Source organism: Heloderma suspectum, chromosome 1 (genome assembly GCF_057233095.1).
Source record: "Heloderma suspectum isolate Gila_16-S chromosome 1, 16-S_ref, whole genome shotgun sequence".
Lineage (NCBI taxonomy): Eukaryota > Metazoa > Chordata > Lepidosauria > Squamata > Helodermatidae > Heloderma > Heloderma suspectum.
Genome location: NC_139458.1, coordinates 321133150 through 321349906, shown reverse-complemented (window position 1 = coordinate 321349906; position 216757 = coordinate 321133150). Strand labels below are relative to the sequence as shown.

General features: G+C 42.6%; 3 protein-coding genes across 25 annotated transcripts; 1 reads left to right on the top strand and 2 right to left on the bottom strand.

The window, feature by feature from the left end:
- Window positions 1-5259: 5259 nt before the first annotated feature.
- Window positions 5260-45173, bottom strand: CEP57L1 (centrosomal protein 57 like 1). 12 transcript variants are annotated; one of them, XM_084827258.1, is made up of 13 exons: window positions 45058-45171; window positions 44047-44195; window positions 30744-30775; window positions 29394-29532; window positions 23918-24097; window positions 23174-23295; window positions 21801-21917; window positions 21457-21534; window positions 19488-19583; window positions 14171-14248; window positions 13445-13671; window positions 11971-12115; window positions 5260-10823 (listed from the first exon to the last, which is right to left on the bottom strand). In XM_084827258.1, exons 3-13 carry the CDS (start codon window positions 30747-30749, stop codon window positions 10599-10601), a joined length of 1413 nt encoding a protein of 470 aa, XP_084683384.1. In that variant the 5' UTR covers window positions 30750-30775; window positions 44047-44195; window positions 45058-45171; the 3' UTR covers window positions 5260-10598. The 12 variants fall into 12 exon arrangements, with proteins under 12 accessions (XP_084683384.1, XP_084683389.1, XP_084683387.1 ...); XM_084827263.1 differs by lacking the exon at window positions 44047-44195 and adding an exon at window positions 25123-25333; XM_084827261.1 differs by lacking the exons at window positions 44047-44195; window positions 45058-45171 and adding exons at window positions 25123-25333; window positions 33824-34010.
- Window positions 45174-45392: 219 nt separating this feature from the next.
- Window positions 45393-125461, top strand: SESN1 (sestrin 1). 6 transcript variants are annotated; one of them, XM_084827245.1, is made up of 10 exons: window positions 45393-46406; window positions 110682-110747; window positions 111768-111968; window positions 113508-113690; window positions 115224-115463; window positions 117828-117975; window positions 119751-119863; window positions 120079-120269; window positions 121049-121193; window positions 122664-125461. In XM_084827245.1, exons 1-10 carry the CDS (start codon window positions 46119-46121, stop codon window positions 122754-122756), a joined length of 1668 nt encoding a protein of 555 aa, XP_084683371.1. In that variant the 5' UTR covers window positions 45393-46118; the 3' UTR covers window positions 122757-125461. The 6 variants fall into 6 exon arrangements, with proteins under 6 accessions (XP_084683371.1, XP_084683372.1, XP_084683375.1 ...); XM_084827246.1 differs by having other exon boundaries at window positions 122211-123280; XM_084827248.1 differs by lacking the exon at window positions 45393-46406 and adding an exon at window positions 101109-101815 and having other exon boundaries at window positions 122211-123280.
- ARMC2 (armadillo repeat containing 2) lies at window positions 123284-187071 on the bottom strand. Of its 7 annotated transcripts, none has more exons than XM_084827241.1 (21): window positions 186884-187027; window positions 184025-184150; window positions 180472-180598; window positions 178729-178812; window positions 177188-177445; window positions 176412-176484; window positions 175676-175847; window positions 174260-174467; window positions 169535-169611; window positions 162800-162883; window positions 160725-160900; window positions 152096-152198; window positions 150544-150764; window positions 142530-142675; window positions 141071-141170; window positions 133141-133453; window positions 131267-131389; window positions 128291-128404; window positions 127581-127713; window positions 127215-127375; window positions 123284-125501 (listed from the first exon to the last, which is right to left on the bottom strand). In XM_084827241.1, exons 5-21 carry the CDS (start codon window positions 177403-177405, stop codon window positions 125383-125385), a joined length of 2541 nt encoding a protein of 846 aa, XP_084683367.1. In that variant the 5' UTR covers window positions 177406-177445; window positions 178729-178812; window positions 180472-180598; window positions 184025-184150; window positions 186884-187027; the 3' UTR covers window positions 123284-125382. The 7 variants fall into 7 exon arrangements, with proteins under 7 accessions (XP_084683367.1, XP_084683363.1, XP_084683369.1 ...); XM_084827237.1 differs by having other exon boundaries at window positions 186727-187018; XM_084827243.1 differs by lacking the exon at window positions 184025-184150 and having other exon boundaries at window positions 178729-178808; window positions 186884-187071.
- Between the last annotated feature and the right edge of the window lie 29686 nt (window positions 187072-216757).

The following is a 216757-nucleotide window of genomic DNA, read 5'->3' as shown; positions in this document are numbered from 1 at the left end:
CATCAACTATCATTGCATAAATTAAACTGATCTGGTTTTCAAAGTCCTCTGTTCACCTAGAATTAGAAACTCTGATTTTCAATGGGAGTGAGGGGTTAACTATTGTTATATAATTCTATGTGATCATAAGTTTATTTATGGTCCAGCAATCAGGGAAATCCCCTTCATGGATCACTGCCTTGTTGTGGCGAAGGGGCTTGCGTAACTCAGTGAAGCCATAAGCTATGCCGTGCAGGGCCACCCAAGATGGACAGGTCATGGCAGAGAGTTCTGACAAAATGTGGTCCACTGGAGAAGGAAATGGCAACCCACTCCAGTATTCTTGCCAAGAAAACCCCATGGAACGTATCACAAGGCTAAAAGAGATGATGCAGGAAGATGAGCCCCTCAGGTTGGAAGGTGTCCAATATACTACTGGGGAAGAGCAGAGGGTATTTCCAAGTAGCGCCAGAAAGAGTGAAGCGGCTGGGCCAAAGCCAAAAGGACATTCAGCTGTGGATGTGTCTGGTGGTGAAAAGAAAATCCGATGCTGTAAAGAACAATATTGTTTAGGAACCTGGAGTGTAAGATCAATGAATCAAGGTAAGCTGGAGGTGGTCAAACATGAGATGGCAAGATTGAACATCGACATCTTGGGAATCAGCGAACTAAAATGGACAGGCATGGGCAAATTTAATTCAGGTGACCATAATATCTACTACTGTGAGCAAGAATATCTTAGAAGAAATGGAGTAGCACGCATAGTCAATAAAACGGTGGGAAAAGCAGTACTGGGGTACAATCTCAAAAACGATAGAATGATCTCAGTACGAATCCAAGGCAAACCATTCAACATCACAGTAATTCAAGTCTATGCCCCAACCACTGAGGCCGAAGAAGCTGAGGTTGATCGGTTCTATGAAGACCTACAACACCTTCTAGAACTCACACCAAAAAAAGATGTCCTTTTCATCATAGGGGATTGGAATGCTAAAGTAGGAAGTCAAGAAATCACCGGGATAACAGGCAAGCATGGCCTTGGTGTACAAAATGAAGCAGGACAAAGGCTAATAGAGTTTTGCCAAGAGAACACGCTGATCATAGCAAACACTCTTTTCCAACAGCACAAGAGGCGACTCTACACATGGACATTACCAGATGGTCAATATTGAAATCAGATTGATTATGTCCTTTGCAGCCAAAGATGGAGAAGCTCTATACAGTCAGTAAAAACAAGACCTGGAGCTGACTGTGGCTCAGATCATGAGCTGCTTCTTGCAAAATTTTGGCGTAAATTGAAGAACGTAGGGAAAAACACTAAACCATTCAGGTATGACCTAAATCATATCCCTTATGAATATACAGTGGAGGTGAGGAATAGATTTAAGGGATTAGACCTGATCGACAGAGTGCCTGAGGAACTATGGACAGAGGTCCGTAACATTGTTCAGGAGGCAGCAACTCAATCAATCCCAAAGAAAAAGAAATGCAAGAAAGCAAAGTGGCTGTCTGATGAGGCTTTACAAGTCGCTGAGGAAAGAAGGGAAGCGAAAAGCAAAGGAGAAAGGGGAAGATATATCCAACTGAATGCAGTGTTCCAGAGAATAGAAAGGAGAGACAAGAAGGCCTTCTTAAATGAACAATGCAAAGAAATCGAGGAAAACAATAGAATGGGAAAGACTAGAGATCTTTTCAAGAAAATCGGAGATCTCAAGGGAATGTTTTGTGCAAAGATGGGCATGATAAAGGACAAAGAAGGCAGGGACCTAACAGAAGCAGATGAGATTAAGAAGAGGTGGCAAGAATACACCGAAGATCTATACAGGAAAGATCTGAATGTCCCTGATAGCCATGATAGTGTGGTCACTGAACTTGAGCCGGACATCCTCGAGAGTGAAGTCAAGTGGGCCTTAGGAAGCATTACTAACTACAAAGCTAGTGGAGATGACAGTATTCCAGCTGAGCTATTTAAAATCCTAAAAGATGATGCTGTTAAAATGGTACACTCAATATGCCAACAAATTTGGAACACTCAGCAGTGGCCACAAGACTGGAAAAGGTCAGTTTACATTCCAATTCCAAAGAAGGGCAATGCCAAAGAGTGTGCAAACTACCATACAATTGTGCTCATTTCACATGCCAGCAAGGTGATGCTCAAAATCCTACAAGCTAGGCTTCAGCAGTATGTGAACCGAGAACTACCAGAAGTACAAGCTGGGTTTCGAAGAGGCAGAAGAACTAGAGATCAAATCACCAACACTCGCTGTATCATGGAGAAAGCAAGAGAATTCCAGAAAAACGTCTATTTCTGCTTCATTGACTACGCTAAAGCCTTTGATTGTGAGGATCACAACAAACTGTGGCAAATTCTTAAAGAGATGGGAGTACCAGACCACCTTACCTGTCTCCTGAGAAACCTGTATGAGGGTCAAGAAGCAACAGTAAGAACCGGACATGGAACAACTGATTGGTTCAAAATTGAGAAAGAAGTACAAGGCTGCATATTGTCGCCCTACTTATTTAACTTATATGCAGAGTACATCATGAGAAACACCGGGTTGGATGAATCACAGGTTGGAATTAAGATTGCTGGGAGAATTATCAATAACCTCAGATACGCAGACGATACCACCCTAATGGCAGAAAGCGAAGAGGATCTCAAGAGCCTCTTGCTGAGGGTGAAAGTGGAGAGGGCAAAAGCTGGTTTGAAACTCAACATTACAAAAACAAAGATCATGGCATCTGGCCCCATCACTTCCTGGCATATAGAAGGGGAAGAAATGGAAGCAGTGACAGATTTCACTTTCTTGGGCTCCAACATCACCGCAGACGGTGACTGTAGCCATGAAATTAAAAGACGCTTGCTCCTTGGGAGGAAAGCTATGGCAAACCTAGACAGCATAGTCAGAAGCAGAGACATCACCTTGATGACCAAGGTCTGTATAATCAAAGCTATGGTTTTCCCAGTAGTAATGTATGGCTGTGAGAGCTGGACTATAAGGAAAACTGAGTGCTGAAGAATTGATGCTTTCGAACTGTGGTGCTGGAGAAGACTCTTACGAGTCCCCTGGACTGCAGGGAGGTCAAATCAGTCAATCCTAAAGGAAATCAACCCTGAGTGCTCATTGGAAGGACAGATAGTGAAGCTGAAGCTCAAATATTTTGGCCACCTAATGCGAAGAGAAAACTCCCTGGAAAAGACCCTGATGCTGGGAAAGATTGAAGGCAAAAGGAGAAGGGGACGGCAGAGGATGAGATGGCTAGATAGTGTCACCGATGCAATGAATATGAACTTGAGCACACTCCGGGAGAGAGCGGAGGACAGGAAGGCCTGGCATGCTATGGTCCATGGGGTCACGAAGAGTCGGACATGACTTAATGACTGAACAACAAATCAGGGAAATGGACTTGGAGGCTGAAATTCCTCAGCTGGCCATATTCAAAAAGAACCATAAACCAGGATTTGAGGAAATCCTGGCCTTCCATGAGTGAGCAGTATGCTGCCTGATGTATGCATCCCATTCACTCTGGCTTGGCTCAGTCCACTAGCATGAGTGGCTAAACCAATCAGAAATTGTTTGCTTAGTGCAGCAACTGGGTAGGCAACCCAGAGCCCTCCAAATGTTTTGGGCTACAACTCGCAACAGTTGCAACCAGCAGGGCCAATGGTCAAGGTTTATGGGAGTTGTAGTCCAAAACATCTGGGGTAAAGCAGGTTACCTACACCTCGTTTACTTGGTTTGTAAATCGTGGTTTACAATGCTGGCTTGGAAAGGGAGCAAAAAACCAGGATCCTGGGTTAGATGGTACGCTAAGGAAACTATTTGTTTTGTTTAGCTGCTCATGCTAGTGGGAGAGGAGAGAAGCCAAGCAGAAGTGAACAGGCTGCATGCACCAGCACACAGCACATTCATGGTAAGCCAGGATTTGCCAGAATATTGGCTTACCATTCCATGTGAATGCAGCCACCATGCAGCCTTGAGCAAGCCACTCAAAGTCCCATATTTAAAGTTGAACTAGACAAGACGGGGCAGCCACATTTATTATTCAGGTAGAAAGTAGGGGGTGGGTGGGATCTGGTTTTTGGATAAACACTGTATTGCTGCAGGCACTTTTGTTCCAACCTGGAAGATACTGAAAGTGTGGCTGGATTCTCATGACTGGGGAAGGAAAATAAGCCATCATAGCACATTTTTCTGCCCTGCACATGCTGGTCATGCACTGTGTCATTACCATAATGACCCTCCCTGGATGCAGTTTGTCATGTTGTCTGAACCCAGCAAGGGTGCATGGCAGGGGCACATTACAAATCATCCCATAACCCTAGAACAAGCCATGGGTTGTGGGGTGGTTTGTAAACCCACCTGCTGCACACTATTGCTGAGTTCAGATGACACAACAAACTGCACCCGGCAAAGGTCATTATGGTAATGACACAGTGCACGACTGACATGTGCAGAGCGGGAAAATAAGCTCTGATGGTTTATTTTCCTTCCCTGATCATGCAAACCCACTGAGCAGGACTGGGAGAAATGCGACTAAAGTGGTAGAGCATTTGGGAGGTAAAAGCAGGGAGAGTTCAGCTCTTACCCACACTCCTCTTTGGATGTTAAAAGCAAACAGACACCTCTCTGCTTTATACATGAACAGCGCAAACACTTCAACAAACATAATTTCTCCAGTACCTTTATAGGCCTTAGCCCCAGGCGTGTTATGGGTTATTGTAAAGCACTTTACTATTAGCCAGGCCTGCTGGAAGAAAGATCATCCTGACTCTACTTTGCCTATCTGCCAGAGGCCTTAATAGTGCCTCTGATTCCTTCTAACCTCCTCAGCAGCCAGCAGAACTCCATATTTGGTCTAGTTCTCCCTGAGGTGGTAAGCCTGTGTCTGGGGTGATCACTTCTGATTGCCGGTGGGAGTTCACATGACGGAATGCTCCCTTGCATAAAAACATCCCTCCGCATGGAAAACTTAGGACTCTGCCCCAGACCTTCCCATGCTAGTTTTCTACGTGGATTTTTGTTTGGAGGAGCATGACACCTGCAGTCTGAAGTAGTGCACCCCAGAAACAGGTTTACCACCTCAGTTAGAACTTGACTGTCCTGACATGTGTCTTGTGGTCAGCTGCCTCCAAGATGTGTCTGGGAGTGCTGGTCTTTTGGGGAGCACTGAGGAATCTTGCTGCAATTGTTCTGGATATTAGGTTGCAGAGGATGGGGAAAATATTTAAACCGCAACCTTTGGCAGGCTGCGCCATGGTACCTTAGTGGGGGATAAAGGGATGTTTCAGATTAATTAATGGAAGGGAAGGCATGAATCGAGTGAAATAAAGGTTGGATAGATGTGGGAGTGGTGCTACTTGGCTGAAAGAAGAGCGTGGATCTGGTGGAAATGAGGACTTTAAGTGTTGCACAATAGATCATGGAGGCTGGGAGCCCAACACCATTAGGAGGGCCAAAGATTTCCTGTCCTGCAAAAGATGATTCGGGCTATGGAATCCTAGTGGTTTTATTTTTATTTAAATCAGTGATGCTACAGCAGGAGCATTATGGGAAATTAAAATGGTGCTGAATGACATTGATTCAGAGGGTGCCACTACCATCACAGAAGAGAGCCGCTTTGCTGAGGGCCCCCTCAAACCTGTAGCTGGCAGCACTCAGAGAGGCACTATTTGTGAGGAGTGAAGGATCTCGAAGAGCCCCTACACAGACAGCCACTTCTGAAATTCAGGAACTTAAAACTGTGTGCACATATTGTTCTGTGGTGTGTGTGTCTGAAGTTGTTTTCTGGATTGTGGCCATAATGTGCTTTACTGATCTGAAGTGTGAACTGTTACTCCAGATTTGTCTCTTGTACAAAGCATAGTTCAAACTATTGGGGGGAACTTAATGAAATCCACAAACCATACCGCGACTCACCAACCTGGTTTGCACGGAATGCTAACCCATGGTTTACTTAGCCCATGGACTGCTGAATTCTGGGTTGTGATATGTGAACCCAGCCATGGTTTGTTAACTACAAATAACCTAGAAAGATAACCCATGATTTGTTGGGTTGTGAACTTTTGAATTGTTTAAACCACGAATTGTTATATGTGAACCCAGAGCCTTGAGTTGTTCATAGCTTGCTTTGCCAGACTACCGAGGCGGTGGGCAAGTGGTAAACCTCCCCCCCCCCCACAAGCCTCTCTACATTCCAGTACTACAGCACCACAAAGGCATTTGGGATACAGGGAGGGAGCTGGCAAAAGAGGAAGGAAACAGACAAACCCTGCGTAGGGTAACAAACAATGGGTTAAATAAACCATGGGTTAGCATGTGTGAACCAGGTCACCCAGTTTTAGTCAAAACATGGCTCCTCTATAGCCTTCTGAGAACATTTTCTTAGCTTAGAAATGAGCCAGGCTCCCACCTGCCTTTTTGTTATTAGAAGACTGAAGTAAAGCCAACTATTCAGAACCCTGATTTTGAAGATAACTTTCTGAACTAAAGTTCTCAAAAAATGGGGGGGGGGAATAAATGCCTCTAATGGGACACAGACAATCCTTAAAGAGGGGTAGAATATCATCTCTTTCCAGATGGACCACAGAAACACCCAAGTTTCAAGAAGAACCAATTCTAGTGCATTCCTAACAGCATTGTTAAGTCATCAGTTTTTCTTCTCCTGAAATGGTCAATTTATTGTGACCTATAGCCCTGGATTGCATAGGTTACTATGACATGTCCACTTCTAAACTAAATTAATTTCATATGGGGACATTTTGTCAACAAGCTTGAGTTTTAAAAAATAATCCAATGCTGTTAAATGGGATTAATAGCAAGAATTGTGAATAGCTCTGTTTTCAATTATACTGTTTTGCTTGCATCCCCTTGTACTGCTTTCCCTTGCCACAATTTAGTCTCCTGCTTCTGCCTTGGAATGTCCCTCTCTGTGCCAAACAGCATTTGCTGGTTAGACTAGCATTTTGTACTTGAGTGAGAAGACTGTAGCACAGCCAAACTTCTAGTAAAAACGAAAATTGGGGGACAATTGAGATTAAGCTGCACACACACTTCCACAGTAGCATCCCATTTATGAGGTCTGTTGTGTTCACGACTGCTGGTTGCAGGCTCCACACAGATTTTAGTATGAAATTTATTTAACACACCCCTGCTGAAATTTGGTGGTGCAGCAGCAGGGGGCATATTGCCTACCCCAATTTACTTTATATGCCAACTTTCCTTCTAGGGACCTTAAGGTGTGTAATATGGCTCCCTACCTTCTGAGATTTTATCCTCAGAATCTGCCTGTGAAGTAGATTAGGTGACTGGTCAAGGTCACCCAGTGAGCTATATGGCCAAGTGAGAATTTGAAAACATGTCTTCCCAGTCCTACTTTAACCAGTACACAACAACCATATTCCCCTGCCACTGCCTCACACCATTGGCTCACTCTGGCGGAGGCAACCTGGCAGAGGGAAACAACCTTAGTGTGGCTTATTAGGAAACTACCGTGCAATGTCTTGCCAACAATTACGCAGTCTAAGTAATGCATAGATCAAACCATTTAAGTGCATTTGTTAAATCGGAGTAACTATTCATACAGTCTCATTGACAAAGTCAATGAGCAACTGCTTTAAAAAAATGCCTTCACCCCACTCATTTTCTGCTAACTAAACATGCAAGTTCTTACTTGAAGCACCCTGTCTACTACACAAATCTATGCTACATTGTTTTCAAGGTCTGGACCTCAATTATTTTCTGAAATTACAGCCGATCAGTTGCACACCATCCTTTACAGGCCACAGGCATGACTGAACAAGTAATGAGATTAAGATCAGCACTGTGAATATAGTGTACAACATTTCAGAAGACACACTATCAATGACATCAAACTTGTCTACCCACTCAAAAAGCAAGAAAAAAAGAGCCACCTAGTGAATTGGTCATCATTATGACTTGGGGTGTTCGGTGGGGGACAGGAACGGTGACTGGAAAGAAAGGGTTCCTGTATTTGATTTAGGAAGTTCTTGTCCAATCTCATTACTTGCCAGTGCACCCAAATGGAAACTTTAAAAATACAGTTTTAAAGCATTTAACCATCCTGAGTAAATTATTTTTTTCCTCTTCCCTCTGTAGCGATCAAAACCGTTGAATGCTGACTTAGTTTTCACTAATTGTTGCCCTGGAAAGCAACCTATTAGCTTCTGTGTGACACAAAGCTCAGCACAGAAAGCAAACTTCTCTTCTTCAAAAATATTTTATTTGCAGCTATTTTAGCATGAATAAATAAGACAGATCTAACAGATTGCACTTACCACAGTATATGTGATAAAACTGGTTTGCTGTGATTTAAAATAATTTGTCCTATCCTAGATCATACTGCTTGAATACCTTGCAAGAATAGCAAGGTCACAGCCTCCCAAGTGCAGAAGGTAAACAGCCTCCAGCAGAGCAAAGAAAAGCCCTGTTGTGTTACTGGAAACTGTAGCTGCAAGTCACTTCTCCCACAGGTTTCTATAGCTAATGCAATTAAACACCAAAGTAGCAATGGAAATATTCGTCACAGTGTTTGTGTAGGCCTAGCAGTAACCATAACAACACACACACGCCGTCTACTGAAAAGAATTTAGCATGCATCTAACTAATGAGTGGCACAATGCTCCATTTCAATCCACAAAATGGAGCCCTTTCAAAGAGGAAGAACGAATAGTGTTCTTAAATCCAGAGGTTGGTATGGCAAAGCAAGAGACAAGTAGATGTTGGGAGGACTCGCATGTCTTCTAGAACCCTGGCTTAATGCGTATAAACAGCATTCTTGTGCAAACTGCCCAATTGCTTAAACAACCCATGGACCTTGGGTCCATGGTTTACTTAGGATGACATGTGAACCCGGTCCTCTGACCTCTGACCCCCACAAGATAAGCCAGGGGGGATAGGGGATGACCACAACCTAGCTGGCAAAAATATTTGTGGACCCGTCTGCTAGAAAAGTTGATGCATGCAAGTGAGAACACCTTCAGAATACTCAATCTAATGAAAGTAGAGCCATGTTATTTTGTCTTCACACATTAAGCTGTTAAAAAGCATTTTTGCCATCAGGTAATAAAACATTTCAAGACGTACATTTAATAATAATGAGCTCCCTTCACCCAGTTCCCTCTTCCACTGCAGCACATCCCAGGCCTTGCCTGAGCTAACTCAACTAACTCTTAGGGTGCTAAAGTGGAGAGGAAGGGAGCAGGAATTTACCTTGTGCTTGTGTCCTTGCATCTGTGTAGCATTGGATACAAACCTGTGTATTTTATTACTTACACTTACCAATTCCAGGGCTTCTTACTTTGACTCAGCCTTAGATCCAACATCCCTCTTAAGAGGCATTGAAATTTTACGCTAGCACATAGGGATATGGAGCATACTACCTGATTTTTCATATTTTTTATCCTATAGTGGTGATCCACAGATAGACATTTACTTGCAAAGCTGAAGAAAGTCAACCATCTCTGGTACAATTTTACCTGACATTGGATGGATGGAATGAAATTACACAGCAGTAGTTACAGTAATGACCACCACACATGATCTGAACAGTATCAAATCACGCCAGTTGTGTGGACACTTCAGAAAAACTTCATGCTTCCTAATCTGATCCTTGTACAAGAAACCCAGTTTTAGCTGCTCTATACAGATTGGAGAATCACACTTGCTATGAAAAAACAATGATGTGTGTCCATAGTAGAGCTCTGTTATATCATTTGTACATATTCGTTGTGTTATTAATTGGACCATCCGACTGGCAGAACTCTCCAAGATTTTAGGCAGGGGTCTTTCCCAGTTCTGCTACCAGCCTTGGAGATTTTTTTTAAAGCTCAAGATTCAATGGACTGAGTATGGGACCTCTGCATCCAAAGTACGTGCTCTGCTATTCAGCTACTCTCCGCAAATTTGAACAAGAAACCTCTTGCAACCAGAGTAAGAATCATATACTGAAGTCCAACAGGATACTTAAGTTTATCCCCCTTTCTTATAATAATCCTGGATAAACTCAGGCAACTGGTTGGCCACTTGAATGAAACTTCTGCGTTTTATCAAGTTTGCAGGGCTGACAACTGCATGTTTGCATTTGAGATTTGTCTAGCTATACTTTAATTATCCTTATTCAAATAGAATAGTTAACAAAGTACACTTTAGATGAGCAGAGATGTAGCTTAAACCTAGATTTATTCTGTGGTTGTTTTAAGTCTTACATTTATTTCATCAAAACACGGGCTATAAAATGTTTTAAATAAACGTAACAATGAATAAGCCTAAAGAGATGCTCCTAAAGGCACACACAAGCAATGTAAGTGTTAATTTTTGTCTGTAGATGTTCAGTCTTTCTCCCCTAATTGGTGCAAGAAAAACAGTGATAGATTTATATAGATATTTAATTAAAATAAAGTACAGACTTGATTGAAACAATCACAACTATATTTTAAAAAGTCAATACAGAAACAAGGAAGCTATTTGCCCAAAATCTAAGTCTCAGAATTAATGGATGCACTAATGACTCAAGCAGTGGGCACCAAAGATCTGGTCAAGCCAACCTTATAAAATAGATTCCCAATGGACCGTTATCTATTAATCTAATTTTGAAAACTATGGTTCCCACACAATATCATCTTTCTTCAATACTGACTGAAGCTTCTGAGCACTTTTTAATAGCTGAAGAGAACTTGTGCTCTTATGCATATAACAGGTACTATGCACACTGTCTCTTGGAGGGACTGCAGTCTCTTTAGTTCCTTTCAATTCATTCGGCCTTGATGCAGCATTAGCTGCTTTTCTCTTCAGTTTTTGAGCCCTTTGCCTCAGTTTATAAACCTAAAAAGAGAAAAATCCCATAATAGTTCTGATGCACAAAGACATTGAAGTTTGTTGACTTTGTACAGCGATATCTATCAGATCTCCCCACCAAGACTGTTAGTATGTTTAGTAACTTTTCAGGTATATTTAGTTATGAGACAGGAAGGCCAAGAAAAGAAATTCTCAGTTGCTTTTCTATGCTTACGGTGGCTGGGTTAGAGCAAGAGGAGAATGAAAAAATATGATAGTTGGACTTCCCACTTTTGTACAAGGACAAACTCATAGATAATATTAAAAAAACCAACGTAAATTCAAATAAGTGAAGTAAACTAAAACTAAGCACTTGCCTTAAAATTATTGTTTCACACTGGAGTGTCAGTGCAAATCATATGGCAAAGTAACATCCAACAGTACATGTCAAGGCCTGGACGGATAAATGAACCCTGTCTTCCAAGGTAAGTTTTTAGTAGAACATTAATAAACAATTGGTGATTGAGGGAAAGGGGGTGAGGCCTTCTGGAAGGCTGGACTTGTTCCCCGGGCCTAAGGTCTTGCACCTCTGCCTTATGGCTTGTTCTTTGAATGAAAAGCAGCCATAGGAGGCTGCCAGTGGAGGAATGGGGGAGGGGGGGAGAGAGAGAGAGAGAGAGAGAGAGAGAGAGTGTGTGTGTGTGTGTGTGGCTTAACCCTTTCCCTTCTGATTAACTTTTGTCCCTGGAGGAGGAAATGATTTGGTGACCCCATCTCTTTCTCTTGCCCTGTGAATGAGAAAGTAGAGTGCTGTGTGTGTGTATGTGCAAGAGAGAGAGATTTTGAGTGGCAGTAAGGGAAAACATTAAGTAATTACCCTTGTTTCTGACTGCAGCCTTATAGGCTGCTTTTCAGGAACAAACATTCATCCACTCACACACACCTACTCACCCCACCGCTACCAGTTAGGAGATTGTTCATGTCTTCTGAACAACATCTAGTTTGGACCTTGTATTCTAAACCAAATACACCCATATCTACTTCAGTAAACTAATTTTATATAATGACTTCATCAATTGTGCTTTGTTTCTGCAGGATTCACAGCATCTAAGCTGTCTTTCTAAAGACAGTCGTAGTTTTGCTCCACCTGTACCGACAACTATCCCTTTTACTGATTTCAGAGCTGTTTTCTTACATGTTCTTGGTGTTTTTTCAATTTGGAAATCTGATCTCCTTTAATTTCCATCCGCTTCACAAGACAGTCCAGTTCACGTTCTAGGTCTTCCTGAATGTTACAGCTCTGAGATTCTTGTATCTGCATCAAAAGTTCTTGATGCTCACTGTTGAAGACAAATTCTCATCCATCATTGTTGGCACAATCCAGTCCACCATCTTTTGTATTACTACTTCCCACTTGTTCAAATTACTATGCCATCAAGTGTCAAACTCATGACTGACCACACATAAAAAAGCAAGTGCCAATCTAAGTGGTGGCAGACAGTATGGCTTTTTCTAGAACATATCAGTCTTTGAAACAGTCATGCTTTCCCTTTACACAACAATGAGTACCATTCTAAAGCATTCTCCAGAAAACTAGAGCATTAATGTTTCTGTAGATGTTACTTAAGCCAAGTAGTGACAAGTGACAAGTTCTAAATAGACTATCTGTGGCATGAAGAAAAAATACTGTGAATAAGAGTTATTAGTTTAAACCCAATGTCACATGAGTGGATTCCACTCATGCAATGGGACTTCCCTTTGCTCTCCTCCCTCCTGCAGCCTCCCTGTGCCTCTCAAATTTGCTTTGGAGCATGTGTGGGGGGTTGCAGGGAAGAGGAAATATCTGTTCTGCCAGGAGTTTCTTCTGCTGGCAGATGGTCAGCATTGGATTCAGCTGAAGTTACTGGAACTTGTGATGCTACACAGTGAGATATATTTCATTTAAAGCCAGGAACATATGCAGTTCAGACTAGATGGGCATTCAATTGGGCACCCTACTAGGACTTAACCTTTTGTCACAATAAGAAGTTTGCAGTTAACAATAGTTTCTGGGTGCCCAATAGTCTTAAGTCTCAAAGGCTTCTATAGGTAAGAACTCTTGCTATTGTGATTTGGAGACTAAAATAAGCCCTCACTCCTATGTGGCAGCTGCTTGTAGAAAATAGCTAAGTTACAGAAAACAGCAGGCAGTTATTCAAGAGACTTAGGTCCGCAAGGAGTTTGCACACGAGGCATTACAAATGTCCTCATCAGGAACTTCTAGGGGCTTCATTTCTCTCTGTAACTTCCCTCTGAGATTTTAGGTTGTTTTCACAAGGGGTACAAAGAACAGTATCACTGTGATCCTGAGAGCTACTTTGGGCACACCTGTTTTTCTTTGAACAGCACAACCCCACATACCATATCATAGCATGCCACCGTGTGTGTGTGTGTGCGCGCATGCACGTGTGCGCGCAAGCGGGGGAAGGGTGCTGTTTGACAATCATATTCTCCTTTTAATGTAGCACTAGTATTCAGATGGGAGGAGATTAACAATTATTCATAGCATCATTTGTGAAGGTGCCCTTTGTTATGAAATAGGTTGGGACAAACTGTTCTCAGCTTTAGCTTTCAAAACAAACCTACAGCAACACAGTTCTTTGTGCACAGACAGATGAATGAATACTTACAGGCTCATTTGTCCCAACTCATCCTGTAGGACCAAGAGAAGATCAGAAAGATTTTCAGTAGCAGAGGAAGATGTGGAGCAAGATACTGATTTGCACATACTGGTCCATCTTGAAGTCCCCTTTTCAAGTCCTTCTAGTTGTTGTGCAGTTACACAGGGACTATGGTATTTCATCAGATGCAAGACACTCTGGACATTTGCAACAACAGAGTGGCTTGAGCTGGCAGACTGGTGGAAAAAGTAGCACATTTGAAAGTCTCTTTAAGACAGTGGCCCTGTTCAGGCATAACTTGGGCAAGGGTGCTTAGGCTAACCACAGTGCATGGAGGTTACCACTAACCATGCCATGTGCTCCTGCCACACATGCACAGAACCACGGCCCATAGTGTGGTTAGTCTAACCATCCCCCATCTCGCAAAACCCCAGAGTCTTCCAGTCGGGGTGCCACGCACACCAGTGGCCTCAGCGGAGCAAGCAGCCACCTTGGGACTGCTGCTGCAGCTGCCTCCCCACTGGGTCACAGCACGCAGGGTTGAGGCACATACTGGGGCCACCGTAGGGGCTGCTAACCCTACTGCAGCATGTGGGTAGTGAGTGTGGTTACACCGTGGTTAGGAAAAACGCCCCACAGACAACACAGTAAGCTATCATAGTCAGCTCAAAATGCTTAACTATCATGGCTTACCATTATGTCTGAACAGGGTCACTCACAGATAAGATTATTTACCTTCCCAGCAACAAAAGGCAGCTTTCCAGCCTGTGGGTATGGCTGTGAACCATATACTTTCCTCAAATCAGGATTTTTCTGCAAAATTAAAAATGAGATTTATTCCTAAATGTCAAGAAATAGGGTCCTAAACTTGCAATGTGTCTCTACGGATTCTATGAAATTAGAATATTTGGAATGACTTTGCGTAGTCTTATGTGTACATAATTTGGATAAAAAAAGAAGACTCCTAGGAAATGTCCTACTTAAACAATTTGTTGAAGTTGCATTGTTGTTCTTTTAGTCTCTCTTTATAGGGCTGAAGAGGAGACAAAGGCAAAGAGGTAAGTGGGCTGGAGTAACCCCAAGGGGCTGTCCTTTCCCTTCTGAGTGGCTGTGAGCTCACCAGGTGCTCCTGAGAGCTCCAACTGAATTGAGGGGGTGTGACCTGAGTACTCCCAGCAGCTGTGTGGGCAGGACATTTGCCTGTTTACCGCCTCCTACCAGAGCAGAGGAAGCTGCTCCAGCTGGTCTAGGGACTATAGAAGCAAGCAAGCTCCCAGAGAATGAGCGATCAGAGTGAGCGAGCGAACAGGGAGAGAAAACAGGAGCTGCCCAGGGGAGTACGGCAGGGGTGGTCAAGGGGGAGGCCCCTAACAGTTTTTTTAAATTAAAACATTTTTAAAAATTTATTTTTCTTGTAACGCACACTTCCACACCAGTGGGACTCTGTTTTTAACCTCCAGTGAGTAGAGAACCAAGCACAGGCTACTCTAGTACAATGAGAAAGCTAGACAAAAAGGGAAAAGAGACTATGTAAAGACAAGACTCTCCAGTGGTGGTGACCTGCAAGGTGTGTGCAATGTTTGTTTTCTTGCCTGAGAACAACATGGCCTACACTTACAACAACTGCAAGTTGATCACTCTGCTGGAAGACAAAGTAAGAGGACTGGAGCGGCAACTCCCAACCGTCCAGGGAATAAGAACACAAAGAGTTCTTGGACAGAATGGTGGAACTACAGCAGCAAAGTAAAGAACAGAAGCTTGAAGAGCAACAGCAAGCTGAAACAGAAGAGGAAAATGCTGAGATGAGGAAAAATGAAGTTTTTACTCCTTGGAAGTAAAAACTCCTTGGAGAAGGGTGACAGGAGCAGAAGAACTAGAAGCCACTCTGCACTGATGGAAGCAGTGGAGCTATGGAACCGTTTCCAGGTACTTGAGGATGAGACTAGAAGACAGCCTGCAGAGGAAGAATTACAGGGGAACCTGCATGAGAATGAGAAAAAGGATGAAGGTCAGTCAAGCAGAGACAATGAAACCAAGGCCTACAACTACAAGAAGAGAAGAGTAGTAGTGGTGGAATACTCCTTGCTGCGTGGGATCTAAACCCAAGTATGTTGCCAAGACCCGTGGACTCGCCAGGTATGCTGTCCCCCAGGAGGACGGATTAGAGACATGACTGAAGGGCTGCCTGACCTCATAAAACCCCCTGACAGGTATCCCTTTCTTCTCATCCATGTGGAAACAAATGATACCGCCAAGCGGAGCTACGAAGAAATCAAGTCAGACCTTGAAGCTTTGGGAAGGAAACTCAAGAACTTTGGGGCCCAGATAGTTTTCTCATCCATCCTTCCAGTAGTTAGAAGAGGGACAGAAAGGGAAAGAAAAATACTCAGGGTGAATGACTGGCTATGAAGGTGGTGCTAACGAGAGAGATTTGGATTCTGGGACCATGGGCTATACTTCTTGGAAGACAGACTGTTGGCAAGGGATGGGTGGCACCTCACAAAGGCGGGGAAGAATGTGTTTGGCCACAGTATGAAGAACTTTATCAGGAGGGCTTTAAACTGAATCATATGGGGAAGGGAGATGTAAAATGGGGTAACAATGGATGAAGGCTCATGCACCACAACAGAGAGAACAGCTCTAGCAGTGCCCAATAATAGTCTTCACAAACACGTAGCAAGAAAGCCAGACTATGAAGCACATGGTCTTCGATGTCTATATACTAATGCCCAGAGTATGGGAAACAACTAGAACGAACTTGAACTCTTAATACAGAAGGGAAATTATGACTTGACAGGTGTAACTGAGACTTGGTGGGATGACTATCATGACTGGAATAAAGCACTTGAAGGATATAACTTGTTCAAAATAAACAGGAGGAACAGAAAGGGAGGTGGGGTTGCACTATATGTTAAAAATGCGTATCTCTGCACAGAAATACAGGAGGATGAGTTTGGTAGCCCCATTGAGAGCATCTGGGTTAAAATAAATGGAGCAAAGAATAAAAGGAACCTGGTGGTCGGAGTCTACTACCAGCCACCCAATCAAGGAGAAGACGAGGATGAAACTTTTGAAAAGCAAATAACCAATGTTTCAAGGAAGCATGATGTAGTAGTAATGGGGGACTTCAATTTCCCCAATATTTGTTGGGAGACAAATTCTGCAAAACATGGCCCCTCCAGGAAATTCCTGACTTGAGTGGCGGATAACTTCCCCCTACAGAAAGTAGAGGAAGGAACTAGAGGATTGGCTATCCTTGACTTGATCCTAACCAACAGAGATGACTTAGTGGATAAAGTAGCAGCTACGGGAACTCTGGGGGAAAGCGACCATGTTATACTTGAGTTCTTGGTTCTAACGGAGGCAAAAGCCAAGTGTAGCCAAACGCGTACCCTGGATTTTAGGAAACCCAATTTTAATAAACTCAGAACAATGATCAGTAAGGTCCCATGGCAAGTGACTCTAATGAGAAAAGGAGTTCAAGATGGGTGGGAGTTTTTTAAAAAGGAATTTCTCAAGGCACAATTATAAACAATTCCAACAAGGAAAAAAGGTGGAAGACAACAGAAGAAGCTAATGTGGCTTCACAAAAAGCTTAGAGATGACCTGAAAACAAAAAAAGGACACATACAGGAAGTGGAAGGAAGGACAAACAACAAAGGAAGAGTACAGGCAGGTAGCACAGAATTGCAGGGATGGCGTCAGGAAGGCTAAAGCTGAGAACGAGCTGAGGTTAGCAAGGGATGCTGAAAGCAACAAAAAAGCTTTCTTCAGCTACGTGCATAGTAAAAGGCAGAGGAAAGAAATGGTGGTTCAGCTATTAAATAAGGATGGCAAAACGATAACAGATGACAAGGAAAAGGCAAAAGTGCTCAATTCCTACTTTGGCTCAGTCTTCTCCCAAAAGAGGGTCTATGACCCCCCTGGCAAAGGCGAAGTACAGGCTGAAGGGGCAGGATTGCAGCTTGAGATTGATAGGAATATGGTCAAGGAACACCTAATTACTTTGAATGAGTTCAAATCTCCAGGGCCAGATGAACTGCATGCTAGAGTAATAAAGGGACTGGCAGAAGAGTTCTCAGAACCACTGTCTATTATCTTTGAGAAATCATGGAGGACGGGGGAAGTGCCAGATGACTGGAGGAGGGCTAATGTTGTCCCTATCTTCAAAAAGGGTAAAAAGGAGGAACCTGGGAACTACAGACCAGTCAGTCTGACATCAATCCCTGGGAAAATTCTGGAGCAGATGATAAAGCAATCCATCTGGAAGCACCTTGGAAACAATGCCGTGATTACTTGAAGCCAACATGGATTTGTCAAGAACAAATCCTGCCAGATGAATCTGATCTCATTTTTGGATCAGGTAACCTCCCTTGTGGACTGTGGGAATGCTGTGGACATAATATACCTCAACTTCAACAAAGCTTTCGACAAAGTGCCCCACAATATCCTGATGAGCAAACTAGCTCAAAGTGGGCTAGATGAAGCAACGATCCGGTGGATCCACAGTTGGCTACAGAATCAGACTCAAAGAGTGCTTATCAGTGGGACTTTCTCAAACTGGGGAGAGGTAACGAGTGGGGTGCTGCAGGGCTCAGTCCTGGGCCCAGTGCTCTTCAACATTTGTATTAATGACTTGGAGGAGGAGGTGCAGGGAATGCTGATCAAATCTGCAGATGACACAAAATTGGGCGGGATAGCTAATACCTTCGAAGACAGAAACAAAATTCAAAGTGATCTTGATAGACTGGAGCGCTGGGCAGAAAACAACAGAATGACATTTAATAGGGATAAATGCCAAGTTCTGCACCAAGGAAAAGAAACCAAATGCACAGTTACAAGATGGGGGATACGTGGCTCAACAACATACAAGCAAGAAGGTTCTTGGAACTGTTGTCGATCACAAGCTGAATACGAGCCAACAATGTGATGTGGCTGCAAAAAAGGCAAATGCTATTTTGGGCTGCATTAAGAGAAGCATAGCTTCCAAATCCCGGGAAGTACTAGTTCCCTTCTACTCAGGGAGTTCCCCTGAGTTCTCCCCTATTCAGCACTGGTTAGGCCTCATCTAGAGTACTGTGTCCAGTTCTTGGCACCGCACTTTAAGAAGGATGCAGACAAACTGGTTCAGAGGAGGGCAACAAAGATGATCAGGGAACTGGAAACAAAGCCCTATGAAGATAGACTGAAAGAACTGGGCATATTGAGAAGAGAAGACTGAGGGGAGATATGATAGCGCTCTTCAAGTACTTGAAAGGTTGTCACAGAGCGGAAGGCCAGGATCAGTTCTCAATCATCCCAGAATGCAGGACATGGAATAATGGGCTCAAGTTTCAGGAAGCCAGATTCCGGCTGAACATCAGGAAAAACTTCCTGACTGTTAGAGCAATACGACAGTGGAGCCAATTACCTAGGGAGGTAGTGGGTTCTCCCACACTGGAGGGATTCAAGATGAGGCTGGACAGCCATCTGTCAGGAATGCTCTGACTTGCATTCCTGCATTGAGCAGGGGCTTGGCCTCGATCCTCTTATAGGTCCCTTCCAACCCTACTATTCTATGATTCCCAAGATAAAATTTATATTTTGTCAATATCTCCAGACAAAGAGTTTTCAAATTGAAAGGAACATTGGCCTGTCCTGAGACTTGACAAAATCTGAAAAACACTCAGACGAAAAAGCTATTAAGCATTATTAACTATTTTAATTGCATTTATTAAATGCGTGTTAAAATAAATCTAGGCATTTTACAATAAGCATTATTAAAGAAAGTTCAAAAATAGATATAAGTTGAAATGGGGAAGATATCTTAATTCCACTCTTGCAAGCTGCCTTCATATTTCCTACTTTCACTCCAACCTCATGTGTAACATCTTTAGATTTGCCCGAGGGTCCTCCCAAACCTGAAGAGACACTTTTCAAAGGATGCCAAGTACTGCACTGGGAGGAGCGGGTAGAAAGCCCTATTAGTTTGGATTCAGCTCAGTGGGCTGGATCCAGACTTAGTACCAATAATTGCGAAGATACACCTGTAGCTAGCTTTTTTCTTTTTTACCTTTACGACTTTCTTCTTCCTGCTTTTCTTCTTCGCCTCTTTTTGAGGTGAAAGTGAAGACAAGAGAATTCTATTCATCTCAAGTCCTGTTTGGAGCTATAGTAAAAAAAATACAACCAGATCGAGTTAAACATTCACATTTTACAATATTCATGGATCACTTACATTAAAATAAATTTCAAAGCAGTGTACAAAAATACACTATAAGATCATAATGAAATACTGCATGTTATTACTTTATACAGAAGATTACCTTCCTGAGAATCTTAGTCGAAAAACTATATATTCAGTAGGCGCCAAAAACCCAGAAGGGGTTATCTCAATCTACAGCTAAGAGGAAAAGGATGAGTGCATGGCTCACATACTTTCTCTGTGAGAAACAGATACCAGAGTCCACAGTTACAGGGAACTCATTTCCTCAGTGTCATACAAGAGAACACTGGGAAATGCTTTAGTAGTCTGCATGAACCATTTGAGTAATTTAAGAGTACTCTAATGAACAAGGATTGCTCTCAAGAAGCTCACATACTTAATAGGTTAAAACTACATTCTTTATCATATGATAGCACAGAACAAAACTCTTGCTAGAACTGCACATGCTTAAATTCATTAGCACATACTGCTTATTTCCATCAGCTTGTACTTGTAAACAACTGGTAGCATGCTGACATGAGCATTCTTTTCCTTTACACTGGTATGAGCAACGTGCGCCTACCCATCCTCAAGTGTGGCCCCCACGACTCCTGAATTTGCTGCTGCATTAGTAACAAAAACAATCTGGGGTTTGCAGCTGAATTTTGGCAGCAAACTGCAATGGTAGTCTACAAAGGCCACATTTTGCTTTAAAACAAGGCACACCTTGGTTTTTTAGCTAATTTTGGCATTTTTAGACCACTGTTGTGGCTTGCTGCCAAAATTCAGCTGCATCCCAGACACTTTTTGCCACAGGTTTAGCAATGCACAAAAGTGGTGCTGTCCCCAGGGGGTTCTGGAGGCTGAAATTTGCTCCAACAGCCCCGGAACCTGCCCACGCCTGCTTGATACAGTACTTTCCATGTGTAAAGTACATTATAGATGTTTTAACTAGCTCCAGACTCAGACATCAGTGGTAGGTTTTCTTAAGAGATCAGGAATTGGACTAACAAGGCTATTCAGCATGCACAAATACCTAGCTTGACCAGAAACAGGACCAATATCGCACTAGAACATATTTTAACATATTAACAAAGCAAAATTAACTTTTAGTATATATTAGACCAGTCCTCCCCAACTGATGCCCTCCAGACATATTAGTTTAGAACAATATTCTTCAGCAAAAGCTGGTGAGTAATTTGTTTTGCTTTTTTAGCAACAGAAGGCCAAGATTCTTATGGAGAACTCTTATGGAGAACTTAGTGGTGTTCTTCAAAAGCAAAGGGCTGCTGTATGAAAATAGAGTTGCAACCATATTCAGTGTAAAGTAACCATAAATACAAACTAATGCAGATATATGGGGCCGCGGTGGCTTAGTGGTTAAGATGCTGTACTGCAGACTGGAAGGTCGGCAGGTCAGCAGTTCGAAACCTGAGTGCTGCGTGACGGAGTGAGCTCCCGTCTTCAGTCCCAGCTTCTGCCAACCTAGCAGTTCGAAAGCAAGAAATTGCAAGTAGATAAATAAGTACCGCCTCGGCGGGAAAGGTTAACAGCATTCCGTGCACCTCGGTGTTCAGTCATGCCGGCCACATGACCACGGAAGCGTCTTCGGACAGCGCTGGCTCTTCGGCTTAGAAACGGGGATGAGCACCGCACCCTAGAGTCGGACACGACTGGTTGGGAACACCTTTACCTTTAATGCAGATATAGACTAACAAAGCAGAGCAGTGTATCATAGTATGGTTTGTCTTCAGTGCTGCTGCTGGTTAAAGCACAAGACTGCCTGTAAAACCTCCTGTTTGGTCACTGTAGCAATACTACAGTTCATGTTCCCCACCTGTGCAGCTTTATCTTGTATTAACTTGCGCTGATGTTGCTCTTCCTGAAGCTTCTGCTCCAGGTGTTTGATCTTTTCCTTTGAGAGAAAAAAGGGGATAAAGAGAAAGTTTGCTTCATCATGTTAAAGGTGACAAGATTTATAATATTTTGAGGACTAGGACTGAATTGTTCCAACAGAGGAAGCAAGGCTGAGGTAAGAAAGAAAATGATCTTAACTCTACCAGAGAAACACTCAAATCCTCAATAGCAGCCTCAGTTTGTAGTCTTCCAAAATATGAAACTGCATTAGAAATCCAAGTAAACCACATTTAGTAGATCACATTAGAAACCTAACTAACTTACTTCTGCAGTTTTCTGAGTACTAGTAAGTTTCCAGCATTGATTTTCTAGAATTTCAAGCTTGTCAAGTTTTGCACATAGCTCCACCTGATTCTGGTCTTTTTCCCTCTGAAGCTGGGTCTGAAAAGCATGCACAAGACAGTGATTTAGCAGCTGAGAGCAAGTCTTGCTTACATGGCTTATAGTTTAGCAAATTAAATGACACAAAAGATGTCAGATACAGAATCCTGACATAGGCATTTGGTTAGGAGGCTTGCATACACAGGTGCTGTTCACACAACACATTGTTCACACTCAGTGGTTGAATGTAGGTTGTTTTGAACTGTGGGTTGTTTGTTGAACTGTGGGTTATCGTGTTGTCTGAATGCAGCCACAGATTATTCATGCCTGCAAAATTGCACAGGATATTGCTGCACATGGAAAGAAAGAGCAGATCCAGACATCTGATTCCAGTACATGACAACTATTACTGGAGAGTACTGTGTATAACTTAGCCAATAGCTGTTTGTGAAAAGAGATGCAGACAAAGATTGGACATATACATGCACTGAGATGTAGATGTGTAGGTAACCCAGCTAAATGCAAGCCGCATGAGTACTGCACCATGCAGATTAGAATGCATCTTGGGTATGTATATGAATATATGTCTTTATCTACTATCCAGGTCCACTGCACATAGCTCTTATATGCATATTACCAGTTGTATGCAACTCTGCTACATTCATCTCTGAATCACAACCACAAATGCCAACTTTGAATATTGCTAGTTTGACCAGATTTGCATAGAATAGAGCTAGCAAAAATAATCAGTTTTAGTGGCATCTTTCAGCCAAACATAATTAAATCCTCAATAGCTATATACAATGTACAGAAGCATTGCTTGGACATTAGAACATCTCTTTTATGCAGAACTAAGCTTATGAAAAGCTTCCCATTTACATGCAATGCATTTCTCAAAGGGTACCCAAAATCTGTTATTTAAAGCATTTTTACCCCATTTTACAGCCAAAAAGGCTCCCAGAGCAGCTTACAGATAAAATCCATAATTCTGAAAAACTCTAGTATTAAAAAATCCAGGTAGAACATCTAGATCTTTTTCATTTTTATTTATACCCACTCTGACTAATAGTTCAAGGTGGAAGAGTTAATATGTGTCCTTAGCAGGTTGATGAGTTAAGTTTAGCCAACTCAAGACCTATTACTGAAAACACAGGGATTTGAAAGAACCATCAAAGGTAATTCTATGATTCATTTTCTACCGATCTGAACAAGCAAGGTAACAGATGAAAACCACACTGACAAAGCTGGGAAACAGACTTTTTGACATAAGGCAACAAATGAAGGTGAAACAAATGTGATCCATTAAACATGTGCACCTGCTGTTCTAGAACCAGTTTCTTTTCCAACTCTGCACTGACCACCATTTTTCTCATGTAATCTAGTTGTTTTTCCAGCAAGGAGCAGCGTGACTGTGCTGTCTGTAACTGCATGTTCACATCTGAAAAGGAAAATAAAAATGGCGGTGGGAGAGAGTAACACACAAGTTTTGCTTTATCCTAAGTCACACTTTGCATAAACATTCTGTTGAAATGAACATAGCTATTTGCAAGCTTTCATTACAGCTAGACCCCGATCTGCAGTTATAGACTCAAACCCATTACTATTTCCAGGTTTTATTACATTATCAGCAGTAAGAGACACATGAAGTGCTCTGGATCATCTTTCATGAGCTTATGAAAATATTTTCACTCCCTGTAAATATCTAGAAGTATTATTATGGCTTGCCAAATTCTGTAGAATTTTTAACGAGATTATCCAGTCTATTTTATTAGGGATTGAAAAAGAAAACAGTACATGCGCATAACAATAAGCGGCAGCTTCTACTGTATTCAATTGCAAATTATCACACACTTTCTATGATTTATTTAAACAATTGGTAAAGCAGTTAAAGACAGATCTGCTGGAAAAAAACCTGTAACAACCCTATCTACTACAGATCCTAATTACACATTAGGAGAGAGCAAATAGAGCATGACAAACCAACAACATGAGCACTCCTTTGAGAGTAAGGCAGAACAGATGTGGCTGGTAAGGCTGTCATCAGTGCTAATGGAGGTTACCTTTCCTTTCTTGCATAAGTTCCTGATGAGTTATATCCTCCTCATTCGATTCATGCTGCAAAGCCCTTTTATACTGAGCAGCTTCTCTGGACAGACAGTTCAGGTCATCCTCGGCCTGTGACCTCTCTAGCTCAAGACGATGGATTTTTTGTTGAAGAGTTTTCAGGGCTGCCACTAGAGCTGGTGAACAGGTCGCCATTTTTAATTTTTTTTTTTTTACAGTTTGAGTGTTTAATAAAATCAATAAAGTACAAAGAGAAATTGCATTAATTTGAATGTTATGCATCAACCTGCAACAGCTGTGATATTACCCAGTTATTTTATTGCTGTACATTTGATTAGATGCTGGAAATGCTGTCTACAAAGTCACATTCCCTTCATCTGCACAGTGGCTAGAAAGCCAAAGTGGTAACTCCCATCTTCTCTCACTGCTTCCACCATTCAGATCAGAATAAAATGGCTGATAGTATAATTAGACCCCACCTCCACAGGGGAAGTATTATTGCTAAAACCTCTGCTATTCTCTGCTGCTAGATGCAAAATGACCTGATGTGTTCTGCTGCACTTGTTGTTCTTTGGCCAAACAGAACTTGAGTATGTATCAGGGGTGGGCAATATGCAGCCCATGGGCTGGATGTTCCCCCGCCACCCCTATTTTTTTCTTCTAAAAGGGAGAAAAAGTTTTCCCCTCCCCTTTTGCAGTGTGGACAGTGCAGCCTGCAGCAGATCCACGGGGAGTGAACTGGCCATTAGAATGCTTGAAGTTGCTCACCCATGTTATATATCAAAGAGGTTCACTAGAGATAGCTAGTAATTTCTTAGTCAGGGCTGGAACTTGACACTTAGTCACTAGATCTTTGCATGTCAGTCAATTGTACCCAGCAGTTCAGATTGTAGACACATGCAGTATAAGAAATGAATATGGAAGGTAACTTCCAAGTCAACATAAATGGCTAACAGACCAAGCACTTTTAGTGTGTTCACAACATTAAATATAATTTGTTACTGTGCATTCTAATAGGCCCAGAGCATTTTCACTAGGAACTGCTAAAGCAGTTCTTGCATTTTGAATTTCCTAGGCAGAGCAAAGAACTTTGTTAGTATTCTCCCCACCTCCAAATCATGTTTGCTTTACTCAGAAAACCAACCCAGTTTAAGATAATGAAATATTCCAAGGACAAGTAAGTAAAACATTAAAAAGGTACCTCTTGCATAACCCAAAATCAAAAGTTGCATTTTATTGTCAACAAAAATAAATGGCTTCATGTCAAAACGGATAGGAACCAGACCATGGGAAATTTCTACTAGAGAAGGCATTTTGAGCTATGCTCAGTTGAAATCTCTTGTTCTCCAAGATCAGGAACATGAAACAAGGAAGAGGGAAGGAACTCATTACCTCCCCATGAATTCATATACCTAATGAAGCATAAGGAAAAAATCCAATTATATTTTTCTAATATGTTTCTGGAATTCCAAGTCTTACTTTTATACATAAAAAAATCAGATTGAAGCTAGGGAACATAGCAAAAATGTACATTTACAGACCAAATCTCAAAATAAGGGGTGGGCAACATGTGGCCCACCCACCGAATAAAAGCTATCAAGCTAGATGTATCCCTTTTAGCACCATGGACAGGAAGCTAAATGCATCCCCTTTAGCACTATGCTGTGGTTTCCCACCAAATTTCAGTGGCAAATGTGCTATTTTTTTAAAAAAAACATTCCCCTCCTAGCGTGGCCCACAGGGCAAAAATGGCCCCTAGATCTCCCACGCTTGCCCACCCCGATAATATAACTCCAACATATCAGAAGTTTGTTTATTTTACTTATTTATTTAAGGCACAATCCTATGGCTGCTAGTCAGCAGCTAGACGGCCAAAGGATAGGTCGGTTCCCTGAGAACCGACCTTCAGCCCCTCCTGCACTGCCTCGTAGGCAGCATGGAACGGCCCTGTGCTCTGCACTCGGAAGAGGAGCGCGGAGCAGAAAAATGGGGCATTCCTGGGAGCATGCTGGGGCAGGGAAGTCGGAAATCTGGTATGACATATCCAGTGTGTCATCCGGCCGCCACTTCCCACGCTCTGACTTCCTGTGGCTAGATAGCCGAAATTGGGCAGCTGAAGCACAGAGGGGACAATCCCCTCCGCATTTCTCCTGCCCTGCAATGGATGGGTGGTCACCTCCGAGTTTGGAGGCGGCCAACTATCCTGGTAGGATTGCTCCCTTAATTTATATCCCGCATTTCCACTTCAAATAGTGCTCAAGGCAGCTAACAATAAAGATAAAATACAAAATTAAGACATAAAAGCAAATAATTTAAAGACACAAATACAATTCAGAAATAAATAGCACCCACAGGCTAAAACCTACTTCAGCAAGCAAGTCAGCTTAAAAACCAAAATCCTCTCTGAATAAAAACCTGTTGCCCTGCCAGTGGAAGACATTATTTGTCCTGCTGCTCTTCATCTTTCTATAGCATTTAACTCTGCCTTGTCCTTGACCAAGCAGAGATCTTTGTTTTTTGATATTTCCAAAAAAGCTGGCTTCCAGTTAAGAATTTATTTCTAAGAAAGCAGTTTCTTCCCCCTCATGGTTATAAAGGGCTACTGTGAAAGCTTGCAGGAAGTGCCTTCAAAAGATAGTAGCATATGGCAAACAAGGTTTCCTTTTCTCTTATTTATATAGCTTCACCTTACACAGCACTTTAAAGAGTCAGTTTACTGAACCTCAATGCTTCATTTGAGAGATGGCCAAGGAAGAGAACTTCAGCTACTGGGCGGTATAGAAATGTAATCTTCTATCTTCTCTATATATAAAAGTCAAAAATTGTGTGTTTGTGGCTGGCTGCAGGACGGTCTGTAATGCAGGGAATAAGGGGGAGCTGGCCTGAGTGTAATCACACTGTAGGGGCCCACTGAGCCTGCCATTTGGGCCCTACAGTTGCTGCCCCCTTTACTTCACATTCTCACTTGCCAGAGTGTATGACAGGAGTCACTGGGTTGCATTATTACTTTGTTTATACTTTCCCTTACTAACAAGTATGACCTCTCAATCATGGTACAGGCCAGGTTTCTGATTTCAGCTATGAGTCATCCTATTGGCCATCTTTCATTCTATTGGTCTCTCTCCCATTCACTCTGACTTCCTTCACCTTGGATTGGCTGGCTGCCATTTGTTCCCTCCCCAGTACTCATGGTTTCTTTTCTGACTGTGCAGAGCATTTAGTTTCTCTCCCCTATTCCTGCAATATCCAGCAAACAAGCAAGTTAGTGTTAAATGTCTTTACCCCTTTCAGTGCCAGATGTATCTGTTAGTAGTGTGTGATTAACACTAATGTGAAATGTGGCGCGGTGTGTGCTCGCCTGTCTGAGGGGCTGGGATGACACAGTGGAGTGGAGACTTAGAGCTCTATTCTCCATGTTTCTCCCATGGGCAGTTATGTGTTGCGTGTTCTAGAGTGGGTTCCCCGAATCAGTTGTATATCTTTGCTCCAACTGGAAAAACAAATGTTGCTTAAAAACAACCCTTACAATGAACTTCTACTTTCCTAATATTTAACTTTAGGTCCATAGTTATTGGCGCTGTAGCCATCATGTCGCCCATCACACTGCTCGGGAATCTCCATGTTCTTCCCACGTACAGTTATACCTTCCAGAATTAGTTTGTAACAATAAGCAAAAATTGTGTTGTGTCCTCTTTATAAGAATTTTTAAAAAAATAATATATAAACAAAAAATCTCAATTTTCCTTTTCACCTTTCTTATGGAGCCTTTCCAAGAAGCGTAAACCTACCTTATTGTGTTTCTAACAAATAGTCCCTATGACAATTTTACATCCCAGGCAATGCCGGGTCTATCAGCTAGTAAATAAATAAATAGTAAAGGCTAAACAGATTTGAAATGCTAAATGAAGCAAGCTTTGCTCCGAGTTACATTTAAATAGCCCTCACAGAAGCCAATACAAAAAAGTAGCAGTCTCCATTCAGGCATCACATCAAACCATGGTTAATGAAGCTTAACTATGGCTTCATGCAGTACCTCAATTGACAAACTGGCTTGGTTCACACCCTGGCTTGTTAATCAACCTGGGCATGCCAGTTGCAGGCCTGGGGGATTACCATAATTACCCTCAGCAGTGGAGTTTGTCATGTCTTGCAAACCCAGCCAGGGTGCCTTGTTGCCATGGATAACAAGCCACCCAGAACCCATGGGCAGAGAATGATCTTAGGGTCCGGGCAGGCACATATGGGAGGAGGCAATCCTTCAGATAACCTGACCCCAAGCCATTAAGGGCTTTGAATGTTAATACCAGCACTTTGAATTTGGCCCAGAAATGGAAAAGTATTAGCGTTATGTGATCTCATTGGCCATTCCCTGTTAACAATCTTGCTGCCCTATTTTGGATGAGCTGAAGTTTCTGGACCATTTTCAAAGGCAGCCCCACATCTAACGCATTGCAATAATTCAGACAAGAGGTTATCAGAGCATGGATAAGGGTGTAGTTAGTATACCAGCGTAAGCTGATAAAAAATGCTCCTCTTTTGAGTTCACCTGTGCCTCAAGTGACAGTTCTGGGTCTAAGGGCACCCCCAAACTACAAACATGATCTTTTAGGGGGAGTGCAACCCCCTCCAGAACAAGTTGAACATCACCTAGCAGGGCAGATGAACCACCTACTAACAGTACCTCCATCTTGTCTGGATTGAGTTTCAGTTTATTGGCCCTCATCCAGTCCATTACCGTGCCCAGGCATGGATTCAGAACAGCCACTGCCTCGCCTGGGTTTGATGAAAAAGAGGCAGAGCTGGGTGTCATCTGCATATTGATGGCACCTCAGCCCCCACGTCCAGATAACCTCCCCCAGCTGTTTCATATAGATGTTCAACAGCTCGGGGGATAAAATAGAGCCCTGTGGAACCCCATGGCATAATAGCCAAGGCACAGAGCAATAATCCCCCAACACCACCTCCTGGAATCAGCCATCCAAGTAGGAGTGGAACCACTGGAGTGCAGTGCCTCCAACTCCCAAACAAGACAACCTAGCCAGAAGGATACCATGGTCGATGGTATCAAAAGCCGCTGAGAGGTCTTTCTCACAGTTGGGGCTCAAATAAGCCACAGTGGGCTGTTCAATAGTGCAAACTGTCCAGGGTGTATTTTGTAAGGCCACCCACCAAGCCTCAGCAAGTTGAAACAAGTGCCTCTTTCCTCTCACGCTATTTCTCTTTGTCCTGTACCCAAAATTTATATGGCCCTTCCCCTGCCTAGATGCACCTAGAAGAGCTGCCAACTCTAAAATAAAAATCATCAAGCGTCTGTTTAGTATAAGAAGCTGTAAGTCATGTCAACATTGCCTCTCCACACTATTTTTCCTTGGATTTTAATAAAGTTCAGCCTAGTTATCAACTCAGCACCATGTTCCAAATTTAGTTTATCCCAGATCTGATGACCAGGTTTCAATTAACAATGTATTTTACCTTGATTGTTTGGTGCAGGAGTGTCCACTGGGATAGCTGTTGCCTTCTTTGATCTGAGGTCAGCAAATGCAGAGTACATTTTATCTGGAGGCTGAAGAAAGCTTCCTATGTAGCTATCTTTTGACTCAGTATCCACAGACTGCAGAAAGATATACAATGTTATTTATAGTTCTATATGAATATTAATTCAGCCACTTTCCCTTACAGCTTAAACTAAAGCACAAGTCAGTGTTTACCTTCTATGCATGAACATGACTCTCAAACCTACTGATAGGAATAAGACAGAGGGCAGTGGCTCAGAGGTTAACAAGCTTACTGCAGCAAACATTTCTGAAGGCAACAGTTCCCTTCAGAGGCATTTGTTTCCAAGGTGCCACAGCACATTTTTAGGGTGCAGTCCTATGCAAACTAACTTAGTAGCAAGTTCCATTGGATTTTATGGGGATTACTTCTGAGTAAAAATACACAGGATTGGGCTGCTATTTACTTGAAAAAATGATATTTCATCATAATGGATGCACTATCCTGAATGTGGCTGCAAAAGCATCAAGATGGTCCACCAGATATCACTGATCAGCGACAACACTCCCCTGACCCTCCTCTGTTGAAACAATTTTGTTAACGTTTGTTCTCCAAACATTTCTTTGATTACTAAATTTTTCTCTGCTGTGTAAGTCACACTGAATTACTAAACATTTTTGCATACAGAAAGCAAAATGCTTCAGGATGGAACTCTTGCTGAAGAGAGTTGACCAAAGGTATTGCATGATCAGAAACAGCTTATGCATTGACATCTGATTGCAGACATGTATGCACTCATTCACATCCTGCTGAACTGTCTGGATCTGATTTGTTGTTACCAACAATACCAGCGTAGGTATTGTGCATGATTTGGAGCCTTTCAACTGCCATTCATAGTTGGTATCATTATTAGGGGACAGGTTTTTGACATCACTTTAGAAATAACACAGGTTAAATCAGGTTTAGTCACCTTGGTACTAAAATAGGCAAAGACCTGAGTTATTCTGTCCCCCCACCCATGAATAAAGTTAACTGAAAACTGTATGTGTTAATACACTAACACCATATTATTCAATACCAGATATATTTTGTCACATGAATTATGTAACAAACTGTTCTCACCTCAATACAGTAGCATCTCCTAAGTTTCCCCAATGATTATTTTTAAATTAAACAGTGGGATTAACATAGCCAACAGACCATAAAAATAGTAAAACCATTTTAAAAACCTATTTCTCCCAAGTATACAAAGGCTCAAACATCTTTGTTTCTTAAGAGGCCACTTTAGCAACCCATTTAAGCAGTCAGTTCTAAAGTTGCATTACTCACCTCCATTACAGAGGATCCAGTGCTTCACTCACCTGCCAAGACAAAAGAAACAGTCTGCTACTGTTCTCAATGTTGAAGTTACATTGAAATAACATAGAAATTACATTTCTCAGCTATTAATTATTGTCTTGCATTCAAGACATTAAAGTACAAAGAAAGAATATACATTTTTATGAACAAGATGGAGGCTATATCCAGTCTGGCAGTCTTTCTACAAACTTGTGACAGAGAAACTGCATGACATACAGCAGTCTGCACAGTACTTTGAAATGTACTGCCATATGCATTCCATTCTGAATCATTTATACAATGATTTGCACCTCATTAAATAAAAGCTCTCGCATGATTTGTCTCGAAAGAGGACTTGCATTGTTGCTCTTTCCAGTCTTGTCCTATCTCCAATCCCTGGAGATGTTTTTCTTTGAAAGGATTTTTAAAAATTTAAATGACTTTGGCCAGAGCATTTATCCTCCCATTCAGCTTAGCCAAACTCCCAGTGTTACTAATTTTGTTTGCTACTTTTTGCAGAAGTTGGACATGACTGTTTCTCAATAACACCCCACCCAAACCTGAAGCAGCAGAATCTGCTTTCCACATGTTCAGTGGAGTGCCAAATCTCTATGCATTCAACAAATATTATATTAATTAATGACGGAATAGGTGCACAAGTTCATTTCCACAAAGTCAACATTTTATTGGAGAAAAATTAAAGCTCAAGTCTGCAATTCCAGCAGAAAGTATATATATTATGGGGAACGTCTGAAAATCAGCAGCCACACATAATTAAAGCGACCAGAATGCTGGTGTGGCATGTACCAAATAACCATGACTTTGGGTTCATCAGGTGTAGCCACAGAACTCATGCTCCTCCAATATGCTGTAGCATTGCAAAACAGGCCCATACAGGGAATAGGCCTTTTGAGGATCTTTGAACCCCAGTAACCCAACATGTTTGCCAACATGTTTGCCAACATGGCAAACCTAGACAGCATAGTAAGAAGCAGAGACATCACCTTGCCGACAAAGGTCCGCCTAATCAAAGCTATGGTTTTCCCAGTAGTAATGTATGGCTGTGAGAGCTGGACTATAAGGAAGGCTGAGCGCCGAAGAATTGATGCTTTCGAACTGTGGTGCTGGAGAAGACTCTTACGAGTCCCCTGGACTGCAAGGAGGTCAAATCAGTCCATCTTAAAGGAAATCAACCCTGAGTGCTCATTGGAAGGACAGATAATGAAGCTGAAGCTCCAATATTTTGGCCACCTAATGCGAAGAGAAAACTCCCTGGAAAAGACCCTGATGCTGGGAAAGACTGAAGGCAAAAGGAGAAGGGGACGGCAGAGGATGAGATGGCTAGATAGCATCACGGATGCAATGAATATGAACTTGAGCACGCTCCGGGAAAGAGCGCAGGACAGGAAGGCCTGGCGTGCTATGGTCCATGGGGTCACGAAGAGTCGGACACGACTGAACGACTGAACAACAACAACAACAACCCAACATGAAGTGCAAGGGCCAGATAGGGAAATGGAAAGGGCTGTAGCTGTAATAAATTCCTCTTCTGTATAATCACAGGACTTGGAAGATGCAAAAGTTCTTAATCCCAATACAAACGAACCCTGAGATACGTTTGAACGTTTGTTTTTCACTGCGCGGATCAATTTAAAGTTGCTTAAAGACAACTTTCCTTTACCTCTGCCCTTCGACCCTGCACCCACAATGGCTTAATTTGCACTAGGGATGACAAGCCCCCCCCCCCGACCCCTCTTTTAAGTGGATATGAAATAATGGGTATCAAAGCTATGGCTTTCCCAGTAGTAACGTATGGCTGTGAGAGCTGGACTATAAAGAAGGCTGAGCGCCAAAGAATTGACGCTTTCAAACTGTGGTGCTGGAGAAGACTCTTACGAGTCCCCTGGACTGCAAGGAGGTCAAATCAGTCCATCCTAAAGGAAATCAACCCTGACTGCTCATTGGAAGGTCAGATACTGAAGCTGAAGCTCCAATATTTTGGCCACCTAATGCGAAGAGAAAACTCCCTGGAAAAGACCCTGATGCTGGGAAAGACTGAAGGCAAAAGGAGAAGGGGATGGCAGAGGATGAGATGGCTAGATAGCATCACTGATGCAATGAATATGGACTTGAGCACACTCAAGGAGAGAGCGCAGGACAGGAAGGCCTGGCGTGCTATGGTCCATGGGGTCACGAAGAGTCGGACACGACTGAACAACAACAAGCAGTGTCTTTCCTGCCCCTTTGAGTAAACAACTAGACACAGATGAAAAAGCAACGGCAACTAGGTACCGGGCGGTTTTTCGTCTCCTTCTCAGGGGGGGCCTGAAAGGGCCCCCGGCCTCCTTACCTGAAGCGTCTAAAAGGCGGGGGGCCACGGATTTCATTAAGCCCCATAACGCGAGCACTGCCTAACAGCTCAGCAGGGAAGGGCTGCTGGCTTGGCGGCCTGGAACAGTGAGCGTTTCTGCTCCCAGCCCTTTGCAGAGGCAAAGACCGGGCCAAGGATTTCCCAGCTGCCGGCCAGAACGGGGCCCAACTAGCCTCTCGTCTGGGCGAGGAGGAAGCAGCAAAGGCCCGCCGCTATTCAAGCGCTTTTGCAGGCGAGGGAAGGCCGAGGACGACCAGGGGAAGGCCGTGATTACCACAGGACGGGCAGAAGGGAGGCCCCGAGAACAAGTCCGGAGGGCCGTCCACGCAACACACCGCGCTTTTGAAAGGCCTTCAAAAACAACTGCCACCGAAAGCTGCCCCTGCCGGTTTCCTTTCGTCACAGCTTTATCGTCCCTTCCCTGGCTACGCGACTTGCTTCACGGAGGGTCACAGAGGACAACGGCGGGGGGGGGGATAGGGAAGGAGAAGTAGCCCAGCCAAGAAACTTGAGGCGGGGGGAGTCGCTGTTGGTGCCGGAAGGCGCCCAGAGAACGCCGCTACTGCAGCCAATAAACAACTCTCCCCCGGTGTGGCCACCGCCATAAAGAACGTGCCGGCGGAACGATGGGCCCGATCTGGGTGAACAACAGAAAGAGGAAACACAGGCAGAAATTCCACGGGTGAAGAGGAGTCCCCACCTCACCGGGAAGTGCAGAAACAAGAAGAGTCTAGCTCTGCGGGCCCGGCTGCCGACGCTCGCTGCGGCCGCCCCCGGCTGGGGACGAGTAGTACTAACCACGCGAAAAGGCCCTGCTCCGAGGGCGTCCTCTCCAGGGCCGTTTTCAAACAGACCGCCTCCCCTCCCGCTCTGCCGACCCCTCCGCCCCGTGACCCGGATTGGCCCTGCCCCCTTCCAGGCGCCCGGCCCGCTTCCTCCGAAGAGAGCAGCTGCTATTGCTGTGCCTCGTCAGCAAAACGTGTTTCCCTCCGTGCGGCGCTGCGGTCGGGCCGCCCTTCCTCCTGTTTGTTCTTCTGATCGCGCCTGCTCTTCAGGGCTCCCGTTGAGATCTGGGGGCCAAAACAAACATTACTTTAAATATGTGTCTAGCAGCTACGTCTGTTTCCCCCCCCCCCTTTTTTTTCTTTTTATTATCTGATCCGGATTGAGACCCTAGGGTGCGTGTGGGGCGGGGGCAAACTGAGCTTTCAAGATTCGGATCGGGCCCTGCGCCTTGTTGTTGTTGTTCAGTCGTTTCCGACTCTTCGTGACCCCATGGACCATAGCACGCCAGGCCTTCCTGTCCTGCGCTCTCTCCCGGAGCGTGCTCAAGTTCATATTCATTGCATCAGTGATGCTATCTAGCCATCTCATCCTCTGCCGTCCCCTTCTCCTTTTGCCTTCAGTCTTTCCCAGCATCAGGGTCTTTTCCAGGGAGTTTTCTCTTCGCATTAGGTGGCCAAAATATTGGAGCTTCAGCTTCAGTATCTGTCCTTCCAATGAGCACTCAGGGTTGATTTCCTTTAGGATGGACTGATTTGACCTCCTTGCAGTCCAGTGGACTCGTAAGAGTCTTCTCCAGCACCACAGTTTGAAAGCATCAATTCTTCGGCGCTCAGCCTTCCTTATAGTCCAGCTCTCACAGCCATACATTACTACTGGGAAAACCATAGCTTTGATTAGACGGACCTTTGTCGGCAAGGTGATGTCTCTGCTTCTTACTATGCTGTCTAGGTTTGCCATAGCTTTCCTCCCAAGGAGCAAGCGTCTTTTAATTTCATGGCTACAGTCACCGTCTGCGGTGATCTTGGAGCCCAAGAAAGTAAAATCTGTCACTGCTTCCATTTCTTCCCCTTCTATATGCCAGGAAGTGATAGGGCCAGATGACATGATCTTAGTTTTTTTAATGTTGAGTTTCAAACCAGCTTTTGCACTCTCCTCTTTCACCCTCAACTAGAGGCTCTTGAGATCCTCTTCGCTTTCTGCCATTAGGGTGATATCGTCTGCATATCGGAGGTTGTTGATAATTCTCCCGGCAATCTTAATTCCGACCTCTGATTCATCCAACCCGGCATTTCTCATGATGTACTCTGCATATAAGTTAAATAAGCAGGGTGACAATATGCAGCCTTGTCGTACTCCTTTCCCAATTTTGAACCACTCGGTTGTTCCATGTCCGGTTCTTACTGTTGCTTCTTGACCCTCGTATAGGTTTCTCAGGAGACAGGTAAGGTGGTCTGGTACTCCCATCACTTTAAGAATTTGCCACAGTTTGTTGTGATCCACACAATCAAAGGCTTTAGCGTAGTCAATGAAGCAGAAATAGACGTTTTTCTGGAATTCTCTTGCTTTCTCCATGATCCAGCGAATGTTGGCGATTTGATCTCTAGTTCCTCTGCCTCTTCGGAACCCAGCTTGTACTTCCGGTAGTTCTTGGTTCGCATACTGCTGAAGCCTAGCTTGTAGGATTTTGAGCATCACCTTGCTGGCATGTGAAATGAGCGCAATGGTGCGGTAGTTTGAACACTCTTTGGCGTTGCCCTTCTTTGGAATTGGAATGTAAACTGACCTTTTCCAGTCTTGTAGCCACTGTTGAGTGTTCCAGATTTGTTGGCACATTGAATGCAGCACTTTAACAGCATCATCTTTTAGGATTTTAAATAGCTCGGCTGGAATACTGTCATCTCCGCTAGCTTTGTTGTTACTAATGCTTCCTAAGGCCCACTTGACTTCACTCTCTAGGATGTCCGGCTCAAGTTCAGTGACCGCACTATCATGGCTATCAGGGACATTCAGATCTTTCCTGTATAGTTCTTCTGTGTATTCTTGCCACCTCTTCTTAATCTCCTCTGCTTCTGTTAGGTCCCTGCCTTCTTTGTCCTTTATCATGCCCGTCTTTGCACAAAACGTTCCCTTGAGATCTCCAATTTTCTTGAAGAGATCTCTAGTCTTTCCCATTCTGTTGTTTTCCTCGATTTCTTTGCATTGTTCATTTAAGAAGGCCTTCTTGTCTCTCCTTGCTATTCTCTGGAACTCTGCATTCAGTTGGGTATATCTTCCCCTTTCTCCCTTGCTTTTCGCTTCCCTTCTTTCATGAGCTACTTGTAAAGCCTCATCAGACAGCCACTTTGCTTTCTTGCATTTCTTTTTCTTTGGGATGGATTTCGTTGCTGCCTCCTGAACAATGTTACAGACCTCCGTCCATAGTTCCTCAGGCACTCTGTCTATCAGGTCTAATCCCTGAAATCTATTCCTCACCTCCACTGTATATTCATCAGGGATATGATTTAGGTCATACCTGAACGGTTTAGTGGTTTTCCCGACGTTCTTCAATTTAAGCCGAAATTTTTCAAGAAGCAGCTCATGATCTGAGCCACAGTCTGCTCCAGGTCTTGTTTTTACTGACTGTATAGAGCTTCTCCATCTTTGGCTGCAAAGGACATAATCAATCTGATTTCAATATTGACCATCTGGTGACATCCATGTGTAGAGTCGCCTCTTGTGCTGTTGGAAAAGAGTGTTTGCTATGATCAGCATGTTCTCTTGGCAAAACTCTATTAGCTTTTGTCCTGCTTCATTTTGTACACCAAGGCCATGCCTGCCTGTTATCCCGGTGATTTCTTGACTTCCTACTTTAGCATTCCAATCCCCTATGATAAAGAGGACATCTTTTTTTGGTGTTAGTTCTAGAAGGTGTTGTAGGTCTTCATAGAACCGATCAACCTCAGCTGCTTCGGCCTCAGTGGTTGGGGCATAGACTTGAATTACTGTGATGTTGAATGGTTTGCCTTGGATTCGTACTGAGATCATTCTATCATTTTTAAGATTGTACCCCAGTACTGCTTTTCCCACCCTTTTGTTGACTATGAGTGCTACTCCATTTCTTCTAAGGGATTCTTGCCCACAATAGTAGATATGATGGTCACCTGAATTAAATTCGCCCATGCCTGTCCATTTTAGTTCGCTGATTCCCAAGATGTCGATGTTCAATCTTGCCATCTCATGTTTGACCACCTCCAGCTTACCTTGATTCATTGATCTGACATTCCAGGTTCCTAAACAATATTGTTCTTTACAACATCGGATTTTCTTTTCACCACCAGACACATCCACAGCTGAGTGTCCTTTCGGGTTTGGCCCAGCCGCTTCACTCTTTCTGGCGCTACTTGGAAATACCCTCTGCTCTTCCCCAGTAGCATATTGGACACCTTCCGACCTGAGGGGCTCATCTTCCGGCGTCATATCTTTTAGCCTTGTGATACGTTCCATGGGGTTTTCTTGGCAAGAATACTGGAGTGGGTTGCCATTTCCTTCTCCAGTGGACCACATTTTGTCAGAACTCTCTGCCATGACCTGTCCGTCTTGGGTGGCCCTGCACGGCATAGCTTATGGCTTCACTGAGTTACGCAAGCCCCTTCGCCACAACAAGGCAGTGATCCATGAAGGGGGCCCTGCGCCTACTCTAGAGTAAAAATGAAAAGACGGCGTAGCTGCTAGACACACACTTAACGTAATGTTTCTTGGCACTGCATCTTCAGTTCTCAAATGGAACCCCAGGAACGTGCCAAGAAATAATGAAAGGGCCAGGGTCTCCAAACATGGGTGAGATGCATTTGCTTCGCTACAGAATACGTTCAGAAAACCAGGGTTAACGCTTTAATATGTCTTTCGAGAGTAGTGGTGCAACTAGGTAATTGTAGACCCTGGACTTAATGGTCCTATGGGCGGAGGGGGAGCCCTTGAGATGGCCATGTGTATTCCTTCAGTTGTGAAACACACAACGAATATTTATCTTTCCCTCCCTTCCAACTGCCCTTTAAAACTGCATCTACATTCCTGATTTTAGAACAAGAACAAAACTTACGGCTTTGCACATAAAACATATACTGAAAGCAGAATTGACACCTTTTTACAGACAGAACTCTCTGCTTTAAGAGCTGTGTATAATGTAGCTGTTAGTATGAGATGCTTTTACTAGCATATAGACAAAATGATAGAAGAAACTCAAGTGGATTTAAAAGCACATCAACACACTAGTGCTTGCATGCCTCTGAGCATAGCATATAGAAAGTTGACAAGATACGATTATACCCACTTCCACTAACGTTGAAAATAAAATTACCAGTATCATACTGCCTATATACAAATCTGTTGTGTGACTGCACCTCAGAAAAGATATTGCAGACTTGGAAAAAGTGCTGAAAGGGGCAAGTAAAATGATCAAGGGGCTGGAGCCACTCCCCTATAAGGAAGGTTCAACAGCTGGGACTGTTTAGCTTAGAAAAGAGGTGAATAAGGGGAGACATGATAGAGGTGTACACAATTATGCATGATGTGAAGAAAGTGGATATGAAGACATTTTTCTTCCTCTCAGTACTAGAACCCAATGCGGTCATCCCATGAAGCTGACTGGTGGGAGATTCAGGACAGATAAAAGGAAGTACTTTTTCACATAGCACATAGTTAAACTATGGCATTCACTACCACAAGATTTAGTGATGTCTACCAATTTGGATGGCTTTAAAGGGGGATTGGACAAATTCCTGGAGAAGACTATCAATGGCTCCTAGTCCTGATGTCTGTATATAACCTCCAGTATCAGAGGCAGTATCCCTATATAGACTAGTTGTTGGGGAACATGGGCGGGAGGGTGCTGTCGTGCTTGTGGGTTTCCTGTGGGCAGTTGGTTGGCCACTATGTGAACAGAATGCTGGATTAGATGGAGCTTGGTCTGATCCAGCATGGCTCTTCTTGTGTCCTTATGACCAATCAATAAGGCAGGGGCCATAACTCAGTGGTAGTGTACATGGTTTGCATCCAGAAGATCCCAGGTTCAATCCTTGACATCTGTAAGTAGGACTAGGAAAGAATACTGTCTGAAACCCTGGACAGCTGCTGCCAGTCAGTTTTGGCAGTTCTGGTCTAGATGACCAATGGTCTGTCAGTATAGGGCAGCTTTTATGTTCCTTAACAATAAGTTTTTCATACATACTAGTTTTGATTATATTCTGCAGATTAAAAAAATACAAGTTAAAGGTGCTGTAGTTAGCTTGAAGATGTAGTTTTACTTTATTTTTTTTACACAGAAAATCTAATCTCAAAAGAAAAGAAGAGCCATGAGTCATTGTCCAGTTGGGAAAGTTACTGAACAACTGGTTCACAAAGTAGTGCCAGAAAGAACTCAACTCTGAAATTAAAGATGCTGTTCATAACATTCAGGTCTCTGGTTTGAGTGACTAACTTTAATAGGATTTTTTTTTAGGTTTAGAAATGCAACTGTGCTCTTCATTTCAGGAAAACAATTATATCAGTCCTCTAGGCAGGGATGGATAGACTTTAGGCTTGCAGGATTTATTCGGTTTCTTTACCAGCATGCTGAGGTCTACCACCCAGAGCCAGACAGAAAAAGGTGGCTCAGGGCACCCTACCCATCTCCTCTGCTGCACTTGTTGCCCTCAGTGCACTCTCCATGAATTGGGGGCAACAAACATGATGGAGGAGAGGGGCAGTGCTAGAGCCCTCCTCCTCATGCTTTTGCCCTATTCAGGTTCAGAATGCCTGAATAGGGTTTAGGGTACATACACATCTACATGTGAGTTACCATAGATCAGCATTCTAAAACATATCATTTTAAAATGGGTAGGCAGACTTGTTGAGTCATGGGCACATTTGGCAATTTGAGAAACTGTTCTGGATACTACAGAAAATGGCTGCCATGGGAGGCGAGTCAAAGGACAAGTAACCTGCCCAAAAGACTTAGTACACACTAAATAATTCATTTGAAACCACAGTTTTCAGCACCAACAGAAACCTATTTCACAGCAATCCCAGCTGCTGGTAAGAAAATATGTTAATTTTAAAAACTGGGAGTTGTAGGGTATCTTAGGTGTCCAAGGGCACATTGGTTCCCATGGGTACTATGTTGCCTATCCCTGCTTTAGAACAAACCAGCACAGCTGATAAAAGATCAGATCAAAACAATTCATACTCCTACTGTACAGATGAGGAATACTGAGGCTGAGAGATAAGAAATGAGCACAAGGCCAGCCATGACAAAGGTTTGTTGTTGCTGTTGTTTTATCCCATTGCTCTCATTAAAGTCAGAAATCCTTGGAGATCTATTGAAAACCATCCAGAGTTCTACCAGTAAATCACAATCTACATTCTTCCCACCCCAGCTGTAAGGTAGTTTACTGGGATGTCCACAGAATATGTTTGTTCACATTTCAACCTTTAGTATTATGAATCATCCACATAATACAGTTTCTGACCCCATTCCAAACAAAATTCATGCTAATAGCTACAATATGGGCAGCCATATTGGGAAACTCCCTGCTCTTCTGGCTGTTTTCCTGCAGAGCCAATACAACTGGCAAGAGACTGTTTAAAAAGGCCAGTTGGAAATGTGACATTTTTTTCTTGTTTTCCATCCAGAACAGTTGGCTGAACATCTGCACATACTATTTTGATGGTTTATTTGAACATTCCTCCTGAAAGGATGATCTGTCAGAGGAAACAAATATTGTGTTCCGGTGCTATAATTTTCTCCCCTGCTCCCAGCTTTGCAAAAAGAAAAAAACACAAAACAACCCTGCACTGTATCATATTAAATCTCAATGCCTGGTCGCATAAAAAAGAGCCATCTAAGTTATGTCAACACAATTTTATATTATATTTTATATTAACTACAATAATGTTGCTGAGAGCTCTTGCATCAATATAAGGAACGAGGATATGAAGGAAACATTTTCCTGCACTTTGTACTGGAATACATTGGTTAAGGGCGCAATCCTATAGCTGCTAAGCGGCTAGATGGCCATAAGATAGGTCAGTTCCCTGAGAACCAACCTCCACCCCCTCCCATACAGCCTCATAGGCAGCGTGGAACAGCCCTGCACTCGGAAGAGGTACATGGAGCGGCAAGAATGGGGTGTTCCTGGAGGCGTCTCAGGGTGGGGAAGTCGGAAATGCTGGTATGACACATCCTACATGTTGTCCAGCTGCCACTTCCCACACTCCGAGGTCCCACGGCTAGCGAGCCAAAAGGCTGTCTAGCCATAAATGCAGGGCGGCTGAAGGGCAGAGGGGACGATCCCACCTGCGCTTCTCCTGCCCTGCATTGGTAGGCAGTCACCTCTGAGTTTGGAGGCGGCCGCCTATCCCGATAGGATTGCGCCCTCCAGTTCTTAAATGGGACCATTTTCAGACTCCTGGCATCCTGTCTGTCTTTTGAACCAAAGCTAAAGGGTCTTTAGAAAAAGTCCAGTTTCCCTGGAATACTTCTTTTCTCAACAGATTGATTTTTGGAGAGGGCTTGGCGGCATACAGGGAGAAATGGGTATGTATTTAAAAATATGTGTATAATACATGACCACTATCAGAGTTCCCAACAGTATTTTTGATTGTATTTACTTTAGTTATGGCTGGGGTCTCCAACATAGTGCCCGTGGGCACCAATGTGCCCACATACACCACTCTTGGCACCCACCAGGCTCCCTACCCTGTCTGATTGTAATTTTATTTAATTTTTTTAATTAAAAACTATTTTTAAACTGGGAGGCTGACATGCTGCAAAGTGAAGTGTTGCTCTCCAGCGCCATCTTTATTTGTGTTGAAAAGAATGGTTTTATGTTTTGAACCTCAGGCCCTACCACTGCCTTTGAGCAAGTTATTTTTCTTTTAGCCTCATTAGCTTGCCTTCTGGGAAATAAGTGTTTTGTGACTGGATGTGCCCACAATGGGAGCCATTTTATGAACGGGCAACCTCTCCCCATGCCAGCCATTTTGTGAAAGCATGCACAACACATCTGAATTCCAAATACGCCAATGCTCCAGAAAGGTCGGGGACCTCTGAATTAGTCAGCTGAGTTCTTTGAAAGAAAGAAAAGGGGCTGCAACTGAGGACATCTATGAGATGAGACAAAACCTGTCATCTCAACCTGATGTCATGGAACAGAAGCAATTTTTCCCAATTGCATCCTGTAAGCTTCTCTCTTTATTGATAGGCAATAAAGCAGCTGGACTCAGGGTAGAATTCAAGTATGGGAAAAATACCCCAGATACTGTTGACTCCACCATCACAAGTGAGAGGCCATTTTGCTCTCCAAGTGCACTGCAGATTCTTTACTTTCTGCCATAAAACTGAATGACATTCATTCATTTCTAAACAAGAATGTAAAAGTAACAGCCCCTTCAAAACAAATTACCGGACTAATTCTATAACAGAATTATGAATGCCTAAACCCATTGAAAATAATGAGTTTAGGTGTGCCTAAGTCTGAATTGGATCAAACTGCTTACATTTAGTTCCTTTTTGCTGAAAATAAAATTTTCTTTTTTAATCTTTTAAATTAAAAACATAGCAGCTTCCCCACCCCCTGCTCACGAGTTCACAAGGAAAATAAGAAGAAAAACAAGTCATAAAATAGTTTCAGTAATAACAAGACATAAGTATCCAAATGGTTACTTGCCAGGAATGCTTGGCTCTAAGCAGAAGAACTGAAATCAACAGGTTAGAAAATGTTAGTACAACTGATTTTTGCTGAATTTAGTTTTAGCTTGTCAGAAACGGAGGGGATAATTATTTCAGTTCCTTTGAAGTTATACTGTGGAGAAATTTTATTGTATCAAATATCTGATTACATAATTGTAGAAGCAAAGGCTGTTACACAAACTTAAGAGTAGTTGAAGCCTATTTAACTTTCAGCACAATTTGGACATTACTTAAGATTACATATTTACATTTTAACCAGCTTGGTCTCATGAGAGTTGTTTTACATGCAGGTATTTTAATTTAAGTGATTTTTTAAATTGCAACCCAGAAGCCACATCCTAGGCACACTTACAAGCCAATTCTACTCATAAATAAAACCTACTGCTTACTCTGAAAGAAGTTCCACTAATTTCAAAGGGCCTTACTTACCTTACTTTCTAGTAACTATGCTTAAGATGTGTGGGACTGAACCTGGATTTCCTATGTGTGACATTCAGTTCAGTACAACACACAGACTCTCCATAGTAAAAGTGATCCACATTTTCTTTGCTTTCCATATAAACTCAGGGGCCATCTCCACGGCAGCATTTTCAATGTTCACTCATTTGTAACTGTGCAGCACTGCAGCTGAGAATTAGCTTCTGCTGCAGTACATGTGCAATTTACTGTGGACTTCTCCAATGGAAAAGTCTGCTGTGCATGGTGATTAAAGCAAAGTAAACTCAGAGGTGACCGCCTATCCAATGCGGGGCAGGAGAAGCACGGAGGGGATCGTTCTCTCCGTGCTTCTCCTGACCTGCATTTGCGGCTAGACAGCTGATTTTGGCTGTCTAGCTGTGGGAGGATTGAGCAGGGGAGGGGGTTGCCATACGACACATTGGATGTGTCGTACAGGCATTTCTGCCCTCCCCGCCCCAGAACGCCCCCCCCCCCGAATGCTCTGTTTTGGCAGCTCCGCACTCCTCTTGCAAGCGCAGAGGACAGGGCTGCTCTGTGCTGCCTGCGAGGCAGCGCGGAAGGTGGGGAAACGTCAGTTCTCCAGGGCCCGACCTCAGATTGTGGGCTTCAAAGTCAGTTCCCAGAAAACCACATATCCTATGGCCGTCTAGCTGCTGACTAGGATCGCTCCCCCCATATGTTAACAAGCCTCACCAACAAGTAAGGATGCTGACCATAAGAAAATTTCCGAAATACATGCTGCTGTACCATCTTTATTAAACTAAATAAGAAAGGCCTAATTAAGGTATTACAGCAACATGAATTATACTAACAAGAGTATTAAAACATAAATTCCTTTTCTTGGGGCATGATGCCCAGTGCTTTATGCTTTATGGAAATGTGTATTGTTAGAGAAGTATTCAAGTGTGTCTGGACATGGGCTTACCCATAATGGGTTATGATAATCAGTTGGTCTTGAAAAGAAATCCTACCCTTGATAAGGAGTCTGTTGGACTCAGGGGCTTATCACTATTCACAGGCTGCTTGATGTTCCCAATCCATTGTCTTTCTACCTTGCTAACATGACACTCTCTTGTCACCTTGCAAAAGAGAGAAGTCACGCAGGAGCTGAGGCTCCTAGCTGGGGAAACAAAGCAGAACATTAAGATCGCCTCTTGATTTGATGATACTCTCTCTCCTGGCAGAGAGAGTGACAGCTATGGCGCACTAGTAATCCTAAGTGCAAGATAGCACCCAAACTACAGGCATGTTGCTGTTTTCCCACTGGGAAAACAAAGTGACCTGCTATGGTTTCTGTGAGAGTACTCTAAAGCAGCCTTCCCCAAGTTGGTACCAAAAATAACCAGGCTGAGATTTTTGAACTTCAGCCCCAGCTAGCATGGCCAATGGTCAGGAATGCTGGGAGTTGTAGCCCCAAACATCTGGAGACTACCAGGTTAGAGAAGCCTGTTCTGAAGTCTGTAGGCACAGTTAGATAAGGCAGATACGTGTGTGGAACCACTTAACTGTCTGGAACAAGTATACAGTTGCCACACGAGTCAATGAGGCCAAAGGGCCACAGGGAAAATGCATACACTGGATACATTTGGAAAGGGACACCATGTGTATGAGTTTCTATTCTAATGCATGTTTAGACAGAAAAAAAAGTTCTACAACTCCCACATGCTAAATATGCATAGGATTGCACCCTTACTAAATTTATGCATGCCAGGCTGTTGTTAAAGAACAGGAGTAGAAAGTTACAGAGGAGTAGAAAGTTACAGCATCGTGTAGTATCTTAAAGACCAACTTTATTCTAGCATAAACTTATGCCAGTCTTTAAGGCACCACAAGACTGTTGCTTTTTGCTACAACAGACTGACATGGCTATCCTTCCAGAAACTATAAAAAGTTAGTAACCTAGCCTGTCCTATAGACAGCACAGAAACAGATCGCAACTATAAAATTCGTCCTACAGACAAAGGCAAGAGAAATTCACTCACTGATAAACTTCAATCACACTTATGGAGCTATGTCAATATCAGTTCTACTCGGAGGAGACCCATTGAAATGAATGGGGGTTAAGTTAGACCCACATCGGACAACCCTATACTCCCACGTGACCAAAGAGACACGCCCCTTTTATTCCGCTTCCTTCTGGGATTTGTAGTTTTGCTCAGTCCAGAAGCTATACAGTTCAGGCTCATTGGTCCCAGAATACTTTACGCGGATTGGTTAAAGCTAGTATCCATCGTGGCTCCTCAGAGGCAGGCGGCACGTGCAGGAGAAGAGGCGGGGTTAGGCCGCTTATAGCCGCCTACTGGGTGTGTGGGATGGCAGTTAGAAGCGGGGCGAGGGGACAGACTGGCGGACCGAACTGGGAGTGGTGGTGGGGGCCCCACCCCACCCCGGCCCCTCGGTGTCCCCTCGGGCGAAGCCTCGTACCGGGCTCTTGAGCTTCCCGCCCCCATCTGTTTGTATGGCGAGTTTCCCGCTTCACTTCTTCTCGCGGGTCGCTTATTAGTTCTGCTGCCGAAAGGCGGGCGGGGGGAGAAGAGACCTGAGTCTTGCTGACTTGGGAGCGGGCAAGCCCGGGCGGAGACTTTGCCCGGCCTTTTCCCTTGAGGGTGAGAGCGGCTGGCGAAGACCCGAAGGAAGGAGGCAGGCTGCGCTGCGCCTGGCCCTGTGGCAACCAGCCACTTTTCTCTCTCTCCTCCCGGTACAATTCCTACGTCGAGAGGAGGGCAACTTTTCCCAGCCGTGCCCTGCACAAGTTATAGGCGGCTGTTCAACCATGGAAGCGGAGCTACTCGCTGCCTAACCGAGGCAGCCTTCTTTGCCCTCCGCACCTTCTTTTTTGTCGCGGGGAGATGCTGGCGCTTCTTGCTCTTATGCAGGCCCAAGAATGATGAGGACTGACAGGTGATCGGAGTTCAGTGTGCTTGTCGTCTTTTCCTTGCTTTCCAGCCCTTCCTCCCGAAGTTACTGTGACTTTTCGGAGGATCAGGATGATGGCCCCAAAGAACTGAGTGAGGAGCGTCGTAATAGGGGCCCCTCCAAAATAATGGCTGACCTAGATGGAGAAGTGAGGTGGGATGGGCTGTGCACCAGGGATGCCAGCGCAAGAGACAGCGCCTTGGAAAACATCAGGCTAGCGGTCCTAAAGAAAAGTGAGGCGATGGCTCTGATCAAAGAAAACGCCCCTCCTTCGGCTGCGGAAGGGCTCTTGCCGGCTGCCGACAGGGCTCGGGGCGGGCTAAACGAGACGCTGGCTCGCCTGCTTATGCTGTCCAAGAGGTGTCCCTTCAGGGACGTGAGAGAAAAGAGCGAGGCCATTCTGAGGAGTGTTCAGGTAAAAGTGCGGCTTATATTCTTTTGTTCTTCGGACAGCGTGTTATTCCAAAAAGCAAAGGTAGCCGTGTTTGGCCATAAGGAAAAATTCCAAAATCCATATTGGGGCAATATCTATATGAAGCTAACCAAATGTTACAAAATAATGTGCAAACTTTCGAGTTTGCCCTCTGGATGTTTTGGACTACAGTGCCCAGCATTCCTGGCCATTGGCCAGGAGGCTGATGGGAGCTGACGTCCAAAATACCTGGATGGCACCAGGATGGGGAAGGCTGGCCTAAAGCAACAAAGTGACTTTACATCTGTAAAGAGTGCTAAAAATATAAGTATTGCTTATATTTCAGTTCTCCCCCAAACTTCTGTTTTTTTTCCAGGAAAAAAATATTTTCCTGGAAATTTCCAGAAAGTTTACATCTCAAGCCTCTTCCCCCATTGACGTTGATCATCAGGAGGCACTGAGAGCAGGGGGCCTGCACTGAGAGCAGGGGGTTGGACTCCATGGTCTCATGGGCCTCTTCCAACCCTACTATTCTATGGAAAGGGTTTGCTAACAGGAAAATGTGCTTGAGACTTGGGTCTGAGATTTTAGACTACAATCAAGTACACTTATGTGTACTTAAATGGAATAAGACTCAGATAAAATAACGATGGCATCTAACTTTACATTGACAAAATTTAGAGCCCAATCCTCTAACCTTGTCTGGTTTGTGCTGTAAGAATTAATGTATAGTTGGAAAACAGAACAGTTTCCTTTGCATAAGTGTTCTTTGAGCAAGTCCTCTGTCTGCTGAAGTAATACATTTAGTAAAAGAATGTTGCAGTGTATTTTCTTGCAAATTCACTTCATCTGAGATGTGCAGAACAGTAGCAGTGTTAATTTATTCTATGGCAAACAATTTCCAGTCCTTTTCTGGTATGAGCAACAGTTGATAGTAAACGTATACTGTATAAGTGCAGTGCTGGAGTTGCAGCACAATCCTATACATGTCAGAAGTCTCACTGAGTTATTCCTATAGAATTGAAGCCATACCTCTTTAAAATGAATGTACAGAAGAGTTTGTATGTCATGTTTAGTATTCTTCCAATCTTTGTACAAGCTTGTGAAGTCATTGAGTCGTCCAAATTTAAGTGGGATGAAGATTATAACTTTTTAATTTTCCCATATTGAAGAATATTTGTAAAGATCTATTGTTATCTAGGTGAAGAGAAGACTGAGCACTAGTGAAAAATAATGTTTCAGAATTTCATAACAGGCTTGTAAAAAGTGACTTTAATATTAATTCAACATGCTTTAAGCTTGAGAGTAAAGATTCAAACAAAGGTCCTATGTGCTGTCACAATATTAGACCCATGACTCAATTCTGTTTTTACAGATTTATAAAGCCAGTAGAAATTCTGGGAAATAAAGCAGTCTAATATTTTGAAATTCCAAAATCCATGGTTGGGTAATACCTTTATTGAGACCAACCAAATACACACAAAATGGTGGACAAGCTTTTGAAATCATGAGATCTCTTAATCAGGAAAGATGTTACAAAAAGCAGGTGTGTGGGGGAAAGGTTGACTTGATAACTGAAGTTATAAAGCATGCATGGTGAGATTCCCATTATGATGGAAAGGAGGAAGAGTTGCAGATTTAGGCATTAGAAATCACTTTATTGGTAGCTCTGCCATAAATGTTCAGCCTGTAATCTTGTTCACTGAGTGCGAATTCTGAATGCTCATGGACAAACTTGAGTGTGAACAAGGGTCAGTCAGAATAGTTATTCCCAAAGCAGGTTGCTAAAGCTTCATAAATAGCCATGATCACATCCATTTCCCCTCATTGTTCATAACAGGCTAGCTTACTGTCTAGTTCATCATGGCTTTAAGATGAACTGGATATCTTTGTCACTAGATGTGGAGGTCATTTTGACATACGTATATGTCTTGATCATTTAACTATACATCTCTCTGTTTTGCCTGCTACTATAAATACCATTGACACTTTTGGAGGACTTTCTTAACTATGAGAATGGTGACCACTTGAGAGAAAATTACTTAGAGAGCATGTTTACATGCACAGCAGCACTCAAAGTGACTTGTACTAATAGTTGAGTTTGTAGCCAACTACAAACTGAATAGAAGTGTGACCATCCTTGAAAAATTTGAGACAACTGATGAACAGCATGAAGCTTATTTCTCCTGCCTATTATCAAATGTGTCAGCAGTAGGGATGTTGGAGGATTCCGTTGTGGGGTGGAGCTCAACGAATTTTTCTGGTTCAGCTCTGTGGGTTCTGTTCCATTTCCCTCTGCTGGTATAGATTTGTTCTGTAGTGAGTTGAGCCAATACACATATTTTTGTTTGGTTTTTTGGATCTGCAAATTGTGCATTTTTAAAAACTGGGTTCCACAATTTGCGCAAATTACAATTCGCTCAATTTTTTTAAATCTTGAAATGTGTGCAAATGTTTCTGTAATTTAAATTTTTTTTTGCCACTCTTGCACAACTGAGCAATATCACAGGTCTGCCTGTCTGCTATGTAGCCCTACAGAGGCATATTTCCCTTTTGTCAATATCCTTGTCAGTTTCATGTTTTCTGCACATGTACTTGTCAAACAATTTCTCAGTTCCTCCCCTGCTCTGTAAGTTTGGACACTGATAGGTTGGGAAAAGGGGACCAGATTGCCATTTAGCAACCTAATCCTCAGAGTATGAAGTGTTGAACAGACACTTGGGGGCACCTTACTTCCATTGCATGCTTGGCCAAGTCTCAAGCAAGTGGTTTTTAACACAGATGTAGCCTCCACTCCTATTTCCCGGCTCCCATTTGCAGTAACTGTGGTAGCACTTCCTGAGCAAAGGGGTGGGGAAATATCAAGTTGTTTGACAAGTTCAGAATATGACTGCTGGGCTAAAGGAAGTAATGTGTGGAGAGGATGAAATTGACAAGGATATTGACAAGAGGGGAATATGCCTCTATGCACCTACATAGTGGGCAGAAGGACCTGTAATCATGTGCGGTTTGCACACATTTCAAGATCCAACCCCCCAAATTGCGCACACTGCAATTCGTGCAAGTGGCGGAACCCAGTTTTTTTTTAAAGTTGCAGCCATTAAAAAAGGATGAAAATTTTCCTGAAATCTGAAACTGCCTCCCTTCCCTCAATATAGTCCAACCCCACTTACTGGACTGGAAATTCTATGGAAATCCATCTGGCTTAAATGGAACAGATTTCCCAGCATTGCACAAGCCTAGTCTGTGGGCAGGCATGTTTCGTTATTACCTTCTGTCCTCAAGAAGGACTACTCAAATACAGAAGTGAGAAGACCAATAGTGTCTGCACAACGTAAGGATTTCCCTCAAAATGTCCCTTTATGCTGTTTGAATTTGCAGCACAACGATTCAGAAGATGGACTATTGTTATGTATAGTCCTCCACTTTGCAAAAATTAAAAGTATGCTGCCATTACTCTGGAAGCATGAAAAATTAAGCTGCTTCGGATTGGTGACTAACCTGTTGGGCATTTGCAGCTGAGCAATCTATTATAGGGTTGGGCTGACTTCAGTCTTCTGTGGTCTATATTTTTTTCTTTTGGCCTATCAATAAGTGTTAAATTTAGAACACTAGACTGTAAGAGCCCTGCTGGATCAGACCAAAGGCCTATTAACTCCAGCATTCTGTTCCCACAGTGGCCAACTAGATGCCCCTTATAGGAAGCCTGTTAGCAGGACATGATTGGAATATCAGCCCCTGCTCATGTTCTCCAGCAACGGGTAGGTATTATATTGCCATATGACGAGTACCCATTAGCACCCTTATTCTCTATAAATTTGCGGCTTTTTTAAGCCATCTAAGTTGGTAGCCATCTGCACTGTGTGAAGGAGCAGTTCCTTTTGTCTGTTCTGAATCTCCCACCATTCAACTTTATTAGGTGATCCCAGATAGAGCAGAGGAAAAACTTCTGCCTATTCACTTTCTCCACACCATTCACAACTTTATACACCTCTATCATGCCTCCCCATCTTTGCCTGCCTTTTTTCTAACCTAAAAAGCCCCCAGGGTTGTAAACTTTTCTCATAGGGAAATTGCTCAGGCCATTGATCATTTTGGTTGCCTTTTTTGTATCTGTTCCAGCTGTGCAATATTCTTTTTTTGAGATACAATAAGTACTACAAATAGTATTCCAACTGTGGTTGTACAATAGATCTACAGATATTGTAGGCATAATGATATTGGCAGTCGGTGAACTGCCCAGAGAGCTTTGGCTATTGGGTGGTATAGAAATGAAATAAATAAATATTATTTGAATCCATTCCTAATGATCCCCAATATAGAATGTGCCTTTTTCATAGCAGCCGCATACTGCATTGATGTTTTCATCAAGCTGTTTGCCACCCAAGATCATTTCCTGGTCGGCTACCACCAGCTCAGACCCCGTATGTGTGATGTTAGGATATTTGGCCCAAGTGTGCATCAACTTTACATTTGCTTTTGTTGAACTGCATTTGCCATTTTAATACCCACCCCTCCAGTTTGGGAAGAATCTTTTGGAGCTCTTCACTATCACTTTTTGCCTCAATCACCCTAAATAATCTGGTGTCATCAGCAAATCTGGCACCTTGCTGCTCACCCCTAACTCCCAATCATATATGAACACATTATAAAGCACTGGTCTCAATACAGATCTTGGGAGGAGGGTAGATATGGAAACTGTTCTAGGGCAGTATCCAACTGGGCTCCCATTGATTGTGTTGTGCCAGTGGGAACGACCACTTGTGCAACAGGGTATTATTGGTTCTAAAAGTAACCCTGGAAACAAGTCCCACTGACATGCCTTGTTGTGGAAATGAGTTTTTGTGTGCATTCCGGGTTGCTTTTACAACTGCTAAATCCCCATTGTGCAAGTGGTCACTCCTGCTGGTGCATGGGTATACTAGGATACTGCCTGTGTTCTCTGCTTCCTTTCCTTTAACTAGTTACCAATCCATAAGAGGATCTCTCCTGTTATTCCATGACTACTATGTTTGCTCAGGGGTCTTTGGTGAGAGACTCTGTCAAAAGTGTTTTGGAAGTCCAAGTAAGCAATGACTGGGTTTGGACATGGGTTTTAACCCATAGCTATCTGCAGTGCCTGCGGGCACCAGGTTGCATATACAACCCCAGCTCGGAGTGCGAACCTGGTGAGCATGGGTTATGCAAGGGTTAAACAACAAAAATTAAACAACACTCGTATAACCCTAAAACTGTCCATGGGTTATGTGAGGATTTAACCCTCTCATAACCCATGCTTGCTGGGTTCACACGTCACAATAACCCCCAAGTGGGGGTTGGATATTCAAAATGGTAGCCACACATGCCCCACACACGTTGCAGCCTAATCATGGGTTAAATAACCTATATTGGACTGTCATGTCATGTGAACAGCCCCAGTGTCTACCAGATCTCTCCCTGTCCACATGTTCATTGACAGTCTCAGAGAACTCTAAAAGCTTAGTGAGCTAGGATTTACTTTTGGAGAAGCCATGTTGATTCCTCTTCAGCAAGACTTGACCTTCTACATCAGGGTCCCCAACCTTTTTGAACCCATGGGAAATTTGAGAAACTGTTGTGGGCACCACCCAAAAATGGCTCCCACAGCAGATGTGGCTGGTCACATATTGGCTGCCGTGGTGTCCTGGCTAGTCAGAAGACAAGTAATTCACCCAAGTAACTGAGTACAAGCAGATGAACTCCAAAGCCTATCCACATATTTGACCCTACAGAAGCACAACAAATACCCATATAAGGTTGCAATCCTATGCATGCTTACATAGAAATAAATGAGAATTACTTTTGAGTAGACCTACATAGGATTGCTTTTCTCATCCTATCTACACACACCTCTCTCCAGCTCCAAAGGAAAATGCCTCCAACACCAAAATAAAAGAAAGTTTTCCCTACCTCGACCCCAGGCTCACCACATCATTCCCCACCTGACTCTCCTACTTCCTCTTCTGCCATCAAAGCCCCCGCCTGCAAATGTGCTTGGTGTGTGAATGGGAGAAGGGGCTGGGAAGGGAGAGAAAAACAGCAAGGCTAGGGGCTGGGAGGAGCACTAAATAGCGAGATAAAGGGGGGAGAGGGAGAGCAAGGATAGGAGGGAGAAACAGCAAGGTAAAGAGGTGGGGGGAGATAAGTAATGAGGCTAGAGGCTGGGAGTGAGGGAAAAATAACATGGTAAAGGGGGAGAGAGGAGAGTGAGAGTGAGGAGAAAGGCAGAGTGGGGAGAGAGAGCAAAGGGGAAATGTCTATGTGGGTGGAAGAAGATTGGGCAGGGCCAGGAAGCAAGCCTTCCTGCCCATCCAACCGCTGCTCAGCAACAGGTTCAGGAACAGGAACAAGAACCTGGTGTCCTAACATTTTTCAAGTTTTTAAAATTAAAAATAATTTCTTGAAGGGGGAGGGGGTGGAAAGCTTCATGGGCTCCTTAGATGTCCCTGCAGGTACACTGGTATTTCTTAATGTTTTCCACCAATTTACTCAGAATAAACCTTGAATTAACTGGCCTTTAATTTGCAGGATCCCCTTTTACTCCTTTTGAAAAATTGGTGTTACATTGGCCACTCTCCAGTCTTTTGGTACAGAGGCAGGGGGACATGCTGCATATTTTTGTTAGAAGAGCAGTAATTCACATTTGAGTTCCTTAAGAACACTTGGCTGGTTACCACCTGGACCCAGCAATTTTTTTTGTTTTTAATGTTTGAATAAGATCTCTTGCTACCAATTTCTTCCTCAGCTCCTCCGTTCATTCCCTTTCTGAAAAATGTCAGATCAGGCATGGGTATATGTCCTGCATCTTCTGCAGTGAAGACAGATGCAAAGAATCTGTTCAGCTTTTCTTCAATATCCTTATCCAGCTTCAGTATTCCTTTAACCACTTAGTCATCCAACAGTCCAATGTGTTGGACTGCCTAGCAGGTTTCCTACTTTTGTGTATTTAAATACATTGTTATTGGTGCCCCACCTCCTGGAGCAACCCAAAGAGACTCCACAGAGCACATTTAGAATGTCCATGGGCTGGCTTAGGCCTACAGGCTGGAGGTTATGTATCCATGCATTACTACAACACTTATCCTTTGGATGTCCTTGATTTCTTTCATCTGACGATTACCTTAAACATTGTGGTCAAGGGGGAACAATAGCATGCCTCCAGTACTAAATTACTACTCTTCTGTTATAAAGCAAGAGTACATTCTCAAGATCTCCACAAGGTAACACAAAGCTAATCTGTCCTGTATTAGACAATATTTCCTTCCCAATTATCTCCCTGTGTGCAGTGGAGAATGGGATGGTGTCTTCCTTTCCTGACCACTGGACTTCCATGCATGGAAGTAACACTTGAACAGGTCATACACACGAAAAATCTGATATGCAGTTGATTTTGAAACTGAATGAGGGAACTCAGTTGCATTTTTCAGGACCACATGAATTGAATTTTATATGCGTACACCCTATTACAATATTACACCCATGTGTGAATGCCTGGTATGGTACATGTGTCAAGTGGGTGGGGTAAGACGGTCCTACCTTACTCCCACATGTAGGGAGAAGTTCAGAGAGAAAGTATTGTTTGACCTGAGTGTGCACTCTTGCTTGAGCATATGTGAAATGCCTTGCTGGATAAAGACCAAGGTCTACCTAACATAGCATTCATGGAAAGAATCCCAGCATCAGCCTGTGCTACTATCCCTTAGAAATTATCCAGTGGTCTACCATTTTTGACTGGTCTTGCAGGCCAAACCAAAAATGACAGTTGCCATCTGCCTGCTTGTTAAGCTACCTTCTTTCCAGCCAAGACGCCTCCCCCCCGCAACCATGCACAAGAGTTTTCCAAAGGATGCCTAAATTTTTATTTTATTTATTTATTACATTTCTATTCCTCCCCATAGCTGAAACTTTCTGGGTGGTTTACAAAAGTTAAAACGTTAAAATGCAATATACAAAGTTTAAAAGCCATTTACATAAAAGCATACCGACAATATATACAAACATATAACTAAAAACAACTTTGAACTAAAAACAATTTAACAAAAAAAATCCAACAATAAAACAACACAGCTTAAAAACAGTATACAAAAAGCAAAAGGAACAACAGTTGTAAAAACGGAAGGCTTGCTGGAATAACAGAGTCTTTAATTCCTGCTTAAAAACTTTCAAAGAGGTCAGCAAGCGCATATCAACCAGCAGGTCATTCCACAACTGAGGGGCGGCAAAGGAAAAGGTCCTCCTGCCAATCTCACATTAGGCAGCCACAGGAGATAGCCCTCAGAGGACCTTAGGTGGCGGAGTGGGACGGAGGGGAGAAGGTACTCCCTAAGGTACCTTGGAGTTAGACCATGAAAGGCTTTAAAGGTAAGAACCAGGACTTCATAGTTTGCTCGGAAACAAATTGACAGCTTGTGTAAAGATTTTAAAAATGGTGTAATATCGTTTCCATGGGATGTCCCAGAGACCAACTGGGCTGCCATATTTTGTACTAGTTGAAGTTTCCGAACTAAATATAAAGGACTGCAGCGCATTACAGAAATCAAGCTTAGAGGTTACCAGCGCTTGCACCACTGTTACCAGGTCCACATGTTCCAGAAATAGGCGTAGCTGGCGTATCAGGTGAAGCTGATAACAGGCAGTTCTCACCATTGCCTCCACCTGGGGTGCCAGGAGCAGGGTTGGGTCAGGAAGCGCCCCCAAGCTACGAATTTGCTCCTTCAGGGGGAGTGCAACCCCATCCGGAACTAGTTGACATACATCAGTACCTGAATTAGGACCCTTCACGATGAGCACCTCTGTCTTGCCTGGATTCAACTTGCCTAGATTCAACTAAAGGTGCTCCGAGTGCCTTCAGGCAGTATTCAACTCTCCCCTCTCCAACCTTTCCTGAAGGAAAGAATGGCAGGGAGTGTGCCCAGTTGGGAGCCACTGCTAGAAGGTGCTTCAAGCATCTTCAAGCATTTGTATCCAAGCAACTACCACCCTCACTGCATAGTTTGGCCCTGCATAGCCAAGGCACCAGGGAGCCTTGGCCACACAGTTGCCAAATAATCACCAGCCTTTCTCCCAGTTTGGGAACTGGTAGGTGGAGGGGTTAGCCATGCAACTGCTGGGATGATCCCCATTCACTTCTGCAGTTTCAAAGTTGGGAGGAAGGCTGGCTGCTCATCATGCTTGTGAGAGGGTGATGCCAAACTTGCTGGGGTGGGGCTGGAATTCTTGGAGCCTTGCTTCACCAATGGACTGTGATCTACATTCTGCTCGCCCTGGTCTATAAGGGCGCAATCTTCTGCATGTTTAGAGAGAAAAAAGTGTATGGCTGGCTGGGGAATGCTGGGAGTTGTAGGACATTTTCCTGTCTAAAGACGCATATGACTGCATCCTAATATAGTTTTCTTTTGACAGCAGACTGAGAGATGCTTTAAATGTTACAGATCAAGTATTCTTGCTTCTATGATATTTGGAGGGTTGCTGAATAGAGTACTTTAAGTGAAAAGTATTTCTTCGGATGGCACAAGCAGGAAATGCTGTGTATAGGGGTATGTGCAAATCTAAACTTGAAGCAGAATTTTCCAAGCTCAAGGCATTGTGCTTAATGTGGAATTTTTGACTTCCAACTGAAACACTCAAGGATACAAAGGAACAGTCAACAATCTCTTGCAGTGTGTTTTTGTAATGAGTGGTTTTTTGCAGTACTTCAGATTCAGTTTCAAGTCTTGGCTATTTAGTCTTGGCTAACTAGATGTTTTCATTCAAAATGAAAGATTTACGGGAACTTAGAATTCATTGTTATAAATTCCTAACTTTTTCTTCTGTACTATATAATCCTTTCATACTGCTCAATAGGCTGGTAGCTTATTCCCTTGATTCACTGTGGTAATGTGGGTTTTCCAGAAAAATTTGAATTGGAAAATTTTCCAGACAGGGTCATTTGCATTGGAAAATTTTCTGATGTGCTGAGAAGATCTAATTTAGTGTGCTTATTTTACTTGAATTTTGTAAACAACAAAGCTTTAAAAGGTAACCCAGGCTATTTTTTTGGTCCCAATACATCACAAATATTGAACTTGAAATATTTGAGGAAAAAAGTTAAAGCACACTTAATAGGATTTAGTTGTTATATTACACAGAAAATTTTATTGGAATACTTGCAAAATTTTAAAGACAATAGCATGCAGTTCCCTTACATTATTTAAATTTAAGAAGAAAACAAAGGTACTGAAATGTTGACACACTAATTAATCTTAGCAACCCAAAGAATTGTGCATATGCTGATAACTACTCATCTATTTCAACAGAGTTCAATGCTCTTCCATTAAGGTTGTTGGGTACCTTCAGTTTCATTGTCACTGCTTATTAGTTACATTTCATTTTGAGACATATATGTATTTCAGTGACATATATGAATTTTCTTACATATTTTCTAGGAATAATCACCTGAAAAACATTAATTGCAGCTTTGAAACTACCAAGCTTGCCTAATATTGTATTTGCAATGGGCATGCATTCATTTTTACTAATAAACTTATGAAACGGAAAATTTCCCACAGAAAAATATAACACTGGAAAAATTTCTATCCCACATCACTGACTTACTCATGATAAAGGGTTTCACAGTGGTAGTGAGAGATGCTTTTTCTTACATTATGATTATACTTCATTATTCCATTTATAAACTGCTTTTCTAGTTTAAATATACCCAAAGTGGAGAACAATAAATACAACGATAACACTAAAACAGAATTAAAAACAGACGAAACAATGAGTCATACATTCTAAGAAAGCAAATACAAAAGTTATTTATGTTGGCATACAGAGTCTCTTCATCTTATGCGGGCTGCAGTTTTTATTTATCTACTGAAAAGCTTGTATATTTATGACTTTTGCATATCTGTCTGCATCTTAAAACTAGTTTTCATGTGTTTTTTTAATATAGTTTGTAAAACAAAATAATAGAAATTCTCAGATGATAGGATTTGAGTTTTGGTTAGGAAAGAATTCATTGTTACAAATACAAAAACGTATAAATAGTGCTGGAACAAGTGAGAACCATGTTTCCTTTTAACATGGTTCCTAAAGCTGAGAGACTAGTAGCAGTGGTTCATTTCTTCTTTTTTTTCTCCTTTCTAGGCTTGTAAGGCTTTGTACTGCACGTGAACTGTAGCTTGGGTAATGTTAGTTCACAGGGTGTGCTTTGCCTTGTATCTTACTATCTGCTGGTTGAGCTGCTGCCAAATGATAATGAAATGTGTGTTTACACAGCAGTTGGCTGTCCAAAAGGCTTTGTCAGTTCTTGTTCTCTTCCTCCTCCGGCACAGTGTAAAGTTTGCATGGAGGCTTTGCATAGAGGATTTCCACTTTCCTGGGAGAAAATAGAAAGCATTATGTGACCATGCTTAAGATGCCTGTTACTTGCCTGTGGGCAAAAGTTTGATCCCATCTTAAAGGGTTGCACAGTTGTTAGATAATAGAAAAATGCTCAGTTGTACAAAACAACCTAAAAACTCTTCTCTCCATCCCACTCCCAAATGGATAAAGGCAAAAGACAGTGGGGGTACAATGTCACCATAGCAATTGTGATGATGAAAGCCCAGAGCTAACTTGGATGGCAATCTTCACACTTTCAACTAAGTGCAAAGCTAGGGAATAGCTATGAAATTAACCAAGTGCACCTGCTGTCCTAATTGGCATACTCATTTATTTTGAGCAAGGAATATTGCTGTTCAGTTAGCTTCATGTGCAGCGATTCGTCTGTAGCATTATGTGCAGCTATTCCTCTGTCGCTTTTTTAACCAGGCAATTTCTCTTGGGTCTAGCCTAAATTACTTGAGATGCAAACTATTTTTTTTTAGTTTTAACAGAGGCATGAACAAATAGAATTAAGTATATTCCTAACATCTCAGAATGAATTCAAAGAATGTACATTCCTGTTTATGTAGCCACTCCAAAATATTTGTATCTGAGCTAGGAATCACAGTAGTATGTTGGCATCCATTCTTTTCTTTTCTTTTAGTTGCCCAGAACACTGTAGTTCTGCTTGATTTATATTGGCTATTGCCTTTGTTTGGAAAGAGAGAATGTCTTAATCACACTATTTTGGAAGTCTAACACAGTTCATTTTCAGTCTTTCATTTCAGAGCTGTTCTATTGAAGCATGTGGTTTGTGATCATCTGAAGTGAAGCTTCGTTTCCACTTCAAGCCAGAAAATAAGTTATTTCCTGACTCCTCATGATTGCATTGAGGAAGGGTTTCTAAGCCATACATACCAACAAAGATGAATATGAGCTTTCCATATATGCCATTAAAGTTAAAAGGGAAGATCTCGGCAAATATTAAAATGATTAGCCATCGTATGCCAGAAGCTCTTATTGTGTAACAATGGTTTAAAACAAATACGTGGAACCATTGAATGGTCTGGGAAACCAGATTTTGAAGCATTACTGATACTAAGCAGGTATGGGTCTGATCTGTCGTCTGAATGGAGAGATCACTGAGTAACCCCTGTAAGATCATGATAGATTATGATAAATCTGATAGTCTGTGGACAGGATCTGGTGTGTAACATTATTTATTTTTTCTGGTCCATGTGACAGTACCTATGGAAACTGTTCCTTGAAAGCAGAATATGAACTGCCAGGCTCAGAGTAGAGCAGGATAAAAGGGTGAAAGGAAGCCAATGCCAGATTCAGTAATGATAGAAGTGCTATCACTTTCTTTTCTGCCCTTACATTGTCATCCCTCCTGTTCCAAATCTGGTAACAGTTAATGTATGCTGGGGAACATTGCTTTCTGTTTTAATCTTGGTATGACCAGAGATTATCCCCTGGACAGTCTGCCTGGGAATAATCTAGCTCCTGACCCAGGTTTAGAAAGTTGGCTGTTCTGGTAGATGGGTTAAAATGACATATAAAACCCCCTTCCTCCCCACTCACCCCAAGCTTTCTGGGTTAGCTTGGCTGTGGCATCAAAAAGCAAGCCTAAGTTAAAAGGTTTTATATGTTTCTGACCATGCTTGGGCTTTGAGTCTTCAGAGGAAGATTTCTATAGATATAGATGAAAATGCATAGTATAGGATAAGAGGAGATTCCTGTTTGATGATGAATACCATGATGGGATGTAAGGAGCTGGCCTCTTAGGCATGTTGGGCTAAAACCATTTAGTGTTTCATAGGTTAAAACTGGCACATTAACCCCAACTTCAAATACAAATCAGGGAAACCAAAACAAACTCACTGAGCTCAATCTAATGCACTGCTCATAGTCAAATATGTCTTTTAAATACAGGTAGGACAGGCTAGGCAAAGGGCTGGACATGGGATCTAGACATGTTTATACCTGCTGAAAAGGGAGGTCCCACTAGTTGTGTGTGTTGATGCTCAGGGCACTCTGGTTTCTGCATGAGCTCTACTTACTTCACCTTTCCCCTCACTTGGGGGCACTGTGACTTCATTCTTTTTAACAAAGGATTCCATGTTCATCAGAGGTGATCTGGCATAAGTTTTCTTAGCACTATTTAATTTGAAAGGCTGATGTCTATTGCATTTAAGTGGTGAAACTTGCATAGGTACTGGCACGCAAGGAAAGTTTGCAACGTAAATTGCCATTGATAAGCAACTAATGGCAAATGTTTGGCTATTGAGTCACTTTAGAAAGAATTTCAGAAAAAATCAGTTCAGTATTATGATGTGAATAGTTCACAGGATTTTAATGCTTTGAAATTGTACAAAATTGTGTACAAATTACAATGTATAGACTATGATGATAAGGGAGTTTTGCAATCATTTTTTTTCTGGATAGGGAAGCTTACTTAAATTGGCTTTGTGGAAACTGGATAATTAAAATTATGTGGAGCACTTTCATATGTATATTCATTTCATATGAAGCAAAAGGCAGTTAGTGATAGTATCTCTAAAGCCAATCTGTACGCAGTCCCTGTCTGGGAACAAAAATAAGGTGCAATCTGGTAGAATTGGGGATGAACAACCAGGAGGTCTAATCTGGAAGTGAGAGGCTGAAGATGAGGCCAAGTATGAGATTATGAAAGAAGAGGGAGTATAATCTGGAACAATTTAAGATCTGTAGCAAAGACCTCCAAGTGTTTTTTAAAACAACATTCTTCAAGGAATAGCTGACACGCATTACCTGGCACGTGCAGCCACTTTTTCTTCAAAGCACTGTTCAAACGTGAATCAATGAGAGGCTAACCAAGTTTAGCAGAATGGAAGTGTACATGTTTTTACTTATTGACTACTAGCTGTTCCCCTGAAGAAGAGCAATATTCTCAATGGATTGGAACTCTGGAGTTGGTTTAATATCTCTTTAGATACCCATGCAAGGCTGTTATTTGTTAGATTTAGGTGGTGCTGCTGCATTGTTGCTGAATAAGGTTGACCTTGAAGTGCCCACAATCACTGGGCAGAGCTGGGTGAAAGTCTTAATGCTGCCTTCTGAGCGTTGTAAAGAGGGGAAGAATTATTTTTGTCAGGTACTGCAAATCTACTATCTGATAAGCAAATTGTTTAATAACTTCGGTTTATTGTCCAGTAGTGTACTGCAACTGTATTATTTAAATTATTGTTTACCCTGCTCTTCAGCCAAAAAGGCTCCCAGAGCAGCTAGCAAATTAAAAAAAAATGCAAGATAGCTTCTGCCATCAGACTTACAATCTAAAAGACATGACACAAAAGGAAAAGAGGGTGAGGAGAGAAGAGGAACTTAGGCATCAGTTTTTAAAGTTACAGTTCTTATAGAATCATAGAATAGTAGGGTTGGAAGGGGCCTACAAGGCCATTGAGTCCAACTCCCTGCTCAGTGCAGGAATCCAAGTCAGAGCATCCCTGACAGATGGCTGTCCAGCCTCATCTTGAACGCCTCCAGTGTGGGAGAGCCCACCACCTCCCAAGGCAATGGGTTCCATTGTCGTATTGCTCTAACAGTCAGGAAGTTTTTGTTGATGTTCAGCCGGAATCTGGCTTCCTGTCACTTGAGCCCATTATTCCATGTCCTGCACTCTGGGATGATCAAGAAGAGATCTTGGCCTTCCTCTCTGTGACAACCTTTCAAGTACTTGAAGAGCGCTATTGTATCTCCCCTCAGTCTTCTCTTCTCAAGGCTAAACATGCCCAGTTCTTTCAGTCTCTCCTCATGGGGTTTGCTTCCAGTCCCCTGAAGCATCTTTGTTGCCCTCCTCTGAACCCTCTCCAGCTTGTCTGCATCCTTCTTAAAGTGTGGTGCCCAGAACTGGACACAGTACTCCAGATGAGGCCTAACCAGTGCTGAGAAGAGGGGAACTAGTACTTCCTGGGATTTTGAAGCTATGCTTCTCTTAATGCAGCCCCAAATAGCATTTGCCTTTTTTGCAGCCACATCACATTGTTGGCTCATATTCAGTTTGTGATCGACAACAATTCCAAGATCCTTCTCGCTTGTAGTGTTGTTGAGCCACATATCCCCCATGTTGTAACTGTGCATTTGGTTTCTTTTTCCTAGGTGCAGAACTTGGCATTTCTCCCTATTCAATGTCATTCTGTTGTTTTCTGCCCAGCACTCCAGTATATCAAGATCACTTCGAATTTTGTTTCTGTCTTCCAAAGTATTAGCTATCCCGCCCAGTAATGACTAGCTGGGGCAGAAACAGTTCAAGCATCCAAATCAAGCTATGGCTAGGTGGTAGTTGAGGGAGAAGAGCCAAAGACAGCTGGTTTCTGAGCAGAGCCAATGGAATAGCCCTGCCGCACTTCCTATAGCCCGATTTGCATGGCTGCTGTGAGGTGACTAAAGGTTCAGTGGCTTTTAGTTCAAGCCCCCTAGTTTTGAATCTTTTGTAAGAAACCATCTTTCAACTATGGCTCTTTCAATATCTAAGGAATTTTATTTTCCAGTTTCTGTGTCTAGAATGAACATAGGTTTTTGCTTCTAGTGCTTTTCTGAAGGAGGCTGCTGAACATGTCATAGTTTGGTTGATAATAGGATCTCGTGCTGAAAGCTCATGTTTTAAGATAGAATTCATACATTGCTACCTTAAATAAGAAAGTTGCAAAAGGCCCTGCAACTTTGCAACAAGCTCTTTCTAAATATTCTGCTTGCATAGTAGTTTTAGTTCTTAAAATATGGAAAGTATTGTTTGAGTTGAGTTTTTCCTCCAGAAGTCAACAAAAATTCACACGTAATCTAAAAAAGACATGGATTCTATGCAGAAATGAAATGCTTGTTTGTGAAAAGTAGCTGGTCCAGTAAATGTAAAGAGAGGTTGAGAGGTGGGGCGGCCTCAAGTTTGTTCTCTACAAAGAAAGTGGTTTAGAGCATTGAACCTACAAAATAAAATAGTCCTCCAAGCAGTGATTTTCTATAGTGGCAGAAAATATTTTGACCTTTAACATCAGCTGACTTTTCAGCTACAGTCTGTGATGCTTTCTGTTGAGGAAAGAATAGGGAGGAATCTAAGTTCCCTGGTGACCAAGTAACTCATACAATAAGAACTAGTATTTTCTGTTTTGTTCTTTTAATCCAGACTTCTCAGTTACATTTTTGATGGGGTGAAATCTGGAAAACCAATAATTTGGGCTCTAACTCTTTAGATTTAAGCACTTCAGAACAGGCTTCCTCCTTCCACCTCTCTTTTCAAGTAACTCCATTACTAAATATTCCAGCAAGCCTTTTTGTTCTTCACCTCCCAGGATCCCCTTGAGTAGCTCCTTTACCAAGCCTGCCTCTTTGCCTTATCCAGTCAACTTCCAGTGATCTACAAGCCTGTCAAGTTTGTAAAGGCAGTCATTTCTGTTGCAAGAGATGTTCTGCAAAAAGAATAACTCACAGAAGGATGGGTAGGGTCTTGTGTGATGTCATTGAGAGATTGCCCTGTAGGGCTCTCACTTGCTAGCAGTGGCATAGAATACATCCTCATCCTTCAAGGGGACGAGATCTAGTTAGTAACAACTTGTCGGCTAATTTGGCCCTAAATTATTATCAGGAAAACTCTGTTTTAGCTGTTTATATTCACTTTTTAATCAGTCTGAACGCACACTGAGGAACTTTTCATAAGCATTCCTTAATGTTTACTTCTGTAAACCGAAAGCTACCTGTTGAAAAACACATGTAGGGAATGTAAGTACTTTAATGCCCTTGTTGCTTATTTTATGTTGTGCAAATGTTTGAGCATATAAAATGTGGATTGACATGCGTAAGGGACAGAAGCTATATTAACAAGTAAAGTGGTTTCGTCTTTCTTAAAATCTCAGATATGAAACATCAGCTGTGGTATTTCTACCTCTCAACATTTGCTTAATTAAATTTAGAAACTATGAAAGATATAAACTTGTTTATACTTGTTATATAACACTGTTGTTGTTCCCTTCAACCCATTCATCAAGGAACTCCTCTGGCACAAATCTCATTGAGACAAATTAGGCATGGCTCAGTTGAATGCTTTGAGGACTGGCTCCTTAAATTTTGTACAACAGGGTTGTTTTGTTCAGAAGAAACTGAAAAGATATGGAACATGATGTGCAAGACAAAGCCAGTTTTATAGCTGATTAAGAATGTGCTTCCAAATAAGCAAAAAGACTGTACAAAATGCTGTAGATTTAAATGTTGCTTTCCATTGATTTAGTCCCTTCTTGAATAATTGATATTGGCAGTCAAGAAATATATGTTGGTTTTATGTAAGCTACTCTGGAAGCTTGAGTGGTATCCAATTAAACACTCTCACCGACATAACAGCTTCCATTAGCGGTATGGGGAGGGGGTTATTCCCCCTCCCCCTTCAGCCCTCTGTGAACCTTCAAAATCTGCTTCTGAGGGTTAGGGGTACCCTCTAGAGCAGATTGGGGGGTGCAGGAGGCTGCAGCAGGAGGAGAAAAACCTGTTGCATGAGCAAAAGTCTGCTTGTAAAATGTTGGATTTTGCCCCTCATTAGCTGAAGAAGAGCAGAGTAGAAAATTAACATACAATAAAATGTTGCAAAATTCATACTTCTATGTAAATATCAGGATAATGGATTGAAATAAGATTTACAGTGTGTGCAGTATGTTCATGATATGAGCACAACAGACTGGCTTTTGCTACGGAGGTATCAGCAGATTGCTACAAAATTCTTGCAGAGAATGAATGTGAAATCTATATATTGTGATATGTCATAATTACACACATGCCTTTCACATAAATGTCTACACAAAAGTGTGTTCCATGTAGAAATTTTGAAATGTGTGAAGTGACATGTGAAGCAATATGGAAGAAGAACAGAGGGATTACTTCAGGTGGGAATGTGGTCTAAGTATTATATAGAATGTTTACATTTTAATGCTACACTTCCATATGAATACACAGGGCAGCTAAAAATGCTGTTCAGGCATGTGTGTTTGTACACACACAACATACACTATTTTCAATGGAAGCGATACCATAGTGTTGTTTTTCTAATTTCCATGTTGTGCTTGCTTCCTGTTAACACTTTTTGACATCCCAAAGGCTTAGAGCCCTAGGGCACAGGTAGACATGACGATGGCAACATACATGATCCAAATCCTGCCAGTCCCCTTATAAAGTAGGTGTAGTGGGTCATTAAAATGCAGCACCAGTGGGAGCAGGAGTTGAACCCTCACCCATCCTCACCTTTCCACCCATAATTGCTTGCTTTTAGCCATTTTTCTCCTTGGAGGGGTTACTTCCGGTCACGGAGCCCCAGAGAAAATATGCCCCCTCTTTTTTAAAAAGCAGTTTTGTGTAGTAATGGTGAGCAGACCACGGTTCAGCTCCACACGCTTATTTATTTATTTATTGCATTTATACCCCGCCTTTTTTCCTCTTGCAAGGAACCCAAGGCGGCTTACATTATCCTCCTCCTCTCCTTTTTATCCTCACAACAACAACCCTGTGAGGTGGGTTGGGCTGAGAGTCTGTGACTGGCCCAAAGTCACCCAGTGAGCTTCCATGGCCGAGTGGGGACTAGAACCCGGATCTCCCAGCTCTTAGTCCAACACTCTCGCCACTACACCACACTGGCTCTGTACACACTGGCTACACGCTTGCCTGTATTGTGCTTCAAATCCCCCCTTTTTAAAGATTATTATGCAGGTTTAGACAAAAAAAAGTCCTACAACTCCCATCATTCCTCAGCCAGCCATACTGTCTGTGGGATGCTAGGAGTTGTAGGATTTTTTTTGGTCTAAACATGCATGGGATTGCATCCTAAACCACAGACCTGATTCTACACACAGGTCTGCTACTATCCTGTCTAGCTTGGCCATGAAAGCTTAGGTTTAATGTGATATAAACACTAGAGAGGAGTATGTTTTCTTTCTAAAATTCAATTACTTAAGAGATATCGCTCTACTACCCCTGTTTGTTCCATCTGCTTTTCATAATAAATCTTAACTGCACAGCTTGATCTTTTCCCTGAAGCCACCATTCATCATTAAGATTTCAGACAAAGGCAGAAAAACAAGCCTCCCTTTGCTGTAATAGGACATGGAGAAACGGCAGCATTGTGCCTTAGCTTTGTGATTGGCTGAAGTAGATCACACCCCTGGAATCTGTTTATCCCCTAAAAATAAGATAGAATCTTTTGTGCATTTCAGTGAAACCTTTTATGCAACACTTCATATTCAAACAGACATGATTACACTATTTGCAAGTTATTTGGGTGGGTTAGCTATGAATGTGGGGAATGAGTAAGTGTTTCTTTTGAGAACAGCAAGTCCTTTGTGGGTTGTTGTCGAACAGCACAATCATATTCATGCCTACTCAAAAGTAAATCCCATTCAGTTCAGTGGGGCTTATTTGCAGGTAAGTGGGTATAGGATTGCAGTCTCAATCTGTTTTTATTTTCCTTTTTGTGTGTAGGGCTTATGATAGAGAACCCTGTTAATTTAAAATACGAAATCCCTAAAGCTTGGTCTTAAAATCTGATTGTACATTGACATATGAAGGAAGCTATGCAAGAACTTAAACTGTGTTACATATTGCTCTTGTGTGTGTGCTCATAAAGTACAGGCTAATTGCAATAATTCATTTGTAAAACAATCTATTTTTAGGATTGACTGTTTTTAACAATCTGATATTCTTTGATATAGTTTATAATTAGCGATACTATGTGTTGTTAAAATGAGCCTACAACAGTTCCACAGATGTTTATTTTACTTGATTTAAAAACAAATATTTGTATATAAAATGAGAAAATATTAAGAACTTTTCTTGTACCTGAAATAGCTCATTTATACTAAGCTTGCAAAAGCTGGCTTGTTTTTAAAAACACAGAATTGTGCAGGTACTGCTGGAGGAAAATTTGGTTATGATCCAGAAGGTTCTGTGTGCATATTCACTATTTAAAAAAATAAAATCCTGATTTGTTTCAGGAACAACTCCATCTTAGATTTCTCTTGTGTTTAAAAAAACAAACAATTTGGGGATGAGAGCTGTCTAAAGGGAAACCATTGCCAGTGGGTGCATACTGTTTTTTTCCTCTGAGTTTTATTTAAATTGTGTTCATGCCAAGTTTCCAAATTGCTCCTAAGAATAATGCCCATGTAAATTTTGTACACAGTGACAGTAATCTAGATTCTAGAGGGATATCCACACCTTAAGTTTTCTGTGAGACTCCCTCTTGGTAATTAGTCTCACACAATCCAAAATGTTTTATTTTCAATTGTAATGAGCAAAGGAACAGATTTATCATGAAAAAATGTGATTTGGAGGTGAGGGATCTGGGACAACAGCAAGTATAATGTATGGCAGAGGGTGCTATGGTGATGAGAGGCAACAACAGTGGAGAAGCTTATAGAGTTATCTATGTGATGTTTTCCCTTCCTGTTCACCTCCAAGCCTCAGTAACTGGGGGGAGGGGGGTCTGTAGTTTCCTGTGATCTATGATTGCTTCTGATGAACGCCAGCTTAGTTAATGGGAAAAGGTGTTTTATCTTGGATCTACTTTTGGAAGAATGTGTTGACCTAGCTTGTATTACTGAGAACTGGTTGGACAAGGGGGTGGGAGTCAACCACTCTCAGATATGTCCACCAAGGATTGAGAAAACAAATCAGAGTTTGTTCGTTTGCCAGACAAACCCTGGATAGGGCAACAAACCATGTATTAAATAAACCATGGGTTAGGGTTATGTGCGAACCATGTCTTTTTCTTGCAACTGAATAGTGTAAATGAAAGGAGGTAAAACTGGCAAAATCCATCACCTTCCCCACCCTGCAAGTGATGCTTAAATCATTTTTTGTATTTCCTGGAGTGTTCAAATGTAAATGTGCACTGGCCTGAAAGGTAATATGATTTTGATGAGTTCTCTTCCATTTTCTGCCCTGTACTTCATGTGTGACTTGCTGTGGACTGTGTTGTTTGTTGAAATGCCCTTAATTTTGCCTCTCAGGTACAAGTAATAATTACAAGATGAATAAATGCATAATAAAAGTATTGGAGGAAGTAGTTCGGAAATTGGCTTAGCTATTTTGGGGTCGCTGTCTTTATAAAGCATTGCAATACATGTTCATTACAATTGGTTATGAAAGAATAAAAAATCTGGCTGTGATACATAGCTGAACAGGAAACACCTTTGTGCCTTCAATGCATTTAAATACAAGATGAAACAAACCTCTTCCAAAGGAAAGCAGATAAGCAATTCTCTCCCACATAAAGGCATTGGGCTGGAAACAGGTTAACCTTTCTATTTTGCTCTGAGTGGAAACTGCACAGCTAAACAGTTTGCTAAATTGCTGTGAAAGAAAATGATCATTGTTTACTGGTTAAGTAGCAACTGCTTAAAGGAGGGATGAGGAGCCCTTTTTGGCCCAAGGGCCATATTCTATTTTGGGGAAGCTCTTTGGGTACCACATTTCAGTGGTAGGTAGTGTCAGATAAAAAGTTCTTGCTTTCGGTTTAGAAGAAAAGGATGCCAGGCAGGCAGCAGTGGATCCAACACTATTTTATTGAACATTTTGCAAAACGGGTGCAGAGCAGTCTGGACCCCGAGACACATGTGCAAAAGCCTTTTATACCTTATCACCTCTATTGTTCTTGCCAATAACCAATGAAACAGTCAGTACATTAGCTTACCAAGCCAATAGCCAATAAACAGTCAATATCAGCTTACCAAGCCGTTAGTCATGAGCGCGTCATTATGGTTCTCCTTTTTGCTCCGCCCACATTTTCCCCGCCACTCGGGCTCCTACGTAACTGAGGCGCCAACGGTTATGGAGTCTCTTTTTCTAACAATTCCCTCCTTTAAGTCTTTACTCACGTCTTAAAGCGTTTAAAACGGAGCCTCTTTATTGGTACAATAAAGCAAGAGCATCTGTTTTGACAGAGCGGTTTCTATCAATCGCTGGGATAAGCCTCTGACACAGGGGATAATGCAGCAACCAAATAATACCAGAACTCCTACCACCACTACAAGCGAGATAAGGATTGAGGCTGCTAGGTGTTTCCATTTTCCAAACCACTTTTCTAGCCAGGCAGTCAGGGGGTTGTTAATCCCTGAATTCTCGGCTAACTCTTCAGATAAGGTGGTGAGACCTTGTAATGCTTTTGTTACTGTGCCATCTGGGGCAGTGTTGTTAGGGATGAAGGTGCAGCACCGCCCACCTAACATCACGCATACCCCTCCTTTTTCTGCTAACATATCAAGAACACGCCGATTTTCCCAGGCCATTTGGCTAGTGGCATCTAGCTGCTCAGCCAATCCTTTTACAGCATCACGGGTATAATTTATAAATCTTTGTTGATTATAATAAATGTAATTGATCCAATCTACATTTTTGTTAATGGTCGCCCACCAAAACAGGGTAGACTCAAATCCTGCAGCGATTTGATTTCTCCCTTTGAACTCATCTGGCACTCCCCTTGGCACCCCTATAGAGTCAATGTATATTTGATTATCAAAAGGGGTTACTGACCGTTTCTGTCGGGGTTGGCTAGTCTCCCTTGTTGGATGAAATGCAATTGAAAAGGGGACTGCCAACTGGACCAGTCCACAAACTCCTGACCAATTGAAGGGCAATACTTCATACAACTCTAGACCCCCGCAATACCACCAGAGATCAGCCCGTGGGATTGGGAGGGAATCATTTTTAAAGCTAGTGGAAATAACACATCTCCATTTGTTTGTCAGGTTCCCTACAGGCTCCCCTCCCCCTATAAGATTTCGGTATATACATCCAGTATGGTTTCTTTGTTGCACAAAAGCTACAGGGGGTATAACACGATTTTCTAATTTGAGGGGAGGGTACAACTTATTGAGAGTCTGGCACTCCTCCTCTCCCCATGCGTTAGGGTGCTGGAACAAACGGATCACACAGGTGAGGAGGGAGGGAGTGACCCATCCCAGAGGAAAAGGCAGTACCCTTGCTACCAATCTTCCTGCAGCACAAATAAAACAGTCAGACTTATTTAAGGACTTGGCGGTGTACTTTACCCATTCTAGCCACACATTATCAGTTTCTTCTGTTATTGGGACCCCTAATCTGGCTTTCCAGGGGTGCTTCTCTATCTCTGGGATCTTTATTAAGGGGGGCGGACGTGGGGCTGCAGGGGTTAGCCTGGCTTGCTGCACAACTTGCTTAATGGTCTGATGGACCCGCGGTGGGCTCCATCGATCTAATCCCCACTGCCCTCCCTTAGTGAGGCAAACTTTGGCCCCTAGTGGTAATTGGCTTTTCCGAGTACTAGTATAATAGGTGTAGGGTTTGGTTAATTGTATCTCGAAAACCTTCTTTCCTAAGCAAGTGATAGACTTCATGGATTTGTAGTATTCTGTCCCTAGAGAAGTTCTGAAGACTGTGTTTCCCCCTTCTTGGCAACAAGATTGTTTTGATCCCATAACTCCATAGGTAAGCAATGTTAGGATCCACAGCCACTTCATTTTAGCAAGAGTAGCTATTCTATCAAGCCCGATTAAGTCGGATCTTGGCCTTTCCTAGGTGCTGGGATTTATAGACAAGAGGCGATTGTGGCTCCTGGATGGCTTCTTCGCCTGTGTCCCTGGCAGCTTCCTGGGGGGTGCCAGGGAGCAGAGGACCGTTGCCCGTGTCCTCCTGTTCTCTCCGGGTGACAGGAGGAGGCAGGGGTTGTCTAAATGGCTTCAACCATCTGCACTGTGTCCATTTGCTAGAACCTACAAGTTTTACACATGAATGGCTGGTTGGTCCCACTAGGTAGGGTCTTTCCCACCCTTTAAAGCTTCTTTATTCCACTTTTTCAGCAGTACTTCATCTCCCGGTTGGAAGAGATGGATGGGAGCATCTAGTGGCAATCTCTGGAATGGGACAGAGTAGGCTCGTAGCTGTGAAAGAACAGACTGTAGAGAAATCAACTGGCCCCTTAACATCTGATCTCCCATTTGACCTCCTCCCTCCTTCCGCAGTGTACCCGAGGTGGGAATCCAAACATTAGTTCAAAGGGGGACAGCTTTATGTCTTTTCTTGGCATTTTTCGAAGCTTTGTCAAAGCTATTGGCAGAGCCTCAACCCAAGTGAGTCTTACCCCTTGCTGGAGCTTGGTTAGAGTCTCCTTGAGACTCTGATTGGTTCTTTCAACTTGCCCACTCGCCTGGGGTCTCCAGGGGCAGTGCAAGTGCCACTCTACCCCCAGAGCTCGTGCCAACCCTTGCGTAACAGCTGAAGTGAAATGTGAGCCCTGGTCGGATTCTATAACTTCAGGCAAGGAGAACCTGGGCACCACCTCTTGTAACAATTTAGCAACTACAGTTTTTGCTTGACAGTTCCTGCATGGGAATGCTTCTACCCACCCCGTCATTTGACACACTATTACAAGCAAATACCTGTAACCCCTACATGGTGGCATTTCAGCAAAATCGATCTGTACCCTCTGGAAGGGATAGTACGCCCATGGTCGCCCTCCTTTTGGTGGAGGGGGGGCTCTGGGGGAATTAGTTTTCTGACAGACCTCGCAGGTTGCGGCTAGTCGATGGGTGCATACAGTTAGGCCAGGGGAGACAAATAGCCTCTTGCAATAGTCAATCATGGCTGATGCCCCAGGGTGTCCAAGAGAGTGATGCACTTGTTCCAGGATAGCTCCCTGCAGGGTCTGTGGAAGAAGCAGTCTTCCATCCGTCATCTGGATCCATCCATCGTCGCGAGTACTCACTTTGTGTTCTTGTGCCATTTGCAGCTCAGAGGGGGAGTATGTGGGGCGCTCCCCCCTTCTGGGTAAGACAAGAAATGTTCCTTGGATTCCTTCCTTGGCTGCTCTCTTTGCGGCCTCATCAGCTCTTTGATTTCCTTGCCTCCACTTTTCCTCTTTTTCCCTTCCATGGGCTCGGACGTGGATAACTGCCACTTGTAAGGGTAACTGGAGGGCATCCAAGAGGTCTACGATTAAGCCGCCATTGGCAACTGGGGATCCATTTGCTGTAAGGAATCCCCTCTCTTTCCATAACTGTCCGTGAGCGTGCACAACGGCAAAAGCATTCTTACTGTCAGTGTAAATATTTACCCGCCTTCCTTTGCCTGCCTGCAAAGCTCTTGTCAGGGCCACCAGTTCAGCAGATTGGGCAGAGAAATGAGGAGGTAGTCGTTCTTCATGGACACTCTCGCTATGGGTGATGACAGCCGCCCCTGTGTAACGCTTCCCGTCTAGCATATAACTGGACCCGTCCACAAATCTTTGGCCCCCTCCAACGGTTCATCTTCAAGATCTGGCCGACCCTTGGTGTCCAAGTCTAGTACTTCAAGACAATCATGATCTGGGAGCCCCGGCCCACGTGTGGCCTGTATTGCCGGTAATAGGGTGGCGATGTTGAAGCTAGAGCAGGCTTTGAAAGTGAGGCTTTCGTTCGTTAACAAGCCTATTTCATATCGGGAGTGCCGAGCCGGGTTGAGGAATTTGCTTCCTCCCCCTGACCCTAGGATTTGCGGCACCCCATGTGGCACCCAGACCTCGATGGTCCCTCCCATTGTCATTTTCTCAGCTTCAGTGCAGATCAAGGCTGTCGCTGCTACCGCTCTCAAGCAGCTCGGCCATCCTCGTGCTACAACATCAAGGACTTTGGAGTAGTAACCCACTGGCCTCCAGGAAGGGCCCGTCCGTTGGCAGAGTACCCCCGAGGCTACGCCCTTATTCTCATGCACATAGAGTCTAAACGGTCGACTGGGATTTGGCATGGCGAGGGCCGGTGGTGACACAAGGGCAGCTTTAAGGCTGAGGAAAGACTTATTCATTTCTTTAGTCCATTTCCATTTGTCTAATTTATCCTTTTGCAGTGCCTCATATAGTGGTCATGCTATTTCCCCATAGTCGGCTATCCAGAGCCGACAGAATCCAGTCAATCCCAGGTAGGCCCTTGGCTCACGGGGGGACGTAGGGACAGGAGTGTCACGAATGACTTCGACTCTTTCTGATCCCAAGCTTCGGGTCCCCTTGGCTAAGTGGCAACCTAAGAATTTTACAGTTGGTCGGACTAGCTGCACCTTCTCCCTTGACACTTTATAGCCTCTCTCTGCTAGATGATTAAGGAGGGAAATTGTTCCATTTAGGCACATATCCTTAGCCTTGGCTGAGATCAGGAGGTCGTCACAATATTGGAGGAGATGCACCTCAAGGTGCTGATGGACCCAAGGCTCAAGGTCCTTTTGAAGTTGCTGACCAAAAACGACCGGTGAAAGATTGAGCCCCTGAGGGATCACTGTCCATGTTAATTGAACCTTTGACTCACCCTCTGGGCTTTCCCACTCAAAGGCGAACAAAGGCCTCGAGTCAGGGTGGCGTGGGATGCTAAAGAAAGCGTCTTTTAGGTCTATGACAGTAAACCATGCATGATCTTCTGGAATTCTTACGAGAAGGGTGTGTGGGTTAGGGACCACAGGGTGGGGGGCCTCGATTTGCTGGTTAATGAGGCAGAGGTCTTGCACAAGGCGAAACCCTTTGCCCCCCCCCTTTTGACACAGCGATAATGGGCGTGTTGTAGGGGGACATTATCTCGATGAGTCGGCCTTCCTCTCGGAGCTTCGTTATTACTGGTTGTAGACCCAGCTTCCCTTGGCGGGAAAGGGGGTATTGTTTCATATGAACTGGTTTCGCCCCTTCCTTGAGAGGAATTTTGTATGGTGCTGCCGATTTGGCACAAGAGGCCCCTCCAACCCCGGCCCAAACCAGTGTGTTGACTCTGTTTTCTATTAAGCACCAGTCTTCATTTGCCTCTGAGGTGGGTTCCTCCATGGCTTTAAAAAGGGCCATTTGATAGTTGCTGCTCTGTTGCTTGGGAAGTCGTACTTCCATTCTTCCATCAGGGGTGAAAGTGATCTCAATTTGGAGCTTAGTCAATAAGTCCCTCCCTAACAATGCCACCGGACAGGAGGGGGTACAGACAAACGTGTGTTCTAGGTGTGTTTTTCCAATTTTAGTAAACAAAGGACGAGAAAGGGGCACTTGCGTTGCCCTTCCCTCGACCCCCATTATGGTGGTAGTTCCCGCACTTCCCGTTGGTGGCTTGTTAAGGGGGAGTATGGACAAGGCAGCCCCTGTATCCACAAGGGCATCATAGGAGCGACCCCCAACTTAAATTTTGACCATGGGGTCCCGTCTTGCCTCGGAAATGGCTAAGAGGGGTCTGGGCCCCGGTCTGTCCTAAGCTCTTTCTTGTTCATACAACACTCTTTGTTCTTCCCCCCTGCTTTCTTTCTCTTTCTATTTCAGGGCTTCACAGTCTTGTTTCCAATGCCCAATCTTTCTACAGAAAGCGCACTGATCCTTTCCTAAGGGAGGCCCTTTTCTGTTCCCCTTTCCACCCTTCTTAGTCCCTCCTTCCTCTGGCTTGAGAACGGCAGCAAGTAGTTTTGCCTGCCTTTTATCTTTTTCTTTTTCTTCTTCTTCCTCTCGTCTTTCATAGACCTTCTGGGCTACCTCAACCAGGACTCCCAAATCAGCCGCCAGTCCTCCTTCGACTTTTTGTAACTTCTTTCTAATATCTTGGCAGCTATTTCCTACAAACTGCATTGTGAGAATTCGTAGGTTATTTGGGTCATTCAGGTCGATGTCAGTATATTTAGCAAAGGCTTCTCTCAGCCTTTGGAGGAAGACGGCGGGGGGCTCGCTTTTGTCCTGTTTCAACATCAAGACCTTTTGCAGATTGGGGGCCCTTCGAGCGGCCTGTTTCATGCCCGCTAAAACAAGCCGAAAGTATTCAGCATGTAATTGCCTTTGCGCTGCCGTGGCCACTCCCCAGTCAGGCCTCCCAATAGGCAAAACCTCTGCCATTTGCTCCTCAGTCGCCTGGGGGTTCTCTTCTCTAAATCTAGTTCGCGCCCCCGCAAGGGTAGTTGGTTTTTGACTAAGGAAGCAAGTGTTTAACAACATCTGTGTGTCATCCCAGGTAGGACTGTGTGTAAGCCTCACATTTTCCATTAAGGACAACAGTGGACCAGGGTCCTCTTCAAAGGGAGGATTGAACTGTTTCCAATTGTACAAATCAGATGTCGTAAAGGGAACGTAAACAAACATTGTCCCCTGTGGGTGTTGGGCGGTAGGATCAGGGACCTCTCTAATAGGGAAGGTCAATTTTACTAGTGGTTGAGGGTCCTTTCGTAAATTGTAATTAGGCCCTCCTTTGGTTTCCTCCTCTTTATCAGGCACCTTTTCCTGGGTTCGAGGCCCCCAAGCACCCTTCATCTCTTTGAAATTTTTTTCGAGGGTGTCCAAACGATCTTGGAGAGTGTCGTCGAACTCAGTCATAGACCCAATCTCAGGAATTTTTAACGGTTGCAACTCTTGGGCAGGCTCCCTTGGGGGGGGGGGCTGGGGCGGGCGTAGTCTCCCCGCGACAGCAGTCCCGTAGGGAGGAGGAAGCAACAGATCTTCAGGGGCCATCGCTGCCACCCTAGGTGTTCCCTTCCTCGTCAGTTTTTTTTCCAGTTATCACAGGGAGGGCCAAGGACATACATTTAACTACCCACGGGGCGGGCCTGCCGCCGAGAGGTACGCAAGTTGCCCATGAATCAATATAGGGGAACTGATCCTAACTTCCCCTCTGCGTTACTATTATGCGCACAGCAGATACCAGGGTTGGGTCAAAAGACTCCTCAGGTGGCCATTTGGGTTCTAATACCGGCCATTCCCGGACAGAAAGAAGGACAAGTCGATCCTTCGTCATCTTAGTTCCATAATCCTGCTTAAAATGTGACCAGTTGCGCAAACAACACTCCAAGGGCGTACGGGACTCTTCCGTGAGCCTGGATTGGGACCCACCCATGACGGTGGGATTTCACTCAACAAATCTCGCGCTTCGCCCTCCTCTGACCCAGCCCATCGCCAAGACAGTGAAATGCAGATCGGGGCTCCTCACTCACTTCCCCCGTAGGCGTCTCACAGAGTCACAAACACACCACCGTCCTGCGTGTATCCCCTAAAGTAAGCTGTTTCACTTACCCCGAGGCCTCCTCTGTCCCGCCCGCAGCCGCGTCCAGCTGCCTATTGATCCACACGTCTCCCTCTCCCTCTGGTGTTGGTCCCCAAGCGCCTCCGCCGCCGCCGCCGTGAGGAGAAGGCAGTGTAAAACAACTGCCTGTGGCCACTTCTCCTCCGCGGCCCCTCGGCTCAGCGCGAAGGGGACGCGCCCCGAAGCAGGATCCGAGTCACGGCACCAAATTGTCAGATAAAAAGTTCTTGCTTTTGGTTTAGAAGAAAAGGATGCCAGGCAGGCAGCAGTGGATCCAACACTATTTTATTGAACGTTCTGCAAAATGGGCGCAGAGCAGTCTGGACCCCGAGACACGTGTGCAAAAGCCTTTTATACCTTATCACCTCTACTGTTCTTGCCAATAACCAATGAAAGTCAGTACATTAGCTTACCAAGCCAATAGCCAATAAACAGTCAATATCAGCTTACCAAGCCGTTAGTCATGAGCGCGTCATTATGGTTCTCCTTTTTGCTCCGCCCACATTTTTCCCGCCACTCGGGCTCCTACGTAACTGAGGCGCCAACGGTTATGGAGTCTCTTTTTCTAACAGTAGGGCCAAAGGCAAAAGTGGGCAAGGCTGAAAAGTGCCCCCCCATTCCTTTGTTACCAATTTATCCTGGGAAGCATGTCTACTCAGAAGTAAGCATGAGCAGCATGACTATGCAGATGTCCTGCAGTGGCGTGTCCTGCTTACAAGGCTCAGAAGGCAGCAGAGCTGAATCATTCAGCAGTGTCCTGGTTCTGACCCCATCCCCTCTGCCCCACAGGGAAAAACTCTTATCTCTGTTCAACAGCTGACTGAAGATAAGCGCTTTCCCCTGCTAAACACCAGAAAAGGATCTTTTTTCAGTACTGAGCAGGAGAAAGCACCTGTATCCGATCAGCTGCTGATGGGAGATAAGAGCTTTTCCCTGCGGGGGTAGAGGGGGTGGAGCCAGAGCCAGGGGAGGAAGCTGCTGGGTCAAATGGAGAACCCCCTTCCGTCCTTATCAGGCCCATGGGACAAGGGTTCCCCATTCTGGGCTTAAAGGCTAAGGGTGATGTCCAGTGCTGTGTGAGCAGACTTCCACTCACACAGTGGAACTCTTTTCTTGCCTCCCCCTGCTCCAAATGGTCCCCCAAACCTTTAGAGCAGATTTGGGGGGCTGCCGGGAGAGGGAGAATTCATTGGATTCATTGGCTGCAGGGAGAAGGAGAATTCATGGATGCCATTCCATTGGGGAAGAGCCTAGTAGATACCACCCTAGGTTTTTTCTTCTCTTGAATGTATATTTCATTGATTTTGATTAATCACAGCCACATCCAAAACATTGCACCTAGATTTTTTTAAAACTATAGTCTAAATGTTAAAATCTCCTCTCCCCTGCCCCCCCAATCTTTAAGTAACAGTTTGTTAAAATGAATGGTGGTAAAGGATGGTGCCGGGCAGTAGGATTGGTGTGTATGTTGGGTCCAGGAGGGTAAGAAAACTGACACGGAAGAGCAGTTTCAGGGAATGGGCTAAGTAAATTGAGAAAGGTAGACTGACATATAGCAGTGTAGGTGATGGAGAATAAAAGGTTTGGAGTGGAAAGGTGCCCTGTGCTGCCCCCATTCACCACACATACATCTGCTGCTTTCCATCTCAGCCAGTAAATCATCACACTGTCCCCCTCCTCCTGTTCTCTTGCATACCTGAAAGAAGGCTTTACTTTTGGGTGTTGGCCAGCCCATATACTGTACATTACTTCACATCAATTCCTAACAGTGAATGTTCTTCTGATATCAGTATTATTTGAGGGTTCTTTCCCTTCTTCTGATATCAGTATCAGAAGAGGGGAAACAACCCTCAAATAACCCATGGTCTGTTTTAGGGTTATTTCAGGGTTGTTTCCCCCTCAAGCCATGCTGCTTGGGTTTCCAGCCATCCAGCACACCGCAGCAGCACACCGCAGCTTAAACAAGCCATGGTGGCTTGTTTAAGCTGTAGTGATTGTGTGAACCGGGTGTCATCATTTCATTGAACCTGATGGTAAACATGGTTAAAAGGGCTAAACTAGCCAAAAAGGATTTTCTGAGTTTAATGTATGCATTTGTCATCTAAGCACAGACCTGCAGCACATAAACATTGTACATGAAGCGTAATCTGGCAACATTACTGGGGGGAAAACATAATTGAGAAAAATAGCTTTTAGAACAAGTTTTAAAAATTAATCCCCCCTTAAAACAGTCGTTGTGTAGAAAGTATTTCTCAGTTTACTGTACTGAGAAATGGACAAACTAATTTATCATGCAATTCAAAAGTGTGCTGCAGTAAACCCTTTCTGGAGTGTAGGTCAACTATCACAGAATTTTAAACTAATGTTGAACAGTGGAGACTTCTTGTAGAGACTTTTACTTTGTCAAATTCTAAAACTTCCTCAGTTTGGCAGACAACCTGGTACGTAGGAGGCAATTTCCCCTTTAAATCTAATTGTTCTTTCCTCTCAATCCACACATTATCACTTTTCAGGCAGTGTGCTACTGTTCTCAGTAACTTGTGTTATCATATGAGATATGGTGCCACAGTACCAAAACAACTTTAACTGCTTTTGGAATAGGCAAATCCTAATTCAAACATGTACCCTATCTACCCTATTTTTGTGTGCTACATGCAAACATGGCTCTTGGGAAACGTGTGTGTGTGTTTTGGGGAGGCTAGAAATTGGGAAGGGGTAGTCTGGCTACAGTAATCCATGCAGTAGTAACTTCCAGGTTGGATTACTGTAATATGTCATACATGGGGCTGCCCTTTAAACCTGTTTGGAAGCTCCAACTAGTACAGAAGTAGCTGCTAAAATTCTGACTGGCTTGCCTAGGTGGAGCCATATTACATCAGTTCTGAAGAAACTACATTGGCTGCTACCGAGCCCAATTCAAGGCGCTTAACTTTTAAAGCCTTCAATGGTTTGGTGCCAAAATATCCGAAGGAGCGTACCCTCCTACCATATCAAGCCGTCCATGCATTAAGATCACCAGAGGAGGCTCTTCTCCATATTCCTTCTTATAACAGAAGTACATTTAACATCTACAAGAGAGAGGCCTGCTTTGTGGTGGTGCCCCAACTTTGGAATGTTCTCTCACGGAATGTATGCCTGGCACCAATGCTGTATTCTTTCCAGCGCAAGATTAAAATCTTTTTATTTACACAGGCATTAAAAAAAAAATTAAATTGGCGGCAGAGGGGAGGGGGAAGCTTACTGTTTTGTTTAGATTTTAGATGTTTTTTTATTGTATTGAGTGTTTAATTTTAATGTACACGGCCCTGAAATCCTCTTTGGAATGAGGGCACACTATATAATTTTTAAAATAAATAAATTGCTAATTATCAAGCTCAAACTATGGTATCAAGCACGCCTGTGTCATCCAGAGATCTCATTGTTAGTTCCAATAGAATTTCATAGTTAAAAAGTGTGAACATCAGTTAACAGGATAGTGTTTTGAGATGTTAGGACTTTCAGAAAGCATTAAAAAGTTGCTCCAGCAGAAATTACTTATGATGTTGCTGTTGATGAAATATGTGGAGAAACTATTTGGGTACTAATAAAACAGTGGGCTCTTGAACCAAGACCAGATACTCAATCTGATGCAATGCTTCATTCAGTCTTTCAGTTTTGGAGAAAGTTTTCAACTCATCAGCTTCAGCCTATGTGTAGGCTTTATCATTTTCTGTTAATAGAGCTATACAAAAACTAAGCACACATCCCTTGAAATATATTTACAGAATAAATATCATCTGTGCATTGCTGTTTACCTGACTACTGTTGAATCCTAGATATAGAAAAAGACCAGTTTAGGAGATTAACATACATAGGAGCTTGTTGCTTCTGATTTTAACCACACACTTTCCCATTAATCTCTGTGTTTACAATATTGCTTATAGCTAACAAGCTCAAAATAACTTTCCACATAACTAGCTTAAAATTGGTTTTACTCCATGTTTAGCTTCGGTAACAGGCAAATTTATTGCACAATATACTTTTGCCCAGGCTTCCTGAATCTTAAGAGAAAAGGGGTGGCTCATTCCTATTTGGATGTAGAGGTATTAATCCTTCCCTGCAAGGTAAACAGGCAACTTCGTTGCCTGGCATAATATGGTTTAGCTAGTGCTGTATTACAAATCCCGATTTACCTACTTACTAAAGTCTGTGTTCAGAACCAGTACTCTGATGGTGATAAAACCTTAAAATATCACTGATGGTATATTTTTCTGGTTATGTAAATGCTTGTTTATTTTCAGCTTTAGCATGTTCCCAAGTCATAAGAGTTAAAGAGGTAATTGTATCTGGCTGTTTATAGCTTTCTACTTTTTGCTTAGTACAAGTGGCTTTTAGCCACTGAAATGTGTTCTCATGCACCACAGATTTTAAGGTCAGTTCATATATTATGTAATTCCTGACTTTCCTAGAAGCCTATTTTCATGTAGGAATAAAGGAAAATGCACAGGTAAATGCATAATTTGCGTACCACAGTGTGATCATACATACAGATTTCAGTTAATTCCTGCATAGAGAGGCTCCTGTGCACGTGACTTCTGTTTTAATCTGGTTTGTTTGTTTGTTTTGTACTTCACCTTGGGGGACCTGTTAGGGTGGAAAGACAGTTTATAAATAGTTTAATAAAGAATAAACAATGTACAAAGTAGATCTATGCTATTTAGTCATTTAACAATTCCTGACAAGCTGTCACTAAACAGCTTGTCTATGTAGGAGGCCTAAAAAAAGAAAAATGAGATGGCTTTGATGAGGGAGAAGCTGGCAGCAGGGGTGGGGGTGGATATGTTACTCACATTACTTTGATATTACTGGCTATCTTGACTTCTGATGTTAAAATTTCTACCTACACAGGGGACGGTTGCCTAAAAATATAAATAATTTTTTAAGATACAGAATAGTCCGTTTTTCAGCAGAATCAAGAAATGTGTGTCGATAGACTGTTTCCAAGAATATTGGGGGGCAGGGGTCTTAAACGAACTTGGGGGGAAAAGCTTTCCTCTTTGAAACGATGTTTTCACTGAGTGAGAAAAAAGTCATTTTGGTAAACAGAGGCTGGGTAAAAGCTAGTGCTCTTCAATGTGCATAAAGGGAATTCTCATCTGTCAGCAGCCGCCACCAGTGATAGAGACTATAAAACTGTATGGTACACCAACAGTATCCCAGAGTCATGAATGCTGTATATTTATAGAATACAGGACTGGAAAAATGTCTGCCGCTTGCCTGACAATACACTTTACATTCTTCACGTTGAACATGTTTAACCTTCATGACTCCCAAGGGAGTTTTTTAAAACAGCACAAGCGCGAAGATTTTTGTTCAGTTTTGTGAGCATTGGCTTGCTCATCTTAATAGCAAGGATTTCAATAATGCTATTCAATAATACTATTAACACTTGTGTCAGCACTTTCTAACAAGCTATACATGTGATCAGCAAAGGAGTTAAACAAATGCTATAGCTGTATTCTAGCAGGCAAGTATAAGCTGGAGACTTCCTCCAATTCGCTATAAAATAGTTGCTTAGCTGACATTGGATTGGATCCAGACTTGGTCATACTTGGAGTAGTCCCATTGACTGGGTTCACACAACATGATAACCCACACTCAGGGGTTGAGTACTGGTTGAATGTGGGATATCGTGTTGTCTGAACCGAGCCACACTAACAAACCGTGGCTTGTTAACCACAAATAATTCAGTTCACAACCCAACAACAAACCATGGGTTCTCATCATGTATTGTTCATGGTTAACAAGCTATTGCATGTTAGTGTGGCTGGGTTCAGATAGCACAATAACCCACATTTCAACACAGTCATTGAAAGCAATGGGTCTTAAGTTAGTTATGTCTAACTGAAGTCCCATTGATTTCAATAAGTCTACTCTAAGTATGGGGCCGCGGTGGCTTAGTGGTTAAGACGCTGAACTGCAGACTGGAAGGTCGGCAGGTCAGCAGTTCGAGACCCGAGTGCTGCGTGACCGAGTGAGCTCCCGTCTTCAGTCCCAGCTTCTGCCAACCTAGCAGTTCGAAAGCAAGAAATTGCAAGTAGATAAATAGGTACCGCCTCGGCGGGAAAGGTAACAGCGTTCCGTGCACCTCGGTGTTCAGTCATGCTGGCCACATGACCACAGAAGCATCTTCGGACAGCGCTGGCTCTTCGGCTTAGAAACGGGGATGAGCACCGCACCCTAGAGTCGGACACGACTGGTTGGGGACACCTTTTACTCTAAGTATGGCTAAGTCTAGATCCAAATCATTGTTTCCCTTATTTAGGTACCTGTGACATAGGATATTTCAGATACTTCTGAGAAAGAGAACATGAAATTGACAGCTCACACTATAGTTTATAGCATAGTAAAGACAAGACAAACTGTTCATATCTTTATGTTAAACAGTTATTAGATGACAGGTGGAAGAACATTATTGGCTGTAATGAGACTGGCAATTTGATATAACTGGCAAATAAGAACTCTTCTTTTACTCCCTTGCTTCTTTAGGGCTCATTAATGCACTATTTCATACATGTGAGTTTAGAAAGTATGTGAAGCTACCAGTAAACTTTTTCCTAATTCTGGGTACTCCTCCACGGTACGAAGTGGATACAGGCTAATGCATTTCACCATTCATGTGTTCAGTGCACACTTCAAGTAATGTCTGAACAGATGGAAAAATGCTAGTGCTTGGGTGGAGTGGTGTGTAGCATGAGATAGAATAGAGAAATGTGCGGAGAGACCAGTAAGCAAAACTACGTGGATGTGCTCAAAAGCACAATGCTACACGTGTGTTATGCGGCTGCTTCTCACATGTACTTGAGTTGCCAGTTTCAGCATTTTGTGTGAAGCATTCATGAGTTTATTTTAATTCAGCCTTGCAAATCATTCTCCAGAGGCCCTCTGGTCTCTTTCCCCAGCTAGAAAGAATGTTATGACATCTCTGAGCCTTAAAGGTAGGAGAATGGTATGTGAGAGCCCAATCAGAGTGCTGTAACACAGGTCCTTAACCAATAAGTTGTGTATACCACTGTGCTCCAGTTTTTCCTGAGCTGGAAAGCTGCGTGGCTAGCTTAGTATTCTCTGCTGATGGGAGAATCAGAAAAGACTCCTGTCAAACTAAGAAAAGGGCATGCCCCCCTCCTTCTCAGCACACCCACACCTGGTGGGGGGGATCTTCACGAGAACGGAATGAAAAGCGTGTTGGAGCTTTACCCAGATTTTCATGGAATTGGCATTGGTCTGTCACATGAAGCAAGATAAGACGAGTGTACCATACCTTTAAAATCTGATTTTCAGTGTTTGAGAGAAACAGTCCTCTGAGTGGGGTGGAGGGAGTAGAGCTGAACTTCATCAAACTGGCAGGGACTGCTCAACCAATGAGACAGGCTTGTTTCCCATGCCTGTCCAGGCTTCCTGCTAATACATTATGAATAGAGAGCAACTAATTTTCCCTGTGTGTGCAGACTTCCCTGAAGAAATCAAAATCCCCAGTTCTCCCGTGCAGCATCTGAAGGCTCCTGAGAATTCCCACCCCACCCCAATTTTGCTGAATCCCAGCAATCTGCTGCGGAGTTATTGCTCCCACCCCATTTTTCTCCATGTGTGCACTTTTCCTTATTGCTTCCAACCTCCGCTTTCTCCCTTTCCCTGCTCGCAATGAGAAGCTCCTGTAAACCCATAACAACAGAGAAATGACTTTACATCACAGAAACTACAGAACATCAAAGAAGCACAGCATCATAATAACGATTTAAGAGCGTTAGCCTTTAACCCTTTCACTGCAGGGAAGTGAGATTTATTTCTTACTTCTGAGTAAACATGCACAGAAGGGGGGGGTATGTTAAAGGTTAAAAGCAGGCTACTTAAGGTGATTGAGTGTCCCCAGTACTGTGGTAATGTGAGGGGTCGCTGCTGTGCTCCTGGGGATTTTCTCAATGGGAAAATACTTCGATTGGGGAAACAAGACAGAATGGGGAATCCCACCCACTTGACCTCGTCACTGCCAGGTCACAGAGGCATGCCCAGGATTTAATGTGGGGGCGGGGGGGACGGGACATGGCACACTGTGGTAAAACTGCCAGGGAGCCACTTTTAGTAAAAACATCGGAGTAGAAGGAGTTTCAGAAAATGCAGCTTTTCAAGATGGAAGTGGCTGATTGGCAGTGGATTGGTAACGACATCATCTGTCGCGAAGGAACTCAAACTGCTCTAACTTTGCACTAGATTTCTCGTGAAGACAGCCCCCTGGGCTAAGAAGGACAGGGCTAAATGCACCCTGTTCATTTGCTTGCTTGCAAGCAGTTTTTAATTGCACCTCATTTATTTACAATGATCTGTCCTTTTCTTTTTGTCTACATGGCAGGAATTTGAGAAAATTGTGAAAATAATACTGATTTCATTTTGGAAACAAAGAGCAGCATCTCTTTCCACTACATACTGTGGGAGGAGGGGAGATATTTCAGTATACCAAAGCTTGTGTTGGCCTTCTGCAGTAGTTAAAATATATTTTAAGATGGTTGGGCTGATCTATTTAAAACCATCATCTTAAAACGTTCATAGGTTTTAGGAGTTTTATTTAAGGTTTTATATTAATAATGAATGACATGTCTTTTAAACATGGTTTTTGCTTTATCCTGGTAAACATGTTTTCTAGAAACTAAACTGGGTGTACTTAAAATAGTTGTACTGTTAAATATGAGTGGTCAGAGGTTATACAAGTGACAGTCAATTGCACTGCAAAGTGTGAAAACGATTCCATGAAGTCCTATTAAAATGCAGAGAGATTTGAGATCCTGGCACAAACTGAGCTATAGAAAACACACATTGAGCATAAATTAATTGTAGTAGTGCTTCTGAAATGCTTGATTTTCCTATAATACCTTAACGTGGATATCAAACAGAGCTAACTTCTCTTTCTGAAATAAAAGGACTGAGGTATCTGGGAAACTGTACATTTAGGAATGCAATGAGATGTCGATTAAAGATGACAGGTTTTAATAGGGAAATGTGTAAACGGACAAGACAATATAATGAACAGAATGCAACCATTTCTAACCCAAAGTCTGCCACAGAAATACACAGGGAATCCTATAATACTATCCTACAGTACACAAGGAAGCTAAATAGAGAAACAGTTCACAGTTCAAAAATCCTTTGATTAAAAACAAATAACCATCTCTTTGGATTCAACAAGTGGAGGATACAGAGTTGTTAGTTTGTGTTCCATTTCGGCTTATGAAACTACACTCTGGTTTTTTTTCCATACACAATCCAGTTGCTTGAGGAGGCTGGCCTTTCTGAGGTTTTGAGAAGCTTGTACCTGTTTGTCTGATCTCTGATTGGGTAAAAACTGTTGCTAGGCTCACTGCTTTGTTTCTGGGCAAAATTAGAAAGTTGAGCATGACCTGTTTGAACTGCTTTCTGCTGCTTTCCTCAGTTCTTTCTGCTTCACTTTCTTCCCTTTGTTCTTTCCAAGAAGGTATAGTAAATTAGAAACTTTCATAACTTTTAAAGGTTTCAGTAGGTGTAATAGATTAGTCCTTATGAGAATGTAGAGCAAAAAAGGTAGTCTTTACACATATATGTCAGGTTTTCAAGAAGTTAAACTGTGTGACTTCAAATCTTAAAGAAAATGACATTTTTCAAAATTTGAGATATAAAAGCAGCAATTTTGGCAACAATTAAGGGATAGTTTCTGGCATCTGGAGAACAGAGTTGCTCAAGAAGACACGAAGATGGTCATTGCTCATACTAAACACTGCATGGGGAATATTTCCACGACTCAAGATACCTGTCTTGTCACTGTTGTTGTTGTTCAGGCGTTCAGTCGTGCCCGACTCTTCGTGACCCCATGGACCGTGGCACGCCAGGCCTTCCTGTCCTGCGCTCTGTACTGCCTACACATAGAACATCTCTGTTTCCACCAGAAGTGCTTGTACAACAGCCCCTCAAGAGGGGGCAGCCTGTCATCATTGTATCCAAGAGGAGGAGGACTGATTTCCATGTCTGGTCTTTCAGTGCAGCCTCAAAATAAGCTGGGGGGCGCACAGAGAGGTCAGAGGGTTGTGTTCCCCCCCCCCTTTTTTTAACCTATACTTGTTTTCCAGAGCTGAAGGAATCACATTCAAAAAGAAATTCTGGGTATAATCAGAGGGCTACTTACCAGTTACTTGTTTTTATAATGCTTACATGCAAAATACAGTGTCTTGTTGGCTTCCTGCCTGCAACCAAAACTCATGGCAACCAAATAGATGCCTCCCCGCACCTATTGCCAATATACATGGTGATTAATCTGTATTAGAAAGGGTAATGTGTGAAGCTGTCCCAGCACACCTTAACTTATTTACATTTGTGTATTGTTCAAACATACTGTAGTTCATGTTTTTTAATTATGGATTATATTTGTGTGTTAAATGTTCATATATATCAACAATAAAGCTTTAGACAGCCTTTAAACAAAAATGCTACATGTCTGAGGCAGTCTTTATGATAGACAAGTGAAATAAATATCTCATTATTGTGTCATAGTCAAGAGCAATAACACATTTTTGTAATTTCAGCAGTTTCCCTCCCTTATGGAGGTACATAATGTAAATACTGTGTACCAACTGTGCACAGATCCCCCACACAGAGTTCATGTGCTCTTCAGAGAGCAAGTGAATACATGCTGAGTAAACTAAAGCTTTGGTTTCTATAACTTTACTTTTCTGTATCTGTTTGGTTTCTTGAAATAATGTTGAACTACTGGTGCTAAGAGAAATGAACTTGATCAACTTCTATAAGGATTGACTAAGCATCTTGCTGCTTAGCATTACTGAGGAAATTTGGAGCCCCTGTATATAGGAATTTGAACATGAAGATTTTGGGAGTTTGAGAAAATATGCTAGGAGGGCCCATTTAATGTACAGCCAAGAAATCATCCATTTTAGCTTTGCTACAACAACAACAAAAGCCACAAAAGTTATTGCCACTTCCCACAAATGTTTACTAGTCCGTTTCTCCAACATACTTAATTGTTTGTGGCATACTGCTATGCTGCTGTGATGGGGTTGTTATCTGTCCTGTGTACTTGTTTGCTCTTGGGGCCTGTAGTGCCCCAATAAAAACTTACCAGCTACGTACCTAAAATATCCAGAGCTCAGGCCCATAGGACAAAAAAATTGCACTAATTTACATATGCAAATTTATGTACATAATTAGAAACAGTTACTATTATTTAAATTTTATAGAACGAAAGCTAATTAACCTCTTGCTTGCTTTCAGGACAGAACTGTGCAGTGTCTCAAATTGTGCTTGCTTAAACTTACCCTCCATGCACCCATGCTTTTCCTTGGTCTTTCAGGTACCTTAAAGATTTACCAATTAATTGCAAACTGAGCATGGCAAACTGGCAAGGGAGAGTGTGAGAATGTATTATAGTTTATAATAAGCCATGGTCTTAGGCTGCAAACTTATACAATTACTGAGGAGTAACCCCCATTAAACTTGGTGGGTTTTACTTCTGAGTAAATCTTCACTCCCCCTTCATGGATCACTGCCTTGTTGTGGCGAAGGGGCTTGCGTAACTCAGTGAAGCCATAAGTTATGCCGTGCAGGGCCACCCAAGACGGACAGGTCATGGCAGAGAGTTCTGACAAAATGTGGTCCACTGGAGAAGGAAATGGCAATCCACTCCAGTATTCTTGCCAAGAAAACCCCATGGAACATATCACAAGGATAAAAGATATGACGCCGGAAGATGAGCCCCTCAGGTCGGAAGGTGTCCAATATACTACTGGGGAAGAGCAGAGGGAATTTCCAAGTAGCGCCAGAAAGAGTGAAGCGGCTGGGCCAAACCCGAAAGGACACTCAGCTGTGGATGTGTCTGGTGGTGAAAAGTAAGTCAGATGCTGTAAAGAACAATATTGTTTAGGAACTTGGAATGTCAGATCAATGAATCAAGCTAAGCTGGAGGTGGTCAAACATGAGATGGCAAGATTGAACATAGACATCTTGGGAATCGGCGAACTAAAATGGACAGGCATGGGCGAATTTAATTCAGGTGACGATTCTATCTACTACTATGGGCAAGAATCCCTTAGAAGAAATGGAGTAGCACTCATAGTCAATAAAAGGGTGGGAAAAGCAATACTGGGCTACAATCTCAAAAATGATAAAATGATCTCAGTACGAATCCAAGGCAAACCATTCAACATCACAGTAATTCAAATCTATGCCCCAGACACTGAGGCCGAAGAAGCTGAGGTCAAGTTCTATGAAGACCTACAACACCTTCTAGAACTCACACCAAAAAAAGATGTCCTTTTCATCATAGGGGATTGGAATGCCAAAGTAGGAAGTCAAGAAATCACCAGGATAACAGGCAAGCATGGCCTTGGTGTACAAAATGAAGCAAGACAAAGGCTAATAGAGTTTTGCCAAGAGAACACGCAGATCATAGCAAACACTCTTTTCCAACAGCACAAGAGGCGACTCTACACATGGACATCACCAGATGGTCAATATCGAAATCAGATTGATTATGTCCTTTGCAGCCAAAGATGGAGAAGCTCTAGACAGTCAGTAGAAACAAGACCTGGAGCTGACTGTGGCTCAGATCATGAGCTTCTTGTTGAAAAATTTCGGCTGAAATTGAAGAACATAGGGAAAACCACTAAACCATTCAGGTATGACCTAAATCATATCCCTTATGAATATACAGTGGAGGTGAGGAATAGATTTCAGGGATTAGACCTGATAGACAGAGTGCCTGAGGAACTATGGACGGAGGTCCGTAACATTGTTCAGGAGGCCACAACTAAATCCATCCCAAAGAAAAAGAAATGCAAGAAAGCCAAGTGGCTGTCTGATGAGGCTTTACAAGTCGCTGAGGAAAGAAGGCAAGCGAAAAGCAAGGGAGAAAAGGGAAGATATATCCAACTGAATGCAGAGTTCCAGAGAATAGCGAGGAGAGACAAGAAGGCCTTCTTAAATGAACAATGCAAAGAAATCGAGGAAAAGAATAGAATGGGAAAGACTAGAGATCTCTTCAAGAAAATCGGGGATCTCAAGTGAACGTTTTGTGCAAAGATGGGCATGATAAAGGACAAAGAAGGCAGGGACCTAACAGAAGCAGATAAGATTAAGAAGAGGTGGCAAGAATACACAGAAGAACTATACAAGAAAGATCTGAATGTCCCTGATAGCCATGATAGTGCAGTCACTGAACTTGAGCCGGACATCCTCGAGAGTGAAGTCAAGTGGGCCTTAGGAAGCATTACTAACAACAAAGCTAGCGGAGATGACAGTATTCCGGCTGAGCTATTTAAAATCCTAAAAGATGATGCTGTTAAAGTGCTGCACTCAATATGCCAAGCTAGACTACAAGCTAGGCTTCAGCAGTATGTGAATTGAGAACTACCGGAAGTACAAGCTGGGTTTCAAAGAGGCAGAGGAACTAGAGATCAAATCGCCAACATTCGCTGGATCATGGAGAAAGCAAGAGGATTCCATAAAAACGTCTATTTCTGCTTCATTGACTACACTAAAGCCTTTGATTGTGTGGATCACAACAAACTCTGGCAAATTCTTAAAGAGATGGGAGTACCAGACCACCTTACCTGTCTCCTAAGAAACCTGTACGAGGGTCAAGAAGCAACAGTAAGAACCAGACATGGAACAACTGATTGGTTCAAAATTGGGAAAGGAGTACAACAAGGCTGCATATTGTCGCCCTGCTTATTTAACTTATATGCAGAGTACATCATGAGAAACGCCGGGTTGGATGCATCACAGGTCGGAATTAAGATTGCTGGGAGAATTATCAACAACCTCAGATACGCAGACGTTACCACCCTAATGGCAGAAAGCGAAGAGGATCTCAAGAGCCTGTTGTTGAGGGTGAAAGAGGAGAGTGCAAAAGCTGGTTTGAAACTCAACATTAAAAAAATGAAGATCATGGCATCTGGCCCCATCACTTCCTGGCATATAGAAGGGGAAGAAATGGAAGCTGTGACAGATTTTATTTTCTTGGGCTCCAAGATCAACGCAGACGGTGACTGTAGCCATGAAATTAAAAGACGCTTGCTCCTTGGGAGGAAAGCTATGGCACACCTTGGCAGCATAGTAAGAAGCAGAGACATCACGTTGCTGACAGAGGTCCGTATAATCAAAGCTATTGTTTTCCCAGTAGTAATGTATGCCTGTGAGAGCTGGACTATAAGGAAGGCTGAGCGCTGAAGAATTGATGCTTTCGAACTGTGGTGCTGGAGAAGACTCTTACAAGTCCCCTGGACTGCAAGGAGGTCAAATCAGTCAATCCTAAAGGAAATCAAGCCTGAGTGCTCATTGGAAGGATAGATACTGAAGCTGAAGCTCAAATATTTTGGCCACCAAATGCGAAGAGAAAACTCCCTGGAAAAGACCCTGATGCTGGGAAAGACTGAAGGCAAAAGGAGAAGGGGACGGCAGAGGATATGATGGCTAGATAGCATCACCAATGCAATGGATATGAACTTGAGCACGCTCCGGGAAAGAGCGGTGGACAGGAAGGCCTGGCGTGCTATGGTCCATGGGGTCACGAAGAGTCGGACATGACTTAACGACTGGACAGCAACAACAAATCTTCACTCAGTCCTCCCAATCCCCACAGCATCAGACAGAGACCTCAGGACTGGAGGACATTGCCATGCTGTTCCTCATCCCCAGACCAGGTGAGGAGGCAGAGGGAGCTGCTGCCAAAGGTAGTTCCTCATTTTATTTCAAATACTTTATTTTAATAGTTTCTGAGATTCTACAACCCATTTTTTTTTTTACAGTTCTTGGGTTCTCACTTATTGAAATCCTACAATCTACACCAAATGTTGTAATACTAAATTTCTAGCAACCTCATCATCATACGACTCTTTAAGTACCAACATGTATTAAAAAAAGGTAAAGGTGTCCCCAACCAGTCGTGTCCGACTCTAGGGTGCGGTGCTCATCCCCGTTTCTAAGCCGAAGAGCCAGCGCTGTCGGAAGACGCTTCCGTGGTCATGTGGCCGGCATGACTGAACACCGAGGTGCACGGAACGCTGTTACCTTTCCCACCGAGGCGGTATCTATTTATCTACTTGCAATTTCTTGCTTTCGAACTGCTAGGTTGGCAGGAGCTGGGACTGAAGATGGGAGCTCACTCCGTCACGCAGCACCAGGGTCTCGAACTGCTGACCTGCCGACCTTCCAGTCTGCAGTTCAGCGTCTTAACCACTAAGCCACCGCAGCCCAACCAGCATGTATAGGATACCTTTATTAGGACCAACGAAAATTCCTAATAAAGGTATTGCCAAACTGTGGATTTGGGGTTTTTATTTCTCATAGACAGCATGGCTACCTTTGTTTTTGGTTGTTTGTTTTTTAAGTTATCAAAGTTATCAATCCCCAGGTTTCTCTCTAGCTCCTGATATGGGAACTGTCTTCAGGATGATAAGGCAGGTTGCAGCTCTGAGCACATTTCCTAAGGAGTAGAACTCCAATCCTACATACACTTACCCGGGAATAAATCCCATTGAACTCAGTGTGACTTACTTCAGAGTAGACATGTTTAGGATTACACAGTAAGTTTGATATAATCCGGAACATGTTTCCCTATCCACAGATTTCTCTGTACCCCCAGTTCTTTCCCTACCCCACATAATTTGCTGTACCATGTCAACTACCTTTCCCACCCCACAAGTCTCTATAGCCACGTTCAGGGCTGGCCCCAAGACATTATGCTGCCTGAGGCAGAGCAGCAAATGTTGCCCTCCCGCCCCCAAGGTGCATAGTAGTACTCAAACCAGTCAAGTTGTTTTGGCCCCTGAGGCAGAAAATCCTACAAGCACCTCTCCCCTTTCCTGACAGTGAAAATACAACAATAATTAATACATTAAATGATGCATAATTTGCTGTTTTTTTCATGATCCCAAATCAGCTGTCTGAGACAACTGTCTCAGGCTTCAAAATGTGTGTGTGTGTAAAGGACCTGTCTCCTAGGGACACCCGTATTTGTAAAAAGGGATTTATGGACAGGGGAGAGGAGGGTATTTGTTTCCAGAAAAATAAACAGGCAGAAAATTTTAAGGGAGACAGCAGAAAGGAAAGCACATGTGACCAAAAAGCCAGCTAGTCCAGGGTGATGAGGCAAGAGGGATAATCATGGCTCCTGGACCTTTATTTCAGCAAGTGCCATTTTTCTCCAGTTTCATGAAAAGCAACATCTTTCAAAATAAGTCTGTACAGTGGATTCCTTTCTCTGAAAACTTGTTATGTCACAGTAAATTTGTGAGTCTTTAAGGTGCCGCAAAGCATTGTGGCTTTTGAACACAAAAGATCAAGAAGTCCCTATCTTCCTCCCACATCTATTTACCTTTCTCTAGCCTAGTGCAAACCCCTGATGCCAAAGGGGATCATGCACCCACCAGAATCTGGCCCCATGGGTCATGCAAAAAAGCAGGCGCATTCCAGAAAAATGATTGCAGAGCCAAGGAGCTCCAGACACACTCAAGCAAGCCAGGGCAAGCTGTACCCTGCTATATTACCTTCCCCCAAATTCAGACATTGCTGCTCATTCAAACCCTTTTTGCAAGCAAACTCATTTCTGTTTTCCCCCAAGGTAAGGGGCCTGGACCAGCTTGGAGGAAGCAACAGATGAGGAATGCCTCTGGCACTCCCTTCGATATATGAGCAGCCAATGCTCCTACTCTTTCTCTTGTCAGAGCCTCACTGTCTACAGTGGCTCAGGGCAGAAGTGCAGTTACCCAGTAGCAATTGGCTGGGCAGGTGTCTGCAGAAGCAGGCACATTTGGAGAAAGCTGGATGACAATGCTGCTGTTAGGCAATTTTGGACTCTGAACATAATGAAAATAATGAACAGATTGTGGAAGAAAAGATAGCAGTCTTCCTTCTAATCTAACAGGCTGGTGCCTTCGTGCTACACTCCCTATTAGTGTGCTAAGGGAGTGAATCCTAAGGTCTCCTAGTAACTCCAAGGCTGCTGAGTTCAACCTTTAGTACAAGCAGATGATTGTACTAAGGCAGATTATGGCAATTGGAGCAGCTCTAAAAATCCAAGAGACAGCTCAGTGGGCTTCTTCTACCACCACCTATGCTACTATCGTTTTCTGGGATGTCACATTGCATAAAGAAACTTGTGGCTGAAACTTGAGCAACTGCTGCTACTGCAGCTGTCAGAAATTGGTACAGGAGCAATAACTGTAATAGGAGGTGAGGGAGATGCTGATCTTCAATAAGTAATTTGGATGCTTCCAGATGAGGCTTTTATCCTGCAGTCACCCTGCCTCAAAAAATGGAAATTTAGGGGAGAGGGGCAGATATAGACCAGGTTTGGACAATCAGGCGGGGGTGGCTTCTTACCCACTGTACAGCACGCAGCTTGCAGTAGGGGATCTGGGGTGGGTGAGAAACCACCCCTGCTATGCCATGTGCCAGGTTTGGACAACCTGCGACGCAGCATGGGTAATTAGGGAAATGCCTGTTGCATGACCAGCATGCACAGGGGTGGGGAAAACAACCCATACTGTATTGTTTCCCCCACTGATCATTAGAATGCAGCCAGAGTCTTCTATTTGTAACCCTCTCAGGTTTTCACACCACTTCTTCCATCTTTTTCTTTACTAAAAAAAATACGGTAAGGAGGAAAAGACGGAAGGTGCACAATGTCTTTTGATTTGTAGTGCTAGGAGCCTTCCTCTGGAAGTGGCCATAGGTAGGCTGGGCTAGCCTAAAGTGAACCGCATGCTCCTTTTGAGTAACAATCTTCATTCAGCAGATCTGGTCCCCCAGACTAGAATGCTCAGAGTGACCTTGAGATGGAAAATGAAATCAGGGAGGCCTCCAAACAAGGAAGTGATGTAATAATGGGCGACTTCAATTACCCCCACATTGACTGGATAAATGCAGGTTCCACCCACAATTGTGCCCTAGAGCAGTTGGTCATGGAACTGACCAGCAGGGAGGTGACCTTGGATTTAATCCTAAATGGTGTCACCCAGGACCTAGTACGAGATGTAAACGTTGTTGAACCAATTGGAAGCAGTGACCACAGTGCTATCAGAATTAATATATATTTAAGTGGAAAATTGCCCAGGAAGTCCAACACTGTTACATTTTACTTCAAAAGTGGAAACTTCTCTAAAATGAAGGGACCGGTGAAAAGGAAGTTAAAAGGGGGAGTCAAGAGGATTAAATCCCTTCAAAATGTGTGGAGATCACTCAAAACCACAGTAATAGAAGCCCAGCTAAAATATATATCACAGGTTAGGAAAGGAACACCAAGTCCAAGTGGTCCCCGGCATGCTTAATGAGCAGGGTTAGGGGAGCTATTAGAGAAAAGAGAGCTTCCTTCAGAAAATGGAAGTCTTGCCCAAGTGAGGAAAACAAAACGCAGCACAAGCTTGCATAAAGGTGATGCAAGCAGACAATAAGAAATGTGAAAAAGCATTTTGATGAGGATATCACTAACAATATCAAGGCCAACAATAAAGAATTATTTAAATATATCAGAAGCAGAAAACCAGCTAGGGAGGCAGTTGGACCATTGGATGACAATGGAGTTTATGGAGTACTGAAGGAGGACAAGGAGACTGCAGAGAAGCTGAATGAGATGCCTGTGCCTGAACTGATATTTTCAGGGAGTCTAAGGAACTGAGTCAAATAGTGGTGACAAAAGAGGAAGTTCTCAGCCTTATTGATAAATTGAAAGCAAATAAATCACCAGGTCCAGATGGTATCCATCCTAGAGTTCTCAACTCAAATATGAAATTACTGATCTTCTAACCAAAATATGCAACATGTCCCTAAGAGCAGCCTCTATACCAGAGGACTGGAAGATGGCCAGTGTAACACCAATTTTCAAAAAGGGATCCAGGGGGATTCGGGAAATTACAGGCTGGTTAGCTTAACATCTGTTCCGGATAAAGTGGTTGAAGGGATTATTAAAGATAAAATTAGTAAGCATATAAAAGGACAAGCCCTGCTGAAAAAGAATCAACACGGCTTCCACAAAGGTAAGTCCTGTCTCACTAACCTTTTAGAGTTCTTTGAGAGTGCCAATAAACATGTAGACAGGTGTGATCTGGTAGACACTGTTTACTTGGATTTCATAGAATCATAGAATAGTAGGGTTGGAAGGGGCCTACAAGGCCATCGAGTCTACTGCCCTGCTCAATGCAGGAATCCAAGTCAGAGCATCCCTGACAGATGGCTGTCCAGCCTCGTCTTGAATGCCTCCAGTGTGGGAGAACCCACTACCTCCCTAGGTAATTGGTTCCATTGTCGTATTGCTCAAACTATCAGGACGTTTTTCCTGATGTTCAGCCGGAATCTGGCTTCCTGTCACTTGAGCCCATTATTCCGTGTCCTGCACTCTGGGATGATCAAGAAGAGATCCTGGCCTTCCTCTCTGTGACAACCTTTCAAGTACTTGAAGATCACTATCATATCTCCCCTCAGTCTTCTCTTCTCAAGGCTAAACATGCCCAGTTCTTTCAGTCTCTCTTCATAGGGCTTTGTTTCCAGTCCCCTGATCATCTTTGTTGCCCTCCTCTGAACCCTTTCCAGTTTGTCTGCACCCTTTTTAAAATGTGGTGCCCAGAACTGGACACAGTACTCCAGATGAGGCCTAACCAGTGCTGAGTAGAGGGGAACTAGTACTTCCCGGGATTTGGAAGCTATGTGTCTATGAATGCAGCCCCAAATAGCATTTGCCTTTTTTGCAGCCACATCACATTGTTGGCTCATATTCAGCTTGTGATCGACAACAATTCCAAGATCCTTCTCGCTTGTAGTGTTGTTGAGCCACATATCCCCCATGTTGTAACTGTGCATTTGGTTTCTTTTTCCTAGGTGCAGAACTTGGCATTGATCCCTATTAAATGTCATTCTGTTGTTTTCTGCCCAGTGCTCCAGTCTATCCAGATCACTTTGAATTTTGTTTCTGTCTTCCAAAGTATTAGCTATCCCGCCCAATTTGGTGTCATCTGCAAATTTGATCAGCATTCCCTGTACCTCCTCCTCTAAGTCATTAATAAAGATGTTGAAGAGCACTGGGCCCAGGACTGAGCCCTGCGGTACCCCACTCGTTACCTCTCCCCAGTTTGAGAAGATCCCATTGATAAGCACTCTTTGAGTTCGATTCTGTAGCCAACTGTGGATCCACCGGATCGTTGTTTCATCTAACCCACTTTGAGCTAGTTTGCTCATCAGGATATCATGGGGCACTTTGTCGAAAGCTTTGCTGAAGTAGAGGTATATTATGTCTACAGCATTCCCACAGTCGACAAGGGAGGTTACCTGATCAAAAAATGAGATCAGATTTGTCTGGCAGGATTTGTTCCTGACAAATCCATGTTGGCTTCGAGTAATCACTGCATTACATCATGAGAAATGCCAGGTTGGATGAATCACAGGTCGGAATTAAGGTTGCTGGAAGAATTATCAACCACCTCAGATACGCAGATGATACCACCCTAATGGCAGAAAGCGAAGAGGATCTAAAGAGCCTCTTGTTGAGGGTGAAAGAGGAGAGTGCAAAAGCTGGTTTGAAACTCAACATTAAAAAAACGAAGATCATGGCATTTTCATAATCAAAGCTATGGTTTTCCCAGTAGTAACGTATGGCTGTGAGAGCTGGACTATAAGGAAGGTTGAGCGCTGAAGAATTGATTAGGGATGTACGAAATGTACTTACCTTTCCGCGGATTATGTTGATGGGGGGGGAGGTGTTCCGTCCCTCCCCCCAGAATCCTCGACGAGGGGGGAGGCGATCCGTTCCTCCCCCCCGGAATCCTCGATGGCTGGCTGTGCTCCGTGGCAGCTCTGCGGAGCAGCTGGCCAGGCCCAGCCAGGCCAGAGCCATCTGCAGCCGGATTTCCGGCCGCGGAGGGCTCTGGGAAAAAAAAAAAACTGTGTACACAAATGGCGGCAGCTACGGCCGCCACTATTTACATTCCTTCTTTTTGGCGGTTTTTTGTTTTTTTTTAACCCAGCCATGATAGGCTACGTAAATCTTTATGTAGCCTATCACGTCGTTTTTTGTCTTTTATTTTTTTACAAGACAAATGGCGGTGGCGGCAGCCAGTTGGAAGACCAGCCGCCACTGCCGCCGGAGCCGCTGCTGCCCGGAAGATCCGCCCCAGGTAAGTCTCGTCCCGGGTGGGATCCGCGGGGGGGGAGGGGGTGGCAGGCCGTTCCGCCACAGATTTCGGGGACCTCACTGAGATCCGTGGCGGAATTCTCTGACATCCCTAGAATTGATGCTTTCGAACTGTGGTGCTGGAGAAGACTCTTACGAGTTCCCTGGGCTGCAAGGAGGTCAAATCAGTCAATCCTAAAGGAAATCAAGCTTGAGTGCTCATTGGAAGGACAGATACTGAAGCTGAAGCTGAAATATTTTGGCCACCTAATGCGAAGAGAAAACTCTCTGGAAAAGACCCTGATGCTGGGAAAGACTGAAGGCAAAAGGAAAAGGGGACGGCAGAGGATGAGATGGCTAGATAGCATCACTGATGCTATGAATATGGACTTGAGCACGCTCCAGGAGAGAGCGGAGGACAGGAAGGCCTGGCGTGCTATGGTCCATGGGGTCACGAAGAGTCGGACACGACTGAATGACTGAACAACAATCACTGCATTGTTTTCAAGGTGCTTACAGATGAATTCTTTACCATCTGCTCCAGAATTTTCCCAGGGACTGATGTCAGACTGACTGGTCTGTAGTTCCCAGGTTCCTCCTTGTTAACCTTTTTGAAGATAGGAACAACATTAGCCCTCTTCCAGTCATCTGGCACTTCACCCGTCCTCCATGATTTCTCAAAGAGAATAGACAGTGGTTCTGAGAGTTCTTCTGCCAGTTCCTTTATTACTCTAGGATGCAGTTCATCTGGCCCTGGAGATTTGAACTCATTCAAAGTCGTTAGGTGTTCCTTGACCATATGCCTATTGATCTCAAGCTTCAATCCTGCCCCTTCAGCCTGTACTTTGCCTTTGCCTTTGACGGGGTGGGGTGGGGTCATAAGCCCTCTTTTGGGAGAAGACTGAGCCAAAGTAAGAATTGAGCACTTCTGCCTTTTCTTTGTCATCTGTTATCATTTTGCCATCCTTATTTAATAGCTTAACCACCATTTCTTTCCTCTGCCTTTTACTATGCACGTATCTGAAGAAAGCTTTTTTGTTGCTTTTAGCATCCCTCACTAACCTCAGCTCGTTCTCAGCTTTAGCCTTCCTGACGCCATCCCTGCAATTCTGTGCTACCTGCCTGTACTCTTCCTTTGTTGCTTGGCCTTCTTTCCACTTCCTATATGTTTTATTTTATTTATTTAGGGGTGTTTTTACCCCACTCTTCAGCTGAAAAAGGCTCCCAGAGTGGCTTACAAAGACGAATATTAAGACAGTGTCCTTTTTTGTTTTCAGGTCATCTCTAAGCTTTTTGTGAAGCCACATTGGCTTCTTCTGTTGTCTTCCACCTTTCCTTCTTGTTGGAATTGTTTGTAATTGTGCCTTGAGAATTTCTTTTTAAAAGCTCCTACCCATCTTGGACTCCTTTTCTCATTAGAGTTGCTTGCCATGGGACCTTACTGATCATTGTTCCGAGTTTATTAAAATCAGCTTTCCTAAAATCCAGGGTACGCGTTTGACTACACTCAGCTTTTGCTTTCCTTAGAACGAAGAACTCAAGTATAACATGGTCACTTTCCCCAGAGTGCCTGTAACTGCTACTTTATCCACTAAGTCATCTCTGTTGGTTAGGATCAAGTCAAGGATAGCTAATCCTCTAGTTCCTTCTTCTACTTTCTGTAGGGGGAAGTTATCTGCCACACAAGTCAGGAATTTCCTGGAGGGGCCATGTTTTGCAGAATTTGTCTCCCAACAAATATCAGAGAAATTGAAGTCCCCCATTACTACTACATCATGCTTCCTTGAAACATTGGCTGTTTGCTTTTCAAAAGTTTCATCCTCGTCTTCTCCTTGATTGGGTGGCCGGTAGTAGACTCCGACCACCAGGTTCCTTTTATTCTTTGCTCCATTAATTTTGATCCAGATGCTCTCGATGGGGCTACCAAGCTCATCCTCCTGTATTTCTGTGCAGAGATATGTATTTTTCACATACAGTGCAACCCCACCTCCCTTTCTGTTCCTTCTGTTCTTTTTGAGCAAGTTATATTCTTCAATTGCTGTATTCCAGTCATGAGAGTCATCCTGCCAAGTCTCAGTTATACCTATCAAGTCATAATTTCCCTCTTGTATTAAGAGTTCAAGTTCATTCTGTTTGTTTCCCATACATTTCCAAAAGGCTTTTGACAAAGTCCCTCACCAAAGACTCCTGAGCAAACTTAGCAGTCATGGAATAAGAGGACAGGTCCTCTTATGGATCAGTAACTGGTTAAAGAACAGAAAACAGGGTAGGAATAAATGTTAAATTCTCCCAATGGAGGGAAGTAAGTAGTGGGGTCCCACAGGGATCTGTATTAGGACCAATGCTTTTCTATCTGTTCATAAATTATCTGGAATTAGGAGTGAGCAGTGAAGTGGCCAAGTTTGCTGATGTCACCCAATTATGTAGGGTGGTTAAAACAAAAAGGGATTGTGAAGAGCTCCAAAAAGATCTCTCCAGACTGGGAGAATGGGCATCTAAATGGCAAATATGGTTCAGTGTAAGCAAGTGTAAAGTGATGCACGTTGGGGCAAAAAAAAACCCAACTTCAAGTATAACCTGATGGGATCTGAGCTAGCGGTGACTGACCAAGAAAGAGATCTTGGGGTTGTGGTGGACAACTTGATGAAAGTGTCAACCTAGTGTGCTGTAAAAAAGGGAAACTCCATGTCAGGCTTAATTAGAAAAGGAATTGATAATAAAACTGCCAATATGATACTGCCCTTATACAAATCTATGGTGTGACCACACTTGGAATACTGTGTACAGTTCTGGTCCCCACACCTAAAAAAAAATACTGTAGAGCTTGAACAAGTGCAGAAAAGGGCAACTAAAATGATCAAGGGGCTGGAACATCTCCCCTATGAGAGATGGTTACAACAGCTGCAGTTATTTAGCTTGGAAAAAAATGAGGGTAAGGGGAGGACTTCAAAATTATGCATGGTGTGGAGAATGTGGATAGGGAGACATTTTTCTCCCTCACTCAAAATACTACAACCCAGGGTTATCTTATGAAGCTGATTGGTGGGAGATTCAGGACAGATACAAGTACTTCTTCACACAGTGCATAGTTAAACTATGGAATTTGCTACCACAGGATGTAGTGGGGGCCATCAATTTGGATGGCTTTAAAAGGGGGTTAGACAAATTCCTGGAGGAAAAGGTTATCAGTGGCTACTAGTCTTGATGGCTATATGCTACCTCCAGAACCAGAGGCAGTGAGCCTGTGTACACCAGTTGCTGGGGGACATTGTGGGGGGGGGAGGGTGCTGTTGTGCTCATGTCCTGCTTGTGGGTTCCTGGTTGACAGCTGGCTGGCCACTTGTGAACTAGATGGACCCTTGGTCTGATCCAGCATGGCTCTTCTTATGCATGGCTCTTCTTATTTTTCCTGAACTGCCTTTGGATGCTGCCAGATGAGGTTTTTATCATGCCATCACCCTGCCTCCTTTGTGGAATTTTACCTAATCCTTGCAGTTTTTTCTTACTGCAGAAAATCTGTTAAGCAGCTGCACAATTGGTAGTGCTAGGAACCCTCTATCTGGAAGCATTGTTACCTTCATCACATGCACGTTTCCACTGCAACCTAGGAATCCCCTAAATTAGCTTAAATTGAACAATTTGAGACATTTTGGGGTAAAATCCAACCTAAGTCCTACTTGAATGGAATGAATGGAACTTAAAATGAATGGAACTTACATCAGTCATTTCAGTGGGTCTATACTAAGTAGGACTTATGTTGGATGTTACCCTTTGTTTCCTAGTTTCAAAGTACAATGCAGGCTGGATTATACTTTAAAAGGCCAGAAAGCATAACTGTGGTATGATACAGTCTATAGGCTATCTTGAGTCCCAAGCAAAAGTCTAAAATAAAGTATTCCCAACAGTACAAAGCAAAGCTTACTTTAAAAAAAATAATAAATCAGTGTAAACAGGCTGCATATTAAATGAAATGAACACAGCCCCTCGTCCCACCCCATGGTCCGATATCTGCGAATGTTGAATTTATTGGATTATACTGCAAATTCGTGTAGCGTTACTTCATGACCGGCCCCTCCGCTCTTGTTGCTGCTGCCCCCCAGTAGCTTTCCTAAGGATGTTTCTTTGCAGAGAGGCAGACTGCAGGAGACAGAGCCTGGCTTCATAACCGATGCCAAGAGCGCTTTCGAAAGATGCCTTGTGAATGCCCTCAGCGCGGTTTAAAAACGGCGGACGTCTTACGATCGGATATTAATTACAAACGCGGCGATGTCTCCTCGCTCGTCCTTATCCCGAAGCTTGCTGCACCTCAACACGGCCGGCACGCGGGAGCTGAGGAGGGAGGGCCTGGAAGCGGGTCCACCGCTCCACCCGTCAGCTCGGCCGCCGCTCGCTCGCTCGCGCTGGGAGGACGGATCGCCGGGCTTCCTCCCGCGAGCGCCCCCTCCTCAGGTCGCCCCCTCTGCCCCGCCCACCGAGTCCCTCTGCCGCCTGGCATTGGTGGGCAGCCCGCGAGGAGAGCGGGCCCTGTGGGCTGGCTGTTCGTGCTGCGCCCGGGCTCCCCGCCCCCCAGCTGCTTCCTTCGCCTCGGCCCGCGCCTGCCGGCGCGCAGCGCGGAGGTGGCCGGGGAGAGAGGAAGTGGTCGCGCGCGCTGAGCTCGAGGGCGGCGGCGGCGGCGGCGGCGGCGGCTCCTCCTCCTCCTCCTTCTCCCCCCTCCCCCTCCCCCTCCCGACTCCGGTTCCCTTCTGAGGGCCATGAAGCTGGCAGGCACAGCCGACCGGAGCCAGGGCTGCGGAGCCGCGCAGGCTTTCCGCTGCAGCCGCTGTGGGAGCCAGAGTCGCAAGGTGAGGGGGCCTGCTGGAGACGGAGGATGCGGACTGCAGTGGGGAGAGCGGCTCTTGTATTCGTTGCGGCCCTCCCGGGATAGGGAGTCTGCTTTGGGGGGCTGTTCTTCAGCGTGTTTTAACCAGTCAGTTTGGAGAGGCGCGCAGACGGTCCTGCTGGCTTCACTGACCAGTCAACAGTGGTGTGAAGGGCGGAGTTGAGGTACTTCGGGCTGTTTACAGGAAGGCTTCGATGATCGTAGCTCGTTAAGGCTGTGTTGCTTGTCATTTCAGTTCCTCAGTCGCTTGCTTTTTAATCAGGGCTACAGAAAAATGTACAAGGAAAGCCATGGGAAGAATGTAAAATTGTGTAAAGCATCATCTTCTGTAGTTTAACAGATCCAGAAAATCAATTCTGCATTGGGTGAAGGGTAGCACTGGCCCAGTAAAAGATATAAGTATCATGGTTATCTCTGAAAGCTGCTCAGTGCACTTCAAAACGGGTGTCAAAGTACTGCAGACCATTTTAATGCTCACTTTTTTCTGTAAGAAATGCTAGCACCAACAGCGTAGAACCAATGGGTGCAAATTACAGGCAAGCAGATTTCAGCTAAACTCCATAATGGTAAGAGCTGTTTGACAATGGAACAGCCTGCCTGATCTTTGCTGGAGTCATTCAAGCAGAGAGATGCCTGGATGGTCATCTGTCAGGGATACTGTAGTTGCATCCTGTGTTTAGCAGGGGATTGGGACTAGATGACTTCCAAGGTTCCTTCCAGCTTGAAAATGCTATGTTTCTATAACTAATCTTAAACTGTTGACAGAAAAACATTCCAAAGTTGCATTGGTTGGTTTTGTGTTTATCTTGTAACCTGAAACATTTAGTATGGTTTGTCCATAGACTGCAATATTCCTTGAAAGCCTCCTGCAGCTGTAAACAATTCACTTTATTTTGAAACTTCTCAAGTGATTTTTGGACAAAGCCAACAGTCTTTGTAGTGTGAATGCTCTGGAAAAGTATGTAAAGCTATGATACTAGCTTTTCAAGCCCCAGACACGGTCTAACACAAATTCCTGCAAGACTATTCATGTAGTCTTTTTAAAACCACATTGCAGAAGTATAAGAGGGCAGTTCAAGTGCCAGCTGTCTATTGTGGATGAAGTTCTGGTATAATTAGGATGATTTGGGGAAAACCTAATGAATACATTGATGGAGAAATTAAATGTTGAATTTTATAGCAAACCAGAAAATCAGCATATGAACAGTATGCAGTACTTGAGCGTTCCCATCCCATCACAATGATCTTAATGCTTTTCTTACATGAAACTAATCTTTATGATTGGGCTGAGAATGTTTGTAAAGGCATTCTGAGAACTAGAGATAAAACACAATATAAATAGTCAATGGCATCTAACATCTACTTCAATTTCAATAAAATTATATTGATAGTAGAATGATAAAAAGGAGCAAATAAAACCTGTCTGATTTTAGCTGAACATAATGGGGATGTTTAAAATCCATATGCAAGAGCTGCAGTATTCAGTTTCTAAAAACTTCCCTCTGGAGACACAAAGTACCAAAATTTAAAATAATCGGTTAGGAAATAAACATCTCAAAGCAGTGTAAATGCCAGCTATGAATTATGATGATTTTCAGAGTTTAGATTGGAACAGTGTGTATGTGGGTAACATCTCTGACTAAGCAAAGTGAGCTCATGGATTGCCTACCATATTTCACTGTAATTAACCACAGGTTGTCTTTTATGCACAACGAGGAAAAGAATAAACTCTCAGCCAGAGATTAAAACCCATAAAGTATGCCTCTGAGGCTAGATAACACTTTTGGAGACACTATAGCTATTGTGTATCCTAAGCTGAAATGAAAACATGAAGTCTCGTTTCAAGTGTATCAGTTTGCTTAGAGATGTCAAAATAACTGGAATGGAATACCAGTCATTACATTAAAGTATGACTGTATTGGGCATTATCATGATCAATGAGTTAAGGCGCAATCCTATGCATGTTTAGACAGAAAAAACATCCTACAACTCCCAGCTTCCCTCCAGCCAGCCATGCTGGCTGAGACATGCTGGGAATTGTAGGACTTTTTTTCTGTCTAAACATGCATAGGATTGCGCCCTTACTGTCTTCAAGTGACATTTGAGATGGGCATGTAAGTTATAACTTGCTTTCCTGTAACTAAGAGGTCCAGTAGTATGGTTTTAGGAACCACACATTATTCTTGTACTGAAATGTGAGAACAAGAGAATTTGATAAATCTACGTATGGAGAGTTTTCTCCTATGAAGAATCTCCATAGGAAATTTAGCACAAACCAGTTTAACTACACTTTCCTCTACTTTGCATGAGATTAATTTTTTTCATCTTTGAAGGTAAATTTTGATGTTTGTGTAGGGCTTATCATTTTGTGGTCACAGATTAAATCTGGTGCTGTTTGTATACTGAACAGGTAACAAAGCAAGATAAACTAGCAGCAAGGTTGGATTAAATATTACAAACTTGTTACAGGCCCTTGAGGGTATAATAAAGATTGTGGTCAGTTTTGCTATTTCATGTGCTTGAGTGATACAGTTGCATCACTTTACAATTTACATTACATACAAGACCAAAAGTATGTAAAACCTGCTACTATTTGGCCCATGGTCACTGTTAAGTTGAGAAGACATGAATTCTTGAAAACAAGCAAATAAAATAAATTTAAAAATTCTTACAGAGTTAAGAAATTTTGTGGCAAATGGTATCCAAGGTGTTTTTCAGTGATCTGTTGTTTGTCCTCCTTTATTGTATCTTATCTACCTGTTTGTCCCCTCTTGAATTTAAATACAATTAGTGCTCCAGAATTTGTGTAATGTGATAATAGGGAGATACACACTTTAAATACAGTTGTATTTATAAACAACTGTAATAGCTTAGCAGTTAGAGAATCAAGTGGTTAGGAAATATATTGTGGTAATGCTGCTCATCTACATAGGTTTTTTTTTAAGTTAGGCACTTGGTAGTTAACACTATTTTGAATTTTTTTTAAAAAAAAAGAACAACCTTGCATATAATTGTAGAAAATGCTTGAAATTGGGTGAATGTCTAAAAGAAGAACGTTCCAGTAAAATGAGGCAGGTGGTCCTTCTCAGCTGACTATAGAGTTTGGGCTTTAAAGGAGGAGATGGTCTGTAAGGTATGTAGAGTCCTTGTTCAGAATGGCATGGGTGAAAACCAACATCTTGACCTGTACCAGGGAGTAACAAAGAATCTTTGTTACTCTCCGGTACAGATCTGCACTTTGGTAGATCTTGAAACAATCCTATTTGCTTGTAATATTTACATTTTAAACTCCAAATTAGGAAGCCTTAGATGGAGGCTTGGACTTTCCATGGCCAAATTAGGAAGTGTCTTTAGCTGTGACGATGGTGTTAGGCTCTACAGCTGAGGGGAGAACAAAACCTTTTGCTTGGTGACCTGTGGCGTGGATACCCCAAAGTTGGGCTGTTAAGTTCCATCCCAAGCTCTGGTCTAAGCTCCACTGTTCTGACCCCCCCAGTCTGTCCACTTCAATCATGGTAATCTCAGGCTTCAGTGATCTTGGTGGTGGTTGGGAGAAGGGGCACCCTGCATCTAACCTAAACCTTAGAACAACTTTTATAATATGAAAGCATTAGCGTAGAGATGTTATAATGTGAAACGCATAATGTGAAAACCTTGTTTAGACAATGAAAATAACTGGAATTTTGACACAGTTGACACATCAATATTAATTTAGTATTTGGTATTAGTATTATTGGCCTGTAACGCAAGAGGACAGATCCTTGTCCCATGGAGAGACAATGGGGAAAAGAGGAGGCAGGGGAGAAATGGGGGGCAGAAAAGGCATTTAGTTGCACATACTTGGGCATAGTTATAGTAGAGTATAGTAACTATGGGGTTATGAAAGTCTTCGTGTGGAGGTGGTCTTTTGAGATGGGATTTGAAGGAATTAAAGAGAGGTGGCATCATGGAGAAGATGTTCTGGGATGTAGTTCCAGGCATAAGTAGTAGTTAAAGCAGCGGTGTGCTGGACAGAGGTGAGACTATGGAAGCCCAGAGAGAAAGTTGCAGTAGTCTGGGTGAGAGATGGACAGAGTATGAACCAGAGTTTTCCCCAGGCAGTAAAAAAGGTGGGCTGCATTTTTGCAGTATTGCAAAGGGAGAAGTGACGTGACTTGGTGATGAATATAGGGAACAAAGGAGTCCTCGATAAAGCCAAGGTTTTGTGACTATTCAGTGGGATAGAGGGTTCCACTATGAATGGAAATGGAGGGAATGTGAGGAGGGCCTGGAAGAAAAGATGAGAAGTTTGGTCTCACTGTCATGAGATGACAACAAAGCATCCAGCTAGAAATATCTGCAAGGCAGCTTGAGATATGAGATTGAAATGAAGGGGGTTATTCAGGGTGTGAGGGGAGAGAGCTGGGTGTCAGTGTAAAGGTGGTATCACCTTTATATATACCTATGTATACCACTTGCTGGGGAAATGGCCAGGAGGGTGCTGTTGCACTCATGTCCTGCTTGTGGGTTTCCCACAGGGAGCTGGATGGCCACTGGGTGAACAGAATGCTGGACTAGATGGGCCCTTGGTCGTACCCAGCGTGGCTGTTCTTATGTTCTTCTGTACTGAAAAGGGTTTTGTCAGGGGAGACAAGTTGGGCATGGAATGTATGTAAACAATCTCTAGTGTTTCAGCTATCTTTTGTGAGGCCTTGGCCTCTCCTCTACTCTGAAGGTTCTTATGAGTATGTGTGGGACAGGGCAGAATAGGAAAACCAAGGGGCTAAAACCGGTTGTAGAGAGGCTCGACAAAATGTTGCATATCTGATGCTGTCAATAGACTGGCAATTCACCTTCCCTGCTTTTCATGATATGTTTTTGTGCTTGTTTGCTCAACTAAGAGATATAATGGATTAGACAAACAAAAACTGTTATTTTTTGTGTTAGGAAATTAAAGCATCTCCCAAACACACTACAAATAGTAGTGTCTATGTGTGTGTTACCTGCCACCCGAGTCAGAACCAGGCTTAAGTTGGCCTTTGGTATAGTGTCCCTGATGGTGGAGCAGTATTTCCACCAAACCCTACCTGGAACCACAAGGATGTGCTCTGGCATGGATAATTACTCAGCTCACCCACCCCGCATCACCATCAGTTGCCATCACCTCCACTCCTCTGTGTTTATCCAGTGGCACCAGTACTTTTTGCTTGGGAGCAGAGTGGCTGGATGCTATATTAAATTTCCACACTGCAGTGCCCAGGAGAGCCTGGTGCCGATTGGAAATAAGAAGCTTCTTGGCTCCTATACAGAGTGCTGCAAAAGTGATTGGTGGCAGTGACAGTGTTGGTGGGGCAGCAGTGGTGGTGATGTCAGAGGCAACCCAGGCAGTGTAAATGTTGGCACTGGTGGGCCCTGTTTAAGTGTTTGGACCCTGGCAGTTGTTTGAGTATGCCGGGTGCTGATGCTGGGCCTGCTGCCACCTCCAGCATGCTATCGGTTCTAGGGCAATGTTATGATATTGCATCATGCAGCACAGGTGGGCATTGCTACAGAAATTGGGTGGGGATATATAGCTGTTACCACTTTCTGCAGCAAGTTTCAACTATGCTGCAGAACTGGATGGCATCAGATGGCATGGTTCAGTCAGTGGATAAAGACCTACCATAGCCTTTGCTTACAACTGGCTAGTTCTTGCTGGCCACTCCAGTTGGGGTAATGATAGGCAGGGCCATGCATGGACAACATAAAGTAATTGCACTAGATAAAAGAGTGGATTGAGGTTATCTCTGTTGGCATGCCAGAGCTTCAAACACTTAATAAGTAGACAGGGACAGAATTACGGAAGTATTGTTTCTATAAGAAAAACCTTTCTAGCAGCAAGAATGCAAATACTATGGTATCTTTTTATATTATAGCTATTAGTTCATTTCTTCCGTTTTGTACTAGGATCAGCTTCTTGCAGTATGATCATGAAGGTCTTTCAAAACTGAGTTTTGCATATTTGATTACATCAAGCAAAATGTATTCTGCCTGAAAATTTTCTCTGTCTGCCATCCTAAACTAGGAATTACTAGGGAATAAGCCCCATTGAACACAGCGAGACTTACTTCTGAGTAAATATGCATAGGATTACATCACTAGTCTGACTCTTCTCAAATAGCCATTAAGTTTGTGGGCTTCTGCTATATTGAAATGTTGCATAGAAATGTCTTCTCACCATTTATGTCAGGGGTGCAGAACCTCCAACCAAAGGGCACCCCAATCTGGCTCATGGAACCTCCTGGGGTTCTTCCAGGAGTAGAGCTTAGCTTCCAAGCTCCGCTCCCTGGAAGAATTCCCCACAGGGTGTTCTCAGTGTAATCGCCGATTTGAGATAACAGCAGGAAACCTTCTGCTAGTGTCCACAGGGTTATCCCTACTGTTACTTTTATTTTTAATTTTATTGCATTTATATCTCACTTTTTTTCCTCCAAGGAACCCAAGGCAGCTTACATAGTTGTCCTCCTCTCCATTTTATCCTCACAACAACAACCCTATGAGTTAGGTTGGATGATAGTCTGTGACTGGCCCAAAGTCACCCAGTGATCTTCCACGGCAGAGTGGGTACTAGAACCCAGATCTCCTGACTCCCAGTCCAACACTCTAACCACTGCACCACACTGGCTATCTTCCAGTCTTAGACTGGAAATAACAGCAGGGGTTCCCCTGCATGTTCACACCAGCAGGGGCATCTCTGCTGTTATCTCCGATCTTAGATTGGCGATAACTGCGGAGATGCAGGGAGGCAGGACATGGGCCAAGCCAGGATGAGAAGTCACTTTCCCCTGTGCAGGCCAAGTAGCTTTGTGCGGCACCCAGTATCAGCAGAGGCAGCGTGCGAAGACAGGGACTCAGTTGACACCATCTGAGTCACATTCTCTGTGCTAGGAGGAGGCACAGAACTCTATGCTTATCCTAACATGGAGAGAGAAAAAAGGGGTAATAATATTGGAGGTAACACACCTGTTATGTCATCCAGCCTGCAGTGGGCCTGGTTGTCCCCCGACCCCCAAAGGAGCTCTGCCCTCCTGATTTTATATAGTGCTTTTTATTTTATTTTTTGACAAGAAATAATTAGTCTCTGAATTGAGTGTCTCTTGAAGATCTGCATTAAACCCATCATGGCAGTAATTTGCATCCAAATTGCAGGAATTTGCCACTATTCCTAATTTATACCCCCCCACAGAAATCCATTCTGTAGTCAAAAGTCCTAGATCTACAAAAGTGATTTGAAAGCATTATTTGTCAAAGTTAGTACTGCTATTCTCGTAGATCTTTTAGCTGACAGTTGAACTTTTAAAATATAATCACCTCCTAATAAAGCCACTGGTATAATGCATCTCATTAGATAAAATCAGAAGCTTTCCCTAGCTTGAACGTGAGTTTATAAAATGTGTTATATAAATAAATTGCAAGTGCCCTTTTTCATGTAATTGGAGTTCCTGAAAATCATTGGTGTTGTGCAAAGCACAAAAGTTCATTCCAGCAACTGATTTTACTGGAGGGACACTCTGAAGATGGTATAGTCAGGGGGCCTGGCTCTGCTTCCCCCATAGACTGCTTGCAAGCTCCATTACAGCAATAATGACTTTGTCCACACACTCCTCTTTGGGGCTTGACAACTAGTACCCTTCAAAGAACAAGATTTGCCTCAGGCCTCCAGCTGCTGATACCTTTGCAAGAGACTGCTTCCTCCTGCATGAAGATGCTTGCATACCATAACATGATACAGAATATATTTATTTTGGACATGTGCCATTCCTTTCTGTGTCAGAAAAAAATAACTTGTGAAGTGGCCCAGTACTTACTGTGTTTCCTATTGAAGTGAACTAGCATGAAAAAAGTGGAGGCGGCAACTTCAGTCAGCCTTCCTCATCTGGCACCGTCTGGATGTGTGCTGTCTACAGCTGTTGTCACCCCAGCCAGCATGGACAATTTGAGGGGTACCACGTTGTGGGAAGGATGACCTAAGTTATTGAATCAGGCTATTGGACAGAGCTGCTTCACACATTACAAATAACCAAATTCTGTGTTTGATGGTGAACTTTGAAATGTGAAGAAATTAAATCTTTTTACTCCATACACATCACACAGAAGTAGGGCTGAGGTCCATACAGTATTGTACACAGGTGGGGTTTTATGGCATTCATTGTACAGGCATATACTGAGTTCACTAATTTTGTAATGTGCAATGTGTACTTCCACTGTTGACTGACTGTAGAATTTTGGCCATATATTAGAGCATTTCAATTATTTCAGTGAAAGTTTTGTGGTAAATGGTGTTTCATGTTGACTCTAAATTTTCTCTGAGAAATTGCAACTTGTTCTTTGTCATTTTCAAATAGCCAATTTAAAAGCCCGTTGCACATTCTTTAACCACAAAAGTGCACTTCCCCCACTCCACTCAAACCTTCGATAAGATTGCAGTGATGTTGCTTCCTGAAAGATACGGAGCTATTTTATATTCTGGTTTGCGGATGTGCAGATGTACTTCAAAAGCCTTTGGTATCGCTGACACTACTCTGCTGGCAGCTGTGTACTGAACTCCTTGTTCTGGACACTTTGCCAAGTACTTTATGCAAAACTAGCTTTTCAGTGAACCAGGTTTCATTGTTTTTAATGGCAGCAGTACAGTATACTGTAAACAAGTGTGGCTTGTTATGAAGCATGGAGAGAAAATTTCCACAGACTGCACTTCTGAAACAAGGGCAGTTCTGTTTGTTTCAGTGGTGAATTCTTTCTGTTCCCTCTGATGCTGCAACTGAGATGTTTAGAGCTGACAGTTCAGATAGTATAATTTTATTTTCTAGGAACTTGGAATTAAGATCCCTCGACCACTGGGACAAGGACCAAGCAGATACATCCCAGAGATGGAGGTGTGTGATGGTTTTTGTTTTGCAAGTATACAGTGAACTCATTACATTTTCACGGGGTTGGGGGGGATAGTCAGATATCATTTTGGCTAAGGAACAGCTGTTGATCTGCAAAATGTTATACACAGAGATGAACACAGTAAATCATCATGAGAGATTGGCAACAGTACTGCTGAATGTAGAACACTGATATTTAATGGCACATTTTACGCTAGTGTGCCTTAAACCCAATGTTATTTGGTTGTCAACTGTTTCATGTATGGGTTGGCTTGTCCCTTAATTATAGTAGACATGTATGTTAAATAAGCCTGGTGACCTCAGCTAAGAGGCTGTGAGTATGAGAGACGGTGAGTGAGTGATTGTTTGGGGCTTCTTCACAGGATGGCTGATAAGAGATGCTGGTGGTAATGAGGTTTTATTGATGTGATGCTGACTGCATATATTGTCCATATGCTTTTATGTAAATGGTTTTAAAACTTTGTATACTGTATTTTAATGTTTTAACTTTTGTAAACCGCCCAGAGGGCTTTGGCTATGGGGTGGTATATAAACGTAATAAATAATAATTCCAGCAGGCTTAGACATAAACATGTTTTCCTACTACAACTAATTACCTAAATAGTTCTTCGCATTTTGCATGGGGTTGCTATTGCACCTATTTCAGCTGCCATACTGCCTTTCACTAAACGTATATCTCAGTTAAAATTTGCTTAAATGTCTGGCACTCCACTAGAGGCACAAGTTATTGATCTTAAGCACATTAAGCTTAAGCACATCCAGCACATTTGCCATATTTGGGAAATCTCTGAAGCTCCTCAAAGTTATGATCAGCATCTCTTTATGTATGTGTGTGTGTGTGTGTGTGTGTGTGTGTGTGTGAGAGAGAGAGAGAGAGAGAGAGAGAGAGAGAGAGAGAGAATAGGCTCTAGTCCTGATTTGGGGCTGTTAACAAATGTGCACACTGGTTATTATGTTTTTACCTCTTAGAAAATATTCCTATGATCCCTTTTCTCATTCAAATAGATTCTCCAAGTGAGCGCTGAAGATACCCAAATGCATGCATTATTTGCAGAGTCTTTCACAACTTTAGGGCATTTGGACAACATTACTTTGGTGATGGTTTTCCACCCACAGTATCTGGAAAGCTTTTTGAAAACTCAGCATTATCTGCTACAAATGGATGGACCACTGCCTCTTCACTATCGACACTATATAGGTATCATGGTACGTTGATCTATGAATCAGGAAGCAGTAACAGCGTTTTTGCAGCTTTTAAATTTCTTTTTATATAGTGGATGTGCTCATCATTAGGAAAACCCAATAACTTTATTAAGTTTCCTAATTTGTAGAAATACTGTGTTCTATGTTCTAAATGAAATATAATCTCAATATTTGTGTGTTGTGTCCTTGGTTAGAATGTATTAAGGAGTAGATTTGCTGAGTCTAATTTTCAGCAATCTGCCTCGACTTCTTTCTAACAGTCAGTCTATGTCAGGGCTAGGCAACATGATACCCTTGAAATGTTTTGCACTACAACTCCCATTGGCCCCAGCCAGGATAGCAGATGTTCAGGGCCATGGTAGCTATAGTGCAAAACATCTGGGAGTTACCACATTGCCTATCCATGGTGTATATTATAAACTTTTTGTGGAATGGTTAGAATAACTTAAGGTATTCTAGCAGTTTTCTACTTGTCCTGAACACTTCTGTTGTACTCAAAACTGGCCTATAGGTCCAAACCACATGGGAGATTTAAATTTGGCTTTCCTGACATTTTGATTTCTCTAAAAGCAACCAGGGGGTTCCAAATTTGATTACAGCAGCAGTGCTGGATGAGGGACCTTCCCTGCTCTAAATTTCCTCCATGCTGTTTCCCTGATCTAAATCATCTCTGCAAACTACTGTTATAGCCCTCTGCAGAAAGTAACTGTATTAACTTTCTTTATAGCTTTTGCCAAATACAAAACACGTACAAAAATAAAGCACTAAAACAAAGATAATTTAGGGCTAATAATAGTATTTAGGGGATGGATTTAGATATTTAGGGAAACAGTGTAAGGAGGGAAGGATTAAACAACCTCTCCCTCAGCACTGCTGCTTCAATCAAATTTGGAGCCCCCTATGGCTACTTTTAAGCAAAACCCAGAATGTCAAGAGTTCTGATTATGCATCTCCTGTGTAATTTTTAGTTTCTTATTCATGCCCAAGATGATTGTATGTTGAGGTCCCAGTAGTGTTGCTGCAGCTTTTCTGGAAATCTGTTCAAGTATCAGAACTACAGTTGAGGGAATAAACACCACCAAATGATGGCTTTTGTTAAAACCCTGTTTAAATTGTTTCTCTGGCCTTCAGAGAGAGAGAGAGAGATGGACGGACTTGGTATACTACACTAAAATAGCAGAACCAAACTATTTCTGTGACATATGCAAGTAAAAACTGTGGGCTGTGTTTCTAAATAATCTTACCTGGAAGTAAGATCCTTAAAACCAGTTAGACTTGTTTCTGAGTAAACTTTCTTATAAAGTGGTAAAGTAATAAAAATTGCTGCAACACACTGTATTTGTATTACTTTCTTTACCAAATTCAAAGCATATACAAAAGCTATTAAACATAATACATAAACATTTCTATGGAGTATAATAATGTTTTATTTGCATTGTTTTCCCATTCTTGAGCGCAGTACACTGTGTAAATGCTCATGTTTGTTACTTTGGCCAAGGAACTTCACTGTAGGGAATCTCTTGTATGTGTCTTCTTCTCCAGGCTGCAGCTAGGCATCAGTGCTCCTACTTGGTTAACCTCCATGTCAATTATTTTCTGCATGTTGGGGGAGATCCTAAGTGGCTGAATGGTCTAGAGAACGCACCTCAAAAACTGCAGAATTTGGGTGAACTGAATAAAATGTTGGCACACAGACCATGGCTCATTACAAAGGAACATATTGAAGTAAGTATCTTTTCATATACTATATTCCTATACTAAACCTTTTGGAGAGCTGGAGTTCTTGGGGGGCCCATAGCCTTTTAATCTATAACTTTAAATGTCTGTTGGTATATACTGTGTCATAAGAAGCTGAAATGTTACAATCATCTTAATAGAAACACAAGGTCTAAATGGTTACACTGAACAACATTCTTATTTGGACATCCTGTCACTACTGGGATATCCTAGACTTTTTTAATTGGCGCAGTGCTTTACAGTACTTGACTGTCTTGATGTATAGCTCTCAAGTGTATGGGCATGATTTCTTAAACTATGATTCGTGTCCTTGGCATGTAGCCCCTGATGCTGAAGGGTTGTTTAGGGATACTGTAGAGTTTGCTTCCAAAATACTGGGGAGAGCAATCCTTTGGACCCTAGGCAGCATCTGGGGTGCCAAAGGATGCTGTAGATCACCATCACTACATCTGTAGACAGAGCTACAAGCATGGAGGAGGAGATCTGATCGTGGCTCTTTCCTGCCCCTTCCTATTCCCAGGCACTGTGGAAAGCTTCTCTTGTGAGGTCACAATTGCAACCTCGTAAGAGGAGTCTGAGAGGGAGAAAGGGGGGATTGCTGGTGGGCGGGGAGGGGAGAAGAGAGGCTGTGATACACAATATCCTATGAGCTCTCGAGTCCCCTCCCCACCCACAGGAAGGTAAGTCAGCTAGACAGGTAAATTAGCTAGCTCAGAGACCCATCTAGCTGCTTTTTGCATTTTAAATGGAGGCAAAATGACATCTGTTCTCCTTTCACCCAGATTGGCTTTTGCCAGCAGGGCATAGGATAGGTGGAGGGCTCAGAACTCGGAGCCCTCTGTCTAACAGGAGTGCAACCCATAGGATTATGTCCTCAGGCTCTCCTTTTCTGAACTCTGAGAGTAACTATCTGTTTTATTTTTCACTTGTCAAGACAAAAGTTCTTAAATCTTGTCTTCTGTTTATGTGTTTTTTAAAATTGGCTCTAACAATACTGTACTAGAAAAGGCCAATCCGTCCCCATCTGGATTGTAACAACTGTGCCTATTTGGATACATTTTATCTACTGACTCCTTGCCATTTGATTGCATTAATTACTAATTTGTCTCTGGACATTTGACTTTAAATACTTAAAAAAATTATTAGAATGTATTGCTTCAAAAGCCATTCCTTATTTAGTGCTTAGGTACTTTATCTTCATCTCCCAGAGCTACTGCTCATTTTTGTTTCTAAGCTGTGTAAACTGCCCTGAACCTTTGAAATAGGATGAACAATAAAAAGTATAACTCAGTTTGCCAAGTGAGGCAGAGCTATAAATTATTAAGCATCCAATTCTTCATTTTAGTAGGAATCTTTAGAAATAATAATAAGAGTGCATTTTACAAGGCTGGTCTTGCTAATACCTATCTATCTATCTATCTATCTATCTGGCCCATGGCACATTCACATTTGTGAAGTTACTTAAGCAAAGTGAAGCTTCTGAGACTGATAGTATTCTTTAATCTCCTTTTTTTTCTGAAGCAACTTCTAAAGACTGAAGAACATAGCTGGTCACTGGCAGAACTGATCCACGCTGTAGTTCTCCTTACACACTATCATTCACTTGCCTCTTTCACATTTGGCTGTGGAATCAATCCAGAAATTCATTGTGATGGTGGTCACACATTCAGGCCTCCTTCTGTCAGTGATTATTGCATTTGTGATATTACAAATGGAAACCACAGTGTGTATGAGATGCAGGGCTTAGCTGCAAATATTACAGTAAGTATTTCATATTGTGGATTCATTAATCTTTCCTTTAGCAGCTCCACTGACAGTGAGGTATATTTGCATTTGTAAACGTACATTGTCATTTTCTTCCTCATTACCCTCATTTTTGTTTAATTAACAACAACCCTGGGAGGAGTGCCAATTCAACTCTTGACATGAAAATGTTGAAAGCCTGTAGTGCACCATCCCGAAGTGTGACTTTGGGGAAAGAGAACAATGTGGGGTGCCCACTTGCCACTGGAAACTTGTTGTTCATTTAAAGGCATATGTTAACTTCTGCAACTACAGTTTTCATCCATCTTCAGACACTGCTATGAACTCCCAAGAGCGCACCCGTATTTGTTTGCCAATGTCAAAAGCAGTCCTAATGAAATTCTACCTAAAAATGCACATTTAAAAGTGAGATGTTCAATCAATGTTACAGGACAACAGTTCTAGTCTCCTGGGAAAAAACACCCTAAGGGCGCAATCCTGTCAATTGTGCCCTCGATAATCAGAAACCCCTGAACTCAGAGGCTTCCAGTCTTCTAGTGCAGGACAGGAGGATGGGAAGGTGAAGCACCATCTGGCGATGGCGCTTTGGGGGGAGGAAGGAGACTGGAAGAGGCTCAGGATACCTCATATCCTGGCCTCTCCAGTCTCCTCCCCTCACACTGAAATGCTCCCCCCCCCGAGGTCGCTTTTCCAACCTCAGAGGGCAGCTGGCACAGTTATTTCTGTGCCGGGGGGGGGAACTCTGACTCCCCCTTCCAAGGTCAGAGCACTGTCTTCGACCTCAGAGGGGGTGAATCCCCAATATCCTATGGCCCCTCAGACAATATCGGGGGCCATAGGATTGCTCCGTAAGGGCCGCCTTCGAACTTGGAGGCAGCCAACTATCCAATGCAGGGCAGGCAGGGTGCGGAGGGGATCCTTTCCTCTACACTCTGGCCGCCCTGCATTTGCAGCTAGACTCGGCTGTCCAACCAGGGCACCTTGGAGTAGGGAGGAGGGAGGCCAGATGGCGCATAGGAAACGTCATAATGGCGCTTCCGTGCCCCCAGGAACGCCCCCTTTTTGGCTGCTCTGTGTTGCTTTTATGAGTGTGGAGTCAGGGACAAACCACGCTGCCTCCGAGCTCCATTACCAGAAACCAAAAATCCTATGGCTTAGACACTGTCTAGCAGCCATAGGATTACAGCCTAAATGTACTTATTCCATAGCAGTGGGGTGGGAAATGGAAACAGAGCATTTAAGTTTCCATTTAAGTTTCCATAAATTAAGTTTCCATAAGTTCTAAAATGTTATGTTCCTAATATTTTTTTAATCAACTTACAGCCTCAAAATGAGGGAACTGAAAGTTAAAAATTGGATAATGTATCCAAGTTTCTTGGAAGCATAGGATAGCAAATTTAAATATAACTGTTTTGTTATTAACAACCTTTGAAGTATGTACCACCATCTTGGATTCTTCAAAACATGCATTTCTTAACAACTTAATACCCTGTTCCTTCGGGCAGTTATTCTGGAGGAGGGGGGATGGCCTTTGAAGAAGTAAATGTTTTGAAGGGCTGTGAACTGGTATAGGAAGTTCTACTATAAAAGGGAACTCTTACTGTTTCCTGAGAACAGTAAGAGAAATGGGGGAGCATTGTAGGAGTGGGAGAAGTGAAGACATAGATGTGTCTTGGCTGACTAGTATGGAATACTCTTCACTTGTAGCATGCATCTTCCTGGGAATACATTCATGAGCACTTGAGTCATTTGTGTCTTATATACCAAAAATAGAGAAATGGAATGGCAAAAAAGTTATTAAATGCATACTTAAGGCACCACACTAGACAATTTTTAAATTCCAAAAAGCAAGGTCTTGAGCAAGTACAGCCCTTGTTGGCCAGCACCACAGCCTTAACTCTACGCTACATCATGACTTAAAGGCAAGTAACATTTCTGCAAAATTGAGGCTGCCCAACAGCCATGAATAATGTGTAACTCTGGAAATAAGGCAGGCAATCCTCCTTTCAGATCCTTGCACTTTATATTTAGCACTTAAAGAAACTATGTTATTTCACTCCTGACATCTTCATCATTTGTGTATCTTACATTTGCCCAGTAATAATTTATGAAACTGGCTACAGAGACACTGCAGCTTTCACTGTCTCTCATTGTTACTGCAGTTAAGGCCACTGATAGGTAAATAGTTCAATTTTGCATTTCCTTGATTTTAGTTAGGCACTTAAATTATCCTAGTTGTTTGCTGTTAAATATATTGAGGTAAGCAGTGAGGCAAATATGGAATGGAAGTTCTAATGTTAGTCATAATATAATTTCAGTACCAAATCCCAGTGCATTAGAATGTTGCTGTTTATCTTTAAGACCACAGAGCCTTTCTGTGAAGTGGACGCACTTATGGAAAAAATGAAGCAACTACAGGAATGCAGAGATGAAGTTAAAGCCAGCCAAGAAGAAAAGGCCACTCGTTTTGAGAAGGAGAAGAGAGAAAGCATGTTGGTGGGTTGCTCAGGTCAGAACAGATTTAAAATCAGTGCATGTTAAAACACACACACACACACACACACACACTCAACTTGTGACACATGTTATAGCATTACCAATTTAATCCACCCAATTTAATTTGAAAGGCTCTAAGTGGGTTTAAATTTGACCTATCAAATTAAATAGTATAATGTTTTTAGATCACAGCAAGTTCTCAATGTCATCAGTAAATAATTAAATGCTACATTAAAAACCACTACTCTCCTTCATACCTCAAAACCTTATTTACAAGTCCAGTCAATCAGTTCCATTCTGTGTGTGTGGTTGCATAAGAAAACTTATGCTGACAGGAAGAGGGTGTGTTGCCAAGGGATGTGTGTGTTGTGATTCCCCAGCCGTTGCCTCTACTGCTTAATGAAGTTGACCCTCTCCCACTGGCTCTCAGCTAACAGTAGCAGCAGCAGAAAAGAAGGCCCTGACCCCTTTTTCGCTCAGAATAGCCAACTGATAGTGCTATGTGCACTTGACATGGGAGCATTATGGACTTCCTTTCTATTCCTGTTCTTGGTTGCACTAGGGCCAGAACTAGATTTGAGATTATATAGCTGACCAATGCTTGCTTATTCCTTTGAGCCTGGGGCTTCATGGCCTCCCTATGATGCTACCCTATTAGTCTAGGGAGCAAGTCTGGCAATCCCACTGCTATATCTGGCTTGTCACCATACCAATACATAGCTGACTGCTTTAACTACTAGCAATTGCTCATCTTTAACATGTATACATAAGAAAGTAGGCAAAATAGTGCTTGGAACTATTGATTTCCCCCCTCCCCAGGTACATTTTTAGGTTCTAATCCTAAATTCCATTTATACTCTACCTTCCTCCCCCAGCAAAATCTAGAAGCAGGGCATTTCTAATTGTTGATATTGCTTTTTGTAGATCATGCAGTAATCGTTTATTCTATCTTAGAAAGTTTTAAGATAGTATGTCTAGAGTTGACAATGTAGTGTCATGTGAAGATCAAGTGGATTTAGCTGCCTCTCAGTATGCAAGAATTTGTCCACTAGAATTCTGCTGTACTGTTGGGAACCTATTGCTTGTATGTGATCCCAAAGCCTGGTTAAAAAGTTGAACTTGGAGGTAAAGTGTTTTTAGCCATTTTGATTGTGGGAAGGAGCCTGAAATTTAGAGCATAAAATGCTAAGACCAGAAACAAGGAGATTTGTAACTAATCCACAATCCTCTAGTGTGTGTGTTTTTCCCTATTCATCAAGCCAGACTTCCTGCCCAAGGGCCAGTTTTCTCATATTTGAACATTGTGTAAGGTATGACTTGTCCCCCCATCTATACTTTCACATCTACTGTTAGAGAAACGATATTTGCATGAGTTACAGCTCTCCATTCCATAATCTATAGCAGCTTTCCCAAGCAGGTACCCACCAGATGTTTCAAACTACAACTCCCAGCATTCCTGACCACTGGCCATGCTAGCTGGGGATGATGGGAGTTGAAGTCCAAAACATCTGGAGGGCACCAGCTTGAGGGACAGCCAATGCATAGGATCAACATAGCTCTCTGTGCTATTGCCATCCCTGTCCTAGAAACAAAGATTATACAAGGATAAATGTTAAGGGGTAATTCCAGTGCTACATTTGTTAAAGCTCCTAAGGAACTATCAGTTTAACATTTCTATTTCTATAATCTGTAAATTAAAAGGTTCCTTCCATACTGAGTACAGATGGTATCCAATATAATTTAGCAATTTGCTTCTGGGCTTTCCCTTTTTTGTTATATTTTTAACAGAGGATGAAGAATTGGCACCAACAAGAGATGTGTCTCGCCACTTTGAGGATACTAGCTATGGTTATAAAGACTTCTCCAGGCATGGAATGCATGTGCCTACCTTCCATGTTCAGGTAGGACCTATATTGGAAGAAGCAACAAGATTCCCAGCATATCTGGCATATGGATTACACTTGGTCTATTTGGAAGATTTTACTATAGGCTAGAATACAGAAAATATTTCGTGAAACTAATAATCTATTTTCAGGTGCTGATTTAAAAAAACTGTTTGAACTATTGTTCCATCTTCCTTGGTAACTTGCATTCATGTGCCTATTTTGTTTTTAAGGACTATTCTTGGGAAGACCATGGCTATTCACTGGTAAATCGTCTCTATCCAGATGTGGGACAGCTGATAGATGAGAAATTTCAGATTGCCTACAACCTGACTTACAACACAATGGCCATGCATAAAGATGTGGATACTTCAATGCTTAGAAGGGCAATCTGGAATTATATCCACTGCATGTTTGGAATAAGGTTGGTCCTGTTAACAGACTCTGCATTAGTTAGGGTAATGCTTCACACCTGTTAATTTTGATAAATATTGCTGACAGTATGAGCTCTCCTCACATATGCTTGTTATGAATACAGATTATTAGACTGAACCTATACTAAGTTCCTACATCAGAATGTGTTGTTCCAAGACATGAATCCATATGAATTGGATTGAGAGTGGGGGAAAATAGTAGCTGTTAGTAACTCCTTATCAACTGTTCTAGGGCAAAGGTTTATATTTGCTCAATTCTGGACAGCAAATAGCTTGAGAGAAGTGCCTTCTGCCCTGGTAAAGCCAGTCACCGTAATTTAAATAATAAAATTAAAATGTAAGTCTGGAACATAGGTCTCAGATGTTGCTTCCAGGTTCATGGCTTGGAAAAAGCCATAAAGGAAACTGGAACTGGTCAGGGAAAAGGTGAAAAAGGCAGAAGAAAGCTGTAGGACTCTAAATGTACAATGGCCTGGATAGTGCTGCTTGACATAGAGGAAGTAATCTAGAGCTAATTAGGGAATGGCACTGAGGAAGGGAACTTACTGTATGTTCTCCTCAGGAGAAGAGAGGAAAGCATTCAAAACGTTACTGTCACAGGCCTGTGATTGAGGCTCTAGGTACCAGATTGGGGAAGGCTACTCTAGGGAAACATTTCAAGTAGTTGGTGTAACTAATTGTATAGTAATGACTAAAATGTTTGCTTTGGTTGGAGTATATGTGGTGGTGATGCAAAAATAAAAATGATTGTCCCCTTGATTCCAAACAGATATGATGATTATGACTATGGTGAAATCAACCAGTTATTGGACCACAGCTTTAAAATTTACATAAAAACTGTGGTGTGTGCACCTGAGAGGACCACAGGTAGAATGTATGATAGCTTCTGGAGGCAGTTCAAACACTCTGAGAAGGTATATTCTGCATTCATGCATGTGTTATGACTTGCTAGATTGAGCAGCAGTGCTGCTGGACAGTTAAACATACAGAGGTCCTTGAGCATTCCTTTTGTTTAAATTGTGATCCCATAGTTTTAAGTAATCTCACATTTCTTACAAAATAACTTTTATACTTTCTCCAGTAAGCAATGTTTTTGTTTATACATCTCTACTTAGCATGATAGATAAAGGGTTGTAACATTAGTCAGTTCACATAGACATAGCAAGTTTAACTGAAGGTGCCTAGCTCACCCATACATGTCACTCTTTGATCAGGGAGAAGGCCACACACACTGCCTTGATTTATGTTGGCAGATCTTGTCTCACAGGGAGGATCTATCAGACAGTATTTCCTACTTGTTCCCTTTCCACAGGAGGATTTAGATGATTTTAGTAATCCCCCCCCCCCCAAAAAAAACCCCTCATTATGAAAAGTAACATTAAGGCCTGGATCCTCCCTCCCTCCCTCTCTCACACACACTTCATATGCATGCATTGAAATTAATATATTTGAATTTATGTAGCTACATTTTTTATTTTCCTGTTCTGTTGCAATTTCACAAAATAGGCCTGGATCCTTTAAGCAGCTAAATTCTTATAACTACATCATCAAGCAATTACTGGTGTCAGATGGGGAAATGTGGTCATAGAACCAGAGGCAGATCATAAGAGTCAGCAGCCACCATGCAATTGTTGCTGAGCTCATAGCCCAATGAAGCCCCATCATTGTGCAAATTGTGAGAATCGCATGTACAGCCCCCACTCCCACATAGAGGCAGCAGTTCATATAATTGGTACCTCTGCAGGATCACTGCCTGGCCATGAACCCACCGGCAGCCTTGTACACTCTTGGGAGGCAACTATGTGGGGGCAGCCAACTGAATGACCTGGCTCATCGTTGAAATGTTAATGACCAAAATTCTTCATGCCTTAAAGCAATTATGTGAACAGGAAATATACTTCAAACTCAGCTGCGTTTCTTTCTTTTTTAAGGTTCATGTCAATTTGCTTCTCATAGAAGCACGGATGCAGGCTGAACTGCTTTATGCTCTGAGAGCCATTACTCGCTACATGACCTGAAATCTTTGGCTAACGATGATGGAAGGTGCAGCAGGTGCTGCCTACCAGGGGATGCTAATAAGCCTCAGAACCAGTGGTGGCTAAAAGCTATGAGATCCATTGTGCCATAACTCTTCCTTAGTTTCAGTTCCTTCCTTAATGGAATATCACTGCTGTTGCTGAGCTTGGTGGTAGGAGGACAAAATTGTTCAGAGATGCTCCCTGATCACTACTGCCTGCTTCTGTTAGCACAGAAAACCATGATTCGTGGCAGACAGTTAATTATGCAAATCTTGTATTGTCATAAGTAGATAACAAAATCTGGAGTACAAGGAGAATTTTAAGAGGACTTCTGCTTTTGATACAAGAATGATTTATTTTTTTTAGAAAAGTCCTGATGCTGCTGTATTTGCTGGTGAAATGAAGAGACTAGTGATTCCAATTAAGCTGCAAGTGAAAGCAAGCAATGCTATTGTCTGAGCCTATATTTTATATGGTTTTAGAGGAAATCCTTGCTAATAACTCGAAACTGAACCATACTTCACACTAACAGTTTTGATTGCAACAGGAACTTCTCGATATTGTTTAGCTTTATGCTACTGGCCTGGACTTGTTCACAGTGGTGTGGTTAAATCAACAGATAGAGGAAGGGTGAGAATTTTCAAAGCTGCTTAAGAATGCAACTATGTGAAATGTTAAATACTTGGGAACAAGGATATACAATGCCCTACTTCTCCTCTATTGTTCCTAGGAGCTATCTAAAGTGTGGGAATGTTAATTCGGACTGTCAAGCAGTCTCTCATTATATTGCTTACTCATTGCTATGGTCTGTCACTTATCAGCAGCTTACGTAGTTAAGCAGGAAAACAGCGTAACAACAAAAAAATGAGTTTGGTGTACAACTGTCTTTGGAAACTATACAGATACTTTTGTATGAGCATAAACTGCTCTGAAATCTATCAGTATTACTGAATTGTTTAAATAAAACAACATTTTTCCTCTTATTTCAAGCTTTTTATTCTTGAACTAGTAACAACCATTACAAAATAGAGTAGTGAATGTAGTGGTAGTCCCTCAACTGATGTGTATTTGTGTTTGATGGAAAAGAACAAAAAGTTAAACTGCAACCTTTGACAGTTTAACAGGAAGCATCTGCTGTTTCCTCTAGTCAAAAATACAAGGTTTATGCTGATTCAAAAATCATAGGCCAAATGTGTAGTTCTTAAGTTGGCTTTGGCTAAAGCATCTCTTCCATTCATTGCTGTATGACTTTCATCTATGAAGTCTAGGAACTATTTCACTTTAGAGACCTTGTCCATCTGCCAGCAATGAGGCTGATAATCAGAACACACAAAGATATTTCCAATTCTTCAAAGGTACTGTAAAAAGCTAATGCCTTTCTTTCTGATTCTGTATCATTATGGGCTCACATATATAGAAATAAGTATTTTAATGGAGTGTTTTCACACACAAGGGTTGAACAGAGTGAATTCTCCATGGTAATCTGAACCACTTAGTAACTAACTTTAAAAGTTCTAGCATAAGCTAAGGAGATACAGAATTAAGTTTTACATTAAGACAGTATCTAATAATTAAAATATTCCTACACTTGTTCAGCAACGTGCATCTTCTGCACTGTGTACTAGGGACATTTTCCCCACTTCTTTTTGCTACAAGTATTACAAAGACTCCCCAGAGTTCTTCTATATCTTTAACAGAAAGTACTTATAGTCTCTGTTGTGGAAGTAGCTACTATGGTGAATTGAACATTAGTTTCTCATGTAAACATGAGAAAACAATTCCTAAATAGAAGGTATACACTTTTTTTTATTATTAAGGAGGGCATTTAACAGAAAAGCCTCCTAGGATATTTAACTTTTGGTGTAAAAGTGGGGAGGCAGCTAAAAGAGAGCAATGGTGACCATTTAGTCCTAATTACCTGTGTAATCCCTTAATACTGATTTAGGACAACCCTAAACTTCAATGAATTTGAAGTTTAGGGTTGATTTCCCTAAGAAATTTAATCACAATTGAACTGAAGATACTTAAATATTGGCTTTTCCTCCTAAATTGTAGCAAACCATCTTTTTTGTGCTATTAATGAACCACTTTGCTTTGAGCATAAGTGGTGAAACTTGGGATAATTTAAACAAGCCCACATAGATGTAGGATGGAGTCATTGAATGTAAAAGTGATGTCAGGTTCTGAGCTATTAGGGATATATTATTAGTGTCCTATTAAAGCTTCAGCTTGGAGCTGGGGCAGTGAATCTTACATGCTTTGCTCAGCTACACCAGTTGGGATTGTATCCAGAATCTAGTCACATGGCAGTATGAGAAAGTCACCAGGGTAGGCAAGTGGGGATGTATCTGCTGCTGTACTAGCTGGAAGAGGTGTGGCAACATTAAAGCAGGAGAAGCATAATTTGTGAACAGTTGTAATGTGTATTAACTGAAGCAAGGGAAGATTCCTGAATTATTAAGACTTGAAATACATATGTACAACTGTGTATTGAAGGCAGACCTCCCATTATTCCTTCTACTATGATCAACTTAAGTAAGCTAGAGTTGCAGCTGGAAGGGTACTATTAAGGCTCTCCAGAAAAATATGGTTTTAGGAGGAGTGACTGTTAATGATCATGAGAGAAAAAGATGGTTACTAATCCTCCCTGTTAAGGATGCATTTTCTATCTGATCTAATCAATGCAGACCCAATATTCCAAGTAATAGGACAAGCAACAGTCAATCCCTGTCCCTCATTGGATCATTACTGTCCTAAATTATGCTTATCTTATGTATGCTAGGGAGGTAGGACAGATTTTTATCTATACTTAAGCTTTTCAGCAAGCCAGTCAGTCCAGATGCTGTAGCTGGTTTATTTTCATAATCCTAAATGTCACTGGAAATCTAAGAAAAGGTATTCTACGATGAATGTACAAGCTACATACAGGAATAATCTACTTTAAAGTCATTTCCCATGGAAACAGCATGTTGAAATGCTTTGACGGCAAACAGTTTGCATAAACAGCCATTGAAGTGTCTTTATATGGATATACTCAACACCCACCTTAAAATGAAGTAGTAATGGACGGTTCAAGGAAATAGTTTTAATTTTGAATTCTCTGAAGAAGCTTCTGTGCCACAGGTTTGAACTCTGTTTCCCAATAAAGTTTGTGATAATCTCTTAAATCACTGTCAAAATTGTAATCCAGTGCTAATTCTTCATCTGTAGTGAGAGGGGCACAGTCTGTATCAGGTCCATATTAAACAATCATGTGCTTAAACGATTTAAGAGTTATTCACACAATTATCTGAGTATATGTTGGCTGTGTGCATTTGCTACCACATGCAGGACTCTGTTTCTAGCACACACAGGTAAGGATCAGGAAGAACAGTACCAATATAAAAGCCAAATTCTGCATGTGAGAGCAGTGAGTGTTGAAGTTGGGCTGTGGACTACCACATGGAAATTTCTTATAGCTCTTATACTGTCATGTCAACTAGGTCCTAACTTTGCTCTACATGTGCATAGCTCCACACAGAATTTAAACTAGTATATTCTTTCTAATAACCTTATGGTTTACATGAGGATTTCAGATCATTGAACAGCCCCTCAGTATTTATTGCTTAGCCATGTCATTGGACTTTCACATAATGGCTTATGTAGTCAAGCAGGAAAACAGTTAAAAATTGTGTCTATCACAATATGTACTGAACCTAACTCCAGCCCAAATTCCAAAGATTAGATGTGAGTTTTTAAAAGGGAGGCGATGAGTACAAGCTATTATAATACAAGTTTCATGACTCTTCCAGTTGGCATGGAGCTTATCTCCTAATGCAGTCACGGGGCTGGTTCCAGGTTGAAGCTTCCCAAGTGGGCTCATTGGCAGTAGCACTGCAATAGCAGAGAGCTTCTGCTATTGGGCGGTATAGAAATGTAATTCATAAATAAATCAGTCTACTGTAGATGGCTATGAAGTGCTCACCATTTTAGATTTCCCACAATATCCTAACATGCCACTGTATACACCTCATGGCTGCCTGCTGCATCCCCTGTTTGCTCCCCACCAATTGGTATTCAGCGGCAGAGTTCCTCTGAACGTGATGGTACCATTATAGCTAATAGCTGTTCACCAGATCTATCCCCCATGCATTTCTCTAATTTCCATTTAAAGTCATTGTCCATCACCATATCATGGGCAGCAAATTCCATAAATTAACTGTATTGTGTGAAGTACTTTAACCTGTTCTAAATCTACTCTCGGTGACTTTCGCTAGGTAACCTTGAATTTTAGTATTATGTGAAAGAAAATATTCTCTCTCTTTTTCTCCCTCCATACAATTCATGATTGTATTAACTTCCACCATGCGCCCTCTTCAGGAGTCTCCCCCACCCCTAAATTAACATCACTAGCCTTTCATAGGGAAGGTGCTCCAACCTCCTTATAAATGTATAAGTCCTATTACATTTTTGAGAGGGAACAAGCAGAACTGTACATAGTATTCCAAATGGGGCTACACCAATGAATCTGTCTTATAAAAGGAAGTAGTGAGAAAAGTATTTGTAAGTAGATGAGGGAACAACATGTAAATACTATGTAAAGCAGCTCTGAAGGTGTCTAGGCTAGCCATGCATGAACAAAGCTCAAAGTACCCAAAGCTTTCTTTAAGGAAGAGACCATGGCTCAGTGGTATAGCCCTTACTTTGCATGTGAAGGTCTCAAGTTCAAGCCTTGACAACTCTAGTTTAAAAAAGGATTGAGTAGCAGGTGATGAGAAAGATACCCCCCTAGACTTTGGAGAGCCACTGTGAGTTAGAGTAGACAATACTGGGCTAGACAGACAAAGTAGTCTGTCCTAATATAGCGCAGCTTTCTGTGCACCTTATATTTATTCACTCATTAAGAAAAACGTAGTGAGATTGGCATTTACATCTTACCTAAAAATGATGCAAGGAGAACTAGCAGGGTGTCCGAATCATCCCCTTCAAAGCAGGGCTCAGCACTTGTAATGTTCTCACTGTAGTTCCACAAAGTTTTGCATATCAAACAAGCCAGCTGCCAGTCTGTAGGCCCAAAGTCTCTCAAACAGTCAATTAACCTGTTATAATAATAGGGGAAAGATAAAGTTAACAATTTTGTAGCTGTCATTAAGACCCAGCAAACCCAGATGTCTTTGTAGAATCCTTTTAAGGATGTAGGGAAAACAATATGCTAGACCAATATTTCTTCCCTCCCCAACGTGAACTTCACAAAGATCAGCCAGCCTTCTTTGACCCCTACTCATGATGATTTCCTGAACTCACTTTTTAATTCCTCCTCCTTCATTCAGTATGCAACGCCTGCTTTTATCCACAGTAAGGTTGAGAAGAACTCCACAGGCCGAAAAGCAGACATCTTGGTGTTTGGCATCGAGCAAAGCAATCATGAACTTGTACACTAGATTGCACAAGGAACAACTATGTCAGAGAACAAACTTGCCTTGAAGAAGCATCTGCACAGTATTCATTGAATGGGAGTTGAATATGTGTGGAGTCTGATGCACATACAACTATCTAGGAATGGTATCTGGTGCACTGTTGGAATACTGCTCTCCTGCTCCTAAGGACATACTTGTAGGTGTCTAATGTTAAGCAACATCACAACAAAACTGAATTATTTCTTTAGTATAGCAACTATAGTAAGATGTGTTTTACTAATAATTCAGTCACACTTTGAATGAGCTAACCCTCTGGCTGAAATTACCTACACTGATGTCATTAAAAAGGCTGTCAGGTTTAAGGGGCAAAGGTGGAGAAGACTGCAGATTTGAATTCTAAGGTCTATGAGCAGCCTATGCTGAACTGAACTCCCTCTTACAGCAGTAGTCCGTATGCTTTCAAATGGCATCCTTACTGTGTAGATCAGTCTAGCAGTCTCAGACCCTTTAAATTAATATGAACAGACAACACTTTACACTTATGTGACTAGTTTTAATCTATATAGCTTGATCACTGCTAATGGAATAGGAACTCACCCTTTCGCTGTATAATGAAGTCACAGATTTCATGGTATTGAGAAAGATTACCAAAGACTCGAATAGCTTCCAGAATTCCATCCATATTGCTGCTCATTAAGAGTTTTAAAAGTACTGTTGGTTAGCAGAAAAGCGGAAAAGACGATTTAGTGTATTTCTAGAAATCAGACACCTTCTTTGTTGCATCAAAAAAAAAAAAAAACCAACAGCAAACATAATCTCTGGATAGGAATATGACTATTTTCAAAGTATGTGCAAGAGATGATCAAAAGCTTCAGATAAAGAAGAGAAGATGTTATTTGGGATAAAAGGGAAGTTACATCAGGGGAGGAATTAGCCAGATCTGGTCATGAGATGCATGCAATTACTAGGAAAATCTGGCAAGGGAATAAACATGAGTGAAGGGATGCAGCAGAGAGCTGTCGTATCTTCTGTTACCCTAGCTATAAGTTGGGCTCAAGGAAAATGGGTGGAGGTAGAAGAAGCATTATCTTGTGCTCCAAAGTAGCAGTAACTGGGGGAATAGGTGGGACTGTGGGAAGAGGAGAGGAAGAATCAATGTGGTCTGTAGGGGAATGGAGCTAGGACAGAGGCAGGCACCAATGTGCCCCCAGGCACCAATGTGCCCCAAGACACCTGTGGTGCCCAGTGAGACACCCTACTTCTCCTAATTTTTATTTATATGTCCTATTGGCAGCTGGGATTGCTTCAAAGTGAAGTGGACGCCTCTAGCTGCTGCCATCTTAACTTCCCATGAATACCTCTGGGCAGTTTACTTGTCCTTTGTGACTAGCTATGCCCACCCATGGCAGCCATTTTATGACTGTGCCCAGGATAGTTTCTTAAATTTCCAAATGGACGCCAAAGGTTGCCTACCCCTGAGTTAGGGAACAGCAACGCTTAGAGGTACTGTTAAAAATAAAGCTGTGTTTTAGGATTTTTGGTCATATGAATATATTGTCTTATGGCTCTTAGACAGGCAAATTTTGGTTATGTCTGATAAGCTAGCAGCAACTGGACATACAGTCTGCTCTGTGGGAGTTATGCTTTGGGCATGAAAAAAGTTCTGCCATTATCAAGGTCTTCCTTCCCAGCAGGATGTGCCTTAAAAGAAATTGTTAGATGGTTCTCAAGACAAGAAGGTTGCATTGACCTCTGACATGCTACTCGCTAAGACATGTTGTTCAGACATAAATTGCAGTGTAGCATATGGCAGACTCTAATAATATCTGCCCCCACAGGAAGCCCATTAAAACCAGCTCTTTTGATCAGACACCGCACTTTCCCGTATCTTTTTGATCTTACTTTAAAAGATCTAAGTACATTGCCAGGATGAATCATAAGACATACATTTCACCTGTAGCATGTTGGTGTGTATGTATCTATATGTAGTTCTGATATTTCTCCCCCCGCTACCCCACATGTACCTGATATTTCTCCACCCCAACACCTACCTCCATCTCCTCTGCTGTCCTCTAACTCCTCCATGTGCCCCTTGAGACTCCTGGTTGCTATCTTCCTTATCCCTCCTCACCACTATATAATTGCTCTCCAGTCTGGTTCCTTCCCTATTGCATTCAAACTTACCACTGTCTCCCCTGTTCTTAAAAAAATAAATAAATCTTGACCTATCCTCCTTTTCCAACTACCATACAATCTCCCTCCTACACTTGCCTCAGACTCCTGGAACATGCTGCTTACTTTCACTGTCTTAACTTTCTGTCCTCCAATGCTGCTCTCAACATCAATCTAGCTTCTACTTCCTACATTCTGCTGAAACTGTCTTCACAAAAATTAACAGTGATATCCTCATTTCTAAATCTAAACACCTCTATTTAGTCCTTACTCTTCTTGACCTCTCTCCTGCCTCTCTCCTCACCCACTGACAATATCACCAAGCATCCTGCTGAACCTGCATGAAGCCTTGGCATTCTCCCCCCCCCACTCTCATTTCTTTCATGATGTCATGTTGCTATCCTATAACAGTTTATAATTCTCCTGTAAATATGACTCCAATTACTAAAAAAATACCCAGGATTCTAAGGCAAGAAACAGAGTATGTGAAGACTGCTGCTAATGACTCCTCATCTAATATTTCTGAGCTTATCACTTCAGACTTTCTGTGTGACGACATAATTTCCCCATCTACAAATGAAAGGGCAACTTTAAATTTAGATCTATCCTTGTCAGCAACCTTTGGCCTGAGCCAAGTTGCAACTGCAGAAAACAGATGACATGATACAGTGAAAGAAGTGAACTTAAAAAGCAATCCTATGTCCCCTAGACAGCATCTGGGGGGCCATATTAGAGTTCGGATTTCTTCATCCAAGGTCGGATACAGCGTTCCGACCTTGGACCCAGGAGTCCGAGCTCCTCACCCCCTCCCTCTCACCCTCAGCATGGAGAGAACCGCCTGGCTGCCTCCCCAGGCTCTCAAAAGCGATCTCAGAGAGGAGAGAAAGGGAACATTTCTGTAGGCACAGAGGGGTTCCCCACTGGGGAAGTGGGGATACAAGCTATCCCCAGACTCCTTTTCTCCCCCTCTGCAGAGCCTAGCTTGACAGGCAAAAATGCCCGTTTAACAAAAATGCAGAGCGGGAGAAACATGGAGGCGATAATTGCCTCCATGCTCCTCCTGGTCTGCACAGGATGCCTATCGGCCTCTGAGTTCAGAAGATGATGGGCATCTGGATAGGATTGCGCCCTTATTGTTCCACAAGACAACCAGTTCACAAACTGGACACATTTCTCATCAGTGAAAGTAATCAGTAAAGGCAGCCACCAGAAGGATTATGCCAATGGAAGCAACTTTTAACAACTATTACAGAATAGTCTGAAAAATTGAGAAGGCAGGCAACACTCTCCTTTTGTTAATGTCAGTGTTATTTTTCGCCTAGTTGCTTAATATCCATAGGAAATACCAGCCTTTCTACAGTAGAAAGATGAGACCAGAATTGACTTTTTAAAAATCCTTACACTCCGCAATATATAATTTCTTCTCCTGGATTACAGAATTCTTCACATGGTAGAAGGATAAATTGTTGATTGTTGCTGTGGTATTAATAACCAGCTCCTCACATTCCTCGACTGATTTGTGTTCTGGTAATTTAGAAAAGACGACATAAGCCTTTTGTCAAGGCACTGACAATCTGTGAAGTTTATCACAACTTCAGTGATTGTAGCACAGAACATTGCAAAAACTACATAAAAACAAGCCACACAATCAACTGTTGTAACAAGGAACTGACAAAATTGTCTGCAAAATCCTGTTCTTGACTTTAATCATGTTGCTTTGGGCCATTCCAAAATTCCACTCTGTGCCTGTTTTTTCAACTAGGTCTGCATATGTGCCCATTCTTCTTGCTGAAACTTAAGTCTTTCACACTGCCATTTTAAGAAATGATATGCAGCAAGACTTGTGAAAATCTGCGGGGGAGAGGAGAGACGCTTCCAAGATGTGTCAACACCAAACCCTATTTATAATTACTGATCACTTGATTATGCTTGTTGGTCTAAATGGGATCTCAAATTTATTTACATACATTAAAGCTGAGAGCATTGTCATAGAATGCAGTCTCAACTGAATTAATGCCCTTTGTGGGGCCCAGCAATCCTGCTTCAGATCGATACCAGAGAGCTGGTGTAGCACAGGTTTAAATCTCAGCATGAACTCACGAAGTGGTCTTAGGAAAGTTTCTCTCAGCCTCAGACCCCCTATCTGCAACATAGGGCATATATTAGCACTTTGCCTTACAGGGTTGATGTAAGGACTGCAATTAAATAAAGCATGTGAAATGTTTGGAATGCTTGAACGTTGATTATGATACATTTATGATTTATGCCCCTTTCTGTTCCCTGCACTGCACTGTAGACAAAGCTACTGCAACTCTAAATGCACTAACCGCAAAGTAAGAGCCACTGAATTGTGAGAAGCATAATGCCAATTAAGAGTTTCATGGCACATGATCTGTTCTCTGGGTTCAGCATTGCTTTAAGAGCAGGAAGCGGAGGAAGGCCAGCACAGACAGGATTGCCTGGTTTTCTTGAGGGGCTACCAGCAAAGGTGCCTGAGCTTCCGAGGGTGGGAGTGGGAGCTGAGGGAAATGTTGAGCTTTAGGTAGGGCAAACAGAAGATAAATTCCATGTGCTTTGGCTTACAGGAGGTGGTGGAAGGGAATTGCTGATAGGTAGCATTTGGGATAGCAGCTAATAAGGTTGCAGCTGGGGATGATGTTCCATGATGGTGAACAGGGCTTTGGGGGGGGGCGGGGGCGGAAGAGAATGCTCAGAAAATCTTGGCTATGCGGACAGTTATGTTGTATTATATATACACAACATGTTATCCATCAGCCAGAGAACCAAGGGCCACTGGGAGGTTGCACCCCTGCCTCCCCTTCATGGCAAGGAAGAGACCAACATAGCCCCATGCATGGACCAGAGAAGGAACAGCTGCAGGGAGCTTGTTTTCCCTTCCCAAAACAACACCTATAAGAACTTTGAAACTAAGAACTGCTGTGTGAGTTTTGCTTTTTTCTTCCTCCCTCCCAGTCCCCTTTCCTTTTGTGTCATGTCTTTTAGATTGTAAGCCTGAAGGCAGGGACTGTCTTGTTCTTGATCTGTGTAAGCTCTAGAAGCCTTTTTTTGTCTGAAGAGCAGGGTAAAAATGCTGTAAATAATATCTATGTTAGCCAATTGATTTCAGCACTTCAGTTACTTAATGTTACTTAATGTACTTCACTTACTTACCGTAAGTTACTTAATTTAAGGGTTTGATAGGTTTTTTCACTATGGGAAACTGAAATAAAAATGTTTCGTCATCTACCGATGATATAGTAGAAAGCAGTTCTTACCTAGTACTGTAATAAGTAATGCCACAATATGATGGTTAGTTGCTAGACTTGCACCTACACTAGGATGAATGGACAAATTGGCAATCACTCTTATAAGTTTGATGAGGACATCTTCTCCTTCAGAAGGATGTTTGAGATTTTTTAATTCACCATCCTCTTTCCACAGTTTACTATTAGAGTCAGCTTCACAGTGAGTTTGGAATAGCACTACCAGGGTATTAATGCTTCCTTGCACATCAAAAAATTGTTCCCGGGCCTGATTGTTCTTTGCTGTTAAATTGCCAAGAATGAAAATGATACGGACGACTAAATCCTGGAATTTAAGAGAAAGCAAAACAAACCTGTTGCAAGTTAAAGCAGATAATAATTTGTGAAAAGAAAGCATAGTTTACTTTTGTTAAAATCTGTTGTACTTCAAGATGAAAAAACATACAGCATAACATAAAATGATTTTCCTTCTGTCCCATGTTTGAGCACAGACCTAAAGTAACTTACAGACACACAGACTGCCTAATGATATTTTCAAAAAGCAACTTGCTACAATCTTAGGCTCACATATTTAGGAATAAGCTCAACAGAAGGTTTAAGTAAAACTATTTAGGATTAGGGAGAGAACATTTAAATTGAAATCATGGCTGGCTCATTCACATTTCCACCCACTGTCCATCAGTTATTTTCCTACTTTCAACTTGAATCGCACAGTCTGCATATATCTACGGTATAAATGAAAACTGGTTAACAGTCATTCCCTGTCCCTAAGGTCCCCTGGGAGTGTAGTTCTGCAAGAGGGACTGGAAATCTCGAACACAGAATTCTCAGCTCCTTCACCACCAACTTACAATTCCAAGGATTCTTTGGGGGAATAGTTATATTGGTATAGAATGACAGTCAAATATTAAAGCAGCATACTTTCATAGTGTAGATTTGTCCAGTGATTCAAGGGCAGTCTACAAAAAACTTGAAGTTTTTGCTGCTTCTACTGAAAATGTAGAAAACAACACAGATTGAGGATGGAGGGGGACTTCCTCTTGGAATAGCTTTCAGTCACACCCTATTTATTTTCCTCTCCATCTCCCCTGCCTCCTTTGCAACATCTGCAAAACTATTTCATGCTTGGCACTGTAAAACTTAAAGGCCACCAGGTTCATATTTTCTCTTGAGGTAAGGCACAATACCTCGTCTGTTCTAACATGTAATATTTATGAATGTCATCAACATAAAACATATTTTATTGAGTAAGAGTTATAACTCCTGAGAGATCTCCTTTCTACAGCGAACTATTAGGAAGAACATAATACATATATCAAGCAACTAATAAATCTGAAGAACGTATAATACAAACAAATACTATAATACAAACAAATACTATACAACAACCAGCTAGGCTGACAGATTTTAAGGACTATGTTCTCTTTTCCACCTACAGTTTCCCAAAACAAAATTTACCAATAAAACTATGCTCCTCTTTGTATTGATAGATTTAAATTTAGTTAAGTATCACAAGTTTCTCCATCTTCCACACAAGAGGATCATGGTCTGGAGCTGTGGGGTGCAAAGGCGGGTGAGCATCCAAGGTGAACTCAAAAGGAGAGAGTAGTCTCATGATGCTGTAAAAGATTTTACTGATGAAAAGCCCAATGCATTTCGGCTCTTTATTATTAGGCCTTCTTCAAAGGGTTATAAAAATGTTTGCAGAGATTTTTATAACAGAATGTCAAGTGATGTAAATCACTGGCTACTGGCAGACATTTTTATAACCCTTTGAAGAAGGCCTAATAATAAAGAAAGAGGCTGAAACACGTTGGGCTTTTCATCAATAAAATCTTTTACAGCATCCTGAAACTACTCTCTCCTTTTGGACTCATGGGGCCAGTGCTGCCTTAGATTAACCATCAGTTCAGTTATGAAATGCTGGAATATGATTGGACTGAGGCCCCATGTACCTGACCAATCATGACTGGTGGTTTGGGGTTGAACACACACTTCTACTGGTAGTACTACCACTGGGCAGAGTACACTAAAGTTACTATCTGTTGCATACATTGGTCCATGCTCTTATGCAGAACAGTTTGCTATCCCACCAGTACACTTTCTATTCAACAAGTCTCTTCTATAGTCATTCTAGGCTTCAGAGGGACATAATGAAAAGGTTGGGGTGGGGTGGGATCCTACTATTTGAGCACGGGCATAAAGTTAGTAATAATGAATCTGGCATTACAAGAGTGGAATGAATGTTATGATGTGCATTCACCATTGTGTAGTACAGATTAGAGGAAGAGATGGGAGACCTCAAAATACCAATGTGCTTCTTGCAGCACAAGAAATAAACATTTGCACTATTCGTTCTATAGAAAACAGACACACCAGTTAAGCTTCTCATATGTATATTTCCCGAGGGAGGCACCTGTAAAACATACAGAGCTATTAATAACTATTTCATCAGAATAAAATATGATCTTCAAAGTCATTTTAGGACAATACTTTCTCCTCAATAGTCCTTTTGTTAGTGTCATTTGCTTTCCATGATACCAAGTTATTTTTTAATTAATAATTTAATTAACTACATTTCTTGCTATTATTCAGATAATTTCTGTCTGTTGAATGGTTCTGCCTGCACTACATAGACAAGGCATAATGGACACAATCTATCTTAAATTAAGCACTTTGAAGTCACACTGATTTTAATAAAAAAGATTTAAGAATGTACTTAATGCTTCCAAAGAAATCAAGGGGATGTAGAGTTTCTAAAGTTGACTAGATCATGCCTGCTGTTTCTCAAAAAATTAGTAGCATTATTCACATTCAAATCAGTGGGATTTAATTTCCATATAGTATTTTTGGGTGTTGGTCATTCAAAAGAAAAAGATAAATGCAATCCAGCACACACTTATGAACGCTTAAGTCAGATGTGTGCTCTACTGTCTACTGTGCCAAGTCACTCTGATTTGACTGGAATTCCCTATTTTAAAAATTGTGTTTCAGGGTCAATCAAGAAGAAACAACTTTAATGGCCAAAAGTAACTTCTGAAGTATGAAATGCAATGAATGTCAGTCATTAAATCTTAACTAAATAAGTGAACATTAACAAACAATGTGAGCTGGGATGACTGAATTGTTGTGACTTATCCAAAGTACAGAAACCGTGTATTCTCCTACATATGTAGAAGAACACATGCTTCCTGTATTTTCCTGTTATAACTGCTTTTGAGAATCTCTACCCTAAAACATTTGTGCTGTTGTTCTAAACATATTTACCTTGAAGTAAGTCCCCGTGATTTCAGCTAACTTCCTTCTAAGCAAACATTCTTAGGGCTGCAATATCAAACACTGAGGAGCCCACATTAGCAAGGGGAAAGGGTGACTCACTGTGGCTGTTTGGCTCAATCACCACAGAGATCCCCCTGGGAATTTGTATATATTTGAGGAAACCTCATTTGTCTTTTAGCATTAAGCATTATAAGCTTCTTATTTTAAAATGTAAAGCAATACATATTGAAGATACAGAAGACCACATTTACTAGGAAATTGTTGTTCAGTCGTTCAGTCATGTCCGACTCTTCGTGACCCCATGGACCATAGCACGCCAGGCCTTCCTGTCCTGCGCTCTCTCCCGGAGTGTGCTCAAGTTCATATTCATTGCATCGGTGATGCTATCTAGCCATCTCATCCTCTGCCGTCCCCTTCTCCTTTTGCCTTCAGTCTTTCCCAGCATCAGGGTCTTTTCCAGAGAGTTTTCTCTTCGCATTAGGTGGCCAAAATATTTCAGCTTCAGCTTCAGTATCTGTCCTTCCAATGAGCACTCAGGGTTGATTTCCTTTAGGATGGACTGATTTGACCTCCTTGCAGTCCAGGGGACTCGTAAGAGTCTTCTCCAGCACCACAGTTCGAAAGCATCCATTCTTCGGCGCTCAGCCTTCCTTATAGTCCAGCTCTCACAGCCATACATTACTACTGGGAAAACCATAGCTTTGATTAGGCGGACCTTTGTCGGTAAGGTGATGTCTCTGCTTCTTACTATGCTGTCTAGGTTTGCCATAGCTTTCCCCCCAAGGAGCAAGCGTCTTTTAATTTCATAGTTACAGTCACCATCTGCAGTGATCTTGGAGCCCAAGACAGTAAAATCTGTCACTGCTTCCATTTCTTCCCCTTCTATATGCCAGGAAGTGATGGGGCCAGATGCCATTATCTTAGTTTTTTAATGTTGAGTTTCAAACCAGCTTTTGCACTCTCCTCTTTCACCCTCAACAACAGGCTCTTGAGATCCTCTTCGCTTTTTGCCATTAGGGTGGTATCGTCTGCATATTGGAGGTTGTTGATAATTCTCCCGGCAATCTTAATTCCGACCTGTGATTCATCCAACCCGGCGTTTCTCATGATGTACTCTGCATATAAGTTAAATAAGCAGGGTGACAATATGCAGCCTTGTCGTACTCCTTTCCCAATTTTGAACCACTTGGTTGTTCCATGTCTGGTTCTTACTGTTGCTTCTTGACCCTGGTACAGGTTTCTCAGGAGACAGGTAAGGTGGTCTGGTACTCCCATCACTTTAAGAATTTGCCACAGTTTGTTGTGATCCACACAATCAAAGGCTTTAGCGTAGTCAATGAAGCTAAATAGTCAATAGACGTTTTTCTGGAATTCTCTTGCTTTCTCCATGATCCAGTGAACGTTGGCGATTTGATCTCTAGTTCCTCTGCCTCTTCGAAACCCAGCTTGTACTTCCGGTAGTTCTCGGTTTGCATACTGCTGAAGCCTAGCTTGTAGGATTTTGAGCATCTCCTTGCTGGCATGTGAAATGAGCGCAATTGTGCGGTATTACTAGGAAATACATTCCACTGAATGTATTTTAGTGGGACTTAAAGCAAAAGCTGTTCAAACAACTGTATTCTTGTGTAGATGGGCCATTCATGGCCCCCATTTGCACACATGTAGATGTGCACATAGTTTGCGAGTGCCATTTTTAAAAAAAAATAGTGCTTGCAGCACTTGCCGATGGCTCCTGAGTGATTATGGGCGGCTTGGTGAGCGGGGGGGTGGGGGGGTGAGCAGGGGCAGGGGCTTGGCAAGCATGTTTCACCAGAGCAGGGCTCATCCAACTCCCGGATCCAACTGGGCACCCAAACCATCCCTAGCTACAAGCCAGGATATCTATGATTCAGTTCTCAAAAACACACACACAAAAAAGAGGCTAGCCTCAAAATGGTACTAAAAATAATAGGAAACTCTGAGGAAATGTAAATTGTCCAAAGCATTTTGGGGAAAATCTTCCTCATGGGCATAAGAATTCAATTTACTAAGAACATAAGAAGAGCCATGCTGGATCAGACCAAGGGTCCATTTAGTCCAGCATTCTGTTCACACAGTGGCAACCAGCTGTCAAGCAGGAAACTACAAGCAGGACATGAGCGCAACACCCTTCCACCCATGTTCCCCAGGAACTGGTGTACATAGGCTCACTGCCTCTGGTACTGGAGGTAGCACATAGCCATCAAGACTAGTAGCCATAGATGGCCTTTTCCTCCCAGAATTTGTCCAACCCCCTTTTAAAGCCATCCAAATTGGTGGCCATCACTACATCCTGTGGTAGTGAATGCCATAGTTTAACTATGCGTGGGTGAAGAAGTACTTTCTTTTATCTGTCCTGAATCTCCCACCAATCAGCTTCATAGGATGACCCCGGGTTCTAGTATATTGAGAGAGGGAGACAAATGTCTCCCTATCCACATTCTCCACACCAAGCATAATTTTGTACACCTCTAACATGTCTCTCATAGGGGAGATGCTCCAGCCCCTTGATCGTTTTAGTTGCCCTTTTCTGCACTATTTCCAGCTCTACAATATCTTTTTTTAGGTGTGGTGACCAGAACTGTGCACAGTATTCCAAGTGTGGTCACACCATAGATTTGCAGAGGAGCAGTATGATATTGGCAGTTTTATTCTCAATACCTTTTCTAATAATGCCTAACATGGAGTTTGCCTTTTTTACAGCGGCCACACACTGGGTTGACATCTTTGTTGAGCTGTCCATCACAACCCCAAGATCTCTTTCCTGGTCAGTCACCGCTAGCTCAGATCCCATTAGGCTATGCTTGAAGTTGGAATTTTTGCCCCAACGTGCATAACTTTACACTTGTTACATTGAACTGCATTTGCCATTTAGATGCCCATTCTCCCAGTTTGGAGAGATCTTGGTAAGGCAACATTTCTCAGGTAAGACTAGAAGCTTTTCTTCCAATGCAAGTAGCTGGCATAGGGGTGGGGTGGTGATCAAGACTGTAGCGGTGGTGGTGGAATGGGTTAATGCTAGAGATGCTCAAGGATTTCGTTCAGCCTGCATTTCAAAGCAAACCAACATGATCTGCACCTCTTAGACTAATGTGCACAGCAGAATGCAGTTATCCTCCTAATTTTGCACTTCTTCAGATTTTCCAATGCAATTCTTGGCTCAAAAAAGTATGAAAATGTGTATTTTGAAATGCATATTTTATGAGAAAACAGATTCAGAAATGCTTATTTAAATATATATTTTCTGGACTTTAAAAATTAGGAATTATTGCAGAAACAGGAGCGAATGGATTTGTGAATGAACACATGCAAAACTGCCACAGACTGGGAATAGACTGCTTCATCCATCCCTAGGTTAAAAAAAACACACCCTATACACACATCCATGCCAGGGTCCCAATCCAGAACAGGGCCCTGCGCCTAGCATTTAATTTTTAAAAGCCACTCACAGAATTGCTAATTGAATGATGCCTCATTTACTTTGCCCTTATTGTACTTACTTGGGTATTTTCCACCACTAAAAGGAAAACCCTAGCTTTCTACATCAACACAAAATTTTTCACTTTCTGTTAGGCAGCAAAGAAAATCATATATTCTTTTAATAATCAAGGAATGGCACCCTGATTTTAAAATAATATCTCTTGGAGGATCTGTTCGTTTTCACTGGAATTTATCTCCAAGTAAGTTTTCTTATGATCACAGTCTAAGGCTGTGATGCAGACTTACTTGGGAGTAAGCCTGTTGAATCCTGTGAGTCTTACTCCTGAGCAAACATGCATAGAATCAGACCACTTATAGTTTAAAGTCGAGGTAGGGAACCTTTTTCAGCCTGAGAGCCAAATTCAATTTCAGAGAAGCTCTCAAGCGCCAGGCGAAGCCAAAGGCAAAGGCAGCAGGGCCAAAGGCAAAGAGGGTGGAGCCAAAATACAAAAAAATACCAGCATGTTGTAGTTTAATGCTCTTACTGCCAGTAAATAAGCCTTAGGAGAGGCATTTCAAGCTTTTAGAATGGGGGGGGGGGAATACTGCCCCAAAGCCAGGATACCACCAAATGATCTGTGGTTCGAAGAAGGGGAACACAGCCATCTGAGGAACCCCAGGGGGCCAGATTTGGACCCCAGGAGGGTCACATTTGGCACCCAGACCTGAGGTTCCCCACCCCTGATTTAAAGCAAGGCATAAGCATTGTAAAGCTTATAGGAAATTTCTAGACCGTGAAGGCTTTTATGCCATGTGCTGTCGCCTTCCCAGCCCATCTAGCTTTATTCAGCTGTTGTGTGGCAACCTTCCTGCAGGCTTCATACTCAGAAAAGGCTAGGCCAGCCAGCTACAGCACAGAGGCTTTATGCTGATCATCCCTGATGAAAAGTCTCCTAGAAAAAATATAAATATTCCATAAATGACTCATCTGTGTGCTAAGAAGAGGCGAGTTAATCAACAGCCTGTCCTTTATGTTGTCCTGAACTGTTAATCTAAGTTGAGTCCATTTCAATAATTTACTACTAAGAAATGCTGTCAACCATTTAAAATTTCTATCTTGCAAACGCACATGAAAGTAGGTCACTGAAAATGGACTTACACACATACGACACCACAGACACATCAGAGGATTAAAATATAAAAAGCAGGAGATGAAAAAACTGACCTGCTTCTTTGGGTGTTTGTTTAGCAGGGCTAAAAATAAGACGTAACATCTGGAGCAATCTGCCAAAGCTGTACAGCAGTCATTGAAGGAAGAAAGTTTGCTGCATATTTAAAAATAATAACATACATGAGTAAGATAACTTTTCTTCTGCGAAAAGCCAAGTCTTTCATTCCGCTTTTAAATATTTTTCAGGGGGCATGCTGAAAGAAAGGCCAGCACCCTCTATTCTAGCACGGTTCAGTAAAGATACCCTTAGCTTTATGGATAATTTCATTGTCAGCTGTGATGAATGAATAACTAATTTGAATTTGATTGCACGGAGTAATGCCAATTGAAACCTGAATCTGAGTTATCGCCAAACAAAGTGGAAGAAGAAGACAAGAAAGCCTCCTTGGGGCCCAGCCAGAATGCAGACACTAGGGCTCGTTACAAAGCCAAAATGTGCAAATACCTCAAGCAAGACAGACAGAGCGAGAAAACCAAATTGGAAACAAGATCAGATTACAATCTTTAACATTAATGTTGAAATTTAGCCGACAATGTGTTTGAGGCCCTACATGTCAAGTCTCCAATATTCATGGATTGGATTGTGAGAAGGAGGGAAAAGGTGCAGGTAGGGGAGAGAAGCAGGAAGAGGGGAAAAGAGCAGTAGTGCAGGACAACAGGAAGTGGTTGCGGCAGAGACAGGAGTGCCAAAGGCTTTTAAGAAAAAGCAACAACGGCAATGGTTGGGGGGCGGGGAGAAACAGAGCTGGCAAGATGGCTCTTAGCTATCTGAAGGTTACAAGAACCAGTCAAGACTATTGGTCTGTATAGCTCTGTACTGTCTATTCCCATTAACAGTTGAACATAGGAACCTATATGTGCAAAGTAAGTGCCTTCCCACGTAATTCCCACAGAGATTCTTTTGATGATTTTTGCATGGGGCTTTTAAGCTTAGCAATGCTGGTCAGTCCTGCATCAAGGATAGACCAAAAAATGATTTAGTTAAGAACCACTGTATGACTTGAGGAGGGGAAGCTCATTCATTTGTAGATACAGCCTGCTATTCCATGGATGGCACATGCAGATGGTCCTATTTTGCCCTATGCAAGGCAAACACAAGCTGCTTTTCCCCAGAGACAATGGGAAAGCCCAGCATGGTGATTGTTGACTATAGTGTGGCCACAGTCTGTTTCTGTGTGTCGTATGATGTGTATAAGCATATACGGCTTAGACGGTAAAAGAGAACATTTTCCCATTTAAACAAGATCCACAATAATAATTTAGGAGTTAAAACATAATAATTTAGGAGTTAAAACACAAGATTGTGGTACAAAATATTTCAAAAGGAATATAAATCAGCATTTTCATGGGGCGATTGACTTCAATAAAGAAAGAAGTGGCTGATGAACAAGCAAAACAAGAACAAGAACAACTACCACCACCTGTTTTGTAATCTTAAAAAATAGGCAGGTACCTGAATATTCTGGCCACGTTGGTACATACGTCCTTGTCACTCATGCGTTTCTCCAACATGAGACAAAGCTCTGGAACTGCTCCATAGTCCAGGAGCTTGCACCTTGACTGAGGCAAGTCAACCAAGTTTCGCAAAGTGGCAGTGAGCTGAGGAAAATTTATTTAAACATGAATAAATCATCACACTGTTATGAATCTCAGACACTTTTGAAAGTGTAATAAGATTAGATCTAGCTTAAGCCTCCTCTGATGGCAGCTCCATGAAACCTGCAGACATGTAGAAAATAGTATGGACTATTTAAGCTCTGGAATATGAAACAATGATACAGGCTGATTTTTTAAAAACAGGATAGAGGTCAATGGAGGTCATACTTCTCTTTTTATTTTGAAAGCAAACTAATCTTTTGTTCCTTTCCTTAGGGTAAGTGAGGGCATCTCTACACCAGCTTAAAATGCAGCATTTAAAATGGGACTTTCTGCTTCTGTTTTAAATGCAGGATCACAACAACTCCCTTTTTCACACGTTTCCTTTCCCCCTCCTTCTCCCCGTATCTGAGTTTTCCATTATCTTTCATTGATCTCACTCATCTTCTTGCCATTTTTCCTCTTTTCATGGACGAAACTCAAGTGGAACACAACGGGGTAATTTGATAGCTCATTATCTGTGATCTATTTTAAAATGGAACAAAGGGCATTTAGTGCAGGCGATGCCTTGGATGATCACGGCGTCATGTAAACAGCCCACAAACTTTGGTGAAGGAGCAATCTCAATTGCAGGATAAAAGCTACATGTGAATAAAGCCTGGATCTGTTTGTTTCCCCTTCTGGCTTTTGACCCATTTGCCTAGTGTTTCTTCACAATTGGGAAAGGAACTACTATATACACTTGTGGCAACCCGTTCCTTTTCCTTTGTAGCCAAAGTACTAGAGTGGATAATGACCAGATAGCTCCAGGTTGCCTAAAACCATTTCAATCTGGGCTCCGTCAAGACTTAAAATTGGGGCTACCTTTTCCAGGGAAGAGACAGAGGGAGTGCAAGCCAGCTAATTCTTCTTAGCTTCTCAGCTGCTTTCAATACGATCAACCATGGTATCCTTCTGGAACGACTTTGTGAAGTGGGAGTAGGGGACACTATTTTGCAATAGTTCTACTTCTACCTTGCTAGGAGGTAGTTCTTTGCTAAAGATACCCAGCTCTAGTTTTCTTTCCACCAGATCTAGCTTCAATAACTGTTTGAAATAAGTAATGCTTTTCCTGGAGCAGGGAATACTCTTACTAAAGAAACCGGTTTGTAGTTTGGACTGGATCTAAGCTTGTCCCTGGATTATGAAGAGTTGGCTGTGGTCAGCATGTGCTCATATTCTAGCTATACTCTTTTCTAACATGGGACTGTATCCAATAGCATCCTTCCACCAGCTGGCAGAAGCAAATTTGTCCTCCCCACTGCATGGCCCCCAAATCTGCTTGCGGTTTGGAGGACCCCCCATAGCAGATTTTGGGGATGTGTAGGGGTCTGCAGGTAGGTAATGGGGGAAGGAAATGCCTGTTGCGCGAGTGGAAGTCTGCTCATATAACATTGGATTTAGCCCATGGATTTGGAGTTGTGCATGTCCTGAACCTCTGAACTTGACTTCTATAGTATACTTTACAGAGGGCTGCACTGAAAGCAGTTTGGGAACATCAGCTGGCCAAGAATACTGCAGCACAGCTTGTGTCCAGGACTAGCTGCATGGCATATATTACACCAGTACTGTGAGAGCTCCACTGGTACCTGTTTCTGGGCTAATTTCAAGGTGCTGGTTTTAACCTTTAAAGTTCTATATGGCCCGGATCCAGCATATTTGATGGAGCATCTTCTCTGAAATGTACCTCCCCATAACTTGAGATCAAGTGTTGAGGTCTTCTTGTGAATGCCACCACGGCCAGAAATAGAGACTGTCTCTACTGTAACCTCCCATCTATACCTTCACAAATCAGAATGCCCTACTGCGTTAAGCTCAATCATCCCTTTCAGAAGGGCTATGAAGTTTTTTTCCTTCCATTTTTATTATTAAGAAACCAACGATACATACAGAGACTGAGAGATGGCCATGAAAAGTTTTATCTGTAGACAGGCTTTGGTGTGTAAGTGACCGAGAGCTGTGGCTGTTTTGAGTTTTGCTTCTGCAATGTTGTTACATGTTGATTCTGTTTAATTTTTAATTTTTACATTTTGTCTTGCATGTAGTCCATTCCAAGTACTATGGTCAAAATGAGGAACATACATACCTGTATACATACAATGTATGCATACACTGGCATACGTAAGCCAGTCCAAGCAAGTCAGTTGATATTGAGATGGGAAGCTGTGATTGGTAGAGCTTTTAAAAGCTTTCTATTTTCTGGATGTTGTGTTCATCCACTAAACTGTGGATAGCTAAGCTACTGCACAGTAATAATCTCACTTTTTAAAAAAGTGTGAACTGAGATATGAAGGGAGGCAAGTAAAAGGGAGGTTTAAATGCAATCATTTTTTAAATGTCATTTTGGGTTAGTGCGCTGAGGCTAAGAAGACTGCTGTAAAGGCCCCAAGGCATAGGTATGTTGAATGTGCAATGCTAATATGGGATGGAGATGTTTAGGAGGAAAATGCCTGTTGCGAGATACTATCGTACTTGAGGTGAAGGGGGTGGTGACAGAAACTGGGCTTTCTAAAGCAGTGAAAGTCATGAGTGTAAGTCCTATTGCTGTGAGGATGACACCGAGTAGGAAGAGTTTTAATATGTTAGTTCCCACCCTTCCATTTTATATAATGCAAACAAAAGCTGATTGATACAAAAAATGCAAGTCATTATTTTTTGGCTGAACTGGAAAGATTCTAGGTGTTACAAATATATTTGACAGAAAATAAACTGGGTTTCCTCACAATAAATTCAACAGGAGTTCTAGTTAATTGTTTTGCTGAACTCATGTTAAATGTCATTTGCGATAAGTCTATTAAATTTCTGAGGCTGTTGCCAAATGACTAGCCATAGTTACTGCTTTAAATATAGAAACATATTTGCAAGTTTCAGATTCAAGTCACTTATTAAGTGAATACAGCAGGAAATCCTCTTTTAATATTCTAAACCTGAGGTTTGAAGTAATACATGCTACAGCTTATCTAGTAAAACACGAAAGGATCTATGAAGGGTGTTTCCCCTAATCTTTAGATGTATAAAACCTTCTTATTACACTGGGCCTTTCAGTATGAGACCCTGAATAAAAGGGCAAACAATAAAAGTACTTAAGGTAGGTCAAGCCATCATTTCAGAGCAGAATCTTCTATTATTTCAAACATACATTTTATGGCCATTTAAAATGCAACAAGAAGACTTTTCCAGATACATACAAAACTACCCAAACCTTTTATTTCTCACAACAATAATTTTGGTTAATCCAACATCAGCTTTACTCCAAACAGCAAGAGACTTTTGACAAGTACAATACAAACAAAATTGGGATTTCTTTGATGAGAACATCACTAATGACGTCCACTGTTATTTACGACATAAAGGGCCTTTAAATAGTGATCTCTAAGTCCCAACTTTGCCAATAATCAAGCTCCAATTTCTATGTGTCATCATCATCATCCATACTGGCACAAGAGCTTTCTCATCCACTATTATGACTATATAGAACATTCATCTTGCATCTCTTTGCTTCACTGATTCTCTATCCTTTTTCTAATCTCCTCTGAAAATTGCCTCTCTGCTAGTTTGCTTTTGGCCTATTAAATAATAGAATGGAGTGAGGGGAGACACCGATTCCATTTCTTTATAACTTTCCCCCCAACTTGTCATAAAAGTAGAGATCGGTCACGGGAACAGAACTCCTGCGTTTTGCCTTCTCTCACAGAAGTACCACTATTTTCCTGTAGGGACCCAGGTATTATTGTAGTGGGGAAGGGGCACCAGCTCTTTCTTCCCCTTTAACCCAGCACGGCCAACTTACCCAGTCTACTGGGGGAAATGCCCATAAGAAGCCCCTCAGATCTCAGGCAGGAGGCAACAGCTGAATTCACAGCTGAGAGCCAGCGTGGTGTAGTGGCTATAGCGTTGGACTGGGAGTTGGGAGATCTGGGTTCTAGTCCCCACTCAGCCATGGAAGCTCACTGGGTGACTTTGGGCCAGTCACAGACTCTCAGCCCAACCCACCTCACAGAGTTGTTGTTGTGAGGATAAAATGGAGGAGGAGGAGGACTATGTACGCCACCTTGGGTTCCTTAAGGAGGAAAAAAAGCAAGATATAAATGTAATGAATGAATGAATGAATGAATGAACCAACGAACAGCTGTAACTGCCAGCAAATGCCAAATGGGAAGGAAACCACACACAGTGATGCGCCAGAAGGATAAAAAGACTTTATCCCAGAGCACTGGCTGGCAGCAGCAGCAAGAGAGGAAGGAGATGAGTCAGGTCATGCTGAGAGAAGGACTGGCAATCCACCTGGTGGGTCCAGTGTCGGCATCTGGAAGTGGCTGCCATCCTGAAACTCCCAGCTTCAGTAAGACCAGACTATTCTTTCTCTGCACTGAAGGCTCCCACTAGGTGGGTGCTGGACTGAAAAGGCCCCAAGAAGAGAGCTATCTTCTGTATTTTTATTTGTAAAGAACTGTGTGTTTGCCAGTGTTTTCATTTGGACTGTGGATAAGTCACGTGAGTGATCTCCATTGTTTTGTTGAACTGTTTCTGAGTCACATGCCAGTAAACGTTGCCCTGGACTCTGCATTATCTTCCTGGAAGCACAGCTTAGCATCACAGCTCTGTTAAAGTACTAATTGGAAATAAATGCAGCTGATTCTGTGGGTCCTTCCCTCTTTAAGAAAAATAAAGAGGAAAGCATCGCATTTTGTGATAGTCTCACTCTCTTTGTGAATGAGTTTTTTTGCCAACACTAGCGCACTGTAACAACTAAAACAAATTATCTAAGCCTAAGTATACTACTATCCAGCATCAAAATATCATGTATAGATATTATTAAATTAGTACTTTACAGAAATACATAACCTGCTTGTGACCCTAGGGAGCCCACATCTGGTTTGCCTATGGTTCTCTGCTTTCTTTACTGCTGCCAGTGCTTCTTGACAGAGGCACATTGAATCAGCATCCTGACACCTGCGGTCTACATGGGACTGTGCTGATTCTAATGCTGACTGCTACTAGTTCAAATAGACTATCAGGATCTGTGCGGCTGGCACAGCAACTATGGTGCAAAAACAGCAATGGAAGCACTGACACAAGAACAGTCTGGTCTTCCCAAAGCTGGGAGTTTCAGGATGGGAGCCACTTTCGGATGCCGATGCTGGGCCCGCCAGGTGGATTGCCAGTCCTTCTCTCTCCATGACCTGACTGAGCTCCTTCCTCTCTTGCCCCCCCGCCCCATGTTGCTGGGATAAGATCTTTTTGTAAGGATAAAACCTTATATTTTCGGCACATTGCTGTGTGTAGTTCCTTTCTGTTTGGCATTTGCTGGCAGTTGCAGCTGTTCATTAATGAACTCAGTTGTGTGCCTTCTGCCTGAGATCCCAGGATCATCTTATAGGTAGTCAAAAGGTATTCTTCCCTACACACACACACACACACACACACACACACTGTTCTTGTAGAAAGCAAAGTGCTGGTTATGACCTATAAAGCCCTAAACGGCTTGGGACCAGGCTACCTGAAAAACCAGCTTCTTCCATATGAGCCAGACCAGGTTTAAGATCTTCGGGAGAGGCCCTTCTTTCGTTACCAGCACCTTCAGAGATACGTGTGATGGCAACGTGAGAAAGGGCCTTCTCAGTGCCCACTCCCAAGCTGTGGGACTCCCCAGCAAGGGAGACTAGGTTGGCTCCTTCTCTGTTGTCCTTCCGCCAGCAGGCAAAGATGTTTTTATTCAAGCAGGCCTTTAGTGTGTTGGGTTGGGTGCTGTTTTTATTCTGTTATTGTTGTGTTTTCATTGTGTTTTTAATATCATTGCTTTATTGTTTTAATCAAGTTTTTTAATTAATAGTTCCTATGATTGTAAGCAACCTTCAGTGCCATTTTCTTGGTAGAAAGGCAGGGTACAAATAAATAAATAAATAACTAGCTAGCTAGCTAGCATCCTCGGAGCAAACTTTTCCATGTCATAACTGATGTTCTAATACAGGGGTGGGCACCCTCTTTCAGCCCAAGGATTGGATTCCCTTTTGGAGAAGCTCAGGGGGCCACATTCCAGTGGTGGGTGGGGCCAAAGGCAAAAGTAGGCAGGGCTGAAAAATCTACCCCCACCATTCAGTTGTTACCAATTTATAGTAGGAAGCATGTCTACTCAGAAGAAAGCATGAGCAGCATATGTACTCAGAAGTAAGCAGGAAAGAATCACTCAGAACAACTTTCAAATATTGTCCCAAGAACAATGTCTCTGTAGGTCTACGCAGATGTGAGCATGAGCATCATGTCTACTCACAAGCCAGCAGGACCAGCATGTCTATTCAGAAGTGAGCAGAATGTGCCTTTGCAGGACAAGGCTCAGAAGGAAGCAGGACTGAATCATTCAGCAATTTTCTCCCTTGGCCCCACAGGGAAAAGCTCTTAGTTCTTCTCATTTACTGATTGGAGATAAGAGTTCTCCCCTCAGTGGCAGAGGGGGTAGGGCCAGGGGAGGAAGCTGCTGGGCTGGATGGGAAACCCCGGGGGCTTTATCAGGCTCACAGAGCAGAGGTTCCCCATCCGTGTTCCCTGAGGTTCCCCATTCCTGATTTAATACATGAATAGCCAATGAAACCACCAACATTATCATTCTATACATCACAACCAGTTGTACAGCTATTTACAATTAGCAAGGAACAATTCATTATACTACAACTTGCATTAAATGGTCAGTAATATTTATTTTTGTCATAAGGACATTATCTGGTTCAAGGAAAGGGCAAAATCACTACCAAGGCACTGTAGGTTGATGCTGCTTTACCAGCAACAAGTTGGTATGGTAAATTTGTGGCTTAAACTTTTGTAAACCACCTTGAAATCTCTGATAAATGGCAGAATATAAATGTTTTAAGTAAAATAAACAAACAAAATAAACAAATGCCAAAACCAAGTTCAGTCTAGCAGTATCAGTCATAGTTGTTGGGAATAAATGCCTTATTCAACACTCCCATGCCATGTAATAAGAATTCTCCCATAATACTCCTGTAGTCTTCCAATTTTAGACTATGATCACCATAGGTAATTATAGGGTGTGGGTTTTTAGCCGTTTTAAACATATAAAATTTATATCACTATTAGAAAGTTGTGTGGGATAGTAACATTTTAGAATATATTTTTGTTACGTTAGGGTATACCAAAGTATTTGATAAAGTATCTTGGGTCATACTATGTGTGCATCGTAAGCTGACCATCCCTTGCTCTAGACTCTGCAAAATGATTCTAAATGTTTTATGAGCAACTCTTCCATTGTTCTTCTTGGCCTCTCACAATCTGAGCTCTCATCTATGAAGGCTTTTCTGCTAGAGGATGCAAACTTTATTCACAAATGGAGGACCAATAATAGCCATAGAAAAACCCAAGAACAAGAAAGACAAGTACACAATAGGTATGGTACCCAATGCATTTTGAGGAACCTCATTTATCAAGGACAATGTTTAACGTTTCTTGATATAACTGCTTGGGACAAAGTTTCTAGTACAGCTCAACTAAGGAGATGCAAACTTTATTACAGAGACTGAATGCACACTATGGCCCAGTTCAGACAGTCATCTAATTAACAAACAAGCCACAGCAAACCTTTTACGTTTGGTAGACTATTATACCTTTTTCATGCATCTGTGAAGTTAACTCTTGTATGCACTGTACAATCAATAAAAGTTAATTTGTAGTAACTATGTCCAATTGAAATCACAATTACATTTTGACTGCTAATGTTAGTGTCATTTTAATAAAATCATCTAAACACATTTATAATTACTTTAGCAGGACTCAGACTGGCCATGAATCATATCTTGTTGAAATAAAAGCTTAACTCTGACCTGGACCAAGAAGTGTCCTGAACTGGAAAATCGAGCATCATTTTCATTACTTTCGTTAACCTGCTTCATTAGTTGCAGCAGTATCTCAACAGTTCCCTTGCTGACCATCTCATTAATGAGCTTTGTATTTCCAGATATGAATTTTATTGCACCCATACAATAGAGAAAGGCCTCAGTGTTTGCTTGCAAGTCTTCAGCTCTCAGAATCTCAAGCAGAGAATCTGTGGAGAAAATTGATAATACTGGTATGAAAGTTTCTGTCTGATGCCATTTCTGTTCATAGCATTAGAGAACAATGTTTACTGAACTTTAAATTGAAGTGATTTAGAGACTTTAAATATAATGAGTAGTATCCAATTTAGTGTGAGCACAAGAACACTTGCACAGTGGGGATATCTTACCCCATCCTTCCCACATTGAAAAGCATCTCCTAAGGACAGGGAAACTGTTCAGGAAAGGCCTAGGATATGGGATGAGAGGCTGCAGCATCAGCAAAAATCAGTTTGAGGAAGCTTGAGATAATGAGCTCCCATTCACACAAGCTACCTCTGTCCAATTTTCCTTAATTCCATATTCCCAGAAGGGCCTCCTGCCCCACATCCCAGACCCCAATTCTCAGGAGAGGGTTTTGAGAGGCAAAGAGGACTTGCATGGAGAGGAAAAGGTGGGAGCTCACCTTAAGCAAGTATCCTTGCATGAGCGAAGCATTATATTGTAAAAACCTAATTTAACAAAAACTCAATTATTGTAAAAACTGGCAGATTAAGAAGTAAATTAGCAAGGGTCTGCTTTATTATCCTAGTTTGAATAGGTTGCTTATTATGGAAATTGTTGGTCATGATATTAAAAAAAAAAAAGATTGGTGACAATGTGCTTCAGAATTTTAGTACCCCACAATAAGAACTATGTCCCATGTTAGTTTTACAAACAGCTTGTCTCTCTGACAGCAGAAATCAGCTATAAACATGGTTCCCTCTCTGAGATTCATGCCCTTTCTTTGAGAGCCAGCAAATGTGTCTGGAAGAATACATCACATTACATATACCAAACTTTAAGTACCTGTTGAGTTCCCAAGAGATGAAGCATCTGTTTGTGCTTCTGATTACCTAGGACTAATTAGGATGCTCACTAGTTTCAAGTTAGCAGGATGGATAGATAGGATAGACAGAATAGAGTGGGGTTATGATTTTTTTCCTGGTGCTCATTTGTGGATCATTAAAGTCCAAAAAGTTTAAACCAATTATCTGGGGCTTTTCCTCCTTCCTTGAAGCATTAAAGATGGACATACATAGTGGGTGATGTAGAGCTGAACCACAATATAAATTATTTCTGGAAATTTAGAGGGTTTTATGCTTAGGATCTAATAAAGGGAAGGAAAATTTTTAAAAAACCCAAAATCAAAATGTATCTGGAAATCATGTTAGCATTAGTACTTTATTTCTAGACTGCCCCTATTTCACCCACAGTATATTTAGCAGTATATTTTCCCTTCAAAATTACAAAAGATAAATTACAGAAGATAAAATAAAATCATATAAAATAGAGTACATACCCAAAATTCTATCATTTTGAATGAGGGAATCATTTTTTTCATTCCTGCTTATTTTAAATACCAGTTTGCAAACATTAAGCAGATTCTTCCCACTCACTTTCAGCTACAAAGAAGGGTGGAAAAAGAGAATAAAGTAATGTCAATGAAATCACTAGATTAGATCCTCTAGCTTCTTATTCATGAACAGATATTCAAAATCCTGGCTGAACTGCAGTGTAGAATCTCATGGACATAAAATGTGTTTACTCAGTCCTAACAAAGTTCTCCAAGAAGTGGGATAAAATCATATTGAGTTTCTATATGTGCAATTGTACAAGAAAGCTCTTTTTACGCAGAGCAATACCATCTGTGTGAGAATTCTACTGTTTCTTCTTGCCCAGAGTATGGCTGGGGAAGCAGGACAACAACCACCCAGCTTCACTAATTTGTGCAGACTTTTTATTGTAAACTAGTGGAACGTACTGGATGACCCTACAGACAATGGAAACCTCCAGTCTTTCTTCATCTAATTTGTTTCACAACATCCCCATAAACAGAGACACAAGTAGGGATTCAGAGAGGTATTGGGGAACACTACTAAACAGGCAGTGCTGGTTTTCTGCAATTTTCCTGAGGGATATAGACATCACTCTGGCTCTCTTGTCTTGTACACTTTGCACCTAACTGATGCTAAAAACTTTTGCTGCTGTTTCCTGGTTTTCCATCCCATTCCATGCCACATTCTGGCCGTTTAACCAATACATGCCTGCCAGAAGGACACTCCAATGCATAGAAAGAGCTTCCACATCACACCATGATGGGCATTTATCAAGAGCAAGGGAAGTTGGAGGCAGAAAGTTTTTCACTGAAGACAGACTTTGGAGATGTGGCACAGAAGGAAGGTATCCAAAGTGGTTTATGAATATATACAGACAGAAACAATCCTAGCTTCCTCAAGTATCACCTAGGAAGTCAGGAACCTGGGTGTGGATGCCTGTGCATTCCCCCCTCACCTCCTCCCTTTGCACACTAGCTTCATGCATCAACCCTGGTCTCTGTAAAATAGAGTTCCCTGTTGCATCCAAAATGGAGGACTCTGGTTTAATGTTGGCTTACTAACAAGGATCTTAAACTATGGTTTGATCCTGTTGTGAGATCCTGATTAGCAAACCAACATTAAACCAGAGTTCCCCATTTCAAATGCAATAGGGAACTCTATTTTAAACGGACGAGGATCAAAGACAGCACATGAGGGGAGGAAATTACATGTGAGCTCAATTCTTGTTCCTGGCTTCCTAAACTATGGCAGCCTTCCCCTATCTGATGCCCTCCAGATGTATTGGACTACAACTCCCATCACCCCTAGCCAGCATAGCAGGTTGGGGAAGGCTGAACCATTGTAGGAAGCTGGGATCATTACATCTGAGCTGGCCCCGTGACATCATTAGCCACAGAATTCTGGGGTTCTCCTTTTCCCTGCACTCTTCAAAAATGATATTGCTGCTCCTTCTCCCCTTCTTCCCACAAATATACATGTTTGTCATTAATGAGAAAAAATGGTAAGCATGCATTAAATTCTAAACAAAAAATAATTTAGGCATGGCACAAAATTAAAGGGCATGATTCAAACAAGTTATGCAATTTTTAAGTTGCCACTGTTTTCAGAGGGAAAGATTTAAGCATGGCCTTAATTCTCCAATTGAAAACAGTGGGACTTCACTGCAATCTGAATGGTCTACAGGCTGTATTTAAGAATACTAATAAATCCAGTGTGGCTTTAAAAAAATTTTTTTCTAGCTTTCATGAGCAATATGGGCTAAAAGTATAGAAACTAAGAGGCAACTAAAAGGTGGCTCATAGTGATATTCATGGGCATAAGTCACAGTGATTTCTACAGATGTACCTCACTTTATTGCTACTGAAGCTGTGATCTTGAAGCCTATTTTTATAGGAGTGAAGGGGGGGGAGGTGTTGTTTGTTTTTTACAACTGCAGTTAACAATCCAAAACTGAGAATATCCAAGATTAATAGTCAACAAGTCTGTTTCTGAGCATCAATTATTCTCAATTTTTATTTAAAATTGCATTGAGTGTGACAATGTGTGGCAATAAAAATACCTTTAATATCTCAGGCTTATTCTATATTTTCAGTGTGGAACAAGAGCCATTACCATAAGATACATATAGAACTGTGAATTATTGACCCGGATTACATTGAGAACATATCTGTCACGAAGTTCTGCTGCACTAACCACGCTGAAATGATGGGGAGTATCTCCACTGTGCGACTGAAAAGCACCTATGTAAGGGTGGAGCCAGAGAGGATCATGCAGGAGAATTTCTCAGTACACTGTACCCACAAAATACAGTGTAATGCAGAACTGAATCTAACACCTGCTAAATTCTATTTAAGTTCATGTTTTTAAAATAAATTTCACTAAACCACTTGTCAAATCTCTAGTCAATGTTATTTTTAAAAGTAACTAGTATTCTTTTATCACTGTGCCTAATATATTTTAATGCTATAAAACTGTTGGATCTTCTCCCCACCCACATATACTTTCATTTTTTTTTAAATTAGAGCTTTCTTCTAAGAAATGTTTTATTGTGGGTTACTTCGTAATGAAATATTTCAAAGAGAAAGATCTTGTAGCATTTCTTAATGATGCAAGACCTCTGCTTTATTAGCTGGCTGCTTATGATTTTCCAGTTTGATAGATAGCACAACATGAAAGAAACTTGTGAATACATAAATGTGTGGTACAAACAACAATGCAACACATATAGTGGGATACTAGGTAATGGAACACAAACACAGAAATTTTCTGTTTAATATGGCAGTTACTAAAACACACACTCTACAGGATTTCTATTTCAGACTTGTTATAAAACTATGTTAATCCAGTATGTTTGAACTGCCAACTCAGTTTTTCTGTGTGTGGCCTCTCTTTTTGAGAAGTAGTAGTGTTTCATAATTCTTAATGATTATATTTGTTTTTACCTAATTAATTAATTACATTTCTGTACCACCCAATAGCTGAAGCTCTCTGGGTGGTTCACAAAAATTAAAACCATAAGTACCTTAGTGCACATCTTTTTGTTCTGGAGATATATTTGATGAAGCGTTCACATATTAAAGGCCAAATAGAGTCTAGCATACTTTCCCATGAGGCTTTCAACCGCTAAGCTGCAAATGAGTGACACTGTTTCTCCAACATAAAGACCAAAAAGCCAGACACACACGCACCCTTTTGTAGGAGTATTTGTTCCTTCAACAACTTCTCTTGTCAGAGTTGTTTTTTTCTCAGGGTTGTAATACTTGGACAATAAGACTCTGACCCAGGTCCAGAACCGATCCAGGATCTGAAGTTCCTCCATGAGCAGGACTCCCCTTCATTTAAATGGAGGGGACAGCAGTGTACCAGTATTGGGGTTAGGTGGGAGATAAGCTCCATTTAAGTGAACAAGGAAAGCCTTGAAGGTAGGAATTCTTCATGTGCCCCACACTGAGGGCAAGCAGCAAGTTCTTACAAATTATGAACAACAAATACATTCGGTTCCCTTGTATTGCCATTACGGCAATACAAAAGCAGTGGAACTAGGGAACCGTTTCCAGGTACTTGAGGATGAGACTGGAGGACAGCCTGCAGAGGAAGAATTACAGGGGAACCTGCATGAGAGCGAGCAAGAGGCTGAAGGTCAGCGAAGAAGAGGCAATGAAACCAAGGCCTTCAACAACAAGAAGACAAGAGTAGTAGTAGTGGGAGACTCCTTGCTGCATGGGATCGAAAGCCAAGTATGTCGCGAAGACCCATGGACTCGCCAGGCATGCTGTCTCCCAGGAGGACGGATTAGAGACGTGACTGAAGGGTTGCCTACACTCATAAAGCCCACTGACAGGTATCCCTTTCTTCTCATCCATGTGGGAACAAATGATACTGCCAAGCAAAGCTACAAAGAAATCACGTCAGACTTTGAAGTTTTGGGAAGGAAACTCAAGAACTTTGGGGCCCAGACAGTTTTTTCATCCATCCTTCCAGTAGTTAGAAGAGGGATAGAAAGGGAAAGAAAAATACTCGGGGTGAATGACTGGTTATGAAGGTGGTGCTGGTGTGAGAGATTTGGATTCTGGGACCATGGGCTATACTTCCTGGAAGATGGACTGTTGGCAGGGGATGGATTACACCTCACAAAGGCTGGGAAGAACGTGTTTGGCCACAGCATGAAGAACTGCATCAGGAGGGCTTTAAACTGAATACTACAGGGGAAGGATACGTATAGTTGGGGGTAACAAAGGATGAAGGCTCATGCACCACAGCAGAGAGAACAGCTCTAATAGTGCCCAATAATAGTCTTCAGAAACAGGAAGGAAGAAAGCCAGACTATAAAGCACATGGTCTTCGATGTCTATACACTAATGCCCAGAGTATGGGAAACAAATAGAATGAACGACAACTCTTAGTACAGGAGGGAAATTATGACTTGATAGGTGTAACTGAGACTTGGTGGAATGACTCTCATGACTGGAATATTGAAGGATATAACTTGTTCAAAAAGAAGAGGAGGAACAGAAAGGGAGGTGGGGTTGCACTATATGTTAAAAATACGTATCTCTGCACAGAAATACAGGCGGATGAGCTTGGTAGTCCCATCGAGAGCATCTGGGTTAAAATAAATGGAGCAAAGAATAAACGGAACATGGTGGTCAGAGTCTACTACTGGCCACCCAATCAAGGAAAAGACAAGGATGAAACTTTTGAAAAGCAAACAGCCAATGTTTCAAGGAAGCATGATGTAGTAGTAATGGGGGACTTCAATTTCTCTGATATTTGTTGGGAGACAAATTCTGCAAAACATGGCCCCTCCAGGAAATTCCTGACTTGCGTGGTTGATAACTTCCTCCTACAGAAAGTAGAGGAAGGAACTAGAGGATTGGCTATCCTTGACTTGATCCTAACCAACAGAGACGACTTAGTGGATAAAGTAGCAGCTATGGGAACTCTGGGGGAAAGTGACCATGTTATACTTGAGTTCTTGGTTCTAAAGGAAGCAAAACCGAGTGTAGCTAAATGCGTATCCTGGATTTTAGGAAACCCAATTTTAATAAACTCAGAACAAAGATAAGTAAGATCCCATGGCAAGTGACGCTAATGAGAAAAGGAGTCCAAGATGGGTGGGAGTTTTTATAAAAGGAAATTCTAAAGGCACAATTACAAACAATTCCAACAAGAAGGTGGAAGACAACAGAAGAAGCCAATGTGGCTTCACAAAAAGCTTAGAGATGACCTGAAAACAAAAAAGGACACTGTCTTAATATTCATCTTTGTAAGCCACTCTGGGAGCCTTTTTCAGCTGAAGAGTGGGGTAAAAACACCCCTAAATAAATAAAACATATAGGAAGTGGAAAGAAGGCCAAGCAACAGTGGAAAAAAGGCCAAGCTTTTCACAAAAAGCTTAGAGATGACTTGAAAACAAAAAGGGACACATACAGGAAGTGGAAGGAAGGCCAAGCAACAAAGGAAAAGTACAGGCAGGTAGCACAGAATTGCAGGGATGGCGTCAGGAAGGCTAAAGCTGAGAATGAGCTGAGCTTAGTGAGGGATGCTAAAAGCAACAAAAAGGCTTTCTTCAGGTATGTGCATAGTAAAAGACAGAGGAAAGAAATGGTGGTTCAGCTATTAAATAAGGATGGCAAAATTATAACAGATGACAAGGAAAAGGCAAAAGTGCTCAATTCCTACTGAACTGAGCTCAGTCTTCTCCCAAAAGAAGGTCTATGAGCCCCCTGGCAAAGGCAAAGTACAAGCTGAAGGGGCAGGATTGCAGCTTGAGATAGATAGGCATATGGTCAACGAGCACCTAATTACTTTGAATGAGTTCAAATCTCCAAGGCCAGATGAATCCATCCTAGAGTAATAAAGGAACTGGCAGAAGAACTCTCAGAACCACTGTCTATTCTCTTTGAGAAATCATGGAGGATGGGTGAAGTGGCAGATGATTGGAGGAGGGCTACTGTTGTCCGTATCTTCAAAAAGGAGGAACCTGAGAACTACAGACCAGTCAGTCTGACATCAATCCCTGGGAAAATTCTGGAGCAGATTATAAAGCAATCCATCTGGAAGCACCTTGGAAACAATGCAGTGATTACTTGAAGCCAACGTGGATGTGTCAAGAACAAATCCTGCCAGATGAATCTGATCTCATTTTTGGATCAGGTAACCTCCCTTGTAGACTGTGGGAATGCTGTGGATATCATATACCTCTACTTCAGCAAAGCTTTCAACAAAGTCCCCCATGATATCCTGATGAGCAAACTAGATAAAGGTGGGCTAGATGAAACAACGATCTGGTGGATCCTCAGTTGGCTACAGAATCGGCCTCAATGAGTGCTTATTAATGGGATCTTCTCAAACTGGGGACAGGTAACGAATGGGGTACCGCAGGGCTCAGTCCTGGGCCCTGTGCTCTTCAACATTTTTATTAACGACTTGGAGGAGGAGGTGTTGATCAAATTTGATGATACAAAATTGGGCAGGATAGCTAATACCCTGGAAGAAAGAAACAGAATTCAAAGTGATCTTCATAGGTTGGAGCACTGGGCAGAAAACAACAGAATGACATTTAATAGGGATAAATGACAAGTTCTGCATCTAGGAAAAAGAAACCAAATGCACAGTTACAAGATGGGCGATACTTGCCTCAACAATACTACAAGCGAGAAGGATCTTGGAATTGTTGTCGATCACAAGCTGAATTTGAGCCAACAACGTGATGTGGCTGCAAAAATGGCAAATGCTCTTTTGGACTGCATTAATAGAGGTATAGTTTCCAAATCCTGGGAAGTACTAGTTCCCCTCTACTCAGCACTGTTTAGGCCTCATCTGGAGTACTGTATCCAGTTGTGGGCACTACACTTTATGATGGATGCAGACAAACTGGAGAGGGTTCAGAGGAGGGCAACAAAGATGCTTCAGGGGACTGGAAGCAAAGCCCTATGAGGAGAGACTGAAAGAACTGGGCATGTTTAGCCTTGAGAAGACTGAGGGGAGATATGATAGTGCTCTTCAAGTACTTGAAAGGTTGTCACAGAGAGGAAGGCCAGAATCTCTTCTCGATCATCCCAGAGTGCGGGAGACGGAATAATGGGCTCAAGTTACAGGAAGCCAGATTGCGGCTGAACATCAGGAAAAACTTCCTGACTGTTAGAGCAATATGAAAATGGAACCAATTCCCTAGTGGGCTCTCCCACACTGGAGGCATTCAAGACGAAGCTGGACAGCCATCTGTCAGGGATTCTTTGACTTAGATTCCTGCACTGAGCAGGGGGTTGGACTTGATGGTCTTATAGGCCCCTTCCAACCCTACTATTCTATGATTCTATGATTCATTCAAGGATCCTGCCAAATTTCTTTTTTGAATGAGGACTTTTAGAATATGACAGTTATACTTGCAAATGAGTTTAACAGTTTTATCACAAATTATATAAGTGAGGTTCACATGGCATAATAATGGCCCACACTATTATTAGATGTACTATACTATGATGATGGTGATAGTGATGGTGATGCTGATGATGACTTACAGAGAAGAGCATTCCAAAGACAGTCAGGGAATTACTTTGGATATTAATGGTGACTACAAAAGTAATCAATGCTAAAAACAGAAAGAGTGGAAAGAGGCTTTTAACCATGGTCTGATTAAAAAGATATGCAACATTTTATAAGGGTCAAGCTGTGAGAGGGTGTTTTGTGAAAGCATTATTGTGCAAACTGGTCTTCCTAATTTTCTGGACTAGGAGATATAGTATGAATTATAATAACAACTAATCATTTTCTTTTTATTTTGGTTTCTTTTGTTATTTATCTCTTTGGCATACTGTCAGTTGTTTAGTTACAAGTGATGATATGCTGTTATTTATGATGCTGTCCCTTTGAAATATCCTCGGTACACTTACGAAAAAGCAAGCTGCATTGACTCAATTAGGTTTCTTTTCAAGTAAATGTAATTAGGTTCAGGTGAGCTGACTTGTTGGCAAGGAGCTTGTTTGAAGGGAGAAACCCTCTCATAATGTCACAGTTACTTCTTCTGGGTGTAATTACGCTGATTGTTAGTTTAAAAAATGTTTGACTAATTTCAAATAATGTAAATAGAAGGTATTTTTATCTATTATTTAAAGCTTACTTTCCCTTCTTTGGGCTAAAATACTACACATACTTGCCTGGGAGTAAGCCCCATTGAATTCAACAGAACTTACTTCTGAGCAGACACGGACAGGATTGTGCTGCCAATCTCTTGGATTTCAAAATGAATACCAACAGTCAAATATGAAGTGTTAAAAAGAAAATTAGATGTAATTTTTGATCAGCTAATACTGATGAATTCTGTAACTTTATTTACATTTATTTAGCAGTTCAATTAAGTTAATTGAATTTCTCAGGATATAACATGCAATTTCACACAACTACGAATTCTTCCCCAACCTGGTGCCCTCTAGATGTTTGGACTACAATTCCCAGCATTCCTGACCATTGGCCATGCTGGCTGGAGCTAATGGGAGTTGAAGTCCATAACATATAGAAGGCATCAGGTTGGGGAAAGCTGTTCTAGAATATATAAACATTCCACCATAATCATGATTTAGCTTAACTTACGCCCAGAATAATTTTTGCTAGTTTTAGGCCAAGAGGATCTGAAGCAATGTCGACTAATTTGTATAAAGTCTTCAAAAACAATGTGCGCCTTTTACATCGCTTGCCAAGCATATTTCCTTCTTCCAAGGCTTGATAGAGAATAGTACAGGCATGGCAAAGGCTTTCTACATTGTCCTCTATTTGATGTGGGAAAGAAAAAAGCAAAATTAATCAAATATTTCTCAAAGCCACTGAGAAATCAAAAACAAACATAAAAAGTCTTAGAGAGATATCACAGAGCACTCAGTATGGAGAACAATGACTCTGAACACTACAGCCCCAAATCTTCTTCAGGTGCTCCCAAATGATGGGAGGAGAAAAATTAGCCCTTCCTTTAATAGTGATTTTGGCCAGGGCCACTTTTCTCCAGATACCATGCTTGTTATGAACCAACCCCCCTTCCTATCCTCCATAAAAGCAGTGCACACATATGTCATATGTAGGCTGCAAACAATCACCTTTACAATAGTGGCTAAGGGAGTAGCTGCAATGGCTCTAGGATCTGAAGCACCCTGTGCTAATTCTACATACTGATTCTTGCCTAGAATCCCACTGATTCTTACCTAAAGCCCACACACAGCTAAGCTGGGTAAGCCAACACCTCAGCCAGGGTCCAGCTGACATCAGGGGGCACAGCCTCATGCCCTGAAATCTGGCATCCTGGATTGGTCCCAGTCCAATTCCCCACCCTTGCCTTAAACAGTTACATGGGCCTCTGCACTAGGCATTCATGCCCAAGGCATAAATCTCATTACTTAAAGGGAGGGGGTGGGGAAATCACTGGCCCATGCTTAACAACAGTGCTGCAAGTATTATGAGCTATAAAGAAAAAAACCCTATATCCTATTAATATTCACTGCTTCTTTGAAATGTAATCTTAGATATATCCACCAGGGGATTTAAAACCTTGTTGAGAATCTTCCCCACACTTAGGGATGGCAGAGAATTCCACCACGGATCACGGTGAGGCCAAATGCCAGTGCATTCGGCCCCCTGAACTCCGTGGCGGAACGGCCTGCCACCCCCCCACGGAGCCCCCCCGGGACGAGACTCACCTGGGGCAGATCTTCTGGGCGGCAGCGGCTGCAGCGGCCGGTCTTCCGACCGGCTGCCGCCACCGCCATTTCCGCTCTTGTAAAAAAAAAAGAAAAGAAAGAAAGACGTGATAGGCCACGTAAAGATTTACGTAGCCTATCATGGCTGGGTGGGTTAAAAAAAAAACACGCGTATGCAAATGGCGGCGGCTACGGCCGCCGCCATTTGCGTTCCTTATTTTTGCCCTCTTAATCCACGTAAATATTTATGTAAACTATGACGGCGAAAATAAAGGGGAACGCAAATAGCGTAGCGGGTGCTATTTGCGTCCCTTTTTGATTCGCCGTTTTAGCCTACGTAAATCTTTACGTAGGCTAAAACGGCGAATCAAAAAGGGACGCAAATAGCGCCCACTACGCTATTTGTGTTCCCCTTTATTTTCGCCGTCATAGCCTACGTAAATATTTACGTAGATTAAGAGGGCAAAAATAAGGAACGCAAATGGTGGCGGCCGTAGCCGCTGCCATTTGCGTACGTGTTTTTTTTGTGTGTGTTTTTTACCCAGAGCCCTCCGCGGCTGGAAATCCAGCTGCAGACGGCTCTGGCCTGGCTGGGCCTGGCCGGCTGCTCCGCGGAGCTGCCGCAGAGCACAGCCAGCCGTGGAGGATTCTGGGGGGGAGGAACGGATCGCCTCCCCCCCCGGCGAGGATTCCGGGGGGAGGGACGGAACGCCTCCCCCCCAACATAATCCATGAACAGGTAAGTGACTTTCGTACATGCCCCAAATCTAAAATGATACTCCTGATAATAGCATTGTCAAGAGAATGTGGGTTGTCCCCGCAATCCAGCAGTGGGGCCATGTTATGATTTGCAGCCTCAGGCCACTAAGAAAATGCTAATTCAAAAACATTTATAGAAATAATCAATTAATGGAAATAATAAGCTTTGTAAAATCTATTTTATGGAAGCCAAAACAGTTTTGATAGAAAACTAGGATGTACCAGTCTCTAATTCATGTAAAATTGGTAAAATTTTCATATTCCAGTAGTTTTCTTCCTCTTCTATCTCATTTGCTCCCAAATTTTCTGAAATTTATAAACATATTATTAAAAGACCACATATCAGAATTCATTTTCAAATGTTCACAGAACAATGTATGGCAAAATGTATGACTCTGAAACCAGTACTATTTTAATACTCTGTAATGTATTCATAAGCAAAATCATAACATAATCAAATGTATACCATCTGCCCAACAAGTCAAAATTAAATGTTCCAATAAAATTTCTTTAGGAATACATCTTCATCTATCTTAATGGTAAAAAAACAAAACCGGATATTTAAACAATGAAGACTGACAAGTTGAACTTATTTTTCCATCTCAGTGGTTTATCGGTCATAACCACAGGTTTGCATTCTGGTCACAGAAATGACACTGGTCTACATTTATTGGTTGCTGTTTTTAGCAAGTAAATACAAGAGCCTTAGCAACTCTGAGCACGAGAAAACCGAGCACTACCTACCTTACTGGTCTAGCTTCTTTTCAGAAATGACTACAAGTCAACTACATTTCAACATATTAGTGCAGCTTTCCTTACCTGGTGCGCTCCAGATATTTTGGACTACAACTCCCTGGATTCCTGACAATTGGGCCATAATGACTAGGGCTGATGGGGTTGAAGTCAAAATATCCGGAGGGCACCAGGTTGGGAAAGGCTATATTAATGCATCACTTTAGTGGATTAACACTTTTTGGCCCTCAAAAATCATTTTTCTGGATTAGGTACAGAAAGCAGAAAAAATGCCGAGGGGGCACCCAGGGCTGCAGAAGGGGTGAGCATTTTTGGATCAGGGCTCTGTATGAACTGCCAAACAGATTATCAGGCCTCTCTGCTCTGACAGCACCAAATTAATGCATCTCCTTATAACAAAAATACATTGAAAAATAATGAACTATTTGTTTAGAGTTGGAAACAAGCCCACATTTAATATTACAATGCGATCATGCTTTAATATAGTGTATTTAGAGGAGAAATGGTTTATTAATCATCTCTGTATACCAGTTGCTGGGGAACACAAGCAAGAGGCTACTATTGCATTCATGTCCTGCTTGTGAGCGTCCCAATAAGCATCTGGTTGACCAATATGGGAATAGAATGCTAGACTAGGTAGGGGTCCAGCAGGGGTCTTTTTATGTTATTAGAAATACAGGAAAAAATAGAAAAACAGCTAGGTTCTTAGCATTGTAAAATAGCTTGTCTACATAATCACATCTACCTATGTCAATCTATACTGTATGAGATTATATTTTGGACTATTTGTACCCCAATTCCAAACAGAGGCAATTGTTGCCTGTTATGCTATCTTAACATCCTTGCACTGCTAGAATACCACAATATATACAATATATGGTGCAGCTGCTGTATACGCCATCCCAATCACTTTGTGATGTGCTGGCTCTAAAGTGCTGATTTAGCAAGTTAAAGGATTAGGCAGGCAGATCATTTCTAGCCTAGTTTTTAAACGCATTGGAACAGTCAGAAGTTTTATCTTATAAAAGTAAAATAAAGCTAAGAGCCACTTCAAAGAACAGCCACAGGTTACATCACTGGTAAAAAAACCCAACAACACAAACTTAAAACACCCAAATAGCGTGTCTATTCATAAGAACGTAAAATGAATGTATTTATTTATTTTATTGATTTAAAATATTTTTAGGCTGCCTTTAAGGGGAAAAGCCTGCTCAAGGCAGTGTATATAATACAATTCCATAAAATAATAAAACAAAAGTAATAATAAAATTAATAAACACTAGAAATAACAACAAACATCCAACCCAGCAGTGGGTTGCTAACACACCAGTGCAGCTAAAAAAATTAACAGTCCAATAAAACAACAAACAAGAAAATGCCAACGCAAACAGATGGGTCTTCAGAGCTGTCCTAATAGCCTGTAATGATGGGGCCTGAAGAACCCAGAAGGCAACTCATTCCAGAAGCACAGGACCACACCAGAAAAAGCTCTCTTCCCTTGTATTTCCTTTATGCCAGCTGCAGCCCTACCTGGAGAGGATGGACCTTGCCTTCATTATCCGTGCACTAGTGACATCCAGGCTGGATTACTGTAATGCACTGTATGTGAGGCTGCCTTTAAAGACTGCCCAGAAAGTTCAGCTGGTGCAGAATGTGGCTGCCCGAGTGTTGCTGAGGCGATTTGATCATATAATGCCTATATTGCCCCACTGCACTTGTTACCAGTGTGTTTCTGAGCCCAATTTAAAGTGCTGGTTTTGACCTTTAAAGCCTTAAATGGTTTGGGACCAAATTACCTGAAGGACCCCCTTCAGCCATATCAGCCTGCCCTCACTTTTAAGATCAGCAAGAGAGGCCCTCCTCATTTGCCAACCTGAGAAAGCAGAGGTATGGGAAAAGTCATCCTGTGGACTTTTCCCATACCTCTGGAACAAGTTGCCATCAGGGGTTTGCCAGGCCCCATCACTGCAGGTTTTTAAGAAGGCCCTGAAATCTTACTATTTTACTCTGGCCTTCCCTTGATTACATGCTATCGGAGTGGGTTGTAGCTGCAGTTGCTGTTGTAACTTTTATTTTATGCTGGTATCTGATGTTTTTTTTAAATAATTGCTGTGGTGGTTGTTTTTATTGCATTTTTACTGTTTAATGTGTTTTTACTGTATTTATTGCTGCATTGGTTATTGTGTGTTCTACTGTTGTACGCTGCCTTGGGAGGGCTCCTCCCTTGAAAGGTGGTGAAGAAATGAATAAATAAAACAATAAAATAAATACTGACCAACCTAGGTGCCCTCAAAGGTGGGCAATTGAGTAGGGACTCTGTTGCTGATCTTACAGCATGGTCAGGCTAGATGGTCCTTCAGCTGACTTGATCCCCAACCACTGAAGGCTTTAGAGAATATAACCAGCACTTTACATTGGGCTCAGAAATGCACCAGTAACCAGCGCAGCTGAAGTACTATACAAGTCAGATGATCCAACCACCTCATCCCCACCAACACTCAGACAGCTGCTTTCTGCACCAGCTGAGATTTCCAACCAGTCTTTAAAGGCACAGTATAGTAGTCCAGTCTGGACATCACTCATGTAAGGATAATTGAGGCAAGATCTGTCCTCTCCAGATGGGGCTGCAGCTGGTGTACCAGTCTAAGCTAGTAAAAAGCACTCCTGGCCACCTGAGCTGCCCACGTTAGGCCTTTAACCACTCAGAAAAACCTCCACTGGATGACACTGAGGAGGTGCAATAATTATGCAGGAGTAAGATTTCTTACTTCTCTGCCTCAGAATAAGATCAAAGATGGATTCTTATCTGTGTCCAGTCATATTCATTACAAGTCTTCCATCATTTGCATTCTAATTATCAACCCTGTCATTTCATTGTCTTCAACATACCAAGTAGACAACACAGCTCAATGACTGGGCTGAGGATGTTTGGAAGTGATCATATCAGCAGGCCAGGTCATTCCATCATTTCAAGCAGAGACCAGAACCTTGGCAAGACCACCAGCTAAGCCTGCCAGGAAATCCCCACAAGACCTCAGAAATCCATTTTGATTCATAAGCCTCCAGGGGTGGACCATCAGCCTCAGCTTTCTACTCCTGCAGAGATTATAGGCAGCCTGAAGGTCAAACCTAATCCCATAAATATCTGTTCATACCAAAGGAGTCACTACTGCTCTCCCATCCACAGATACTTTCCTCCCAATCCAGAACAGAAAATGAGATTCTGCCACATGGGTTGGACCAAATATTATCTGAGACAAATCCATGATTGATGCAGTGGCCATGAAATCCTGAGCTGCTCTCAACCAGGTAGCCTTGGTGTGAATATTAAAGTCTCCAAGGACCACCAGCATTGGAGGCCTCAATACCACACTCTAGACCACCTTCTGTCTAGGGATGTGAAGGCCTGGAGTCTCTATATTCCAGAGTTAGGCAATCTCCAGATGTTTCGGATTAGAACCCTCCATAAGCCCCAGCCAGCATGGCCAAGGGTCAGTGATTATGTGAGTTGTAGTCCAAAACCACCTAGAGGACACCAGATTGACTACCCCTGCTATAGACTAAGGCTACCCACTCCCGCCCTTCTAGTCAAGCTTGGTGCTGTACAAGAAACTCTGGTAGACACATTTGGGTCACCAGGTTTTGGTGACACAAGCCAGGTTAGCTTGCACTTCAACTATTAGGTTGGAGATGATACATCCTTTCCCAAAGGCCAATTTAGCATTCATCAACAGCACCTGAAGGACAGAGGGGTCTGCAGGAAAGCTACCAAAGTAACTGAGGCTGGAATGTATGGGAACACAGCCACAGTTATCTCAATACCCTTTCCCTCAACTGATATGATCATCTCCCACCACCGTTACTCTCTCTGCTCTTCATTACATTTACAGCGATCCCACCTTCCTCCCCTCCTAAACACATAGCAAATTGACCCCAAATCCCACCAAGAACTCAACCCATTCAACTGGCCTGATAACAAGATAGACCAGCAACCTTCTTTCCTTTTCTGCCAAAGGCCCAGCCCACCACACCAGCTAGATATTACAAACAAAAAGTCCCACATTCAACTCTATTTTTCTATTTCAGCACAGGTTTCTCCTTTCAGAATCCTGCCCCTTGCCCTTGGTCCTCTCCAAAGTGACCCCTCCCCTTTGGTGGTGGCCTGCAGGTGTTGGCCCAGTGGCAACAGCCTTCCAGATAACCCCACCTCTCAGGAAGTAGTTGTGACTCAGCAAAACAGAGGTAAACCCCGCTGGATCAGACCAATGGCCTATGTAGTCCAGCATCCTGTTTCCCACAGTCCCCAACTAGATTCCTATGGGCATCTACTGTTGTTAAGGAAGCTGACATGCTGTACCAGACCACTTTCAGGATTCTCAGCATGCCAGTATCTGGCCAAGAGAATAACCCTAACCATGTTTACTTGGAAGTAAACCCCAATGGGTTCAGTGGAAATTACTTCCAGGTAGCACTGCTTAGGATTATAGCCCTATTCCTTATATTTGTAATAAATGTTATTCATCATTTGTATTTCTAGGAGTGTCTTAGCAAAGAAAACAGTTAATAAGCACATTATATGATCCACTGCTATCACAGTGAGTATAGTAGATCTGAATAAGACGACATAATGAAAATTAATTAAAACTATGAATAGTACTAATTGCTTTCTAAATTTGCTGATGCAATCCAGAAATATACAAGAGAGTAAAGAGATTTAAAATCTATACTCAACCAATACAATGGGCCAGTTTGCACATAATGCTAAACCATGATTTAGCGTTACATGTATGAGCCTCTGTGAGCCAGGCAAGACTGGGAGGACACTGAATCAGCATTCAGTGTCACTTTCCCCAAGTCCTGGCTTGTTGTTAAGTACAAACCAGTACTTATGATTTAAAATAAACTCTACTCAATTGCTAAACAAGCTGACTTCAAGCCATGTGGTATAAATCTGGCTTGTTTAACAAACAAGACTTTATAAAACCATGACTTGTGGGGGCTGTCTTCACAAGCGATTTGGTGTGAAGTTAGAGTAGTCTGAATTCCTTTGCAACAGATGACGTCATCACCAATCTGCTGCCAACCAGCCACTTCCGTCTTGAAAAGCCACATTTTCTGAAACTTCTTTTATGCTGACTTTCTTTTCCTGAAAGCGGTTTTAGCACAGTGTGCCATGTCCCCCCACATTAAATCCTGGGTGTGCCTGTGACCTGGCAGTGATGCAGTCAAGGGCGTGGGGCCCCCCATTCTCTCTCGTTTCCCCAATGGAAGTATCCCCCTTTCTGTGCATGTTTACTCAGAAGTAAGAAATAAATCTTGCTCCCCTGCAGTGAAAGGGTTAAAGGCTAACTTTAGTAACTTGCGCTAAAGCGCTCCTTCACTTCTCCGTTGCTTTCTTAATTCACTGTTGCGATGTTGTGCTTCTTTGATGTGTAGTTTCTCTGATGTAACGTTGTTTCTCTGTCATTATGTAAAGTCCCTTCTCAGATTTATTGCAGTAATGATCTTTTGGGTTTATGGGAGCTTCTCATTGCGAGCAGGGAGGAGAAAGGGAGAAGGGGAATTGGAAAAAACAATTCTGCGGCAGAGTGCTGGAATGGGGCGAAATTGCGGTATGGGGAAGCTCTCACAGGGAGCCATCAGATGCTGCACTTGATTTTGGCTTCTTCAGGGAAATCTGCACACATAGGGAAAATTCACTGCTCTCCATTCATAATAATGTAGTAGCAGGGGGGAGCCTGGACAGGGGTGGGAAACAAGTCTCTCTTATTGGTTGAGCAGACCCTAGTAGGTTGATGACATTCAGTTCTACCCCGCCCCCCCCCCAAACCTGGAAGTATGTTCCTTCCAAGCACTGTGTGACTCCCGAACGCCAGATTTTGAAGGTACAGTCCACTTGCCTTTTCTTGATTCATGTGTCCCTGACAGACCAAAGCCGATTCCATGAAAATCCGGGTAAAACTCCAACGTGCTTCTCATTCCATTGTTGTGAAGATCCCCCCCTAGTTTGTATATAACAAGCCAGAAACTGGGGAAAGTGAAACTGAATAATGGTTTAGTCCTACTACCAGGCACATGGGAGGAGGAAAAAGAAGGAGGAAGCACTCAAGCCAGAGTCTTCACTTAGGCTCACAAGGTCTTGTGCATGCAACATTAAATCATGGTTTAGCATGATTATGTGCAAACCAGGCCTATGTGACATACCCGACTTAGCTGCAGACTTAGTCCATTCAGTGATGTCTGGACATAATAAAGGACTTTCCTGCCTATTAACCTGGTCACTAAAAAGAAAAAAGAAAAAAAAAGGATTAACACATAGCAAAGTGTACAAAAATGTCAAAGTCATGTACATAACAGCAGTCTCACCTTCCATGCAGACAACTGAGGAGGCTTTCTGGTAAGTGAAAAGCACATCCTGGTATTGCTAGACCTTGCCAAACCATCCCCATACACAGCACACGTGTTGTAACCTCAGGTCCCAGGGCTTTCCCAGCAGCCAAAACAAGCAAATATATGCTAACTCCAGAACAGTTTGGGGAGGAACAGGTCCCTGTATTTTATTAATTCTACTATTTATTATTGGGATTTATACCCCACTTAACAGGGTAATTTACAAATGTTCTGATAGATTATGGAGTTAGGCTCCCCCCTAACCCAATGAAATTTCCTCTGATCTAATTGGGGCTGGGGTTGCCTATACTTGGTGCAGCCAACCACAGCTTGCAATCAGCCCACTGCCATATATAAATTTCAATCAATTAGGAAAAGCAGATGGGATGCAGCCCCAGAGTATTTTTCTTCATCCTGCATGTCTCCCTCCCCCAGTTCTTACTTATCTTTTCTGTGTCATAAATGAAATAGTCATTTCTTTTATACTTAATCTCATATTATATATATTACTTACCTTTTTAGATGTTGGGTTTAAACAGAACTTTATACAATATTTTGTAAATAAATCTAAGCATGCTGCAAAAAAGCATTACACCACAAGAGGCCGCCATTATTGAACATAACACTATTGCTACTGAAAACTGAGAGAATCACAACACAGGACATTACTGCCAGGAGATAATGAACTGAATTCAGGTGCAGAGTCTTAAATTCTACAAATGCCACTTTCTTAGAGTAGCAGAGCTAGTACAAATACAAAATGTATATATCAACTTTTGATTTTTAAAAAAATGTATACGTTTTAGTCATTTAACAGTTACTAAAACCAGGTAAGGCATTTCTTACAAAATAGTGTTTGCCTGGAAATTATCATCTGTCATTTCTATAGCAATTTTCAGTGTTCAAAGCAGTCACCTGTGAAACCTTCAGAAGACTCAATTCCATTTCTCAAGCCTAAGCAACAGATTTCCAAAGAAAATATATCCATCGATTTATCTGTCTTGGAAACCCCACACCCACAGGAATTTGTCAGATAACAGCAATTTATCTCAATTGTGGTAAAGACTTATGGAAAAGGGAGCTCTTCTTGGATTTCAAAGGTCCCTGTTTAAACTACTCTGTACTAATTTGGTGAAATTTTCTTGGGGGAGCAAATTTTTAAATGAAGCATGATTTATGGCCTACAATGCCAATTAATCTGCTACACTGTGCTTATAGTTACATACTTGTTGTGAACAGCCTAAAGAGCTTTAGCTACTGGCCAGTATAGAAATAACATTCATGCCTCAGATAATATTGTATTCCAGAAAAATGGGCCACAAGGATAAAAATCAAATGGAAAACCTAGATTAGAAGAGGATGTTATAATTATGTAGTTGGGTTTTTTTTTTAAATCAACAACTATAACTCTAAGCATGCACCTGAACAACATGGACATATTTAAAAATAGAGGTGCCTATTATAAAGACTACTCTACCTGGCAGTGTAAATACTGGGTCCTAAAGACATTCAATCCACTTAACGTAAGATTTTCATCTTCCAGATTACTTCACTACCATAATTAGGCAATGTCAAACCATATTCAGTAACCACAGTGAAGCTCATATAGAACAATCTCGCTTAAATGCTAGGATTTAACCATCTAGTGTTCATAAATAATATGGACAAGGAAAGGTGAAATGGTGTTGATAAAGGTAAATCAGTTTTGGTGAAGGTAAATACATTTAACTGCAACAATAATTTTGCAGAGTAAGCTACAAATTAAGTATTTCAGCATACCTGCTAACTTAACAATTATCGCTCTGTGTGAGGTTTCTTCTCATCAATTATGAAGAACAGTATTCACTTGGTACCAAAACTAATTTCTAGCCCTGCTGCCATACAAAATGAGCAGAGCAAAAGCAAATTTAGGAAAGCTCTATACATTAGAGATGGCGGAGAAAAGCGCTATTTGCGTTCCTTTTTTTCTGCAGTAATAGCTTACGTAAATATTTACGTAGGCTAAAACTGCGGAGAAAAGGGAACGCAAATGGTGGCTGCTATAGCCGCCGCCATTTGCGTACGTGGGTGTGTTTTTTTTTCTTCCGGAAGGAAGGCTGCCCAGTGGCCAGATTTCCAGCTGCGGGCAGCCCCGGCCGGCAAGTCTGTGGAATCTCTGCGGAGCGGAGCTGGCCAGAGAAGGATTTTGGGGGGAGGTGCGGAGCGCCTCCCCCCCACCGTGAATCGCCTCGTCAAAAAGGTAAGTGACTTTCGTACATCCTTACTATACATTTTTTTCAGCCAATGGAATTCATAGTATTAAAAAAAGTTGAAGTGACATAAATCAATTTAGGCTGCAATCCATTTATCTGGGAGTAAGCCCTGTTGAACTTTACAACCTGGTTCACACATATCGCTAACCCATGGTTTATTTGAATTCTGTGTTGTTGTGATGTGCAAACCCAGCCACACTAACAAACCATGGTTTGTTAATCAGAAACCCAGAAAGAGACCCCATGGTTTGTTGTAGGGTTGTGAACTCTAGATTGTTTAAACTATGAGTTTAAATGAGTTACATGCAAACCCAGAACTGTGGGTGGTTCATGGGTTGTTTTGCTAAGCTACAGAGGTGGGGCCAAGAGTGGTAAAAAAAATCCAGCTGCTCTACATGTCAGTACTTCAGTGCCACAAAGGTATTTGGATACAGGGATGGAGCAAGTGAAGGAAGAGGAGAAAAACAACTCAGGGATTGAGAAAACAAACTGCCGTTTGTTCAATTGTTTGCCAGACAAACACTGGGTAGGGCAAGAAACCATGACCCAGTTGACATGTCATAGCAGTAAATCCTGGGTTATTTAGCCCATGATTGACATGGTTTGTTGTTGGGTTATCCACTGGGTTGTTTAGCCCCTAAACAACCTATCAACCCGAGTTCACATGTTATGCTGAGTTCACATCCAATCATGCCCATCAGAGATTGTTTACAGAAAATGGATGCAACACATCCCTGCAAATCATGGGTTAATGAATGAATGGGTTAATTAACCCATGATTTGCAGACGGATGACGCCATGACATGCAAACATCCCCCATGAGTTAGCCATACGTTAAATAAACCATTAGTTAGCATTATGTGCAAACCAGGTCTATGGATTCCATCCTACACCACGTGATTCCATCCTACACCACGCTGGCAAGTAAGACAAAAGAGGAACTATAGGTTGATAACCACTAGGGAATTTAGCACCAACAACACCTACCTGAATGGAAACAAAATGAGCATCTCACTGATGTTAATGGTGCCAAGGACACCACACACCAAAAAAAAGGTATTGCCGATGAATAAGGAGATCTGTTTTTTTCATTACAGTCTTCGAACTAGGGGTTGGAGCCAGTCTTTGAGGGCATGCAATGGAAACTCTGCATCCAGGATCCTATTCACTTGATTCTCTTTACGCTCAAGGGTTATCAGTTGCCATTATTGGCAAACAAAATAATCTTGCTCCAGACAAAATGTACCTTGGGTCTTCTAGGAAGAAGAGGTACAAGAGGCTTGAACTAATGTAAGACACAGACTGGACTCACTGCTGCTTGCCCCCAACAATTCCTGGCTTAAACAACCCAGGAATTGTTGTTACAAGTGAAAATGGGTTTAGGTTTTGTATGTTTAGATCCATAAAGACTGGGTAGGTGGGTGAGGGGGGAGATAGTGATTTCCTATTGTCAAAGAAAAGGGTTATATTATGTAGTTATTAATTTTGTAAACAGGTGTCTACCCATTTTTAAATGTTTTATAGTTTACAGTTTTCTCCCCCCTCATAATATTAGAACATGAGGTCATCCCATGAAGCTGACTGGTGGGAGATTCAGGACACATAAAAGGAAGTACTTCTTCACACCGCGCATAAAGATGTAGTGATGGCCACCAACTCAGATGGCTTTAAAAGCGGATTGCACAAATTCATAAGGTTATCAATGGCTACTAGTCTTGATGGCTATATGCTATCCCCAGTATCAGAGGCAGTATGCCTATGTATACCAGGTCCTGGGGAACACAGCTGGAAAGGTGCTATTGCACTTCTGTCCTACTTTGGGGTTACTCACAGGCAGCTGGTTGGTCACTGTTTGAACAAAATGCAGGGTAAGGTAGTCTCTTGGTCTGATCCAGCATGACTCTTATGTTATGTACAGCATACGTATATTTTATATATTTTATATACATGCACATGTATGTGAACATGTGAGAGAGAGAGAGAGAGAGAGAGAGTGTGTGTGTGTGTGTGTATACACACACACACACGCTGCATATAGTAATGTCAATGAAATTTGAATTTAGACGTAAGTTTATAATATAAAGTTCCATTATAAAATAGTATGAGTTTTGGATGCTTTCTTCAATGTAAGCCTAAACTGAAGAGTTCAACTGCATAACTTCAATTGCATTATCTCTGCATTATCTCTCACATTAATGTGTGAAACAAACACCACAAATTACTTAAATGCATTCTTAAGTGACAGGTGGAAATGTCTAACGATTATAAAGCTAAATAAAATACCAACCTTTGATTGCTTAGTTGAGATGGAGATATGTCTATCATTTGTGGATAAACATCTTCCCTTACTATCTTATTATGATGCTCTTTATATGTTAGTGGAGGACACTCATCCTTAAAACTCAACTGGTCAGTCCGTTTTTGTGGAAAACTTTCATTAATACTCCTTGAAATATCATCCATAGCAGCATGTTCTTCAAAACTCAGCCTCTTGCCTGTTTGAACCAAAGGTTAAAGGTAAACACACAGAGAGAGGTATTTAAAATGGCAGATAGAGATGCTTCTGAAATATTGTTCTCCGCATTATAATAACTGTCCTTGCCAGGTAGCCAGTCTTCTTTGCATAAAAGATTTTTCTAAGATGACATGAACTTCTAAAAATGCTTTTATGTTTAAGGGCTCTAACATTTCAGCTGTGTAGAAACCTTTCTTTCTAAACTACGTGTAAGAATGTTTCATATCCTGCAGCTTTAATAATGACATCAGGTTACACAATAAATGCAAAAAAAGGAGCCCAATCAGAAGGTATTAATATTTTTTTTAAATAAAAAACAACAGTTAATAGGTTCTCTAAAGCAGAGCCTCTCAAACTTTCTTCCTAGAGGACCTAGCACTAGCAGCAGAAATGCGCCTTCATTCAGGACCAACCAGTTGATCCCACCACATGACAGAATATTCCCTCTGCCTTCTCAGATAGGATCTACTCTTCTTTTTCCATTTTTATACTGTCACTACTTATTGTATCTTGTACACAGAGTAAGGGGTGGAATTGCTTCAAACTACTACCTGCTATTATCCCCAAAATAATCCTTTCTGTTATGCACTCAACCAAATCCCTCCCCGCTCACCTAGAGGTCAGGTTAAAGAAACTATTTTAGAATTTGGTGCACCATAGTTGCAATGGCTTGAATCCTGAATGTGCTCCCGCCAGCAGGAAGATTCCCTGAGCAAAGTTCTACTCACATGATACTCCTACCAGTGGAGGGAGGACGGGGAATAGAGCCAACTGTCTCCAATTCCCCCTTCTCCCCGCAGACTCTTATGCCCTTCTAAAATCTGTTTTGGAGGACTGGAGGACCCTCTAGAATAGGCGCGCGCACACGCACATGTGTGCGTGCATGCGTGCATGCAAGGAGAGGGGTGAATCACCAAGTATTGCTTTCCTTGGCCTTCCATCAGTGGTATCCTCTATTGGAGGAAAAGCCTTCTATAGATGGAGGGGGCCCTTCAGTTCATGGAAGGCTAATGTAGGATCCAAACTAATATATTAAAATACAAATGCCTTAATTTTATATGACCTGCAAGCTATTTCAGCACTGTGGACTGAAATCTGGATTTCAATTCTTCAATTAGGCTGACCTTTTTAAAAAGAATTTGTTTTTAAAATATATTGGTAAAAAGAATTATATAGAAACATCCTTACTTGCATTGGGAAGAAATACTTTATCAGGGAGAAGATTTCCATAAGATGCAGTTCTAAACAAACGTGCACGAGCATTACTGACTTTTCTGATCTCCTCTGAATCCAGCAGTGGTTTAGGAGGGGAAATCTGATGCTCTTCATCGCTTGTGGTTGATGATAGCAGCTTTGGCTTCTGTTACAAGACAAGATCTAACTTAACATAAAGCAAGTCATACATTGTCAGAGACAGAAGAGTGGGGATCTGCAAGATCATGATTCCTGCCATAATCTATTTATTTTAAAAAACAATTCTCACAGAGGTTCTCCCTGAGCTACATAAAACTTTAGCCATGACTGAAAAGGCCTTGTCCTTTATACTAGGCACAAAACATAACAGCCTACATAACTTTAATCCCAATAGTCAGGGTTGTGCATATGGTGCCATTCCTCAAGACTGCAGAAAAATTGCAAAATGTGGTAGTGCGCACAAAATTCACCTTTCTGAAAAATCTTACTTTCCATTTCTTATAAAGCAAGTTTCTAGTACTTATGGCTGCAAAGGTCTACTTACCTAAACCAGGTGGGACATATTTACAGAATCTCAGAAGCCAGAGAGATGGCTGAATAAATTTTTAGTGGTAGACTGTCAGCTTAAGTGTCTGTATAATTTATACAGATTGCAGAATGCAACTTTTTTTGGTATCAAATTTTGACAGGGTACAGAGTACATAGAGTCCTGCCAATAGAAAATACGCACATGGTCCAGTGGGCTGAGGCGTGCACAAGAAACAGGTCTCAATTCAACTGATTCAAAGCTGGAAGCATGGAGACTGGAATGAAAAGGCCCATGTTAATAAATGAGTAAAGGAGACAACGGCTTACATGTTTTCCCCACAAAAAGAACCTTCTATGTGCACTAATGGAGTGAAAATGCTACCTCTGCCAAATTGCTTAATGTACCTCAAAAGCTCTTTCTTGGAATGCAAAGCAAAAGACAAAAGACAAGTTAGAAAGGAAAACAATAGGGCTAAGTATAGGCCACAGTACCTAGCCTAATTATTTGATGGAACAAGAATTAATGCTGTCTCACTCTGGATCCACTCTATATCTACTACTGAGGAGCTAGAATGGCAGTCCATGCAGCAATGGTGCTTCTCCTGTAGAAGAAATTCCTTTAGGAATCACAAAATCAACAAAAGCAGGAGATGAGTCTTCCAGACAGTAAATCAGATGAGCTTCAGCTTCCTCCTACATGCACAACCTAATAATTGTTTTGGACGACAATTAACACTTTCTTTTGAAAAGTTGTTAAAAACACTTCAACTATTTCTAGCCTAACTTTTTACGAGCTACACACATATAGCAAGAAGGATTTACTCCTTGTTGAAACACATGGAGAATTGTATGTCAGCCTTTTTACTTTTCTGACCCTCTTGAATCAACAGTGATCAACATACAAAGTGTTGATCAACATACAACATCACCTGCTCACACAGAATCCACGGTTATAGCCCTTCCCTCCAAACCCCATACCTAAAAGCAGACGGTGGCCTATTTTCAGGTGTTCTTGAAGAAGCAGATCCAAAAAGTTTCCTTTGTTCCTCTCTTGGTGTAAATGGTCTTTGAGTTCTTAAGGTCCTAAGTGCTTTCCGTGCTTCATTTATGATCTCAGCACTGGTCTTCTGAACAGCTAATGAAGGTCTATAGAAAGCTTCTGAATATTCTACATTTTTATTCTTTGAAGGCTGCATTTTTCTGCTAGAAAGTAGTTTGTAGTAAGCACTCCACACACTGCATAGAAGAGACAAGACATATAAAATTATGAGGGGCTTATTTGCAATGTAAGTTTTTCAGGGTTCAGATCACACGCTGATGCACATCTAACACCCGTGGTTCCACTGCAGTGGTCATTAGTCCATGCTGCTCAGCCATCTGTCTGTACTACAGAGTACCATGGTCAGTCTAGCTTGTATGCCAGCAAAACCTACGCTATTGCAGGATTCTCCAGCACTGTATTGTCCCTGCTGTTACTGGTATATTTGTGTTACATCCTGCTACAATAAAGCAACAGCAATAGAACATGCACACACAGCCTTAAGACATCAAGACCCATAATAAATATAGGATAATTTCAGATATGTCCTAAGTACAAAGAGCCTATACACGGTATAGGATTGCCCCATCAGGCATGGCTGTGTTTCTCCTAGCCCGCCAGATGTTGGATACAGAATTTGCATAGGCCCACTCCTATAAAGTCCAATGTGCATAGGCTCAAACTGTGCTGTCATTTCTTAAATGTGAGGTCAACATGGTTTCTTCATGGTTTGAACCTATATGTATTAGCCCTATGCAAATATCATGCCCAGTGGACGGTGATTTATAATGCAAACATATTTCATTTGCTGCTATCAGTTACATATTAGAGATAGATGTTTTATGTATATGGATGCTTGTGAACCATACAGAAGGTAACTGCAAAATGGATTTTTCACATCTGGCTTACTACATACGATTTTCAATACCAGTTATATACCAACAAGACCAAAGATGCTCAGTAATGCTATAACACCTAAACTATGAGCTGTACAGCAAATGTTCCTCTGTTTAACCCCCTCACCCAAAACAAACATCAGAAAATCCAAATATCACCTTCATATATCATTCAGTCTCATCTCATGCATTCCTGACCATGGTTCACACATGATTTGACATCATGATTTGACATAACATGGTGTATAACTGGGTGAAGAAATTCCTCTCATTAGACAAAAAGAAAGCATAAAGAACCTAATGCTGCAGCCAACAACAGGAAAAAATGCATTCAGCACCAGTAAAGACATAGTAATAACTTCAAGTAAAGTTGACAGCACCATGTCCATATCATTCTCGTTGTGTGGAGAATCAGATGTGTGGCTTCTGCTATAGGACATGCTATGAAGAACAGCCACAAGAGGGGTATCCAAACAGTGTAATCTGGTGTTGTAGCACTGTTTGGGTTCTTGTACATTCCAAACCTAGAAAAATTATGGATTAAGAATGGAGCTAAGAGCCACCTTCAGGAGCTGAGAGCCTACCTGCCCGCAGGTTACAATCACATCTTCTAGCAGGTGTGCCTAACCTACTTGTCTTCTTCCAAGTTTTCACAGGATGTGACCTGTCTTTTCAGGCATAGGAAAGAAAATAGCACAAAAGACATGCATGTTATTTCAGGACAACATCTCTGTTTTACCAGAATGTTTGACCATTCTAATAACTCTATATGAATTTGCTTTAATTCAGTACTCGGCTATATCAACGTATCATTCTCTAGTAGCACAGGATGTCAACGAATGCAGACAAAACCTATTTATACAGAAGAACCAAACCATAAAAAACATTCCTACATCATGTACATTGTTTCAGCATTCAGTCAAAGAGAGCGATCTGACTTCTGGAGGAACTGCCTGACCAATAACCCTCAGATCTGGAATCCATGTGACTAAGGATGGAAAATAAACGGTAGGCTAAGTCTCTCTGCCTCTCTGAAGAACATTTCCTGATGTTATGCATTTTATTTATTTCAGGTTTATAAGCCAAAACAATTTAGAAGAAGAAATTTTAGAAGCAGATAGCAGAGGGAAATTAAAAAGACACGCGTTTCATTATGAATGTGTATATAGGAAATAAATGGTTGTGTTAGCAATAATAAATGATTCCTCATTTATCCAGTTTTATGTCAGAACATTAGAGCCATAGTAAGGAAGATCTCAGATGAGATTAATACACACATGAAAATACTATTTCACATGATGATTATTTGGAAAGGAGTATTGAGGAGAGGGACATTTTGTTCTACACATTGTTTACATAGTATGACATATTGAGCATTTTTGGTCTTTTCAGCTTACAAATGATAAATCCTAGATTTTAAAGCCAACTTTGAAAAATCCACTAGGGGGCTATTGAGATCTACTTAGCTTGCGGGAAGAGGGTTGTTGAAGAGGTGGTATTTTGTCCCACAGAGCAGCATTTAGGTTCCATGATCTCCTAACATACATTAGAAGCAGATAGCAGAGGGAAATTAAAAAGACACGCGTTTCATTATGAATGTGTATATAGGAAATAAATGGTTGTGTTAGCAATAATAAATGATTCCTCATTTATCCAGTTTTATGTCAGAACATTAGAGCCATAGTAAGGAAGATCTCAGATGAGATTAATACACACATGAAAATACTATTTCACATGATGATTATTTGGAAAGGAGTATTGAGGAGAGGGACATTTTGTTCTACACATTGTTTACATAGTATGACATATTGAGCATTTTTGGTCTTTTCAGCTTACAAATGATAAATCCTAGATTTTAAAGCCAACTTTGAAAAATCCACTAGGGGGCTATTGAGATCTACTTAGCTTGTGGGAAGAGGGTTGTTGAAGAGGTGGTATTTTGTCCCACAGAGCAGCATTTAGGTTCCATGATCTCCTAACATACATTTGGGGCATTCTGGAAAGTGTCTCATATGTTCTATCTGGGCTATGTGAGAATATATCCAGTGTGATTTCCAAACTTCCATCTGTATACAACATACTTTTTGTTTTGTTAATGTGTATTGTTTACATTCTACAAGTTCTACCTTCAATACGTGGCAGTTATCTGGAAAATGGTGCTCTCCCTGGAAAGTGCAAAGCTCCTTGCAGTACCAGAGCTCCAATGATCATTATCCCTAATGTGTTATTATTAATGGCAAAGAACCCATGAAGCAATACTGGGACTGTAAAACATATCTTATAAGCAGGAAGGAAGTCACACAAACAGATGCACAAAAGATACTCACCAAAGGCTTCACTGCTATACACTCTCAGGGCTCTCTGAGTTCATAAAAAAACTTCATTAGATAACCATAAAAACACCCACCAACTGAAGATTTGGTGAATAATACAGTGATGATATCTCAGCAGGACCTGAATGATAAAGGGAAAACATTTGCTGTCAAAACAAACAAGACAAGTTATCTGTGCTATCTAGGGATTGTTCTAATAGAAACCAAACAGCGTTGCTTTCCATTAGAAAATGTAAGCTGAGACTACAGCCAAAAAAACCAAACACTAATATCCTACACAGGATGGATCATCGACTAAAAAAATGCCAGTCCCAGACAGTCCATATATCAATGAAAGATTCCTTCCACATTTATACAGCTTAAGGCAACATGCCAACTCAACTACTCTATAGATACCATCTGCAATCCAACTGGAATATTTATTTTTAATTTTCCACCTCTATTGCATAAAAAAGGCCAACTGAAATCCCAGTAACATTTGACAAGGCTCAAGTTTGCTTACTGCACTCAAACACAACCAATATTTAGTTGTTTCAAGACATCCAAACATCTTTTCATACCCTTACTGTGGCCTGCCCTATACATGCATACCCATCACTTGATCTCTGCACTTGATTACTGTACACTTGATGACTGGCAGTGAAATGTGTGAACCGACTCCACTGAAAAGCACTGTGTGTGAGGTGGTATGGGGAGATATGAAAGTTCCATCTGTAATGGCCTATTCACACATTTCATCACTTCATGGCCAACATGAATGTGTGAACAAGCCCATACTTGTTACACAGTCTCCATCTTTCCTGGAAACAGACACACCATATTCTTTCTCCTCTCACATAAAGGCTTTACTTGCTGCTTCCTTCTCCACTGATTCTGATTTTACTCCCTGAACTAGTTCATTTGTAACCCCATTTGAGCTCATCTATTTGAAATACTGTCTCTTCAAATCACAGTATGTTTCTTCTCATCCTGAATGGTATATACTCATTTCATCTGGCATAAGAAACAGAGATGTGGTTCACACAGCACACTGCAATTCCTGGGTTGTTTAACCCAACAATTGCCGGGGGCAAGTGAAGTGACAAGCACACTGCCTCCCATGCACTTGTCATTTCCACTTTCAATTAACAACCCAAGAACACCCTGTTCCTGGGTTATTTTGTGATGTGCGAACCCGGAAATTCTGGGTTGTTTATGGGTTAACCCAACCTTCGGCAATTGTTGTGTTAACTCTGGGTCGTTTAACTTATAAACAACCAAGAGTTTTCCAGGTTCCTATGTCATAAAACAATCTGTTCCTAGGTTGTTAATTTAAAGCAGAAACGATGAGTGCATGGGAGGCAGCATGCTTGTCATTTTGCTCATCCTCAGCAATTCCTGGGTTAAACTATGCAGGAATTGCAGCGTGACTTGCAAACTGGGTTAGACAGTATAAGTAGAATACCTGGCCAGGATCTATCTTAACTCTCACCAATTGCACTTTCTAGGAAGCTAGAAAGTGTCAAACTAGCTCTTCATTCCAAAGGGGGCTTTGGCTTGGATTTCTTAAACAGAACAAATGCAGAACAAACTGCTTTTAACACTCAAGAGAGTTTCAGAAGCAGCTTGCAATATGGCCTCAAAGCAACTCCTATGCCCCTATGGGTGTGGGTTTCAAACTGTCTACCTACAGCAAACAATTTCCATGCCAAGCTGAATGCCAAGGAGCCCCCTGAGCATCTGTGTATTGCCAAGGATTCGGGGATACATACTAGAATGCAAGTTCAGTTCATCCAGGGCACTGCCCAGGCCTCTTCAGGCTCAATGTGTGCTCTGGAATACACTTGACACTCCCCCAAGCCTAGGCTTTGCCAAGGAAGATCATAACAGTAGGATACTGCCTTCAAAGAAGACTTGTCTGCCATTACTTCTTTTCTCACTGAAGAATCCCTAAATCTTCTGTGAAACTCTCAGTGGTCTCCTGTTTGAAAATGACTGCTCTAAAAGACACTCTAACAGGGGGAAATGTGGTTGAGAAACTATATCTTGAGCAGTACACAACTGAGCCGGAGGAACTTATCAGACCTTTTTATAGCCACAGGCTGTGCTAAAAAAGATGTAAGCATTAGTACTGCAAGTCTTACTATTCCAGAAATAGTGGTGGTCATCTCTTCTATCACAAACTCCAAGCTGGAGTCAAGATTTCTGCCTTCAAGCACCAACAGCTGGTTACATATTAATTATAATGCCTGTACACATTTCAGTGCTATAATCTAAAGTTAAATTAGCCTTGAGACAGAAATATAAACACAAATCCATTTTCTTCTTTTTGTTTCCATTTCTACTATTCTCCCTGCTGCACTGTGAAGTTTTATAACATCTTCTTGACAATTCTTATGTTGCTGGTCTCCAGTCTTTGAAGAAGAATGAGTCATCTCCTTCTATCGCAAAATCCTTATGTTCTGCTCTAGAGATATATCATTTATTGGATTTTAATATTTGCTCTCTTTTAATTAAGTAACTGGCAACCTGGGAGACATGATCACATTCTGTGCTGCAGCACCATCATAGCCCATGACAGGTTCTAATTAAGTTTCAATCAAATCTCCTTTCGATCTTAAATTGTCTGCCTTACAAACAGTTATGATGGAGGCGTTGATTGCACAGTCATAGTCAAGCCTGCAAACAGACTTTCATTATAAGCCGTTCCTGTCTTCTTTCTTGCCACTTTTTTGACCACCTCTCCTCAAACTGAACTTTACAGTTATCTTTTATTTTTTAGGACATGCCATAATTTCCTTTAAAACAAAAGCACCATATTTTAAAAGCATACCATTAAATATTTATGTTTTATTTGAATAATGGAGCCATGTTTCCTTAGTCTGAATGGAGTTCTATGGAGGTAGCACCTTCATGCCTTAAAAAAGCAACCCCTAATTTGAATTTTAAGAGCAAAAGTTATAAATGTTACTAGCAAAATAAGAGAGCTGGATTTTCCCCAGTGCTCTGAAAAGAATGTTTAAAAACATAACCAGTTACAAAATTCTTTCTTTTTCCAAATAGTTCAGACCCAACATACCTAAGAGACTACCTTTTCCCATGGTCCCAATATCATAAGCAGCTACAAATATTTAGAACTAGGATGTTACGTTAGAAAGTAATCCTGTTTGGCGTTTCATTCGCTCTGTTAAGACATCACACCAAACCACGATTTGTGCTGACCATTCTTTAGAAACAAAACCCATGATCTGAGCTTTTAAATATACAACAGGCCAACGATAGTTTGAAGTTCCTTGTCTGCTTTCATTTCCTCTCTTCTTATCAATCAGGTTCATAAATTCACTCCTATCTCTATAATGCAGTAGTTTCTGGAGACTGTGCAACAGCCATAACTACGGCTGGTCAATTCAGACATCATGCCAAACCACAGTTAGCCCAAATCATGGTTTGCCAACACTCTCTAAATCATGATTTCCAATTCTGACTTGCTGGCTTTTCACAAACCATGGTTTGTCAATTCAGAGAACATGTCAAACCACAGTTAGCCTGCAAGCCTATACACACTTACCTGGGAGTAAGTCCCACTGAATTAAATTGGGCTTACTTCTCAGTAGACATATATAAGATTCTTCTGTTAAGCTCCATTAACTATAGTCTGGTGCGATGTCTGAATTGAGCCATGGTGTACCTGCAGCTAAAACAGCAAACATTTCATTAGTCCTCCACAAGTTGCAACAAATAATTTTATCAAAGTGGTTCACTTTTTGCTGTTTGTTTTTATGTCTTTTTTCCCTGTTCCATCTATGTTGTACCAGCAGATTTAATACCTAGACTGATATATTCTCAATATTAATTAAGCTATGACTATCCTATCAGTATGAAGCAATACCCTTGCTCTAAAATGCAGCATTTCCATCAAATGAAGGGTAGATTGGCACTGCACTTTTAGTTAGTTAACACTCCTGTAAACACTCCTGGATCTGAAGAATTTGCACATGTACAGTTGTAAATTAGGACAAAAGTGTTCTTAACAAGCCACAGATACTACACAGCCTCACTGTCCTTGCCAAATACTTCAACCTGTGTGGGCAGTTCATCATTAAAAGGTAAAGGTAAAGGTGTCCCCAACCAGTCGTGTCCGACTCTAGGGTGTGGTGCTCATCTCCATTTCTAAGCCGAAGAGCCAGCGATGTCCAAAGACGCTTCCGTGGTCATGTGGCCGACATGACTGAACACCGAGATGCACGGAACGCTGTTACCTTTCCCGCCGAAGCGGTACCTATTTATCTACTTGCAATTTCTTGCTTTCGAACTGCTAGGTTGGCAGAAGCTGGGACTGAAGACGGGAGCTCACTCCGTCACGCAGCACCCAGTCTCGAACTGCTCTCCTGCCAACCTTCCAGTCTGCAGTTCAGCGTCTTAACCACTAAGCCACCGCAGCCCCTTAGTTCATCATTAGGGACCAACAAGTGGAACCTGCAATAAAATATTGCAAGTTATCAACAGCCCCTAACAGGTTCCTTGCATAGGAACCAGGGGGTGAGGAGCAATTTAAGGAGAGGAGATTTTTTTATGTTCTATCCCCCAAGGATGGGCACATTTTTTCTGTTCCATCCCTGCTGTGCTAAATAGCACTAGAGGGTTCAGGTTTACAGTTAGCTGCCTGACTTGAATCTGAACTTGCTATTGGTATATAGCGGGGGAGAGGGGTCTAGAGACTGTGAAAGGAAAACCTGTCCTTTCCCCCTTTCTTTCTTCCTAAAACAGCCCTGTATAGTCCAGGGAGTGGAGTTTTTTTTAATCTCATAGCACATGTCACCCCAAATCTAATCCCCCCTTCCAGAAGACATACTTGAAACTGTTGAGGATTTGAGCAGGTCCATTCCTATTTCTCCTCTCCTCTCAACTTTTCCTGATTTCCTGACACCCCATATACATCCTGAAAGCAAACAGGTCCATGTTGGGCTGTTTCTTTTCTTAGGGAGGTGTCTTTTAATTTACAGACTTACACACTTCTTCAAACCTAGGGAGCCTCTCCTCCCCGCGTGTGCAGAAACCACTCCCTTGACTTTGGATGGCCATGTTTTGCTTCCAAATTGATGGGCAGACACTCAACCATCTGTATTTGCTGTTAGTAAGGGGCCAATTTAGTCAGCTGGAATAGGAACTAATGATCAGAGCATCCTTTCTGTTCCTTTTGTCCTCAGTTTTCCAAAGCTTTTTAAGGGCACAATCTCCATGATTGGCTAGGGAATGCTGGGAGTTGTAGGACCTTTTTTTGTTGAAATATGCATAGGATTGCATCCTGAAGGGTACTTTAAGATGGTAAATATCATGAATGTCTAGCCTGGCGCCCCTTTGGGACTTTGATGATTCCTGAAACAATTACTGCTACTCCAAATGGATCAGAAAGATCATTACAGGTGGTAGAGCTTTCCCACCACTTGTAGTTTTAAACCAACGTACTAGTTGGGGCCACTCCCTAAATATATCTTACTCTCCACCATGTTACACACACACACACACACACACACACACATACACTTTCGGGGCAGAAGCTGTCATGTGCTCACAGTCTATGGCAGCCTTCCTCAATCTGGTACCCCCCCAGATGTGTGGGGCTGCAACTTCCATCATTTCCAACCAGTATGGCCATTGTTTTGGAACAATGGGAGTTGCAGCCCAACACATCTGGAGGCCACCAGGTTGGAGAAGGCTGGCCTAAGGAATGTGGCTGCTTCAGTGTTCTCAGCTGTGAAAGGAACTCAGCTACAAAGAAATATCACACACTTTAAATAGATGGGTTTAGAATCACTCCCAAGATGTCATTACTATTTCACTCAGAATTGAAAAGCTCCAAATTGACACACCACCCCGACAACAAATCTGTTTGTACACGTTATGTTATATATAGGCAAATTCAGGGCATTGTGTATTTATTATGCACAAGCATCAAGATGTAGAAGCAACTCGTTAGTTCCAGCATGTTTGACTTGGTTTAAGAGAGAACAGAGGCAATAAGTACACTTCTTTATCTTTTAGGATGTATTGTCAATATCTTTAGCTATTTCCCTGTTTAGTTTTCAGTATCTTCTAGGAATCAGTGCATTCTGATAGCCATTAGCACGTCTCAACTGTAGTAATTGCTATCCAAGATTCACACGTGTGCCAGCGCGGGTGGGCACTTGCGATGCCAGCAGTAAGGCCTAAAGCGGTCTGGTAACACAGCGAAGTCCAATACCGCCCCGCGCCCCATACATATATACATACACGGAAGCAGCAGCCGGGGAATCAGGCCAGGCAGCCCTTGGCAGGTTCCAGGCGCCTCGTTCCCTGCAAACCGGCCTGGCAGACTCTGTTACCATAGCAACCCCACGCACGCACAGGCCTCGCTTAGCCGCACCGATTCCCTCGACCCGCCACACACCTTCGGCCCGTGTCTCCTCAAGGCTGCTGACGGGAGGAACTTTATCGAAGAGCCTGGGAGAAACGGGCGGGCCGTCACACCAGCCTGGGAGAAACGGGCGGGCTTTCCCCCCGCCGCTCCTGTCACTGCCGGTACGCCGTGAAAGTTGGCAGAGGGCGCCCGCCGCCGCGCTATTCTCGAGCATGCTCAGTAGCAGCGACTGAAGCAGCTGCCCTGATCCCGCCCATAACCAGTCCTCGCTTGCTCATACCAAGCATGCGCAACTACTCTGAGCGCGGTCAGTAACCGCGACGGAAGCGGGTAGGTTGCCCTCGCTTGCTGAGGGGCTCACTTAACTCTGATCCGAAAACGCCGCTGTGCGGGCGGGCGAGGTGTACTCAGGGGAAGGAAGCATGGGTATTTTGCATAGAGCCCCTTACTCACTGCTTGGGCAGGCGTATTCTCTGGCTGCGTCGTTATCCCGTCCTACACCCGCTTACATAGCCAGCTCCGCACGCGCTTCTCACGTCTATTCGGTTGGGTTTTCCCCGACGCCTTGGGAAACCACAGCAGCCGTAGCTGCCAGAACAGCCTTTACCCCGAATGCTTGTCTCTCTCCCTCTTCCTTGCAATGTCTCTTTTCCTTGCTTCCTCGTTATAACTGCAGCATCCCTGTCTCCAGTATTATGACCAGTATTTTTCTAAGCAATCAAGTTTAAGGACGTTAAGTTTCTCCCGTTATATCGCTCCTCTTCTGCTTTCCGGCGCCTCCTGTGAATATGCAGGACAGGACACTGAAGTGGGTAGCACTTAAGTGCTTAGGATTGTGCTGCATGGGGCGTTTCCGCACGATGTTGATCAGCTTTTGGTAGGAGTAACAGAAAATAAACAAGGCTTTTTTCTGCTCACTGCAAAAAGTGCAGATGTAATTCTACACACACACATACACACACACACTTCCATTTGATCTGTCATCCAGTGTCAGCTTTCAACAGTGACATGTATCAGTGGAGCCTAAGAAGTTTAGAGGTTTTATTTTTGTGTGTGTTGCTGCCATTCCTTAACCTTAGAGGTAGAGTTTGAGTGCACACTATGTTGAGTACTCACTATTTGCTTGACAGAGTACACGCTATGTGCTTGACAGAAATCTACAGTGGAAATATTTTACAGGATCTAGGATGTGGTCATAAAATGCGTTGTTAACTTATGTGTAGCACAATCCTCAGTAGTGTCACTTGCCTTAAAATAAGAACTACATAAGCTCCCACTTCAAATTTTGTTTTGTGGTACCCTTTCCTTATCAGTAAGAGTAAGTGGAAAATATGCCAAGGAATGGAATTGTAGCTGTTTCTCTGTGTCCCATGCCCATGGATGGAATGGTGACATTGACTAGAGCAGATCATATGCAACTTGTATTCTTGCCTATTTCACACCTAAGGGAAAAAGCTGTAGGTGCTACAAAACCTTGCAAATTCAGTTTGATCAGAGGCCATAGTGGCACCCCACTGCAAAAAACAGCAATGACAATGCCACAATACTGTTTCTAGTACTTTGAAAAGTTATCTTTTGTATACTGCCTACGTAAACATATTTTCTAGGAAATAAATTCCATTGAAATGAATTTGAGTTTCTTCCAAGAAAAGGTGGCTTTAGATTAGGATTTAAAAGTGATATATAAGAATAAATCCTTTTCATATGTCATCTTGTTCATGCTTCATTTCATATCTTAATTTTATAATATCAGTATTGAAATTAGTTGACTTCTCCCTGTTGGATATATAGGGTTGGATCCAGACTGACTATCCTATGTATATCTACTGGGAAGTAAGTCTCATAGACTTCAGTGGGACTTAGTCCCAGATAACCTACTTAACTCCCATTGATTCCAGTTCATAGAATCATAGAATAGTAGGGTTGGAAGGGGCCTATAAGACCATCAAGTCCAACCCCCTGCTCAGTGCAGGAATCTAAGTCAAAGCATCCCTGACAGTTCTAAGGATTATTAAGTCTGGATCCAAGTAATTGTGTCACCCAGTTCACAAAGATAATTTTATTACGTTTCTGTATTTTTTAATATTTTTCTCATATATATTCCTCCTTGTATCTTTTCTGCTGGAGACAGGAACCACAAAAGAAATCAAACACCATCTGCAGTGAACTCTTTTTTCTTGGTACTTCATTGTTCTCTGATTCTCCTCTTGGTTTAAGAGCCAAAAGAAAAAGAAAAATCCAAAAGTCTTTTTCTGACACATAATGGACAATTCATTGTTCTCTCTGGCTTTCTCCCCAGAATCTTTCCTTTACCTATATAGTACTGAGTCAAAACCTTTGGATCTAGTTCCATGATGCTGGCAAAATAATGAGCACAAACCATTTCCCTATGATTATCATAATCTAACATTGCTTTGAGCCACTTTTGTGTAAAAGTCACTAAGCTTTCTTGGCTCCTTCTCTAGTCTTTTCCATATGCACATTATTTCTCTTCTCCCCATTCTCTAAGTTGTCATGTTCAAGAGTTAATTTTTATTCCAGGGCTTAGCTTTCCTTTGTAATTTTCTCTCTATGTCTTAACCATTGAAATTCCTTGCCTCTCCACACTCCCTTCTGCCTTTCATATACAGATACTTCAATTAATTATACCTGGACAAAACTACACTAGGATGTGTGTCATCAAACCCAGTAAAGTAAATTAGGATCAGGGCCTTATTCATAATTGTATGTAATACTGGCAAGGAAAAATTTCAGTGCTCTATAGAAGTGTTATGTCTTCCTAAGCCCATCCTAAAAGATGGCCCCAACACAGTTTCAAATGAGTGTGTCATGCTAATGGAAGTGGGAGTCAAAAAGTGAAATGGACCATATGGGACTGTTGTGAGAGATCACTTATTGTCAGAGATCACTTAGAGATATTTTTGAAATACGGCAAGCAGTACATATATCTATTAATAAATAAATAATTTGAAGATTGGCGGGGGGAGATTTGGGTATCATTCAATTCAGAGATTTTTACTTCCCCTCCTTTTTTGTACAATAAATACTCGTTCGGGGAGGAGTTTCTTTTTGGTAATACTTAGATCATTAATGTTTGTTAGTAACTTGGGCACCACGGTGCACAGCAGAGGAAGCAATGAAGAATTAAATGCAGGATCTGAGTAGTGTATAACATGTAAGTTGCATTTTAAAATGAAAACAAAAACATATCATAAAGAATCATGCTTATAATGAATACAGCTTACCCCCACCCTGACCCCATCTAACCTGATGAAGAGTGTTGTATGAGCAGAATACGCTCCTTGTTCGTTGTCTAGCCGGAGGCCCAATGAATCCACTAGACACGGGTAAGACTCTTGGATCAAAAGCACTTTACTGCATGGCCAGCAAAAGGGGCAGAGATCCCTGAGTGTTCAGTGCGGTGGGCTTTTATACCAAGAAATACATCACATATAGGGAAGAACTCTAGCCATGCTGTAGTAGCTGCATTACTTGCCAGCATTCACACAGTCTGTTATTTGAAAAGGGACTGAATGTTCTTTCCTTGGACCGGGGTGAATGCTTGCCAGCTACTGACACTCAGTTACTGCACAAAATACAGTTTTATCAGCCTGCAGTCTAGGGAGGAATTCATCCTCCCTAGCAATTCTCAGGGAAACCGCTTACAGGCTGTAATTTGCTTCTTACAGACTACAATGCCAACAACATGGAGTAACTCTGGTTCATGCTAAACACAAGCCATTCTGGGGTACACATATCACATTAGGGGTGAGGTTAAAGGATTATTTCCACAAGAGTTCTGAACTCAAAAGCTTGCTCACTATTTTCTTGGTCTTCTTGTAAATATTTACTCCAGAAAGGTGACCCCATCCAGGAGCAAGTGCCTTCAGTATACAATCTGAGTCAACTAGGAAGTCCTAAAAAGACATTGAAGTATTTCTGAACTCTGTCAATGGAAATAAATACCACCACCACCCTTGATGTTATCGTTCGCTATGAAGCACCAACCATTTCTATAACTTTAAAACATACTTGCAATAAATGGGTTTTGAGACTGATTCCATGCCTCAACATTGCTTTGACTATTAATCGATCTCAGCAGCTGTTTATTACTCGGTGCATTACAAGTGTTAAAGATTATCCCATAAAGAAATGCTCCTGAAAACTTTGGAAAACACTTTAGAATCATTACTCATTTTGAAAGGTTTTCTCGCCTTGTGCTATGCAAAGCTCCCCCTGACAGAATGGCTTTAGTGTAGGAAATAATGTGCAACCTATGTGTTGTTGTTGTTCAGTCGTTCAGTCGTGTCCGACTCTTCGTGACCCCATGGACCATAGCACGCCAGGCCTTCCTGTCCTGCGCTCTCTCCCGGAGTGTGCTCAAGTTCATATTCATTGCATCGGTGATGCTATCTAGCCATCTCATCCTCTGTCGTCCCCTTCTCTTTTTGCCTTCAGTCTTTCCCAGCATCAGGGTCTTTTCCAGAGAGTTTTCTCTTCGCATTAGGTGGCCAAAATATTGGAGCTTCAGCTTCAGTATCTGTCCTTCCAATGAGCACTCAGGGTTTATTTCCTCTAGGATTGACTGATTTGACCTCCTTGCAGTCCAGGGGACTCGTAAGAGTCTTCTCCAGCACCACAGTTCGAAAGCATCAATTCTTCGGCGCTCAGCCTTCCTTATAGTCCAGCTCTCACAGCCATACATTACTACTGGGAAAACCATAGCTTTGATTAGACGGACCTTTGTCGGCAAGGTGATGTCTCTGCTTCTTACTATGCTGTCTAGGTTTGCCATAGCTTTCCTCCCAAGGAGCAAGCGTCTTTTAATTTCATGGCTACAGTCACCGTCTGCGGTGATCTTGGAGCCCAAGAAAGTAAAATCTGTCACTGCTTCCATTTCTTCCCCTTCTATATGCCAGGAAGTGATGGGGCCAGATGCCATGATCTTAGTTTTTTTAATGTTGAGTTTCAAACCAGCTTTTGCACTCTCCTCTTTCACCCTCAACAAGAGGCTCTTGAGATCCTCTTCGCTTTCTGCCATTAGGGTGGTATCGTCTGCATATCGGAGGTTGTTGATAATTCTCCCAGCAATCTTAATTCCGACCTATGATTCATCCAACCCAGCGTTTCTCATGATGTACTCTGCATATAAGTTAAATAAGCAGGGTGACAATATGCAGCCTTGTCGTACTCCTTTCCCAATTTTGAACCACTCGGTTGTTCCATGTCTGGTTCTTACTGTTGCTTCTTGACCCTGGTACAGGTTTCTCAGGAGACAGGTAAGGTGGTCTGGTACTCCCATCACTTTAAGAATTTGCCACAGTTTGTTGTGATCCACACAATCAAAGGCTTTAGCGTAGTCAATGAAGCAGAAATAGACGTTTTTCTGGAATTCTCTTGCTTTCTCCATGATGCAGCGAATGTTGGCGATTTGATCTCTAGTTCCTCTGCCTCTTCGAAACCCAGCTTGTACTTCCGGTAGTTCTCGGTTCGCATACTGCTGAAGCCTAGCTTGTAGGATTTTGAGCATAACCTTGCTGGCATGTGAAATGAGCGCAATTGTGCGGTAGTTTGAACACTCTTTGGCGTTGCCCTTCTTTGGAATTGGAATGTAAACTGACCTTTTCCAGTCTTGCGGCCATTGTTGAGTGTTCCAAATTTGTTGACATATTGAATGCAGCACTTTAACAGCATCATCTTTTAGGATTTGAAATAGCTCAGCTGGAATACTGTCATCTCCGCTAGCTTCGTTGTTAGTAATGCTTCCTAAGGCCCACTTGACTTCACTCTCGAGGATGTCCGGCTCAAGTTCAGTGAGCGCACTATCATGGCTATCAGGGACATTCAGATCTTTCCTGTATAGTTCTTCTGTGTATTCTTGCCACCTCTTCTTAATCTCATCTGCTTCTGTTAGGTCCCTGCCTTCTTTGTCCTTTATCATGCCCATCTTTGCACAAAACGTTCCCTTGAGATCTCCAATTTTCTTGAAGAGATCTCTAGTCTTTCCCATTCTGTTGTTTTCCTCGATTTCTTTGCATTGTTCATTTAAGAACAATGTCTCTCCTTCTTGTCTCTCCTTGCTATTCTCTGGAATTCTGCATTCAGTTGGATATATCTTCCCCTTTCTCCCTTGCTTTTCACTTCCCTTCTTTCCTCAGCTACTTGTAAAGCCTCATCAGACAGCCACTTGGCTTTCTTGCATTTCTTTTTCTTTGGGATGGATTTCGTTGCTGCCTCCTGAACAATGTTATGGACCTCCGTCCATAGTTCCTCAGGCACTCTGTCGATCAGGTCTAATCCCTTAAATCTATTCCTCACCTCCACTGTATATTCATAAGGGATATGATTGAGGTCATACCGGAATGGTTTAGTGGTTTTCCCTACGTTCTTCAATTTAAGCTGAAATTTTGCAACAAGAAGCTCATGATCTGAGCCACAGTCAGCTCCAGGTCTTGTTTTTACTGACTGTATGGAGCTTCTCCATCTTTGGCTGCAAAGGACATAATCAATCTGATTTCGATATTGACCACCTGGTGATGTCCATGTGTAGAGTCGCCTCTTGTGCTTTTGGAAAAGAGTGTTTGCTATGATCAGCGTGTTCTCTTGGCAAAACTCTGTTAGCTTTTGTCCTGCTTCATTTTGTACACCAAGGCCATGCCTGCCTGTTATCCCGGTGATTTCTTGACTTCCTACTTTAGCATTCCAATCCCCTATGATGACATCTTTTTTTGGTGTTAGTTCTAGAAGGTGTTGTAGGTCTTCATAGAACCGATCAACCTCAGCTTCTTCGGCATCAGTGGTTGGGGCATAGACTTGAATTACTGTGATGTTGAATGGTTTGCCTTGGATTCGTACTGAGATCATTCTATCGTTTTTGAGATTGTACCCCAGTACTGCTTTTCCCACCCTTTTGTTGACTATGAGTGCTACTCCATTTCTTCTAAGGGATTCTTGCCCACAGTAGTAGATATGATGGTCACCTGAATTAAATTCGCCCATGCCTGTCCATTTTAGTTCGCTGATTCCCAAGATGTTAATGTTCAATCTTGCCATCTCATGTTTGACCACCTCTAGCTTACCTTGATTCATTGATCTGACATTCCAGGTTCCTAAACAATATTGTTCTTTACAGCATCGGATTTTCTTTTCACCACCAGACACATCCACAGCTGAGTGTCCTTTTGGCTTTGGCCCAACCGCTTCACTCTTTCTGGCGCTCCTTGGAAATACCCTCTGCTCTTCCCCAGTAGTATATTGGACACCTTCCGACCTGAGGGGCTCATCTTCCGGCGTCATATCTTTTAGCCTTGTGATACGTTCCATGGGGTTTTCTTGGCAAGAATACTGGAGTGGGTTGCCATTTCCTTCTCCAGTGGACCACATTTTGTCAGAACTCTCTGCCATGACCTGTCCATCTTGGGTGGCCCTGCACGGCATAGCTTATGGCTTCACTGAGTTACGCAAGCCCCTTCGCCACAACAAGGCAGCGATCCATGAAGGGGATCCATGAAGGGGAACCTATGTGTAGATGTTCATATATTATTATTGTGTACGAGTGCTTGTGAAACATTCAACATATTCCTCAAATGATATTTGTTGCCTAGTGTGTGCCCTTGTCACTCTTATTTGTATACAAGAACCTCATACAACCATGGTTAAAAGATCTTCCCTGGTTACTACTGTGTTTCTGGGCACAATTTAAGGTGCTGGGTTTGACCTTTTAAGCCCTAAATGGCTCGGGAACAGGCTTCCTAAAACACTGTGTACACCCCTGTGAACTTGCCTTATCTTTAAGATCTACTTTGGAGGACCTTTACAGGTGTGCTGACCATCAGAAGTTAATTGGGTGACTTCCGGAGGGGGGGGGCGATCTTTTTCCACTGGTGTCACCCTATCTGGGGATTCCCTGTCTAGTCAGGTTTGTGAGACGCCAATATTGTTGCTCTTTAGGCATCAGGTCCAGACCTTTTTTTTTTAATTCTCCAAGGCTTTTAACTGAGTCCCTGCTGCTTTTATCTGCTGTAATTATTATCTGATTTTATTTGATCTATTTGATTGGACAAGATTACTGAAATGCACTGTACAGGGGCTGTCTTTTAAAATGGTTCAGAAATGTCAATCCAGAATGGAGATGCAAGATAATTAAATGCGACTAGACTATTTGAACATATTACCCAAGTGCTTCATCATCTGCACTGGCTTCTAGTCCATTTCCAGGTCCAATTCAAAGTGCCAGTTTTGACCTTTAAAAGCCTTAATGGCTTGGAACCACATTACCTGAAGGATCATCTCCTCCCATATATACCTACCCAGACCTTGAGATCATCTTCATAGGCCCTTCTTTGGGTTCCCCTACCAAGTGAGGTGTGGCAGGTTGCTAGTAGGGAGAAGGCCTTTTCAGTGGTGGCATCCTGGTTATGGAATACTTTCCCCAGGGTGGCTCATCTGCCACCTATTTGGGGCTCATTTTGGTACTAGGCAAAGACGTTTTTATTTTCACAGGTCTTTTAAGACTTTTAAAGATTTCTTAATTTTTTTTTAATCTGCTGTTTATTGTTGTTTTTTGTATGTTAAATATTTTATTGATAGTATAAGCCACCCAAAGAACATTGTTAATTGGGTGGCATATAAATGTGGTGAATAAATATATGTATTTGATTTTAATGGGGGGTAATTGTCCTTTCTGTTATTGTCATTTTATACAAACATTTCTGTTCTATCAATTGGACTGTTTTTGCCAGAACTGTTTTGATTTTTTTTAAGTTTAAAAGTGGAATATAAATAACTTAAAGAAAATCAGCATAATAGGCTGTTTACCTCAGGTAGGCTGCTGAACATGAATCCAAAATTATGTTTGTATTATGGGACTGTCACGCTCCAGGTTCTTGGTTTAAAAAAACGCAGATACAACAATGGTCCAGCATAGAAGCCAGTTGGGTTCTTCTCACCCTACCTAATGCATTTGTGTGTGACTATTTCAGCTGGGTTGGGGGGGGGGGCTCTTTTTAATTTTATTTATTTAATTATCTGTTTATATACTATGAGTTTTCTCTAGTGTCCTTAGCAGTACTTTTAATAAAATTTGCTTGTCCTCACATTTCCAGTGATTTAGCACAGGAGTGCAGAACCTCGGGCCTGGGGCCAAATCCAGCCCTCCGGGTTTCCCCAGATGACCATGCCCCCTTCTTCTGGCCCCACCCCCTTTCTCCATACCACTGGTCATTTGGTTTCCCCCCAGCTTTTGTGCAGTTTTTTCCCCATCCTAAAAGGTTGAAATGCTTCCCTAAAGCTTAGTTAGTGGTGGTGAGAGCTTGAAGCTGAAATGTTCTGATATCTTTTGTATTTTTGGCTCCACCCCACTTGCCCTCAGCCCCTGCCCACCACTGGAAGACAGCTTCAGAAAGCTGCTCCAAAACTGCGTTTAGTTCTCAGGTTGAAAGTGGTTCCTTATCTCTGATTTAGCACATTAATCAGTGAACCAGTCATGCAAGTGGGATGTAACATAATTCAGGATGTGGAAGGATAGATTCCCCCTCAGTAATTGTGGTGGGAGAAGACTGATATTTAAATTTTACAGATCTAAACTGAGATCTAAGTTCACACCACCCCTGCACCTCATCTTTTTTAAATCAGAAACATTTATTTTAAACCAGGAGTGGGCAGCTGTCAGCCTTGCAGGATCAACTTTCACCAACCAAAAGCCAGGTACAAAGTAATAGCTTAGAGTGGCATACATACATTTAGAATAAAGAAACAGATGCACATATATAGTATAGGGATATGTTTTCAGTGGCAGAACTGAACTCACAGTCCTTTCTTGTAAAAAAAAAAATCCACTCCTGATTTCTCCCCAAGCTTTTCTTGTTTCAGCAACCTAATTTGAGGCATGGAGCTTTTTTACCACTGTTATTGTTAAACAGTTGGTAGTCAGAAACCCTTGCAGATCTATTGCAAATCATCCAGAGTTTTACTAGGAGATTCAGCCCTGTTTTAAACTACAGGGTTTCAATACAGTAAGTCTTTACTGTAAGCAACTTTATTTTATTTATTTACTTAAAATATTTATATTCCCCTTTTCCTCAGAAGAGATTACGACTGCCAACAACATGAGTAAAACCATATATTAACAATTTAAAACATAAATTAATACTAAGCAGCAGCAAGAATTAGCAGAAAACAGCACCAAAAATAACAACAGAATATAGCAGCTCTATCTATCTATCTATAAACTAGGGACAGTTAAAACCAGTTCAGTAAAACAACCAATACAATCCAAAGGCCTTCCTAAAAAGGTTTCCACCATCTTCCAAAAGGCCATTAAGGAGAAGGGAGTTTCAAAGCCTAGGTGGAGCCACTGAAAAGGTCTTCTCCCTGGTCCCTCTCAACTAAACACATTTCTGGTAACACTGGGACACACAAGAGGGCATCCAAAGATAATCTCAACAGGTAGCCAGGAGAAGATGGTCCTTCGAATAACTAGACTTAAGGGGCATTTCTGCACTGGGAGCTTTTCTGCATGAGGCTGTTAATGCGCTGTATCTACTTTTCATTTTGTCACGGGATTGAGATTCGAACACTACATGAAGACGGTTTCCTTTCCTGCTTTTTTGCTACATAAGCTCTAGGTGGCATTGTGGTATAGTGGAATAGCACAACACACAAGTGGAAAAGTGGTTTCTTTTGCTTTTACAATTAAATGCCTCATTTCCTTGTCCTAAAAAAAACTTGCTGAAAGTGCTTGTTAGACACAGAAGCAAAACTGGAGGGTCACAATGTTGTTTAAAGAACCCATAAACAACCATGAGTAAGGAATGACGAGCGTACAATAAGTGGCTCATGTAGAAAAGCCCTAGCTGCTCTTAGTGTCACCATGCCATTCCTTTTCCAGTGCAAAGTGAAAGCAGTTTTATTTTTGGCTGCGTACACCATCATTTTTATCCTGTGTTTATCCCTGAATTCATCCCACCATGTAATGTTCACACCTGTTGTGGAGAATATCACAATTGCAATGCAAAACCTATGCTGTATGCCTTGTACTGTGGTGCAGAGCAACAGGAAGTGGGGTGTGTGGTGTTAGAACCACTCTGCCCAAATGTAGTTGGCTATGTGAACACTGTACAGCCCACCAAGAAGAAGTATAGCAATGCATGTTCTTTGGGTCACACACAGCGCTATTGTTCCAGGACGTCCTCCCCCCCCCCCCCGATTTTCCCTGGTCAGAAGAAAGATGGGCTGAGCACCTAAAACTGTGGAATATTCACACAACAATGACAGTGTTGTACAGAACCCTCGTGAAAAGGCAGCCAACCAAACAATAACGAATGCACAATAAAAGTGTTGCACAGAAACACCCCTGGACCCTGTCTGTCCCCACCACAACAGAAGGAGAAGCTAAGGGAGACTTACCTGGATTTTTTCAAGGAATCAGCTTTGGTGCACTTTGGTCTGTGCAGGGTTCCACGAGCGAGTATTTCTTTCATGTCTCTAGGCCTCTATCACATATTTGCTCTGTCGTGCAAGTGCTCTGTCGTACAATGGTACTTGCGTGATAGAGCAAATGTATGATAGAGGCATAGAAACATGAAAGAAATCACCCATCCAGAAAGGAAGAAGTAAAAAAAATCACACCTACAAAGGGCTTTTCAGTGTCACTAGGTTACTATCACACATTTGTCTAGCAATAGCTATACCCCCGAATAGTGGTATAGTAAGGTAGTGAGATAGGGGAAATAGGTGGTTGTTGTTTATTCGGTCAGTCGCTTCCGACTCTTCATGACTTCATGGACCAGCCCATGCCAGAGCTTCCTGTCGGCCGTCACCACCCCCAGCTCCCCCAAGGTCGAGTCCATCACCTCCAGAATATCATCCATCCATCTTGCCCTTGGTCGGCCCCTCTTCCTTTTGCATTCCACTTTCCCTAGCATCAGCATCTTCTCCAGGGTATCCTGTCTTCTGATGATGTGGCCAAAGTGCTTCAGTTTTGCCTTTAATATCCTTCCCTCAAGTGAGCAGTCTGGCTTTATTTCCTGGAGTATGGACTGGTTTGATCTTCTTGCAGTCCAAGGCACTCTCAGAATTTTCCTCCAGCACCACAGTTCAAAAGCATCTATCTTCCTTCGCTCAGCCTTCCTTATGGTCCAGCTCTCGCAGCCATAGGTTACTACGGGGAATACCATTGCTTTCACTATGCGGACCTAGGGGAAATAGGTATTGCTGGACAAATGCGAGATAGCAACATATTGAGACAACTAGATAGAGGGGAAGTGTAGGTACTGCCGACAAAAGCGCTATTTCGGTTTAACACTTTAATTTTTAAAAAGAAGTTAGAGGCTCCCTGGAGCACACCTATACTTTGTGGGGATGGCCACCAGAGTTTAGTGGTAGGCACGGTGAAGCATATGCCATGAGGTAGAGCAGAACTCTAATGGCCAGCCCTGAAATGGCGGAAACAGCAGGGAAACACAGGTGGGGAAAACACTGGGGCAACTCCCCTTGACTGGAGTCAGTGAGTTGAAAGGCACACCCTGGGCAGGGCTGTCATGCCAGAGTAAATGAGGAGGGTGGTGCATAGCACAACAGAAGCGCAGACAAGCTGAATTAAGGAAAACAGACTAAAAATAGTCTCAGAAGAACCAGTTTTTCGGCGTTAAACTCCAGACTGGCTTGAGATGGCCACAATGTCATGTATCCCTAACAACACCCAAATGCAGCCAGCTCGGAGTAAGTCGCTCGTGGAGACACCCCCCAGGTCAAACTAAATGCGACTGTGTGCATGGCACTTGCTTAGTTTTTTCTTTAGCATCCATGCTGCTGCCGCCGCCCCCCCCCCCCCCAATCTGGATAAGGACTGTATTGTTGCAATGAGGGAGGTTTTAACCCATGCCACGAGTTAATTCATGGCTTGATATGGATTCTGCCTCCACGCCACGCCATGTCTGGCATCGGTGCTAATGAAGTGAAAGCTTCATTGGCACTAATGCAATGGCACCAAGCAGCTGAGGGTTCTGATCCAGATCATAGCCACAGTGGGGTAAAGGGTTAAAGCCCCCCACCTCTGGATGCCCCCACAAACTGTTATTTAATAAAGAAAAAAAAAGTATTTCAGGGCCATTCATGCTGAGTTTGGCCCTTGTTGTGCCACACTGAGGCTTTGAAAGGTCAAAAATTAGGTTTGGCAGGATGAGGGAGGAACATTAGTTTGCTGGTGCACCCTTGCTGCGCTTATACATTAAAATGCAGTCAAGGAAACTCTTTGGTAACATAGTATTAGTAATGTAATAATAATATAAAGGTGACCGAAAATATGCGATGCATCCAGACTTGGTCATACCTAGGGTGCTTCCACACGAGGCTTGTACTGTGCAATTGCATTGCCTCATCCACAGAATTTTACAGGAAGTCCAGACAATATCATTTTCCATTTGTACCCCCTCATATTTTTCCGCCGCTTCTTCTGCCTTTTCTTCTTCCTAGAAAAGAACTGTTAAGGAAAAGAAGATGGAATAGCTGCACAATGTCTTTTAAGTGTTAGCGCCAGGGGTCCTCCATCTAGAAGCACCCTTGGAGTAAGACCCATTGAAATTAAAGTCTCTGTGATTTCAGTGGATCTATTCTTAAGCATGATGAACCCTATGTAAAGATTAATTGTAGCTGTGTTTTTTAAGGCAATGATTCCCATCACATAATCTTTTGATGATAATCAAACTATATTTAGAGGGAGACCATATATTTAGTAGCTGATGAATCTAGTCCATTCATTCTGTAGATCTTTATGTATTCTCCTAATGGCAGTAAAAATAATATATCAGTTACCAGTAACTGAGGGGGGCCACTTCAAGTGCAATGGACAAATCAAGTAGATCTGCCACAACAAAATTTAAGGTGAGATGGGGCAGCGGGACATCAACAGCAGTGACTGTAGTCAGAGAATGAGGACAGGAAGGAGGGAAGGAAGGTTTCTCTGCCTTTCCTGAAGTGACCTTCATTTGCTGTGAAACAAAGATGCTGAGATGTCACGTTTACTCCCAGGCAATACCTGAGTGGTTGTTCATAAAAGTTCAAAAATGCTATCAAAACAATCAGTCCTGCCAGATGCCGCAATGTAAATAGAAATTGCTACATTAAAAACAGGTCTGAAAACAGTATGATCAAAAATTAAATCAAATGTGTGCCATTTAAAATGGAAAGAGGCATGATTATAGGTAGGTTACATATCATTTGGTAAAGCCAACACTGTCACATGGCATTATTATGTTCAGTGTCCAAATTATTAACAATGGGTTGTATCCAGACTTAGTCATATTTAAGAGTAGACCCACTGAAATAAATGGACTTAAATTACTCATGATTAACTGAAGTCAAGTTGATTTAAATGGGTCTACTCTTAGCCCATGGTGAGGCTGCAGCATGTGCAGGGCATGTGCGATGGCCATTTTGAATATGCAATTGCCCCTCAGAAGTTGTGTCATCCAAACCTGGTCAGCAAGGACTTGTTTTATAGCTATTTGAGGGTTGTCTAACTCTCAGACAGCCCCTGCAGCCCAGCCCTATAGCCAGCCTTTCTTGTTAAGAGGGGCATCCACATTTCTAGGTGGGGCATTGGGGGGGAAGCACATAGCACCAGCCAATCCCCCCCCACACACACACACACTGGTGGAGAGTGTTCTTTGGATATGAATGAACTTTAATCTGTTGAATTGTCTCACCCCTTTTTCAGAGATCCCCAGGAATACCAGACTCAAAAGCTTGACTTCGCCTATAGCTATATTCCTCTATCACCTGTGATCTGATTCTTCATGAACTGAAGTACTGTGATAATGACAGTGAGCTCCTGAGCCTGGCTTTGATGGATTAGGTATCTAAGTTTTAGGGCTTCTCCACACTTGGCTTTTTATTCTGCAACTTTACCAGGACTTCTAATTCTGGATTCTTTGTGGGATTAAGATTGGCTCCTTCGCACACACTTTCTCCTTGGGGAGCCGGGGATTGCCTTTATCTGCGAGTTCTATATGTTTCATTATGCAGCCACTAGATGGCGCTGCTGTTATAGCACACCTCTGTCATTACATGCTTAGATTCAAATCTATTCAAACTGCCATTTTTTTAATAGCTCATTATCCTCATTGCAAATAAAGCCACAGAAATGGTCACAAAGCACAGGAGAGGCCCTGGAGAGTGACAATGTCATGTAAAGGACCCACAAATGTCTGTGAATAACTAATCTCTATCACAGGATAAAAGCCCATCTGGAGAAGCCCTTGGCTTCTACTTGAAGCTACAAGTTTAGGGAACGGCAAAGAGAAAATAAATACTTTAGGGTGTGTTTGTTAACTCCTCTTTGACGGTCCCTCCTTCTAGTCTTGTTCGTGACCTTTAGATTTTCCTTCCTGTTGAACAATCAAGGGAAAACTTTTTAACTGTTTGCTATATAAAGGACTAACTAAGCGATTGGAAATTAATTGTGGAAAGCAAGTGGATTTTTTTTTCTTTTACTGGTTGCTGCATTGATTTTTCTGCCCAGAAACCCTGAAAAGGCCTCATGCTGAGCTGCCCACATTGGGAAAATCAGAAATTAGACCTGAGTTACAGCCTAGGTGGCTGGCCAGCTGGCTAACTGTAGTGTCAACAGTAGTGTTTCTATTCCTCTAGGGCTGTTTTCATCCTTTGCCACCAAGTACTCAAGAAAAAGAAGAAAAAATAGCCAGTACGACTGTGAGTGTAGTGAGTGCTTTAAAAGAGTAAAAGGTAACTTACAGTAGATATTTTTTCAGTTCACTTTATCTCTTTCAGGCTGTCTTCACACCTGCCTTTTGATTCGGGATCCTTTCCGGGATTTAAACTGGCCCTGTATACAGGCATCTCTCATAGCACGTCCCTCCGCATTCTATCTTTTCATGGCTGGGACGAGCTGCACGGAACAATTAGGACAGAAGGGGGCTGCTGGCTCCACACCAATTCCCCTCCCCTGATCATTGGTTCCTGTAACATGATTGATGGCTCCGCCTGTCCCTCCACTCCTCCACAGCAGGAAGGAAGTCGGAAGCAGTTCCAGTGATCTGAAGAGCAGGCTATGGGAGCGGTTCCCTTCCTTCCTCCGAGAGAAAAAGTCTTCTCGGTGGCTTACCTTGAGGTTGCTGGCGCTGTTAGTCCTTCTCCGCTAAATATGTCAGTGTCTGATGGAATTAAATGCAGTATATTGCTTGCGCTACTGAGTGTGAAGGGTATACTCATTTTCTCCATTGCAGTGCTTCATCAAATGCATGAGCTCGGTTCACACTCGAGCGCTGTGCTGTTTTCCTGCTGTTTTCCTGAGTGCGCTTGTCTGATCTCGGATGCTAAGCTGGGTCAGCCCTGGTCAGCTGACCACCTAGATGGGCGACCGCCTGGGAAGCTTCACAACTTTGACGCTTCACAACTTTGAATCTTCGAAGATCATGCCTGAATTAGAAAAAAAAAACATTGCGGAGAAGCCCCGATTCTGCGAGGATAACACCTTAATTAAAAAAAAAACACATCTGGAGTGGAGGATAGGAGGGGGTAAAACTTAGTCTCTTTTGAAGGGATAGAATAATCCCCTGCTCAGTGCAGGAAGCCTGATTCCCAGGCAGTCGCTCATCCAATTACTGACCGGGGCTGACCCCACTTAGCTTCCGAGATCAGACAAGTGCGCACACATCCAGCCCTTTGCTTGTTGCTGAGGAAACAGAGGCTGCTGAGGAAGCTATGTGATCAGTAGCCAGAAGTAGACATGGGGCCTTTGAGAGCTGTGACTGGACAGGAGGGAAATGCAAACACTGTTGTATATGGACAGGTGGGGGAAGGGAATACAACCGGATACGGTAGCGAAGGCGGAAAATCAGAGCACATTAAGGGGAAATACCGGGATATTAGGGTATTGAAAGCAGGAGCACGGAAGTGGGACATTCCAGTTCCAGTTCAAGGCGGCTACTGCGTAGTATGAAAGGCGGGCGGTGAAACCTCACTGGAAGCGAAAAAAGGCGGTAAGTGTAGATCCAGCCTAACTCTAGCCCATAATATTAAGTTCTAATATTTAACTCTTCAAAGGTCATGTTACTATACAGGCTGTTTTTTTCCAAGATCACTCAAGTAATTATAGGGTGATTGTGATCATGAAAAATCCACCCACAATCAGGGAAAGTCTTGGGAGGCTCTTCCAGATGAAGCTTTTGTTGTGAACATGCCCTGCCCTTGCCTTATTCACTGAATTTTGCAGAGGGTCCTATTCTTAAATTGCTCCTGCCCTTAAGAGAAGCTGTCATTCTTTAAATGGAGGTGCCATTGCCTGTCATGTCACAAATGAAAAAGACAATTTTCCCAAAAAATCCGGGGGGGGGGGAATGGCTCTAGGGGGGTGCACCCATTTGCCCCACCTTGTCTACAGGGCTGCTGCCACCTGGGTTCACATGACATGACAAGCCACAGCAAGCTGGGCACCTGCAGGTACTGTGCAAAAATGGCGTCTGAGAGGGCCTGGCATGACACAACAGCCCCTGAGGTTAAATTAAGCCATAGTGTGCTGTTGTGACATGCAAACAGGCAGCCTATATTGTTTAGCTGGACCTGTTTTCAAAATAGGATTTTAAAAAACATGTTTAAAAACAGCAAAGATACAGAATACAGGTGCCCTCAATATAATCGTTCTTACTTACCATTCACTGTAATAAGACCAAACTAGCTTTCAAAGATGACAAGCACTTGTAGTCAATCTCAGGGACCCTGAGGGGATTTTCTTCTAATATCTTGAATAGTCTTGTTGTCTCTTAATGGTTAGCTCAGGCTTCTCCAGCATGGGAATTGTAGTCTAGCCGATCTAGAGGGCACCAGTTGTGGAAGGCTGGGTTAACTCATGGCAGCCGTTAGTAAGGGCTTTTCTACAAGACTCATTTATCATGCACTTGTCATTCCTTATGGTTGTTTATGAGTTCTTTAGACGCTTCTGTGTCTAACAAGCACTTTCAGCAAGTTTTTTTAGAGCAGGGAAATATGGCATTTAATTGTAAAAGTGAAAGAAACCGCTTTTTCACTTGTATGTTTGCACTATTCCACTATATCATGGTGCCACTTAGAACAGAAAAGCAGGAAAGAAAATGCTCTTTGTGTAGAGCTCAGATCTCAGTTCTGCAACAAAACTGAAAGTAGATACAGCAGATTAACAGCACACATACAGCTGAAAAGCTGTAACCTATCACCAGTTCAAACTGGAATTCTTCAGTTTGGAATTCAAACTGGTGCAGGATTTAGATGCCATTGTGGAATATTAAAGCTTGAAATATTTTTACATTTTAAAAATCCCTAAAACAGAACTAAACATTCATGACTGCTGTCACCGGCATTGCTGTTTGTCTGGTGACATAGTCATTTAATGACTGGAAATGCCATTTTTTTAAAAGGCAGTAATAGAAGTGGAAAAATATTAAAGTCTGTGCATTATGGCAGAAGTAGATTCTTCAAATGACTCCGTGGTTTATATAATCTCTAAAAGTGGAGATGTGAACTGCTTTGATGGAGAGATCATGCAAATGGAAGCAGGATATGTTTCGGTTAAACTGAGGAACTGGTGCCAGGGAAGGTAAAGTATTTATCTAAACTAAATGTCAGAGTAGTTATTTCTAAATGCAATTTAATTTGCCGGGAAAAAAAAAAATGTTTCTTTTACTGAAGTCAAAAGGGCACCTCAACTATTTTTACTTTTACCTATTATGCCACTCCATGAATAAATCATCTCTGTAGAGTGCTGGAAGAAGATGCTTTTTGTTCAAACGGAGGCACATAGGTTATTATTTGAGTTGTATTCTTTGTCTTGAAAACAGTTGGAGAAAGAAATAAAAGCCTTTCTCATAGCAAGCCACAGAATTTCCAGCTAGGAAAGATGTTTGCTCATGTGGATAAGTTACTGCTTTTTACTCATATTCATGTTCCGCAAATCCGGGCAGTTGATTTTGAATATTATGCAAATTATTTGCTAATTGGGCAAACTATGTGATGGGTTGTGATAGGGTTAAGCAATTTTCCCCCACTTGGTGATTTCTCACTCCAGGGAGGTGTCTCCACCAGCAATTTACTCTGAGCTGACTGCATTTGGAGGTCGTTAAGGATACATGACATCGTGACCATCCAGCAGCCACCCCAGAGCTTATCACGGAAAAACTGGATTTCCTGAGACCGCTTAAAGTCCAATTCTTTTCCTTAGGTCAGGTTCTCCGCAGTATAGTTGTTGTGTGCCCTAACCCCCGCATTTACCTCTGGTATGCTAACCCTGCCCAGGGGTGTGCTTTTCACTGTGACCCCGGTCAAGGGGTGTTTCCTGTCCCTGTGTTTCCCAGCACAAACCAATTAGTGTCTACTCAGAAGTAACTCCCATTGTGGTCAATGAGGCTTGTCCCCTAAATACGCACACCAGAATTTATAGAGTTCCCCTTCAATTGAAATAGCACATTTTAAAGCACTACTTCCCTAACGGCTGTAAAGTGCTTTCCCGAAGCTACGATTCTCCATTGTTTGGTTTATTCCCTTCAGAAGTAACTAATTCACACCTTCCTTCCTGTGCAGCATCTGTTTAGAAAGGGGGCTGGTTTCCCATCCTTTTGTTCCCCCTCCCTGTTTTTCCCAGAACAAACATATGTGTGTCTACTCAGAAGTAACTCCCATTGTGGTCAATTAGGCTTGTTTCCGAAATGTGCACTTCCAAAGTTACTGAGATGGCCATGAATTAACACATTTAGAGAACCTTAATGTCAAAGCTTTGATTGATTGCAGCAAGGCAGTGAGAACACTGTGTTCCTGTAATAATTGTTTATTTAAGGAAGGAAGTAATGTGGGGGAGAGGGGGGAGAGAAGGAGGATGATTTTTGTCAAGACACTGGAGGAAGCCTCCCAGGATTTAATCGAAGGAGAAAGCGGGGGGTGGGGGGAGAGCCGGGAGGGAGGGAGCCTCTCTTATTGGATGAGCAGCCCCTGCCAGTCAGATGATGTTCACTCCAACTCCCACCCCAGCCAAAAGTATCTTCTGTGGAGTGACTTATACTAGTGCGGTGCGCTCGCTCATGAAGCCCTGCGATGACACAAGTGCACCAAGGCCAATCCCTTGAAAAAATCTGGGTAATCCTCCATTCGCTTCTCCTTCCCTTGTCATGGAGAAACCCTCCATGTCACACCTTTCAAAGTTGGTTTATAGGAAGGAAACAAAGGAAATAAAGCTGGGTTTTCTTAGGGGATTTTGCATGAATATGAATGTGTCTTCAAGGGTTAAGTAAAAATTGACAATATATTGTAATGTGCCTAAGGCTGAAATCCTATGCACACTTTCCTGATAGTCAGTTCTATTGAACACAGTGGGCTTTATATCTGAGCTGTTGTGCAGCTAGGTAATTTTAGACCCTGGACTTAATGGTAGAACAGTGGGTGGGAGGGTGGGTGGAAGCTTTAGGCAACCATGTACCATACTTCAGGTGTGAAACACACAACTAAAATTTTTCTTCTCCTCACCAGCTCCACAATCCCATGCTTTACAACTGCTTTTAAATTTTAAACAATTAAGCAAAACAAATAAAAACTGTTTGCTTGCCCTCATAAAAAATTAAATATTCCGAGCATGTGCAATTCTTCATTTTGAACTCTGCTAAATCATAGCACCGTCACGACTACAGGAATAACATGGAGTTTCCTTCTGTTGCCCTGATGCTAGAACACATTTACTCAGGAATAAACGCCACTTTGTGTAGAAAAGGATAATACTTTTTAAAGTTAAAACTAATAAAATGAGCCCTGTACGTGTCCACCTAGCTATCCCTTGGTAAAATGTTTTTTAAAACAAGAAGATAGAAAGGATGTTGTGGCAAGCAGCACCGGCATGCTTATGTGGGCCTAGGGGTGTACGAAACCCCACTTACCTGGCTCCGCCGGGTTCCACAGGTGGGGGGGAGGTGATCCGTTCCTCCCCCCAGAATCCTCAACGTGGGGAGAGGCGATCCATTCCTCCCCCCCAGAATCCTGCCTGGCTGGCTCCGCTCCATGGCCAGGCCGCGGAGGCACCAGCCGGGCCAACCCACAGCGGGGCCTCCAGCCGCTGCCGGGCTGCTGCGGATGCAAATGGCGTCCTGCGTAGGGGATGCCATTTACATCCCTACGCAAGTCCGTGATAGGCTATGTAAATATTTACGTAGCCTATCACGGCTAAAGCGGGAATGCAAATGGCGTGGGGGACGCCATTTGCGTCCCTGCTTTACCCGTGATAGGCTACGTAAATATATACGTAGCCTACCACGGGCCGGCGTAGGGATGCAAATGGCGGCCACTACGACGGCCGCCATTTGTGGCCGCAGCAGCCCGGCAGCGGCCAGAGCCGCCAGGTAGGCTCCGTTTCGCGGGGCTTTCGCGGGGTGGTGGGGCGGGGGGCTCCATTCTGCCATGGATTCTGGGGGGCCAAATTCACTGGAATTCAGCCCCCCGGGATCCGTGGCGGAATTCTCTAACATCCCTATGTGGGCCCAGATGCTGATGCCAGGCCTATTCAGCACTGCCTCCATCACCTGCTGTTCTCTGGGTGGACATTTTGCAGGGGGAATCCCTGATCTGTAGGGCCCTGGACTTTAGCCCAAGGTCCAGCCCTAGTTGCATCACTGCTTCCAAGTAAACACGTATAGCAAGGGTCCCCAGTGTGACGCCCAGGGCTGGCCTTAGGAGTGGGTATGCTGGGTGGTTGCCCGGGATGCAAAGCTAAGAGGGGCACCAAGCTGACCTGAGCAGGGCGCTGAGCTGAGCTCAATGGCTGTTTTTTTTTTTTTTTAATGTACTGTCTGCGGTGAACTAGGGTTGCAAAAAGCAAGTATCTGTAACCTTTCTTTCAGGGTTCTACAGGTTGTTTGGGTACTAACTACAAAAATGATCTTCCTTCAATTAGCTTTAAAGTATGTTTCTTTTTCAATTTCCATTTTGATGTCATTTGTGCTAGGTAAATATCAGTGGAACACTGCTTTACTTGGAGGCAAAGTTACCAAGCACTTAGCATTTCAAATACTGTAAGAGGTCAGCTGGATACCTTTTTTATTTATAACTTTTCTTTATTATTTTTAAAGATAAAAATAATTGATATTCTAAAATAATCTTACCCAAAGATAGGAACTGATACAAAATAAAAAATACTGTAAGTAAAACCTGTGATAGTTCTGCTGTGTTGCATAGTGCACCGCCACGCCTCAGAATGGCTTTTCAGATTGGATTGTGGAAACTGAAGCACAGTGGCTGAGAGATGAAGGTTTTAAGCAATGTCATTCTTGATTGACATCACACCTGCATCAGGCCCCATAAATCCTCTGGGTGGCCTTGCAAAACTGACTATGAGCAGCCATAGGGATGTACGAAAGTCACTTACCTGGTCCCGCAGCTTGCTTTGCGGTGGGGGGGAGGCACTTCGGTTCTCCCCCCGAAGTTCAGGCCAGGGGGGGAGGCGCCCCACCTTGCCCGGCCGAAATTCAGGCCGGGGAGAAGCGCCCCTTCTCCCCGGCCGCGAAATACAAAGTGGAAAAAAAAAAACACCACCCGTGATAGGCTACGTAACGATTTACGCAGCCTATCACGGCTAGATTTCCAAATTTAGCCGTGACAGGCTACGTAAATCGTTACGTAGCCTATCACGGGTGACTTTGAAAAAAAAAAAAGCACGTACGCAAATGGCGGCGCCCATGGGCGCCGCCATTTGCGTTCCTTATTTGATCCCGGGTAGTCTACGTAAAGATTTACGTAGACTACGGCGAAAATACGTTGCCCTTATTTTCGCCGTAGTCTACGTAAATCTTTACGTAGACTACCGGGACCAAATAAGGAACGCAAATGGCGGTGCCCATGGGCGCCGCCATTTGCGTACGCGCTTTTTTTTTTCAAAGTCACCCGTGATAGGCTACGTAATGATTAACGTAGCCTATCACGGCTGAGTTTGGAAATCTAGCCGTGATAGGCTACGTTAATCGTTATGTAGCCTATCACAGGTGTTGTTGTTTTTTTACTTTGTTTTGTAATGGCGGCGGCGGCAGCCGGTCAGAAGACCAGCCGCTGCCCCCGCCCCCGCTGAAACACCGCTGAACTGCCGCCGGGACCCGCCACCAGGAGGGACATTCGCAGGAGGTAAATCCATCCTGGGGGGGGCAGGGGGGCGGAGAATTTCACCAACAATTTCGGGGGGCCGAATGCGTTGGCATTCGGCCTCCCGGAGATTCGGGGAGAAATTCTCCGCCATCCCTATGAGCAGGGGGAACCAAAAGCTCTCCTTGCCCAGGGTACTATTTTTCTGAAGGCCGTCCCTGGCAGTGCCCATGGGCACCATAGCACTTGCAGGGACCTCCAATAGTGCCCACAAAGCTCTCCACATCCTGGCCCCTTCAAAAACAAGTTTTAAATAAAAACCTTGGGAAATGTTAGGGTAGTCTTCTTTCTCTACCTTTCTAGCCTCTAGCTTTGCTTTTTCTCCCCATTCTATCCCTTTGCCTTGCCCCCTCCCACCCAACCTCCAACCTCACTATTTCCTCCCACCTCGTCTGCTCACTCTTTCTCCCCCTCCTAGCCTCTAGCTTTGTCCTTTGCCTTGCTGTTTCTCCCTTCCTCCTAGCCACTAGCTTCACTGTTTCTCTCTCCCCTGCCACCTGTTTAGCTTGGTTTTGACTAGCCAGACCCCGACAGCAGCCATTATGTGACTAGCCACATCCTCCTTGGGAGCCATTTTCTGGTGGTGCGCACAGGAGTTTTTCAAATTCTGAAATGTACCCACAGGTCCAAAAAGGTTGGGGATCCCTGATATATAGGATCATGCTGCTATTCTAATAAAGTATCCCTTGACTCACTGGCAAAGGCTGCAATACCCTTCATAGGGATGTATGAAAGTCTTACGTGGCTCCGTGCCAGGCAATCTGTGGTGGGGGGGAGGTGCTCCGTCCCTCCCCCCGGAATCCTCCCTGGCCGGCTCTGCTCCGCGGCGGCTCCGCAGTGGCTCCGCGGAGCTGCTGGCCGGGGCCGGCCGCAGCCAGAGTTCTGAGCCACAAATGGCAGCCATCATAGCAGCTGCCATTTGCATCCTTGCAGTCAGTCGTGATAGGCTATGTAAGTATTTATGTAGCCTATCAAGGCAAAGAGCAGGGACACAAATGGCGGCCGCTACGCCATTTGCACCCCTGCTCTTTGCCGTGATAGGCTACGTAAGTATTTATGTAGCCTATCACGGTGAAGGCAGCTACACACAGGGGAGCTTATTCCAGATCTTTCTGCATGAGTCATTTTTGCCTCCTGAGTGAACTCATGCAATGAGCAAGTAAAGTGTACTACAGGGGGCAGAGTTTTAGGGCATCTCTACACCAGCCTAAAATCCTGCATTTAAAATGGGGCTTTCTGCTTCCGTTTTAAATGCAGGATCACAATGACTCCCTTTTTCACCTGCTTCCTTTCCCCTCACCCCCTTCCCCCTCCTTCTCCCCATATCTGAGAGCCGATCTATATTGCGCCCACCATCGCAATGAATTCGGTGTCCCGTCGGGTTAAACGCTCTCGCATTAAAACGTTATTATCCACACTCACCCATTTTCCCTGTTGCGGTGCTTCATCGAATGCGCAAGCTCGGTTCACACTCGAGCACTGTGCTGTTTTCCTGCTCTTAAAGACGGAGGCTCTCATTGGAGGATCAGAAACTCTTCCTGTTTCTGCTGATTCCACGCCCACCATGCTCACAGCTCTCAATGGCCCCATGTCGTCTTCCAGCTACTGATCAGATAGCTTCCTCAGCACTCAATGTTTCCTCAGCAATGTGCTTGGGGCTGGATGTGCGCGCACTTGTCTCATCTCGGAAGCTAAGCGGGGTCGGCCTCGGTCAGTAGTTGGATGGGCAACCGCCTGGGAATCAGGCTTCCTGCACTGAGCAGGTGGTTGTTCTATCCCTTCAAATGAGACCAAGTTTTACCCTCTCCTATTCCCCACTTCAGATTTTTTTTTTTAATTAAGGCATTACCTTCGAAGAATTGTGGCTTGTCTGAGATTTTTTTTTCTAATTCAGGCATGATCTTCGAAGATTTGAAAATTCGAAGATTTGAAGCTTCAAATCTTCGAATTTTCGGAGATTTGAAGCTTCAAATCTCCCGAAACTTCCCTGGGATGGATCCTACATGTTGTAGGCTGTCCGCTGCCCTTGTCTGTGGCTGCAAATGGTGGCCCCGGTCTGCAGCCGCCATTTCCCTCGCTACTTTAGCCATGATAGGCTACATAAGTATTTAGGTAGCCTATCACAGCAAAGAGCAAGGACGCAAATAGCATCCGCTATGCCATTTGTGTCCCTGCTCTTCTCATGATAGGCTACATAGCCTATATATATATACGTAGCCTATCACTGCTAATGCAGTTAAATATATACATAGCCTATCATGGCTAATGCAGGGACGCAAATGGTGTAGCAGATGGAGGTCCGGCTGCAGGCGGCCCCGGCCGGCAGCTCCACGGACTTGCTGAGGATCGGAGCTGGCCAGGGAGGATTCTGGGGGGAGGGACGGATCGCCTCCCCCCCACCGCGGAAGCCCCGCAACAGAACAAGGTAAGGGATTCGTACATCCCTATCTATGGGCACATCATGCCGATCACAATTTTTTAAAAGAAAAATGGCAATTGGCATGGAGGTGAACGGGTCTGGGTAAGCCCCCCTCAAGCTGGGCAGCTCCACAGAATCCTCATGGAGTGGAGCCGCTCTGGAGGATTCCGGGGGGAATGGATCGCCCCCCCCCCCGAGCAGATTCCCCACTGCAACAGAAGGTGGGGAATCTGTACATACGTACTCCTGACTAGGGGAGGCTGTGTATGAAGTTTGGTCCCAATCCTACAAACCTCCAAGGTTTTATAGCTGCCTTCCCCCCTTTAAGGTGCACAGAGGATTTTCGCTCCTTGGTGAGTGATCATGCAGGGTATTGAAGGTGCATTGGGTGCCTCCTGACTAGGGGAGGCCCTTTTGGTGCACCTGGGGGTTTTGCTCCATTGTGAGTCACCCAAGCTCCTTTGTCAGTGGGTGAAACAGTGCCACTGCTCAGGTGGAAAGACTGCAGCCAGACAGGGGGCAGGGGGATTGACTCACATTATGCACAGAACCTTAATAAGCTACTCACAGTAGCTTATTAGTCTACTCATGTGGCGGGGCATCATGGATTATTTAAAAAATAAGGTACTGTGAGTAGCTTATTATCCACCATGGCTTAAAGTGACATCTGAATGCAGCCAGCATCAATCACATCTCCTTTGGGAGGACATTGCAAAGTTGGGATGCCACCACACAGAAGGCCTTCTCCTTTGTAAATGCAATATCTTTCTCCCACTGATAGTTCTCGGAGAAGGGCCTCCTCTGAAGATCTTAATGCATGGCAGGATAGTGGACATCTCTACACCAGCCTAAAAGCAGCTACTGTTTTAAATGCAGGATCACAACGACTCCCTTTTCCTCCCTCTTCCTTTTCCCCCTCCCCTTTCCCTCCCCTTCTCCCCATATCTGAGTCTTTCATTATTTTTCATTGACCTCACTCCTCTTCTTGCTGCTTTTCCTCTTTTCATGGAGGGAACTCAAGTGGAACACAACGGGGTCATTTGATAGCTCATTATCTGTGATCTATAAAAATGGAACAAAGATATTTTAGTGCAGAAGATGCCCTGGAGGGTCATGGAATAAAGAGCCCACAAACTTCTGTGAAGGAGCAATCTCAATCGCAGGATAAAAGCTCTGTGTGAAGAAAACCATTATGGGAGGAGGCAGTTATTTGGACCCTAAGCTGAATGTTACTGTGCAGATCTACCCCACCCCACACCACCCCTCTGCTTTGCAGGCATTATCTTAAAGTTAACTTGCCTCAGGTTGCCCTTTCTGGGAAACGGGTTCTTGCTTCAGAGCAGAGAAAGATGGGTTCAAAGGAGCGCGATACTGTTTTAGACCCACGCTCTTCCTTGCAATCATGAACTCTGTCAAGCAGCAGCATTGCTAGGTTCTTAAAAGATCCAGGGCACAGGCCCATAACACAAATTTGCATCTATCTATCTATCTATCTATCTATCTATCTATCATCTACCTACCGACCTACCTACCTACCTATCTTTGTAATATATCGAAGTCTAAGTGCACCTCATATATGTGTGTGTGTGGTGTGTGCATGTGGTGTGCTTGCGTGTGTGTATAGATTACATACATACATACATAAGAAGCGTGCACTGAGGACTTCCGGTCAGAGCCAATGTCACCCTGGCAGCATTCTGTGGAGCCTCCGCGGGACGCTATCTCAAACAGCTTGTAAAAGGTTGAAAAACCTTTTCATCTTCCCCTGGAATGAAAAGGGGAGGCAACAGCAGCATCTGGATGAAGTCTTGGAAGAATAGCCCTCTTTGCGAAGCAGCAGAGGGGCTGGGCTCCGAGGCTAGTCTGCCAGAGCTTAATCATAGAATCATAGAATAGTAGGGTTGGAAGTGGCCTACAAGGCCATCGAGTCCAACCCCCTGCTCAATGCAGGAATCCAAGTCAGAGCATCCCTGACAGATGGCTGTCCAGCCTCGTCTTGAACGCCTCCAGTGTGGGAGAGCCCACCACCTCCCTAGGTAACTGGTTCCATTGTCGTATTGCTCTAACAGTCAGGAAGTTTTTCCTGATGTTCAGCCAGAATCTGGCTTCCTGTAACTTGGGCCCATTATTCCATGGCACTCTGGGATGATCAAGAAGAGATCCTGGCCTTCCTCTCCGTGACAACCTTTCAAGTACTTGAAGAGCACTATCATATCTCCCCTCAGTCTTCTCTTCTCAAGGCTAAACATGCCCAGTTCTTTCAGTCTCTCTTCATAGGGCTTTGTTTCCAGTCCCCTGATCATCTTTGTTGCCCTCCTCTGAACCCTCTCCAGTTTGTCTGCATCCTTCTTAAAGTGTGGTGCCCAGAACTGGACACAGTACTCCAGATGAGGCCTAACCAGTGCTGAGTAGAGGGGAACTAGTACTTCCCAGGATTTGGAAGCTAAGCTTCTATGAATGCAGCCCAAAATAGCAGTGGCCTTTTTTGCAGCCACATCACATTGTTGGCTCATATTCAGCTTGTGATCGACAACAATTCCAAGATCCTTCTTGCTTGTAGTGTTGTTGAGCCATGTATCCCCCATCTTGTAACTATGCATTTGGTTTCTTTTTCCTAGGTGCAGAACTTGGCATTTCTCCCTATTCAATGTCATTCTGTTGTTTTCTGCCCAGCACTCCAGTCTATTCAGATCACTTTGAATTTTGTTTCTGTCTTCCAAAGTATTAGCTATCCCGCCCAATTTGGTGTCATCTGCAAATTTGATCAGCATTCCCTGCACCTCCTCCTCCAAGTCATTAATAAAGATGTTGAAGAGCACTGGGCCCAAGACTGAGCCCTGCGGTACCCCACTTGTTACCTCTCCCCAGTTTGAGAAGGTCCAATTGATAAGCACTCTTTGAGTCCGATTCTGTAGCCAACTGTGGATCATTGTTTCATCTAGCCCACTTTGAGCTAGTTTGCTCATCAGGATATCATGGGGCACTTTGTTGAAAGCTTTGCAGAAGTCGGGGTATATGATGTCTACAGCATTCCCATGGTCTACAAGAGAGGTTACTTGATCAAAAAATGAGATCAGATTCATCTGGCAGGACTTGTTTTTGACAAATCCATGTTGGCTTCGAGTAATCACTGCATTGTTTTCAAAGTGCTTACAGATGGATTGCTTTATCATCTGCTCCAGAATTTTCCCTGGGATTGATGTCAGACTGACTGGTCTGTAGTTCCCAGGTTCCTCCTTTTTACCCTTTTTGAAGATAGGGACAACATTAGCCCTCCTCCAGTCATCCAGCACTTCCCCTGTCCTCCATGATTTCTCAAAGATAATAGACAGCAGTTCTGAGAGTTCTTCTGCCAGTTCCTTTATTACTCTAGGATGCAGTTCATCTGGCCCTGGAGATTTGAACTCATTCAAAGTAATTAGGTGTTCCTTGACCATATGCCTATCGATCTCAAGCTACAATCCTGCCCCTTCAGCCTGTACTTCGCCTTTGCCAGGGGGGTTATAGACCCTCTTTTGGGCGAAGACTGAGCCAAAGTAGGAATTGAGCACCTCTGCCTTTGTCATCTGTTATCCTTTTGCCATCCTTATTTAATAGCTGAACAACCATTTCTTTCCTCTGCCTTTTACTATGCACGTAGCTGAAGAAAGCCTTTTTGTTGTTTTTAGCATCCCTCACTAACCTCAGCTTGTTCTTAGCTTCAGCCTTCCTGACGCCATCCCTGCAATTCTGTGCTACCTGCCTGTACTCTTCCTTTGTTACTTGGCCTTCTTTCCACTTCCTATATGTGTCCTATATAATAATCGCTCAAAGTTGTTTTGAAACTCCTGTCTAATTAGGAGAAATCAGGGCTGACGTGCTCCAATGTAGTTTATAGATTAAGAAATACCAACAGTATTTGAGGACCTGCAAGATCTGTTTGAAGAGAAGGATGGCTACATCAAGCAGGAAAAAAGGAGCAGGATCTCCACCAACCCCTCTATACCTCCCGTGGCAAAGGCTCCGAGAAGCAAAAACACAGAGGAGTTGCTTGCTCTGATAAAAACTTTATATTTGCAATTTGCTGAACAGGCTAAGAGGCTGGATACAATTCAAAATTCCATCACTACCCTGCAAGGGGCTGTGGACTTAATTAATACTTCTTGGCAAAAAATGGAGGCGAAGGTTAACGAGCTGCAAGATCGGGTGGCAGCACATGAGACTGTGTCACAAGCTTTTTACAACAATTTTTCTGTCAGAATCTCCCAACTTGAGGCTCTCACATGCAGGGCAAATGTACGTATTATTGGTATTAAAGATCTACCTACTGATATAAGTTTGTCTACTTT

Bases quoted from the DNA above. Each gene is read 5' to 3' on its own strand.
- SESN1 (XM_084827245.1), top strand. From the start codon at position 46,119: ATGGCTGACCTAGATGGAGAAGTGAGGTGGGATGGGCTGTGCACCAGG. The intron at 113,691-115,223 runs GTAAGTATCTTT...TTTTTTCTGAAG, and splicing joins TTACAAAGGAACATATTGAA to CAACTTCTAAAGACTGAAGA. The intron at 117,976-119,750 runs GTCAGAACAGAT...TATTTTTAACAG, and splicing joins CATGTTGGTGGGTTGCTCAG to AGGATGAAGAATTGGCACCA.
- ARMC2 (XM_084827243.1), bottom strand. From the start codon at position 177,405: ATGCAGCCTTCAAAGAATAAAAATGTAGAATATTCAGAAGCTTTCTAT. The intron at 162,884-169,534 runs GTATGTCACATA...TATAAATTTCAG, and splicing joins TAAGTCTGCAGCTAAGTCGG to AAAATTTGGGAGCAAATGAG. The intron at 152,199-160,724 runs GTAAGTTAAGCT...CCTTCTTTGTAG, and splicing joins TAGCAAAAATTATTCTGGGC to CTGAAAGTGAGTGGGAAGAA.
- CEP57L1 (XM_084827254.1), bottom strand. The intron at 21,918-23,173 runs GTGCACATGTTT...CATGCTTTTCAG, and splicing joins AACTGGTTCTAGAACAGCAG to ACCCAGCTTCAGAGGGAAAA. The intron at 12,116-13,444 runs GTAAGTATTCAT...TGTCTTCAACAG, and splicing joins GAGTTGGGACAAATGAGCCT to TGAGCATCAAGAACTTTTGA.